Below are 288,358 nucleotides of genomic sequence, written 5' to 3'. Positions count from 1 at the left end.
TGGGCTGTCCCTGCAGCCCCAGGGCCCATCAACTCCCCCAGGCTGAATTGAAAGAAGTTAGGGGGTCCGTTGGCGAACCCCGGCCCAGGGGACCACCATCCCCCAGGGTCGGCTCCTGCTATTTCCCAGGGTCCCCACCCACGGGACATAGCTGTTTGCTCTCTGGTTCCAGCAAGAGAGAGCTGTCAAACAGCTCTTACTTGATGGAAACTGAGGTTTCCTCTAACTTGATGGGAGCTTTCAAAGCTCCAGCCAAGTCAGAGTATGCAGAGATGCAGGCAGGGAAACAGAGGAACTAATTGTTCTCTCGGAAAAAGAGCAGCATCCTTAGCAGCTCCCTCTTTGTGACAACAATGCCGGCTCCCAGAGGAGGCGGGGAGCTGGCTGGGACTGCAAAGCCTTCAGGCTCCCTTCACGGTCTCCAACCATTTTGACTGGGTGCACAAGGGGGCTCCCAGGTGACATGGCCGGGCCATGGGGGATGGGGTCCCATGAGCCGAGATAGGCCTGGGGAGGTAGGCTGCATGGTCCCCCTCCCTCCCCCACCAACAAAATCAAATGTTTAGGCTGGGCCCCGGGCGATGGAATGGGTTCCCCCTAACCGGCAAACTTTTTTTAGAAGGCAGGGTGATGGGGTCCCGGGGCCCAAGATCGGCCCGGGAAAAGGCCCAAACGTCCCCCCTACCAAAAATAAAATAATTATATTAATGCCGGATCCCGGGGACCCCATAATCAGCTGGGGGGGGGGGGTCGCTTGGCCCCTCTTCCCCAAAAAACTAAAAATTGTAAAGGCTGGTTCCTGGGGGATATGGGGTGCCCGGAGCTGAAATCAGCCCAGGAGGGGGACCACGCAGGCCTGCAGCCAACACCCGCTGCACATGGTCAAAGGCTGTGAGTAGCTTGGGGTTGGGTGGTTAGGTGGCTTCGCTGCAGGGATTGGTCGCAGGTCAGGCCCTGTGGCCAACCCCACCACGCTTGGCCAAAGGTCATGCGCCTCACAAGGTTGGGTGGGTATAGGCTGTGGGCGGCGGTGGTTGGATTAACATATAGTAATGAAAATTATTTTACGTTAAAAAAACCATAGAAATTCACTGAAAAAAACCAAAGGTTACAGGGACATTATAGTTAGGCTCACATTTTAAACGTACAAATCCATAGAAATTAAACCTGTTATACCTAGAGTTATCTCAAGTAACTATAACTCAACCCCTAAGGTAACTATAATTTGTGCCCCGCTATGCACTGCTAATTACCCCACAAATTACAGCACTTATGACATCTTTGATAACCTCATTGATAATATCAATGTAATATTTGCAGTAACATTTTGGACAAAAACACTTTGCATGGCAGGGGTGCGAGTTATAGTTACCTTAGGGCACAAGTTATTTGAGATAACTCTAACAGATTAATTTCTATAGCTGTGAATATTTAAAGTGTGAGCCTAACTATAACTTCCCTGTAACATTTGTTTTTTTACTGAATATATATATATATATGTATATATATATATATATATATATATATATATATATATATATATATACGTTATAGTTAGGCTCACATTTTAAATGTACAAAGCCTTAGAAATTCAGCTGTTATAGTTAGAGTTATTTTAAGTAACTATAACTCTTGCCCCAGCCATGCACAGTTTTCTCATCAATAATTGTACTGCAAATGTTGCAGTGATATTATCAAAGATGATATAAAACATGTCATGAGTGCTGTAATATCTGGAGTAATTAGCAGTTCATGGCGAGGGTGCCAGTTAGAGTTACCTTAAGGCATGAGTTATATTTACTTGAAATAACTCTAACTATGACAGGCAAATTTCTATGATTTTGCATGTTTAAAATGTGAACCTAACTATAATGACCGTGTAACCTTTGTTTTTTTAAATTAATTTCTATGTTTTTTTTTAATTTTAGTTCCTAACTATAGCGACCCTGTAACCTTTGCTTTATTCAGTACATTTCTATGTTTTTTTTACACCAATACCATGCCATGCCCGCCCGGAAAGGTGTTGGCTGCACAGCTTGCAGCCAACCCCCAATATTCACCCAACCCCATGCCATGCTTGACCTTTGGTCAAGCACGGCGGGGGTTGCCAGTAGGGCTTGACCTGCGGCCACAAACTGCTGCCAACCGCCTATAACCACCCAACCCCATGGCATGCACTGACTTTGGATGTGCCTTGGGGGTGGGGGGTTGACCGCAGTCCAGGCCCTGGGGCCAACCCTCTATAACCACCCAACCAAGCATGGCCTTTGGCCATACGCAGCAGGGGATTGGCCTAGTTATAGTTAGGGCCTAGTTCACATAGGAAAAGCTATTTTTGATTTGGCTATATCTTTGTGGTGCATGGAAAGTTTCGGGTTGATCCGTCAAGCAGGGGCCGAGAAAAAGGGCAGGGGGTAAAAGAAAAGTGCATATCCTATGTTAATCCTCATAAAGATTTTAGACATTACTACAGCTCGAACCGATAAACAGAATTACACCAAATTTGGCAGAAAGGTAGCTCTTAGTCCTGAAAGCATGTTTTTTGTTATTTGCTGTAAATCCATTCAACAGTTTTTGAGAGATTAAAGGAAATCCAAATTTGTATATGTGCGCAGAGATAGGTGCAGATCTCATGGTGAGATCGGTTTGGCTGTCAGCACATCAATCAGAAAGTGATGGCAGCCATCTTGAGACCAATATAAATGACAGCCTCCTATTGAAATGCATTGTAGTGAATGTCAGATTTTGAGGGTCACAAAAAGGAGAATGTATAAAGGGTGATAACAGATTTTTGGTACAATATAAATAATTTGCTGATAAGGTAATTTTACCCTGTGAAAAAGCCTTCTGCTGGGATCTGATGCATCATGTTTGAGAGAAAACAGTTTTCTCATGATTTTCCCATAAGCGTTATGGAAGGTGCTCCAGAAGCTAAAATGAGAACATATTTTCTGTAAATTCATTCTATCTTTCTCAGCCATATGAGCATCAAGTCTGACATTCTCAGTAAAACGTACTTCCAACAGGAGCTGCCTGTCAGTTGATTCCCTTGTGTTCTACTGTGGCATCCCAGAGTGTTCTAAAGAACAACTAGAGAACTAACAGCCCTACATATGACAAATGTGATGCACACGTGAAGCCATCTTTGATTGAATCAAACTGGTAAAACTCAAATCATTGAATTTAGAAAGAAACAAAATGAGTTTTTTTTTTTATTTTGTCATAGAAATGATGGTTAGTGCTGTAGAAAGAAAAATTTAAACATGTTTTAAGTGAGTTCTCAGATATCTTTGTGATATGTAGACTGAAACATGCACTTTCAATACAAGCAGAAGACTGCCAGTTAACTCCCTGGTGATCAGCAGTTTACTACAGTGTTCTAATGAGCAACTAGAATGCTAACATTCTGAATTTATGCCAAAAAGGTGGCAAATCTAACCGTCATCTTGATGGAATCAAAGTTGAAAACTCACAGCATTTTCTCCTGAGGATGCTGCAGTAAATGAGAAGATTAGGGACCGTAATAACATATAAGTCTCCCAAGATGGCCACCAAAGACAAAATAGCCCAAATGCATCCCAGGTATAGCCCAATGACAGAAGTGTGCAAAACACTTAGGAGGTCATTATGACATTGGCGTTGACCGTCAAAGTGGCAGTAAAACCGCCAACAGCTGGCGGTAATTACTGCCAAATTAGGACCATGGTGGTGATAACTCCCAAAGACAGCCAATGTACCACACCATCTGCCAGGGCGTTAACACCACTCACCACAGCGGAGGCCATCAACAGCCAGGCAGAGGACAAGGTACAGCACACCATATCATGACACAGCAAACTGCAACGATTTCCGGGGCAGTACCAATGCCATCAGAAATCTGGCAGAAACAACACAGAAGACCAAAGACTCATCAACAGAGACACAGAGAAGATCAACGCCGCCATGGAATGGAACTGCAAGTCTTCCTGATGCTTTTCTTCGCCATTCTCCACCTGGAACACCAACGCCAACGAAGACGACGACGGTGAGTACAGCCGCCTAGCACACAAGGGAGGGAGGGAGGAAAAGGAGAGTGACACACATGCACAACACACACCATTCACACACACATCATACACACAACCAGCTGCAGACGAAAAACAATGTCATAGGACACACCTCATAATAATGCAAGGACAGCAGTAAGGCAGAATTGAAAATGTATTTGCATGCCAACAACCACTATAAGTACCGAAGTGCCAAAAAATATACATGAACAATTGTCCAGAAAGGGCCAATGCCCAGTCCAAAGTATAAAAGGCCCACATGGCCACAGGGCACAGTCCAAGGCCCATCTTGATCCTGACATTCTCCACACCAGACTGTGCAGGGGTAACATGTTGGAAGTGGGCAGGCACCTCAGGGGGTAAGGGGGTGGGGAGCACCTCAGCTGAAGTGGGGAACTCGCCAACTGGTTTTGGAGAGGGCTTCATGCCCATTTCATGCTGGGGAGTTCAACGTCACAGTCTCTGAGGTGAGGAACTCGCCTACTGCTTCTGGAGGGGGCTCCATGCCCATTTCCCAATGCTGGGGAGTGCAAGGTCACAGTCTCTGAGGTGGGGAACTTGCCCACTGCTTCTGGAGGGGGCTCCCTGCCCATTTCCCAATGCTGGGGAGTGCAAGGTCACAGTCTCTGAGGTGGGGAACTCGCACACTGCCTCTGGAGGGGGCTCCTTGTACAAGTCCTTCCCTGGAGGGTGGCCTCCATGCCCTCTGCTGGAGGTGAGGGCTGCATTGTCTCTGCTGAGGAGGTGTCTCCAGGGCAGCCTCTGCTGGAGGTGAGGGCTCTATTGTCTCTGCTGGGGGAGATGTCCCCTGGGCAGCCTCTGCTGGAGGTGAGGGCTGCATTGTCTCTGCTGGGGAGGTGTCTCCTGGGCAGCCTCTGCTGGAGGTGAGGGCTGCTGTGTCTATGCTGTGGGGGGGGGGGGTGTCTCCTGAGCAGCCTCTGCTGGAGGTGAGGGCTGCTGTGACTCTGCTGGGGGAGGTGGCCCCTGGGCAACCCTGCTGAAGGCGAGGGCTGTATTGTCTCTGCTGGGGGAGTTGTCCCCTGGGCAGCCTCTGCTGGAGATGAGGGCTGCTGTGTCTCTGCTGGGAGAGGTGTCTCCTGGGCAGCCTCTGCTGGAGGTGAGGGCTGCTGTGTCACAGCTGAAGGTGAGGGCTTCTTGCCTTTCACTGGTGGTTGAGTGGAAACCACTCCTGTAATTGGTGGTGGAGTGGGAACTACTCCTGTCATTGGTGGTTGAGTGGGAACCTTTCCCTTCCTGGCTGGTGGAGTGAGATCCTTTCCTTTCCTGGCTGGTGGAATGGGATCCTTAACTTTTTTTCCTCCACAACTAGGAGGTTCCTCCACTGTCCCCATGGACTGTTTGGCTGAGGTGCTGGGCTGGGTCATTGGGACCCTGCTCTTACAGGCAAGACATGGGGGAAGAGGTCAAGTTGGGCAAGGAAAACCTTCTTAGGGATGGTGGTGCGGGATGAGGGAGGACGGATGGGAGTGGAGGTTGAGGGAGTGGTTGTTGGAGGTGTGTGTCTGATGGACTTGGGTGCAGGTGCATCAGTAGTGTGCTGATGTGAGGTGGATGGCTGTTGGGTGTCTGAGGGTGTGTGTTTGTGTCCCTTAGGAGGGGTGGGGACAGACAGGGAGAGGACACAGGGGATGCGTGGATGGATGTTGTGGAGGTGTCTGCTAGTGAGGTGTGTGTGCTGCTTGGTGTGGTGATGGTGGCTGTTAAAGCAGTGCATTCAGATGTGAGTGCGGATGTGACTGTGAGGGAGGAGGGGGAGACAGTGGGGGCAGTGGATGTTGTTGTGTGTGCAACTGTCTGTTGTTTGTGTGAGTGCTGGTGGCCTGAAGTGTGCTACCAGTGTTTAACTGTGCTACTATAGTGTGATGTTTTGTGTGCATGCTTGTCTGTATGTGTGCATGGGATGGGTCGGGGTTGAGGAGACTGGGACTGGAAAGTGGTAGTTGGAGGGGGGACGGTAGGAACAGGGATAATGGCTGCCATCAGAGAGGAGGCCAGAGCCTGAAACGATCTCTGTTGGGCTGCCAATCCACCGTGGATGCCCTCCAGGAATGCACTGCATTGCTGCATCGGGGATGCCAGCCCCTGGATGGCATTAACTATGGCTGACTGCCCTATAGAGATGGTTCTCAGGAGGTCAATAGCCTCCTCACTCAGGGCAGCAGGGCTCACTGGGGCAGGGCCTGAGGTGCCTGGGGTGAAGGAGATGTCCACCCTCCTGGGTGCGCAGGCAAGGGCAACTCGGTGAGAGTCAGTGTTGTCAGCTCTTGACTCCGCCATGGTGGTGGAGAACATTCAGATAATCCATAACTGCGCCATTGCTAAAGATTGCACGTACATTGTCATTCCCACAATCCCATCACATTAATGCTCTATGTACACTGAGGTGGTGGTTCCATTGTTCAAATTGTGACAACCTATTCACTCTTTTGTCCCTTAGATACCTACCACTGCAGAGGAATAGGAGGAGGAGACAAGCCCTCATGTACAGACCCCTTGTGGACTTGGCTACCCTGGAGGATAGGCACATAATACTCACCTATAGACTGGACAGGGCCACAATTACAGTGCTGTGGGCCCAATTGGAGCCTGATCTGATTTCTACTATCATCATCCCACTGGGATCCCCCCTCTTGTGCACGTTCTATCAGTGCTCTATTTCCTGGCAACTGGTTCTTACCAAGTGACAGTGGGCTTGGCAACAGGGATGTCACAGCCAATGTTCTCAATTGTGCTGGCAAGGGTTCTGTCTGCCTTGGTCAAACATGTGCAGCTACATTGCTTTCCCCCAAGTGGATGATTTGGCCATTGTGAAAGCAGGATTCTATGAAATGGGACATATACACAATATTATTGGAGTGATTGACGGAACACATATTGCGTTTGTCCTCCCCCCGCCAGAATGAACAGATCTTCAGGAATCATAAGATTTTTAATTCCATGAATGTGCAGATGGTGTGCTTGGCGGGCCAGTACATCTCCAACGTCAAATGCTAAGTATCCTGGGTCGGTGCATGATGCCTTCGTCCTGAGGAATAGCAGCATCCAAAATGTGATGCCCCAACTACAGAGACACAGGGTGTTTCTAATAGGTGAGCCAGAATCCCCACCCACTGTATGTCAGTGTATGCCTTCAGGTGTTATCCCCATAGCAATGTGTAAGGCTAAATGTTGCCCCTCAATACTTTCAGGTGACTCAGGCTACCCAAACCTACTGTGGCTCCTGACCCCTGTGAGGAATGCCAGGGGCTGAGAATCGTTACAATGATGCACATAGGCAAACCAGGAGAATTATCGAAAGGACCTTTGGCCTCCTGAAGGCCTGGTTCAGATGCATATGACAGGTGGATCCCTGTGCTACTCAACCAAGAAGGTTTGCCAGATAGTAGTGGCATGCTGCATGTTGCACAACCTGGCCCTCAGACGACATGTGCCTTATCTGCAGGAGGAGGAGACTGGAAATGTCCCTTTGGCAGCAGTGGGCCCTGAGGACAATGAGGATGAGGGGGCAGAGGATGAGGATGTGGACAACAGAACATCAGTTATACGTCAATACTTCTAATGACACACAGGTGAGACAGTGTAACTGACCATTCCTCTGACTATTGTTTTATATGTGTGGCTGTAGCAGGATGGCATTCACTTCCTTTGCATCTCAACTTACTGTCATCTGTGGCTTCTCATTTTGCAGATGTTGGTGATTTTACACGTACTGATGTGATGACTACAGACAGCTACTGGTCATTAATTGTATGCTATCACAGTTTTCAGATGATTTGCTCATGATGTGACTGTTTCCATAAATACACATTTTCATCACATAAAACACTATCAGTCAAGTTGCGTTCAAGGGTGTTTATTGTAATGCAAATAACTGATGGAAAAGTACAATGAAAATGGGATGATGGTGGAGGAAAGTCAAGGGTATTGTTCCATTCTGTTTGTGTCACAGGTCCAGTGTCCAAGGGCCCATAGGAAGGGGAGCAAAAGCAGTTCAGAATGGACAAGAAGACAGGGTGGGACATAAGGACATTCAGGAGGGTCTTATTTCCTGGTGGTGGTCTTGGACTTGGCAAGTGTCTCTGGCTTATAGCTGGATCGAAGAGAATGTTTGCGGGATGGTTCACCTTCTGCAGGGGGAGGGGTGCTTGTGGCATGTGGGTCCTGTGGCAGGGCCTCCTGCCCACTAGCTGCAGCGGATGTGGAGGGCTGGTCAGTAGGCTGGCTAGTGGTAGGGGCTCGCTGGTGTGCTGTCCATTTCCTCATGATGTTGGCCATGTCTGCCAGCACCTCTGCTATGGAGATCATGGTGGTGTTGAGGGCCTGCAAATCCTCCCAGACTTGATGCTGTTCCTCCTGCAGCTGCTTGTTCTCCTGGTAAGGATTTGGCCCATCGTGTCCTAGGATTGTTGGTAAGTCCCCAGGACATTGGTGAGTGCCTCCTGGAGAGTCGGATCCCTGGGCCTGTCCTCCCCCGGCGCACAGCATTCCTCCCAGTGTCCCTGTTCCCCTGTGCCTCTGTCCCCTGAACTGTATGCTCACTGACCCTGATTGTCTTGGGGGTGAAATGTGGACTGGGGTCCCTGTAGAGGTGGGCACACTGCTGATTGATGTGTCCTGGGGACAGAGGTGAGGGGATGTTGGGTGGGGGCTGTGGTGTTGGATACTGATGGGGGAGGCTCTGTGGTGGACTGTGAGTGGGCTGGGGTGGCCGACTGACCAGATGTCCCTGATGGGCCTGGTTATTCATCCAGATCCAGAAGTCCAGGTTTACTGTCAACACTGAGGGCATCTTCTGTCTGGGGGACTGGTTAGAGGTGGCACCTCCTCTCCGCTGAGATTGGCTATGGCACCTGAGGGGATGTAAGTGATGCATTATGCTACATGTCTGTGACAAATTGTACATCCCTAGCTTCCCCTCTATTGTTGCTGTTGGCCTGCCATCTTTGTTTGTGTATGGTGATGTATTGTGGGATTGTTAGCTCTCCATGCTGTGCATGCTTTTGTGATGGGTGTACATGCAGGGCTGGGAGGGCTGTCCTTGCATTGGTATAGCATGCAGGGCTAGGTATTGCGGTTAGCCATATGTGTAGGTGCAGGTTGTGGGATGGGGTGGAGTGATGGGGTGAGGGGTTGTGTTGGCATGCAGGTATGGGGGGGTAATAAGTAGTAAATATTGACTCACCAATGTCCAGTTCTCTGGCTACTCCACTGCTAGTCCTCTGGATGGCGAGCTGGTGCCTTGCTGCCACGGAATGTACCTTCCCCCGTAGGTCGTTCCACCTCTTCCTGATGTCGTCCCTTGTTCTTGGATGCTGCCCCATGGCGTTTACCCTGTCCACAGGGTGGGACACAAGGGGGACATTCAGGAGGGTCTAATTTCCTGGCAGTGATCAACTGGATAAAAAAAAAAACACAAACATCAAGCTAGCAAATAAATTTAAAAGTGTTTTAATGCTATTTGAGAACTCAGAAAACAAGTCCTCATTTTTGTTTTTTAGAGCACTAACCATAATTTCTATGGGAATAAGGCAGATGCCATGGGTCTCACTTCAGAGTGCTAATGATGTCACAATACTGGTAGTCTAACACCAGTCTGGTTTGCGTCATTCTGGTGGGCCAGTCCTTTCTCCTCATCTCTCTTCCTGGTGCTGAACAATGAACCGCTTCTTTAGAGTCATGCCAACAGGGCTTCTAGGGCGTTGTGATGAAGGAGGCACTGAGGGAGCAAAGGTCGATCCTTTTCACAATCAGCAGGCATTAAACAGGTGTGCCAGCCTTCCACGTGTTCTCCTTCTTGATAGCCCTTTGCGGGTCACAAGGCCCATTAGTAGAGTTTTAAGCAGTATGGTGGTTTAAAGTCTGGTTCTGCCATAGAAGACAAGCTACAGCAGCCTTTGGTCTGCTGTAGGTTTGTGTTTTCTTCAGAATCTTTGGAGGGCGCTAGTCCCTTTACCTCACTGTAAAGCAGGGTGTTTTGCTAAGACGTTTCTTGTGGATTGAGGGGCTGCTTCTGCACTTTTCTGCTTGTTGTACATAAGAAAAGAAGCCAACCAGACTGGTTTTTATCTTTTGCTCAATGTGCAGGGATTCTGATTATTGTTCCTGTTCCCAAGTGTCTTTAATGTTCACCTTTATTTTACACAGCATCTCAAGAGCAGGGTCCGGCAGTCCCTGGGGTTTTGTGTTGAACAGCCCATACTTTCAACTCTTTTCACTTTATCTTACCACAAGTTGAGGACTTGCGAAAGTGTGGTGCTCTGTCACAACCTTTCTCTGGAATGTGGAGCACATGAAGGAGGTAGTAGCTGGGGCAGGCTTCAACCATCAGGCATGATGAGAAACACAGTAATCAAAGGGCTAATAAATGCCAGTCTGAGCTAGAGATGGGTGGGCACTCCTGGTGCATGCAGTCAGCAGTAGATGACATCACTATGCACTGCCTCAGGTGGAAATCTGTACAGCAGATGTAGAAAGCTGACTTCAAGATAACCGCCTGAGCCACTTTTCCCCCAGGCCTGAAACGGCATCAGGCAGTCCTGGAGAAAAGTGCTGAGGGCAAGGTTACTGCATGCCTCAGATACTGGGGCCTCACAGCACACCTCCCGTGAAGTGAGACTTCTTTTTGCAGTGGCATGTCTCCCTTGCTGGGAAACTGGTGCAGAGGCGATGGGTCTTCAGACCCTAGGATTCGCTTCTGAGGTGAGCAGGGCTCCTCATCCAGTGTTGAGGCAGCAAGCAGGCAGAGTTTGAGATGTGGACGAAGCTGATGACCTTGGAACTGGGAAACCAGGTTCAAGCTCCAACGTCAGCTCAACATCCTGTGATTCTGGGAAAATCACGTAATATACTTGTGCCATAAATAAAGCAATTAAAAGTATGAATCTGATCTTGTGTAATGGAATCTGGTTCTCATACAAAGCCCTCCAATGCCTTTGAGTCAAGTTTGTACTAAGTTTGTACTATATCAAACTGCAAACAAAAGCACTGCAGAGTTAATGAAGGGGCCAGTGGTGGCAGATGAAGAATAGCGCTAACCACAGGAGGCAACTGTGGTGTCCCGGGCTTAGAAGTTAATGCAAGGCACTTCACCCTGCCTTTCCTTTCTTAGAGAGAGCAGGCCCGCTTCCATCTGCTTCTTCAGAAATAGGGTGATCCAGTTGATTGCTGCGCAGTAGCAAAGCAGGAGGTGGTAAGGGTGGATAGTAAACACATCAGCAGGTATCTGGAGATACAGAGCTCGGAGGAAGTGGAATGAACAATTTCCTAGCAATCGTAAAGGAAAGCTTCAATTCTATTAAGGATACGGAGGCAAGGATTATGCATAACTTTCTTTGTTTATTTCTCCAGCAGCTTCATATAGATAACCAAACCAACTACATTTTCCATCAAGCAGAGGGGAAAAATTACAAGAACAGAACAGCCAATCAGTATCCAGGTTTCCACTGAAGAGACAATGATCTGGCGTGCTACTCCACTTTCTTCGCATAACAGCTGCTGAGTATTGATTCTTATCATCCATATGGTTTTTAGTCATTGCCTGCAGAATAAAAAACATTTTTATATTAAAAAATGCTACATCTACCAAGTGTATCTTAATTATTATTATTACCATCATAACAATACAAAACATTATTGAAATTAGCCTCTAATGACTGTTACCTACTCTTTAAGCAGTCAGTGCTCCTCGTAATGTCACCCTCTAACCTACGGGAGGGAAATACAGAACCTGAGGTTTGTGGGTGGGATAATCTTTGTGTCAATGTCCTTAACAGAACGGAAACTTTCCTTTACAATTGCTAGGAATTTTTTATTTCTATGTCAGGACCAGAGGTGAGGATTGTGCAAGTTTAAATCTAACTTACCACCAGAGAGGTGATATCCACAATGGGTTTAATGTAAAACCTCTTAAATGAGGAATTGGAGAACCAATCTTCCACTTTCATGATGTCCTTAAGCCTCGGTCCTACCATAAAGGCTTTAAAAGCTGTGGTTCCTCCTGCAGAGTGGGCACTGAAATAGGATGTGTCAATCCCTGCCTCTTGCATGATCCAGTGGGTCCATCAGGCTATAGGTAGGGGCAAAAAACGCTTTGACAGGTTTTCTAAGAGCAATGAACAGTTGTCTCTCTCCCATAAGCCTGATCTAAGTGATATACTCTGAGGTTTTCAAGCAATCTACCACACATAACTTGGGAAAGTCATGAAAGGCTGGGTAGAAATCCCCATGGTGTAAGAGGACAGACCTGTAAACAGTAAAAGACCCCATCAGGGGTGTAAATCCTGCCTGACAAATCAAGAACTCCAACATCAGATACACCCCTGCAAGACACGAGACACAGCAACATTGCCAGCTTACCTGAAAGTTCCTTTCTAATCAGATACTTGTTCTGAGGCCAGGATAAAAATAAGTTAGGGATGACATTGAATCCTACAGGGCTGAGTACTGTGGTTCTGGTGTGAGAGACAAGGATATACCTCGTCACAGTTTGCACACTAGAGAGTGTTCGCCCCACCAGCTGACCATCCACTGGAAGGGGCCAGTCCTTAAAGCCAACCTAACAGTATTAACTGACCAATAGACTATTCCTTGGTGAGCCAGTTCAGACAGGAAATTCAGAATGTGAACGATGCCTGATTCCACAGGATCCATGTGTCACTCATGACACCAACCCAGCCATCATCACCTTGCTGATCTGTATCTATAAGAAGGACTTTTCGATCAGGCCTTAAAGATAAGCTTCTGAGCTTGGTCTGAAAGGCTTTGGATTTACTCTCCCAGTCTGTAATCTTTCAGGCCATTATTGTTTAGCCCTTGGTCCCGAAACATCTGGAGTGGAAAGTCCTCTGAATTCCTCAGAATGTGAAGACAGTGGGAGAGATGAATTGGAAAATCCCAGAAAAGTGCCAGAAGAACAGGAAACCATGCTTGCAATCTCCAGACCGGAGTGATCAGCATTAAGTCCACTTGCTGTCATCTGACCTGTACCAAAACTCTCATGATCATTTTAAGTGGGAGGAGGCGTAGCCCTGTTCCCTACTTCAATCCTGTAGAAACGTATCCGTAGCAGCTGCCTCCGGATCTGGTCCCTAACTGAAGTATCTGCGAAGTTGATGGTCTAATCTGGATGCAAACAGATCCACTGAATACAGGCCCCAAATCTGGTATAGAAAGTTGAATACAGGAGGGTCTAGCTGCCAATTACTAGAATCCCTGAGAAATCCGGAGTTCCAATCTGCTAATAACTTGTCAGAGCCTGGGAGTTAATTCACCACCACCAAGACTTGTTTGGGCAGGCAGTAATTCCATAAGTTCTTTTATTTGGTCCCTCCCAGGTGACTGATATACTATACTGCAGAAATATTGTCCCACCGGAGTGGCACACACCACTGGGCTCTGTCTTTGGTCCAACAACTGATCGCGAATGAGCCATCCAGGAGCTGCTTGCTACTGTTGTGCAAGCATTGTTTGTGTTCTGACCAGAGTCCTCCTATAGTAGATTGTCTACACCTGGCACCCCAGCAGAGTTTGCTAGCATCTGACTCAATGACATTGTCGGGTTTGGAACTGAAGATTGCTCTTCCATTCCTATGCTCCATGTGACCTAGAAACCTAATGGATCTCTTCCCTCGCCTCAGATGAAAGAGGTACTCTTTCCAAATAAGTGCGTCCTGTTTGAATGTGGGAGGTCTTTAGCCTATGAAGTTGTCTGTATGGAGCAGCCCAGGAAAGATCGCCTGGCTGGAGTACAAGAGAAGTCTTATTACGCTGGGAAGCCATCTGAAGTAGCATTTCGGTCTGGCAAGCATTCTTCGCACTTCCTGATGGATTGCCAGCAGTTTTTTGGTGGGAAGACTGAGCGAGGTCTACAGGGACTCTATTACAAATCCCAGGAACAGAATTCACTGACAGGGAGTTATCTCCGATTTTTTGTAATTGATCACAAACGCCAGATCTTCCAGGAGTGCAATGGCAGATGCCAGGTGTGACTCAACTGATCCAGTGACTGATCCATCAGCAATATGTTGCCTGTGTAGACAATAAGCAGACTGCCTTACATTTTCTTAATTCTTTTTTATTGTATTTCAAACCATAAACAGAGTTCACATTGTCGCATAAAGCAATGCATAGAAGGTTCGTACATGAGTTGCTTAGTATCATACCTCATTATTAAAGAACATATCGTCCAGTCTTTCGTGGCCCTTCACCAGACCTCTAGCTATCTAGATGAAGGAAGGATTCCCCACCTCATTGTCCACCCTCCCTAGTCTCCCAGATGCAGCGGTATCTGCCTGAGCCCCGAACAGTTGCCCAAGCCCCCCATACTTTTTCCCATTTCTTGGGGCAGCCTCTACCCTTATATATGACCTTCTCAATCCGTTGGTGCCAGTCCTGATCACGTTGCCAATCTGATATTTGTGGCGTAACTGCGCTCCCCCAGGCTCTTGCAATGTTACGTTTCGCCACTCTGGCTACCAGTCTCAGCCATATTTTTGTATATCTGGGCCAGGAGTATTCCCCTGATATTCCTAGGATTAACCATTTAGGATCTAACAGAATTTCAAGTGCAGTCATACGTGACATCATTCCGACCACTCCTGCCCAATATTCCTTTATGTGAGGACATTCCCCTAATATATGCCTGAATGTGCCATCTTCTCCACAGTGCCTCGGAGAGCGTGGATTCTCTGCCCTGCTAATCTTAAATAGCAGAGTATGCGAGTAGTATACTCTGTGTAGGACTTTTAATTTTACCAATCTGAATCTAGCCCTAAATGCTATGTCCTTGGAGCTGCCAATCGCCTCCCCCGACTCCTCTTCCTCTAATGGTCCCAAGTCAGTCTCCCATATCTCCTTAAGTTGCACAACGGGTTGGGGGAGTTGTTAATTCGTTTTTAATAGATTACAGAAGCACTCCGCCTATGAACTGGCTCCAGTAGGACTCGATCTGCCAGCGGGGAAGCGTCTGGCAGGCTATCCCCCTCCCTAATGCTTCTCAACGCGTGTCCAAGCTGCATGTACCAAAAGTGTTCACTGGGTGCTAGTGCGTACTCCTTTCTATGTGTCTCAAAACTAACGAATGCCTGTCCCCTGCAAATGTCACCCAGGCGCTCTATGACAATTGTCTCCCATTTCCAGAATTCCGATAAGCCTCGGACCTCTGATAGCTCAGCACTGTGCCACAGCGGGGTAAGGTCAGTGAGCTTGCCCCACCACCCCAGGTGTTTAGCTGACTCTTTCCAGTCCTGGGTCACTGCCCTCGTGTGGTGTGGCAGGGGGCCCACTCCCGTAGAGTGTCATGTAGCAGGGCCTCAGGACTCCCCCGCCCCATCAGATGTCTTTCTAACCTGTATGCTGTGTCCTGTTGGTCCCCAAACATCCAGTCATTGACTACCAAAAGGTGCAATGACCAGTAGTATTTCTGAATGTCTGGTATTGCCAATCCCCCCTCATATAGTCAATTATGTAGCTTGGTTAGAGCAATCCTCGGTGTCCCCTGCCCCCAGAGCAATCTCCGCAACTCTGATGCGATTGTGCCAAATACCTCAAGCAGAATGCTGTACGGGGTGTTTTGCAGAACATAGAGAAGGCGCTGCAGGCTCATCATCATCTTATAAAGAGCAGCTTTTCCCATCAAGGTCAGAGCGAGGTTGTGCCAGTGTATCACATCCCCCTTAAGTCTCTCCAGTTGGACAGTCAGGTTTTCCTCAGGAAGTCTCTGTGGTCTATGGTTACATATATTCCTAAGTAGCGAAAGCCCTCCGTCACCACCAGGGTGCACAATCTCCCGGGAGGCTGGGTTCCCCTCCTGCCAGGGGATATACCACCAACTTGGACCAATTTATCGTGTATCCAGAGCGGTCGCCAAAAATTCAAAATATTTGCATGAGCCTGCCTATCGTCAGCGAGGGCCGTGAGACATAAAGCAGGATATCATCTGTGTATACGTATATATACACCTCCCAGCCTCCCGAAGTTTGGATTCCCTTCACCAAGGGATCCTGACAGATCCATGCTGCAAGTGGCTCCAATGCTAGCGTAAACAGCAGTGGACAACCCTGCCTGGGACCCCCCCCCCCCCCACTTGAATTCTTGTAACACCACTCCATTGACCCTCACTCGTGGCATGGGGGCAGCATACAGCAGCCTGGTCCACCTACAGAACTGTGGCCCAAACCCCAGTCTCTCCAGGACCACAAACATATAGTTCCACTCCAGGGAGTCAAATGCCATTTTGGCATCCAGTGCCATCAGGGCCGCCTGATCTGTCTCTGCCTCCTCAGTCAGGTGCAGCACACCAAACAAGCGCCGAAGATTGAGTCTCATACTTCTGTCCGGCATGAAGCCCGATTGATCCGGATGCACTAAGGATCCTATTACTCCCCGCAATCTATTGGCTAACACTTTGGCTAGTGCCTTGGCTTCCATATTTAGGAGGGATATTGGTCTATGTGAGCTACACACCTCTAGAGGCCTCCCTTCCTTGTGAATCAGCACAATTGTCGCTGCCCTTTGCTCTGCTAGTAGGCAGCCCTTGTCCCTAGCATCCTTAAACATCTCCAGTAGTGGACTGGTTAGAAATGGGGTCTCTAGTTGGCAGAGGTATAGACCCTTGTCCAAGTAAGGACCACAATCCTAGTCAGGGCAAGTCCCACCCTCTGGTAGCTTGGCACTGAGCACTCAGGCTTAACTTAGAAGACAATGAGTAAAGTATTTGTGTAATAAATCAAGCAATAACACAGTGAAAACACCACAAAAATACACCACCCAGTTTTAGGAAAATATAAGATATTTATCTGAATGCATTAAGGTCAAAACGATCAAGATTTGATAAGTACAAGTTGAAATATCCTTTTGTAATGATAAGAAGAGTCTTTAGTCTATAAAAAGCAACAAGTGTCTATTGCAAGAACAAAGTACCTGGTATGTGTCAAAATTACACGCACGGAGACCGCAGAGGAGGGTATGCAAGGAAAATGAAGGGTGTGCATCAGATTTCCAGGCACACACAGACGATGCGTTGATTATTTTCCACGCTGCAAGGACTTTGCGTTAAATTCCGGCACGCAGGTTTGAATCATCTTTGCGATGTGGGGTCTTTTGACACCGAGGGACGATGCGTGGAAATCCTGGCCGTGCAGGATGAAGTCACAGGTGCTAGGTCGATCAGTGGGCGATGCGTCAGAGTGTCTGTTGCATGGCAGGAACTGCGTTGATTACTCCTGCAGGAAGTTGGGCTGCGTTGTTCTGGGTCGGCAATGCTACGATCCGGTGGGTTGTGCGCCGAAGTTCCGGGTGCAACCCTGGTGCTGCGTCGATCTCCACTCGGGAAGCCGGGCTACGTCGTTTCGGGTCGGCAATGCAGTGATTCTTTCACTGCTAAGCAGTTTGTGCATCAATTCCGGCAGGCTGTGCGTCGATTTTCGATGCACAAGGAGTTCCTTTGCAGAGGTGAAGTCTGTTTGGCCTTGAGACTTCAGCAAACAGGAGGCAAGCTCAATCCAAGCCCTTGGAGAGCACTTCTCAGCAGAGCCAGAGGCCAGCAAGGCAGCAGGGCAACAGCAAGGCAGCAGTCCTTCACAGCAAAGCAGTCCAGGTGAGTCCATTGGACAGCCGGGCAGCTCCTCCTGGCAGGTTGCAGGATCTGGTTCAGAGTGTCTGTCCCAGGAAGTGTCTGAGTTGGTAGGGTCAGGGACCCTGTTTATATACCCAAATGTGCCTCTGAAGTGGGGGGGACTTCAAAGAGTGGTTTGAAGTGCACAAGGTCCCCTTTCAGTAAAGGTCTGTCTGCTAGGGTCCCAGTAGCGGGTGTGGCAGTCCTTTGTGTGAGGGGAGGCCACTAGCCTTGAAATGTAAGTGTCAAGCCCCTCCACCCTTCCAGCCCAGGAAGACCCATTCAGTTTGCAGATGTGTGCAAGTGTGACTGAGCATCCTGTGTTTGTGGTTGTCTAGGTGAAATGCACAAGGGAGCTGTCAACCAGCCTAGCCCAGATGTGGACTGGAGACAGGCTGTAAGGCACAGATGGATTTTAAGAGCAGGGAAATGCTCACTTTCTAAAAGTGGCATTTCTAAATTAGTAATATAAAATCCAACGTCACCAGTCAGCAGGATTTTGTATTACCATTCTGGCTATACTAAATATGACCCTTTCTGATCAGAATCTACAACTCAAACAGTATATGAGGGCAGCACTAATGTTAGCCTATGAAAGCAGGCCTCACAGCAGTGGAAAACAAATGTAGGAGTTTTCCACTACAAGGACATATAAAACACACAGGTGCATGTCCTGCCTTTTACCTACACCGCACCCTGCCCTATGGGTTACCTAGGGCCTACCTTAGGGGTGACCTATATGTAGTAAAAGGGGAGGTTAAGGTTTGGAAAGGACTTTTAAATGCTAAGTGGAAGTGGCAGTGAAACTGCACACACAGGCCTTGCAATGGTAGGCCTGAGGCATGGTTAAGGGGCTACTTATGTGGGTGGAACAACCAGTGCTGCAGGCTCACTAATCGCATTCAATCTAAAGGCCCTGGGTACACGTAGCGCACTTTACTAGGGACCAACAAGAAGATCAAATATGCCAATTGGGTATGAACCAATGTTACCAAGTTTTAAGAGAGAGAGCATATACACTTTAGCACTGGTTAGCAGTGGTAAAGTGCGCAGAGTCCTAAAGCCAGCAAAAATGAGGTCAGAAAAAGAGGAGGAGGAAGGCAAAAAGTGGGGGGTGACCACCCTAAGGCTGTCAGGTCTAACATCTGGCAATTACTGTGGCCATTCCCTTGTACAGTTCGACTCGGATCCCATTTGGGCCCAGGGTCTTCCCCATTTGCAAGTTTTGCAGTGCCAGGGTCACTTCTTCCTCCGTCATCACGGCTTCCAGTTTGTCTCTGTCATCTTTCTTCAGTTCCGGTAGTTGGATATCCCTGAGGAAATCCTTACAATCTTCGGCAGACATTTCTGTCCTGGAGGTATACAAGTTTTCATAGTAATCTGCGAAGGTCTCTGCTATAGCTACCCCAGTCGTTTGTGTGGCCCGCTCTGAATTCTCCACACTCAATACCCATGTACGCTCTCTATCCCTCCGCTCGAGCCATGATAACAGCTTGCCCGCCTTATCACCCACATCGTACAACCTGCACTGAACAGCTATGGCATGTTGTCTGGCTTGAGTCCCTGCCAGAGCTCTCAGCTCCGATTGTCGCAGTCGCAATTGCTCATGATCTTCTGGATCGTTGGAAGCCAGGGCTGTCGCTTCCAAGCTGACTATGGCCCTCATTCTGACCTTGGCGGGCGGCGGAGGCCGCCCGCCAAAGTCCCGCCGTCAGATTACCGTTCCGCGGTCGAAAGACCGCGGCGGTAATTCTGACTTTCCCGCTGGGCTGGCGGGCGGTCGCCTTCAGACCGCCCGCCAGCCCAGCGGGAAAGAGGCTTCCACGATGAAGCCGGCTCGGAATCGAGCCGGCGGAGTGGAAGCTGTGCGACGGGTGCAGTTGCACCCGTCGCGTATTTCACTGTCTGCACAGCAGACAGTGAAATACATGTAGGGGCCCTCTTACGGGGGCCCCTGCAATGCCCATGCCAGTGGCATGGGCACTGCAGGGGCCCCCAGGGGCCCCGCGACCCCCCCTACCGCCATCCGGATCCCGGCGGTCCGACCGCCGGGATCTGGATGGCGGTAGGGGGGGTCGGAATCCCCGCGGCGGTGCAGCAAGCTGCGCCGCCGCGGAGGATTCAATGGGGCGGCGGTACACTGGCGGGACCCCGCCAGTGGTGCCGGTCCGACCGCGGCTTTACCGCCGCGGTCGGAATCCCCATTGGAGCACCGCCGGCCTGTCGGCGGTGCTCCCGCGGTCCTCCGCCCTGGCGGTCAAAGACCGCCAGGGTCAGAATGACCACCTATGTCTTTCTCTATGGTAGCGCATGCTAATCGCATCTCCTTCTTTTCCACCCCCAGGACCGCCTGAGCCTGTCCCCTCAGAACTGTCTTGAAGGCCTCCATAAATGTTCCCACAGACGTTACTGAACCCCGATTTTCTGAGAAGTAAAAGGTTGCCCCCTCCCGCAGGCTCTCTCTGACCCCCGGATCTCAGTCCCCGGACGTCCAGTCTGCCCGACAACGTGTAATCCTGTTGTGGGCCCAGCAGTTTAACCCCAACCGGGGAGTGATCAAAGACACCTCCTGCATGGTGAGCATGCACACACAAAGTGAAAATGTAGTCTAGTCTGGAGAAACTCCTGTGGGCTGCTGAAACGTATGTGTACTGTCTCGTGTGTGGGTTAACTTCCCTCAGACCCAGTGCCCCGACAAACTGGGAAAGTGTCCCGAGCCTCCCACCCCTCCTGAAGTCCCAGATCTATCTAACCCAGAGTTCATGGTCTGATTCAGGTCGCCACCCATATTAAGGATCCCTGAGGGTAGGTGTAGCAGCAGATCCCCCACCTCTGCAAGGGTCGCTGCCTGTAATCGAGGGGGGAGGTATATGGAGCACAGATTGAGCTTGATGCCCTCCCAGGTGCCCGAGAGAGCCACATAGTGGCCCATATGGTCATGCCACAACTGGTGGATGATAAGGGGAATCATTTTTTTCACCAGAATGCCCACTCCCCTAGCATGAGTACTGTACCCTGAGTTTGTTTGAGCATGTAGCCCAATGTGTCCAGTGCCTTATAGTGGTTGCCTCTTAGGTGTGTTTCCTGAAGCAGGACCATATCTGGGGGAGTGGTGTTTTATGTGCTACAATACTAAAGCACGCTTTATCCTGCTCCCCAGCCCATTTATGTTCCAGGACCATATGGTCAAGTCTTGTACCATACCACCCATCTGGCATCGTTGATTCTGTAGAGAGTCTGACCCTCCTGTCTCTTGATGCATCCTCCTATTCCCTCCCAGGGAGAGCCCTCCCTTTGAACTGTGTTGTGTGAACCCGAGATGCCTCCAACTTTTGCATTAAGAACATGAATATACCTAAATCCTTACTTGAAACAACTTGCATTCCTCAACTCCCCCCTCCCTGCTACTCTGCTCCGTGAGCTCTGAACTGCCCACTCCCCAACTTGTAGAGTGCCTGTTATAAACTATACACCTTCTGGAGCGCGACGTGGGGAAGGTGTTTGCGCCCGCCGCCAGGTCCTGCCAATGAGTTATGTGACCCTGGCCTACGGCCCGCGTGATCCCATGAAGCCCTGTCTCAATTTGGGAGGGGTGACGAATAGGAACAAAATACAGGGTCATAGTGGACTCGTGTAAGTGACTGACGATACTTTTTTGGACTGTCAGCTTTGATATGCAAGAGCTAATTTAGTTTGTAGTTGGAGAAGTTTTTTTACACTAGGTCCTGAAGAAGCGTCATTGGATCCCTGTGGACCGGAGAGACGCAAAACATGTCGACCCGATTCTGAGGTGGGTCTTGTAGTTTCCTGACCCCCCGTTGTTAGATATACAGTTAGAGAGTGGATGAGCATCATCTCTATCTCACTCTCCTGGTAAATGTTTTAACCTTGGCCTTCACCCCTCGCAGACATAATAAAGGTAGCACCCAGTGAGGGTCCTGAGCCAATTTTATTTTCTTTCTTTCTTTGAACTCTCCCCTTTCCCTCTCTCCCTACTCATTTGCGGGATAGTGTGGCATCATCGAGAAAAGATCTCTGGCAAAGAGCCCCCCGATGGGTGGTGCCCGTCAGACATTGCAGCGCCGGTCTGACGAGGAGCTTGTCCGATGATGAAGCATGACACCCAACTGGGTGTGTGAGGACTCTTGCTCCTACTAAATAGGACCCCCTAGTACTCACCCTGTCTCTCCTTGTCCTTTAGGAACAGTGTATTGCATTATTATAAACTATACTTCGCCGGGGGTGTGCTGCCGCCTATGAGGTGTTGCTCAACGGATCTTATTTGGGCACACGCCCAATGTCTCCCCCCTTTACGCTGACTGTTTACCATGCCCCTGATCGCTATATATCGAGACAAACTCCAACATTCCTTGTCAACTCCTTCTGCACAAAGGAATTCAGCCACATTAGTGTCTGCATGATCTGGTTGTTTTTAGTCCCCTTCTTGTGCTGCCCGCTTTCCATTTTTCCCTTTTGGTCTGGGTTTCCCCGTTCCCGTTACGCCATCGGAGAGAGCTCTCCTTCCACCCCACTGCCTGTTTCCTGGCCTCCAGCCCTCCAGCCAGTCCCATGCCTTCAGCGGTGCCAAAGTACCAAGTCTTTCCCTCAGCTTCCTTTTTCAGTTTAGCTGGGAATAGCATCATTTATCTCAGTTCCTTGGCCCTCAGCGCTCTTTTAACTTCTTCAAAGTTTTTCTGTTGGTTCTGTATTTGGAGGGTAAAATCTGGAAAGAAGCTTATGACAGCGTTATTTTCCACAGGTCCCCGAAGGTTCTAGCTGTCTGTAATATGGCATCTCTGTCTCTATAGTTAAGGATCCTGGCGACTATTGTCCATGGCGGCGCTCCCGATTTTGGCAGGGGACCAAGTACCCTGTGTGCCCTTTCAATACAAAAGAAGTTAGGCAGGCGTTTCGGTTTGAGCTTGTTTAGGACTAAGTCCTCCACAAATAAGTCCATACTCGGGCCTTCCATGCCCTCTGGAACTCCCACCACCCTCACATTGTTCCTTCGGGATCCTCCCTCCTCATCTTCTAGCCTGGCTTCAATTATTTCGCTCTTTTTGGTGAGTGACTGGACCTGCTCCTCTAGGCCATCTATGTGAGTTTCTGCAGCTGCTATGTTCGCAGAGATCTTGCCCATATCAGCCCAGAGGAGGTTAACATCAACCTGGATTGTGTCTAGTTTTGGTTCCAGGAGGGCAATGGAGCCCCAGAAGGTCCTGTATGGCTGCCATGATTGTTCTGCTGTCTCTCCTTAGGTGGAGCCCCCTGCCGCCTCCATTCGCACTGCATACCTATCAAGGCTGTTTGTTTGCAGCTGCTTAATAGTGCGGCCTTTGACCACAGCCTCTGTCTTCTGTATCTCACTTTTATGGGCAAACGTCAAGGCTGCGCGCCTTTGTTCTGTCCCCTGTGAAATGCCCCCCTGATTAGGCACTCACGGTTTCGCTTCCGCCAGCTTACGCTTTCCACTAGGTATTCACACACTCTTGGCTATGTGTGTGCCCTAGTCTATCTCAGGCTCACAGCATGTGCGTCTTCATTCGTGCCCCCAGGGCCTTCCCTGTTGTGCTTCATTTCTCAGTGGCTCCTGGTTGCCTGTTCCCCTGCGCTGTTTGACACAACTGCAGTCTGGTGGATCTTGTAAGGAAATGCCTCCTTGGCATGGTTGCCCCCTGACTTTTTGCCTTTGCTGATGCTATGTTTACAATTGAAAGTGTGCTGAGGCCTGCTAACCAGGCCCCAGCACCAGTGTTCTTTCCCTAACCTGTACTTTTGTATCCACAATTGGCAGACCCTGGCATCCAGATAAGTCCCTTGTAACTGGTACTTCTAGTACCAAGGGCCCTGATGCCAAGGAAGGTCTCTAAGGGCTGCAGCATGTCTTATGCCACCCTGGAGACCTCTCACTCAGCACAGACACACTGCTTGCCAGCTTGTGTGTGCTAGTGAGGACAAAACGAGTAAGTCGACATGGCACTCCCCTCAGGGTGCCATGCCAGCCTCTCACTGCCTATGCAGTATAGGTAAGACACCCCTCTAGCAGGCCTTACAGCCCTAAGGCAGGGTGCACTATACCATAGGTGAGGGTACCAGTGCATGAGCATGGTACCCCTACAGTGTCTAAACAAAACCTTAGACATTGTAAGTGCAGGGTAGCCATAAGAGTATATGGTCTGGGAGTCTGTCAAACACGAACTCCACAGCACCATAATGGCTACACTGAAAACTGGGAAGTTTGGTATCAAACTTCTCAGCACAATAAATGCACACTGATGCCAGTGTACATTTTATTGCAAAATACACCACAGAGGGCACCTTAGAGGTGCCCCCTGAAACTTAACCGACTGTCTGTGTAGGCTGACTAGTTCCAGCAGCCTGCCACACTAGAGACATGTTGCTGGCCCCATGGGGAGAGTGCCTTTGTCACTCTGAGGCCAGTAACAAAGCCTGCACTGGGTGGAGATGCTAACACCTCCCCCAGGCAGGAGCTGTGACACCTGGCGGTGAGCCTCAAAGGCTCACCCCTTTGTCACAGCCCAGCAGGGCACTCCAGCTTAGTGGAGTTGCCCGCCCCCTCCGGCCACGGCCCCCACTTTTGGCGGCAAGGCTGGAGGGAACGAAGAAAGCAACAAGGAGGAGTCACTGGCCAGTCAGGACAACCCCTAAGGTGTCCTGAGCTGAGGTGACTCTGACTTTTAGAAATCCTCCATCTTGCAGATGGAGGATTCCCCCAATAGGGTTAGGATTATGACCCCCTCCCCTTGGGAGGAGGCACAAAGAGGGTGTACCCACCCTCAGGGCTAGTAGCCATTGGCTACTAACCCCCCAGACCTAAACACGCCCTTAAATTTAGTATTTAAGGGCTACCCTGAACCCTAGAAAATTAGATTCCTGCAACTACAAGAAGAAGGACTGCCTAGCTGAAAACCCCTGCAGAGGAAGACCAGAAGACGACTACTGCCTTGGCTCCAGAAACTCACCGGCCTGTCTCCTGCCTTCCAAAGATCCTGCTCCAGCGACGCCTTCCAAAGGGACCAGCGACCTCGACATCCTCTGAGGACTGCCCCTGCTTCGAAAAGACAAGAAACTCCCGAGGACAGCGGACCTGCTCCAAGAAAGGCTGCAACTTTGTTTCCAGCAGCCTTGAAAGAACCCTGCAAGCTCCCCGCAAGAAGCGTGAGACTTGCAACACTGCACCCGGCGACCCCGACTCGGCTGGTGGAGATCCAACACCTCAGGAGGGACCCCAGGACTACTCTGATACTGTGAGTACCAAAACCTGTCCCCCCTGAGCCCCCACAGCGCCGCCTGCAGAGGGAATCCCGAGGCTTCCCCTGACCGCGACTCTTTGAATCCTAAGTCCCGACGCCTGGGAGAGACCCTGCACCCGCAGCCCCCAGGACCTGAAGGACCGGACTTTCCCTGGAGAAGTGACCCCCAGGAGTCCCTCTCCCTTGCCCAAGTGGAGGTTTCCCCGAGGAACCCCCCCCTTGCCTGCCTGCAGCGCTGAAGAGATCCCGAGATCTCTCATAGACTAACATTGCGAACCCGACGCTTGTTTCTACACTGCACCCGGCCGCCCCCGCGCTGCTGAGGGTGAAATTTCTGTGTGGGCTTGTGTCCCCCCCGGTGCCCTACAAAACCCCCCTGGTCTGCCCTCCGAAGACGCGGGTACTTACCTGCAAGCAGACCGGAACCGGGGCACCCCCTTCTCTCCATTCTAGCCTATGTGTGTTGGGCACCACTTTGAACTCTGCACCTGACCGGCCCTGAGCTGCTGGTGTGGTGACTTTGGGGTTGCTCTGAACCCCCAACGGTGGGCTACCTTGGACCAAGAACTGAACCCTGTAAGTGTCTTACTTACCTGGTAAAACTAACAAAAACTTACCTCCCCCAGGAACTGTGAAAATTGCACTAAGTGTCCACTTTTAAAACAGCTATTTGTCAATAACTTGAAAAGTATACATGCAATTTTTATGATTTAAAGTTCCTAAAGTACTTACCTGCAATACCTTTCGAATGAGATATTACATGTAGAATTTGAACCTGTGGTTCTTAAAATAAACTAAGAAAATATATTTTTCTATACAAAAACCTATTGGCTGGATTTGTCTCTGAGTGTGTGTACCTCATTTATTGTCTATGTGTATGTACAACAAATGCTTAACACTACTCCTTGGATAAGCCTACTGCTCGACCACACTACCACAAAATAGAGCATTAGTATTATCTCTTTTTACCACTATTTTACCTCTAAGGGGAACCCTTGGACTCTGTGCATGCTATTCCTTACTTTGAAATAGCACATACAGAGCCAACTTCCTACAGATCTTCCCTCTTCTAACTCTCTGGGGGTATCTGCAGGGTTCAGGCCGTGAGGAGTGTCTCCCACCACACAGCCGTCTGGCTTACATCAGGACTCACTTCTACTGTTTGATCCCCTCTCTTGGCTATGTTGACGTTCGGGTCCCCTGCAGCCTCAACACATGTGTGCTTTCATTTTTGTCCCCGGGGCCTTACTGTACAACTGCCTTTGTCTGGTGGCTCCCGGTATCCTGTCCCCCCTCTCTGGATATTCCAGCGGAAATCCGACCAGCACCTCCCCCTCTCGCTCTTTGGGGGTGTCCACAGGATTAAGGCCGTGAGGAGGGGGGGCACTCACTGCACCGCCACCCAACCTGCGCCAGCACGAGTTCCCCTTCATTTATGCCCTTCTCTCTGCTGCATGGGCACCTGGATCCCTTGCTGGCTCACCTCTTGTGCTTCTTAATGCGTGTCCCCGGGCCTTCTCTGTGTCGCTTCCCTTGTTTGAGGGCTCCCGATGTCCTGCCTTTCAATTCTGCTGGTCCCAGCTGCCTTCTGGCAAGTCCCCTCCCCACCTCTCACTCTCTGGGGCACCACAGGGCTCAGGTCACAGGGGTGTCACTCATCACGCATCCGCACAGCCCGCTCCGTCTTCCGCCGGGTCTCTACCCCCGGCCATTTTTTTATTGCCGGCAAGCTCTGGGACAATCCTACCACCCCCAAGGGTGGAAGGAGAGCCAGTCAGTGAGGGCCCTCTCGCTTACACCTCTCGGCAGTCAGGGCTGGTGTTCCTCTTTCATATCGGTGCAGGGCCGCCTCACTCCGTCCGCCATTTTCTATGAAGGCGGTTGGAGCGATTTTACCGTCTGCATCCTTCAGCCAGCTTCATCAATGGCTGGGCTGGTTTTTCCAGGGTCGCGGGGCCCAGGCTTGCCCTAGGCCCCGCAGTTAGCAGGATAAGGTCAGATTTTGGGGGCTATATGCCCCGGCAGTGCTGATGCTCGTTTAGAGCGCGGCCATCTTCGTTGGCCGCAGCTCACCTCCCCCGCCTTACATTCTGAGGAATTCCATTACTGGTCTATTCCCCTTTGTAAAGCACCAGGGTGCTGACGAGGGCTGAAGGGGAGGGTGGAGGACTCAAATACCTGGTGAGGCTACAGGAATTGAAGAAAATGGCAGTGAGGCAAAAAGATGGGGATTGTCAGATAGGCATCCTTCAGGTTGAGGTGAATAAGCCACCACCTGGTTGCAGTGTGTCTCTCAGCAGGTGAATGCCTTCCATCTTGAAGTGGTGGTATACTAGCCTCTCATTGAATACTCAGATGTGTTACCAGTCAGAATTCCTTGTTCTTTTTCTCTACCAGAAAGATGTTGCTGATGAACCCATTAGGGTGAAGAAAGGCCTTAACTATGGCTGTCTTGGATAGGAGATCAGCAACCTCTTGGCCTGTGATTTGAGTCTAGGTCTCTGAAAAAACTAGCTTGTGAGGGGGAGTAACCTGTACTGGAGAGCCGTAGAACTCTATGTGAAAAACCCTTACTGTCTGCAAAACCCACGCATCTGAGGTCAGGTAAACGCAGTTGTGAAAAAACTGTGCAAGCCTGCCCCCACTTCCACAGAATGCAGGGGTAGTGATCTTACCTGAGAAGGTACTGCGTGCAACTCCACCTCTGGGGGTGCCTCTGTACAAACAGCCTCTTCTGGAGTCTCTGGAACTTGGATGGGACCTGAAAGACACCTCTTCTGGGATACTGTCCTTTTTAGGAGGTGTATGTGAGGCCAGCTGAGCGCCCCTACCTCTGCTGACCCTAGGGAAAACCTTGGTGGAGAAGATTTTTGTAATTGATGCCTGCGCCTTATTTAGAGATGTGAAGGCCGATATAAACTTCTCTATCCCCTTAATTTAGGGGTTCTCAAACAGGCCTCCCAGGGCCACCACACCCGCCTCCGTGGTGGCGAGATTGCCAAGCTTAGGATCTATCTTGATTAGAAGGAAGCAGTGTCCCTCAGTAGAGTGCACAATTGGCATTCCCCAAGATGACTATGGCCCTCGGCGCCCACCCAGATTGCTTTACCCTCCTACACCATATCTAGGTTTTTGGTCACTGGGCCCGCCATTTCAAGACTTTTCTCCTGGCAAGACCTCCAGGATCGGTCAAATGCACTTCTTGGAGTCTTTGATATATTCAGACAGTAAAAATGTTTGCATCAATCTCGGGGTGAGGGTGACTCTGCCCTTCAAGGTGGGTCTGGGGCATTCAGCCCAAAGCCTATTGTCGAACTCCTTTCCAGGAGCCTGCGGAGCCAAGCCATCACAAAGGCTGCCACCTTGTCGGTCAGGACCCAGTCAGAGACCTAGGGTGGTATATATCATCAGGGTCCAACATGTCTGCCAGTAATTGATCTGCCTGAGTTGTGTGGTCAGAACATGATTATGACAGATCTAGCTTGGTGAGCCAAGGGCTCCCTGTGTCCTTGTCTCCATCCGAGGATGGAGAAGAAGTGGTGTTGTATTGCAGATATGGTGGATCCCCCAAAAATGGGTCATGGGTACCCAAAGATGGAACTGAGCTTCCTGTGGCCCTGTAATGCGGCTCACTAGCCAAAAACGCCTTCATGAGGCAATCAAAGGCATCCTCAAAGGGAGCGTCTCTTCAGAGAGGGAGGATCTCTTCATTTATTAAGTGGTTTGGCCTGCCCTGGAGGTTCTATGAACTTAGAAGGTCCTGCAGTGTCTTCCCTCAGGGTAAGGGGTTCAGGGCAGGCGTTGGCCAGCTCCATCAGTTTCTTCTCCAAAGGCATTAGTGCTGTACTAATAGCTCTCTGAACTGAGGCATCCACAGGTTCTGCCAGGTGGGATTCACAAGCGGTAGAGTCCTCTCCCTCCAGAGGCCAAAGGCCAAATATTAATAAACGCTTACAGCACATGATGAGTAGCCACTGAGCGGCAGAGTATGGTAGTCGGAGCTCTGGCAATACTGGTAGGCTGAGCCTAGTGGGGGAGCGGGCATTGTCCTGTACATGGTAGCAATATAGTAAGTGGAGCCTCAGCCAACCACAGACTAGAATACAGGCCCAGATGGGGGTAAAAACAGTACTGACCCCTACAAAGCCATCACACTCCAGGTGCTGGGCCTTCCGTGCTTGGTGACTGACAGAATTGCAATGCCTCACCTGTAATTGCAGCAAGACTGAAAAATACACACAAGTTCCCAGTGGCAGGAAGAGACTGGCATGATAAGGAAAGGGCCCTGTAGTGGTCGAAAGCCTGAAGCTAAATGCGACTCCTTGTGTGACCAAATCGAGCCGCAAAAATATTTGAAGCTGATCCCACAGCCACCTGCAGAGGAAGAAAACAGTTACACTAACCTAGGACAATCTGAAAACACCCACTAATCAAAATTGTACATTGACACCATTACGCTAAGACTCAACAAAGGGCAATTCTGAGGAGAGAAAACAGACAGCACTTATCTGCTGCTGGAGCAGCAAAGAAAGAGGAGTAACATTCCAAATCATTACCTCTCTGTAAGCGTGAGGGTGAGGATAAAGCACTCTAGAACGCGGTAGTCTGGAAAATGTCTTATTGAGGATAGAAGATGTAGTAGGAAACAGGTGAGTATCTTTCACTTTTTGGTTTTGGGACTTTAGGGTGGTGGGATGTTCTTGAGGTTTGGTCTTCACTCTTCTTTTCTGTCTCCCTGGTTCTCAAGTCGTCCCCCCGGGAAGTGCATGTGGAGAGAAGAGAACATAGTGGTAAGTGTACTTGCTACTGATATCTATTTAGTCTCCGTGTTCTCTCTTTATCTTCCCTGACTCACTGGTCTTCTTAAGGTTATCGTATTCAGATCGTTTTAGATTAGTATGTGTTTAACCCTTATGTCTCTCAGTGCTTCAACTCCTGTCCTTTCTGTCTTGTACATTCCTTTAGTGCTCAACCGGACCTGTGCATGACTTGGCTGATCTACTGTTGGTGACGGTGCTCTACGGTGACTGGTGGTGAGTATTTTAGTCCCCCCCCCTTTTGTATTCTCCTCTTGTACTTGTCCGCTTCTCTTTTCCAACCCCCTACCCTCCCCTCCCCAGTGCTCGTGTTTGTTATGTTTCCTTGTTTTGTCCTTCCCTCTCCCGCTTTTCCATGCTTTCCGACCCCCGCCCTCCTTCGCTCTCTGTCTCTCACTCTCACTCTTGGTCAGGGACGTAGTCCCACGCACCTGAATGGCCACGCTTCTCCTGAAGCGTGGCGGGATGCTGCCACTCGTCCTCCCGGTTGCTGGAACAGGGTCTCCTGACGCTCGTCTTCCGTCTTCGGCTCCGGCGCTCGGATGGGACCGTTGTCTTCGACTCTCTGGTGGGTTCCGCTCCTGTGCTTCCAAGTTCACCTCTCTGTTGCTGGGCTTCTCCTCCCTCACAAAAGGGTTCACAGCTATTCCCTTGGCTCCTGTGTGCTCCTCCACAGCTCTGATCGTCGTAGGGGTATGCAGCGGTGATTTTGAACATCCAGCACCCCGCCACTGCTGATCCTTCCACCAATCACGGGCAGGGAGCCTCAGAGCACCAGGGGCAGCGTCAGCACAAGCGGGAGCTGAGTGCGGGCGAGCAGGTTCCAGCCCGTCACATACACTCGCCCTAGAGAGCGGCTTGTCGAGACGCTCCAAGACCGGATAACGGGAAAGAAAATCCACGGTCACCATTTGTTTACCCGGAAGATGCTGTATCCGAAAGGAAAAAGGCTGTAAGGAAAGGAACCAGCGGAGAACACGGGAATTAGTGTCCTTATGATGGGTGAGCCAAGTAAGAGGAGCGTGATCAGTAATTAGGGTAAAGGTCCTGCCGGACAGATAATATCTGAGAGACTCAATTGCCCACTTAATCGCCAAACATTCCTTCTCCATAGCTGGATAATGCAACTCCTGTGGTGGAAGCTTCCTGCTGATGTACAATATAGGGTGGAGGGTATCATCATCCTGTGGTTGGGACAACACCGCTCCAAGACCCACGTCGGAGGCATCAGTTAGTAACACAAAGGTTTTACCAAAATCAGGACAGCAAAGCACAGGTTCCGACATGAGGGCGATTTTCAACTTGTCAAAGCTATGTAAGACAGTTGCCGAGGGAGGACCAAAGGTGTTGGGATAGGTGTTTTTTAGCATCTCAGTAAGGGGTTCTGCCACCGTAGAGAAATGGGGAATAAAACGTCTATAATATCCAATTAATCCTAAGAATGCTCTGATATCTTTTTTTCTTTTGGGGAATGACATTTTTGAGATGGCTTCTACTTTTTCTACTTGGGGTCTAATCTGACCGTTCCCCACAATATACCCCAGGTATTTGATACTAGTCTGTCCAAGTCGACATTTTTCAGGATTGGCGGTTAACTGGGCCTTTCGTAGAGCTTGTAATATGGTATCTAGGTGTGCCACGTGCTCCTCCCAGGTATTACTATAGATAACAATGTCATTGAGATAGGCAGCAGCATACTGCTTAAATGGACGTAGGATTTCGTCCATGAGTCTTTGGAATGTGGCGGGGGCCCCATGAAGCCCAAAAGGGAGGACAGTAAACTGATATAAGCCAGAAAGGGTGGCAAATGTTGTTTTTTCTTTGTCTTCCCTTCTTAGGGGAATTTGCCAATAACCCTTCGTGAGATCTAGGGTGGATAAGAATTTGGCTTGGCCTAGCCTCTCAATAAGCTCGTCTATTCTAGGCATGGGATATGCATCGAAATAGGTTACGTTGTTGACACCCCTGTAATCTACACAAAACCGGGTGATACCATCTGGCTTGGGTACCAATACGACTGGCGAGCACCATGGGCTGGCTGATGGTTCTATGATACCGGCTGCCAACATGGCTTGGACTTCCTCTTCAATAATGTTTTGTTTTGCTTCAGGAATGCGGTATGGTCGCTGTCGTGAGACAGTATTCATTTTCAGACGAATGGGATGTTGGACTAGTGTGGTTCTGCCTGGATATTTAGAGAAGACTTCTTGATTGTGAAGTACTAGGCAAGTTAGTTGGTTGTAATACCATCTCTTAAGACTGGGATTGATCCATGGTTGTACCTGGTTAGACAGGTCCTGGTGAGGTAACATGGGATACGGGATGTCTTCAGCAACATCCGAGTTGATGAAATGAATGGAAGAGACTCCTGTGGGTTCTAGCCATTTTTTAAGAAGATTGATGTGATATATCTGTTCCCTTCCACTTCCTTGGGGAATGGCCAATTTATAGGTGGTGGGATTGATCTGTGCTATCACTTCAAACGGCCCTTGCCATTTGGCCAATAATTTATTCTCAGTGCTAGGGAGTAAGACTAGAGCTTTATCCCCTACTGTTAGGGTGCGAACTGCACTTCAGGTATCATATATTTGCTTCTGCTTATTCTGAGCTTCCTGTAAGGCAGCATAGGCCTCCTCCCATACTGTATGAAGATTCTCTCTTAAATCCCGGGTATATGTCAAGAGGTCTTTTACCTCCTCCTCCGTGTCCTCCCACTGTTTGGCTAACATATCTAACAGTGTGCGTGGTTGTCGACCGAATAACATCTCAAAAGGGCTATGGCCTAAGGAGGCTTGTACATGGGTACGAATAGCATATAGGACCAATGGTAGTTTATTTTCCCAATCCTTACCGGCCTCGGATATACTCTTTCTTAGTAAGGATTTAATGGTTTTGTTGTATCGTTCCACCAGCCCATCTGTTTGTGGATGATATACTGAGGTACGAATTTGTTTCACCCCTAGTAATCGACATACTTCAGCCATTAATCTAGACATAAAAGGAGTCCCTTGGTCCGTCAATATTTCTTTTGGGAAACCCACCCGTGAAAAAAACTCTATCATTGCCTGGGAAATAGCTTTAGTGTGTATACTGGGAAGGGGAATGGCCTCGGGATAGCGTGTGGCATAGTCCACCAGGACTAAAACATATTGTCTACCCCGAGTGGAAGGGGTGAGGGGCCCGATAAGGTCCATTCCAACCCTGGTAAAGGGAATATCAATGATCGGAAGAGGCTGTAGGGGTACGGGTTTTTGTGGAGAGGGGTTATACAACTGGCATTTGGGACACTCTGAACAATGCTTCCTTATTTCACTATAAACCCCAGGCCAATAAAATCGTCTAAGAACTGCTTCCTCAGTTTTCTCCCTCCCCAAATGCCCTTCCCCGTTATCCCCATGTGCTAACTGTAACACTTGTTGGCGGTGGCTTTTGGGCACAACTAACTGCAGGTCGTTTCCTCTACTGGGTGTGGGGCTTCTGTATAACAGGTTATTATGAATCAGGAACCTGGGACCTACCCCTGGTGCTGCCCCAGACTCGGCCTGCTGCCATGCGTGTTTTAAAGTGGGGTCCTCATTCTGATTCCGTCGAAAATCCCCGGTGATGGTGCAAACCTTCCCACTAGTAATAGGACCGCCTTGGGATGGGCATTGCTGTAGATAAGAACCGTTGTTGCTCTCTTTTTTGTCTCCTGCTGAGGTTAATTCGTTCCCGTTTGGGTTCTTCTGTAATGGTTCCACTAGGGGCCTCCGTCCACCAACCCCTCAGAAGGTGCTCTTGCCTGGCTTTCTCCAATAAGGAGGGAAAGTCCTCGTAATCAGTCCCGAGGATTATGTCTTCATCCAGGGTGGAGAGTACCCCTACCCGGAGGTCCTCATTTTGTTCTCTCCATTTCAACCTTATAGTGGCAAGGGGATAATACCGTTGATCCCCATGTACACAGGTGATGGGAACCTGGGTCTCGGGTTCTTCCTGCCCTGGCAATACTAACTCTTCCCGGTTCATGCTCTGGCTACATCCAGAGTCGATTAGGGCCATTCTTTCTACTTCATTGACAAAGATAGGGAGGGTATATTTAGGCTTCTCCCCTCCAGTCCAGAATACTCTCCCCTTGGTTAGACCTATCTCCATGGGTTCCTCAGCATCTTTCTTATGTGGGCAATATCGGGCAATATGGCCCCACTCTGAACAGTTGTAGCATTGAGGACCAGGGCCTGGGTATCCAGAGGGTCCCGGGCCCACTGGTTGAGTTCGTTCTGGCCCGTGGGCTCCGACTGGCCGTAGTAGTTGTAGTCTAGGAATGGCTGGTCGGACCGTAGGAGGGGGAGCCCGACTAATGGTAGCCCGGAAGTCAGAGCCTCTATGATAGGCACAGGCAAGATCTACGGCTGTTTCATTTGTGAGTCCTGGATGCTGTAGAACCCAGTTCCGAGTGGTAGGTGGTAAAGCATCCAAGTACTGTTTTAAAACTATTATGTCAAACATCTCTTCTCTTGTCTTCTCTGTAGGATGTAACCACCTCCCGGCTGCATGTTGGACTCTATAATACAAGGTCCGGGGATTCTCCTGATGCTGCCATTTCATTTGCCTAAACTTAGTGCGATAACTCCCACAGTCCAAACCCACTCTTTCTAAAATAGTTTTCTTAATGTCCTTGTATGGTAGGTTCCCACTCGGATTGATAGCTTGGTATGTTGTTTGCAGGTGGCCAGTGAGTAGGGGGGCGATACACTGACCCCATTTATCCTCAGGCCAATTGGCAGTACTGGCCACTCTTTCAAAGTTTGTGAAGAAAGAGCCTGGGTCCTCCTGCTCCTGGTAGCGTTGCAACACACTACTTGGTACAGTGGGGTGTACTTTTTTATGGACGATGGTGTCGGTAAGCTTCCCCAATGCTGTTTTAATGTACCAGTTGGTTATTAGCCATAATCGTCGCCTGGCTGTTGAGCGCTGTTTGCAATGCATCCCGTTCCTCTTTGGCTTCTTTCATTTGTTGTTCCCATATCAACTGGAGATGCCGTTGCCCCACAGCCAACTGGGCTATGACATCTGCCATTGTTGCCTTCTCTTCCATGGTTGTGGATTCTTTTCTTTGTTTGTAAATCCCACTTCTGACACCACTTGTAAGCGTGAGGGCGTGGGTAAAGCACTCTAGACCGCGGTAGTCTGGAAAATGTATTTTATTGAGGATAGAAGATGTAGTAGGAAACAGGTGAGTATCTTTCACCTTTCGGTTTTGGGACTTTAGGGTGGTGGGATGTTCTTGAGGTTTGGTCTTCACTCTTCTTTTCTGTCTCCCTGGTTCACAGGTCGTCCCCCCGGGAAGTGCATGTGGAGAGAAGAGAATATAGTGGTAAGTGTACTTGCTACTGATATCTATTTAGTCTCCGTGTTCTCTCTTTATCTTCCCTGACTCACTGGTCTTCTTAAGGTTATCATATTCAGATCGTTTTAGATTAGTATGTGTTTAACCCTTCTGTCTCTCAGTGCTTCAACTCCTGTCCTTTCAGTCTTGTACATTCCTTTAGTGCTCAACCGGACCTGTGCGTGACTTGGCTGATCTACTGTTGGTGACGGTGCTCTACGGTGACTGGTGGTGAGTATTTTAGTCCCCCCCCCCTTTTGTATTCTCCTCTTGTACTTGTCCGTTTCTCTTTTCCAACCCCCTCCCCTCCCCAGTGCTCGTGTTTGTTATGTTCTCTTGTTTTGTCCTTCCCCCTCCCGCCTTTCCATGCTTTCCGACCCCCGCCCTCCTCCGCTCTCTGTCTCTCACTCTCACTCTTGGTCAGGGACGTAGTCCCACGCACCTGAATGGCCACGCTTCTCCTGAAGCGTGGCGGGATGCTGCCACTCGTCCTCCCGTTTGCCTGGAACAGGGTCTCCTGACGCTCGTCTTCCGTCTTCGGCTCCGGCGCTCGGATGGGACCGTTGTCTTTGACTCTCCGGCGGGTTCCGCTCCTGGGCTTCCGCGTTCACCTCTCTGTTGCTGGGCTTCTCCTCCTTCACAAAAGGGTTCACAACTATTCCCTTGGCTCCTGTATGCTCCTCCACAGCTCTGAACGCCGTAGGGGTATGCCACGGCAATTTTGAACATCCAGCACCCCGCCAATGCCGATCCTTCCACCAATCACGGGCAGGGAGCCTCAGAGCACCAGGGGCAGCGTCAGCACAAGCGGGAGCCGAGTGCGGGCGAGCAGGTTCCAGCCCGTCACACTCTCCTATTGGAACGTGGATGCCGATTGACTGTTCTGCCCTTTTTCTTTTTGCCCTCTGCTCGATGGGAAACATAGTTCTTTTAGTTATCTACATGAAGCCACTGGAGAAAATAAACAAAGTAAGTTATGCATATTCCTCACCTCTGGTCTTGACATAGAATCATGGGCTGCTTTCCCTGACTTTGGACGAGGCTTTATCTTCTCCGCTGACAAGGCAGAGTATCGGCCAGCATGAAGCTACGCTATTATGGACAGCTTCCTCCACAGCGATTTGGGGTGGGTGATGAGCTTGATCATTCAAAGGCCTCTATGGCATGAAGGGTTCCTTAAAGTGATAGTTCCTGGGACTTGCATGTCATCCTACAGAGGTGCAACACAATGGACGGAATTCTTAGCAGGCGGATAACAGAGCAGCATACCTGGTGCTGGTGAAAGAACTGTCCTTTTCTGGGGTTAACTTGCTACACTGGGTCCCCGCAAGAGGAGTGGGCTTGTTGCCTCATTTCCACATCAACATAGGTCAAAAGAGAGAAAATAAGATTACCATATATTGGTCAGTGAAATAACCTCTCAGGGAACATCAATGGGCTACAGCCTTACAACAACAGGACAATGTGGTATCCAGGTCATGGTAGCAAGCCAGGTCAGACTCATGTTCGGCCTCATTGACACAAAGAAGACAGAGTGCTAAGGGGTAAATTGGGGTGAGGTCCCATGCATACAACTCCCTTCAATTAGAAGGGATACCTGTCTGGTGATGTCTGTGTAGGGATGGATGTGAGGAGGTGTAAAGGGCAACCCTCTTTGGAAAGGGCTGAGTGAAGACATGTCTTTATGGACACCACAAATGCTCTCAGTACATCCTTAGCACCGAACTAGTCTCAGAACAGAAGCACCTGGCATCTTACTCTGTTGACGTGAAACCATTACCCCAAGCTACATAAATATTTATATGCACTTGCTCACCTGTTCATCTTCTGCACCCATATGTCTTGCAGTTACTCGCATTCTCATTTCTCATATTTTTGTGTTTCACCTATTCTTTAATAAATACTGAGCATCTGATGACTTGGAATGCCTCCTGTTTTTGCATTTTGGATATCTACCAGGAGAGGTTCCCCTTATTTTGTATATATATATATATATATATATATACATAGAAATTCACATAAAAAACAAAGGTTACAAGGACATCATAGTTAGGCTCATATTTTAAACGTACCAAACCATAGAAATTCACAAGTTATAGTTAGAGTTATCTCAAGTAACTATAACTTGTGCTCTAAGGTAACTATAGCTCGCGGCCCCGCCATGCACTGTTTTTTCATAAAAAATTACATTGATATTATCAATAATGTTATGAAAGATGTCATGAGTGTTGTAATTTGTGGGGTAATTAGCAGTGCATGGCATGCCGTGCACGGCCATCAGCCATGCAGAGCAGAGGTTGCCCGCAAGACCTAGCCTGCAGCCAAACCCTGCGATCAACCCCCCTAACTACCCAACCCTATGCTGTGCACAGCCCTTTGGCCGTGCATGGCAGGAATTGGCCACGGCCTCTTAGGGTGTGAAAATAGGTGTGAGAGGGTGTATCTGGGGCAAAAGTGGTTGTCAGAGTATCTGTCTGGGTGTGAGAGTGCGTACATCAGTGACGAGGTTCTGAGTGCATACATCAGAAACAAAGGTATGAGTGGGTCTGTGAGTGGTGCCCGAGTGTCTGAGTGGGTCTGTCAGTGTGTGCGTAGGTGTCTGAGGAAGAGAAAGAGATTGAAAGAAAGAGAGAGAGAGAAAGTGAGTAGGAGAGGGATAGAGAGTTTTTTAGGCTTTGATGTAGATATAGTTATAATGAGATATTTTTGCACCATTTAAAAAGAAAAACTTATTTGTCATTTTTGTAAAGTAAAATCCCCTTTCATGTGACCCTTAAACATTTTTAGTTTAACAAAAAGCAAAGAGGAAAATGAGTCCGGCTTGACTCGGACCCACAATGCTCAGTGTGGAGGTCTCCCCACACAGAAGATGACAAACACCCTGGGGAGGTGGTGATCCCCGGGGCTGCAGGGGGACGTTGCACTCTCCTCCCCGCACCAAATTTAGAAATTGCTCCGAGAAGGTGGTGGTCCCGGGGCTGTAGGGGAGGCTGACGGGCCTTCGCCACACACTTAAAACAATTTGCCCCAGGGAGGTGGTGGTCCCAGGGTCACAGTGGTCTGTTGGCCCCCTGACATATATCATGAACATTGCCCCAGGGAGGTGGTAGTCCCTTAAAAAACACAAAGCGCTAGAGTCCGTGCTTCATTTTTATTTTTCATTTTCCCCAAATCCGCTGCGAACTGCGGTGAAATGTTTTTAAAAAATGCTTTTTAGCCCTGAGGGGATCCCTCTGGGACCCCACCACTAGAGCTAAGGGGTCAGGGTGACTCTACCCTGGCCCCTTTTCTTTTTTTTCACATTTGTTTCTGGGACTCTGCTGCCAAGTCCCATGGTGGCTCCCAACACTTCCTGGTTGAAGTGCTGACAGCCAATCAGATCTCAGCATGAGATCGGGAGGGGTCACGAATCCTTCACATCCCCACGTATACAAATTTACATTTTCTTTAATTTCACTAAAACTACTAAACAGATTTACACCAAAAAAATATCTCTTTCTGGACCAGGAGCTACCTTTCTGCCAACTTGGTGGTGTAATTCCATCCAGTAGTTTCGGTGCTATTGCTGTTCAAAATCCCAATGAAAAAATTAATGGGGAAAACGTGTTTTGGGACCTCCCCTTTTTCTCCAGCTCCCCCGCCCCCACCCCTCCATAGATGGATCACCCAGAAACTTTTCAGATAGCAGCTGATGTGACTGGTACATTTTTGGGGAACGTTTTGTGAAGATTTGTCAAGTGGCACCAAAGATACAGGCAAGTAAAAAAAAGTGTGCAGCTGTTTCTAGTTATGCATGGAAAGTTTTGGGACAATCCGTCAAACAGGAGTCAAGTAAAACAGGGAGGTGGGGGGTCAAAAAAAGTGCATTTCCCATGTTGACTACAGCCTGAACCGCTAGACGGAATTACACTAAATTTGGCAGAATGATAGCTCATGGTCCAGAAAGAGCCCTTTCTGTTATTTGCTGTAGTTTTTGCGATATTCATGGGGAAACAAATTTGTATATCTAGGTGCATGAATTATTCGCAAATTCTCCTGATCTCGTGCAGAGACCTGATTGGCTGCCAATACTTAAACCAGTAAGTGTTAGCTGTCATTTTGTGACTTGGACTCAACTGAGTCCCAAAGAAAAAGATAAAAATGAAGAATGGGGGGCAGGGTGTAAGTACCCTGACTCCCTACCTAGCCTTGGGACCACCACCTCCCCGGGCCTAAGTAATTATGCAGGGGGGGGCGTGAAATCCCCAGGCCCCGTGGACCACCACCTCCCTGTGGCCAAATAACATTTTTATAATGGGAGCGGGCCCCCTTCCCGGGTCATATACAGTCCCAGGGACCACCACCTCCCAGGGCCGCCCCATATCAATTAAAGGAGGAGGGCCACGCGTCCACCCCTCCTGGAGCCATTCATGGCCCTGGGGACTACCACCCACAACGTGGATGCCTCCTCCTCTCTCCCAAGGTGCCCACCCTTGGGAGATATCTGTTTGCTTTCATTTGGCAGGAGCCAACTGCTCCAGCCAATTGAGAGTAAACACTAACTTTGCTTCCAGCAAGCGGTCAAAGTGCTCCCGCTTGATGAAAGAGGAGTCTTCATCTGAAACGATTGCTCCTGCATGCAAGGAGCTGCATTTCTAGCAGCTCCCTGCATTCAAGAGCAATGCTGGCTATTGCAGAAGGGGGGGAGCCAGTTGGGACCACAGGGGCTCCAACGATGCACACTGCCCACTTGGCACCATGAGTGGGGCCAGGGCACCCAGGAACTAGTACCCTTTGTTTTTTTTAAGTGAACACATACATATAAGTACACACACAAATATATATATATATATATATATATATATATATATATATATATATATATATATACCCACATATATTATTCATTAAAAAAATCATTCGTTAGGAAACAGATTTTTTTTTAAATCAATTAAAAAACTAAAGGTTACAGGCATGTTATAGTTAGATTCAGATTTTACACACATAAACTATAGAAATTCAGCAGTTATACTTATACTTATCTCAAGAAACTATAACTGCTACCCCAAGGTAACTATAACTCACACCCCTCCCATGCACAGTTTTCTCATCAATAGTTTTATTGCAAATGTTGCAGTTAGATTATCATATAAGATGTCATGACTGATGCAATATGTGGGGTAATTGGCAGTGCATGGCGAGAGTGCAAATTCTAGTTACTTTAGGGCGCAAGTTACAGATTTGAGGTCATGATCAGTTTGTCGAGTTCCCGATCCACAGCATGGGGAATTGAGGGGAGAGGAATATCCTTTGATAGTGGAGATGCAAGCTCTTGTGGGGGCACTGAGGTTGCCACATATAATTCTTGGTAGTAAGACACTAAGGGGGACCGCGGAAGCACCGCCAACAGGCTGGCGGTGCTTCTGGGGCCATTCTGACCGCGGCGGTACAGCCGCGGTCAGAACAGGGAAACCGGCGGTTTCCCGCCGCCCCAGGGAATCCTCCACGGCGGCGCTGCAAGCAGCGCCGCCATGGGGATTCGACCCCCTTCCCGCCATCCTGTTTCTGGCGGTTTTCACCGCCAGAAACAGGATGGCGGGAACGGGTGTCGTGGGGCCCCTGGGGGCCCCTGCAGTGCCCATGCCAGTGGCATGGGCACTGCAGGGGCCCCCTAACAGGGCCCCATTTAGATTTTCAGTGTCTGCTTGGCAGACACTGAAAATCGCGACGGGTGCAACTGCACCCATCGCACACCAGCAACTCCGCCGGCTCCATTCGGAGCCGGCTTCCTCGTTGCTGGTGCTTTCCCGCTGGGCGGGCGGGTGGCCTTTTGGCGGTCGCCTGCCAGCCCAGCGGGAAAGTCAGAATGACCGCTGCGGTCTTTTGACCGCGGTACGGTCTTCTGGCGGTTCCCGCCGCCCGCGGGTGTCAGAATGACCCCCTAAGACCTGGGCAACTTCGGTTGTGAGTTCATGGAGGTTTCCATGAGGCTCTTAAATGGCCAGCCAATATAAGAGCTTGCTAGATTTGTTCCTGTGTTTGTTAATTCACTGGGTCCATGCTCTGCAGCACTGGCTGGCTTCCTCTAAGGAGATTTGCTTCAGTGTGGACCTCGCCAGTGCCAGTTGGCGTTCAATGTCACTGGAGGGCCAGTCATGTGTCTGCCTCACCAGAGAAAGGATCTGGGCTTCTAGATTTGTCACCGGTGCCAGTTTGTGTGCCTCCTTTTACCTAATGTATCCCTTAATCAGCCCCCTCAGGGTGGGTTTACTGGATGCCCATAGGGTTCCAGCAGAAGGCACAGTGTTGCAAATAGGTTTTAAAAAGGTCTTCAGTTCCCTTTCTATGAAGTTGGTGCAGTCTTGGCTCACCAGGTGCCAATCATTTATGCCCCATACACTGCTCTGAAGGGGTCCCATTTCTAAGAGGAGGGGTGCGTGATCGGAGATGCCTCAGGGTAGGATCTGTATGCGTTTTAGTGAAAGGATGTCACTGGCTGGAAGCTAAATCTGGTGGATTCCAGACGCTGTTTTGTGCGCTGCTGACATGTGGGTCATTTTGAGGGGTTCAGCCTACAATGTAAACTGGGAGGAGGTCAAGCTTCAAGTGGGTTTAGAAATATCCAGTTTTGAGTTTGGGACTGCATTAAGTTCACCTCCAATCAGAGTGGTCTCTGGGGGGATGGCCACTATGAGGTTTTGAAGTGGTTGCAATGTCGATCACAACCTCTGTTGGGGGACAAATAGTGTCTAGCTTCCAGATGGCTCTCAATACTTACGTTTCTCCCCTATGGGTCAATGTGTGAGCAGGATACCACCATCAAGAAGGCCTTGTGTAGTTTGATCGCAACCCCTGGCAAGCCTCTGGAGAAGCCGGCGTGGAAAACTCAGTCACAAGCAAACCGACCAAGGAAAAGAGAATATGAGCCTAGAAGGTGGGTTTCTTGGAGCATGATCATTTCCGGGTGAAAATGTTTTTTATTGCATAGTACGCCTATCTCTTCATATTGTGAAGGAGACTGTTTACATTCCAGGAAAGGACCTTAAGCATTCAGGATGGGATTGAAAAGTGGCAGATCAATCCCTTTTCCCTGGTGATGCCTCACTGTCACCGGGGGGAGGCACGACAGAGCTGCAGTGTACATTGTGTTTAGGTGAATGCATGCAATTAATAAAGTTTGTGGTAGTTGCCGGGAAAAAGGGAATCAGAACAACAAAACAGAACATTAACCAATCCTCCCTACTGCCCTCCACGCCATACTTCAATCCCTGAATCATCTGTTTCCCTGTATTCAAACATAAATAAACCTTGTAGGGGGTCTCAGAATTTATCAGAGGCTTCCAGTTGCCCAATTCAATGATTGTGATGCCTGACAGCAATTTCCAACAAGTTCAACAGAACAACATAGGAACCTAAAAGTACTGCTCTCTTTGTCACCCTCAGCCTCCGAATAGGCTATAGGGTAGTACAGGGTGTCCGATTATGACCCTTTCGGTTCTGCACCTCACAGAGTTAGAGTTCAAGTGAGTGTTCCAAGGTTGTACTCTTGAGTCCAAAAGAGAGCAAGGGTGTCAGAGAGCAACGCCTCTAGGTCTAAAGTGTTCGCTTATGCCCCAGCACAGGATGGGAACAGAGACCTTTGTCTCTCGCAGTGGTTTGGTCTGCCCTTCCTTGAATGGGTTCTCTTCCTTTAGGGTAATTTAGACAGGGGGCCAGGTTGGGCCCATCTGTCTTCGATTCCACCGCCTCTCTAATTCCCGTGGGGCTCAGGTACCTGTTGTTCCTTCACCCATTCCCAAGCTTGTTCTGGAGTGTCAAAGACATAAGTGAACAATTAAAAATGACTTTCAGTCAAGCTGAGAAGAGGAGCATATATTGGATCTTGAGGACCCAAAGTTTCTGTTTAACAACCTCAAATGAGCGCTGCACTGTTGGACCACTCAGTTGTAGTTCAGGAAGCTCAGGATTTTGTCATCATGGAAGAGCAGGTCTTCGCGGTTTCTAGCCTCCAGGAGGATGACGTCTTCATCCCGATGATTGAGGATGTGAGCTATCATGGGGCAGGGAGAGCCTCGGGGGTGGTCGCTTGGCCAGAGATCGATGTGCCCTCTCCACCACAAAACCACGAGACAGCCTCTTCGATGAAACCCAAGACTGGAACCAGTCCTCAAAAAAGCAGTCCACACCGGAGGTCTCAACCCTCTCGGGTAACCAAATGAAGCGCAGATTTTCTTTTCTCAGGGACAGTTTTTTGGCGTCTTCCGCCCAGTCTTCCAAGGCAGCTGTTGTGGAGAGCAGTTTGGAGACTTGACGTTTAAGGGTCGCTACCACATCTTCGACCATGGAGACTCTGGTTTCAGCCTCCATCGCTTTATCTGGCACTTTGCGAAGATCATGGTGCAGGAGGGAGACATCTACCCACACCTTGTCCACTTTGATCTCCACTGCTTCTCTTGAGTCTTGAATTGCCTTGAGGATAAAGGCCAGGTCTGTGTGTTGTGGCTGGTTGACCGCGGGGCAGGTGCTTCTGCAGTCCCTCAGGAATCCACACTGGGTTTGGTGAATTGGTCCATTTTGGTTTGGGGCGGTTTCGGCTGTTGGGGCTTGTCTCGTGCCATCTCCAATTGCAGCTCTAAGGTCACTTTGGGAGGGTAAAGTCACACCCTCACTGGCCCGATTGTCCCAGAGCAGCCAGTAAAGATTTATGCGTGGTGGATTTTAAGGGACCTTTAAAGTGGTTCGACCTCCATCCAAGCTTTTCAAAGCAAGTTAGGGGGTGCACTGAGACCTCCCCTCACACAGAGTGCCTCCAGGAAGAGAAACAAACAGTCTGGGGACAAAAGGGCAGAATCCACCCCAGCCTCTGCGATTGTACAGTGGTAAAGTCTTGGGTCACATAGGGTTTCCCTGGGCCCGGGCAGATGTTGCTTGGTATGACCTCTGAGGGCTGGAGGTCAACGGCCACTATCCGTGCATCTGTGTCCAGCTGCATCCTGCAGTTGGGGCACGCAGATCACGGGGTTCCCACTGCAATTATTAGGTCTCCGTTGCAGTTTTAGAGACTCAACCCGCCCAGTTCAATCCAGGGTCTATGTCAATGCCGTTGAGGTTGATGACTGCCCACCATCTGGTGTTGCAGTGTGGTGTAAGTCTGGGTACAGGGGTCTCACCCAGGATCAAATCCTGGTGGCCATCCAGAAGGCTGTTTAGGCCTGGCCACGTTGCCCCAGGTCAGTGGCACTGTTCTTGTGTGTGTCTGAGATCAGGTACGAGACACTTCAGATGGTGTATATCTCCATGCGGCAGGCAACCATGCTTCGTCACTAGGGGGGCTAAGGGCCACCGCTACCACCCTGACTACTAACTCCACGTTGCACTTAGCCTAGCAGCACACCGTCATTATTTTAGCTTTAGCATTAGCTTAGCATTAGCATTAGCTACTGCCACATTAAACGTGCAGATGTTTGAAGTGCAGAAGCTGCAAGTATTTTTCTGTGCCCATGTTATGCAATGTGCTTTTTGTCCATGTTTTTACTCTGCATGTCTGTGTGTTCTTTCTCACCAAGGGCTTAGAGAGATAAGGATGTGCTAGGATGATGTTTATGGTATGGCAGGGAACGGTTTTGTTTTGAGAGAGTACCTTGGGATCTTGGCCTATTCCAACGTGTTCCTTAAAACTGACCTGAAGTAGCCAGACATCAAATTGCAGAGCGAGGAGTGGGGTTTCTAGAAATCTCCTCTCTGGCTTGTTTAAGGTATATAAGAGACCAGAGATTGACGGTGTCATCCCGTGAGGGTAGATCTCTCTTTCTCTTCACAATCGATCTGGGGTCTACTATTTGAAGTGCTAGGAGAAGGATGAAGGAGCAACTGTGCCCCATGGTGATGTATTTGTACGAATGATTTGCTTTGCATTGTGTATGAATATATATCTCTATCTATATAGGTGTCTGTATATTTGTATACATATTTGCAGTTTATAGATTGAAGATTCTTTGTACGTTTTCATTTCATTATTACGCACATTTTAAACGTGCACTTTCAGTTGTACTGATCTTCATTTACAAGCCTCGCAGAGTGATTTAATAAATGTATTTCCTAGACTAAGAGCTGCATTCCAGAGATTCTTTTCAGTGTGTGTGTAGTTCAGCTCAGTCAGCCGTGAAGCAAAACACCCCCCAGGAGAGATCAGCATCAAGGATGCCCAGGCGTAAAAGAGCTGCAGGGAGGCCCTAAGCACATGGGCCGTCTCTCTTCGGTGGCAGCCCTAAGCGGACTGATCGCCTCGAGAGGTCAGCGCTGCCACCCATCTCAGGAACAGGCCATCCAGGAGCCCACCAGTGCAGCGCTCTGCTTCACTGGTCCTCGGCAACTGCTTGGCAAAGCCCCAATGGTAGGTCCTGGCACCAATGAGGTCAGCCGATAGCGAAGGTGCTCAGCGCCACAGCTGTAACCTCACCCCCTCTAGGGCAGTACGTCCGTGAGCACTACTGTGCGAATCTCTGACCGCACGGTCAGGAGGCTGATAGGCCACAGCTCTCTTGGCCGCTATATCACATTTCAGAGTGCACATGCGATGGCAGCCATCATCATGTTGTATCCACCTCACTGCAGGCACTGTGTTGTAGGGGCTTCGCACCCTTGCTTGGCCACAGATAGGGCCCACAGAGTCCTGGGGTTGTCCTTGTGACGGAGAGAGTTCAGGGGAGTTGTTGAGTTTCGCTGTCAGGCAGGATGTTGTCAGATACTTATCGGGTTACGGGAGTTGGTCTGAAATTCGACTGCCTCCTGCCTACCCAGGCCACGCCCCCTCCATAACCAGTGAATTTCTGTGGGTTTTTCTTCGTTGAAAACTAACAGCAGTCAATAACTGAGGATGGACACTTGGTGAATGTAGTGTTGTTTTGTCCACTGAGGGCTTTATTCTGCTAACTGAATGCATCCCATTCTTTTTCTCATTTTGATTCATGAATTTCTTCTCCTGTGCCCACTGCATATGGCAAGTGGTGCGAATGAAAATTACTGTTTTACAGAATACTGTGCAGGCCCACTAAGGGGTGACCTTTTCACAGATTATATGTATATTTTAGTTACATTTGTATTTACTTTCGTGCAAGAGAAAGTTCAATCATAATTATGTCTGAGACTTTTATATACACAATACTTTAGACATTTAAAGATTGCACTGATGTATCTGTTATGCACAGTCTTTTCTGTATGTTTAATACACATTTTGAGCACTTTTATACACATAAGGGGTGGTATGCCGGTTATCGTGAGCAAGACCAAGGGGCAAAACGCAACAAATGGGGCAATAAATCTTCACAGCCTAACTACAGTTTAGTGCGCATTCTTTTCTTGTTTTGTGCAAGTATCTGTTCCAGTGTTACAGCAAATCCACCATATAAATCGCCACCCCGCTGGGCATTGGCAACAGAGTATTTGTGGTCTGGACTTCAAATGTACATATGTGTGTACAGATATGTGTATGTACATGATAAGTACTAGCGGTTTCCAGTACATAGTTATAGGTAGGACCTATTTTCCATAGCAAAAACGTTATTTGTTTTGATAGGAACTTCGGCGCTATTGGACAAATCTTCACAAATTTTTCAAAACTAGTTTACCACTCACTTCAACTACAGTCAGGAAAGTTTCAGGCTGATTCGTCAAGCGGGAGTCGAGAAAAAGTGGGGGGTCCCAAAACACATTTTTCCATGCAACTACCCCTAGTGATTTTAGAGACACAACTACAGCCAGAACCCCTAGATGGAATGACAGCAAATTTGGCAAAAAGCTAGATCTTGTTCCAGAAAGATCTCTTTTTGTAATTTGAAGTATATCTGTTCAGCAGGTTTGTAGTTATTAAAGAGAAAACGATGTATGTATATCTAGAGACACTGATCCACAGCAGATCCACGCACCAGCATCAATGTCATGATTGGCTGCCCGCAGCCTGAGAGAAAAGTTGTGGCTGCCATTTTGTGAATCAGGACACGGTTCCCGAGGGGGGAGGACCAAGTTTAAAAAGGATATAAGAGGTTAGGCTAGAAGTATCCTGACCCTATTAGACTGAAAAACAGACACTAAAAAAAATCAAAGGTTACAGGGACATTATAGTTAGGTTCAGATTTTACACACACAAAACCATAGAAATTCAGCAGTTATAGTTATGCTCAGCTCAACAAACTACGACTCATGCTCTAAGGTAACTATCACTTGCGCCCTTGCCATGCACTGCTAATTGCCCCACATATTATATCAGTCATGACATCTCCAATGGCAATATTGATAATATCACTGCAACTTTGCATTAAAGTAGTTGATGAGAAACCTGTGCATGGTGGGGGTGTAAATTATAGTTACCTTAGGGCATGAATTATAGTTTCTTGAGATAAGTATAACTACAACTGCTGAATTTCTATGGTTTTATGTGCATAAAATCTGAACCAGCTATAACATCCCTGTAACCTTTGCTTTTTTAGTGAATATATATATATGTATATATATATATATACACACACACACCTACGGGATGCCACTGGAATTATGCAATTTTGTGGCTGTGTTGTTTTTCACATAGTTATGGATTTGCTGTATTGCCACATATTCCATCATTTGCTACATAATCTGTTGAATTTAACACAAAAAAATAGCTTCTAGCCCTAACAGATAGAAAGTTACTAAAAACGTAGTGATGTTGCTGCTGCGCAGAAGGCCGTTCCCAAAGGTCAGGTTAACTGGTCACCTTCATGTTGCTTATAGTTGTATATGGGTGTCAAACTGGAAGTAATGAGGTGAAACCTTTACCCAGACAGCATTAACTTGAGTAAAAATGACAAATTAATGAGATATCAGAAAGTTTGCAGCATAATGTAGCATACTTTGTATTTTCTTGCAGCATATGTAAGTTAACCAGCTGCAAAATTTGATTTCCCCTGCTGCACAAGCCCAGTGGCTTTTCATATATACTATACACCTCAAACATGTGACCTTGTATGGTGTACCTAGGGTTGCCACCTATCCCAGAAAAAACATAACGCCCATCTGTTTACACTTTAGGGTTGTACAAAGATCCAGACATGACTCTTAAGTAGAACTTTATACCAAATTGTCTAGATTCTTGTTTAACATGCCCTTTCTGTCTTTGTTTACTTTAATTATCAGTTAGGGGGGGTCATTAGGTTGGCTGTGGAACACATTTTAAAGTGTTTTACTCTAATATTCACTGTTTAAAGCGTGTACTGATAGGGGGAAAATACTTGCTTTATTTTATTTTTGCTAATTTTTGTACCGCCAGCAGTGCTGGAAAGTAGGGGGATCATGCCTGATTCTGCTTCCGACTACCATTCCTGGCCCAGGGAAACAGCTATTTCTGATGCAGGAAAACATGCTGAATTTGTCCTGGTGTAGGATGAACAGATTTTTAGGAGATTAACACTCAACATTCAAACATGCATGCACTCACCAAACATTCATTTTAAAACATCACACACACACGCTTACCTTCAGCCTTGAGGACCCAGGAGGGTTGGGATTGCTGCCTTCCCTCTCAGCCAATTAGGGAAGGCAGCAGTCTCAGCCTCGTCACAGAGTAGGATGGGGTCAGTGAGACTGGTGACCCCACCCCACTCTGTGACGAAGTGTCGCTGATTGACACTCGCTCTGGGTGCTTCAGGGCTTAAACCTGAAGCGCCCAGGTCGAAGTCAATGGGTGACGCTTTCCTCGTCACCCAGGGGAGGGCCTCGAGGCACCTTTGCTGAGCCGAGGAGGTCACGCCCATAGGAGCTGTGACCTCCTCAGCCCTGCAAAGTTCAGCTCTGGCAGCCAGGAGTCTGTGCAAATCGCACATGTCTCACTACTGGCTGTCTGAGCTGAAAATGAAGTGTGTCTGTCAGGATGACCTTTGTTCAGCCTGACAGAAACTCTTCATGAGGGTCGAAAGGTGGGGGCGTGGCCCCTTCGCCCTAAAGGTCGGGCCGCGCCTGCTCTGCACTCATGCCTCTACCACATCATGACCCACAATTTCCAGGTTACCGGAGTCATTTCTTTCAAACTCCAACACTGACAGCCAGGGACTTTAAAATACTGGTCATGCCTGTATAAAAACGGTCAGCAGGCAACACTTGGTGTAACCAAACGCTACGTAATTGCCAAAGCAATACAAACACATGCAAACGTCTATTACTGGAGAAGCACTTTGATTTATGAAAAAGCCAGACTTATTAGCTTTGCCAGCGTTTGTGTTACATCTATCTGGCACTTCCGCCTTGTTGAAAGAAGAAAATAATACAAATAACGGGGCGTATTAAGTTATTACATTTAATTGCCAGATACAGGAAAATATGCGTACTCGGAGACAGACAATCGCACTGACGGAACTTGTTGAGATTGTACAAACCGACTTGACACTTCCTATGAGAACACTTTTTCCGCCTCGGATGGCAGATCTTAGGGCGATGAAAGAAATTGCGCATATGCCAGTAAGGAAGCTGGGAACATTGGGAGACTCCAACATATAGTCCAGAGGCGGGCATACTTCCGTATGACGCAAAGACGCAGGGTGAGCTTTACGTGATGTAAAGGCGCGTCGCTGCTAAGAATATTCCTTTAATGGAAACTAGTCTCTCCAACAGGCTGGTGCAAAGCGAAACGGTTTGTAAACATGTCTGACGACTCTGTTCTACAATTTTTAGCACGCGGTGCTCACGTGCTTCGCAAGAGCTGCCCAGGGGAGGCCCGCCACTTGCTGTAAGTACACCCTAACAGCAATGTATTCTATTCTTAGTCATATTTCACTTTTTGTTGTAACATAAGACCGAAATTACACGAATTTAACCTTTCCCGGGGTGTTGCCAGCATCTTGGTAATAGAAACAGAAAGAGGCAGCGTGATCGTTTTTTTTCTCTTTTGAGTCTGTCGCCATCTTTGTATGGGAAACTATCATATTCAGGTCTTCTTAAAGCATAGACAAGGAAATGGAAGAAAATACTCTTTGAATCCCGAGCCTCGTATTATGTAATTATTATTGTTTCCCTGGAATTTCCATTAGGATTTTCTAACGTTAAAGTTCTTTTGATGTGTTTACTAATAGATTTAAGAACTATAATATTTATTCAGTTTGTAGAATTACTTTGCTAATTGTGGATCAACCAAACCTAGTGAAAGGTCACCTCTGTGATACTTTCTCCTGATTTGCGTGTTGGGGTATATAAGGTTACTGGCTTTAGTGTTGAAGGTTATAAGAGACCATTACACCAGGTGCACCTGTGGAGGAGAGTTTGTTAGTCCCCCATGGGTGTCTAAACATTAGTTTTGCCTGACGTCCGTATACCAGTAAAGTCAATAAAGAGGCAGTCCTTCTGTAGTGTCTTGTGAGTTAGCGATGACTGGAACTTTTTTATTACTGATGGATGCCTTAGAAATGTGACATAAGTGGTTAGGTATGGTGAATAGATTTAATGTTTAGAATGTTGAGTTTGCGATTCACGCAGAGGAATAAAGACGTGTAAGACCAAGCTCCATGTGTGGCAGGTTCACTTACGAGTACCCAGGCTGGGGAGGACATTAGAACTAGTAGCGAGATAGGGGGTATGTAACACAAAGAACCAACAGTGCTCTTTTAGAGAGTTTGCTGTGGTCTAGCAAACTGTTCGTGCGTGCCACACGTGCCTCAGTCGAAGTGAAGATCGACATTTGGTGTCTGTGGAGTCAAAGTGCCGCTCCAGCCAGTGACAAACTTTCAAAACAGACGAAGACCCTACCAGGAAACTAGTGTATCACTGGACAGCAATCTGCTAGTGAGGCCGTGAAAGAGGTATCACATCACAATACAGAACTATAAGATACACAAAACAATAATGCTAAAGGCAGCAATCACCAGGAACAGAGAAGTGCTAGAGGCAGGGATAACTCAGTGCAAAGAAACGTTAAAGGCAGTGAAAACCAGGTACGATACATATAATGCAAAGAGGCCAGTGGATGAAGAACCCATGCAAGAAAAAAAAGGCGCTACTCACAGCTAAAGAAGAAGACAGCACTTCACAGCCAGATAGTGGGTGTGACAACACAGGTGGTGGCACGGGGTTAGTGCATAATGAAGGTGCCACTATAAGAAGACAGCGCACTGTGCTCAAGAGGACCCTGCCATTTAACATCCTTAAGTTCCACAAAGGGTTATAATGCTGCCTCCTTCTTTAAACTAGCACTTCCATGCAATACCAATAAAAAGCAAAATATTGGTGATAGATGGACTGCCTGGATAGAAACTTTTTTGATGATTTCAGTGCTGCACTGGAAGAAACAAACAACAGGAAGATTGTCAAATAAGAATCTTTCTGATATAGGAGTGAAAGAAGTAATAAAGAAAATAACTTATGCTGATGAAGTATCATACCATTATCAAAGACATGCTAAATCTGAAGTTCAATCCAAGGCCAAATTTTAATTACAAAAGCTATATTTTCAGTCAGGAAAGACAGAAAACTGATGTAACCATCAATGAATTTGTTGAGAGACTAGATACACTCATCAAACATTGTAAGTTCAATGTTGAAGAAGCCATACATCTCAGAGTTATAGATGGTTGTTGGTCAGATTAATTCAGAAGACGAATGCTGAGAGAAACACTTAGTCTGACGTGAGTACTTACGGCTGCTAAAGCTGAGACAGGGGCTGGAGGTGCCCTCAGTAAGTCAGTCATGAACATGAAAAGTAAGCAAAAACACAAGGCTGAAGGACACAAGGTGATGTATCCGAAGAAAAACAAACTGCTTCAGATGAAGATTTTCGGTTCCACATGAAGGTTAATGTCCCATCATTGAACAAATGTGCAAGGGCTGCAGGAAAGTGATTTGCAAGGCGGAGTAAAAACTAAGTGCGTCATGCCGAGAACACAAAATGGACACCAAAGTCTTCCAGAAACTACATTCTACAGGGAGTGCAGAATTATTAGGCAAGTTGTATTTTTGAGGATTAATTTTATTATTGAACAACAACCATGTTCTCAATGAACCCAAAAAACTCATTAATATCAAAACTGAATATTTTTGGAAGTAGTTTTTAGTTTGTTTTTAGTTTTAGCTATGTTAGGGGGATATCTGTGTGTGCAGGTGACTATCACTGTGCATAATTATTAGGCAACTTAACAAAAAAAAATATATACCCATTTCAATTATTTAACATTACCAGTGAAACCAATATAACATCTCAACATTCACAAATATACATTTCTGACATTCAAAAACAAAACAAAAACAAATCAGTGACCAATATAGCCACCTTTCTTTGCAAGGACACTCAAAAGCCTGCCATCCATGGATTCTGTCAGTGTTTTGATCTGTTCACCATCAACATTGCGTGCAGCAGCAACCACAGCCTCCCAGACACTGTTCAGAGAGGTGTACTGTTTTCCCTCCTTGTAAATCTCACATTTGATGATGGACCACAGGTTCTCAATGGGGTTCAGATCAGGTGAACAAGGAGGCCATGTCATTAGATTTCCTTCTTTTATACCCTTTCTTGCCAGCCACGCTGTGGAGTACTTGGACGCGTGTGATGGAGCATTGTCCTGCATGAAAATCATGTTTTTCTTGAAGGATGCAGACTTCTTCCTGTACCACTGCTTGAAGAAGGTGTCTTCCAGGAACTGGCAGTAGGACTGGGAGTTGAGCTTGACTCCATCCTCAACCCGAAAAGGCCCCACAAGCTCATCTTTGATGATACCAGCCCAAACCAGTACTCCACCTCCACCTTGCTGGCGTCTGAGTCGGACTGGAGCTCTCTGCCCTTTACCAATCCAGCCACGGGCCCATCCATCTGGCCCATCAAGACTCACTCTCATTTCATCAGTCCATAAAACCTTAGAAAAATCAGTCTTGAGATATTTCTTGGCCCAGTCTTGAAGTTTCAGCTTGTGTGTCTTGTTCAGTGGTGGTCGTCTTTCAGCCTTTCTTACCTTGGCCATGTCTCTGAGTATTGCACACCTTGTGCTTTTGGGCACTCCAGTGATGTTGCAGCTCTGAAATATGGCCAAACTGGTGGCAAGTGGCATTGTGGCAGCTGCACGCTTGACTTTTCTCAGTTCATGGGCAGTTATTTTGCGCCTTGGTTTTTCCACACGCTTCTTGCGACCCTGTTGACTATTTTGAATGAAACGCTTGATTGTTCGATGATCACGCTTCAGAAGCTTTGCAATTTTAAGAGTGCTGCATCCCTCTGCAAGATATCTCACTATTTTTGACTTTTCTGAGCCTGTCAAGTCCTTCTTTTGACCCATTTTGCCAAAGGAAAGGAAGTTGCCTAATAATTATGCACACCTGATATAGGGTGTTGATGTCATTAGACCACACCCCTTCTCATTACAGAGATGCACATCACCTAATATGCTTAATTGGTAGTAGGCTTTCGAGCCTATACAGCTTGGAGTAAGACAACATGCATAAAGAGGATGATGTGGTCAAAATACTCATTTGCCTAATCATTCTGCACTCCCTGTATATACGCCTGTAAGGCCAAGTAGCAATATCGGCTGGGGCAAATTGACACTAAACAAAGTCGATCGTCATCTAAATCTTCGTCCAAGAGTTCTTCAATTTCAGTGTGTCAAGTGACATTGAGGAAGATGGATATGTGGTGTCCATATTTATTTACTTCAGAGAAACATGCGCATATCACAAAAGTCATTCAAACATTGCCCAAAAAGTATACTAAAGATAAATGACTGCTCTATACCATTATATTATTGTCAGTGGTGTGTCAATAAACATGTCTGAGGAGAAATACAATGAGCTATCCATTGCCCCGTCTCATACAGTCCAAAACCAAAGTGTATGAATGGGCTGTATCCACACCATTGAAGAGTCAAGATTCATTTGTAGCCCATATGAAACAAAAAAAGACAAAGGTACAAGCACCCATTCGCATATTTCAAGGTACTGCGTCAAGTGCCTGCTTCTCAGTTTCAGTACTGCCGCTGAAATGGGACCGATATCTGTGAATTATAACATGGATGCTTATCTCCAAATAGTAAGTCAATTCCATTAATTGTTTCATGGATTGGGAAAGCTTAAGACCATGCAGGTGAAACTGTATATCAATCAGGATGTTCGTTCTGTTGCTCAAAAACATAGATGAACTGTATTTCATTTACAAGAAGCTTTTGAGAAAGAGCTTGAAACATTTATAAAGCATGATATCATTGAGTAATCTACTGGTCGAACTCCGTGGGTTTCGCTCATAGTGTTAGTCCAGAAGCAAGACAGTGAGGGAGCCGTACGCATCCGTGTTGATATACGTCAAGCTAACAAGGCAAATGAAAGAGAACGACATCCCGGTCGGCTCATAGCCGACATGATCACAGAGTTAAATGGTGCTAAAGTATTTTCTCACCTTAATGTGAACAAAGGGTATCCTCAATTGGAAGTTGAAGGAAATTGCAGTTTTATTCCTACCTTTTCTACTTACATTGATCTATTCAGATATAAAGGATTATGTTTGGTTTGTCATTATCTACAGAAGTTTTTCAAGATGTCATTCGACCTATAATACAGCCTGTCACAAATGCGTTCAACTACAGTGATGACACATTAGTCTTTGGGGCCACACGAAAAGAACATGATAAAGACCTTACACAAGTTTGTCGACTACTTGCTCATGCAGGTCTAACCAAACAAAACTCAAATTCTTTGGCCATATCTTTTCTGATGAGGGTATGACCCTGAATCCAGCTAAAGTGCAAGCCTTATCAGTCACCAATCCGACAAGATTTTACCATGTTACATTCATTCCTTGGTATGGCCAGTTACTGTTCTAGATATATATGTGACTGCCACAGTAAGTGCTATCTTAAGAGACTCAACAAAAAGAAATGTTCCATTTTACTAGTCACACAAAAGTGAACAAAGTTTTAAGAAAGTCAAACATGCAATTGAAAACGCCACTGAAATGGCTGACTTTGATCTGAAGCTATATATATATAGAGGTTGTTGTTGATGCAAACCCGGTCAGGTTGGGCGCAGTCCTTGCCCAACACAATGGACACCAAAATGCTTGAAGGCATATTGTGGCATATGCAAGCAGAAGTTGGTCACAAACTGAACATGCCTATTCATGACCTGAAAAAGAAAGTTTAGCAGTCTTATGGGCTTGTGAACAATACCACGTATTCTTATTTGAAACCCTTTCACTCTTGTAACTGATCATCAAGCATTGCTTACCATCTTTGGCAATCCAAAAGCCAAGGTGCCTTCCAAAAATTGAACATTTGGGTTTGGGACTAGAGAAATATGACTACACTATTGCACACCAAGGGAAAGATCAAAACCCTGCTGAACACTTTTACCAAGTGCTAGTACAGTGCCCTGATACCCCTTCAAAAGCAGCAGTATCCTACATTCATTTGATTGTAAAGTCAAATACCCCTGCTGCTATCTTTTTGGAACAAAATATTACTGCATCAAGCAAAAGCAGTGACATGTTGCTACTGAAGCATATTGTTGCACACCAGTCCTGTAAGGACACGCTCGACCTCTCACACTTGACCGTGAATATCAGATGTTTAAGAATATAAAAGGTGAACTCTCCGTTACTTGAGAAGGTATTGTGTTACGAGGTTCCAGAATTATCATACCATAGAGTCTGCGACAAAAAGTAATTAAAGTAGCCCATTAAGGACATCATGGAATTGTTTTCACCAAACAAGCACACAGAGTTTGGTTTCCTCATCTTGAAAGGCAACTGCACAACTGGCAAGATTAACTTATCTTCTAAAGTCACTCAGTATACCTTGAACATTTCAGATTTACCAAAACCTGTATGGGAAAGAATTGCTGCTGATTTATTTGGTCCTCTCGACAATGAACATTCCCTGATGGTAATTAAGGACGAATATTTCCGTTTTCCACTAGTAGAAGAGCTTTCATCTATTACTCAAGAAAAAGTAATTGAGAAATTAGATGGCATTTTGCAGTATGTAGTCTTCCTTCAATTCTAAAGTCTAACAATGGTCTGCCTTTAAACAGTTAAGAATTTCAAGACTTTCTTACTCATCTCAATGTGAAGCATCAGAAAACCACACCTCTTTGGCCACAAGCAAATGGTGTTGTCGAACACTTTTGAGCACACTTAAAAAGACTGTTCAACATGCTAAGTTAGAAAATCCTTAATCTGAGGTCAGCTGTCCATGCTACTCTTTGAGCTTATCGATCAACTCTCATTCAACGCCACGTGAAAACGATGTCACACTGCTGTTTGGGAGAGCCATGAAGATCAGGTTAACAAAGTGGACCAAAGGAGATCTACAACAGATGGTGAACTCCGCTGTTAGAACTGACATCCTTGGCATGGTTTCTCCTAACTGTTTGCCTCTATTTCCCAGGTTGTTGCTGTGTGCTAGACTCTGTTGCTCTTTTTGATACTCTGGGCACTTTACCACTGCTGACCAGTGCTAAAGTGCAAGTGCTCCCTATGAGAAATTGTATGTGTAATTGACTTTTCCTTAATTGGCATATTTGATTTACTAGAAAGTCCCCAGTAAAGTGCACTAGGGGTGCTGAGGGACTGTAAATCAAATGCTACTAGTTAGTGGGCCTGCAGCACTGAGTGTGCCACCCACATGGGTAGCCCTGTAAACATAGCTCAGACCTGACACAGCAGTGCAGTGTTTTAAAACTGCCAATTCGACTTGGCAAGTGTACCCACTTTCCAGGCCTAAACCTTCCCTTTTAAAACATGTAAGGCACCCCTAAGGTAGTCCTATGGGCAGGATGCAATGTATGTTAAAGATGGGACATGTACATGTCCTAACAGTGAAATACTGCCAAATTCATTTTTCACTGTTGCAGGTACTATCTCTCTCACAGGTTAAGATGGGGGCTGCCTTTAAATATCCTTAAAATGCAGTTTCCCTTTGGGAGCCAATAGAAATATGGAGTTTGGTGTCTCTGAACTCCCAATTTTAAAAATACATCTGTTGGTGAAGTTGGTTTTTAGATTGTTAGTTTGTGGCATTTTCTTGCTTTAACCATTCTGTGACTCTGCCTAATTGTGTATTCCCTGTCTGGGTCAGACTGACAGTTGGGCTGTTTGTGGATCTCCTCTAGACAGTTGCACAGAGGGAGCTGGGGTGTAGCCTGCATATCCTGATGAGCCATCGGGACTAGAGTGGAGGGAGGAGTGGTCCCTTACACTTGAGTGGGCTGTGCCTGCCCTCACACAATGCAGTTTCCAACCCCCTGGTGTGTGTCTGGGGCTGGCCCAGGCAAGGTAGGATCCTGTAAACAACAGAGACTTTTCTTTGAAGTTGGGAAACTTCAAAGGCAGAGAGGGGTACACATATTGGACCCAAAACACCAGACTTTAGATCACTTCTGGATTCAAGAGGAACCTCTGCCAAGGAGAAGAGCTGAGGAGAAGTGCTTCCCCCCTGCCTGTGACTGTACTTTGTAGGGCTATCCCGTAGTTAATGCTTTTGCCTGTGAAAGGGGACAAAGACTGGACTTTGTTGTGCATTCCTGCTTGAGAAGAATCTCAAAAGGCTTGGACTGAGCTTGCCTCCTGTTTTGAAGTCTCAGGGCCATCAAAGACTTCCTCTGCCACCATCTGGACTCTCTGCCGAGACTCCTACCCTGCCAAGTGGTGCCACATCCAGTCCCTGGGCCCTTGAAAGGTGAAGTTGGCAGAACAAGGACTGAAATCCACACACAGAACACCGTGCAGGGAAATTTTTGACACACTACCTGCAAAGCGGCTGAAAAAAGACGTGCAACCTGCTTTGCGGCTAGAATAGATGCTCCACCTGCATCGTGGGTGGGAGATCCAACATCGCATCGCTTATTCAACCGTAGAAGAAACTACACACGGCCTCACTTGCGAGTAAGGAATTGACGCATTGCTGACTTTTTCAACGCACACTCGTCCATGCAGCTTTATTTTTGATGCAAACCAGGTGCTTTGTGTAAAATCAACGTTTCCATTGTTTACTATAGAGTAATATTCTTATTCTTTTGAAATTTCACATCTTGACTTGTGTATGTTGGATGTTTGTTCTTTTCGTCTTGTTTGATTTAGATAAATATTATTTATATTTCTAAACTGGTGTGGTGTCCATTTTGTATTGTTTTCACTGTATTACTGTGTGTGTTGGTACAAATACTTTACACATTGCCTTTTGAGATAAGCCTGGCTGCTTGTGCCAAAACTAAGGGGATGAGCAGGGGTTATTTTAAGTGTGTATCTCCTTGGTCCTGACTAGAGTGAGGGTCCATGCTTGGACAGAGTGCAAATTGACTGTCAACCAGAGACCCCATTTCTAACATTCGCCCAAAAAACTTGGGTCATAAACAAAAGGTGAAAGTATATTCTGACAAACGCCAATGTGCCAAGTACATCTGATGCTCCTTTTGATGCTGAACCCTTTGAAGTTGTGACTAGCAAAGGACATATGGTGACTGCTCACTATCCTGGAAAGTCAATTATGCAAGATTCTTTGCACTTCAGACACTTGCCTCATCATTCGCCAATTCCTAATGTCAGAGATGAGACTGTTTAGTTTGTGTGTGAAGAGGGCCTTCTGACTGCACCTGTCCCATCATTACCAGCATAAGTCATGGATGCTTCTCCTTTCTTTTCCCAGTCTCAGAGGACACAATCTCTTTGTTTAGTCCGAGCTCAAGACTACTTATTGAGAAATTGTTATATATATGTTTGTAAAAAAAATCTTTTTTATTTAACGAGTGGGGAGATGTAATGTCTTGTGAGTTAGCAATGACGGGACTCTTTTGGTTCCTGATGTACTGCATAGAACTGTGACGTACATTGTAAGGTATGCTGAATAGATTACATGTTTAGAATGTTGAGTTTGCGCTTGCACGCAGAGTAATAAAGAATTGTAAGATCAAGCTCTGTATGTGGTGTGTTCACTTGCGTGTACCTAGGCTAGAAAGGGCGCTACACTTTCCCAGGCGGGGTGGCCAGTTAACCAGCACTCGTGTGTGTGTGTGTGTGTGTGTGTGTGTGTATGGTGATGTTGGAGGGGTCTGCCTCGCGGAACTGGCACACCCCGCATCAGGTGTCCTACTACTTGGATGGGTGATGGGCCCATGACCTCACACAACCACTATATGCTCTTGTCTTGGAGCCAGTCCTGTGTGACTCTACTCCCTTTTATTTAAACTCTCAATGCCCCCGTCTCAAGGGGTGTGTGATAATGTCACCCATGCTGGGGTAGAGGCCGGGTGACCCTCTACATCCTTCTCCACTTTAGTTAACAGATGTAGCTATTTGGGGCCTTGCATCTTGAAACTCAAACATCAGGGGTGACAGCAATATGGAGGAATGAGATAAAAGAAATCAAATCACCCCATGAAGTCACACAAGTTCAGATTTGCCAGGGGGTTGGGCGTCCAATTATACCACTGATTCCACAGCAGACTGTCAGTCTCTACTTGCCCATTCTCAGGGCCAGGAACCTTTCCCTGTGGAATGGTGCATCTGTGTCTTGCCTCCTCTTCCTCAGAGTCCTCAGCTCACTCGGTCTCTTGTTGGCTCTGCAGGGCCTTCTCGGTCCATCCCAGGCTATCCTCTGCACTCTCATCTTTCTCTTGGTGTTAACCTAAATGCCACTAGTCACTTGAACAATGAGATGTTGTGGACAAGTGTCTCTCCTTCACTTTTAGCTATTGTCATGGTGCCTTTTGCATCAGTAATCACCCAGGGGTCTTTCTCATATTTGGTTTGATTGTGGACAATTACACTGTCTCCCTCTTGTATTCGGGGCACTTCTGCTCAGTGAGCCATACTGGCATGATTGTTTGCTGCTCACTATCTTGACAATCCTACGGGATGCTGTCTCACACTGGCAGAGGAAACGTCAGCAACATAGGTGAGCACAATGTGGATGAATGCAAGGTATTGCAGTACACTTATAGGAATTGGTGCAAGCACCATTCTAGGTCTTCTTCTTGGCACACCCTAATGGTAAGCGCTTTATCTAGAATCATCACAAATATTTCAGTCTCACTATTGGCCTGGGGTCACTAGGGCGTGACTTTTACATTGCGTCACCCAGAGTTTTGCAAGGTATGCATCACATTCCTGGCCGATAAGTGGTGGATCGTTGCCTGTCTTTATGTCTAGGGGCAAACCAAATGCAGCCAGTACTTTCTCCAAAAGGAGTTTTACATTTGCGAATGCCTTTGAAGAGGTCAGTTCTACCAGAGGATATTTTGTGAAATTATCAGTGATAACCAGCATCTGGCGTCCACCCAGGAAACAGGCAAAATACATGCCTAGTTTCTCCTATTGTTCTATGCTGGGATGTTTGGTTGTGAAAGGCGCTGGTGAAGACGCTGCTATGCTGGTGATTTGACAGGGATGGCATGCATGCATCTTCCATTGACTCAGGCACCATACCAGGGAACCACACCTTTTCCCTGAGCCTCGCCTTTGTTTTGGTTGTCCCTTAATGGACTGAGTGGGCCAGGTCCACTACTCGCTAACACAGCGACTGTGGCACCACCAAATGCTGCTCTTGCAGTATCACCCCCCCATAGATGACGCTGAATTCTTCTTTCACCTTCCAGAACTACTTTGTCACGGTGCACTCATTGGGGTTCCATCTTTTCACACAATCACAGGAAGCGCTTCCACTGGTGCTTTCAGATAGCCTTGATGACCTTCTGCCTTTCAGTATCCTCTGCAGCTGCTATCTTGACATCACCCAGGAACATGGCTTTGGGGCAGTGCCACTCGTACCACCATTTTCACAATCACATCTGCAGCAACCAAGTCCTCTTTCTCAGCCTCGGTTGAGGGTTCAGGGATAGGTAGACTGCTGAATTTTCCAGTCCAGGTCGATAGATAACCGTGAATCTGTAGAGCTGTAGTTTCAATCATCCAGCGCTCTATCCTCAGGTCCTCCCTTTCAGTCTGCAAGTATCTTTTCTTCATTGCCAGCAGTGCTCTGCTCTGCTAGCATATGCAGTAGAGTACCCACAAGCCTAGGCTCCTTTCTTGGGAGAGGACAATGCCTAATCCTAACGTGCTGGGGTCTATGATGAGTTCAGACAGGCGCTGTGGATTGAAGTATGACATGGATACATCTTTAAGCAGTGCCTTCTTGACATTCTGAAACATTTTGCCTGCCTATTTGTCCTATTCCGGGGCTCATCGGCCCTCGTTGGTGCTCAGAGGGGCTCGGATTTGGTGGTTAGGTTTGATACAAACCACCCCTGGTAGGTGGACATTCCTAAGAAGCTCCTTTTCTCCTTTGGGATTTGAGGCTTTAGGGGCTTTCTGGATGGCATGCACTTTGTGCTGGTCGATTTGCTAACCGGCACCCGAGAAGACAAACCCAAATAATTTAATGAGGGATTACAAAAATGGATTTGTTCTTATTGAGTGTCAAGCCCTGTATGTCTTCTCATGTTTAGTGCTCCTTCAAATCCAAACAAAGCCTCAGGGATGGCATTTTGGAACACCTCAACTGCGGAGGAAATAACAAATCTCAGTCATTTGTATCACAGCATCCCAAAGTGGGTCGAAAAGTTATTAATGTAGCAGGTTTCTGGGCAAGTTTGAATTGGTAGCAACCTGAATTTAGGTTGAGGTTTGAAAACCACCATGCCCCATTAAAGTCAGCGACAACTTCGTCCACCCTCAGTGTTATGTGTCATTCGCAGAGGATGGCTTGGTTGGGGAGCCACAGGTCCATGCAGAACTGGAATTCCCTGGGTTGTTTAGGCTTTGGGGCAATGACAAGCAGGGACTCCCATAGGGTTTCCCCCAATACCTTATTGATTATTCTAAGCTGCTCCAGTTTGTGCCTCCTCCACTGCCGGCCAAAGGTGGAAAGGTACCCTGTGATGATGGAGTGTAGTGGGCAGCCTAAGAACAGGGTCTGTGTGCAGCTTAACTTTGGTCCCCTTTAGGTAGCCAGGTCCTTGAAATAGCTGTGGAAAGTCTTTTAGATTCTGGTCAACTTGGGCTTTGTGAATTCCTCGGGCAAATAACACCTGTCCCAAATCTTCAGTGTTTGACACTTGAGCAGTGTGCCCCTGCCTTCACATGTGTGACCTGGAAGCGTGCATGTTTTGTAACATTACCATTTGCAACTTCTACGCTGACCACCCCCACTATTGGCAAGGGCTGTTGTACGCCATAAGCGTAGATCTTTGTGGTGCTATCAGGGGCCTCAACGTCTGGTATTGTTGGATGTCCATCACATTTAGGGATGCACCGGTGTCAATGAGGACTTCATTCACTTCCTGCGATGATTACAGTGCATGCGGGTGGTGGTTACAGGCCTTTTAGTCCTACCCCACGTAAGAAATGAGAAACACTTCGAAACACTTCCTTGTTGTTGCTGTCATCATCTAGCCTTGCAGACTGTGGGGTAGGCTTGTCCCTTGACTAGGGCTCTCCTTCCAACATCAGTTGGAGTGCCTGGCCCACACATGGGGATTTATTGTTTCTGCACCCTTTGCCACTGCTCCTGAACACCCTCGCAAAATAGTTGTTCTTGCCGCACTTGGAGCGGGTGCAGTCTTGCATGGGGTAGCTGTCTCCTGCATGTTGTTCCATGCCACAGTTTCGACACTTCCTCTGCGGATTGGGTGGGGCCTTGACTGCAGGGTTGCGCAGTTGGTGCCAGAATGCTACGTCAACAATTTCCTTCTTGATCTTGGTAGGTTTCACTGAAGCCTGGGTACCCAAACTGTGTGTCAATGCTAACTCCATCTCTTTCACTTAACTGTTAATTTGTGCAACCTGACGTAGATTATGAAGTCTTCCGGCTTTGTTGTGTTAGTGTTGAATTAGTTCTCACAGCACACAAAAAACAAACATGCCCATTATAGGTTCTTATATGTGAGAGCCGTAATCTCGATTTGTGGGTAACTATCCAATCCAGAACGATTTTGAATTCCTCATTTCTGGGGCAGGACCTAGAGGGTATACTATAAAAAATATACGGATGGCCTCACACACCCCTTTTGTGTCATGCTTTATCCATGTAATGTAGACCCCAAATGTGTAGCCCCATAATTACTCTCTCCTTTCCCTAACCCTCTAGTGTAAAGGGCATTGTGTGTTGCTGTAGAATCAATCTCCTCAGGACTTCTGATCAACAGACCTGGAGAAGCTGCACCCTGACTTCCTGGCCTTCATCATCAGTGCAGGTGCTGGCGAGGGCCATGAGGCGGGTGTGAAATCCATCCATGGTTTTGTCTTCTCTTCTGCATGCCTGATGCAGCTTGAAGCATTCAGTCAGGATTGAGCTGTGGGTCAAAGTAGGCATTGAGGGTGGCAACTGCTGCCTCATAGTCTTGGTTGTCTCCTGTGTTGGTCAGATGTTGAAACAACTTGTATATTTCCTTTTCCCCAGAGTGTAGCAGCAGAGACCTCTTCACTGTGCCATCCGTCTCACAAGTGGCTCAGAAGTAATTGTTTAGTATGCCTACCCATGTCTTCCAGCGGGGGGCAGCTGAGACTGATTCTATGAGTTCGGTGAATGGAGGCTGTGCTGCGACTGATGCGTGTGGTCCTGCGGGCAGTGGCTCTTAGGCTGTGGAAGGTTGTCATTGAGGGTGGTCTGCCTTTCTGGACTACCCAGATAGGTCTCACGGCTGTTCAGAGGAGCAGGGGATGGCCCTCTGGAGATGTGGAAAACAGAGTGACCTGACGGTGTGCTGTGGCCTGGAATCTGAGTTTGCGTGCAGCCGGACCATGCATGCCCAGGAAAGTGTCTCTGACTAGTCCATGTGATGTACAGTATGGCACGCAGTCCCTCCCCGCTGTGCTGGCTGTGGCGGGTGGCCCTGTCTGTTACTGTGGGCACTTGGTTGGTAGAGGACAGAGATGACAATGGCTTCTCCTTTCCAGACAAGGCTGTTCTCTGTAGCAGTGACGTAGCTGTCTTCCTCCAGGGGCATATGGACGGCTTGGTTCAGGCGATGCAAACGCCTGTGAATTTCCAGACAAGGCTGTTCTCTGTAGCAGTGACGTAGCTGTCTTCCTCCAGGGGCATGTGGACAGCTTGGAACAGGCGATGCGAACGCCTGTGAAGAGGAACTACGGTGGCGACAGCTGACCAGTAAGAGGTACAGCGAGCATCTGCACGCAAATGTGGCCTGCAGCCTGTTGGGGAAATACTGAGGGAGGGTTCCAGGCAGGACTGCTGCTGACACATACTCCTGGTCACTTCACATGAAAGGCCAAATGCTCCCTCTGAGCTACCGGTGCAGCCTTGTTGCCCAAAAATATTGTGGTAATGCATGCAGGGTCCGCTTTGCAGATCTGGCACACCCGAATCAGGGGCTCTACAGCAGGGATAGGTGATAAGTCAATGGCAGGCCACGCACAGAACTCACATGACCAGTGTATGCTCTTATCTCAGAGTGAGTCTTGTGTGGGTCTAATCCCCTTGATTTAAACAGTCTGCCGCGCTTGGCTCGAGGGGTGCAATCAGTGTCAGTCATTACTTTTGAGGTGATTTCCACATCACACAGGAAAAAGAACAGCAAGTAAAACTAAAGCTTCAGTCACCCTGGGGATGCTTTAATAGAATAGTTCACGCACATGACTTCCCAATTATATCAAGCTTAGTGAAGGCTAGCACATATTTTATAATTACTGTGACAAGGATGAGTAGGACTAAAGATCATGAAGATTATCGATAAGTAAACATGCTGTTGTCCCTTGTCTCAGTCATTACTTTTTAGGTCTCCCCAGCAGACAGTGAACCAGACTGGCTGGCTAATTGCGAAAGACCTACAGCCTCTCACAACTATTCTCCCACCCAGAAAGGCTGCTACCAACTACCACCGCTCAGGGCTAAAGGGCTAGGCTTAGTCTGCCTGTTGCTCACTTTTGGCTGGCTATATTGTCAATCTCATTTGCTTGCTTCTTATTTGATGGATTGCATTCCTTTTTGTGTTTTTCTCTTCCCTATAGCAGAGCCTCCTTACGATCCTTTTGATGGGCTGATTTGTATCCTTCCACGGCTCATGTTTAGGGAACTACTTTTTCCTTTTTCACTCAGAATTCCAGTGCATATATTTTCTAGCTCTCTTCCTTGTGTGCTGCTTCGATCCCTTCCCTTCTGGAGTAGTTTTCCACCCCCCACCATGCATGAGGCTCCCCTCCTCTCAGCTTGTCTATATAAGCACCAAAACTGGGGGTGTTTTTGCTGTGGTGTGACTGAAGAGCAGAAAGCACATGACTTGACACATTTTGGGCCTGATTTGGAGTTTGGCGGATGGGTTTACTCCATCACAAACGTGACTGATATCCCCTCTGCTGAATTACAATGCCCATAGGATATAACAGGATCGTAATACGGCTGACGGGATATCCATCACGTTTGTGATGGAGTTACCCCATCTGCCAAACTCTAAATCAGGCCCCAGTCTCTTACGGCACTGGGATAAGAGCCATCTGCTGTACTCACTCAGCTGGTGTCTGAGGCAGAATAGCTACTTGGCTATTTCACTTTTCCCAGAGGCCCATAAATCTTCTCCCTAGACTCCTACAGAGAACCAAATTACTGAGACCTGTTGAAAGGAACATTCTGGCACTTTTCTTATTCTTTTCAAATTCTGTTTATTTTCCTGAGTGGAATGTATTGAAAAAAATAAAGGATTCCATTTATAAAGATTGAAAACATGGAATTCAGTGTACAGCTTCTAGATCTCTTAATATGTGTTTGTTTTTTGCCAGGCCTTTTTTGGCTATTTGGGGGCAGTTCGCACCTAGGCCCTCATAACGTTTTGTCCACTTAAGCTACCCACGCCAAATTAGTGTCCTTTTTTTCCCAACATCCTAGGGATTCTAGGGGTACCCAGAGTTTGTGGGGTCCCCTGAAGGAGGCCAAGAATTTAGCCAAAATACAGCTAATTTTTTTTTTTTTTTAAAGAAATGGTGGTGGGGGGGGGGGAGGGCTGCAGAAGAAAGCTTTTGTTTCTTTCCCCTGAAAATGGCATCAACAAAGGGTTTGCGCTGCTAATATCACCATCTTCCCAACTTTCAGGAAAAGGCAGACTTCAATCAGAAAAAACACAATTTTCAACACAATTTTGGCATTTTACTGGGACATACCCCCATTTTTACCATTCATTGTGCTTTTAACCTCCTTTCAGTTAGTGACAGAAATGGGTGTGAAACCAGTGCTGGATCCCGGACAGCTAAACATTTCTGAAAAGTAGACAAAATTCTAAATTCAGCAAGGGATCATTTGTGTTGATCCTCCATGGTTTTCCTACAGAAAATAACAGCTGAAATAAAAAAATATTGAAATGAAGGCAAAAAAACAGACATTTCTCTCCACGTTTTACATTTTCCTGCCATGTCGGGGATATATAGGGCTTGTAGGTTCATCAAGAACCGTAGGTACCCAGAGCCAATAAATGAGGTGCACCTTGCAAAGGGTTTTCATTGGATACAGCAATTCATTTGGTGAAATATAAAGAGTGAAAAATAGGTAACTAGGAAACCTTGATATTTCCAAAATGGGCACTAGATAAGGTGTTAAGAAGCAGTGGTTATTTGCACATCTCTGAATTACGGGTTCCCCATACTAGCATGTGAATTACAGGGCATTTCTCAAACAGGCATCTTTTTTATACACTGTCTTACATTTGGAAGGAAAAAAGTAGAGAAAGACAAGGGGCATTAACACTTGTTCTTCTAGTCCTCCCGATAAAAAAATAGTACCTCACTTATGTGGGTAGGTGTAGGAAAGTACCATCTTGCCTGGCATGTTACCCCCATTTTTCACTGTATGTATGTTGTTTTAGCCCTTGTGTCACTGGGATCCTGCTAGGCAGGACCCCAGTGCTCATAGTATGTGCCCTGTATGTGTTCCCTGTGTGATGCCTAACTGTATCACTGAGGCTCCGCTAACCAGAACCTCAGTGTTTATGCTCTCTCTGCTTTCTAAATTTGTCACTGCAGGCTAATGACTAGATTTACCAATTCTCATTGGCACACTGGTACACCCATATAATTTCCTTATGGTACTTAGGTACCCAGGGTATTGGGGTTCCAGGAGATCCCTATGGGCAGCAGCATTTCTTTTGCCACCCATAGGGAGCTCAGGCAATTCTTACACAGGCCCGCCACTGCAGCCTGAGTGAAATAATATCCACATTATTTCCCATCCATTTTTCACTGCTCATAAGTAACTTATAAGTCACCTATATGTCTAACCCTCACTTGGTGAAGGTTGGGTGCCTAAGTTACTTAGTGTGTGGGCACCCTGGCACTAGCCAAGGTGCCCCCACATTGTTCAGGGCAAATTCCCCGGACTTTGTGAGTGCGGGGACACCATTATACGCGTGCACTATACATAGGTCACTACCTATGTATAGCGTCACAATGGTAACTCCGAACATGGCCATGTAACATGTCTAAGATCATGGAATTGTCACCCCAATACCATCCTGGTATTGGGGTGACAATTCCATGATCCCATGGGTCTCTAGCGCAGAACCCGGGTACTGCCAAACTGCCTTTCCGGGGTTTCCACTGCAGCTGCTGCTGCCAACCCCTCAGACAGGATTCTGCCCTCCTGGGGTCTGGGCAGCCCCAGCGCAGGAAGGCAGAACAAAGGGTTTCCACTGAGAGAAGGTGTTACACCCTCTCCCTTTGGAAATAGGTGTGAAGGGCTGGGGAGGAGTATGCCGGGAGCACAGAAGGAACATAGGTGTGCCAACAGACGTGGGACTCCTATAGAACCTTAACGGACCACATAAGCCTGGTGTTCTCCCCAATGGGGCCCATCTTTTAGTATATGGAGGGTTCCCGCTATGGGTCTCAAATTATTCAAGGATTAGGTAGGTGTCATGGTCCTGATGAATCGCACTAGATCATTTTTGACTAACTAGCGAGAAACATGTTGATAATTTCTAGAAGTAGCACAGGGGATCTTGTGTCTACTCTCACTAGAACTCCATATTGAGTGTTTTAGTGATTTTTCCTTATTATTAAAAGAAAATTGGGGGGAGTTTAAACATTGTTTTATTTTCTCCCCCTCTTTTGTTTTTAATCATGGCAGAGGTTAGACATTCTAATAAATTAAGTTTTACCTCTAGTCATTTTTAACAGTTTTTTCATACCAATCCTAGATTAGTAATGTTTGCTGACCGGCTCTCTCTTACAAAAGATCTCCAGCAAAGAGCCCCTTTGTGGGGCCCGTCATGCATTGCAGTGCCGGCCTGATGAGGAGCATAGCCCTATCATGAAGCATGTCACCGCAAGGTGAGTGAGGGCTCTTGCTCCAAATATTTTGTATTTCTAGCTACCTGTTATTTTCAGAGACATTTTATATGGAACTGTGTATATCTTTTTTGATTAATAGGAGTAGCCTCCCCCAGCCTTCTGGAAATGCTTTGATGGGCACAGATGGTGCCCATCTCTGCATAAGCCAGTCTACACCAGTTCAGGGATCCCCCAGCCCTGCTCTGGCACGAAACTGGACAAACGAAAAGAGGAGTGACCACTCCCCTGACCAGTACCTCCCAGGGGAGGTGCCCAGAGCTCCTCCAGTGTGTCCCAGACCTCTGCCATCTTAGAAACAGAGGTGTTGGGGGCACACTGGACTGCTCTGAGTGGCCAGTGCCAGCAGGTGATGTCAGAGACCCCCTCTTACCTTTCTTGGTAGACAATCCTCCTTTCTTGGTAGCCAAACCTCCTTTTCTGGCTATTTAGGGTCTCTCCTCTGGGGTATTCTTGAGATAACGAATGCAAGAGCTCACCAGAGTTCCTCTGCACTTCCCTCTTCGACTTCTGCCAAGGATCGACCACTGACTGCTCCAGGACGCCTGCAAAACCGCAACAAAGTAGCAAGATGACTACCAGCAACATTGTAGCGCCTAATCCTGCCGGCTTTCTTAACTGTTTCCTGGTGGTGCATGCTCTGGGGGTCATCTGCCTTCACCCTGCACTGGAAGCCAAGACGAAATCTCCAGTGGGTCGACGGAATCTTCCCCCTGCTAACGCAGGCACCAAAAGACTGCATCACCGATCCTCTGGGTCCCCTCTCATCCTGACGAGCGTGGTCCCTGGAACACAGGAACTCAATCCAAGTGACTCCCACACTCCAGTGATCCTTCAGTCCAAGTTTGGTGGAGGTAAGTCCTTGCCTCCCCACACTAGGCTGCAAACCTGTGTACTGCGTGATTTGCAGCTGCTCCGGCTTCTGTGCACTCCTCCAAAGATTCCTTCGTGCACAGCCTAGCCTGGGTCCCCAGCACTCCATCCTGCAGTGCTCAACCCTCTGAGTTGGACTCCGACATCGTGGGACCCTCCTTTGTGACTGAGCCAGCTCCAGTTCACAAATCTTCTAAGTGCCTGCTCTGGTACTTCTGCGGGTACTGCCTGCTTCTGTGGGGGCTCTCTGAGTTGCTGAGCTCCCCCTCTGTCTCCTCCTCCAAGGGGCGACATCCTCGTCCTTCCTGGTCCCCAGCAGCACCCAAAAACCTCTAACGCGACCCTTGCAGCTAGCAAGGCTTGTTTGCGGTATTTCTGCGTGGGAACACTTATGCAACCTTCAGCACGCCATGGGACATTTTCCTTCCAAAGGAGAAGTTCCTAGCTCTCTTCGTTGTTGCAGAATCCTAAGCTTCTTCCATCCGGAGGCAGCTTCCTTGCACCTTCATCCGGGGTTTCCTGGGCTCCTGCTCCCCCTGGACACTATCGCGACTCTTGGACTTGGTCCCCTTGCCTTGCAGGTCCTCAGGTCCAGGAATCTGTCTTCAGTGCTGTGCTGGTGTTTGTGGTTCTTGCAGAATCTCCCTATCACGACTATCGTGTCCTTTTGGGGTAGTAGGTGTACTTTACTCCTACTTTTCAGGGCCTTGGGGTGGGGTATCTTGGGCACCCTGACTGTTTTCTTACAGTCCCAGCGACACTCTACAAGCTCCCATAGGTCTGGGGTCCATTTGTGATTCGCATTCCACTTTTGGAGTATATGGTTTGTGTTGCCCCTAGACCTATGTTCACCTATTGCATCCTATTGTAATTCTACACTGTTTGCATTACTTTTCTTACTGTTACCTACAAAATGGCCCTACAAAAAATAGGCCGATCTTCCCCCAACTCGGACAGAACTGTACATAAGTGCTTTGACCCCTTTTGGGGTTGGGGGGTGACCCTTGCCCTAGGGGCTGCCCCCCACACAAAAATACCCACACAAAAACAATCCCTGGCGGTGGTTCTGCCCCCGTGGGGCAGATGGTCCTAAAATAATTGGGCCGATCTGTTCCCAAGGGGTACAGAAATGGCATAAAATATATTGCCCTCTTTTGGGGATGACCCTTGCCCAAGGGGCCGCACCACCCCTACAAAACACACACACACACACAAGATCCCTGGTGCCAAGTGGATTCTGCCCCCTTTGGGGACAGATAGGCCTAAAAATAAAACAAATGGCCGATCTGCCCTTTCTGATCACGCCCCAGTCACATTGTACCTTTGCACACCTGCAGCCAAGTCGGGTCTGAGACTATGGCACCTTTTTTTTATTTTTTATAAAGAACTTTTATTGATTTTTGCAAAAGAAAGAAAACCATGATACAAACATCAAAACACGATGCCAACGGGCACCCAACATTGGTCGAACCTGTGATCCCAGACAGCACTAATATTAGAGATGACATATTGTTCAGGTGCCTATTGCGGTCTCCCATTTCCCCCATATCCTATTGTATTTATCCGGACATCCTCTAGCCTCATATACAAGTTTTTCACTCTGTGCGCACCAATCCACTCCCCGTCTCCATTTAGCCAGTGATGGGGCACTCTTGGCCTTCCAGTTTGCCACTATATCCCTCTTAGCCACTAAGCACGCCACCCCGAGGAAGATTCGATCCGGTCTCCTTAGTTCGGTGTCACCCATGCTCCCAAGAAGGAGGGGCAAAGGCTCTCTTTCTATATTCTCCTGCAACACCTCAGAAACCTCCCCCAAGACAGCTCCCCAATAGGCTACCATGGCCGGGCAGGTCCATACCATGTGAAAGAAGTCGGCTGTGGGATTTCTGCAGCGGGGGCACTCCGCAGTGGGGCGGAGGCCCGCTCTGTGTAGTTTGTCGGGTGTGAGGTATGCTGTGTGCAAAAAATACGTTTGTATCAGTCTAAGACGGGTAGCAATCGCCAGGGCACGCGGGGCCATTAGCGCCTCACTCCATTCCACCTCTTCCATGGGGCCAACCCACCCCTCCCATCTCTGGCGAAGCACCCCCAGGGAACCCGAGGCGCCGGAGACCAGGGTGCGATATATCTGGGAAACACCCCCCTTGCCCAAGCTCCCCATCAGTGCCTTGGCCTCCATGGGGCTGCACTCGGGTACGGTTTCTCCCACTCGGATATGTACTGATAAGGCATGTCGGAGCTGGAGGTATCTGTGGAACTGTGTCTTATTTAATGAAAAGTTTTTCTGGAGATCTTCGAAGGATTGTATGTGTGACCCATTCCAGACATCGCCTAGTGTGGAGATGCCAATGTTATCCCAATTCTGAAACCCCTCCAGGCCCGCCACCTCCACCAATTGCCTCCCCTGCCACAATGGGGTCTGTTGGGTAAGACGGCCCCACCACCCTGTCGATTTTTGAGCCGTCCGCCATCCCTGCAGAACCACCTTGGTCACGTCCGGGATGTCTCGAGAGATCGGACCTCCATAAAGGGTGTCCCAAATCCGTGGGTATCCCATCGTTTGGAGCTCCAGTCGGTATGCCGTATCTGTCCACCCACCCCCCATCCAGTCATTAATTACAAGTATTTGTGACGCGAGGTGGTAGAAATGGATATTAGACATGCCCAAACCTCCATCATACACATCTCTCTGGCAGGTTTTGAGTGCTAACCGTGAGCGGGCTCCGCTCCATATAAATTGGCGTGCCAATGAGTCCATTTCCCCAAACCATTTCCTAGGAATGGGATGGGGAAAATTTTGCAGGAGATAGAGGAGCCTAGGGAGGATCATCATCTTGTAGAGCGCTATTCTACCAAGCAGGTTAAGAGGGAGTGTCCTCCAGTGTAGGAGATCGCTTCTAATTTTCCTGGTTAACGGTGTAACATTAAGTTCCCATGTCAACTCAGGGAGAAGTGAAATAAATATTCCCAGGTATTTAAAGCTGTTTCTTCGCACTGGAATATTCCGCTGCCAGTCCACACAGTCTCCGGAGCGGTGTAGGGGGACCAACAGGGACTTGGCGGGATTCAGGATCAACCCCGAGGCTTCTGCGAAAAGGCTCAGGATCTCTAGCACGCGGGGGCCACTTTTAGCCGGGTTGGAGAGATATAGGAGGACATCATCTGCGTATAGCGCCACACGGTCCTCTGCGCAAGCGGGCCAGGACCAGCCTTCGATCAGGGGATCTCCTCGCAGCAGTATCGCAAGAGGCTCTATCATTAATGCGAAGAGCAATGGGGATATCGGGCAACCCTGCCGGGTTCCGCGGCCAATAGGGAACAGGTCAGAGACCACTCCATTCACCCGGACTCGAGCTGTCGGTTTGGAATACAGGAGTCTCACTAGGCCTCGGAATTTGGGGCCGAGTCCATTTTTCTGCAGGACCAATTCAAGGTAGGACCAATCCACTGTATCAAAGGCTTTTTCAAAGTCCAGTAAGAGTAATGCCAAGGGTGTGTGTGACAGAGTCCTGCGATGTGCCAGAGCCACATGCAGCCGCCTAATGCAGTGCCTGGTGCTACGAGTGGGCATAAAGCCACATTGATCAGGGTGCACTAGTGTGGGCATTATCTCTTTCAATCTAGAGGCCAGGGTCAAGGAAAGCACTTTGATCTCAATATTCAGAAGTGAGATGGGTCGGTATGCCGAACAATGCCGCGATGGGGGTTGGGTTTTTGGTATCACAACTATCGTAGCTTGGTCAATCTCGGTGGGGAATCGGCCTAGTTTCTCGGCTTCTCCATACATATTGAGTAAGTGGGGACCCAGTATATCACTGCATTTGTTATATAACTCTGCCGGGAGTCCGTCAGGGCCTGGAGTTTTGCCCAATGCCAATCCGGAAATTGCACTGGTTATCTCTGCGAGGCTAATAGTTTCGTCCAGTCTATCTCTTGCCTCCAGGGAGATCCTGGGGAGAGTGACGTCATTCAAAAGAGGGGTCTCTTTCTCAATGGCAGGGCGGGGGTGCATTGCATAGAGGCGGGCATAGTACGAGGCAAAGCTCTGTGCAATTTCAGCAGGTGTCCTGGAGAGGGAGCCCGAGGGTTCCAAAATCTCAGGTATAACCTTGCCGGCCAGAGGGCGAGTCGCCAGCCAGTGCAGGAGCTTCCCATTTTTATCCCCCCAGCCATATATACGGGCTACCGAAGCTCTCCACATGCACCTAGCCGAGTCTAGCATTATGTGTTTAATTTCTTCTCTGACCATAGTCAGCTGCCTCAGGGCAGTGGCAGACGAAGAGGTCGTTTGTTGGCGTTCCAGTCTCAGGGCCCTAGCCTCCAGGTCAGAGATCTGAGAGTTCCTGTCTCGCTCGCGGGAGCGGAGAAGGTGCTTGGCATGCCCTCTAAGGGTAGCCTTACAGGCGGCCCATAATGTTCCCGGGGACCGGACCGACCCCAGGTTCAGATCAAAATATTGGGTTAGTTGATTTCTGATCTCCTGGGTGTAGTCTTTGTCTTGAAGGTACCATGCGTTTAGGCGCCATACCGGGCGTCTGGAGGGATCTGCTCCACCTAGGCGGACCCGCACCGGTGCGTGGTTGAAACTCCCCGGGGAAGTATCTCTGTCCCTGTGAAGCTTGAGAGGTCCAGAGCGGACATGAATACCAGATCTATTCTGGATTGCGTCTGGTGGGCAGCCGACGTGTGGGTGTACCGACGATCCCTAGGGTGCCAGGTTCTCCATACCTCGCAAAGGCCAAGGCTCTCGGTCCAACCAGTCAGAGCCGAAGCCCTGGCTAATCTACTGGCCGTGATCTCGCCGGATACATCCAAATCGGGATCAAGAACCGCGTTGAAGTCCCCTTCCAACAGGGTGGTCCCCTGGGGCAGTCCCACAAGCACTCGGCGGAGCGAGTGCAAGAAGGCATCAAGTCTCGTCGGGGGGGCATATGCAGATATAAAGTTTATCGGTGTTCCATGAAGAGTTCCCATGGCCACAACAAATCTGCCCTGTGGGTCGACCTGCGTGGCTGTGATCACCACAGGCAGAGAGCGATGAAGTAAAATGGCTACCCCTCTAGAGCCCCTGGAGAATCCCGCGTGGTATACTCTGTCATATCCTCCCCGCATGAGCATGGGGCACCTAGTCCCAAGGAGGTGAGTTTCCTGCAAGAGGACCACTGAGGGGGAGTACCTGCGGAGAGTGTTAAATACTGCTGACCTCTTGATCTTTTCCAACAGGCCATTTACGTTCCAGGAAAGGACCTGGGTTAGTGAGTGCCAGGCATGAGTTGCGTAGGTGTTACATAGGGCTGAGTGTCAGGCTGTGGACCCAGGGGCGACCATTCCCAACATAACAAAGAAATAATAAGAGACCTAACCAACTTATTCCTATTCCTATCTAAACTAACTTCAAAAACCCCACCCCCCAACCACCCCCCTCCCCATACTCCCACCCCGGAAGCATCTGTCGCCCAAATACCCAACCAAAACCAGACAGCCAGCAGGACTGTCCTTGGGGTGGAGTGGTGGACCCCTCCATATAGTCGGATCAATTACAATTAGAGAAAGCCTGCCAAGTCTCGGGTGTCATATATTAGGGAGGCTTGGCGCCTTCTATAGTGACCCTTGTAAGGTCTGCATAGGTAAGTCTGACATCCCGAGTCTTTTGGACTCCCATCAGTGGGTGTCAAATGCGTCATATTAACCAAGGGCCGGGGACTGGCTCAAGTTGTTGTCATCTATTGATTGGTTTGGGGTCTGAGGCCCCGAGGGTTCCGCGGGTTCCCCCTCTGTTTGTGAGCCAAAGTCTCGGATTTCCTCATTATTTTCCAAGGTGTTTGTGTCTTTCGGTCTCCCTCTCCGGGATCTGGTGCGCCTCCGGCTCCTCCGGGGACCTCCCGGGGCGAGGGGACCAACCCGAGGGGCCCTCTCCGAGTGTCCCGAGGGCCCCCCTCGGGCTCCGACACCCTCCTCCGTCAGCCAGTCCCAAGCCTCTTCAGGTGTTTCAAAAAAGTGCGCTCGCCCGGCCAGGAGGACCTTGAGCCGCGCGGGGAAGAGGAGCATGTATGAAAGTTGCATCGCTCTAAGTTTCTGCTTAACGTGTTCGTACGACCGGCGGCGGGTCTGGACCTCACGGGTATAATCTGGAAAAATTAGGATTTTATGGTTCTCCCATTGAAGATCTTCCAACCTCCTAGCCTCTTTAAGGATATTGTCTCTATCTTTGAAGTTGAAGAAGCGCGCAATCATTGGACGTTTTGGGCCACCAGGAGGGGGGCGAGGAGCCAATGCCCTGTGTGCTCTTTCGATCGCGAACCAGGGCGAAAGGGACTGCTCTGGCATCCAGGTTTTAATCCACTTCTCTAGGAACTCAGATGCACCACCATCTTCTATGCCCTCTGGGAGTCCGATGAAACGCAGGTTATTGCGTCTTGACCGGTTTTCTGCATCTTCCGCACGGCGGTGAAGCTCGCCGGTTCGGGTCTGCAGCTGGGCCACTTTACTTCTGAGGTCGGCTAGGTCGTTTTCAGTCTGGGAGACTCTAGTTTCAACCTCAGTGATCCGGTTCACTGCGTTTCTGAGGTCCTGTCGGACAAGACCCACGTCTTCTCGCACTTCCCCGATCTTAGTCTCTACCGCAGACTGTGATGATTGAATGGCTTGAAGGATGGCACTCACTCCGTCTGGTGCGGGGCCTCCGCTGGCTGTGTCTCCCTCTCCTCGCTGGCCCGCCGGCGTCGTGAACTGGTCAATCTTTTGCTGGGAGGGTGGGGGTTGTTTGTTCGCCTTGTCTCTCCCCATCGCAATATCGGAAACAGGAGTCAGGTAGCTCACTTCTTGCGGTCTTTCAAGTCCAGCCTAGGTCCCCTGCGCGTTTGTAGTTACCACAGTTATAAAGAGGGCGTGGGGAGAGGTGTTCAGGCCCAAGTTGTGGTCTTCTCCACCTTTGGCATCCGGTGGCTCCACGATGGGTCCGGCTCCATCCCGGCCCAGCCGCTAACCGCCATTAGGTATTAAATGGTAAGGGGGGGTAGGGCATCCTCTTCCCTAACTCCTCTCCCCTCCCCCACCCTGTTGTCACTTCGTGCCGTTACCTTCAGTAGGGCCTCGACCGGCCCCAGGGCTGATCACGCTGCACCCGCGGTGCCATGAAGTCACTCAAGGCCTATGCCCTTCGTTGGGCCGGATCACGGTGTGTTTCTCGGCGCGGCAGCGGTCCGCGGTGGGCCCGTTCAGAACGGGAACCCGGAGAGGGTGGCCCCCAGTCTTTCCGTTCAATTTTGGTTATTCGGACGTGTCAGTATCCTCAGAGAGGCCTCGTCCCGTCCCGGTGTCTCCGCCACGTTCCGCGGACCCTCAGCACACCTCTGTCATCACTCACGACACCAGGAAGTCCCTCTCCGCAAACGCCCCTCCGCCGCTCCAGCCCCGGCCCGCAGGGTCTCCCCTGGGTGCAGCGCAGCCTCTCAGCTCTCCTCGGCCGATGTCCTCGAGCCGGCGCACGGCCGCAGCGCCACCCACACAGCGCTCTCTCCCCCTAGATGCAGCAGCACTGCTCCTGCATGCCGCGGGGACCACGTTTGGAGCGAAGCCTCAGCTCCCTCCAGGGTTCTTTCCTCGCCCCGCCACACCTCCGTTCCAGCTCGACCGCATCGGGAGGGATCGTCGGTTCGGCCCCGACTCAGCCGCGGAAATCAGCCCCGGCCGCCATTTTGTTTCCAGGGACGGATCGGGCGCGGCTAGGGAACGGGGCCGCTCTCATGAAGTTACTCGCCGCCGGAGATTCCCAGGGGTCCAGGGGTCGCCAGGATCGTCAAGACGACGTCCTCAACTCGGTCAGGCCACTCTAACTACGGGCGGATGACGGAGGAGTCCAGAGCACTCTCAGAGTGCGACCGCCATCTTGACGCCCGAAGCCACGCCCCGAGACTATGGCACCTTAATGTTAAGCTCCTCACGTATGAAGGTGTACGAGCAGAAATTAAGAACACATATCTTCCTGTAAACGACACACTGGAGACATTGGTTACCCTCTTAAGGGATACTTTAAATGGAGTGGTGAAGGGCCAGTTTATTGCCATTGCAGCGCACTTTAACACAATTATGCGCGACAAGTGCCAGCAACTGGAGGCCTGGGTGAGGAAGCTTGAGGGGTTCCATAGGAATACTGGCTCTATGGCAACGAGACAACTTACGGTGACCCGTAAACAAGTAAAGGCACTAGACATAGATAGTGCGGGAGTATGCCATGCTGCGCACAAAGCGCAAGTATTATATTTAGGCAACAAGTCAGATCGTCTTCTGGCACACCGCCTCTGTGCCCAAGCTGCTTAACGGCAGGTAAACGAGTGTCTAGTGAGGTGGATCAGATTCTCAGGGAATTTGAGTTGTTCTATACCACCCTCTACAAGGCAGAGGAGTTGGACATTGCTGGGATTGGAACATATTTGGAGTCGGTCTCTTTGAACTGTGTCCCCCAGACAGCAAGCTCCTCACTAGACAAAAACCTCACCCTCAATGAGGTGCTTATGACCATCCAACGCCCCGACTGGAGAAGGCCCCTGGACAAGATGGTCTCAGAGTGGAATTCTGCAAAACCTTCAGGGACCTTTTAGCTCCCATTTTGGCACAACTATATAATGCCTCTGCGGCTTCTGAGTGTCTCACATCTATAATGCAATTAGGCAATATTGCAGTTATCCCTAAATCCGGGAGATAGCCCCAATTATGTTGATCTTATCATCCTATCACATTGTTAAATGCCGAAGCAAGGCATTCTAACACATAGATTGGGCCCCTACATGCAAGGTCTGGTGGATCAAGATCAAACTGGTTTTATTCCAGCACAAACTTGCACAGACAACACCAAGAGGCTCTGCCATATCTTGGACAAAACCAAGCGTGCCAGGAGGCCTGCTCTGCTCCTGTCTATAGACGCAGAGAAGGCTTTTGATAGGGTGCGTTGGGGCCTGGCCTGGGCCAGCGTTTTTGTAAATGGATTCCCCAGGCAATGGCGAGCGTGAATGGATCCCTGTCTCAGCCATTTCCCATCTTTAGAGTCACAAGACAGGGTTCCCCCCAGTCGCAGCTGTTATTTGCTTTGTACATGGAGCCATTTGCTGAGCATGTTCGCCCGCACCCACATACATGGCATTCCCATGGGCAGTCAATCTCACAAAATAGCTTTATATGTGGACAACTTGGTACTTTATGTGTCCCAACCGCAACATTCGCTCCTGGCGATCATGGAGGAATTAAAAACATTTGGGGCAGTTGCCTGATTCAAAACAAATCTATATAAATCCTCGATTCTAAATCTTGCTGTGCCGGAGACGGATGAAGCGCAACTACAACAAACTCTGCCCTTTGCATGGGCCAAACAAGGGGTAAAATACTTAGGCCTACAAATCCAACCTTTACCAACATCCACAGATAAATGCAATTATGTGACACTCCTGAACAACAAGATGGAAGGGATATGGCCTCTCTTGGTTGGGCCGCTTGACGGCAGTCAAGATGACGCTTCTGCCCAAGGTTCTTTTTGTCATGTAAACCCTGCTGCTGCAGTCCCAACATGGGCTCTTAGATAAACTACAGAACCTTGTCTGGGAGTTCATATGGGCCAGGAAGAAGGCACAAGCATACCTTCCAATGTCCCAGGGTGGGTTGGGAGTACTTCACCTGCTGAGCTATTACCAGGCAGCCCAACTGCGCTAATTAGTGGATTAGTCCCTTGTGAGCACTACTGAGAAATACTGGTGCTTTATTGATCAGGCCGTGGCAGGGCAGCATATATGGAAAATCCAATGGCTTTCCTGGGCGCGCCGCCCTCTAGGAGCATACATATCCCCAATATTGTGTGCCACGATGAATGTGTGGGACAAGGTGTATACATGGCGGGGCATGTCCACTCCTAAATCTCTACAAACTTCAATCATTGGCAACACGGATTTTCCACCGGCACTCACCGGATCCTCGTTCCAGATGTGGCAGAAATCCAAATGTAAAAGAGATGAGCTCTTTCACACTGATGGGGTCATAGACTTCCCATAGCTCCAAGATGACTGTGGCATACGAGCATCGGAGTACTGGCTATACTTTGCCGTTTGTCACTGAGTGACTTCACCCACAGTCTGCCCGCATGGGACCTTTAAGAGATGGTTGCTCACTCGGACATTTGATAAGAGGCTTGTTTCTGATATATACGCCTTTTTGGTGACACCCCCACTCCTTCTAAAGACTTTGGCGAAATGTAGATTGGAAACATAATGCACCCGTTCTTCTGATAAGGAATGGCGAGATGTCCTGCATTGAGCATGGGTTACGGCCCGTAATATGAATACCAAAGAACTTTTTCTGAGAATAGCTCACTACTGTTACTACACACCTGAACGGATTGCAAAATGGAGGCCAGGTAGCATAGATAATTGCTGGCGCTAGTCTGGTCAGCTCGGCACATTAACCTATATCTTGTGGCAATGCCCTAAGATTGCCTCCTTCTGGGACTCCATTCTGCAAACTATAGATGGAATCTGACACCACGATTCCACAGTTTCCAAACTATGCCCTGCTGGGACTACCAAACCCACTGAAATATCCCCTCATATCCTTGAAGGGGCCGGCTATCACACTGGTGAATGGGTCCGCTGAACACCTATCATTGGTCCAATGGGGTTCTGATGCCATCCTCACATATACAGATTGGCTCCATAAACTATGGGATATACTGGGAATGAAAAAGATCACAATGGCAGCCACTTGCTCAATGCCATTGTTGGATAAGACCTGGGGCCCATTTAGAGAACTGACTTGCCCTCCCTACTTGCACATACTACACTTGATTTCTTCTGACACAACCTCGACAAAGATGACAGTTAACTCTACAGAGTCTTCTAGCTTGTCTGGGTTTGCCCTCTTGTTAATAGGACCTGCTGGACAGATCACCTGCTTAACTCCCCTTCTCCCCCCTCCCCCCCTGCACACACCCATCATACCCCTGGCACACACCCATCATACCCCTGGACCCACCATTCCCAGTGACCATGGCCAAGGAAATATGCAGCTATCTGATGTGGCAGAAGAGAGACTTTGTGATTGTCGGTGGAGAGGGTCAGGGTCTAAACATAGTTCCTGTGAACCTCTGTGCACATGCCCCCCGCCAAATCTCCTCTAAGGGCTGAGGCGCTTTGTCTGGGGCTAGCCTGTCCCACGCAGTGGCCGGTCTGAGCCACATCTCACATAGCTGCGACTCGCACACGGTCCTGTGTTGCACGTTGCATAGGGGGGCCCCCTTCCCCAAACGCTTCACATCAACCTGAACACTTGACAGCGGAACCCCAGAGTTTGGTTGCTGTCCGAGCGTTGACGACCCTGGTGGAGTTTCACCCCATGCACAGGGTCTTTGCTTTAGTCCTCAACAGTTATGCTCATAGGCCCACCCACTTCCAGGAGTAGCAGCAACTCCCCAAGTGGAGGGGTTTGCACCTGAGACTATAGCATGAGACTACAGAGCAATCAGGCTTCCAGTCCTGGTGCAGCACAAGTGAGACCCATTTTGTAAGGGAGATACTCACTCGCTCCACACCAACGTCAGCCAAGGAACCTGGTCCAGGCCCTCTCCCTCCTATGCAGAGCAAATACGTACAGTCGGCCGACCCGGAGCAGGCCCTGGTGACCGGGCCCTCCTGGCCTCTCTCTTTTACTCCCTGAAAACAGATCTCCAAGACCTTAAAATAAAGCTAGCCCGAGATATTTATGAACTACAGTAGTATCTGTCCTTCCGTTGGTGACCTAGTTTCCACTTTGGAAGACAAGAAAACCTCACGAGGTGTGGATGTAGAGATACTTCGCCAGGAGATCATCTGACTGCAGGAGCAACATAAGGTCTCAGGGCCCAGGCGGAGGACCTTGAAAACCGCTCCCACCACAACAACATTCACCTTTGGGGGGTCCCAGTGAATGTGGAAAGAACAGACATGCAAGAGTATACCCAAGCTCTATTCTGTTACATCTTGGGCTGGGAGGGAGAGGTTCCCCTCCAGCTGGACAGGGTTCACTGCGTTGACAGGCATGGGAGACCCAATGCCAGACCACCTGGCATCCTGGCCCGCATTCATGACTTTCAAACTTAAAAGGATATCTTGCTAAAAGCCAGAGCCAAACACCTATCCCATTCCAAGGTCACACCATTGGGCTCTTTCAAGATATCTCTCTCCTAACCTGTCATCACTGCAGAGACTTTAAGCCCATCACCAATTTCCTCTGCTCCAAAGAGGTATCATACAGATGGGGGCACCCCTTCCGATTGATCTTTAGGTGGGAAGGACAACTCCACCAGCTAAAGACACTTCAAGATACCAGCCACATCCTCACCTTACCAGATGGCTCGCCATCTTGCTCTACCACTGGCTTACCCCAGGGGTCATCACCCAAACCTTTGCAACGGCAGAAAAATGGCAAGCACAAGAAACATCCCTGACCCGGATCGCAGGAACGCGCCCAGGAGTAAATAACTGTGCTGGACAGTCAGGCCTCTGAGACTGGCAAGACCTCCTTGTGACCCACACAATGACACCCAATGCCACCCCTTGCTTTTATCATAAGTTGACTACCTTACAATACATGTGAACTGTGGCAGCAGGGTTCTGATTTTACCCACTACTCACCTGCCTTGCCTGCCCATAAGCCTATGCCCATTGCAGTTTCTGCCATCTCCAATGGATTCTATAAGTTTATTGTTTACATGTTTCTGTTTGTGGGGTTTGGTTCTTATTGTTAATATTCCTTCACACTCTCTAGCCTGTTGCAGGCGTCAATAGTATGCTTCATTATGGTGAGCTCCTACTGTTGCACTTGATTGCATTCTGTGCATTTACTACATTACTGAAGCCTTTCACCTTTATTCCCATCTCTAGAGATTAGGGTGACAAGCCTCAAGGTTCGAGGCCTCAGTAATCCTACCAAGAGAACGGATATCCTATTGCTCCTTGAAAGCTCAGGTAGGGACTTCTGCCTATTACAAAAGACCCACTTGCTTTCCAAAGATATCCCCAGAATGGAATCCGGATGGTTTCCCCACCAACTCTGGTCCTCCATTAACACAAAGCAAGGGGGGGCTGGCTCTTCTCCTATCCCGTAGCTTTAAGGGTGGAAACCTCATTAAGGTAACAGAACATAGATGTCACTTCTTGGCCTACAGATTCAGTTTGGGTACTTTTCACTCTACCCTGACCAAAATATATGCCTCGAGGGAGGGTCAGGAGGCTTTTATCATAGATGCCTTTACTTCTGTATTACACTCCCTGGACGCCGCCTAATTGATCAGAGGGGACTTGAACCTTGTAATGGATACAAACCTTGACTGCTCCACCCCATGATGTGACCAAACGTTGGCCTTCTTACACCATGGCTTCCCAGGCTACCTGGCTACGGGTTGTGGGATGCCTGGCGACTGTGCACCCCAAGACACAGGACTACACGTACTGTTTGGCAGCCCACAAAACCTATGTCCACATCAACTATTTCCTAGCAACCCCGCCGTTACAGACACTTGTCCAGTAGGTCTCTATTGCCCCCAGATCACTGTCTGACCACGACCCCCTGTCTCTCATGCTGAAACTCCGTTCCCCCCAGGTACGGCCTTCAAACTGGCGACTCAGAGATAACTTTCTCTGAACCACATCCTCTGTTACGGCATTGCGTTGAGTGCTCTCTGACTACTTAATCAATAATGATGCAGACGAGACCCTAATAGCTTTGAGGGGATCTCATAACTGTTTGGGCTGCTGAAAATCACAGCTGACAAGAGAAATGTCAGGACCCAGAACAGAAAGTTCTAGAACTTCAGGCAATACTTAAACATACAGGGGCTCTGCACCCCTGGAGGGAACTCGAAAAGACAGGATTGCTTGTTAAGCAGCTGGACTTAGACCAAGCAGAGTATGTCATGGCATGTCTCAAACACAAATTCTTCTTAAGAAGTAACTGCTGTGGCAAGGTACTTGAGAACCACCTCCGATCCAAAATTCATAGTGGCTCTGTTCATTCAATCCACACAGGCTCATCCACTGAGGTATTTCCAGATGCGCAAATAGCTGAGGCCTTCCAAAACTTTAATAGCTCCTTTTACGCGCTGGACAACTCTCTTAGTCCTGAAAGAGAGGAGTGCCTTAAGACGGTACCACTTACACCTCTTCCGCAAAACAACTCGGAGGGGTTGGACAAAACCATCTGGATTTAGGTCATTTCGGCCATCGTGCTCCTCAAGCTCAGCAAATTCCCAGGCCCAGATGGTTTTATGCCCCTCTTCTATAAGTGCTTCTGTCAAGAACCGGCCCATCTGCTAACACACCTCTTCAGTTCATTTGCTGATACTGAGACTATCACCACCTTAATGCTTAATGCTTCAATGTCCGTGCTCTCTGCAGGTCTTACCGACCCATTTCTTTCTTGAATATCGACGCAAGGCTCTTCACTAGTGTGCTGGCCCGCCACCTTGACCCTATTATGCTTGGCCTTATAGAACCAGATCAAGCAGGCTTCATTCCGTCCTGCCAAAGTGGTGATAGCACTAAACGCATTAGCCATCTCATAGACAAGATCCACAGATTCCAAGAAGAAGCCTTTCACCTCTCTATCAATGCTGAAAAAATGTTTGATAGAGTTCACTGGCCCTATCTGTTCGACACCCTTAAACGATTTGGCTTTGACAAGTTTTGCAGATGGGTCTACTGTATCTAGAAGGCTCCTAGAGCATTGGTGCAGGTTAAATGGGGTGACATTGCGACCCTTTCTGGTGCAGAGAGGAACACAGCAGGGGTGTCCTCTCTCTCTCTCTTCTCCTGTTCGCCCTGTAGATGGAACCTCTCGCTCAGCATCTGAGAGCTAACCTGGCAATTTCTGTGATACCGTTTGGCGGAGATTCCACCTTTATGCTGACAATGTGATCTTAGCTGTCACGAATTCAATGATCTCCTTTCCTGCCCTCATAGTAGAGCTACAATCCTTTGGTTCTGTGTCCGGTTTAAAGCTAGTATGCAAAAATCCCAAATTCTCTATCTCTAGCTAGCAGTACTGCAAGAAACCCACCTCTGCTCCCTGTTTCTCTTTGCCACGGACTCAATACATTACCTCAGCATTCATATTGCCTGATTGGCTTCCAAGTTGATAACCCTTAACTGCATGTCACTTACCTCTCAGATACTCAAAGATTCATCTGCCTGGCGGCGCTTACACCTGTCATGGGTAGAATATCATCCTTCAAAATGACAATCCTGCCACGCATTCTATATCATTTCCAGTCCCTCCCTCTAACCTCGCCTCCTCAGACACTACGTGTCCTCCAAACAAAACGTAATAAATTTATATGGGTCGGGAAGACACCTTGCCTAAACAAACACCTGCTTTACTGCGCTACACGAGACGGGGGTCTTGCAGCACCCATCCTGTCACCCTACTTCTAAGCCTTACAGCTTCGATTCCTAGTGGAGTGGAGCAGACCATACTCAGAGAGAACCTGGTGTTTTATTGATCAGGAGGTAGCGAGGTTCCATATTTGGAAAGAACTTTGGCTCCCATGTATTTACCGGGTGAGGGGACTGTACTCCTCACTGGTAACAAGCTCCTTCTTAGAAGATTGAGGTGCCATAGCGCTCAAAGCTGATTTAACCTCCTTCCTATCTCCCATGACCCGCCATCCTATCAAACCCGGACTTCGCCCCCGGGTGGCACCAGAATAGATTCCAACGATGGACAGAAGGAGGCTGCAAGCGCAAAGACTGCCTGTCCAATACTACAGGGATCATTCCATTCGAGCAGATGAAATCTGATTATGGTCTAGAGGAATCCAACTGCCTTCAATACCTGTCAAGGTAGACACTGGGTTATGCAACCTTCAATCCGACCAAATGCAGCGAGGCTCCTCACCCCTTTTGAGAAGTGGGTCATCCTCAAAAAGGACGACAAACACTTGATCTCAGAACTATACACCTTACTGAGCAAGGGAGCACCTCTAACTAAAACAGCAGGACAGAAGCAGTGGGAGGCTGAACAAGGCAGGCCCCTCTTCACCAAGAGTGGAAGGACATTTATCATAGAGCCCGACATTCAGCTCACAACGTGGCCAGCACTGAAACGACATACAAGATCATCGCCTACTGGTACCTGACCCCCACTCCGCTCCATACTTGGAATCTGGAACTTGCAAATGAATGCTTGAGTGGCTGAGGGGGGACGGGTACCCTGCTCCACCTCCTATGGCACTGCCTGAAGCTGGACCCATACTGGGGACATATCTTAGATCACACAGACAAGGCTTTTCAAACTACGATACCAACACCATCTTAGGGCCACCAAACCCTCTCACCTTCCCCCTTCACTCCATGAAGGGAAAACAAATGGCCCTGGCTTTAGGGGTGGCTCATCAGGTGATCCTTTCCTTATGGAGTACTAGTAGGATCCTGGACTACAGCGCATGGCTCCACAAACTATGGTTTATCCTCGGATGCAACAGCTCTCTCTGGTAGCTAACCAGCAAAGTGATGCATACATTGACATCTGGGCTCCATTCATCCACATTCTCTCGTCTGAATTCAACAAACCGGCCTGCTTGACCTACCTTACACTGCTCGGTTTAATCCTACACCCCGAACGAGCAGTCGATCTCGCTTAACCTGAATTCCGTATAGCCCTGTCCACCTGACTAACTGCCATGTCATCTAGCATTACACCATGACATCCAATTATGGCCACATCTAGTGAAGGATACAATGCGAGGGGGATGGTTTAATTTGATGTTGTTATGCTTTATTGTTTCAAGATTGCCTTATCAATTCTGATGGCCCCAGGGTTGTAGGTGGACAGCTCTGTTCATAGAAACCTATCTGTACTATTTGACATTGCCGGCCCGCTGGGTTGTAGGCGATCAGCTGTGTAAGTTTGAGATGTTCTAAGGCTATATATAAAAAGGAATTAATACATTAATATTGTGAAGATTTTTTTCTCCTGGAATGTTGGCATCCCTATACTCTTCGCAAAACTATGGGCCAAATGTACAGAGCATTTTTCTGCTGCCCTTTGCGACTAGGAAAATGCTTTTTCGGATGTACAAACCCCAGACTGTGATTCAGTAACAAGTTACCGAATTGCAATTTGGGTTTTGCGATTCGGTATTAGGAAAGGGCGTGTCAAGGGCTTCCCTTCCTAATATTGAATCTAAATGGTATGTATGATTGTTTTGTGACCGTGAATACGGTCGCAAAATACTCGTAGTTAGCACCAATTTCAAATTGATTCTAACCCATTCACAAAGGCAAAGGGACCCCTTCCCCTTTGTGAATGCATGCAAAAACGTTTACATTGCAATTCTAAATATTCTTACATGTGGCCCTATGTTCTATACTGACTAGAAAAATAGATTTTATAGGGACTTGCTAAGAAGACGTGTGAACGTCCTAATGCTAAAGGCTTTAGCAGAATACTCAGGATTGTGATTTCTCCACTGTAGTACATGGTGATTTGCATATACGTAGCCGTTGCTGCCACTAGTATGGCAAGTATTATTACTTCACCCTGAGTGATGCATCATGCTTAGTACGCTACAAGGCTATATAAATGGCAGACATGCTATACAAATACTGCTAACATAGGATTCGTATATGAGAACAAGTATGGACAAAGCAAGCAGTAGAATGACCAAACATAGTTCTACGGTGTGTCACACCTAATCACACTCTTCACACGGCCATCTGACGAAGTGAGCACTAAGGTGATCTTGAGACCCTTACACAGTTCTTGTGTGGAGTCTGCAATGTCATAATTCATTGAAACCATTATGTGTTTTGCATCCTTCCCAGCACATTGAATGTGCCCCAGATGCCTTTCTTTGTGTTTTTTGTGAAGGAACTAAACCAATGTTTCTGTCATACGTTTTTGACTGTAAGGCACACCGATTCTACTTTGACTGGTTTCCTGCCTAGCCTCAGTAGCTCTCATCAGATGAGATGATCTCATTGGCTGCATCACTGAACAAACCATTTGCTACTCAACCGACATTCATATGATAAATGTATTAATATGTTATCATACAAATATATCACTGTCACACCATAGAAGCCTTTCTCTGCCCCATAATATACAGAGTCCCCTAACACCAGTGCATTCAAAATGTAGCACCACATTTTTCCTGAACTCTAAAATTCACCACAACACAATTCTTATTTTTCCACATAAGGTGTGCATAGAAATAGCATGTCTGACTTTAATGTAGCAATGTTTTGTATTGTGGAAGGGCTCTATCTGATCCTACCTGATTCGCAATCTAGCTCAAGCTACTACAGACAACAATAACATGCCATTGGGCTGTTGCTCCCTAAGCATCCAGGACCGTGACAAGTTTGGGAAACAACATCTTTTAAAGTCTGACTGCATGACCATAAGTCTAAGCATTAGTGTTCAATAAGGGTATGCAATGTCTGCTTCATAGTAGACACAATTTTATGTTATTAAATGGAAAGAAGCATCACTTATTAACCGGAGGATTTTAATACCTGTAACTTTACAACAGAAACAACAGTGCTGTTCTTGTAAGTGGGAGCATAATTAAAAATACCCTCGGGAAAGGGTGTAGATGCACTAATTCAAGCTTGAGCAGAACATTTGCAACATTTGAGAACAGCATTTGCCTAGTTGTAGGAAAGACATTGATCATGGACACCTGTTAGCTAATATTGAAATCTGAGTGAACTCTTTAGCAATAATCATGTTGTCTACATGATTTGGGGAAAGTGTCTTCCAGTCAGCTACTGGTACTAAAAAAAATGATGAATGTAAGTGCATGTGCGTCCAGTGACCAAAGCGATGATACTGATGGCTACCTTCCTAAATGAGAAAATGTCTCCACAAAAGACACAGTGTGATACATTTTGGGGGCACAGGCAGTTAGTAGAATGTGATGCAAATGTACCCAGTTGGAACTTCCATTGATGCAAGGGATGGAGAATGATGATTTGGCCTGTGACTTGAGTGGGGTGAGTGCTGAGGTAGAGGTGCGCATGTACTTCTGTTCACCGTTAACTCGTTAAATTAGGGCCTGATTTAGATATTGGCAGATGGAAAGCTATCACAAACATGATGGATATCCCGTCTGCTGTATTACGATCCCCACAGGATATAATGGGATCGTATTATGGCAGGCAGGATATCGGATTATTCCATCCGCTTAGATTTAACTCAGGCTGTTATTCTTGTGTGAAGTATACTTTCTTACATTACATATCTCGCTGTTGGTTAAAGCATGCTTTAAGAAATCATGTTTGATCTGTTTGCTATGACACTGTGCAGTTTTTGTCAAGTATAGTGTATTTGTAGTTGGCTGGCAGGATTGATGGAATGTGGGCTCTGCTAGCCCTCTTTGTATATGCAGACTACTTTATGAACTATCTCAGCTGGCATCTGGATAGTGTTATTCTTTAACCTGTGACTATGTACTGTAATATGCATAGTGGTGTTTCAGCACTCTGAAACGACAGAACAGGAACATACATAAAATATCTGTTCTTAACTTGGGCATAATTAACAATGTCCTATGTTTTCATCATCCCTTAATAAGGAGCCTGTCAGACTCCTGAATACAGCTAAACATAGATGCACTGGGAATAGAGCAGTCTGTTGTTCATCTTCGTCTATTTCAAGGTGTTAGCCTCAGTATCCTTCTGTGGCAGATCCATGACTGCTCCCAACAATCCCTCTGGCACCAGAGGCCTCTTAGACTATCTGCATCCAAGGTCATATTGCCCATTTCCTTTAACAGATGACTGCCTGTGAGGCTGACTCATCAAGTTCTTCAAGGCTGATCTACTGATTTAGGGCTTCTCCAAAGCATGTGATAAACAGTCTCGCCTTCTGCCATTACCCACACTTGGTGGACTTCCAGCACGGAGAGTCAGTGTCCTCCACTACTCCCTTCTCTTTCACTTCCAGTGACCCAAATAAACAAACAGCTAGCAACCCTTTTTAGATCTCGGCTTGACAGTGCCTATGCTGTTTCAAAGAGTCATAGGCCCTCATTCTGACCTTGGCGGTCGGCGGAGAGGCGGCGGTCGGACCGCGAACAGACCGGCGGTATTAAAAATGGCATTCTGACCCTGGCGGGAACCGCCAACACAGCCCGCCAACTTAACACTCCGACCGCCACAGCGGTACAAACAAACAGCGCGGCGGTTCCCGCCAACAGCCCGGCGGCAGACAAAGTACCGCCCACCCTATTACGACCCACCAATCTGCCACCTTTTCCGGGGCGGGAGCACCGCCGATAAGAACACGGCGGAAACAGACTACGAACGGGAAAACGCTCACCTCTACGCACTCCACGCGAGATTCCGGCAGTATGGAGCCAGAGTTACAGGTCATCCCCGCACTCCTATTCCTCCTCATATACCAGGAGCACGCCCGGCGGCGCGGAAGACATCGGTGAGTACTGCACCTACGACACAGGGGAGGGAAAAGATTACCGGCACACACCCACCCACCCACACCCACTACAACACACACATCAATGCATTCCCACAGATCACTGTCACAACCCACAAACCACCCCCCTCCGAAATAATGCAAAGACCAAAAGAAGAGATCATAAACGGGCAGATATATTGAAATATGTACACCATTAATCCCAAAAAATAAATAAACTATGTACAAAATATATACAGCTACTAAATGTAGTCCAACCACTGTCCGTGGATCACAGGGGTCCTGTGCAAAGGGGCAAGGCCCAGTCCCACGACAAGAACTCCACGGAGAGAACACTGCAGGGGCATCAGAAAGAAAATAGGACAGGCACCTCAGGGGGAAGGGAAGGGGGGGCACCTCAGCCACTTGAGTACACGACGCCAGATCCACGAGGGGACTCCATGACCACTGGCCCATCCAGGGGAGAGCAAAGCCACAGTCCAAACAGTCCATACAGTGGGTGGCCTGCCCACTGGGCCATCCTGGGGAGAGCAAAGCCACAGTCCATACAGTCCATACAGTGGGTGGCCTGCCCACTGGGCCATCCTGGGGAGAGCAAAGCCACAGTCCATACAGTCCATACAGTGGGTGGCCTGCCCACTGGGCCATCCTGGGGAGAGCAAAGCCACAGTCCATACAGTCCATACAGTGGGTGGCCTGCCCACTGGGCCATCCTGGGGAGAGCAAAGCCACAGTCCATACAGTCCATACAGTGGGTGGCCTGCCCACTGGGCCATCCTGGGGAGAGCAAAGCCACAGTCCATACAGTCCATAACAGACCCCACTGGAGGAGGCAAGTTGGCCAGAGGACATCCTGCAGCCCTGCCCGAGATAGATCCTGCCCTGGCACGTCTGCCAAAGGGCCAGCGGTTCTTGCCCTGAAGGGCCCAGTTCAGCGGTTCTTGCCTTGAAGGGCCCAGTTCAGCGGTTCTTGCCTTGAAGGGCCCAGTTCAGCGGTTCTTGAGACGGCGGGGCCCAGTTCAGCGGTTCTTGCCCTGAAGGGCCCAGTTCTGCGGTTCTTGCCCTGAAGGGCCCAGTTCAGCGGTTCTTGAGACGGCGGGGCCCAGTTCAGCGGTTCTTGCCTTGAAGGGCCCAGTTCAGCGGTTCTTGCCTTGAAGGGCCCAGTTCAGCGGTTCTTGAGACGGCGGGGCCCAGTTCAGCGGTTCTTGCCTTGAAGGGCCCAGTTCAGCGGTTCTTGCCTTGAAGGGCCCAGTTCAGCGGTTCTTGCCTTGAAGGGCCCAGTTCAGCGGTTCTTGAGACGGCGGGGCCCAGTTCAGCGGTTCTTGCCCTGAAGGGCCCAGTTCTGCGGTTCTTGCCCTGAAGGGCCCAGTTCAGCGGTTCTTGAGACGGCGGGGCCCAGTTCAGCGGTTCTTGCCTTGAAGGGCCCAGTTCAGCGGTTCTTGCCTTGAAGGGCCCAGTTCAGCGGTTCTTGAGACGGCGGGGCCCAGTTCAGCGGTTCTTGCCTTGAAGGGCCCAGTTCAGCGGTTCTTGAGACGGCGGGGCCCAGTTCAGCGGTTCTTGCCTTGAAGGGCCCAGTTCAGCGGTTCTTGAGACGGCGGGGCCCAGTTCAGCGGTTCTTGCCTTGAAGGGCCCAGTTCAGCGGTTCTTGCCTTGAAGGGCCCAGTTCAGCGGTTCTTGAGACGGCGGACGGTCTATGGCCAACTGCTAAATGCCTGGTGGTGCCCTCCTGGGCAGCGGGGATGGTGCTCCTTCACTGCCCACCTGGGCTGTGGGTGGTGGGGCCCTCCTGGCCAGCTGGGCTGGGTCCTCCCTGGGCAGCGGCTATGGGGCTGGTGGGCTCTCCCGGGGCAGCTGTGCCGGTTCCTCCCGGGGCAGCGGCTATGGGGGTTGTGGGCTCCTCCTGGGCAGCAGGCCTGCTGCCTGACCTCTCCAACTTGCTGCCCTTGCCCTCCTTAGTCGTCGGCCTGTGGCCCTTTCCTCCCTTTGGAGCTGTGGCTGGTGACTGTCTCTGGGTGGTGTCCGGGGGGGATGTAGAAGGCGGGCTCCTGCGGCGCCCCTTCCGCCTTCTGCTCCTCTTCCCAGGGGGTGGGCTGGCTGTCCCCTTGCTGCTGGGCGAAGATCCAGACATGCGGGCTGGCGGGCTCCAATACCCCTGCACCCTTGTCAAGGGGGCTGCAGGGCTGGTGGTGGCTGAGGTGCTCTTCTTACCCCGACGAGAAGGAGGGGGGGGGCTCAGGGTCAGGAAAGAAGTTAGTAGTGGCGAGGAAGAGCTTCTTGGGACAATGGAGAGTGGTAGGTACAGTGGGAATGGGAGTGGAGGGAGAGGATGTGGTTGTAGGTGAGTCACGTTTGCTGTCTTTGGGTGCAGGTGCAGGAGGGATAGGCTGTCGTGAGGTGGATGGCTGTTGGGTGGGTGGGTGGCTGCGTTTGTGTGGTGTGGAAGAGGGGGTGACAGACACAGTGGGAGAGGACACAGGGGACGTGTAAATGGCAGTGGGGGTGGTGACTGCACGTGTGCGGACTGGAGTGGAGGGTGTGCTGGTGATGGAAACACTGGCTGATGGTGAGGTGAATGGAGGTGTGAGTGTAGACGTCACAGGGAGGGAGGAGGGAGACGAGGAGGTGGGGGTCACAGAGGTGGTAGTGACTGTTGGCATGTCTGCATCGGAATGTTGCGTGTGTGAATGTCTGCGTGATCTGTGGTGCTTATGTTTGGATGAGCTTCTCTTGGGTGTTGAGGTGTGTGCAGGCTGGTCTGATGGTGTGGGTGGGACAGGCAGAGGAACAGGAGACTGGGAGGAGGGAGTTAGTAGAGGCAGGCAGGAGACAGGGACAATGGCTGCCGTCAGTGCTGAGGCCAGAGCCTGGAACGATCGCTGATGGGCAGCCTGACCCAAATGAATGCCCTCCAGGTACGCATTGCTGCGATGAACCTCCCTCTCCACCCCCTGGATGGCATTCAAAAGGGTAGTCTGCCCAACAATGAGCGTTCGGAGGAGGTCAATGACCTCCTCACTGAGGGCAGCGGGGGTAACAGGGGCAGGGCCTGAGGTGCCTGGGGCGAAGGAGATGCCCGGCTTCCTGGCAGAGCGGGCACGGGGCGAACGCGGAGGGGCTGCTGGGAGGGCGGAGATGGTGCGCTGGGTGGCGGCTGTACCTGTAATGGCGGGGGGCACGGATGGTGCCACCCCCGCAAGGGAGCCCCCTTCCGAGGACGTGTCCGTGTCGCTGCAGGCTCCAGTCGTCCCCGTCGTGGAGCTCCCCTCGCCCTCCGTCTCACTGGTCCAGTCTGACTCTGTGGCATGGCCCTCCTGGGCCATGTGAGATGCAGCTCCCTCCTGCCCCGATGCCACTTCTCCTCCGCCTGATGATGCTGATGCACACAAGCACAGAAAGACAAACAAAAAGGGGGGGGGAGAGAGAAATAAAGGGATATTGATTACATGGATCTCCGGTACAGTTAGCGGACATGACAGACACAGATGCCCCCTGCACTAAGTTGCGCACTTGGGGTCCGCTACGCATTCCGTGGAACATGCCCTACACGCCTAGAGTTGTCAACTGCACCCATGGATGACACGGCCCAGGGATGGCTGTACTGACTCACTACCGAGGGTGGTGGCTGGGGACACAGGGGCTTACGGGGGTGCCCAGCCTACAGATATCGCCCTGGCCTAGGGGGACCCACAGCCCTCCTCCCCCACCCAGACACCTCCACTGCGCAACAACAGAGTAGATAATGCTTGGACTCAATCCCTTGTGTCTGCTGTGCTGCCCTCACGCGCCCATCCAAATCAGGGTAGGCCACCGCCAGGATCCGGAACATCAGGGGGCTCAGTTGACGGCAGGCACCCCGCCTACGTTGGGAGGCCATCCCCAGCAGAGACTCGGCGGTCTTCTTGGTCCCGCGGCGGATGTCCTCCCACCTCTTGCGGCAGTGGGTGCCCCGTCGATGGTGGACCCCCAGGGCCCGGACTTCCTTGGCGATGGCACGCCAAATCCCGATCTTCTCATGGGCGCGGACCTATGTGACACGTACAGGGAGGGAGAAATACCACGTTCAAGTTACTCAGCATTTTCCTTTCCAGTGGCCCAACGCCCCCCCATCCCCGCCAGGCCCCCCGCCAGGCCCAACATGCCCCCCATCCCCGCCAGGCCCCCCGCCAGGCCCCCCGCCATGCCCAACATGCCCCCCATCCCCGCCAGGCCCCCCGCCATGCCCAACATGCCCCCCATCCCCGCCAGGCCCCCCGCCAGGCCCCCCGCCAGCCCCAACATGCCCCCCATCCCCGCCAGGCCCCCCGCCAGGCCCCCCGCCATGCCCAACATGCCCCCCATCCCCGCCAGGCCCCCCGCCAGGCCCAACATGGCCCCCATCCCCGCCAGGCCCCCCGCCAGGCCCCCCGCCAGCCCCAACATGCCCCCCATCCCCGCCAGGCCCCCCGCCAGGCCCCCCGCCATGCCCAACATGCCCCCCATCCCCGCCAGGCCCCCCGCCATGCCCAACATGCCCCCCATCCCTGCCAGGCCCCCCGCCAGGCCCAACATGGCCCCCATCCCCGCCAGGCCCCCCGCCAGGCCCCCCGCCAGGCCCCCCGCCAGCCCCAACATGCCCCCCATCCCCGCCAGGCCCCCCGCCAGGCCCCCCGCCATGCCCAACATGCCCCCCATCCCCGCCAGGCCCCCTGCCAGGCCCAACATGGCCCCCATCCCCGCCAGGCCCCCCGCCAGGCCCCCCGCCAGCCCCAACATGCCCCCCATCCCCGCCAGGCCCCCCGCCAGGCCCCCCGCCATGCCCAACATGCCCCCCATCCCCGCCAGGCCCCCCGCCAGGCCCAACATGCCCCCCATCCCCGCCAGGCCCCCAAGCCAGCCAGTGGCCCCAAATCCAGATAGAATTAAACTCACTTGTTGGTCTGGAGGACCGTAGAGTAGCGCATACTGGGGGAGGACCCCATCCACAAGTTTCTCCAACTCCTCTCCAGTGAAGGCAGGGGCCCTTTCCCCAGTCGCAGCAGCCATTGTCCCTTCCAGACCGAGGTCACAGCAACACTTGCAGTATAGGTCCTCTCCTGTGAAAGTTCAAGTCGCAAGTGGATAAGTAGATAGAAAATGGCGGTCACGTCCGCGGCGGTGCGTACCGCGGCGGTGCGTCCCGCCACCGCCGGCGCCCTTCGCCATTGGCTCCTGAAACCCATAGGCTTCAATGTTAACCAATGCGGCTTCGCGCCGCGGTCTTCGGCCGCCGCCCGCCGCGGTGTGCCACGCCAGCGCATTGACCTCACATCCCATTGTCACACTTCACAGGTCAGGCAGCCGCCATTTCCAGGGCCCACATGGCTCAATTTCAACTGCGTCACACAGGCCTAGGCCTTGCATAGCCACTCAGACACGCCATTCACTGCATAGAGAATCGTATACTGTGCTAGCTGTGAGTACGTACCTGTGGGTTGCCTGACTGTGTGCTCCATGTTGTCCTTCCTAGGCACCGTCCGCTGGGTTGGGCGAGGAGACGGATGAATCCTCCCGTGTACCGACCGCTGGTGGACCTGGCGACAATGGAAGAACGCCACATTATCCTGACCTACCGTCTTAACCGTGCCACTATCCATGAACTGTGTGCCCGGCTGGAGCCCGACCTGATGTCCCCCATCCGCCAACCCACAGGGATTCCCCCTCTGGTGCAGGTCATGTCAGTACTCCATTTCTTGGCAAGTGGGTCATTTCAGACAACCGTGGGAATTGCTTCTGGGATGTCTCAGCCCATGTTTTCAAAGGTGTTATCCAGAGTGTTGTCTGCCCTGATTAAATCCGTGAGGAACTACATCATTTTCCCTGAGGTGGGCGAACTGGCTACAGTGAAGGGTGATTTCTACGCCCTTGGACATATTCCCAACGTAATTGGTGCCATTGATGGGACCCATGTGGCTTTGGTTCCCCCAAGAGACAGGGAGCAGGTGTACAGGAACAGAAAAAGTTACCATTCAATGAACATCCAGGTGGTGTGTTTGGCTGACCAGTACATCTCGCATGTAAATGCCAAATTCCCAGGGTCAGTGCATGACGCCTACATCCTGAGGAATAGCAGCATCCCTTACGTGATGGAACAGCTACAGAGACACCGTGTATGGCTAGTGGGGGACTCTGGGTACCCCAACCTGTCGTGGCTACTGACCCCAGTAAGGAATCCCCGGACCAGGGCAGAGGAACGGTACAATGAGGCCCATGGGCGTACTAGGAGGGTGATCGAACGCACCTTTGGCCTCCTAAAGGCCAGGTTTCGCTGCCTGCATATGACCGGTGGATCCCTAATGTACTCACCTAAGAAGGTGTGTCACATCATCGTGGCCTGCTGCATGCTTCACAACCTGGCTTTGCGCCGCCAGGTGCCTTTCCTGCAGGAGGATGGTCGAGACAGTGGTGTTGTGGCAGCGGTGGAACCTGAGGAGAGTGACGAGGAGGAAGACGACGGGGCTGAAACAGACAACAGGGACAGAATCATTGAACAGTACTTCCAATAGGACACAGGTAACATTTCAAAGATAATTTAGTAAATGTTAACTACTCTGCAGCATCTCTGCTGCCTGTCTATTTGCCCCAGTGTATGATGACTGAGTTTTGGCTTTTCCCTCCCTATTTCAGATCTGGGGTCCCCACTACGAGTCCTGTGCTTCGTTTCCCCATGGACTACAGCTTTGTGGCAGCTGTTTGTTGACTTCACCATGTACAAGGACATATTTGCACTGTCATGTCAATTACAATCTATTGAAATCACAGCCAGACTCCTGATATTTTGGTGCAAAATAGGTGTTTATTTAAGTGCTCAAAATGGGATGGGTGGTTTCAAGTGGGTGGGGGCTATGGTGAAGGAATGTCCATGGCAGAGTCCAGAGTAACAGTCACACAGGTGCATTGTCCAGAGGCCTGTGGAGAGATGGAGCATGGGCAGTTCGAGGATGGACAGGGTGACAATGTGGGACAGTGGGATGACATCAGGTGGTATCCATTGCTGGCGGGGGTCTTGACATCCTACTCTGTCTTGCGAGATCTCAGGGCCCTCTTGCGGGGTGGTTCTTCTCCTGCAGGAGGTGGGGGTCTGGTGGGCTGTTGCTGTGCGGGGGCCTCCTGTCCACTAGCGCCGGCGGAGGTGGATGGCTGTTCTTGGTCCCGGCTAGTGGCAGGGGCCCTTGGGTGTTGTTCAGTGTCCGCCCTGCTGTTTACGAGGTCCTGCAGCAGCCCTACCATGGTAACCAGGGTGGTGTTGATGGCTCGGATGTCCTCCCTGTACCCCCGATAGTGTTCCTCCTGCAGCACCTGGATCTCCTGGAACCGGGCCAGTACCGTCGCCATCGTCTCCTGGGAGCGGTTGTATGCTCCCATGATGGTGGTGAGGACCTCGTGGAGAGTGGGTTCCCTGGGCCTCTCCTCCCCCCCCTGTCGCACAGCTGCCCGCCGAGTTGCCCTGTTTCCCTGGGCCTCTGCCCCCTGGCCGGTGTGCCCACTACCACTGCCCCCAGGTCCCTGTTGTTGTTGGGGTGGTGGGTTATCCTGGGTGCCCTGTAGTGGTAGACACACCGCAGATTGACGCGCCCTGGAGACAGAGGCATGGGCCCGCTGGGTGGGAGCTGTGCTGGTGTTCCCAGAGGGGTTAGGGTCTATAGTGGCCTGTGCCTGTGTGAGGGGAACCGACTGTCCAGAGGTCCCCGATGGTCCGGGCTGGTCATCGGTGTCCAGATCGACAGAGCTGCTGTCATCGCTGACGGCCTCTTGGGTGGGGGGTGTGGATAATTCTGGCCCCTCCGCCGCGGTGTGTTGACGGTCGGGTCCTGCAGGGGTATAGAGGTATGGTTATAGTTTCAATGTGTCGCATATGGGTGTATCTGTGGGTTCTCGTGTCCCCAAGTGCTGGCATTCGTGTGTGGGGGCTTTGGTGAGGGTGGCTTGTGGGGGGGATGTGTATATGCATTGGGCATGCTTTGGTGATGGGTGTCCATGCTTAGTGGACGCATGCAGGCCTAGGTTTTGGGATGAGTGGGTTGTGATGGTGAGACATTGGCGGGGAATAGGTGTGGTGGGGGTGGGGGTGAGGATGGTGTTGGGGGTGAGGATGGTGGTGGGGGTGAGGATGGTGGTGGGGGTGAGGGTGGGGTTGAGGATGGGGTTCGAGGATGGGGGTGAGGGTTGGGGTCTGATTTGGCATGCAGGTGGGGGGGAAGCAGTATTGAAGCTTCAACTTACCAGTATCCATTCCTCCGCTGACTCCTGCGAGGCCGTCAGGATGCAGGATGTTCAAGACTTCCTCCTCCCATGATGTGAATTGTGGGGGTTGAGGTGGGGGTCCTCCGCCAGTCTTCTGCACGGCGATGTTGTGCCTGGATACCCTGGAACGCACCTTCCCCCGTAGGTCGTTCCATCGCTTCCTGATGTCTTCCCGATTTCTGGGGTGCTGTCCCACTGCGTTCACCCTGTCGACAATCCTCTGCCATAGCTCCGTCCTCCGGGCAATGCTGGTGTATTGTATCTGTGTGCCGAACAGCTGGGGCTCTACACGAACGATTTCCTCCACCATAACCCCGAGTTCTTCGTCTGTGAAGCGGGGTTGTCTTTGGGGTGCCATGGGGTGGTGTGTATGATGTGTGGGGTGGAGTATGTGTATTTAAGTGAGTTGAGTGTGGTGGTGTGTGTTGTTTTGTGTGTGGATAGTGTGTGGGTGATGGTGTTGAGTGGCTGTGGCTGTTATGTTTTGGATGCTGGTGTCTCGCTCTTGCCTTCTTTACGATTTTGTAAGCGTAGGGGTTTGTGGGTGATGTGGGTGGGTGTTTTATATTGTATTGTGTGTGTGGGAGTGGTGTGTGTATGTGTATCAGGTGTGTGGGATTCAAATCGTCCAATGTGGGTGAGTTTTGTTCGTTGGTGTGTATTCTGACCGCGCCGGTGTGTCCCGCCAATGGAATACCGCGTTTGAATGACCGCCGCGTGGATTCGTGGGTCGTAATGGGATGGGCGTATTTCTGTTGGCGTGGCGGTGGAGGTTTGGTCACCTCCACCTTTCCGCCGACCGCTGGTCTGGCGGTCTGTTGTGGCGGTCGGATTTTCGGAGGTTTGCCTTCTGCGGGTCAGAATGACCGTGGCGGGTTTCCGCGACCGCGGCGGGATTATGGAGGATTTCTGACCGGCGGTAGGCGCCTTTTACCGCCGAGGTCAGAATGACCACCATAGTGTGTTCAATCTGTGAGCTTCATTCCGCCCATAGGCTTACTATTTGCTTGCTCCGTCGTCGCTCATATATCCTGTGTCCCCATTGTTCATGGTATGCATGCACAATGCTTCTCTTAGCCATCCCATAGAGCATGGACCAACTGTCTGTGTCCATCCACTGCTACCGTTTTGGGACATATTTTTCTTTGTGTTTTTACAAGCACCTTATGCTCTTAGCTACAATGTACGCAGGTCCAATTATACTTTTGTTCTGCCACTGTAGTGTCTTGCAATTTCCATTAATACGGAGGTGGGCACTCTACAGTATATATGAAAAAGTATTTATTTTACTTTATAATAATAACCCATGTTTTTCCTGGTGCTTTAGACTTAATACTGTCAGACGAGCAGAGGCAGCTTGCCAAAAAAATACAATTGCCAGTCATCAAGGCTGTCTATCTAATGTTCAGAATGACTGTTGTCCCAGTGCACAACCACACAACATCTGGTACAAAAATCAAAGGGGTTTTGAAAGACTGTGCTATAATTGTATCCGCTGGGCTACCATAGCAGGGGCTGCTTCCTCAGCTTGTGCTACCTGCTCTAATAGAGAAGAGTTATGAGCACAGATGAGCCTCTGCATTGCTGCTGACATCCCCCTAAGCTGCCCCACTGTCTGAGCAGCCGCTGCACTAATAACCCAACCCTGAATTCCAGTGCTTTTTCGAATGCAGAATACAACCCGCACATTCCCAGTGGAGCAATATGAGACGTGCATCTGAAAACAGTCTTGGTGTGCCTCCCCTGGACTTCTGGTACATGTCAGAGCAGCTGGAGCCTACATGTTTCCATCTATGATGCTGCCTACTTCTGCAATGGATGTTTTTACACATCCATTTTTTCTTTAAATGCATTTTCAGTTTCCGTTGCAAGATGGATAGGCGTTGACACTGGTGTAGGAGGCTGGCTTGGTGTGTGGTGAATATCTATGGTATTACCACTTTATACCAGGTCCAGGTATCCTCTTATTAGTGAAGTGTAGGCAGTGTCTAGAAGCCAGGCTCTCTAGAGATAGCTGTGGATGAGCAGCCAAGGGTTATCTAGGAGACATGCAAAGCTCATGCAATACCACTTATAGTCACACAGCACTTACACCCATGAAAGAACCACACAGTTTTTAAAAAATAAAGGTACTTTATTTTAGTGACACACATACTAAATTACTAGATAGGTGGATCCAGGAAGAGGAAGACCTGGAAAAGAAGGGGACCAAGTCTAGTTTACGTTGGAGTGTCTGGTCATGGCAGGAGCCACTACCCACCTGTCTGTGGATGCAGGAGTTGGTCAATGATGAGACGACGACGGTCAGCAATGCAGCACCTGAGCAGATGAAGAGTTCCTGGGTGATGCTGTCGACGTCCCATGTCGGATGATGGACTGCAGTCAGTCTGTGGTGTGGAAAAACCACCAACAAGCCTTGGCCATGGCAAATGTTGAGGTTGGTGCAAAAGTGGAGTTGTGGGGGACCAGCAAGGTCCAAGGGGGGCTCAACCCACGGGAGGAGTCCCAGGCAACCCTCGGCAGTGCAGAGAGTCCAAAGAAGAGGCAATCCCCACAGAAGTCCCGCAGGCAAGGTGCCCAGGAGTTGCTGTGAGGCCCACACAGCACACCTGAGGAGAGGTCCCTCGTCGCAGGAGAAGCACGCAGAGGGCTGTGCATCACAGGGAAGAGTGCTGGGGGTTGGGGCTACACAGAAAAATACCTTGGGGGAGATGCCCACAAGCCATGGTATCTGCAAGAGATGCAGTGCACGGGAGTACTGTCCTTCGTGGGAAGGCAAGGGCTTAACTTCACCAGAGTTGGGCAGCTGGCAGAGAGGACCAAGCAGACCACTCCAGACCACCACCCATGATGCAAGAACCAGGAAGAGACGCGATCCACACAGCCGGTTGTCATTGCAGTTGATGCCTGCAGATGCAGGGGAGTGTCTCCTTCACTCCAAGGGAGATTCTTTCTTGCTTGCCGCCCTCAGAGGATGCCCAGCCGGGGAAATGTTGCAGTTGCTGGAAAGAGCCGGAGAAACAATGTTGCAGGGCGAAGACGTCGCTGTTGCTGCAGATTGTAGGTCCCTGTGGAGTCCAGGTGCAGTTCCAGTGGCTAGAAGTTGATGTAAACGTTGTAGAGGATTCCTGCTGGAGTCTTGCATGTCGAATCTGAGGACCCACCCATGAGGGAGATCCTAAATAGCCCTGGAAGGGGGATTGGTCACTTAGCCAGGTGACCACCCATCAGGAGGGGGCTCTGACGTCACCTACCTGACCTGGCCACTTAAGTGCACCCAGAGGCCTCTTCGCAACTTGGATTTAAGATGACAGAATCAAGGGGCCATCTGGAGGAGCTCTGGGCACCACCCCTGCGAGGTGATGGATAGGGGAGTGGTCACTCCCCTTTCCTTTGTCCAGTTTCATGACAGAGCAGGGTCTGGAGGTCCCTGAACTTGTTCAGACTGGTTTATACAATGGAGAGCACCACATGTGCCCTTCTAAGCATACCAGTGGTTTGGGGAAGCTACCCTTCCCAAGCCATGTAACACCTATTTCAAGAGGGAGAGGGTGTTGTCTCCCTCTCCTAAAGGAAATCCTTTGTTCTGCCTTCCTGGGCCTGAGCTGTTTAAGCAGCAGGAGGGCAGAAACCCATATGAGGGGTGGCAGCAGCTCGGGCTGCCCATAAAACACCAGAAATCTGGTAGGAGCAAGGCTGGAGTCCTCTAAGGAGCCCCCAGAGTGCATGGAATCATACAACCAATACTGGCAACAGTATTTGGGTATGATTCTGACATGTTTGATACCAAACATGCCCAGGTTCGGAGTTACCATTAAATAGCTGGATGTAGGTAGTGACCTATGTCCAGTACACGCATAAAATTGCGTCCCTGCACTCAAGAAGTCCAGGAAAATGGAGCTGGAGTTCATGTGGGCACCTCTACTCATGCAGGGGTGCCCTCACACACAGGTACCTGCACCCTTCCTTCTGGGCTAAGAGGGCCTACCATAGGAGAGACTTACAGTGACTTGGTGCAGTGACCTGCATGCACCTTTTCACGTAGGCTGAAATGGCAGGCCTGCAGACACATTTTACATGCACCCTATGGGTCCCATAATACATGCTGCAACCCATAGCGAACCCCTAGTAATCCAATGCCCCTGAGTACCTGGGTACCATATACTAGAGACTTAAAAGGGGGCACCAGTATGCCAAACATGAGGTGTTTGTGGTCCAAGCAACCAAGTTTAAAGGGAGAGAGCACATTCACTGGGGTCCTGGTTAGCAGGATCCCAGTGCACACAGTCAAAACACACTGACAACAGGCAAAAAGTGAGGGTAACCATGCCAAAAATAGGGTACTTTCCTACAACTGGTTTATGCTGCTGTGCGTACGTTTAAGTGGACAGGCAAGAGCTTTTGGTAAGTAAATACTCCTATATGATGGGTGTGCCTTGGTTTCCCAGACACTATTGTTTTGTGTATTTTCAGCATGACAAATAATTTGATGTTGGCAGCTGGAACAGCAAAACACCGAAAATAGAAGTAAAAAAATATGTTTAATCCATTAATAATATACATGTTCCGCAATACATTGAGTGTTTAGAAAATGTAAGAAAAATCCACTAAAAACACAGGTATAGGAGCGCTTTACATGAGCACCAGTTGCATTACCGATGGACATATTCATTTTTACCACTGAGAAATTAAGTGATTTGCCCAGAATCACAGGATTTTGAGACTCCTGTCGAGACTTGGAGCTGGTTCCCCTCTAGCCATTACACCACATCCTACAGAATATAAACGTGAAAACTGATCAGTTCCCTGTTTTGAAGGTATCGTGGATGGAGGCTGTTTTCATTTCTCTTTTTACGCCTCCCCATCTTTTACTGATCTTTCGTGCATGCTAAATATCGCGGAATGAGATTGTTTCCATATCTCTTTGTACACCTCCCTTCCCATCTTTTACTGCTATTTCATGCCTATTAAACAGAAGATAAATCCGACCTGAGCCAAGCTCCGCCTGCCCTACCTCTCCCACTTTCAGAGAGCAGCCCATGTGCTTTGGTGCGTGTACACGCTAGTGTGGTACTTCAGGGGAAAAAAACTGAAGTTGCTGCCACGTGATTAGGATTTTTACATGACTTTCAGCCATGCTGACCAGCAGCTGTGCTGCAATTCAGCATAGCTAAAAGATATTGACCACGTCAATAGCTCTCAGTGTCGAGACCTATTGGTTTTATAAATGCTTGTTACATTTGCTGTTTTTAAAGGTATACTCTTTAGAGTACAGTTTTGCCAGTTGTGCAGAATGTACTGAAGGTTTTCTATCTACAGGGATTTAGTAAGAGGACTTTGCAGAAGACCACCTACTTGCAAGGCTGCCTGTTAGCATGGCTATCTATGTGCAGAGCTCCCTGTATACAGGGCTTTCTGTGCGCTTTGCCTGCCCGTGTGCAGGCCTGACATTGCAGGACTGTTTGTGAGCAAGGTTGTCTGGATGAGTGGTCTTTCCATTGTCATGGTTGCCTGTGTGCATGTATGCCGATGCACAGGTCAGGGGGCACAACATTGTTTCTCTCTGTACGTTATCCGCCTTTCACCATGCTTTTAGCTTCCCATGGGCACTTCGTGCCTGAGGATATGAGTGCTGATACACCATGTATTCCTGAGTATCGCGCTAATGGTGCACAATGCCTGCCCATTGTCGGCACTGCCCTGGCATAATATCTGCTAAAAGGGTAGGTGTTCTGTCTGACCAAAACAAATCAAATCAAACTTGAATTTGGTGGAGCTTTAAGTCAAATTTGGATATGTGGCAATCCTGGTGTTTCCATGTGTGGTGTGTAGAGATGAACAACACTACGTCATGATAGCTATTTTTTTAATTTTGCTGGCAACACATTTTCTGTAAGGGATCATTTTTCTGTGGCCCACAGCATATCTGTTCTCATCTAGAATTTGTACTCTGTAAGCCAATCTCCACAAACCATAATGTTAACTCCCCTCACTCCCCCACCTCCAACGCATTTTCATCTTCAGAGTATTGTATTGCTTGAACTAGTTCTTCAAAGCAATAGCTTAGTAACATAAGAACAGCACTGCAGGCGTGCTTCTTGATAAATCAGATTGAACACAAGGTCCATTTACGCAGCTACATAAGGGAATTTCAGGTATTCCAGTTGTGGCACATAAATTAAGGCACAGGTAGGTAGTTATTTGCCTAGGTTCACACATTGTGGTCAAGTAGAGCTATTGTGGCTAGGTTTAGCATGGATGTATTATTATCAACTAGTACATACCTGATTCCTGGTTAATGGGTAATTAAGTGGAGAGATGGGTGAGTGCCTGCTTTTGTGTAGATCTCCTTCAATAGTATAGGAATAATCAATATTGAGGTAGAAGTTATCATGAGGAGGCGACAAGTGCACTCTCGTTTGAGTTTTATGTAAATTAGGACTGTGTACTTTTCCAAACCGTAAATTTATAATTTATTCTTTAATATATTGCACTGTAATGACGGGTTTTGGAGATGCACTGTGTAATAATGAATGTATCTTTTACTTAGTGCGATTTGAAATTATCAAAGTGCCAAAGCAGATCTCACTATTAAGCTACTAGCTGTAGAACATTCTGAAATCCAAGTCACCCATCTTTGCACTCTGCCCAAAACATTCCTGGGCAATCATGAACAGATCTATTTATTGGTAGCGTTACTTGTATGGTCAGGATCCAATAGTGTGGATGTGCAATGTTATTTGGCACAGTGATTATCATATTTGGTATTTTTGAGTGAGATGCGACTGAGATTGATGGGCCAAGTGAGTTGTCTGTGTGCTTACCCTTTTGGTTTAGACGGAGATGTTACACTGCCTGGATTTATACGTGCCCATTGGAGACCTGTCGCTGTATGTGCACTCCACAAAAATTAACCTATTGGCTTTGTCAGGGTTTTTTCTCTCTTTTTTGCAGTAATTTAGCTCACTACTGAGAAAGTGACTGGACAGGGCAGGAATGACATAAGCATAGGAGAGGAGCTCAAGGTGGGTAAAAAGAGTAACAAGGACTGGGTTGAAGTGGATTTTTTCAACTTTTTTAAAACTTTGGGCCACAGGCTGTGTGGGTAGGCCTAATGCTTAGTTTTAAAATAAATGGCACAAGCGCCTTACCTGCCTCATTCAACATGGAGGGAAGACATGGTTGTAAGATGTGGAGCACCCACCTTAGGTAAGACCATCCACAATCCCTACAGATGTGTCTGACTTAGAAATAATCTTCCCAGCTTTGCTCTCGTTTGACGTTTTCCTCTTTTTATATGTATTTTTGATATGTCCATTCGCTAATAGAGTAGGGTTAATTTGTACAGTTAACATTCCTTCCCAATTAAAATGTCGATCCTGCTATCTATATCATAACGTTTCATAATAAACAGACCAAGCCTATAATCGTGCTAATTAGCTTGTCAGAGTAACCAACTAGTCCTGCAGTATTTACCAAAAGCTTTCCACAAGACATAAATTGCATTAAACACATTCTTTTTTTGGTGGAAGCACCCAGCTTCTCTACAGTCAAGTGATGTTCTCCTGAGAATCAGCAAGTTTGGGGAGCCAAAGCCCTTCTCTCAGAAGTGCTCTTAAAATCTCTTTTTGTTTTGATCACATAAACTCTGGCACAGCTGCAATGTTAAACCACTCAAAAAGCAAGCGGAATGGGTGCATGGAAGCCAATTCTCCAGGCGGTATTATAGTCAATTAGTAAAGTATGTTTCTTAAGGAATTCAGCCAACCTGTCAGTATAGAAATAATCAGCATTTTCCAAAATTCACGTGTATTGCTTCATGATTATTCACCTTAGGGCTACAAATTTAGTAGTTCCTGTTTTTTGAAATATACAAAAACCCATTCCTGACTTACCCATGAAAATCTGTAAATTATAGATTTCTGTGCATAAAACAGGCACATTGTGATTAATAAAATCAGCATTTGCAGTTTATTTCCATGAACCTACCTTTTTGTGCATCTGTGGTCTTATAGTGCGATGTTTCTACTGTGGGTAGGGTTAGGAGCATTCATGGCCGATAGTAAAGTAGGCTTTGTTTAAGGAATAAGACAATTAAAATGTGGTACTTTGTACTGAGCAGCGCAACAGCATAAATAGAACGGGAAAGAATAGTGCAACAACAGATATATTAAGCAGTTTCGCCCTTGCCTGCATTATTAGCTGTTAGTTACCTGCCAGTGTAGTTATGAACTAGAACCTGCAGAGTAGGGCCCATAAAGAGGGTGCGGGTACGTAAGGGCCATTCTTGTACAATGGTAAGCTTAATAAAGCTCCATGCATCACATAGGAGAGAAAGAAGTGAAGTGTGGTTTCAGGATCTCCAGCTCAACTGGAGAGAAGGGAGGCAGAATCCACCAAACAGTGGTACACGGACTAATACTGTTTCGTTAATGCAGCTTTAAGTTCTGGGTGTACAGGTCACAGTTAATTTTCCTTCCCCTGATGATGTGCTGGCTCCAACCCTCACAGGACTGATGGTAAAAGAAAGCCCTAATGTCTCAGGATAGTGAAAAAAAACAAAAAAAACAAGTGATTTGTTTATTTTTTCGACTGCCTTTTGTTGTGTAACCCCATTGCTGCGAGGCCTTTTCCACCCCTCAGATGCCAGGCCTTTTTTGGCTATTTGGGGCAGTTTGCGCTTACGCCCTCATTACTTTCTGTCCACATAAGCTACCCACGCCAAATTTGCTTCCTTTTGTTCTAACATCCTAGAGTTTCTAAAGGTACCCACAGTTTGAGCCAAATGAGCCAAAATACAGCTAACATTTCGTTTTAAGAAGAAAATGAGAAACAACGGCTGCAGAATAAAGCTTATGGCATGTGAATTACAGGGCATTTCTCAAATAGATGACTTTTGTAGAGAAAGACAAGGGGCAATAACACTTGTTCTTCTATTCTGTGTTCCCCCAATACAAATGATACCTCACTTGCGTGGGTAGGCCTAATGCCTGCGACATGAAACGCAACATGGACACATCACATTTTTACTTTGAAATCTGACATGTTTTTTGGAAAGAACCCAGCTGTGGACTTTGGCCTCTAACTCAGCCGGCACCAAAGGAAACCTACCAAACAAACTAGTGCATTTTTCAAAACTAGACACCTAGGGGAATCCAGGATGGGGTGACTTGTGGGGCTCTCACCAGGTTTTGTTACCCAGAATCGTTTGCAAACCTCAAAATTTGGCAAAACAAAACACTTTTTCCTCACATTGTGGTGAAAGAAAGTTTTGGAATCTGAGAAGAGCCACAAATTCCCTTCCATCCAGCATTCCCCCAAGTCTCCCGATTAAAAAATGGTACCTCACTTGTGTGGGTAGGCCTAATGCCTGCAACACGAAATGCTCCAAAACACTATGTGGACACATCAAAATTATCAAATACAAAACTACCTGTTTTTGCGGGGTGCACCTGTGCTTTTGGTCCTGGGTTCTGCAGCCATCTAGGGAAACCTATCAAACCCAGACATTTCTGAAAACTAGACACCGAGGGAGTCAAGGGAGGTGTGACTTGCATGGATCCTGTTGGACTTTTGCTTATGCAGGGTCATCCCGAATTTTTTTGCCTCCTGCCTCCTATTTTTTCTGACCTGTCGCTGTTGGCTTTTGAACTCTGAGCATTTTACCACTGCTAACCAGTGCTAAAGTGCATATGCTCTCTGTGTAAATTGTATGTAATTGGTTTATCCATGATTGGCATATTTGATTTACTAGTATGTCCCTAGTAAGGTGCACTAGAGGTGCCAGGGCCTGTAAATCAAAGGCTACTAGTGGGCCTGCAGCACTGGTTGTGCCACCCACATAAGTAGCTCTGTAATCAGATCTCAGACCTGCCACTGCAGTGTCTGTGTGTGTATTTTTACACTGTAAATTCGACTTGGCAAGTGTACCCACTTGCCAGGCCTAAACCTTCCCTTTTCTTACATGTAAGGCACTCCTAAGGTAGGCCCTAGGTAGCCCCAAGGGCAGGGTGCAGTGTATGGATAAGGTAGGACATACAGTAATGTGGTTTATATGTCCTGACAGTGAAATACTTCCAATTTCGTTTTTCACTGTTGCAAGGCCTGTCTCTCTCATAGGATAATATGGGGGCTACCTTTAAATATGATTAAAGTGTAGATTCCCCTAGAGAGTAGATGGAAATGTGGAGTTTGGTGTCCCTGAACTCACAATTAAAAAATATATCTTTTAGTAAAGTTGATTTTGAGATTGTGTGTTTGAAAATGCCACTTTTAGAAAGTGAGCATTTTCTTGCTTAAACCATTCTGTGACTCTGCCTTGTTTGTGGATTCCCTGTCTGGGTCAGTTTGACAGTTGGGTTGTTTTTCACCTCGCACTAGAAAGTGACACAAAGGGGGCTGGGGTGTAACCTGCATTTCCTGATTAGCCATCTCTGCTAAAAGGGAGGGGTGGAGTGGTCACTCTCATCTGAAAGGACTGTGCCTGCCTCTGACAATGCCGGCTCCAACCCCCTGGTGTGTGTCTGAGGCCTTGCCTGGGCAAGGCAGGATTTCACAAGTAGGTGTGAGTCCCCTTTGAAGAAAGGTGACTTCAAAGACTAAAATGGGTATAAGAAGGGCACCCAAATCTACAGACTTTAGAAACACTTCTGGAACCAAGAGAAACCTCTGCCTGGAGAAGAGCTGATAGCTGAGGAAGAAGCGGTGCCCTGCCTGTGACTGTGCTTTGTGGAGCTTTCCTGCAGTGCTGCTTCTGCCAGAGTAAGAGGGCAAAGACTGGACTTTGTGTGCCTTCCATCTTGTGAAGAAATCTCCAAGGGCTTGATTTAGAGCTTGCCTCCTGTTGTTTGAAGTCTCAGGGACAGCAAAGACTTCTCTCTGCCAGCACCTGGAGTCTCTGGAGAGACTCCTGCTCTGACAAGTGGTGCCCTATCCAGTCCCTGGGCCCTTGAAAGGAAAGCTGGTGGAAATCCAAGGAAATCGACTTCGGACGACTCCGGACCGACGCTGCTGCTGAATCCGGTAACGCCACCTGCACCCCACGCCGTGACCTTCGCTGGAACGCGACGCTCTTCGCAGCCCCGACGCCGCAGCAGCCCCGCTGAAGTCCGCGACTCCGTGGAAGTCGCCGCACCACGTCGTGACCGACGCCACTCGAAGTGCACGGATTAAACGTTTCGCACAGACGCTGCGATCCCCGACTTCGCGCATCGGCTTGTTTTCTCTCTTCACCAAAGGTACTGTACTTGGGGGTCTACACGACTCCGTGTCCGGTGCCGCTGGTGTCGGCTTCTTGGGAACGACTCTGTCACGACGCCGTGTTAACATCTCATCGAAGCCTTTTTGTTTCTAAGCGCTATTTTTGAGTTTAATCTCTAAAAATTCATAACTTGACTTGTGTATGTCGGATTTTTGTCGTTTTGGTCTTGTTTTGTTTAGATAAATATTTCCTATTTTTCTAAACCGGTGTTGTGTCATTTTGTAGTGTTTTCATGAAGTTACTGTGTGTGTTGGTACAAATACTTTACACCTAGCGCTCTGAAGTTAAGCCTACTGTTCTGCCAAGCTACAAAGGGGGTAAGTAGGGGTTAGCTGAGGGTGATTCTCTTTTACCCTGACTAGAGTGAGGGTCCTTGCTTGAACAGGGGGTAACCTGACTGTCAACCAAAGACCCCATTTCTAACAGATCCCCTAGTGTTTTCTTAACCAGAATCCTCAGCAAACCTCAAATGTAGGCACAAATTTCCTACCACCCAACGTTCCCCTCAGTCTCCCGATAAAAATGATACCTCACTTGTGAAGGTGGGCCAAGTGTCTGTGACAGGGAAGAGCCAAAAACATGTCGAAATTGAGGGGGAACAAAAGCGGGTCCAAAAGGGCAGTTTGAAAAAAAAAAGTTTTTAGGCTGACAAGTGGGGCAGAATTTTTATCGGTATAGATGCGACAATGCTGGGCGGTAGGAATTTTATGGATTCCGGAAGGTTCCATCACGAAAATGTGTGATTTCAAGCAAAGTTGGAGGTTTACAGGGCATTGTGGGTAGAAAAATGGTGAGGTGTGCATGTGAAGCACACCACCCTGGACTCATCCAGATGTTTAGTTTTCAGATGTGTCTAGGTCTCGTAGATTTTTCTAGATGGCAGTGTCCAAGAGTCCAAAAAGTGCAGCCCTCACCATTCCAAGTGCAACAATTTTGAGAGTTAGACAAGCTCTAATGGCCCAAATGTATAACCCCCCATGGGGAGCGACCCTTGCGCAAGGGGCTACCCCCCAAACAAAACACACACACCAAACTGTGATGCCTAAGTGGTTTCCACCCCCCTGGAGACAGATTGGCCTAATAGAAATAGACTGAACTGCCCTGAAAAGGAGGCAGAAATGGCCTAAAATAAATTTGGCCCCCAGGGGAGCGACCCTTGCCTAAGGGGTTGCTCCCCATCTGTTAAAAATTAACAAAATCCCTGGTGCCTAGTGGTTTATCTGCCTAATTAAAATGGGCCGATCTGCCCCCCCCCCTGGGGGGTGAAATGGCCTAAAATAAATCTGCCCCTCCCCAAGGAAGAGATCCTTGCCTAAGGGGTCGCCCCCCCTTGCATGAAATTGGCGCAAAAAAAGTCCCTGGTGTCTAGTGGTTTCTGCTCCTCTTGGGGGCAGATTGGCCTAAGAAAAATTGACTGATCTACTCCCACAGTGGGCGGGAATGGCCTAAAATAAATATGCCCTCCAGGGGAGCGACCCTTGCCTAAGGTGTCTCTCCCCTTTAGTGAAATTGTTGAAAAAAAATTCCCTGGTGTCTAGTGGTTTCTGCCCCCCCCCCCCTCCATGGGGCAGATTGTCCTAATAAAAATAGGCAGAGCTGCCCCCAAGGGGGGCAGAAATAGCCTAAATACAATTTGCCCCCCCCACCCCCCCCCCCAAGGGAGCGACCCTTGCCTAAGGGGTCGCTCCCCTCGAGTAATTAAAAACAAAAAAATACCTTAGTGGCTTCTGCAAAGGTGGGGGGGGCAGATTGGCTTAATTAAAAATTACCCCCAGGGGAGCTACCCTTGCCAAAGGGGTTTGCCCCCCTTCATTGTTTACATACACCAAAACAAAATCCCTGGTGTCTAGAGGCCATTTATGCAGACCGACCGCTTCACAGTCGGGCTGCAGAAATGCTCAGACAGACATGAAAAGAAAGGCCTTTCCTTTAATTTTATGTCCTCTATCTACCATCACTCCCCCTCCCCCTGAACGGAAAGCATTTCTCTTACGATCTTCCAGTGCAATGGGGGCGGCCTCTGATAAGGTCACCCGGGGGGGTGGATTGGGGTGGAAAGGGAAGCGGTTATTCTTCCATCCCTCCCCATGGAAGGGGGTGAGAGGCCCACGGGGAGCTCTAGCGCCCTCTCCGTGGGCTTGGTGCAGGACGAGGTTGTTATGTCCGTGGCGCCTGAGCGCCATATCCGAGGATGTAACCACCTCGTCCCAGGCACTGGCAGGGTTAAGCTTACAACACTCTTCAGTGAAACAAAGGGTATAGCTGACACACCGACACAAGAGTGCTTCTGACATCTGCTCCACAGAGAGAGAGCCAGAGCTGAGCTGCAGTACTGGGAAGCCTTTTTCACATGCAGCCATGAATAGAAGCAAGCAGCACTGGCAAGCTGGGAATAGAGAAGAAATGGATGAGACTGAGACAAATCCATATGGTGCAGGGCTCAGGCTGCCTCCACAAAATGCTTTCCAAGCAGACAATTATTATACACAAAGGAGACATTCCCATTGACTGCCCAACAACTAGTTTTCTACTTCTAGCTTGTCTGATTCTGAAAAATGTATGATTTGAATTGCAGATATGCTTGTTTTAATACACTGTTTTAGGGTAAATGGTGCAGTAATTTCATGCATGCATGCACTTCCTGGGAGAAATAAAGTATTGCCCTGTTGTAGTTTGTTGTTAAAGATATGCCATGAACTGGGTGTATTCCAGGGCATACCTGTGAAAAATCTCTCTTGGTCTAAACTTTTTTAAAAAACTGAAAAATAATCAGTACATTAACTGTCTTTGGAAGATTCTCTGAGTTGAGGACTAATCTGCCCAAATCTGAGCTACTGATCTGGAACATGCCAGAAGATACTAGTTGTTCATTATCTCAAGCACTGAAGATTATTGAGCAATTGAGATATGTAGGAGTACAGATACTGACTACTATTGAGCATACTTTGCTGCTAATTATCTTAATAAATGAACTGGTGTCTAGATCAGCAACTGAACTTACCTGTCTCATTAATTAAGAGAGACATTTTTTTAAAATGGCAATTCTCTCAAACTTAATTTTCCATTTCCAACAGTTACTTACGTGTATCCCTGACTTTATTTTTCTGAACTGGAATGAAAATTTTCCTAGCTATTGTGATGGAAAGGTTCAATTCTAGTAAGGACACGGAGGCAAGGATTATGCTGTATCTTGTTCTGTTTCTAGAGTGAGTACGGTAGGGGGTTGGTGGCCTGCGGCCAATGGCGTAACCCCCAGTTTAAAAAACATAATTCCCCCACGGGAAAACCAAACCAATCACTCCACACATGCAAACAATGAATCTCTCTATTGATCAGTCTAAAAACAAAGGAATCAAAGGTATATATTTAATATAGTCCTGAATAAAAACCCCAAATCACACAAAACAAGACAAACTCATCAATCCAAAACCATTAATAAAACAAAATAAAACTCATTAAGACGGGAGACAATAGAAGACATATACAATAGTCTATTGAAGTAAAACTGTCCCAATTCTGGTAGATATAGGCCTATCGATAATTGGCATAAATCTTTGTTCGATAGGAGCCTCCTCCTGTGGGTCCAGTATGAATAAAGCGTCCACGCGTTTCGGTGGTCTTCAAAAACCTTTTTCACCACCTTCTTCAGGACTAAATACTATACTCCCCAAGGTTGTTCAATCAAACCTCCACAAATGCCAACTTAAAACATCCACACCGATCCAAATATGTAAACATAGATACTTTCCACGAAATCCGTAGTCTTTGGGAAATATATTTCATGGACTCCAAATATATTGCATTATATTTAACCAGCACCAAATACTGTTCGTCTGGTTCAACCCTTTCTCTCCATCGACGTTGTAGTGTTTAGTCATCTGCTTTTTATTATGTCGGCAAAACACCCCAGTTGAGCCACGTAAGCAGTTGATGTAGGGTCCTCCCCGTGATTAACACTGGGATGACCATGGGGCTTTCTCAAGGCTTTTCAGATATTCGTAAGAAAAATTCTTAGAGGACCTTATAGTCTTGTGTGTGTTTTTTTTTTTTTTTGGAAGAAAAGACCCACTTCTTCATCAAACATCCGACTACCCCAACACTGTACCTTTTGCCTAAAGTCCATAAGGGTGGCTTTCCTCCGAAAGGCAGACCTGTCATTGCTGGTATTAATTCAGTCTGTTCCAATCTAGGCAACTTTATTGATCTCGAATTACAACCTTTTGAATAAAGGATGGTAGATTTTTCATAAGACACAAAAGACATACTTCAAAAACTACAGAACATTGACTTGCAGCCAGATTACATATTAGCGACAATTGATGTGGTTAGCCTGGACACCACAATCAAACATCATGATGGCATAGAAGCAGTTCACAAATGCATATCAACTTGCTCAGTTCACTTTCTTGACCGAAATAATATGATTCTTGAGATGCTCACCTTTTGCCTCAAAAACTACTTTTTTCTGTTCTAGGGTGAATACTTTCTCCAATTACAAGGGACTGCGATGGGAGCTTGCTTTGCTCCTCCGTATGCCCGTATTCTAATGGGAGAGGTGGAAAGATACTGGTTGTGGAGAGATAAGACGGACAATCTGACTAATCATATCATCTTTTGGGGCCGCTATATAGATGATGTCCTACTCATTTGGCAAGGTCGGGAGGCACATCTTTGACATTTCTTGAAGACGCTAACACCTAATCAATGGAATATCGAAGTCACTTTTCAAATTTCACGCAAAACTCTTGAATTCCTTGATTTGACATTGTACACAGAAGAGAACAAATGATATACTCGCCTTCACAGAAAATCAACAGCTGCCAACTCTATTATTCATGCATCGAGCTGTCATCCCCATAATATGAAAATTAATATACCCTCTGGAGAATTTAGGCAGGCAAGACAAAATTGCAGTTAAAAGGAAGAATACGAAAAACAGGCATTGGTGTTTTCACAAAGATTAATCAAGAGGGGCTATCACCCAACACGGTTAAATCAAACACTAGTTCGCATTGGCAATATAGACCGTCAAAATATTCTTTATAATGTCAAATCTCTGGAAGCAAAACCGTCAATCTGCTTCATCATCAAATTCTGTAATGATCATCACCATGTTCGCAAACTGTTACAAAAACACTGGCACTTACTAATTGCTAATTCTTCTATCTTCTAAGGGATATATCACCATTTCCCCAAATATGCTGCAAAAGGGCACCAAATCTTAGGGACAGACTTTGCCCTTCTTTCCTCTACGACAAGAAAACATTGCAGCACTTTCTTCAACCAGTTACTGGCTTTTACACCTGTGCTAATTGTTCTATTTGTAAACTTGGTTTGTCGAAAACTAAATAAATTGCCATCAATGATCATGACTTTATAATTAGGGACTTTATTAATTGCGACAGTATTAATGTAGTATATATCATCATTTGCCCTTGCGATAAATACTACATTGGTAGTACAATCAGACCGCTTAAACAAAGGATACAGGAAAATTTCCGCAACATACAAAGAGATGATGTGCGTCTTCCGTTGGTTGAACACTTTACATCATGTTATCCATATACCAGGTCTTTTACTTTCTGTGGTCTTCTAAAAATAAAACATCCTCCTCGAAGGAGGAGATCAGGAACATAACTGCGACAACAGAAAAGTTCTCTTATCATTCGTTTTGATACTGTTAGAAATGGTTTAAATAAAGATGCAGAATGGCACTATTGGTTACTTTGATTATGAATTAATATGATAAACTTAAGTAACATAAAACAAAATTAAAAAAAACAAGACAATGAGGTCTTATATGAATTTTTCTTAATACTATATGAAAAGCCTTGAGAAAGCCCCAGGTATAAACACCACTAGGGGGGCAAAACACGTGTCTGCGTTTGCTCATCTCTTATGTACTTCGAATGAATCTTCATTCTCCTTGTACTCAAATTTACTGGATGTAACGACCTGACTGGATGTGTTACCCTAGATTTGATCTGTGAAAAGCAAGATATGAACTAACTAATTTACATATGCGTTTACCTATACTTTGTTGTTAAACTTCATATACTGAGGCCACTTTATAAGGGGTCCACACCTCCTTGGTAACCCATATCAATTATATCAGGGCATTAAGTAAGAGAGCGTTGGGCCCTCCCTGGATTATATATACTGGGATGACCATGACAAGCCCGAACAACCATAAAAGACACCTCCATCAGAGACCTACTCACCAAGCCCACAAGTAAAAAAGTAGATCACTATGGGGAGGCCACCTCCTCGCCACCTTTTGCAACTGTTGGCGACAACAAGGAGACAGCTGATGGTGCCAAGACGGTCACACGCTCGCCTTCCTGGAGACCCTTTTTGGAGCCTTGCGCACTGATATTGTGCCCCTTAAACAGGACATACCGGGCGAATATTAAGGAAGGTCAAAAAATACTGGAATTGCAAGACCAAAATGCAGCGCTGCATTACCAGGTGGAAGACCTTGATAACAGGTCCAGGAGGGCCAATATAAGACTTAAGGGAGTTCTGCTGAAGGCAGCTGGGGGGCATCTGGAGTACTACGTCCACAGGCTCTTCCACCATGTTGCCCCAGATCTTGCTCCTCAAGACATTGTGCTGGATCTAACACATAGGGCAGGGAGGCCCGCTATATCCTCTGATATATTTTAACCTGCTTACATTATTATTGGCAAAAAGAAACCATTATGGCAGCTGTACAAGACTGCAGTGCCATAGACTTCGGAGGCACCAGGGTGTGATTATACAAAGACCTTTCTCTTACCACTTTGCAACGTCGCCGCCTGCTACAGCCCACCACAGAGTTCTTGCAAAAGGAAGGTGTGCGCTACCGCTGGGGTCATCCTTTCCGCCTAACCTTCATCTGGGAGAATGAGACGTGCAGTGTGCGTACCTTTGAAGAAGCACTAGCAATACTACTCATTGGTGCTTGGCAGGATGAAGATGAGTCTCACTCACCGGCACGGAGTCCCTTGTGTTCATTGACAAACTCCAGGCACTCTGAAAAAGAAGGCCAAACAAACCATGCCTATCGAGGTAGAGAGCCAAAGTGAAAGAGCAGCTCTCCTCTGCAAACTTCAACGCCATGACCGTATCTCCAACCCCGAAAATGTTTGATTACTGTCCTCACTACTATGCTGGTACTGTAGGCCCTTCCTTGGATATGAGTTACTGTTCACTTTTCTGTAAGGAATGATAGCCCACTTGGGGCCCCCACCTCCACTATGCAGGGTTGATATATACCAACGCCGGAGTCTCCTGCCCCATGGCTTGAGGGGTGCTCCATCTAGGATGTCAGATCATGGACCCCAATCTAGTTGTTTTGATGCGGTTTTTGGAGAGATCGCTGTGGTTCTATTGTTTACTCTTGTTTATGGCATTCTGTGCTACTCTTTTCTTCCTTTCTCCATACCTACCACTCTGTGAGATATAGCTTGAGTACATCACTGGATTGTGGGACGTTGGTCAGCCGGTCCCAGATGGCACAGGGTTTGCTTCACACATACGCACTCTTACACTGTATTTCCAAAGGTTCACATTATTAGCTGTAATGTTCTGGGGCTTAATGCACCTGCAAAGCGCTTGGTGTTCCTGTCTGATACATGAGTCTAGATGTGATCCCTCAGGAAGATTGGAAGCGTTTGTGACCCAGATGTTTGATCAACAATATTTTTCCTCATGCACAGGGAAAAGAGCATTTGTGGCGATTCTTTTAGCCTTCCATTTTCCTGACAGGGTGACTCAGATACAGGCTGACATCACCATTAGACTTTTATCACTTCGAATTACATTATAACAATACACTTGCCCCCCTGTATGCGCCAAATGACCACCAGGAGACCTTTATTCTTGAGGCATTGGGTCGGTTGATGGCTACACCAGACAAGGATGTCCTAATTGGAGGAGGTTTCAACTTAGTCTCTGATACTGGACTGGTCTGTACAGCAGGTGGGACAAACGGGCACGTTCTCTACGCAAAGTCTGGAGCAACTGACAATGTATGGGCTTACCAATGTATGGCGTAATCGCCACTCCGCGGAGAGGGATTATACTTTTTTCTTGGCTGCTCACCAGACTTATGCATGAATAGACCTATATCTGGCTACCCCCGGCTTTTGGCATCCACCACTACCATAGACATAGGAACAGCAGTGCTTTCTGATCATGCTCCACTTCACATCATCATGCGTCTCTCAAGCCTGGTTTGCCAACAGCGCACCTGGCATCTTAACCATCGACTCTTAACTAATGAAACACAAGTCACAGAGTTAACAAGTGCGATTACTGATTTTCTGCAAAATAATGATCATCCAGACACGCCCATTGCTCTGTTTTGGAACACACTGAAAGATGTACGTCATGGCCAGCTGATTGCCCTGGTGGCGCTTAAGCAGAGAAAGACTAGATAAGAGGGCCACACTTGAGGGGCGAGTGAAGGAGCTAGGACTGGAACATAAACCAATGGGCTCTTACAAGATATGCCACCAACTGACTGCAGTGCATAAATAGCTTCAGAGCAGCATATGCCCTCTTACGCCCAAAGCAGAAGTATTATGCAGGGAGCACTGTTTCTCCTACCAGACAGTCTCTTTACTAAATGGATGCCAAGATTTTTACCATCATCCTGGCGAACTGGTTAGCTCCCTACATGCAAGGCCTAATTGGCCCACACCAAGCAGGGTTTATCACCGAGAAGAACTGCAGCGATAATACGAAGAGTATATGTCACTGTCTGGACAAGACCCATTGCTCCCAAATACTAGCCTTATTGTTATTCATAGACACTGAAAAGGCATTTGACCAGATAAACTGGCCTTACTTGTTTGCAGTGCTTCAGAAGGTCAGCTTGGGTGAGCAGTTCAGATGCTGGGTTACGTGCAGCTATAGCAAACCTAAGGCAATGGTTTGGGTGAATGGTCTGATGTCCTTCCCCTTTAATGTTGCCTAGGGTACTCAACAAGGCTGTCCCTTATTCCTGCTGCTCTTCGCTCTTTATATGGAGTCCCTTGCAGAGCGTATCTGTAGGAATCGCACAGTAACAGGCATCAGTATGGGGAGAAGAGACCATAAGTTAGCTCTCTATGCGGATGATGTCATGATAGCTCTGACACATCCACTCCAGTCCCTGCCTCTGCTCTTTGAGGAGCTGGTAGCTTTTGGAGGGGTGCATGGCCCCATTCTCCCCCCAAAAATTAAATACTTAGGCTGCACCCTGGGGAATGTTGTTCCCAGGCCCGATATCGGCGGTGGGGGGATGCACACATGGCCCCCCCCTCTCAAAAAAAAAAAAAACGAATGAATATTCAGGCCACGTCTGGGATCATCCTGGGGATGGGGTCCACATGGCCCCACTCACCCCACAAAAATAGACATTTTAGAAAGCTGGACCCCGGGGGATGTTGTCCCTGGGGCTGAAAATCGACGAGGGGAGGGGGACATGTGGACCTGCAGCCAACTACTGCTGTACATGGCCCAAGGCAGTGCATAGTGTGTGGTTGGGGGTCTAGAAGGGTTGGCCGCAGCCCCTACGGCCAGACCCTGCAGCTAACCCCTGCTCACACGGCGCACTTGAAATTTTATTTCAAGTAAATATTACTCGCACCCGAAAGTAACTATAATTCGCGCCCTTGCCATGCACTGCTAATTACTTCTCAAATTACAGCACTCATGATATCTTTGAAACATCATTGAGAATGTCAGTGTAACAGCTGCAGTAAAATTATTGATCAAATAATTGTGCATGGCGGGGGCGCGAGTTATAGCTACCTTATGGCGCGAGTTATAGTTACTTGAAATACCTTTAACTATAACAGGTGAATTTGTATGGTTTGGTACCTTTAAAATGTGAGCCTAGCTATAACATCCCTGTAAACTTTGTTTTTTTTTAATTGAATTTCTTTTTTAAATTTTTTTTATTCTATCTTCTAAAATATAACATCCCGCTAAACTTTTTTTTTCAGTGTGTGTGTGTGTGTATGTGTGTGTGTGTGTGTATATATATATATATATATATATACACCATTTTTTTATTTTTTCATGAAGGCTGCCTTGCAGTCAGTAATTAATGTTAAAGCTTAATCATTGCTGCTACTTCCAGAGTAGATTAGGAAATTTTCAGTCGCAAATCTAAGAATTTTTATAGTCTAAAGAAAAGTTTCATTTTAACATTTAAAATCTTGGTACTTTTTTCTGGACTCCTTTTTTATGGTATTATACATTGAGTCAACATTTTATCCCTTCATTAATGACCACCAAATGTAGGGTCCTAAGTTTTATCATTTCTGTCAGGGATCTGAAGGAACTGATTCTTAATGAATTAATGTTGTGTTTTTTTACATTGCAAAGGCTCAAGTAAATAATTCATCTCCTGATCCAACGCATGTATACAAAGTCTATAGTCACTGTATTTTTAACAGCACAACAAAGTTATCTTCCACAATCACTTTTAGCATGTCAGAACCCTCTTCAGCGTGTCATTATGGCTCTTACCATCACACTGTGTGCTGAATTCAAGTTGGTCTATAGCCATCTCCAGCTGGGTTGTCGAAAGCATAGTGTATGAGTTAACCGAGCAATTTTTCTTCTTCTATGTCAAATCTTTCATTGTCGTAGATTCTCGTGCATGCAGGTGATAACCGTACTTTAGGAATTTTACACTTGTGGCCAAGGACTGATGACAAACACAGAATTCCAGCCAAATCGGAATCTGAGCCGTAGCCTGGTGGAAAAGCAGAAAACAAATTCCACTGTTAATGTTCATCAACTAATGCCTCTGATCTATAATTTAGTGATGACAGAAATGTACTTTTACGGACCTGCATTATTGCTTGAGTGGTCGGACTGGGTAGCTTGAAATGTGTAGTTTTTAGAGCATTTGTCATTTTAGTAGCTTTAACCTTTATCATCGAAATATGTTGTCTAAGATCACTTTTTCCCTTCCCAATACTGACTAGAATTGGGCTCAGCTTTACCTTTATCAAACAAATTTGCCTTCTACACACCCTCCCAATGGTGAGCGTGTGTATTAACAGGTCTGTCTCAGAGCTTTTTCAAATCACCGGGGGACTCGACAGGGCTGCCCACTCTCGCCCCTGCTGTTTGCCATTGCCATGGAGCCTTTAGCTGCATGACTCCGCCAACACCAGCTAGACAGAAGTATTGGCCTTACTTCTAGGGCCCTGGTGGTCTCCATGTACACAGACGATATTGTCCTATATACCCATTACTCACGCACTAACCTGACCCCAATGATACAAGAGGTGATTCACTTTGGCAAACACTCGGGCGTGGAGGTAAACTGGGGGAAGTCAATATTGCTCCCCCTCACTCATCAAACTACACCCCCCTTGATTTCCCACTCCAATGGGCGGAGAAGCCTGTTCGATACCTGGGAGTCTGGTTAAGCCGAGACTTTGATGTTATATGCAGGCTAATTCTGGCAAGGCAATGGCCTGGCTGGAGGACAGAATACCACTGTGGACCCGTCTTCCGCTATCCTTCACTGGCCGCATCACTTTGGCCAAAATGGTAGTCCTTCCAAGTTTCTCTATTTGTTCATCAACATCCCCATCCCCCTGACCTCCTGCTTCCTTAAACAACTAAAATCCAATCTGTGTACATTGATATGGGCCGGGAAACAGACTAGGGCGTCCTGGGAGCTCTGTACTTAACTGACAGTGAGGGGCGGGTTGGGGGCACCTGACATGACACTCTATGCATACTGTGCACATATATCTCCACTATTTTGTCTATACTACCCCATTCCAACCACACACTTCTGTAGAGGCAGACAGAGCAGTACCGTTCCCCCTTAGGACGGCACTATTCAGCCTCTAAAGATTGACTAGGGCTGAGGTTGACAATATGGCCTACACACGCTGGGCATGGGAGGGGCTACACAAAAAAGCTGGACTACCCCTGTTATATGCTCCATCCATTTCGCTATTTTAAAATCCAATGCTCCCTTCCCTACAGGAAACTGGAGCCAGATCAAGTGCACTTAAACTTAACATTTCTAAATTTGCAGATATATATCCTGATAGGTAATTGATTAAGAAATTGTCTGAGTCAAAAGGCGTAGGCCATACTGCACTTGATGTATTGTCATACTATCAGATTTGAGCGTCTTAACGTAGTCTACATTCTTCCTTCCCCACAGCACCAACCACACTTCCACCACTAAAAAGTATCCTCATGTCTCCATCCCCTAGACGCCTAATTACTCGTCTCTATGCCTCCACTCAAGCCTTTGCACCACCATTTACTTTGAGTGCCTGAGTAAAGTGGGACACTGATCTCTCCCTGTCACTCTGATGAACAATGGGACTACTGTTGCAGTCAACTTAACCATCTCTCACCTAACCACAGGCTACGTCTCGTACATTTTAAATACCTGCACCGTCTTTATTGCTATCCCCTCCAGCTCTTTAAAATTGGTCTAATTCCTGAGGTGTCATGCGTAAGATGCGGCGAGGCCCAGGTCTCTATCCTACACCTAGTGTGGTCCTGCCCACCGATTTTAGCATTCTGGGAGATCTTCTATACTATACTGTCCATAACAGGCCATGCACCTGCGGGAATACCGTTGGTGGCTTTATTAGGGTATGTCTCTCAGATACCCATCGAGAGTCGCCGTTTCACTGCAATGCTTCTATTGTTGGCCAAGAGGAGAGTTGCCATGCACTGGCCCCAAAATAACCGCCTGGCTACAAGATGTTAGATATTGTCAAGAGCAATTGGAGGAATACAGTGAGCTGCTACCACTCAGTTCACGTACCAAGGACATCTGGGGCCCATTCCGCACCTGTCTCTCCACCCTGGACAACTCAAACCCAGTCCCTCATGATCAGCGCTGAGAGTGCATGATCCCTCACCGCATTAGCAACCACCACCGAACCATAACCATGCCCCCCACGGGAATATCTTCTCTCAGCGCGGTCTTCGGGTGGTACCCAACGGAACCATAATGCCATCTTCTACATTTCAGTTGTGTATAAAGTGTTGATGTACAATTTGTGATTATTATATGCACCTCAAACAGTATGTTGTATCTGTTACGATGTCTCAATAAAATACAAATAAAATTGAAAAACAAAACACTTTTTCCCCAAACCAGGCTCCAAAGTAGTAAAAGCCAGTGACAGCATTAACTCTCTGGTCATCTTAAAAGCGTTTTTCGTTTATCACTCGTCATAGTTTGCACAGTTATTCCTATATTTGTCTTAAATAAATCCACAGTGCGGTCATTATAGTTATTGTATCAACCTAGGGCATTTATAGGAACGCTGCAAATCAAGCATAGTTACGTCCAGTCGGACTGCTCCGACTACGATTAGGTAAATGTAGGGTTGAACTCATAAAATAAGCAATTGTGCCAGATATGCACAAAGGCTACTCTTGCTTCTGGAGCACAAACCATTGTCAGTATGAAACTTGGGGATTAAAGACTATTGAACTGGCCTTTGAACTGTCCTTTTGGGAAATCTGTGGTAATCTGCATGTGTGCCTAATCAGTGTCTATACCCATAACTTTGCCTGAGTTACCATAGACAGTGGGGATTTCCTGAGGGGTGTGGAGTTGGGGGTGTTCAGTGGAACTCGTAGGTGAGGTTGTAGCCCCCTATTTTAACCATCCTTGGATTGTGTTTTGATTCATTTTGATGTTATATTAAATAACTTTTCTAAGCTAAAGACAAGCACTGAAGTGGACAATATGTTATTGTGTCTGTTTAACTGATACTTTCTGAGCTCTTGCCCCACAACCTGCCTCCCTGAGAAACCTTTGTCTTCTGGTCCTGATACAGTGATAGTCCTGTGCCAAAGGGCTGTACCTGCACCAGTTTGCAGAGCCATAGTAGGACAGACCCCAGGACACCAGTGGAAACTGACTGCATCTACCTTGGTTATGGTCCGGTAGCCCTTGCCTGCCTTGTGGCCCCCTTGAATGGGATCTGACACATACTATGCCCTGATTTCATTCAAACTCATTTTAATTAGGTGTGAAAGAGTCATAATTTTCATCAAGGAATCTCTACCTTAGATAAAATAATCAGTTGCTTTTCCTCAGCCCAGTCCTCAAGTTAAGACAGCAGCTTACTAGCATATCTTTTAGCTTTGTGATCTGATAGAGAAATTAACCTGTAGTTCCCTCAATGTCTTTGGGAACCTTTCTTTTAGATTGGCTGTAATACTGCACTCCTTCAATTATCTGGCATTCTCTGGCTAAGCCTGCAGGAATCGATTGTTGTTGGCTGTTAGTTCTTAACCGAGCTTTCAGTGCTCAGATCTTCCTTCTTAGGCGGTTCCTTACTCTCATTCCTCCTATTTACTATAGATCGAGCTTTTGATACTTGGGCTTTTGCATCTCAGTGCCATTTCAACTTGTTGAACAAAACCTCAGGTAACCGCCTATTAGTTTGCCTTTCCATCCATGCCTTATTCTGCTTCACACCCACCCCTTCATCCGGAGCAGATCTCCTATCCCTGGTATATAATTTTAAATGAGTGATTGGAAGGGGTTGAACCTTATAATAGATCTCTGTTTTCAAAACCATCCATTGTCTTCACTGGTGGATTGTAGTTCTTTAGTTGAAAGGAGAAAATATAATAGCATTGTGGTCAAACTTGTGAAGCTTTTTTTTGAGTGATAATACAATTATGCTTATCATCTTTAGTTTGATGCTGGTGTTTGGAAAGGTGCTCCTGACTTTGTTTGAGAGGTAACTGGTGGTCTGCTCACAATCAAATAATTCTATGTCCCAGAGACATTTTAAGGTGTGAGAAATGTGAGAAATTTTCCAGGGCACCACTAACCAAGAGGCCCCTTGAAATAGATTCATTTTTTAATTTGCACACTTCACAGAAGCTCAATGTGCTTGTCTAGCCTTCTAAGACTTCACCTTTGAACTTTTAGGCAGATAGCGGTAGTTAAACAAAAAATAAACTTTCTGTCTCTTGTTTCTTTCTTTACTTCACCTCACCTCTTCTACCCCACTCCTCCTTTTGCATCTTTCTCTGTCTGTATCAGCATCTCTATGTACCTACCTTCTCTTGTTTTCCATCTCATCTCTCTACCTCACATATGTCTAGCTCTAGCCCACCTTTCCCTCTACGCCCTTTGTGCCTCACTCAGTTGTGTAATTCACACATTTCCCTGCACTTCCCTGCTGTTTTCATCTCACCTTCCTTTATCTACTTGACCTCTCTCTCGTCCTCTTCCCTCTCTTTACCTCACCTATATCACTCTCTATCTTACTTCTTCTTAGGTGTCCTTCATATCTCTAGCTACCTCACCACCGCCTCTCACCTCTCTATCGGTGCCTCATTTTCTATGCCTCACATTGGTCACAACATCACCCCTCTTTACCACCTTTCTCCCCTTCATTACCTAACCCAATTTGCATGCCATTTGTTTGCAGCCTCAACCTCTCAACCTCCTTTTTTCTACCTCTTTTCTTTTTACATCACCACTCTCACTACTTACCTGTTTTCTTGCCTGCCTCTATCTCTTTGTATCTTTCATTTCTTCCTCTGTTTCTTTCATCTGTCTCTGGACTTCCTTCAGTATTTTAACTCACCCTCTCTACCTGAGCTCTTTCTAGCCCTCTCTTCAAATATTTCCCTGCTCCACCGTTCTAGACTTAGCTCTCTCTGTGTACCTCATCTTCTCCCTCCCTCAACCTCAACCTTACCTATAGTTATCTTTCTATAACTCTTCTAATTTTATCCCCCTTTCCCTCAGTATTCTCTCTCTACCTTGTGCCTCCTTATGCTTCTTTCGCTTCAACAGCTGTCTTCCACTGCTTGTCCTTTCTTTAACTCACTTCTCGCCTAACTTATGTTCCTTTCCTCTGTTTTCTGTGACTATCCCAGCACTTCATTCTCCATATTTATCTCTGGCTCTTACTACCTCACTTTAAAGCTAACTTACCTTGCTACCTCTCTTTCTGTATGTACCCCTTCCTCTTTCTGTATCTGTGTGTCTTTCTGGATACCTTACCATTTCCTCTTTACCTTGCGTTTTTCTCTACCTTCCCTTTCCTTCTACCTCATCTCGATCTTTCATTTCCTTCTTTCTTTAGTTTACCTCTCTTGCTATACAGTTATCCTTAACTGTTCTCCATTCTTCTTGCAACTCTCATTTCTCTTACTCTGCAGAATCAGAAGTGACTCACTAACTAGAGATATGTACACACAGAAAGAAGAGAGGGGGGACAAACAGGAAGAGAAGTAAGGAGAAAATTACCAGATTTAACTCGATGGAATGGTGCAACTTCTTTTAGCCACACTTTGATTTTCACAATTGCAGAGAGAATGATAATGTGAAGGGGGATTTATTGGTGATTGGAAATATTTGACAATTCAAGCATTAGTCTACTAAATGTTCGCTACGTCATCCTTAGTGTATCTTTCCTACAGTGTATAGAAGAGGCTGGTTGATTGCTGAACTTCTATTAAAGTGTGCTGCAAGAATAAGAAAACTAAATCCAAGTGGGAAAAAAATAGATTGTTCAAGTTTCGATTTGGCACTATGGAGCTGTCAGACACCTGGCAGTTTAAGCTCTCTTGCCCCCATTTCTAAAAGTTAACATATTGCTCAATATTGTTTGGCATCACAAGGGCTTGAATTACCTGAAAATGTTAATAAATTTAGAGCTGTTCAGAACGAGGGATCCAAAACATGCCTAGCTAGGGTCCCAAATCGTATTCAAATGCCCCTTTTAGCAGCACCCTCTCAGGTAAAATTTCTACGAACCATGCTGTGTACCTCTGCTTCACCACAAATCTTTCTTGTTCCTGTCCATAGTTAAATCACTCTCAGTATCCATTCTCTTCAATACTTTTAGCTTGTTAACATAGTTTCTGGGATAGAGGTTATTTTTTCAAGGACTGGGGTGAATGAACAGCTTTTCCCCATGAAAACCCTCTGACTTCCAAAAACATCCATTTATCCCTTTTAACCCACTTAATGTGTTGTCTGTAGCCACAACAATATTTGCCAAAGTTGATAGCAATTCCACCAGCACACATATTTTTTCGGTATGCCAGCTCAAAGTATTTGTTGTGGATTTAAGGGCACCAAATAAATTCTGAACTACAGACCCTTTTGCCGTGGAACTCTCTTCTCTATGAGCAATCCTCATGAATGATAAACAATATAACTTTAACTTGGGGCGTAGTAGATGGTAAATTGACTTCTATAGGGGCGTGGCTTGGGGCATCAAGATGGCGGTCGCACTCTGAGAGTGCTCCGAACCCCTCTGTCATTCGCCACAGAATCACGCTGTATCACCCGCCTGCTGATCCCCACAAACAGTGACCTCTTGGTGCTGCCCCCACTTGCATCTCTGGGGGGGGGGGGGGTCAGAGGTTCCACAGAGCCAACAGAGAGGACGCGGCCGCGCTGCTCCAACCCACAGCTTGCCGGACGGCCTACCTTCTGTGCCGCCTCCTTACTGGCCCTTTGCCCTTTTGGCTGGCAGCTCCGGGGCTGGAACTTCCGAGGCCTATCCGGGCCTCTGAGATTATTGTGGACCCCCCCCTGGAGGTGAGGAGTAGTGGGGGTGGTCTCGGTGGAGCGCGCCGGTGCAAGTTAGCTCGCTCTGACCCGAGGCCTTGGAGTGAAGGCCCTGCCATCCAGAACGCACTGGTGCGGAGACGGGGGCCCGCCACTTCGTGGAAGCTGCACTGCCTCCTACTCTGCCCTGGTAGCAGCTCCACATAGAGTGAGAACGTGAGGCGTGAACGTGACTGGGACTCTGGGAAGCCAAAGCACGAATAGGGGGCAAATCGGTGGCTGAAGAAGATCAGCTTACCCCCCCCTTCATTTCCCCTCACCCCCCTTGTTTCTTCAACCCGAGGGGCTTTGGGTGCAAAGACACTCAGTGGGCCTACTTGGTGGCTCATTCGTCACTGGGGAGATAAGAATTGCGGACCCTCAGGGTGGTGGGGGGGCAGAACACTCAGAGCCTCTCTGCTTGCCTGCACAGAGACAGCGAGGAACACCATGGGCACCGCTGCTAGAGACCGGGGGTATCGCAGTGGTGCGCTGTGACAAATAAGGGCCGAGGGGGCCACGAGGAGGTGCCTGGGTGGCCCCGGCGGGCTCTGATCCTGCCTGCCTGGGACCTACAGAGAGGACAGTAGAACCAGTGAGAGGCCAGGGCAGCAGCTCCTCTGCCCCTGGTTCCCATTGAACCCACTGTTCAGTCAACTACTCCGAGGTGCCCACAACCATACTGCCATGGGAAAGGAGAAACGGGTGCCGCCTGCATCCATATAGATAAATACACTACCCAGACCGGGGCCCTGGGCAGGGAGAGCATGGCGGAGGGGCCCACTGCAGCAGGAGACACCACAAAAATCCTACAAGCCATCCAGTCCTCCCAAACGGCAAATGAACATAAAATTGGGGAAGTAAGAGTCAACATGGCTTTGTTGCGACAAGATCTTAAAAACCCCACGTTGCGTATTACTGAAACAGAAGAACACATATGATCTGCAGCTCCGGGCAGAAGACCCCAAAAATCGATACTCGTCCGGGGCATCTCTGACCATGCACCAATGCTCCTAACCACTGGCTCCCCAGATGCCACTTGGAGACCGATATGGTGCCTTAATGTCTGGGTTCTACAGGACGCGACCCCCTCGTGCTCTGTGTTGAAACTGAACATTACTTTCGAGAGAACGTGGGTAGCGTCCAATCCAATGTAACTTTATGGGCAGCAGGAAAGGCGGCTATCTGGGGCCACGCTAAGGCTCACCTGCGCCGGATAGAAAAGGAGAAACAAGTACGCATAACGGAGCATGAAACCTAGCCACTGCTGCTGGAATGAGAGCTGAACCAGGGTGGTGGGTTGGACCAGGGGCGGGCCCTAGAACTTGTGAGAGAGGAACTTAGGACCGGCTCCCTTGAGGAGGCAAAGATGCTTTGGCATGCTTCCCAAGTGCGCATATATCGATTGGGGGGGGATAAAAATAGCAAACTATTGTCTCAACTGACCATGGACCGTTCGGAGGATGAGTGGTCCCAGAAATAGGTGGTGCAGCTGGGACAATCCATAACAATCCCAAAGACATTGCCTCCACTTTTGCCTAATATTACACTGCACTATACAAACCTGTCCCCAGACCGACCATTGAAAGGGATGCCCCACTTCTACATGAGATATCTCTCCCCTGCCTCTCAACCGTGCTCAGTCACAGGATAGATGAGCCTATATCACAGGAGGAGACCGGTGAGGCTATCTCAACACTGAAACCGGGTAAGACCCCTGGTCCTGATGGCTACACTGCCGAATATTTTTCTAAATTTATAGACATATTACTAACCCACCTTCACGACCTCTACAGCAAAGCATTGCAGAGGGGCCACTTGCCAGAGGAACTAGACCAGGCCACTATTGTAGTCCTCCCAAAATCCAATCCCCCTTCCAGGTCATGCACCGCATACTGGCCCATCTCCCTAATAAATGGCGAAATAAAAATATTCGCAGCTATCTTAGCTAATCGCCTAAAGACAGTCACACGCCATTTGGTTCACCCAGAACAGTGTGGCTTGGGAGCTCGACACTGCCTAAGGACTGCATGTCACTTTGGCGCACTGACGGAGCATTGATTTCCCCACTGGCATTACTATTTATAGACTTTGAGAAGGCGTTTGATTCTGTATACTGGCGATACCTTGACTCCGTCCTCGAGAAAATGGGTCTAGGAGGCACCTTCCGTCATATGGTGCAACTTCTTTATCAGAGGTCAACTGCCAGGGTTCTTGTTAATGGAGTATTATCAGAGTCCTTCCCTGTGGAGAGGGGAACCCGGCAAGGCTGTCCGCTGTCTCCCCTCCTCTTTGCCCTTGCCATAGAACCCCTAGCGCATCTGATTCGTCAGGACGCCTTCCTCACGGGATAGAGGTGGACCGGGGTGAGGAGGACCTTTATGCCAACGATGTCCTTCTATACTTATCACATTCGGCGGTGAGCCCTTACCTGCTTAGGGTTTTTGAGGAAGCCTTGGGTTTCCGAGTGAACCACCAGAAATCCCTTTTGATCCTACCCAGCAACTCCCGAGACACCATAGACCGGGTAATCCCACATTCCGATATAACGCCTTAGCTTCACGTACCTGGGTATAAAAGTTGCTCTGGAGCAGCCCATGACATGGTCCCTGAACATCACCCCCATCGTCAAAAGAGTGAAAGCCGAACTCAGTCGATGGCAAGTGCAAGAAATATAGTAGGGCGTATAGACCTATATAAAATGCTAGTTTTACCACTTTTCTGTACATCCTCCAAAATCTCCCCATTCAACTCCCTCGCCAGTGGTTCCAGGAGATGGGCATAGCTGCCCGTGCTTTTTATTTTGCCACAATGGCAGGCTCCGTATTTCTTTGGATGTATGTCAGCAGGATCCATACGAAGGCGGTTTAGGCATGACAATTCTACACCTGTAGTACTTGGCCATGCAATCGCTGATCATTAATGAATGGCTTAACGGGGTGGTACGACCCGGCCTACTGCCTAGAACTTTCTATCATTGGGTTCTCTGGAATCATGGATAAGCTGTATGGGAAACCCATCCCAAGGACAATTCCTAAGATCACGGGCCAAGTCTTCAAGGGGTGGGGTTCTGCACAGAAACACACAGGATGGTGAAACCAAATCACCTAATGCACACCGTTATGGCAAGTGACACTGCTTCAGGGGGAGACGAGCCTGGAGGGATTCTCCAAAAGAGACAATATTGCCATTACAGTGGTTAGTGACATCTGGGGCCGCAATCACTTGAGGTCCTTTCAGAAACTTCAACAGAGCTATTCTCTGGCTAAGACACAATTTAATAATTTTTTGCAGTTGCCACATGCACTAATGGTCGACGTTCCCGGGGACACCTCCGTCCCGGAATTCAGCCCCATGGAGGCTAAAATAATGATGGGGGCCCTGGGTGCTGGGGAGATGTCCAGCATCTATCGATCCCTGGTGTTGAACACTTCAGTCTCTCCTCAATCCCTGCGCTCTTGCTGGGAGACATGGATTGGGCCGATGGACGTTGAGGATTGGAGGGACGTCTTAATGGCGCCATGTACCCTTACCATAACTGCCCGACTACGCTTAATCCAAACACATTACCTACACCATGCATACCTAACATATACCATGCACCACCGAGCAGGGCTACGAGCCAACTCTGAATGCAATAGGTGCACACATTCACCCGCTGACTTTTTTCACAGAGCCTGGTCTTGCCCTATCATTGCACGCTACTGGTCGCAAATCATGTAGGAGCTCTCAGGAGTGCTGGGGCTTGCCTCAAACCCTCCCCGTTGATGATTCTTCTGGGGTGATGGAGGGAGCCGAAGGCACAAGGGCACAGAAAACATTCCTGGTCACAGCACTGCTTATAGCCAAAAGAGACATTACTACACACTGGGCGCGGAACACTGCCCTCTTCCTGACACAATGAAGGAGGGGACTGGACTGGTGCCCCACTACGGAACGCTCAGTTTACCTGGCTAGGGGCTGACCGGAGAAATGTGACAAAATATGGTCTCAGTGGCTGGGAACTATACTGGTATAATATAATGTATAATGTACAAGGTATAAGGTATAAGCCATGCAAAGTAAATGATGTATTGTTTATATAATGTGCAACTATGACTAAATCAGACCATAAGGGGCTTTGGCCCCTCTTACAAACGTTTATATGCAGAACGTTTACATAATGCAAATTGCTTGACACGTTTAATGTGCTTGTAGCACTTCATGTTTTTTTCATGTAAAAGTAATAAGTTAGTTAAAAAAAGAAATGACCTCCTATAATTCTCAATTTCTGGCATTAGGCTTTCATTCATTGCCCCAGAGTTGCCACTTTGGGAACTTCCTTGAGTTAATTCAGTTCGACGTTTAGATGTGGCTGGGTTGCTACGTTGACATCTGCATAATGTCTAATCCATTCTCTTTAAATAAACTACTAATTGAATGAGAAATGGCAGTTATGCTCCTTATTTTGTCACTTTGAGCTTTTAAGTTGCTTGTTGAAACTGCTCTCATTTCTCTTCACTTTAGGGTCTTCTGAGAAGACTTTGAAACCTAGTGTGGCCCAATATGCATCTATGGAAGAAAAGGCACAAATAGCTTTACCTTTGAAACTGTTAGCATCACTCCCCGGCAGGGGTTCAGTCCCTTTCTCTCGCCGGCCAAAGAGCACGATGACGAGCATAGCTTATATAATCTATATTAACATGAGATGCTTATGAACTAGTGTGTGCTAATGGCGCCTAAGTAATTATATTGATGTATCTGTTTAAACATGCACCTGAAATGTGACCACAGGGAGTGGCCGCCAATGTATACGTGGACTAATAATGATGACTAAAATGTTTATAAATGTTATACTGAATGCGTTTTATACTAATTATTAATGATTATGCTATTGAATTTGTGCTGAAATCCTTGTAGGCCTTAAGTTAGCATGAGCTGAAGCTTAGCTGCTTGGATCTCATATTAAATGTATTTTTCCTATCTTGCAGTGTGCTGACTCGCAAAAGGACATGCTAGTTTCTTCAAACTAGAAGCTGAATGTAACCATGCTAGATCCGTTCTCACAAATTTCTTCATTGCTTGTAGGGTGATATTAGACAAAATGCAAAGTGTAGATTAATGTAATGTATAAGGTCATTCAAACCGGTAAAGACAATGGAGCTACTGACCAAAAGATGTGTAAAGAATTACAGAAAGATTAAATCATACCGGACATGCCACCTCTGAAGACATCGAACAGGAGAACCAATGAGAGACTTGTAAAATAATATGGGGTGAAAGATTAATGACCTAATGTATTTTCTAATAGGTTAAAGATAGGGGGGTGTAACCAACGACCAATAACATTTTAGGGGAATGTACAACGGAAAAGGAATCAAAACCCATGACACGGGGAGCCATTTAGGTGGGTTAGGGAATGCTATTGATTTTATCCAGAAACTCTGTCACTCTGTTTGGTGACTTATTGGTTTGCTTAAAACCATCCTCATCCTTAGATTTGCCCATTTTACACTTTACCTCCTTATGGGGGAAGTGCCCCCATTTAGCCCCGGAGCTGAGTTCTGACTGATGGCGATTTGACTGATGTCCTGAAGATGAAGACTGAGCCTGTGCGCTGACCTAAACCTTGGAGGGTAATTATGACAATACATTTGTGATTTGTCTGTTTGCTTTTCCTTTCTAGGTACCAACTGCTTACTTTTGACAGAGACCATAGTTAGATGTTTTCCAAATTGGTGTTCCAAATTGTTTTTGCATGAAGCCCAACATGCTAATGCTAATCAGTGGTTAGGACAGGTGTTCACTAAACTGACGCAAATAGACAAACAACCAAAACTATGCTTTGTTGAACTGACGCATTATCGACGTTCTGCTAAATTGATCTATGTTTACGCCATGTTATGTTTTGATGTTTGTGATTCTTGCCTTAATGAAATCTTATCAAAGTTGTCATATCGTGACTATGCTATCAAGTTTCTTGGTTTTGAGATTAACGCATCTGCTTTTACAATTGTAACCAATAGGGAATAAAACTCATGAAATTCTACTAAACTGGTGTGGTTATTCATGACTGCAAGGTCATGGTAGTAGCTGTGAATCGATCAATGACTTTGACTAAAGTGAAATTTATTGTTGTGATAAATATTGATAACATTATAGACGTATTGATTGGCATATTGATTAGTTATCTCGTCCTAAGGTGTCTCTCAACTGGGTCAAAAGATTCATTGGCCTCAAACGAGTCCGGATGTGTAATAAATTATCATAAAGGGACGCGTTATCACTTTCATCGTGCTGCTGTCATGGGTTCTCTGTAAGGCCGTTTTACCATTAACCAGTCAGCCTCTGCTGGACTCTGTCCTTTATTTCACTTGTCACTGCCCCTTTGGTGTATCAGACACTGGGCTTGCTGAAAGGGAGTAATTTTGAAAGTATTCAAGTGTTGGAGGTAGGACAGTAGCTGAGTAAAATCTGCAAAGTACACAGAGCAGTTGAATTAATGTGATGCTCCGACAAAGGCTTTCTTGTGAAGCTATTGTTTTAAAGTTTAAATTATGATCTTTTGGTGTTTTTTGTCTATTTGATTCCAACTTTTGACTAAATATGTGTCCTTCTAAAATTATATCATAATGCCATGCACTCCTTGAATTTGGCTGTCCTGTCGGACAGTTTTTTTTGCTCCTTATATTTTTTGTTTTATATTTCCCATACATTTTGAGTTTGAGGAACAATTAAAGATAACACTCAAAATACTATTGATTATGTAATCTAGTAATAGCATAATGATTTACACTAGGAGTCATACAAGTGCCCCATTGACAGGAGCTTTAGCCCTATTTGGATTACAAGTGCAGGAGCACTGTGGTTCAGCAGTTTGTCACCTGAAGAATTCAATTGCTTGAAGCAGACGAAGTGTTGAGGTAAAATCCTGGAATAAATTGGGGAAAACATGCAGGAAACATAGCGGAAATGCTGATTCATGCATGTTATCCCACATTATCCTTTAATCAGATGGAACCTACCCCTCGAGTCAATGTTACTGTTATCATTGGTAAATCATTGGGGACAGGTGCTTTTCAACCACTCATAATTGGCCCCTGAGTGTATTTTGTGTTTTATGCCCTGTGCAATGGGGTTATTTTTTCCTATTAAATCTTTTGTATTCATATCAACATTAACATTCTTACATGCAAATGCCACTAACTGTATTATTTGCAGTTAGATTGAACAAAGCTATTATAGGCCTGTGTTTTAAAAAGGCTAACATTTGGTTGCCATCTTGTTTCATACCACGTTTCTTTATTTCTGGGAGAAACTGACTCCACATTTACAAATGCGATGTGTCCTTGTTTTCGTTCTGATGTAAAATCTTTAGGTTTATGTGGGAACTGTTGAATGCTTCAGTTAAAGTTAACTTTAACAAGTGCACCTGTAGAGGACATGCTGTCCAGAGTATCTCGTTGTATAACTGTAAGTTTAAAGGATGTTTAAAGAAGCTTCATTGTGAAAAATCCTGAGAAAGTGAAGGGCTTACATTACCTCTGTGTGTCTTGAGGTATTTAAGCTAGTGCAGAGTAAACTATAGTTCAAACATATTGAAAATATATTTTTGTCCACTTTGCGACAACTTAAAATAGGTTGCTCTCTTTATTGAAGAACTGATATACTTAACTATTCCTTTGAGAGAATGTAATACTAATTGTGTCCTCTTGCATCTATGTCTTTGATTTGAACTTTATCTTTACCTAACACAATAATGTATTAATTACTAAATGATACTAATTTGATGATGTTTAATCGGTAAATCTTTTAACCTTTAAAAACCTTTATGGTTTGACAACTTAACCACTCGCTCTGTTTTGCTTGTGGAGCTAATGTGCTTCACGTTTTTTCAATAGTAAGTATTGAATTGATGACTAGCCTTAGCTGTGCCTCTCGATTCATCAAATTGCTTTTTATGAACCCTCCATTCGCACACAAAAAAGCTCCAAAACCTGAAAGTTTATTACACTCCACATTCTGATTTTACTGCTGACATAAACAGCACTTTCTGTTTGATGGGAAGCAGAGCACTATGACACTGTAGAAAATTTGTAACAGAATAATAATATTTCATATCTATTTGTATAATGAATCTTAAGCAACAGTAAAGAATATCCAGAGTTCTTAGTGAAATGTTATCATTTGCTTTAATATAGAAGCAAAATGCATGACACCCAATAGGTGCAGCTAGCACTGCCTTTGGTGCTCCTCAACTAAGACCAAACACATTTACACCAATTACAGCAAACTTTACTTAACATATGTATAACTTCAGCCTAAAGCTTCGGCGCTCAACTCTTTAGACCATCTTGTAAAATGATACACATACACACACACTTCGTAATGAACGATGATGGTAAATCCACGGCTTCAAATACTAAACCCTCGGAAACGTTTTTACACTTATTATTATTATTATTATATATATATATAAATATATATATATATATATATATATATATATGAGAACCCTACATCCGGAGTTATACCACTTGACTGCAGTACCGCTGTAACCAACGCCACCATCAAGTATTTGTATCCTACTGAATGAGATATTTACACAGTCTGCAACAAGGCTCTTATTTAGATCCTTCTGATCGTGCAGAGATTGATGCAAGTTATTTTCTGGATTTTTTATTTATTTAACTATTGCGAATGTGAGGATAAGCAGATTACACTCACTTAAATTGATGGTAACTACTATTGTAAAAAGTAGAAACATGCAAATTAGCATATGCAAATTTGGTGCAAGTACCATCTTCTCATGTCATTTCCTGTTTATGTGCATACAACTATATGTCTGATGCAAAAACGTATTTACGATATAGAGCAACTGATAGTGTGGGTCAGATAGGGTTTCCCCCACTTTTTCTTCAATACTTCAGACAACCATTGAAAATGCTTTTTTGACATTTTTACTGTGTAGCAACTTAGTCTATAAGTTGAATGTCTCGATTTTTTCTTTAAACAAAATCATGCTACACGTTGACTCCAAGCAGACAGAATATTGGATTTAATACTGTGTTTTGTAGATCCTTATATACACATCTAGCACAGCACAGATATATCTTATAGTTGTAAATTACTGTGATCTCATCAGCACTTTCCACCAGGGCACATTATGTACTGTCATACAGTAGAACACCTTTCTACACCACATACCTCCAACACAGCCTAAATATGCCATTCCCACTAAGGACAGCATATCTTCACAACAAAATTCACACTATGATCTGTAATCAGGGCCGGACTGGCCTTAGCCGGCATTGGGCATTTCCCCGGGAGGATGGAAGTGTGGTGGGGGCTGGTTTTGTTACTGGGTGCTGGTTTTGCAGCAGTGCTGCAATATTGGTCCCCAGTAACAAAAGCAGCAGTGCTTCGCACTTGCACCCCTGACTCCCACACCCCGGGCCGGAGGCTGGTCCAACAAAATTACCATGGCTGCTTTGGGTTCCTAGTTCATCCCTATCTGTAATGGGATCCTGGGAACGATCTAGAACGTCTGGTGCCATTCCTGTGGAAGATTGTGCACTATACTTTTGTGACAAACAGAGTGGAACTGAGTTCCACGGATTAGAGCTTTATCATGGCAACTTAAGTTTCCCTTTGGGTGGGGCGTGGCCAACATGGCGACCGGAGCGGCAGCATAAACTGCAGCTCCGATCCCCGGCCCGCGTAAACATCCTGCAGCTGCGCCTGCACCTCCTTTTTAAGGTGTCAGGTCGCCCATCCAGCTGCCCGGGACCCGTGCTGGCGGCCGTAGCTGCGCGTCGGGGTTCGCGGCCGCTTTGGAGGCAGCGGGCGGCCCGCTGGGTTGCTGTGCCCGCGGCCTACGCGCTCAACGTGCGAGGCCGCTGGCCGCCCCTTGGGCCAGGCCCCGGAGGAGGGATCTACGGCCGACCCGGGGGCCGTGGCGCGGTGGATCCGGCCCCTCGACCGGCACTGGAGAGGTGCGCTTGCTTCTGGCCGCATTTTGGTGCGGCGTCGCTGGGCGCGGCTGGCCCACCGCGGCGCTGCGCCTCATCTGCCGATGCCTGCCGGAGCGGGCTTGTGTGTTTATTGGCTCCCGTGCGGGGTCCTCGACGCTGGTGACCGCGCCCCGGCTCCCTCGCTCGCTGGGAGTGGGCGCGCCTGACGCCTTGCTGTGCCCCGAGGCTTGGGGCTGCTGTGGCCTGCCAGGAGGAGGCCCTTCAGCATAGTGGCCCAGCAACAGACGTGCGGCAAACACACAGATCAGCACCTGGGCCTCAGTTATCACCAAAGACCCCACAGACCTGTGACCTCGCCTAGCATTTGTTTAAGCTACACCACAGGAGTGGCGTAGCAGAAGAAATTAAGCTGAAAGTCAAGCACGCAGTGGGAAGGTGAAGCAAAGTGAAAAGTGAGGTGAGCCCTTCGGCGACAATTATCGAGTCGCAGTGCGCAAATGTGTTGATCACCTCCCCCTGGTCCAACCTACACTGAGCAGCTGCTGGCCCCAACAGGGCACATGAGGTACCGCCCCCACCCCTCCGGGCCCTATATATAACTCCATTAGCGCCACCACCCCCAAGCCGCGCAGGTGACTGCCAATACACTAAGCCATTGTCTATCATCCTGCATTGACCCTCCATTGCTTTGTTTGATCTCGGAGCCCACGCTGGGCTGTGCCGAAGTGCGCCTCCTGACCCGGCTGTGTATGACACTTCTCGCTCAGCTGCTGCTCCGCCACCCCTGTGTGGCTATTGGACTTCGACGTTTTATGCGATGGTAGCGGTGTAACACGCTTGCTTCCTTTGCTGTTTGGAGTCGAGCTGGGTGGCAGGCATACAACAAAGCGCTAAAGCATTCTGCTAAATTACCAGGATCCAAGCCGCTCACTTCTCTATCATGAACCTGTACATTTGACCCGGAGGCGGGGGAGCGGTCTCCCAAACCTTGCGCACCACTTTACTGACGCTAGTATATCACTCCTGGCCTTCAATAGTTACTTATAGCCCTGCGGAACTGAGACTTTACTACGCCGCATCTGGCTTCTTTGTTCGCTCTGCCCGCATTGCCTTCATCCGGTCCCACCTCATCAGTGACCACTGAGAACCGCACTGGTCAAATGGTCAAATCAAAAACCCCACATGCACCTTCGGGTAGAATGGACCCCGACACCCACCCCCTCTGAGGCCCACGCCACCATGTAATTGGCTTTGCAGAAGTTGGAACTTACCTTACAATCACACGCGTCACAGTTTGAAAAGATATTGCAGGCCATTCTAGACACCAAATCCACCCTAGAAGCCAAAATTGGCTCGGTGACAGAAGACCTCAACATACTCCATACTGATCAACACACATTGGCTGACAGGGTGGCCGAACTAGAAAAAGACACTGCAACCCTCCCCCGGACTGTGAAAGATCTCAAATCACAACTGCCTCATTTAACTACAGAGGTGGACTTCTTAAAACGCAGAGCTGAAGATGCAGAGGGCAGGGCCTGGTGCAACAACATTCGCTTGGTGGGGTTTCCTGAGCGTGTCGAAGGCCCCAGCACAGAATTATTCATAAAACAGTGGCTCACGAACACAATTCTTAAAGACAATATCCTGAAGTTCTTCCCGGTCGAACGTGCCCATAGGGTTCCCAGCAGACCCCCTCCACCTGGTGCACAGCCTCGCCTGTTGATAGCAAGACTCCTCAACTACTGTGATAGAGACCTCATCATGCAATTATTTCGCAAATCTGGACCGGTACGCTTCGAAAACGCTGTGATTACAGCTGACCCTGACTTCACGGCAGAGGTTCAGAGGAAGCCTAGCTCTTTCTATTGTGTTAAAGAATGCCTTCGCAAACATAACATCAAATACGCGCTGATGTTTCCAGCCAGACTCCGGGTACAAGATGACACTCGCGTACTTTTCTTTACTACACCGGAAGATGCCTGGACCTGGCTGCATGCCATTGGCCTCGCCGACCCGATTGATAAAAACACTCTGGGTGAAATTGGTCTTAAGACAAGGCGTAGGCAACGCAAAAAACAAGGCATTAAACCCTCACCTGAACAGTCACAAACTGAACGTTACCTTCTCCTGCAGGCCACATCCAGATTTGTTAACACGTCGCCGACAGTCCTGTCCACTCAAACTGACGGGGAACCAGATCAGGACGTAAACTCTGTCTCAGCAGAATCTAAAGGGGGTCCTACTCTCATGCCGTGCACGGCGGATGATATTTGCTAAGCCAATTAAGCACCACCTACTTCTGCTCCTTATATACAATAATATGGCCTCCCTCCTCTGGCTGTCCGGAAATCGCTTGGCGACTCCGCGGATCCTTCAATGCGGCACGCTGCCCGCCATTGGTCTTGGGCGGCGTTCTTTGCACCATTAGCAACCCGGGCAGGGTAACTCCATAACTTTGATTCAATGTCCCCCTGCTCCATATGGACTGTTCTTTCAATCCGGCAATCTCTGGAATCCTTCTCGATGTTTCATTATTTCAGTTGCTGTTATACATTGTTTTTGAGTGCTTTTTTTTTATTGTTGGTTTTGTCACACGCTAATTAATCGTAAACATAGCAATAGAGGCACATGTCACATTTACCATATTAATAGGTGTACATTTCACATCACCAAGGATATTAACTGGCTAGCCCTGGAGGGTAACCGTCACAATATTTCCACAATGGGGACGGAGGACACATACTTTTCCGGTTTTATCAAATCTAAAATTGCCATATGGCTTCCCAAACTCAGCAAGGTATCTTGAAATATAAGATACTCACATGGAATATAAAAGGTATGGCAACACAGAGGAAGCGGCAAAGGATTCACACATTTCTCAAAAGACATCAGGTACACATAGCCCTACTACAAGAGACACACCTCTCTAAATCCACGTTGGAAAGCACACGCTCAAAATGGAAAGGACAATTGCACAGCACCACTTTCTGTTCATTCGCTCGTGGGGTGACGATCTGGATTGCTCCTGTGGTCCCATTACTACATCTCGCACACAATGCGACCCCAACGGAAGACAAGTGATACTAGAAGGCGTCCTTGACGGGTCCCCCTTAGCGCTAGTAGCGTAGTACTCCCCAAATTCAAATCAACGTGATTTCCTGAGTACGCTCTCCACTGGCAATCTTAGTGACCCTCTCACTACAGTGTATATGGGGGGGCGACTTTAACAGCGTCCTGGATGCCCAAATAGACCGCTCATTTCCCCCACTCGCCTCGGCTCCATCCAATCGCAGGCTCTGGCAAGCTGGGCCTCCAGTAACGGTTTGAGTGACATCTGGAGGGTGGGCCAATACTCTTATTACTTCCCTGTACATAAGCTACACACCAGAATAGACATGATTTTTGTATCCGCAGCCGTAATTCAAAAAGTGTGTACGACCGAATACCTAGCACGCACCATATCAGACCATAACCCGCTCTGCGCAATAATGACCTGGGGCCACATGCACACTCGCATACCAACATGGCGACTGCAGATAGAAGCTCTCTCAGACCCCCCCTTCCACGCAGAAATGTCCAAGCGACTGGCTGATTACTTCTCACTGAATAAAAATACAACCTCATCTCGCGCTACAGAGTGGGATGCCCATAAGGCGGTAATACGCGGACACTGCCTCACGGCCACAGTGGGGGTAAGAAGGACACTCATCAAAGAACTACAAGGTCTGGAGGTTAAACTCCGCAAAGCGGAGGTTGAGGTCTCCAGTAACGAGTCTACACTAGCTGCTCTGAACTTGCTGAGAGCTGCCCATAGAGAAGTAGACACCAGACTATGTAAGCACGACTACAGACATTACATGACACAACAACACGCCGAGGGCGATAGGTCGGGCAGGCTGTTAGCGTGGCTGACCCGTCAACCCTCACAATCATCACCCATTGGTGCGATACGCCTGAACTCCGACGTCATTATTAACACCCAAGCAGGAATTAACGAAGCCTTCTCCACATACTACCACACCTTATATATGCCTCCTTCCCCCCATCAGAGCAGCAATTAGCTGACATACTATCACTTGTCTCCCAAAGCCAACATATCACTGATAATGCCGCCACTTTAGACCATCCCATTACTATAGAAGAACTGCGCTCAGCTCTGGCACAAATGGCACGTAGAAAAACGCCTGGCTCAGATGGCCTACCGGTAGAGTATTATAACTCCCATGCTACTCACCTCCTACAACCACTCATAGAGGTATTTAACGAAGCGCATAATGAATTACAACTGCCAGACTCCATGTGCGAAGCTCTAATAGTCGTCCTTCCGAAGGCAGGCCGGGATCCTCTCGACGTTAAATCATTCAGACCGCTCTCTCTCCTCAACAAAGACTGCAAACTATTGGGGAAAATATTGGTAAACAGACTACTCCCCTACCTATCAAGCTTAATACACTCTGATCAGTCCGGCTTTATTCCAGGGAGAAGCACCTTTTTTAATATTAGAAGACTACTTCACATAATGCACAGTAATACAGAATCAGAATCGGTGGCCCTCTCCCTAGATATCGAAAAAGCGTTTGATACGCTGAGCTGGGATTATCTTCTACGCACACTCAAAGCGTTTGGATTTGGTCCCGGTTTCATCAGTTGGATCAAAACACTCTACTCCAAACCCACAGCCTGAGTTAAAAATGGATGTGCTATTTCTGAAGCATTCCCCATAGGCAGAGGCACCAGACAAGGTTGGTCATTATCCCCTTTATTATTTGCCATAGCCATGGAACCATTAGCAATTAAGCTACGTAGATGCGCACACATATGGGGCATCACTGAATCTAATACACACCATATTATATCCTTATATGCAGATGATGCCCTGATATACCTACGTAATCACACCACCTCAATGGCAAAGGTGTTGCTAGTGCTCGACTCCTTCGCTCTCGCCTCTGGTCTACGTGTCAACTGGTCCAAGTCAAGTATTTTCCCCCTTACACCCATACCAATCGACCTTCACATGGTATTACTGCAATATCAACTGCCATGGTCACACACTACCTTTAAATATCTTGGGATACAAATTTATCACTCCATTGCCGATTTGAAAGAGGTCAATATTAATAGGGCACTCAGTTCTACCCGCAGCTCATTGTCGTTTTGGAGCTCACTTCCTCTATCCCCCATGGGCCGGGTAGCAATAGCCAAAATGCTCATCCTTCCCAGGTTCTTATATTATTTCACTGCCCTTCCATTATGTTTGCCACACTCGTTTTTTAGTAAACTGCATTCATTATTAACCGACCTGCTCTGGGGCACAGACAGGCGCAGAGTAGCGTTAGCTATAACACAATATCCGCAAGAAGCGGGCGGACTGGGCATGCCTAAGTTTGAAAGATATTATGCAGCTGCCCAGCTATTGTGGTTATCCACATGGCTCAGGGAAACTTCTCCTCCCGAATGCACAATGCTGCAAGCATACACAGCCCCGCAAACGATACTGTCTTCACTCTTATCCGGCCCTAACCACCTATCCTCAAAACCCATATTGTTGGAGGCAGCTCGTTTCTGCTGGCGCAGATACGTTCAAAGCAAGACCCCCATACCTCCTTATTACCCTCTGTTGCCGCTGTTTCAGTTTCCAGGCACCCAAATACTCTCAACACACCATGATACACGGGACATAAGTACACTGAACGTGGGGGATTACTACTCTAACTCCACAATGCGCACCTTCGCGGAACTAGTGGCCGCTGGGGTTATGCACACTGGTGCCTTCTTGACGTATAGCGCCATTAAAAGACTACTCAATAACCTCTGGGGTTCTGGTAATAACGAACCACCCGAATCCCAATTACTTACCCTAGCACAAAAGGCATCATAACTAAATTATATAAAGAACTGGTAGCTGAAGTCTGCTCTGCCCTGCCGCTTGCTAAAGCATGCTGGGATTCCGTCCTCCCTTCTCCTTTACCACCAAAAACTTGGGTCGCGGCTCTCACAACGATCAAGTCAATATCTCGCAATCCTCGATTGCGGTACACCCAATTCAATTATATTCACCACTCATACCTATCCCCGGCCCGTATCCAAAGAATATACCCGAACACAAACCCGTCATGCCCCAGATGCGCTACTCCGGCAGCAGACTTTTACCACATGGTCTGGAGCTGCCACTCAATAAACTCGGCTTGGCACCGCGTGACGGATGTCACAGCAGACATTTCATCCCACACTTTGGTGTCCACCCCAGACTCATGCTTACTTGGCATACGTCACCGTACCAAAAGCGATAAACATATACACAGATTTATTGATCTAGCATTTGTTGTCTTCAAGCGCCTAATAGCTACGCAATGGAAGGCCCCACACGTTCCATCCGAGTCCGCCTGGCTCCGCGACTTACATAGCCGGGCACAAACCGAAGCTCAGACACTGCGTTCATTACAACATAAAGACCTACTACAGCATGGCCCTGAAGTCTGGGACACTTTTGTGGTAGCAATAGAAGCTAGGGATGACACATACCCACCCTAAACTAGTCATTGTACATGTATTATTTTTCTTGCTCAATATGTATATCACATTACTCTCAGCTGCCCTACCATCACTCACCCTCTGTATTAATTTCCTCATTTCCCCCCCTTAATACAACAACGTAACACTTCAGTGTGTTTCCCCCATGACTATGCTCTTATGTAATCCACGCCTAGCCTGGCTTATTACCAGCCTGGTTCTGAGCCCCTTCCTGTCCTACAATTCATATCTCAACTATGTCTCCCCGTCCCCTACACACAATAGATGTATCCTTCTTCCACCCCCCCACACCCTCCAATTGATGTAGCCAACACCAGGTGTGATATTAGCGGTGTTTAGTTGTGACTTTAATAATTTTTGCATAGTTTCAAGTTGTATCTCTAGCACTTCATCGCGCAATTGCGCTGTACAAGTTCATAATTGTGTGTAAACAGATCGCAAAACAATTAATAGCAAAATGTACTGTTGTGTGTGCATAAAGTTTAATAAACAGATTTAAAAAAAAAAAGTTTCCCTTTGGGTAACAAACGTTGTCCTTGCACATCCTTATAACAAAAATATAGAAACTTCTGTAATTTTCAGGTAGTAATGAAAAAAAAAACAATGTCATTTATTGCTTTTTTTTTTTTTTTTGTAGGTGTACCCGCAGTTCCTTGCAAAGTAAGTAAAACAGAAGTCTATCTTTTCTATATTACATTTAGATCTCAATAATTTTTATTGATGTTTCATCCTGTAATCTATTTACAGTGATTATAAACAAATCTTTTTTTGTCACGCAAGATATAAATGTTCTCATGAAATGTTAACGCGGAATTTTAAAAGTGAAAATGGCACCTTGCTCAACTGTTTCACATCATCCTTTCTTTGCAAATTTTGAACAGATAATCAGCAGGAGTGGCCCCTCTGCTATGGCGGAGGAGTATCACCCCGCTGCTGAGAGGCAGCAGAAAAATAAAATGATAATACAACTATTATATTATCATTTTATTTTTCGTTTCCTCCTCTTAGGGCAAGGTGGGGCAATCCTTGTCAGCAGCAGGGGGAGGAGGAGGAGGAGGAGGAGTGTGCACTTAGCACTTTGAACTCTCCATCCAGGCTGTGTTGCACAGCCCCAGTGGAGAACCAGTGCAGGCTCCCAGTCCCCAGCTGAACTGCATTTCGGGATGCTCAGACTGTTCCAAGTGCTTCGCTCATCCTGGGTAGCAGCATGAGAGAAGTGTCCTGGTTGAGTGGGGTGAAGAGCAAACTGAGAAGCCCCGAACACCGAGTGCCATGAGGCAGGAAAGTGTTGTTGTGTTTTTTTTTTTTTTTTAATCCCCCATCCGCGCATCCCCCATGCCCGTTATTACACGCAGCTGCCGCAACTAGGCAGACTGAATCTTCACATTTGCTGTCCAAATGTTTCTGCTTGTAATTAAAATAAATGGAAACAGTGTGAAGAATTCCTTTAGCCAATAATAGCAATATTTGTGTCTTTAAGTGTTTGAAATTCCGTTTACTCAGTGTTGCTCTGATTATGGGGTTGGTTGCTCCAGACGCCTTAATGCAAGCAGCTAAATATTTCTGCGTAGGGTTCATAAATGGAAAATGTGGAATGCCTTCCACCGGGGTACTTTAAGGCTTTCTAATTTTACATTTATTTAGTTGTTTCTTTTAAATTTTACATGTATTGCCTTAAGTTATTATATTGTTTTGTTGATTGCATATGTGGAGCAAAACAAACAGGTGCCTCTAGGCAGAGAAATAAATCATCGTTTTGTCTAAGAAGGTAAACTAAAGGAAGGATCTTGTTTAAAATTACAGTTAGCGAAAGAAGATTGGCTAGGAAAGGCGATGAAAGGAAAAAATAATCCTTCTCCACGCCCTCCCAATATGTTTTTTAAAACAATGTTTTTTTTAAAAGAATTTTTGGATTACCCTCGGTAGGTCGCTTCCCCGCCGCTGCAGCTCCGCCTGCCCAGGCCCCTGCCACGCCTTGCTAGGGTGTTCAGGTATTTCAAGTTCTTCTCTTGACCTTCGACTGTTTCTTGCCATTTCTCTTTTGCTCTTTGCTTTCCACTGTTTCCTGCCATTTCTCTTTTGCTCTTTGCTTTCCACTGTTTCTTGCCATTTTCTTTTGCTCTTTGCTTTCCACTGTTTCTTTTTCTCTTGCTGTGCGCTTTCCTGCTTTTTCCCGCCACTGCCACCTGTGCGGGCCCGCCCCCGCTCCCATTCGCTGTCCTCCCAGCTGACCCCTCCTCCCCCCTTCCCTCTTATGGTGGCCGCTGCGCGGCAGAGGCAGCGACCCTTGACCCTCGGGTAGGTCGCTTCCCCGCCGCTGCAGCTCCGCCTGCCCAGGCCCCTGCCACGCCTTGCTAGGGTGTTCAGGTATTTCAGGTTCTTCTCTTGACCTTTGACTATTTCTTGCCATTTCTCTTTTGCTCTTTGCTTTCCACTGTTTCCTGCCATTTCTCTTTTGCTCTTTGCTATCCACTGTTTCTTTTTCTCTTGCTGTGCGCTTTCCTGCTTTTTCCCGCCGCTGCCACCCGTGCGACCCCGCCCCCGCTCCCATTCGCTGTCCTCCCTCCCGCCTCCCAGCTGACCCCTCCTCCCCCCTTCCCTCTTATGGTGGCCGCTGGCACGCCAAAGGCAAGCCCGCCTGGACCGCACCCAGCGCCAGAACCCCTGGCCCCCACCGCGCTCAAAACACCCGACTAAGATACGCCGCCGCCTCCCTCAACGCCCTCAACCCCGTACGAACAGCCACCTGCTACCAAGCCAGCCCTAAACGTACTCATGGACCCTTCACCTGTCAAGCCTGCAAGTACACATTCCACCGAGGCTGCAGACCTCCCACCGGCCCTCGCACCACCAACAACCACCTCAAGTGCATCCTCCTCAACACACGCTCCATCCACAAGCACGCCATCGAACTATGGGATCTCCTGGACACAACAGCACCAGACGTCGCCTTCATCACAGAAACCTGGATGAACGCCTCCTCGGCTCCTGACATCGCCGTAGCCATCCCCGACGGCTACAAGATCACCTGGAAGGACCGCATCATCCCAACCGGTGGAGGAATCACCATCATCTACAGGAACTCCATCAACATCACAACAACCACCGAAGACACCCCCCTTGCCGCCGAACACGTACACTTCCAGATCCACTCTGACCCCAGAACCACCCTCAGAGGAACTCTCGTCTACAGGCCCCAGGGCCCACGCGCCCAGTTCAGCAAAACCATCACAGATTTCATCAGCCCGCACGCCCTAGCCTCACCAGACTACATCCTCCTCGGGGACCTGAACTTCCACCTGGAGAAAACGACAACAACACCGCCACCCTGCTCGACAACCTCGCCAACCTCGGACTCAAACAACTGGTGAACACCCCCACCCACACCGCTGGCCACACGCTCGACCCCATCTTCTCCGCCAGCAACCACATATCCTTCAGCCACTCCTCTGAACTACACTGGACCGACCACAGATGCGTCCACTTCACCTTCAAACGGGAGACCCACCACCATCGCACGCAACAAATCCCCCGCAGACACTGGAGCTAAATCTCCACAGAGCAGCTCCTCTCAACACTGAACCAAAACCCACCAGTCATCACCACTGAAGCTAACAACGCAGCCCTCAGCCTCACAAAGTGGATCACCAACTGTGCCGAAAACCTCGCTCAACTTAAAAGCCACCCAAGCGGGACCAGCATCAGGAAACCCCCGTGGTTCACAGACGCCCTCAAAGAATCCAAGAAATCCTGCCGTACCCTCGAAAAAACCTGCGCAGAGAACGCACCACAGAAAACATGTCAGCCCTCAAGATCGCCAACCGTGAACACCACCAGCTGATCCGCTCCACCAAAAGGACATCATACAAAGAGCGACTAGACAACAACACCCACAACAGCAAAGAACTCTTCAACATCGTCAAAGAGCTCTCCAACCCCAGCACCAGCTCCAACGTCCTCACGCCCTCACAAGAACTCTGCAACTCCCTCGCTAATTTCTTCCACCGAAAGATCGCAGACCTACACAACAGCTTTGGACCCAAGACCCCGCCGCCCACCACTGAACCAACAGCCCCCACCACTACACTCAACGCCTGGACCCCCATCAGCTCTGAGGAGACCAGAATCACCATGAACACCATCCAGTCCGGCTCCCCCTCGGACCCATGCCCCCATCACATCTTCAACAAAGCCGACTCCATCATTGCCCCCTATCTCAGGAGCATCATCAACAGCTCGTTCTCATCTGCCACGTTCCCCGAGAGCTGGAAGCACGCGGAAGTCAACGCCCTCCTGAAAAAACCCACAGCTGACCCCAATGACCTGAAGAACTTCCGCCCCATCTCTCTTCTCCCCTTCCCGGCCAAGGTCATCGAGAAGACCATTAACAAGCAGCTGACCAATTTTCTTGAAGCTAACAACTCGCTCGACCCTTCCCAATCAGGATTTCGGGCCAACCACAGCACAGAAACCGCCCTCATCGCAGTCACCGACGCCATCAGAACTCTGATGGACACCGGAGAAACAACCGCCCTCATCCTCCTGGACCTCTCGGCTGCCTTCGACACCGTGTGCCTTCGCACCCTAATAACCCGCCTCCGCTCCACTGGAATCCTAGGACAGGCCCTTGACTGGATCATCTCGTTCCTCTCCGACAGAACCCAAAGAGTCTACCTCCCGCCCTTATGCTCAGAACCCACAAGATCATCTGCGGCGTACCCCAAGGTTCCTCGCTCAGCCCAACCCTCTTCAATATCTACATGAGCCCCCTCGCCGACATCACACGCAAACACAACATCAACATCATCTCCTACGCCGACAACACCCAGCTTATACTCTCCCTCACCAAAGACCAAACCACCGCCAAAATCAACCTACAGGAAGGAATGAAAGACGTCGCGGAATGGATGAAGCTCAGCCGCCTAAAGCTGAACTCAGACAAGACAGAGGTCCTCATCCTCGGACAATCCCCTTCCGCCTGGTACGACTCCTGGTGGCCCACAGATCTGGACACCGCACCAACCCCCTCAGACCACGCACGCAACCTCGGATTCATCCTGGACCCCCTCCTCACTATGACCAAGTAAGTCAACGCCGTCTCGTCATCATGCTTCAACACCCTACGCATGCTCCAAAAAATCTTCCGATGAATCCCCGCCGAAACCAGAAAGACAGTTACCCATGCCCTCGTCACAAGCCGTCTGGACTACGGAAACACCCTATACGCAGGGACCACAGCAAAGCTACAGAAACATCTTCAACGCATACAGAACGCCTCTGCACGCCTCATCCTCGACATCCCCCGCCACAGCCACAAATCCGCCCACCTGAAACACCTGCACTGGCTCCCCGTCAACCAGAGGATCACCTTCAGGCTCCTCACCCACGCACACAAAGCTCTCCACAACATGGGCCCCGAATACCTCAACAGCCACCTCTCGTTCTACACGCCCACCCGTCAGCTTCGCTCAGCCAGCCTCGCCCTCGCCACCGTCCCACGTATCTGCAGAACCACCGCAGGAGGAAAATCCTTCACCTACCTGGCAGCCAAAGCATGGAACTCCCTCCCCGCACACCTAAGAACTACCCAGGACCATCTCGCCTTGAGGAAGCGCCTCAAGACATGGCTTTTCGAGCAGCAGTAACCCCCCCGCGCCTTGAGACCCTCTCGGGTGAGTAACGCGCTCTATAAATGCATTGATTGATTGATTTGAGAACAAATATTCGATCCCTCTCAGCCTTGGCTGCTCCCTTCAATGATGATCTTTCTGTCTCCCACTTTTAGGATGTGCTTTTCTAGGTTTGCTTTGCTGTGTCTTCTGCATACTACCCTCCTTCAAGTAGTTTTGAAAACTGTTTTTGAGGTTCTTTCACTTTTACACTTGTACTAATGCATGGCAGAAGAATCTTCACTTCAGTTTGGAGAGAAGAGTGTGTAGAGCAATTAACCACTGAAAATGTTTATGCTCAGTCCCTATCAGGCATTGCCCTAATTATATTGAGAGTGAAACAGACCAGGGTAATAATTATGATCTTAAAATTCCATAATACCTTATTGTGTGTACCAGCCCTTTTGTGATTTTAAAATCCCCTAATGCTTTATTGTGAGTCAGTCCAAATTGTTTGCATATCCATGTCTTAAATGCACCCACCCCAGACAGTTGAGAAAAAGCATGAGAAACTGCTCAATTGAAAGCTTGTTTGAGTTTCCAGGCCAAACTTGCCCATATCTACTATTTTATGGATCAAATCTATTTATTGATATTTTGGGTTAAAGAAAAAAGGAAAAGGGTACACAGCTATATGCCTACAACCTTACAGGCCGGCAGCGTTAGTACCACTCCCTTCCCATACAATCTAATGAGGGTTTCTTCAGAGGGTAATGTTATAACCACTGTCCCGTATGCATTTAATACAAAACAGTCAAAAAGAACAACTGGTGAAAATGAAGCAACTCCTCCCTGCTGTTATGTCAAGAGTCCCCCTGAATCCCACTTCCACAAACACACAAACTAGTTGTCCAGTTCCCTCCACGACCCAGAAGATAGGCGGGCAGTTCTAGCTATAAACGGGGCATCACTTGTCCTTCCGCAGACGCAGGGTCTTTAAGTATGCAGGGCAAGTGAATTCATTAAATTTAGCAGACAAAATCTGTATGAAGGGTTCCCATATTCTGGAAACTTCTGCTGCTCGCTGCCAGAGGTAGTTTCTCCATCCCTAAAATGAACCATAATTGTGCAGCCACGATGTGTGACTCGGAATCGTGTCTATGCCCCACAGGGCTAATATTGTCTGGTGAGCAGCATTAGGGGCAAGGGTGATCCTCCGTCCTCGTAAGGATCGGAGAGGGAGGTGAGAGGATTGGGTAAGCCAAGGATGGTGTATGTTGGGAGTCTGGGAATTTCTGTGTGGAATACTCTATTGATTTCATCTAGGATACTACTCCAGTATCGTTTCAGCTTGGGACAATGCAATAGCAGGTGTAGGAGTGTGCCCGTGTTTCCGCACCCCCTCCAGCAAAGTTCCGTTTTAGTGGGCTCCCCCAAATGTATTCTTGCGGAGGTGTAGTACCAATATGTTGCTTTTTATAGGCTGTTTCAGCACCTGACATGTTGTGAGCTGTGTCATGTGCTCTGTAGTGAATTCCTTCCCATTCCTCTTCCGTTAGGTCCCTCCCCACCTCGGCTTCCCACCTTTTTAGTCCCTTAGTTTTAGGAAGTGATATGGTGGTTGTAAGGTGTTAATAAAGCTCGGAAATTAGCTGCTTGTCATCTTTTTTAAGCAATAGCCACTTCTCGAATGCTGTGGGTGACCTCGCCACTAGGGGCTTGACCATTGGTTGGAGTACCCTGTGTCTAACTTGGTAGTATGTCATCCTATCTGCCTCTGTGAGCCCACAAGCATCTTTTAGGCGATCAAATAGGCTCCCCGTCATGCCATCGTTAAAAGCCCTCTGCCTTCAGGCCGGGGGTGAAATCAGTGTTCGCTCAAATCGGAGTCATAGGGGAGGGAAAGGACATCATACTGTTCCTGGTTGCCACTAAGTCCCAGACCTGGAATGTTGTGCTAGTGATCGGGGAAGAGTATAGCTCTACAGCTCTGTGTCTACGCTGCAGCCGGGGCTCCTTCCATATATGTGACCCTGGAACAGCTTGGTCCATGAAACACCAGTGTTTCTCGGTGAGTGGCGACTCCACTCCAACAGGAACCGCAGCTGAGCTGTCTGATAGTATTTCAAGAGGCACAGGACCGCTAGCCCCCATTCTGTCTTAGGAAGGCAGAAGGTGCAACGCAAGATGCGTGCAGGTTTCCGGTCCCATATGAATATAAGTGTCGCTGACTTAAGTGCAACTATGGTTTTAGGTGGCGGGGCAAAAGGGATTGCTTGAAATAAGTAAGAGTATGCGCGGTAGGACTGTCATTTTTATTGCAGCTATTCTGCCTAACCGTGAAAGTTTGTGTTTACTCCATACCTCCAAGTCCTTCAATACGGCATTGGAGAGGGCAGCGTAGTTCCTGTGAGCTGTTTTTGTGGTCGTAGTTGCTAGATCAATGCCAAGGTATGGGACATGCGATGACGTCCAAACGTAGGGGAATTTTGAGCATAGTTCCGCTTCATGAGTGGAGAAGGACTGACAGATTTAGAATTAGTGATTTTTGTACATTCACTTTGAAGCCTGATGTGGAACCGAATTTGTGTAAAGCATCAGTTAGCGCCGGTAGTGAAACCAAGGGTTCTGACAGAGTAAGGATCACATCATCTGCATAGAGGCTAATGAGGTGGCAATCACCCCCAAATTGAATGCTTGTTACAAGGGGATTGGCCCGTTGTCTCTGTGCTAGGGGCTGCATATAAAGAGCAAATAGAAGCGGGGAGAGTGGGCAGCCCTGTCTCAGTCGCTTTGGGTTCTTTATATACGCATTTTATCCAGTTCAGGAGTGTTGGTCCAACACCACAGCGCTCCAACACCTTGAAGAGATAGGGCCAGTGCACCCTATTGAACGCCTTCTCCGCATCAGTAGTAAGGAGTAGTGCCTCTCTTTGTGATCTTTGTGTTTTGTCTATAAGGTGTAAAAGTCGCTTCGTGTTGTCTCCGCATTGTCGGTGAGGTATGAAACCCGCTTGGTCCTGGTCCAATAACCCAGGCATGTAGGGGTTGAGGCGTTGCACCAAGATGCCAGTGAACAGCTTTGCATCTATGTTTAAAAGGGATATGGGCCAGTATGAGCCACACTCCTCCGGATCCTTTTCTGGCTTGTGAATTACAATGATAGTCGCTTCCAGCATACTGGGGGTGAGGGCATTGGTCTCTGAGAAGGAATTAAAGAGTCTAGTGAGTGTTGGGGCTAATTCGGGGCAGAACATTTTGTAAAAAAGGGGGGTGTAGCCAACCGGGCCTGGCGACTTCCCTGTCTTAAGACGGGAAATGGCCGATATCACTTCCTCTATCTGGATTGGTTTGTCAAGAAGAGTTGCGTCTCTCTGTGAGAGTGGAGTGAATGTGCAAACATTGATGTATGTGGAGGGATGTAGGGTGATGGTGGTGTCTGCTGTGTATAGCGCTCTGTAAAATTTGGAGAACGCTTCTGCAATTTGCAAGTCTGTATGCACCTCTCCCAGAGAGGAGGAGCGTACCATCTTGATGGTGTTGGCATGGAGTTGGGCCCTTAGTTTGTGGGCAAGAAGCTTCCCACAGCGGTTGCCCCCAATATAATATTTATGTTTGAGCCGCACTGTAATATATTCGGCTTGATCCCAATCTAATTGTTTCAGTTGGAGGCGGGCTTTCTCCCATTCCCTCCAGACTCGTGGGGCTCCCGTGCGTTTGTGGGAGCGTTGCAGTGCAGCTACCTTCTGCTCTAACAACGCCCTCTGTTCTTTCTGGGCTTTGTTTTCCATTGCAGAGAGAGAAATTGCCTCTCCGCATACCACTGCTTTAAGAGCTTCCCAAAGTGCCATTAAAGAGGTGTACCCATCGTCGTTTCGGCCAAGGTGATCTGTGATCGTGTGTCTCAACGCATCTACCACACTCTGTGTCTGTAGGAGCTTGTCCCGGAATCTCCATCTGGGGCCCCGAATGCGATTGATATCAATTTGGGCCGTTAAAGTTATAGGGGCATGACCGGCCAAAGCACGGGGCTCTATTGTAGTCTCCTGAACACGGGCTCGGAACTCAGAAGAGGCCAGGAAGTAGTCTATGCGTGTATAGGTTTTTATTGCTGCTGAGTAAAACGTATAATCTCAGAGGTTCGGTTGTGCCTTCCTCCAGACATCCTCAAAGTCTGTGAGCCAATTAAGGCCTGCTGGGATAAGAGCACCTGTCTGCCCATGTCGGTGCCCTGACCGGTCTAGCTCGTTGTCCATAACAAGGTTGAAGTCACCTCCCACGAGTATTGCTGTGTCAGGGGTGGTTAACGTCAGAGAAAGAGCCAGTGTCATGAAAGCCTCTTGCTGTGCGTTAGGTGCATAAATATTAGCTATTGTGAAATGGAATTATTCTATCCACACCCTGCAGGCTAAATATCTACCCTTTATCTCATGAACCTTGGTGAGGAATTCCCCAGGGAATGTTTTAGAAACTAAGATCGCCACCCCTCTGTGTTTCATGGAAGCTGAAGACCAGTATTGTTTAGGGAACCATTTGGAGCGCATTCGGTAGGTCTTTGGATAGCAAATGTGTCTCTTGTAGTAAGCATATATGGCTCTCTGACCGCTCAAGGAAGGAAAGGATCGCTAGCCACTTTGAGGGATTAATAAGGCCTCGAACATTGAGGCTCAGGCACTTAAGTGTCAAGTGTGTGAGTGCGAGGTGGAAAGCTATGGCATCCGTGTGTTGTGAGTAGCCAGGACACTGGAGTAACCCTGTATTGTGTGCCTATGTAGTAGTCTGCAGGCATGTGTGCCTTATGGCATTTCATGCGGGAGGAGCATACTATTACTAACAAAGCGGCACAACAGGTGCACATCTAACAACAACCAAGTCCTCTATTTGAAGTCCAGTAGCAACGGGGCTTCGAACAAAGCTCAGGGTTGTCTCGTAAGGTCAGAGTACGTCGTCCAGCTGCTCCGCCGCCCAGGCCCCATGTCAGTGCCCGTCACATCAGGGCTCTCAGGGCGGCCCTTGGATCCTCCCACCGGCGGCTGGCAGCAGGCAATGACTATGAATTGGTGCCGGCAGCAATACTATTCAGAACAGATTGTCTCTCTCATGCTCTCTCCGCAGACGATGGTCATGGCAGTCTTCGTCTCTGTTCCTTTCACCTCCATCCGGTACAGCTCTCTGGGGGCTCCCCCCCCATCTCCCCAGACCCTCCACCCCGGCATCGACTTCCTCCATGTTTAGGATCCGTCGGGCCTCATGAGTTGATTTCACTTGTCATGTCTGGTCGCCCCAGCGGAATATGAGTCTGAAGGGGTGACCCCAGCTGTAGGGTGTGGAGTTAGACTGGAGGTAGTCCAGGATGGGCCTAAACGCCCTACGCCTCTGTATTGTAAGCAGAGAGAGGTCCTGATATAGCAGCAAGGTGTGACCCCTAAATTGGATCTGAGGTTGATTCTTCGCCTTTTGGAGAATGTCTTCTTTGGTCATGAAGTTGTGGATACAAGCTAGAATGTCTGGAGGACGCGATCCAGTCCCCCCGTTCGGCCTGGTCTGTGGACCAGGCCATGCAGTATCTCCTGTTTACTCTCTGGACCCAGAAGCAAGCGGAACAGTGCCGCAGCATACTCTCTGTCGTCCTCTTCAACCCCATTAGGGGCCCCTCTAATTCGTATGTTGTGGTGATGGAGCAATTTTCCAGGTCCTCAGTCGTGATCTGCAGTTGCTCCTGCCATTCTTGCAAGCGAAGGATCTCTTGTTGTAGCTGTTCGACTTCTTCTCCTCTGGATATCTCATTGTCTTCTATACCTGACAGTCTCTCCCCCAATGAGGTGAGAGAGCAACTCGCGCATATCCTGAGAGAGATCCTTCCACAGATCCTGAAGATCCGTCTTCGGGGAGTTCAATAGGGAGGTAAGAAATCCTCTCGTAACTGGTGCTGTTTCATCGTCCTCCGCATCTCCCTTGTCTGCGAACACCTGAGACTGAGTGGGAGCATCGGCGTGTTTGCTCTGTGCTGGAGTGGATCTGGTCAGCATCTCCCGGACTGACTGATCCTTCTTAGATTTGGAGGAGGCCATTCCCGCTTCTCCTTGCAGGGGATTATTGTGCAAACTCTTGGGGGGATGCAACCCCCCTCCGCCTCACCCTAAAAGCTGGACACCACTGTGGGCCGATCGCCACCGCCGCTTAACTGCCTCCTGTAACTCTGTGCTCCAGGTCGCCCCGCCCGCAGGCGACAAGTATGCTGAGAAGTGGGGGGATGCCCTAAGCCCTATCAGCACCACGCCTCTCTGATGATAACGCCTATCAGCAGCGGGGCCCCCAGTGACCCTCGGTCAGGGTCTCCTATGTTTTGGGGGCCAGGGGTCAGCATTGTGCGCCGCCGCCGTCAGACCCAGACCCAGCCCCCACGTCCCGCTACCTTTGCGGTGCGGTCCGTGCCGCTGCGCAAGTGCTCCAGTGCAGGCCCAGCTCACCTCGCTCTAGCGCCACAGGGCCTGTGTCCTCCCGCTTCTCTGTCTGGGCACCCTGTGCCACTTCCTCTTGTCAGGTCTCCTCCCGGCTGTGCGCAGGCCCAAGACCAGGCCCTCACTGACCAGCATGGCCCGCGCGTCACGGGCCTCCTCAGCGGCCCAGCCGGGATCAGCTCCTCCGCTGCAGTGCTGGGCCGCTCCCACCAGCGCTCCACTCTGAGATGGCTGGGGGCTGGCGGCAGAGACTGGGGGGTCCCCAGATCGCTATGCTGTGTTTTCAGGCCCAGGCCGCGGATCGCTCACAGACACGTCTGATCAGGGCGCCATCTTGGCCACGCCCCCATATCTACTATTTTAACCCATTTTGTGCCGCGGACATAATGGTTACGTCCTGCGGCACAGTGCTGCTGTGCCCAGAACGTAACCATTACGTCCTGGGCACTCAGCCCAGAGGGAGCGCTAGCTCTCCCTCTGTGGGGTTCTCCCCCAGCCCCCCAAGTCAGGGATGGAAGGGGAAATGTATTTCCTTCCCTTTAAATTCTCTCTCGGCGTTTTGGCAGCCGGATTGAAAGCAATCCGGCTGTGAAAACCCCCACTAGACACCATGGATGTGTTTGGTAAAAAGGAAATTGGCATAAGGGAGCGACCCCTTGGGCAAGGGTCGCTCCCAGGGGGGGCATTTTTTTTTAATGCCTTTTCTGCCCCCCTGGGGCCAGATCAGCCTATTATTAGGCCGATCTGCCCCCAAGGGGGGCAGACACCTCTAGTCACCAGGGATAAAAAAAAATTGTTTGTTTTGTATTTGTTTTTGTTTAGTATTTTGTTTTAGGTGTGGGGAGCGACCCCTTAGGCAAGGGTCGCTCCCATAGGGGGCAAATTATATTTAGGCCATTTCTGCCCCCCTTGGGGGCAGATTGGCCTATTTTTATGAGGCCAATCTGCCCCCAAGGGGGGGCAGAAACCACTAGACACCAGGGAGTTTTTTTTTTGGTCATGAATTTCACGTAAGGGGAGCGACCCCTTAGGCAAGGGTCGTTCCCCTGGGGGACAAATTTATTTTAGGCCATTTCTGCCCCCCTAGGGGGGCAGATCAGCCTATTTTAATTAGGCCGCCACTAGCCACCGGGTTTTTTGTTGTTGTTGTTGTTGTTTTACAGATGGCGAGCAACCCCTTAGGCAAGGGTCGCTCCCCTGGAGGGGCAAATTGTATTTAGGCCATTTCTACCCGCTTTGGGGGCAGATCGGCCGATTTTAGGTCAATCTGCACCCAAGGAGGGCAGAAACCACTAGTCACCAGGGATCTTTTTTTTTTTGCGCTCTCATGCAAGGGGTGCGACCTTGTAGGCAAGGGTTGTTCCCCCTGGGGGGCACATATATTCTGCCCCCCCAGCCTATTGTTACCTCTAGGTGCCAGGGCAATTTTTTTTTTTTTTTTTTGAGATGGGGAGCGACCCCTTAGGCAAGGGTCACTCCCCTGGAGGGGCAAATTGTATTTAGGCCATTTCTGCCCGCTTTGGGGGCAGATCGGCCGATTTTAGGTAAACCACTAGGCACAAGGGATCTTTTTTTTTGCACCGTCACGCAATGGGAGCAACCCCGTGGGCAAGGGTCGCTCCCCAGGGGGGGTGGGGGGAGCAAATTTATTTTAGGCCATTTCTGCCCCCCCTGGGGGCAGATCGGATTATTGTTATTAGGCGATCTGCAGAAACCTCTAGGCGCCAGGGCTAATATTTTTTTTGTGTTTTTTGTTGTTTGTTTTGTTTTTTTAGAGATGGGGAGCGACCCTTAGGTAGGCACTTTGCAAAAAACACCTCTGTTTTCTGTGAAAAAATTTGATTTCTGAGCTAGAGGCCAAAATCCACAGGTAGGCACTGTTTTCTGTGAAAAAATGTGATGTGTCCATGTTGTGTTTTGGGCCATTTCCTTTCGTGGGCGCTAGGCCTACCCACACAAGTGAGGTACCATTTTTATCGGGAGACTTGGGAGATCATAGAATAGCAAAACAAGTGTTATTGCCCCTTGTCTTTCTCTAAATTTTTTCCTTCCAAATATAAGAGAGTGTGTAAAAAAGACGTCTATTTGAAAAATGCCCTGTAATTCACATGCTAGTATGAGCACCCCGGAATTCAGAGATGTGCAAATAACCACTGTTCCTCAACCCCTTATCTTGTGCCCATTTTGGTAATACAAAGGTTTTCTTGATAGCTATTTTTTACTCTTTATATTTCAGCAAATTAATTGCTATATACCCGGTATAGAATGAAAACCCAACGCAGGGTGCAGGTCATTTATTGGCTCTGGGTACCTAGAGTTCTTGATGAACCTACAAGCCCTATACATCCCCGCAACCAGAAGAGTCCAGTAGACGTAACGGTATATTGCTTTAAAAAATCTGACATTGCAGGAAAAAGTTACAGAGTAAAACGTAGTGAAAAATTGCAGATTTTTTCACCTCAATTTCAATATTTTGTTTTTTCAGTTGTTATTTTCTGTAGGAAACCCTTGTAGGACCTACACAAATTACCCCTTGCTGAATTCAGAGTTTTGTCTACTTTTCAGAAATGTTTCGGTTTCTGGGATCCAGCATTGGATTCATGCCCATTTCTGTCACTGACTGGAAGGAGGCTGAAAGAACAAAAAATCGTAAAAATGGGGTATGTCCCAGTGAAATGGCAAAATTGTGTTGAAAAATTGGGTTTTCTGATTCAAGTCTGCCTGTTCCTGAAAGCTGGGAAGCTGGTGATTTTAGCACCGCAAACCCTTTGTTGATGCCATTTTCAGGGAAAAAAACCACAAGCCTTCTGCAGCCCGTTTTTCCCCTTTTTTTTAAAAAAAACCGAAATTTTCACTGTATTTTGGCAAATTTCTTGGCCTCCTTCTGGGGAATCCACAAAGTCTGGGTACCTCTAGAATACCTAGGATGTTGGAAAAAAAGGACGCAAATTTGGCGTGGGTAGCTTATGTGAACAAAAAGTTATGAGGGCCTAAGCGCAATCTGCCCCAAATAGCCAAAAAAAGGCTCGGCACAGGAGGGGGAAAAGGCCTGGCAGCGAAGGGGTTAATGAGGCAGAGTTGCTTGACCTTGTCCACCACTTTTGTCCAAAACCTTTGCCGAATATGGCAAGCCCACACTGTGTGATAGAAAGCTGCCTCCTCTGCTCTGCACCTAAGGCAGGACTGCAGTACCCCTGGATAAATGTAGTGCAGTTGTTTGGGAGTCATATATGTTCTGTGAATGTAGCTGAATTGGAGCAGTTTGAATCTTTCAATATTTTAATACATTTCCAGTAACTATCAGAGCTGTTGCCCATTTCTGGTCAGTAAATACTTGATCTAAACTGCCCCCCTTCATCTTTAGTTCTGTGAGCCTGCATTTAAATGAGCCTCTTATAGCGTAGCAGATGGATGCCACCTGGCTTCTGAAAGTACAGTGTCAATAATGCCTGTTGCACTGTATGACAACAGACCAGCTATGGTCCAGAGTTGCATAAAATCTGTTCTTTTCCCAGATTTCTACAAATCACCTACATTGGTCAGTTTAGCGTCTTCCCACAGCTTCAAATGTGTGTGCATAGCGGCCCATTTGAGCCAGGAGAAGCACCAAAGGGGGAGAGTAGGACTTTCTAAATATCAACTCCAGCAGCATCTATCTACGTTTAACAGGATAGGACAGAGAATGTCAAGTTTGCAACAATCAGAAAGGACCTTTTCTTTTGAGATTATTCCTGATATCCTCCTTTAGGAGCCTCCTTCAGCTGGGACCCCAGGCTGCAACCATTGTCTTGTCCACTTAAGCTTTGCCGGCAAGTAGTAAGCCTCAAAGTCGGATGTCTATGGAATGCCATCCTCAATGGGCAAGCATAATTTATGTGGGGATAACCATGCGTCTACCTGGCCCCTTGTCAATGTCAAACAGCATTGTGTTAAATTCACAAAACAATTAGTGCCTATGACCCATGGTGATAAAGACCAACTAATACAATAACTGAGGAAGACCTATCATTTTGGACAAGGTGTTCCTCCCTAGTGTGGATGAGGAGAGATTTTAGCCCTTTTAATGTTTGTGGCTATTGCTTCCTCTAATCCACTGTAAAGCTGTACATAAAGGTATTTAACATTATGTAGATTCCAGTTCATGTTAGCAAAGCCAACCCTAGCAGTGAAGACTCCAGACGACAACTGACCTGTCCCCAGCCCTCCCAGCCTGTCTGCAGCTTCAGAACTCTTGTTACAAAAAGGCAACGCATCCTGCCGGACCAGCAGGCTCTACAAACGCCCGGAGGAATACCTGCCCAGCAGAGGACCAAGAACTTCCAAGGACAGCTGCCCTGTCTAGAAGAAACCATCCAAAAGGACTCCTGAACCACCCCGATTCTGTGAGCCCTGCCTGCTCTGCACTGAACGCCGACGGCCCGAGTCTATGTGGCCCACTGGACCAGAGAAGGTCCCCAGGTAATTCCAACCTTGAGTCCATCCTGTGTTGACCCCTCCAGGGCAACACGACGCCTGCAGCCGGAATCCAGAGGACCCACCTGACTGCGACTGGATCTAATGAAGATTCTGGACTCTTGTGGTAATGTGGTCGAGCAGTTAGGCTTAGCAGAGGGTAGTGCAAAGCATTTGTTGTACACACACAGACAATAGAAGAAGCACACACTCAATGACTTAACTCCAGACCATTGGTTGTTGTGTAGCAAACATATATTTTGTTAATTTATTTCAAGCACCACAAGATTCAAGTTGCAGGTAAGTACATACATTAATAAGTATTTCACTTATGCATAAATACTACTTTGACTGGAATTAGTAAGTTGTACAGTTTTTGAACAAATGGCAATAATTTGTTTTAAAAGTTGACAGTGCAATTTCCAGAACAGTTCCTGGGGGGAAGAAAAGGTAGTGCGTTTTGCAGGTAAGTACAACACTTACAGTTCCAGTCTCTGGGGGTTAGGAAGTCCACAGGTTGGGGTTCAATTTAACCCCAAACACCCACCACCTGCAACTCGGGGCCTGCCGGGTGCAGAGGTCAAAGTTGAGGCAAATTTAACATGGGCCCCATACGGAGACTGGAGGCACTCAGTTTCAGATCTGCTGGCAGGTAAGTACCTGTGTCTTTGGAGGGCAGTCCTGCGGGGTTTAGAGGAGCATCAGGGGATCCACAAGTAGGCACCCTTGGCGGCTCAGGGGCGGCCGGGTGCAGGGTGCAAACAGAGCGTTCCTGCTCCTAATGCTTTCCTATAAGGGGACCCGGGGGGTCACTTAGATGCTGCAGGCTGGGTCCAGGGGGGTCGGTTCAGGAATACCACTGGCTGGATAAGCACAAGGGTTGTCTACTGAAGGTTGCTGCACCGGAGGTTGTGTTCTCCAAGTCCCTGGGGCTGTGGGTGCAATGTACCTCTAGGCGTTGCATATCTTTGTCAGCTTTTGCAGTCAGGAGGGTCCTCTGGATTCACACTGCAGGCAGCGTGGCGTCTTGGGGGGCAGAAGAGGGCAACCCAGGGTGATTACTTGCTCAGAATCGCCTGGGGATCCTCTCGAGCTGATTGGACTACCTGAGCACGGGCTGTGGGCATCAGGCCCTGAGTGGTCAGGACTCACGGATCCGGGGAGGCTCTGGAGTCCTAAGTTGTAGTTTCTTCTTGGACAGGGCTGCTGTCCACAGGAGTCCTCTGTGATGCTGAAGTCCTCTGGAGGCTTGGGAGAGGTCGCTTGTCACGCTGGATGTGTCACTTTCTTTTGCAATTTTTTTGAAACAGGAGACAGGCCAGTAGGGCTGGGGCAAAGTCCGTTTTCGTCTTCCTTCTTCTCTGCTGGTGCTTCAGCTTAGCCGTCCTTCTTTCTTGTCCGGTAGCCAGGAATCTGTCGACTTGGGTTCAGGGCAGCCCCTAAATCCTGGATTTAGGGTCGTTACAGGAGTCAGAGGGCAGTAGCCAATGGCTACTGACCCTGAGGGTGGCTACACCCTTCTTGTGTTCAATCCCTCTGGTGAGGGGGACACAAACCTAACCCTTTTGGTCCCTGTCTTCCAAATTAAGATGGAGGATTCTGCAGGGAAGGGGTCACCTCAGCTCTGGACACCTCAGGGGTGTTCCTAGCTGGGGTGGTCACTCCTTCCTACTTTCCCTAATTTTCCTGCCGGATTTGCTGCCAAAAGTGGGGCTTTGTCTGGGGGCGGGCAGCTCTACTAGCTGAGGTTCCCTGGGGCACTGTAACAAGAGGCCTAAGCCTTTGAGGCTTAATGCTAGGTGTTACAGTTCCTGCAGGGGGAGGTTTTAAGGTTTATTGTGCTGAGAAGTTTGAAACCAAACTTCCCAGTATTCAGTGAAGCCACTATGGAACAGTGGTGTTCATAATGACAAACTCCCAGACCATATACTCAATATGGCTACACTGCACTTACAATGTATAAGAATGGACTTAGACATTGTAGGGGCATATTGCTCATGCTACTATGCTCGCACCTGTGATATAGTGCACCCTGCCTTAGGGCTGTAATGCCTACTAGAGGGGTGACCTACCTATGCCACAGGCAGTGGTCTGTGGGCATGGCACCCTGAGAAGGGTGCCATGTCGGCTTTGCCTTTTTCTCCCCACCACCACACACAAGCTGCAAAGGCAGTGTGTATGTGCATGGTGAGGGGTCCCCCAGGGTGACATAATACATGCTGCAGCCCTTGGAGACCTTCCCTGGCCACCTTAAAATATTTCAAGGAAATTAAGCAAAAATATTAGATCCCTGCGATGGAACACTTCCACCCCTCGAAACTAGACACTGGGTAGCTTGAATTACAAAAGAAGCAACTAGGAAACGAACACGCTTTGAGAAATTCCTTCAACAGCTTTCCTCTTTTAAACACAGAGGCCCTCATGAGTTTGGCAGGCGACAGAGTCGGCCCGCAAATTCGTACTGCCACCTGAGTTCCAGTGTGGCCAGAACACAGTGTTTCTGGCCGCCGGGCCTTCGGTGAACAGGGCCTTAACATTGACGCCGGCTTGTACTCGAGCCGGCAGCGGGTGAAGCAGCACCCGTCGTGCTTTCCACTGCCCGTAATTCGGGCATTGGAAAGCGAGATGTGGCTGTACATGGGGCCCCCATTCTGCCTGCCTTTCCATGGTGGTCAAACCGCCATTAAAAGGCTGGTGGGTTGGGGAGTCTTAATCCCCTGGGCGGCACTGCACGAAGTGCCACCTTGGTGGATTACAACCGCCGAAACTGTCAGGCTGTCGACTGGCAGCAACCTGGCAGTGTTGGCGATCGGACTGTGGCGGCTCTGCCACAGTTGTAATGTGCCAGTCGGACCGCCACAACTGCGGCGTTCCGACGCCACCGCGAGTCTGGCAGTCTTAAGATCGCCAGACTCGTAATAAGGGCCAGAGTGTCTAAAATATATGTACTCCTAGAATTCCAGTAAATATACACAACTCCTCTTTCAGATACAATGAGAAATGTATCTCAGCATCTCCCTTGATGCAGAGCAATCGCATGAAACGTTTATTCGAGCCAATACCTTCACGCACTACACCTGGGGAACAGGGATTTTTCACAAAATCCGATTCTGCTGGCATCTGACACTTACACAGTTCCATACTATTAATAAGGCACTTCCGAAAACCTGTTGAAGAGGCTTGCTGCATATCCTGTGCTCCTCTCCACGTTTGGGAAACTTTATGAACAGGCCCCTTTTAGCCATCTCACAAATCCTTGGCCAGACTATAGACAAACTTCCCATGTTCGCCTTGCTGGGCAGATCAACGGAAGGAATATACCCTTTACGCACCTCAGCAGGCAAACTAAAGTCCCATCTCTTGTTGGCGACCACACACACTATCTTATCACTTTGGGGTCAGACCGCGACACCACTGTATGTATGAGCTTTGGCTACACAAGCTCTGAGTCCTCTTGGGGCAAGAGCAAATCTTACACGATCTTGCAGAGAAGTCCTGTCAATTTAACAGATTGTGGATCCAGTTTTGCTATATCAGAAAGAAGACGATGGGAACCTTAGCTGAGAGACTGTGGTCTTGTTGATTGTACGACGGTGTCCCGCTCTGGAGAACTGAAGTGCCTGGGTGATTGAGGCGTGACAGTACTTCTAGCTATGTACATGAGTGGTTAGGGGTGTGGGAAGGTAGAGGGGGCATTTCCTTTTTTGGCATTGGGGGGCAGGTTCAAGTGGACATGTCCACCTGATTGCTGTTCTTTATGTCTACCTAATCAACAAAAAAAACTACTGAAACTAAAGACAGGTTTAAGTCCTGTTCTCTCTGCAGAACTGATTTTGAGAGTATATTCTAAAGTAATGTCAAACTATAACTCACAGCATGCAAGTTATATCATCAACAGTGCTGCACCTGTGTAGGTAGAACACATAATCAGAGGATGAGATCCTACCTTATGATGTCTGTATATCATACATCTGAACAGAGTTGGATGCAATGTTCAGCCTGCGTTGATTTGTCACCTACACATCTAATGGAAACTCCCTGCTGTCATCTGTGTTGCTTATTTGTTATTGTGTCATCTAAGTCCAGGCCAAAAACATTAAGATTGTGTCATGAATGGATAATGAATGCTTTAATTTCTCATGTTAAAAGATAATAGAGGGGTAACTGTGTCTCTTCATTTTATGGTTAAAGTTGACATATTTCAGCGCTTGTATATACCCCTCAGTGCCCTGCGTATTCACCAGAACTGTACAGGGTAGAGTTGGTCCCAGAAAACTACTTAGTATATAAGCTTGTGGTATGAATAACCCTTTTTATTACGAGGTAAAAATTCAAAACTTTCCAAGTTTCGGTATACCTGCTTCTGCTTAAAGTGCTTTGCTTTAGAGCCTCCATAGTTGTATGGTCCTGCCTGCTTATGGATTCCACTGGGCCTGCTGCTGTCTTCTTCTTATGAGATGAACGTCTCTTGCGGTCTCTGTTTCCCCCTGATGAAACTGCACGATATTAGGGTTTCAATCAGGCAGGGGCAAACCAAATGATGAAGCGAGCCACACCCGTTTCGATGTCCTTTTTAGATCGTACTCTGGTTACCATTTTTAACACACCTTGTGGAGAACAAAGCCAAATTTAGTCTAAAGCGATCAATCTGGTGATATTAGTTCTGTCGATCACAATAGTGAGGATAATAATATGAATGTGTCTTTTGTCAGTCCCCCATTAGTTTTGTGTTCAAGATGTAATAAAGCCAGCTGCTACAGGGTGAGTGCGTTTTTCAGAGCCCACTATATTTCCAATTCACTAGCCAAAGCTTGATAAAATTAGTAGGACAAAGTTAACTCTAAATTCCTCAGCTAGTCCGCAGCCCATGAAGGAATAAAGTCTGTTGTCTTAGTCCAAGTTTAATGTCGCTGTACACCACCAGTCAGGTTATTCTCTTATGCCTCTGTTTCTCCTTGGGGATAATGCTAGCATTCAGGGGTGATAGGTGATATTGAACTTTGGGCCACCAGTCCCACTTTTATGCACTTCAGTTTTTGCACATTAGAAGGCACTGTCGACGTGCGCTGCCCCACCCTCAGTCCATCAGGACCTTCACAGCTTTGAATGATCCTCCGTCCAAGCTACCTCAGTTTATAATACAATCATGTCTCTTCCGACACTACCGCCACATCACCATCAAGAAGAGGTTCCATTCTGTAAGCGTGTCTCATCCTCCACCTTACCTTGGTGATCTCTCACTGTCTGGGGGCTCACATTCTGCTGTTGGGTAAAATGGCTGAGCCAACATTGTTCCAAATGGACTGGAGTGGGACCACCAGCATGGCCACTTCAGCACACTACAACAGGGTTGTCGTCTTTAGTGTCCATATGGCAGTAATTTCAAGAGAATGCAACTAAATGAAAGTGTCATTGTGAGTGGAATGGATGTGCCTCCCTGCACCAATCACATTTAATCTAGAGCTTTGTAAAAAGCTTTAGAAAGGAGGCCGTGAGTTGGAGCTCACCGAGCCCTGCTCCTTATCAGTCTGGTGCTTGCAACATCCCTAATCCAGTTACTTTTCAAAGAAACAAATTCTGGGACTACTTTTTGATTTTCTTTACTCTTTTATTCAACCTACTGACGCAATACTCTATGCATGCTCTACAAGTAGCCTATTCTTTAACATTCACTAACTTTCACTAGCAGAGTACTAGCACATTCTCTTTTGGAAAATGGTCTTGAATACAGTTGACCTACGATTAGCTCTGCGTGCCTTTTCCTTACCCCTTGCAACTTAGTGTGTTTTAGTCTTATTAGAGATACATTATACTAGTGGTAAGCTAAAAAACAGCTATGCAGCAACAGGCTTTAAATTGAAGGACTAGAGAGAGTTCAATGCACTGTCCATATCCGTGGATTGCAGGAGATCATTCTGACTGCACTAGTAATGTTCAAGGATCTTCTTAGGTCGTGGTTGATAGAGCAACTGTTTCCAGGTCTTATGTGATCAACAGGAAAAGAGCGTTCAGAGGCACTATTGAGATATGGGCTTTAGCTCTGCCCACATATTGATTCCCATGATTGAATAGATGATATGTGCTTCTACTGAAAGAGTGTTTGTATTTTACTTTTTTCTGTATTGTATGAGCAGTACAGCAGGATTGAGTTGCTAAGAGTGACAAGCCAATGAGGCAGGCTATAGGTCTGGTCTGTCTAGATAGGAAATGTTACCAGACACAGAAATTGTGTGATTCCGCAGCATTTTTCACATAAATATTGATGTTCGCATTTGCCTCATAAATCCGCATCTGCTGCATTCTTTGCAGATTTTATCAAAACATATTTCTAGCTCAAACTGGTTAAAAGTTACTAAAATTCTGTCACACACGTTGCCTTGCAGCTGCAGGCCCTTCGCAGTTGTTAACCGGTCAACTTTCCGATGCGTATTGCCGTATGTGTGTTAACTGATGTTGATAAGGTGAAACATTTACCCAGATAGTCTGAGCATGTGTAAAAATGACACAATAATGTAGTAATACTGCACCAAATGTACAACATTATGCCACATAGATTGCCTTTCCTTGCTGCATATTTAGTCAACTTGGCCACATAATTTGGTCCTCCCATGGCTCCTAATTGATGTGGCGTTGTTAACAGAAAAGACGTATATGCCCTGCCATATTTATCATGCATAACCTGACATATTTATCATGAAATTATCATGACATTATGTAAAAGTACAATGTTCCAAGGAGGAATCACTTAAGAATGTTTTTGTATCAGATTTCTGTGGTATACTGAACACACTGTATTAACAATAAATAAACAAAAAACAACAAATAGACGAAGATAGTAAGCCATGTAAACCAAGGTCTGTCCCTGAATTTCCATAATAAATGTGATTGTGTTTTTGAGGTGATTTTAGGGTGATCTTTCAGTTCAAATTCTACCTCGGAATGGTTTATGAGTTTAGGAATAACTATATGGCGTTTGGTGGCAAGAATTTTGGACAATATTTTATGTCAACATTCATGAGTAAAATGGGTCTGTAGTTATTGCCTCCTAACATATCTTTTCAGCTTCGGGCATGAGTGATAATCTTTGTTGGCTAGAGATCATAATACAGACAGGGGTCCTGCTTTCTATTGTCTTGATCCAGTCAGGAGCCTGCTAATTTTCACAAGGTGAGGATTTTCATTTGGTATAGTATCCTCAAGAAAGAGCAATACCGAAGGTAACTAACTTGTTCAATCTTGCGTTTGTCTGAAGTGTCTCTGCTCTGTTTGGTTGTTTATTTCCTGAGCGGCTGTACCCAGTCATGCTGGTAGAATGTTGTCATGGAAATTACAAATTTTTTCCAGATCATAGATTTATGAAATGTTGCTGTCTATTATAATTATCATTGGTGCAGAGTCTAGTAAGCCGTATCTTATGTTTTTTTAAATCTCTTTCCAGTTCAAAGTGCCAGGTATCTTTTTATTTTATTTAAGGTTTCAAATAAGTAGTCTGTGGTAATGCACATTTTATGTTTTCTGTAGTTGGAGGATCCTTTATTTTGTCTCTCTGTGTGGAGGATGATTTGTGTATGTTGATGCTGGAATGGGTATGCTCTCACCGACTTTGGTCTGGTCTTCATGGGTTCGGTGTGTGCAATGTATGCATTCTCTGAAAGTCTAAGGGTTCAGTGGACTGTTTCTTGATCATTTTTAGGATAAAGTCTATTACGAAATGTATCGTTTCGTCTTTGTATGAGGATTCAGGTTTCCACAGAGGCAGATATTGGCGCTCCAATTACTGTCTTCCACGTCTGTTGCTTTGCAGCTCAGATACCATAGTTACGCATCGAAGTGCTGTTCTAACTCTTCCAGTGGTATTCCGTTGAGTCTAGTTAGCGATGCATAGTACCAAAGTGTGAGTGTAGATTTTATTTCAGTTTCCATTCAGATATTGTGAATCCAAATCACCGATGTTCATGCCGGTAGTGGTAATCTGTCATTATTGCTTCCATTGTGACCTCTGTCATTTTGCTCTGTTGGGATTTGGGAGTTTGCTAACTTAGAGAGCTGCAGACAATAGCAATTGGCTAGTCGATTTTAAGGATGATATAGATAAGCAGGGGCCCATTCTAACAATAGATCACAGGAATAAGTGGCATGGACATTATTAGAACTGTAAATGTATAAGGTTTGCCTTGGTTCCAGTCACCAATATTATCTTTAATACTTTACGAATTCTTATTTTGGCACTGATTCACAGGTGATAAGCGTGCCTTACAAATTCTTGATAGATTGATTGAAAGTGTCCGAAGTTACTCTCAATGGTATGTTCCTTAATTAAATGTCTGAAATTATGTACGGCAATCATGTTGTATGGTTTATGCCACCTTGTTTAGTCTTTGACTCTTCATTCTTGAAAGAAAAGAGCAAGATAAATATTACTTTTAAGCTCTTAAGGAGTATATGATTCCCAGGGAATTGTACTAGTGTACAGGGAGCCTCAGGTTGTTTGTTTTTAGTTCAATGAAGTCTGTATTTATGACTCAGTTTATGGAATGCCTCTTTACTTACAGGTCTCAAGTGCGTTTTAGAAATTTAAGGATGATTTTACATTTCTGACATGCTGCTCTCGTTATGTTGGATGGCGCCCCTTGTGTCTGTTTAGTAAACTTAACTGGTAGAGAGATGCCCCCCTCACTGTCCGCTATCTACTGCCACCTACTGCTGAAGGTAAAGCAGGTTGCTGGCTTCTCCTATTCCGGTTGTGATAAAGCATCCTTCCCAGCAATCCTTCTTCTCCTCCGCTGCCTTGCAGCGCCAGTCTGCCTTGCCCTAGACCACTCCAGTGACACTCCAGCATGGCATGTGCTCTCCTGGCTCCACTGTTGCCTGTGCCGCAAGCCAAGCTGTCCTGCCAAGGACTGCAATCTAACCACACACAGGAACAGGACTCGGACCTTCTTGTTCATTGCTTTGTTTATTCCCCGGAGTTCTTGCGTGCAGCTGTGTTTCTGGGAAAGGAGTTTGGGCAGTGGTTTATGGTTTCAACCAAGTTGTTGACATCCCAAGTATTAGATATAAGTTATATGTTTAGCACTTCTCCTAGTGTGTTTTTGTCTCATTTATCACTCCATTATGCCCTGTGGGAGTGCTCCCTGCCATCAGAGGTGAAAATGGAGCAGTTGTCTTACTCCATAGATGGCTCTGCGCCCCCCTTACTGTAATTCTTTTGAATTTTGATGTATCCTTTGTATACTTGTTGAATTTTATGCGTATGTTGTTTTGAGACTGGATAATTGTGTGAATACTAGAATGAGTTATTGGATGGTTACGTGGATGCATACATGCAGCCAGGTGAATTTATGATGGCATATTGAGTGCTTGAACTCTCCATTGAATACAATAAGCATGTTAACCTATAAATCAGACCTATTGGCACTGTTTGCTTTTACATACTGTAAAGCCTTTGGTAAATCAGGGTATGGCCATCTTTCATGGCGTGTGGCTATTTGGACTGCAACACTGTTAGGGAACAGCTAGAAAAGCCTTTTATCCTGGAGTAAAATGGTTAATGATTCAAGTCAAATAGCCAGATCTCACATGTTTGTTATGGAAACCTTCACACTTTTTATGTATGTCTAATTGGCACATTTATTTTCAAAACCAACAAATGGAATCTTGTTGGGTTGATTTGGCCTGGACTGTCTTATCGTAAGAACCTTCTCCTGAGTGGTGTACAAGATTGTCATGCTGCTGATCTCTTTCTTAAAAAAGGATGAAAGAATACAAACACTTACTAAACCAATGGAAAGAGAGGCACAAGTAAAGTCCCAGGAACAACTATAACTGCAATGAATTGTTTATCAATGAATGGGGTTCAACACTTATAATTGAGAATTTAAGTTTTTGTCAACAGTCTCATGGTAGTATTCATACATCAAAGGCCTAGATTATGAGTGCCCTCGATTTTTACAATTTAAATTACTGGTTGTACGAAATTATAACGTCTGCACACCCTTGATACATTTAGTTGAGTTAAACCTACTAGGTTTTAGGTAAAACCCATTAAAACCCCAATGTTTTGGCAAAACTCTGAACAGGTGCTATTTATCAAGCCCAAAAAATGTCAAACCTTGCAGTGACCTATTTTATTGGGTGCAGTAGATTTGAATTGTGAGAGCTTGATTAAGATACTCTGTCTCAGACCAAGTACTCCTTAAGTTGGACAGGAGGTAAACCATGCAGTCTCACTTTTAACATTGTTGTACTTACAAAACTGTGCAAAGTAATGCAAACTAAAAGGCTAATATTAGTTGAAAGCACCACCCCTGACATGGGATCACTTAGTACATCAAAACTTTGTAATAATTATAAAATGTGATTGTAATGCAACTTTATAGCTTTTGAGATATCTACATTTCTTTTTTTAATAGTTTGTGATTTTTGAGTTTAGGTTATATTTTAATATCTAACTGAACTATTGTCATATCTTCATAAGTCATCTTTTATTCTTATATTTATCAAGACATTCAGTCGCTGTCCGTGGTCAGTGCTCTGTTTCTCACTATAATCTTTGATTCAAGGACACTCTTGTTGACGAAGCAGTGTAATGAACCTTTTTTAAACAAATTCTTGCTGTATTGAAATCCATAATGTATTTTCATTCTGGACCTTCCCTTGCAGAACTGAAAGGTAAACCCACAGACGAAAGGATATGCCCGTTTTGTTTTGAGAGCCTTGTTCCTGGTAATCATACCGTGCGCCTCAAACCCAAGATGAAAATCACCACACACATACTGAAGTTACTTAAACAGGAAGCAAAGAGCTGCAGACTCAATCTGAAGCAAGTAAAACTTTTGAGAAAATACAAACTCTCAAGAAGCATGCTGGTGAGACGTGATTTTATTGTTCAAATTAACAGTTACTAAGAGCTCAGCCAGGATCAATACCCTAACAAGTGGACATATCTAGCACCTTTTGCCAATTTTCATCAAGAAAAGCCAGATATCGATATCAAAATGTTCTCAAATTAACCTTACCACTGCCCTAATGTTTGTCTACTCCTGTGTCCAGTTTTCCAAAATGTTTTATTAGGTTGTGCAATTCCTTTGTACCACATTCAGGGAAAATTATTTAAAAAATGTTTAATGACTTTACATGACTGATATTTCTGAAGCAGACAAGCAACTTTTGGACCAATTAAAGGATTGTCCAGAGCATGGCAAAACTCAAATATTTTTAAATGTATTTCTTTAGGGGTGGTTGTTTATAAATGCACAATTTAGTATGTTTTGTAGCCACAAGACACGTGTCTAGTCATGACTGATTTTACTGGAGAGCTTGCTTAAGGTACATCTTTATATATTATCTTTTACCATTTCTGATTTGCCCTCAGAAGCAGATCAGCATTGAAGATTTGCACATACTTCCTTGATGCTCTTTATTGTTGGGGTACCAAACCATTTTAGGTTTTCAGTGGGTTTGGGGTGCATACAGATACAAAATCTTGTCTGCTGCAGGCAGCCCCTTGCAAAATCCTCCCTCATGCTTGAAATGCAAAAGCATTTCTCCTCCGATCACATGGAGGGTGCAGAGAGGCATGAATGTCTCTCTGAGCATTTCTGCTGCCCGATCGCGATGTGATAGGGCAGCAGAAATGCCACTAGACACCAGGGATTTTTTTTTTTCTTATTTCCAATAAGGGGAGCAGCCCCTTGGGCAAGGGCCGCTCACAGAAATCCACTAGACAGCAGGGAACATTTTATTTATTGTTTTTTTTTTATGTTTGGGGAGCGACCCCTTGGGCTGCCCCCAGGGGCGGCAGAAAACCCCTAGACACCAGGGATAATTATTTTTTTGTTTATTTTTATTTTTTTATGTTTGGGGAGCGACCCCTTGGGCAAGGGTTGCTCCGGGGGGGGGGGGGGGCAAATTATTATTAGGCCATTTCGGCCTATATTTGTTAGGCCAAACCGCTAGACACCATGGATTGGTGTGTGTTTTGTTTTGGGGTGGCAGCCCCTTGGGCAAGGGTCGCTCCCCATGGGGGCACATTACTGTGGCAATCTGCCCTTGGGGGCAGATTGGACTATTTTTTAAAGGCCCATCTGCCTCCAAGAGGGGCAGAAAGCCCACCAGAGACCAGGGAAGATTTTTTTTTTCCAAATAAGAGGTTGGGGGTATGGCCATACCCCCACCCCAAATAAATGGGGCCAAAGTTGTTCTGCCCACCAGTGGGCAGATTGGGCAATTACCCCCGATCCACACCCCGGGGGGACAGAAAGTCTACTAGATGGAATAAAAACAATAAAGGAAAATAGTGTGGTGGTGGCTACCAACCAGTATGGGCCTGGTTATGCCCCCACCCGAACTGAAGGGGCTAACAGTCATTCAGTGCCTCCCTCACGCACTAAAACATCTTATCCCATGGCAAGCAAGAGGATATTTGATTATTTTTGTTTTTTGTTTTACATTTGGGCCATGAGAGCTTGGTAACTCTCAAAATCGTCCCACTTGGAATGGTGAGGGCTGCACTTTTTTTTACTTTGGGAAGCTGTCATGTAGAAAAATCCACAAGACCTAGACACATCTGAAAACTAAACATCTAGTAGATTCCAGGGTGGTGTGCTTTACATGCACCCCACACCATTTCCTTACCCAAAATGCCCTGCAAACCTTCAACTTTGCTGGAAAGCACACATTTTTCTCACATTTTTGTAATGGAACCTTCCGGAATCTGCAGGAATCCACAAAATTCCTACCACCCAGCATTGTCTCATCTATACCAATAAAATTTCTGCTGCACTTGTCAGCCTAAACATTTTTTTTTTTTAAACTGCCCTTTTGGACCCACTTTGGTTCCCCCTCAATTTCGACGTGTTTTTGTCTCTTCCCTGTCACAAACACTTGGCCCACCCACACAAGTGAGGTACCATTTTTATCGGGAGACTCAGGGGAACGCTGGTTGGAAGGAAATTTGTGGCTCCTCTCAGATTCCAGAACTTTCTGTCACCAAAATGTGAGGAAAAAGTGTTTTTTAGCCACATTTTGAGGTTTGCAAAGGATTCTGGGTAACAGAACCCGGTGAGAGCCCGACAAGTCACCCCGTCTTGGATTCCCCTAGGTCTCTAGTTTTCAAAAATGCACAGGTTTAGTATGTTTTCCTAGGTGGCGGCTGAGCTAGAAGCCAAAATCCACAGGTAGGCACTTTGCAAAAAACACCTCTGTTTTCTTTGAGAAAATGTGATGTGTCCACGTTGTGTTTTGGGGCATTTCCTGTCGCGGGCACTAGGCCTACCCACACAAGTGAGGTACCATTTTTATCGGGAGACTTAGGGGAACGCTGGGTGGAAGGAAATTTGTGGCTCCTCTCAGATTCCAGAACTTTCTATCACCGAAATGTGAGGAAAAAGTGTTTTTTTAGCCAAATTTAGAGGTCTGCAAAGGATTCTGGGTAACAGAACCTGGTGAGAGCCCCACAAGTCACCCCGTGTTGGATTCCCCTAGGTCTCTAGTTTTCAAAAATGTCCATGTTTGGTAGGTTTCCCTAGGTGGCGGCTGAGCTAGAGGCCAAAATCCACAGGTAGACACTTTGCAAAAAAACACCTCTGTTTTCTTTGAGAAAATGTGATGTGTCCCCTACGTGTTTTGGGGCATTTCCGGTCGCCCCAAACAAGTGAGGTACCATTTTTATCGGGAACCTTGGGGGAACATAGAATACCAAAACAGGTGTTATTTCCCCTTGTCTTTCTCTACATTTTTTCCTTCCAAATATAAGACAGTGTGCTAAAAAAGACGTCTATTTGAGAAATGCCCTGTAATTCACATGCTAGTATGAGCACCCCAGAATTCAGAGATGTGCAAATAACTACTGCTCCTCAACACCTTATCTTGTTCCCATTTTGGAAATACAAAGGTTTTCTTGATACCTATTTTTGACTCTTTATATTTCAGCAAATGAATTGCTGTATACCCGGTATAGAATGCAAGGTGCAGCTCATTTATTGGCTTTGGGTACCTAGGGTTCTTGATGAACCTACAAGCCCTATATATCCCCGCAACCACCACTCCAGCAGATGTAACGGTATATTGCTTTAAAAAATCTGACATTGCAGGAAAAAGTTACAGAGTAAAACATAGAGAAAAATGGCTGGTTTTTTTCATCTCAATTTCAATATTTTTTTATTTCAGTTGTTATTTTCTGTAGGAAACCCTTGTAGGATCTACACAAATTACCCATTGCTGAATTCAGAATTTTGTCTACTTTTCAGAAATGTTTAGGTTTCTGGGATCCAGCATTGGTTTCACACCCATTTCTGTCACTGACTGGAAGGAGGCTGAAAGCACAAAACCTTTTAAAAATCGGGTATGTCCCAGTAAAATGCCAAAATCGTGTTGAAAAATAAGGTTTTCTTTTTCAAGTCTGCCTGTTCCTGAAAGCTGGGAAGCTGGTGATTTTAGCACTGCAAAACCCTTTGTTGATGTCAATTTCAGGAAAAAAAAACACAAGCCTTCTTCTGCAGCCCTTTTTTCCAATTTATTTTTAAAAAACGAAATTTTCACTGTATTTTGGCTAATTTCTTGGTCTCCCTCAGGGGAACCCACAAAGTCTGGGTACCTCTAGAATCCCTAGGATGTTGGAAAAAAAGGACGCAAATTTGGCGTTGGTAACTTATGTGGACAAAATGTTATGAGGGCCTACGCACGCCCTGCCCCAAATAGCCAAAAAAAGGCCTGGCACCTGAGGGGGAAAAGGCCTGGCAGCTAAGGGGTTAAGAGCTAGAGGTCTATATGAGGAGCTAACAGTAGAACTTTTCCAGGCTTCAATAACTACCTAATCACAAACTCCTTAAGGAATAGAGGGATCATTCCAGCCTCTAAAGATTTAGCAAATCTTTCTAGTGGTAAGTATTCTAGGGGTAAGAATATGCTTATATGTGGGTGGGGGTTTGGCCAGGAAGATAGCATGCTAGATGCAGCCTGTGGGTGCTCCGTCCTACCCCTAGCTCATGCAACAGTCCTGCTGCATATATGGCCCATCCAGCCTCAAAAAACACAGCAGCCTGCTCTGGAAGGAGCCTAGTACAGTTTGTGAGTGGAGCAGTGGTTTAACGCCAGTCCTGAGTGCTGCAAATTGAATCAGGTCTGCAATTAGAAGAAGCAACGAGTATTCAAGATACTGCCTGAGTAGAACAACTTCCGGAACTGAAGATTGAGGTACTCTGGCCGAGCTCCTCTTGCTATCTAGAGCCAAGGGGCAATGATGGTGGGCGTGCAAACAGCTAGGCAGAGAAGTGCAGCAAGACCAGTGAGTGAGGCAGGGGAGTTCAATAAATGAGCCACGCTGGTGTGGGGTTTAGATGTTGTGGGCGCTGGGCTTCCCAGTGCATCTTGCCTGCTCCAATTTGGCACCCCTGAACATCCTGCAGTGGACTGGGAGCATTGAGACTTTGAGTCACCCTCTTCACCCTTCCCCTCCTACATTGGGTGACTTTGACTCCAGAGTGAGACATGGCACGGGTGGCACACCGATCCTGAGGAGAGCCAATGAGGCCTGGGATGGTGACAACCCTGAGCGAAGGTGAGGCCCTAGGGTTGAGCATCTAGGGATGAGCCCCGAGCGAAGGTGAGGCCCTAGGGGTGAGTGCCCCTATGGCGTTTGACAAGGAACCAAGACATCCCCAGCAGGGCAGGATTGATCAGTACACAAAAATGGTGGGGCCCCACGTGAGGGCTGGAGTGAATCCTCCTCGATGCCTGGCGATTATTTGTCGATTCAGCCCCTTCCAATATCCTAATATTGTTTTGACAAGATTGCCCCTCCAAATCTTCATTCTGGGCATTGGTGGCAGCCAGCTAGCAGCTTTTCCATTTTGCTAAAATGGTTTGCGTTCGAGGTGACATTGTCTTCAATGTCCGATATTCATCTCTTGTCCCGTCTAGTCTTGCATTCTGTCTATCCAGGCATTCCGTCAGTTTGGCCATCCTAGAGGACATGGACACAATCTTAATATCAGTGGAGTTTAAGCTTCAGTGGTATGATGTCTGTTCCCCCTTCCGCACCCCGGTGGGGGTCTCTTGTGAATCCATTTTTGTATCTGTGGCAGAGGTTGTGCAGTGAGTCACCTTCCTCAGATCAAATCAGTTTGTTTTGCTTGGAGTCTCCTTTCACCTTGCTGAACTGCTGTGTGTAATCTTTGTGCTTATTGTACCGATGCACCCCTGTTACTCAAGGTTTATGTCGCATCAGGCCTACTTGGCTAGGCTCGTGAGATAAAGGTTGCTCCAATTTCCAACCAGGCACCTTTTAGTCTGTCTTTTGCCAGTTCAGATTTCCTATTGTATGCGGGCCTAACTCAAGCCACACCTTGGCAGCCCGCCGGTCCAAGCCGGGTGTAAACGCTACTTGTAGATTTACAAGTTGTGCATTCTCCACTGCTGGGTCTCTCCCTCACCACCTCATTTTACAGGTCTAATGCCGTTTCACTATTCTGGAGTTAATTGTCACATTTAGAAACCCATTATTACTTAGTTGGCCATTTTACTTGCACCACAGCAATGAACTTTTTTTTTTCACAACAGATTTTATTGAGTTTCAAATGAACAATAAGGACACAATGGTCAGCAATGTTACAAAGCAGGTAATCAAACACCGTTTTATAACAATGAACATAGAAACTGCACAGAAGGTCCACCTCACCACCCAATCACACCCGTGAACATTTAGGTTAGACGTCATAGTGTACATATATAGCTCAGTTTGTACCCTCATATCCATATTCTCTGATCTCAGCATTTAGCAATGCGTTTATCGATCGGTCACTACGTAGCGTGATTCCCCGATAATCCGCCCAGCACCGCCAGATCTTACTATATTTTTGGGGGCATCCTCTGGTCTGATAAACCGCCACTTCCATACCCATACAATGGTCAGATCTCTTCTTCCACACTGCCATCTAGGGGGGAGTCCCTGCCTTCCACTATTTAGCAGAGTCTCTCTCGGCCGACATCAACCCCAAGAATATGAGAGTCCATATGTATCTATTACCCCTGATATCATCTATAAGGTGTGGAAGGCCTACCCTAGGAGTCACAGGAATCGTCCAAAAGAGTACCCCACTCAGGCAGGAGATCACCGCTCCCAGAATCTCTGCAAAATGGTACACCCCTTTGCAGAATGTATAAAGGAACCCTCCTCGGTGTAGCATCGCAGGAATAGTTGAGAATCTGCTACCTCCATGCGCCACAGTCGTTTCCTGGTATAATAGACCCTATTGAGGTATTTTAGTTGAATGAGCTGCAGTCATGCCGATGTGGCCGCCTCCCGGGGAGGGGAGAACCCACAGTGTCGGTCCAGTCATCATCATCGAGGCTACTGCGTGCAGTCTCCCAGGCCAGAAAAAGGGCCAGCAGTGTGCGAGAGCTGTGAATAATGATGGTGCGGTATTGCTTTGCTAATTTATGGTATCATAGATTTTCCGCTAGCAATTTGCATTCCGAGGGATTAAATCCGGGATGGAATCAAGGCAGCCTATATATGGGGGAAGGTAGTGATGCAATTGTAAGTATCGATCAAATTGACTGACTATGATGAATGCTGAATCCTTGCTGAAGCTCCTGAAAGGATTTTAGGATTGTGTCAGACATCACATCTCCCTGTGTGGATATGCTGATCAAGTCCCACTTCTTAAAACCTTCCAGTTGTGCCACTTGTTTTGATAGGAATCCATGCCAGAGCGGTGTCTGAGCCAAGAGCCTCTCCTTCCACTCAATGCACCACAGAGTAGATTTCCATATAATCAGTACTCCTAGTATTGCTTGGAGGAGAAGCTCTGTCCAGCCTCCCCCATAGAGATACTGCAGCAAAGGAAGGCCATCCATTGCCCACTTCTCTGCTGCATCTATTGGGTCAGACCAGCAATTGACTTTTGAGGAGTATTTTGTCTGGGACACAGTCTATGGGAAATTATTTGCCATTAAATAAACAGGATTGTCAAGCCAATCAATTATCATTGAGCTAGAACTAAAAGAAAAAAAAATAGCCAGTGGCCAGTCTTGTGTAGCCATGTGCAGATCTGACAATTTGATGTAAGGTAGTGCCCTGAGGTAAGAGTTTTCCTCTAGGGCATAGCAGGGTTATTTTCTTAGTTTCCTGTTCCTCTGTTACTGCTGCAGTGTTAAGTTCTTATGAGTAGTGCAGTCTTTGTCTTGTGGTTGCAAATGGAGATTTTCTGAAAGAGCGTGCAAAGGAAAGTAAATTATAGGTAAAATAGGTTAATAATTTCATAATTGCAGTTAACAAGAAAATCAGACACAAAAGTCTCTCTAAGACAGTTTTGACAATGTTTCATAGGTGATTTATATATAATTATGAAAATGGTGAAATGTTAACTTCTCTGGGTTATCACACAGTCCCTGATAACTTATTTGTAAGCAGTAGCTGACAGATATATGTTAGCTGAAGTCCTGAGACAGTGCAGTGTATCCGTAAGGTTCATTACCTTTATAGTATTCCAGCCAGATGTTACACTGTTTCATTATTTTTCTATCAATGTTTGGAACCAATACATTGAAATACAACTTCAGAATGTGACTTGATTCCTGCCCCCCTTCCCTCCGCCCGACCTTCAATTTAGCCACGTTCTAGCAAGAATTAGCTTTGCCTGTGATCTGTTTGACCACTATATGTTTAGGTATAGTTCTAGAACCCTAGGTTAGTATGACAGGTCGGTTTGTATTTACATATGGCACTACACTAATAAGTATGCAGCAAATTATACCTTCACTGTTATTTTTCCTTAGAGATATATGTATAGTTCATCAGATCTTTAACTTACTTAATAATGTTTATTCTATCTGCTCCAGTCAATGACAGCATTGCCATATCATGCCCATTTGAGTGTCCTGCAAGTTCTGCAGAAGCTCTTATTTTGTCTCATCCTGGACCAGTAGAAGAGATGGGACAACTTTTCCTTAATTTTCTTAATGCCCACCTAGGCCTGTCGCCCGGACTAAGTGCATAAGGACATTTTTATGTAGCGGAGGTACACTTGCTGGTCCAAGGGCATAATTTGAGGGTTCACTATGAAGGATACCCTCTCCCCAGGCCACCTTCAACCGATATTTGTCTTTAGTCTGCTTCCCCAAACCTACATGAGCGGGGAACTCTGTCTGTACTTGAAAGTCGTCTTCCTCCAAAGGCCCTCCAGCAGCTAAGAACTCCTATAGCTCTGATTAGAACCCCAACTCCAAAACTTGGAGTCCTTCAAGATACGTTTGTGAGAACCATGATGCACATGAAGTGTATCCTCTGTATCCTTGGGGCCTACCTTTGTCTGGCATTTAGTTTGACCTTTTCGAGGTCTCTCTTACTCAAGAGCTACTTCTTCACTGGCTGGATGGAGGAGGACACTTCCATCCAACTACCAACCGGCTGCTACCACCAACCTTGGTGCTATTATGTAATTTCCCTGCAAATACCTTATTGAATGTCATCCCTAAAATGTACAACCTAGTGGCTGCTTATATCACCACCGCCACTGCCAAGGGGAAGGTAAAAACATAGCCACTGTATAATTTAGCTTCATCTCCCAGAGAGAAAACTTTCTTTGGATCTATAATCTTTTTTCTTCTTAGTCCTGTAAGCACTGGTGTCTTGGAGGTCAGTAACCTGGCCCCCACCCATGTAAGCAATAGGCATGAAAAACAGTGTGCAGGAGACAATGCAGTTTTGGATATGCGTTCACTGCTACATCAGAGACTCTTTCCTACACATCGAAGCTTACCATGGGCATCTCTGCTGGCCCACTGACATAGTCCTCAAGAGTTCTAAATCAAACTACCAGTCCGAGGGATGAAAATAGAGTCCATTTGCCAGGTAATACTTTTTAGGTTTAAATAAGATGAGCTAATATATTTCCCCATTACGTTATGTAAACACTGATGTGCAATATCAAATGTAGAATCAACACAAAAAGATACTCAGTTCTAGACCCAGTGACCCTTTATGGGCCTTAGGGGCAGCACAAAGCAGGGGTAACAAGACACAAAATGCTAGCATGAAATCCATCTAAACCTACTTCCCTCAACACTCCCAAAAGAGGACCCTGGCCCATCTTGTAAACAACTTCATCCCATCTATCCCAGAAGCCTCTCAGATAAACCAGCATTATCACCCTGAGCCACCCTCATCCTGTGTCAGAAGGTAATGACTCTGTAAAAACCTTAGCCCGGGTCCATCTTGGTAAACGCATATTTTTTCTGTCCTGGTCCATTTTTAAGTGTATAGGAAATTCCTACTGGTACAACAAGATCTTTTGTCATAATAGTTTTCTTCTTTAATAGTGGCCCAGAACTTGAACCCGGAAAGAGGATTCCTCTACACTGCAGCCACCAGTGTCTTTTCTCTCCATTTTGCGTTTGGCTGTTTCCTTTGACTCAAAGACCACAGACCGTCAGCTGTTGTTTCAACTCACTTTACATATCCACAACATTTTGTGATGACGACTCCTCCAGCTTAACTTCCACAGCTTTTGCCAAAGACTCAGTGGAAATAATTTTCACTGATAAGTCCTTGTTCAGTTCACTAATGAAATGTAGGAGGCCCCTCTATTGTTGTGTAATGTCCAGATCGGTGTTTGGAATAAGCCTCCCTTGCAACTCCTTCTGTCTATCATGGCACATTCATGCCCCTGCAGATGGTGCTATCTCTAGCGGTGTCAGTTTCTTGCACCCATCATTAGTGTGTCCAATACCACCCCTTGTATTTGTTTCATGCCCTTTGGGACTGTGTCAGGTAAAAGGTTTGGTACCAGTCTCCTACTCTCTACCACAGTGGAATCTGGTCACTGGGATCCAAATGTCTTGACTACTGATGAAGCCTCACACCCTCCATATTCCTCATCTGCAGATTTACTATGTCATCCATCATTCTTTGACATCCCATAATCAGCTCCACCCTCCTTCACTCCCACCCAGCAAACTGAATTTTACAATGCTCCCAATGCCGATCGAATTCAGTCCCTGGCAGCTGGCCCGGCACCACTGAAACTGTTGAATGATGCAGAGCTGGACCTGTGAATTGGAGGTCGCCAACAAGGAACAGTGTCATGCTCCACTAGCATATCGGAGACATTAGAGGACTATGTTGAAGAGGCAGGGGGGTGGAAACGTCGGAATAAACTCCAATTTGTTTGCTTTCCCAAAGGAGATGAGGGAGGCCTGCTGCAGTTTTTCTTGGAGGTATTGCTACCAATGTTGATTCCTGCAGAGAAACTCCCCTCTTCCTTTGTTGAAAGAGCATACAAGGCACCAGCACAGAGAGCTCTTCCAGGGGTGCCACATAACCTCACAATGCAAAACTACTTAACCACAGCGATCGCAACGAGATTCTAACAGCTGTTTGCGAAGCCTACACCAAGTCACAGTCGATTTTGCATGCTTCATGGTATTTCCTGAATATACTAGCTTAGTCTTTTATCAGGGAAACCATTTGAGTGGGTGAAGCAGAACCAGACTATAATGAATGTGAAATATATGCTCTTATAACCAGCAAAGATGACATTACCATTTAATTTGAAACTCTACATTTTCAACACGCATGAGGGACTGGGTTTCAGAGGGGAAGGATCTCATTAAGAAACCTGCACATTCATGAATGCTACGCATTTAGATGGCCACAGCGGGACCTGGGCCTATATTGAATGGCATACGCACATATATAACTATTGCAGTGAAGGGAGAATTTGAAATGTTAAGAGTGCCCACTCTGTTTTAGCCCCTACATTCTGGTTTTAGTTCTAGTGGGAAATGTGATGTTTTGGGAACTTTGGTGTGCTGTTATTGGTGCCTCCAAGGCCCGGGTGTAGAGGCACCATCAGAGGATTCACAGCATATGCTTTAGGTACAGAATTAATGGGAGGAATTGGGATGTCACTGCTTGAGTTGTTGCAATTTGTTTCAATTAGGTTTTCTGTTTTTGCTGTTCATCATGGGCAGGGCTTCATAAGTAAGGCACAGACATGTCATGGAATGATAATGGCCCTGTGATAGTTTCAAAAGGGGAGACGTTCCAGAATCGGTTTAACTTGGAAATCCAAATATATTGTTGCTACAAGAGATGCATGTGATGGACACTAATTATAAATTCCTGCTATATGTCAAGACAATTTCATATGTGGGACTGATCAGAGGTTAGCGATCCTATCCATTAGTCACTCCCCTTCAAAATTCCAAGGGTTTGGCATGACCATTTAGGTAGATATTGAATGTTCACGGAAATATGTACAATGCTAATGATTCTGAATGTTTACTCCTCCCCACTGTTAACAACTAACTTTCTGCAGTTCCTGGATTGTACCCTAGATCAGGTGCCACTGAATTTAACCAAAATGGATGCAGATTTAATGATCAGCTGGACCTTGATTGAACAAGCATTTGCAATGCAGTCAGTTTCACATTTGTGAAAGTTAGAGCTCTTGGAGTTGAAAAAGGCTTTTCTTTAAACTTTTGCTTTTTAGTATGCAGTGGAGTGAGAATATTTGCATAAGGCTAATGCCATGCGTATGAACTAGCGGCGCTGGAGAACCAGAAAATAGGAAATAGGTTATGAGGGAGGGGAGACCAGAGTAATATGCTCGCTGCGTGGTGCTGCCAGATTGTGCAGATTTGCTAAGATGTATTGGGTTTACATGTACCTCGTACTCCAAAGATGGCAAAGTTAAATATTTATATGACTTGGATTTTAATGGGTGCACAGGGTCTTGTTTAGTTTGGGTCTTGTACTCTGAAGGAGATGCTGAGCATGGTAGTTCCAAATTTGCACCAGCAATGAACAGAGGGAACTTCCACATAGACACATAAAAGATTCTGAAAGCCACTCTCCTTGAGGCCTACGAAAGCCCTCAGAACATTGGAAACGCCATAGGGCCATGGATGAATCACACGGAAGTAACCTCATTAATGTCACTGTATATTGCTGTGTCTACTATAGGACTACAGTGTCATTACCCCTGGACTACATTTTACTTCTCCATTCCAATGTGATGCCACAGTATTCATTAGCAATTTTATTGACTGTTGCAATATCTCAGATATAATTGCTTGCTGTATCTATCACAAATGGCAATAAATAGGATTGATAAAATATAGAAGTAACGCCTAAATTACGAGATGCTCTTAAGTTTGAATTCCTCTAATTCTATCATCAGTCTCTGTAAACTCCATCTCAACCCACTGTAATCTTTGGTCTGACAGTTTACATTTATAACATTGCTGTGGTACTTGCAGACACACCTTTAGAAGATGGTGTTTAAGTGGTATTTAAATTATGACAGAAGAGATTATTTAAATAAACATAAACTGCAAGTTAGTTTTTCTGATTTATTAGGCATCAGTTAACAATTAAGTAATGAAGGTTTTGCAGCTTGATCCTTTTGTGGATTCACATGCTTTGCATTATTTTGCAATATACTGGTTGAGTCCGGAATTGTCTTTTCTTTTTTCTTTTCATGTGGTCATTATCAGCCACCATTTGGTGGTAGGCCACATCCCATGTATGAAGTCAGATGGTGTCCTTGGATATTTCTGTGCGTAGTCCCCATCATCAGATTATTTTAAAAATCTACTGAATCGCTGAAGACTGCGACGAAAGGACAACGACGAGAGAGAAGGGGACTCTTCTCTTTTTTTCCGAGGGACCTAGTCAGAACAAACCACATGGTCGGAGAATGAGGGCAGGTAGGGGCCATGGAAAATGCCCCCTTTAAATTCCACCTCAACCGCCACCACAAGTTTGCTCAGAGAGACCCCCACAAGTTCTGTAACCTCTGTCTCCTGGAAGACCACAGAGAGGAGGACTGTGAGACCTGCACCACATTCATACAGAAGACCTTGAGGGTATGTTGAAAACAAAGGCTTCAACACTACACTATGACCATCCAGAAATCACAGGTATCACTGAAGAACCTCATGCTGTCCAGCCATGATGACGACAATGTTGAGGAAGCTGAAGAGGTCTTTATGTCCCTAGAAATCAGGGACACAAAAAGTATGTCAGATTTGTATAGACAGAGTACACTACCAGTTCACAGTACTACCATTTGGCATAAAGTCAGCACCACGTGTCTTCACAGAGTGCCTTATTGCAGTTGCAGCTTATTTTATAAGGAGGAGAATATACGTATACCCATACCTGGATGCCTGACTAGGAAAGGCGAAATCAAAACAAAAATGGCAAATAGATATTCAAACAGTAATCACAACTTTAGAATGCCTGGATTTCTCCTTAAACCACAAGAAGTCATCGCCACAACTGGAAGAGGAAAAGATTTTCCTTGGAGAGACTCCAAATTCAAAGACAGCGCGCGGATACTCTGCACAAAAGAGTATAAAGGCGACGGCAGAGCAAGATGACCTATACAAGAAGGGGCAGTCTCTGACACTGAAGGGCAGTCATAAAACTAATGGGCATAATTGTGTTATGCACACCACCTATAACATGCAAGACAGCACATGCAACCTTTCCAAGAATGGATCTCAACAAATGGTCACAAGCCACCAAAGGTCAGAAGGATCTAGTGGTTGTCACGGCAAAAGTACAAAGTGACATACAATGGTGGAAATCGAGACAAGTGACCTTAAGAAGACCATTCAAGACACCAACTCCAACAGTGACCATCACAACAGATGCATCTCACGAGGATTGGGGAGCACACACAGGGAAACTGAAAGTACGGGGACAGCAGAACAACACGGATGCGCTGAAGCACATCAATTTCCTGGAAATGAAGGCAGTGTTCTAGCCCTAAAAGCCTTCCAGGCTCACATCACAGGAAGAAATGTGACAACAGACAACACTACAACCATGTTCTACCTGAACAAACAGGGAGTCACAAAATCATACATCTTGAGCAAACTAGCTCAAGAAATATGACCGTGGGCAATTTCAAAGAAGATCACCCTGTACACTGCCACCTTCCAGGGAAGGAAAACATGGAGGTGGACAGACTACGTAGACTAGAAAGCAGCTCACACAAATGCAAGCTGAAATGAGAAACACTCTAGAAGATATTTGAGCCCTGGGAAAGGCCGACAATAGTTCGGTTAGTAACAGCAGAAAACACAATCTGCCAACACTTCACCTCCAGGTTTCAGCACCACCGGTCAGAATGGAATGAATGCCCTGTCACTAAACCATTTTGATTTTGACCCACCATTTTGTGTATTTTATTTATTTATCTTTTGATTATTTTTTTCTTTGATGTTACTTTATGGTATTGTATGTTTTACCAGTTTCAGAGCACAAATTAATTTTATTATTTGTGTGTCGATCTGACAAAATGGAAATGGAAAGTAATTGTACATTTGGTCTTTTTTAGACTCCGTTAATCCAAGACCATCATGGAACGTATGCAACCACCCTTTTTTCTCTTGCCACGTGATCATATTGAAAGACGCTCCTGTTCAGCATAGGAAAATCCCCTTGGTTGGGGTGAGGGCAAGCACTGCAAGTTTGTCAGTTCTATCAAATCAAAAGATTTTTATATCCCTTGTCGTCTTCTAGATATTAAATTATGACCATGTTTTATGGTCCTCCAGTATTAGAGGATTGTTTGTGATGTTTTGCCACACCTGAGTCGGCATTGTAAGACCATAATGTGCTCTACCTGTACTGTATTTTTATATTGCATGTCAATATAATGTATTATATTCTGTTCATAGTTTATGCAACCTTTGATTGTTTCTACGTAGTTGATACTATTTTTTTATAACCGGAAGATGGATGATGGTGTCTAGGGCATTTCCAGAAGTAAGTTAAAGTAATAAGCTAGTTTACAAGCAAAGTTGGGAAGTGCTGGAGGATGAAAGGAACAAATGATGTCTTTTAATCGTATAAGCATGGTATACGGATTTGTAAGTGACCTTCTCAGTTCATTATTTTTGGACTTAGTAAAAGGTGCTTTTAGAATTATTTTTGTTCTGTCAGTGACCATTGATCTCAGAGCCCGAACCACTGTCTCATAACATCTGTTTGCGTCAGCTTCAATGCCTTTGGTAGTTGACCCAGTGCAGTTGGATGCACTAAGTAGTTTCATTGACATGAGCTGAAATGTCAGTAAAATCTATATAGTTTTGTTCATCATGTTGATTGCCGTTTTAGCAGCTGCGAATGTGACGACAGCAAACTAGCATATAAATACTACACATTTTATTGAATGACTGACTTACTGGGTCAGAGGAATTTGGCAGTCGTACTGCATCAACGGCAAACAGCAAATCATCACCCCCATGGCTACTTTCACATCAGTAAGTTGAAATTTGCTTGCTTGTTTTATTTGGCCTGCACGTTCAATAATATTAAATAATAATGTGATGAGAATGAGAGAGGTAGGCTGCAATTAGGATGAGTGGTAGGAAGATATCTGGAGAATGTATATGCTTGAGAAAACATTAATGACCACAGACGAGGTCTTTATATTTGTTAAAACTTTAAAGGACAGTTGGGAGTCTTCAACTCCTTTCCTACGACTCATCGTTATTTTTGTTGAATTTATGTAAAATGAATACCTTGAAATGATCAGCCTCTGGGAATTACATCAGTTGACTTATTAGCATTAGGAAAGATGTGAGGATGGTTTGAGCACTTCATAGAATGCTATGAGATCAAAATGAATGGAATATTAAGTGGAAGTTCGGGGAGGGTTTCTATATGGAACATCTTTGGTATTGTTTGCCCACAAACGTTCAAGAGGGGAGACAGAGCAAGTGTATATCATAATAACACAGCTCTCCTGGATACCAACAGGGGCTCATTTTTAGGTCTCATATACAGACAGCTTTTAGCTTTTTGCAAAAGACCTCGAGGACCATACCAAAAACGTGCAGTGTGCTTAGTGTCCACCCATTGCTTGACATTTGTTGCCTTTATTGTCACTATTTTTTACTTACATTTTATTGGATGGCTTGCCTTCTTCTTGTGTTTGACCCTCCCCTGGGGCATCACTTCTTTAGCATCCTTTTGATTGGTTGACTTGTGACTTTTGCTTCCCCTTTACCCTACCCCACCTCCTGCGTTGCTTCTCTATGCGTTTGCGTTCCTTTAAATGTTTTAATTTAGCTTTTTTTTTTAAGGGGCTCGGCACCTGTCATTTGCTGCTGTGACAGTCCGAATTCCCAAAATAGTTTTGCGCGTCTCCGTTGCTTTTGTGGCCCCTGTCTGCTCCCCATTGCTTCTATTCACCATTGTGCGATTCTTAGCATGGTGAAGGAGTCTGTCACTATTTCTACTATTTTAAAAGACTTATCGAAATATCTACATTGCAAGAATTGCCTTTTGTATATGTAACATGTAAAACACACTTGGTACATGTGATTTTCTTTCACTTGAAGCAAAAAGAGTTTGGATTTTTCCTCAATAAGGCCACGACTAAACCGTGTTCCTGCGCCAATTAAAAAATCATCTAACAATAGTGAGAGGTGGTTTCTCACTGTACACTGATACAGCAACTATGTTAAGCAGACTCTGCTTAAGTGGATCATTACAGAACATCAAGCACAATGAAACAAGGACCATCAGAACCTTTTAGGGACAGGTCCCACAACTGTCCACATTACAAGTTAAATTCTTTACAACCGTTCACTTCATGTTAAAAAAAACTGTAACACCATGCTATAGTACAGTATTAAGTAAGACTTGTACATCCTAAAGTAGAACATGTAGATAAGGGATTAAGTTCATAACCCATGCGTCTGACTTGAACCTGCCCCCAACCGAAAAATAGCACTTTTGTTGTGTTTTTTTTGTTTGTTTTTAAATCCACCAATTGCTGTTTTTTATGAGCAAGTTCGGGTATTTGTGAGTGGCATGTGTTAGCTCAGTATGTGGTTGCTTATATAAACAAACGTCTTTATATAAGTTAGGAAGATTACATGGTGGAGCCTTAAGGTGATTTTCCTATTCAAAGGTATGGTAGCCATTGAAATGAACTTAATAAAAATATAAATGCTAAATATAATGATACTTTGGCACGTGTGTATTAAGCCTTCATATTTCAGTTGAATAATTATTTGGGTACTCATTTGTTAGTTTATTATATCATTTATTGCTTCTGAGTCATTGATATTTGAATAATAATGTTCTTTCAATGGTAAGCTTTTCAGGAAATCTAAGTTTTTTTGCCTTCTTTTTTCTAACCCTTTAAAGGTCATCACATGCAACATGTGCAAAAAAAGTAGGAAACACCCTGGTGAAACCAGACATTTTCTAGTATCAAACAGCCCCAGTACTCCCAAGGCCAAACATGGCATGAAGACGCCACCAGAACTAAAGAAGACTCCGGCTTCTGGGAGCAAGTCAAACCTTTCCAGTCCAGCTTTAACTCCCAGGTACCACATATTTGTTGAAGAGGCATTAGTTGGTGTTGAGGGATAGAGGTTCAACACCTGTTATAAGCCATCCAAATTCCTCCACTGTTAAACATATCTTTTGGGAGGGGTTGGCATAGTTACGTTTTGTAATGTAATTTACGTTAAAGAAACACTAGAAATTCACTGAAAAAACACAAACGTTAAAGTTATGTTATTGTGAGGTGAAACTATCAATTTAAATGTCACATTTCAAACAAAAAAACACTGAAATTCACCAGTTAGTTATTTCAAGTCACTATAATTTGTGCCCTTGCAGTGCAGTGTTTATTACCTCACATATTGCATCACTCATGATATGTTCTAGGACTTCATTTGTAACATCAATGATGACAACTGAAATTATATCATTGATGACAACATTGTGCATGGCGAGGGAGCGAATCATGTAGACGCTCAAATGGATAGCATTCTGTTATTTGCAGTTAAACCGTATTGAATTGTGTCATTTGTGTAGCCCTTACTGCTCTTATGTGGGGCGATGAAGCACTCATCCACTGAGTTAGCACATTATGCTGTGTGGGTGTGTGTTTGGCAGTGTGTTGTCTTGTCTTGGAACCTAGGTTGAAGTGTTTCCATGGCATGTGTGATGTCTGTCGAGGTGCGATTATCATATTATGGGATGCACTAGTTGGCGGTGAAATGAATTAGGAAGTGCGAGAGATGAACGTGCATTTTTAGGTCTAGCGTAAGCGTACAACCTCTTGTATACTTTTAAGTATAGTTCTTCTTCGGGCTTCCATCTATTTCATTCGTTAGCTTCAGTGTCATTTAAAATCCTTGCTTGCTAGTGGTCAGCCATGCCTCTTTGTCCATCCTTCTTCTGTGTGAAAGCAGGGACCAAATACTGTATAATTACACCTTGTCCTGTTTATGTGGTATGTAGGGGACATTTTTTTTTCCTTTGTTTCCTGCACCTGCCTAGGGAAGCTTCCCTTTTCATTTGCAGAGCATTCTTGCTCTGAGCGTAGCTGTAAAGAAGGCTATAAATTAGACTGTTATCTTGGTCATAGTGGTTTTTGTGGGCTCTCTGCACCCTCTCTCAGCTGCCTGGCCCCCGCCCTTCCTTGGCCCACTGCCAGGGGGTGGAAATTCTCTCTCGCTCTCTCTCTCGCTCTCTCTCTTTCTCTCTCTCCTCTCTCTTTCTCTCTCTCCTCTCTCTTTCTCTCTCTCCTCTCTCTCTCCCTTCTCTCTCTCCCTTCTCTCTCCCTTCTCTCTCTTCTCCTCTCTCTCTCTTCTCTCTCTCCCCTCTCTCCGTTAGGAACTTAGAGCAGCTCTCGGAATAGAATCCTCTGAAAGCCAAACTTTTACCTGGAGGTCTGGAAGACCACAAATTGAGACAGATGTATAGAAGTCTTGTTCACTGCACGCCTAATACATCTAGGAATCCCAACCACGAATGAAAGCAGGACCTTGGCACCCTGGAGATGAGGACAGAGCCGAAGCTCTGGCCTCCCTGCGCCATACGTTTGCAGCTTCATTCTGCTTAATTCAATTGCATTATCTGTATCTGACCTATCCTTTAAGGTGCAGACTCTGGAAGATTGGGACCACTGCTCCTCCCTCCCGTCTCTGATGCACTACCCAGAAGGGAGACGTCATGCACATGAAAAGTTTGTGCAAGTGTCTGGAACCATTCTGGAGGCAGGTGATTTCTTTAAGCATGGTCCTGGAAACATCAATCCCCTTCGACCCAAAACTAGCTCTCTTGCATATCACCGCTTCCTTGACCTGAATCAGCATGGCCAGATACTTCAGCGATTGGGCCTGACGGTGGCCAATAGAGACATTGCTCGCTAATGGAAAGATAGGGATCCACCCTCGGTGGAGTCTTGGCAGGAGGATTTTGATTGGTGCATTAGCAGAGAGATCCCCGTGTACATAGCCACAGGTTGTCCCCAAAACCACACTGAAGTCTGTAGGAATTGGGCTGATTACAAAGGCATCACTCTTGGCTCCGGCCCACAGCCAGCAGCCACCTTAGACATGGAAATTCGGCATACAAGGGCTGATACACAGTTGTTAATCATACAGGCTTGGGGACGTGCATGTGAGAGACGAGCTTGGTTGGGGGGTAGCACTGAGTAAGAGACATGGGTACCATACGCCATACTGCTCTTTCCCTGTTTTGCTTATTGTGATACCAAACACACCAAAATTAATAAACGTTTTTAAAAAAATACTAAGGGGTAGAGTGTAGCAGTCTTTGCAATGGTTCTGGTAGAGTGTGCCCTCACTCTACCCCGGAGTGGATGCTTTGCGGTGTCAAGGTGAATGAAAGTTTGATGCTGATATTACTAGGGTGGTCCAAGATGCAAATGACTGGTTTTTAACTCCATTTCCTGACACATGACATGTGCTTCCATCTGGAGTGGAGTCAAGGTTGGGGTCATTTTATTATGGATGTTTGTTGGTTCATCTGATCCTTTCTACTTGGATACTGAAAACATACATACCAACATTTTAGAACAGTAAACTGGGAGATTTTGAAAAGAAAAATATGGGGAATGTATTTTCACAATTTTCTTCTATTGAAGCAGAGGAAATTTCAGACAGGAGACAGCCAAAATAAATCAATTTTTGGCTTTGAATAGTGTGAGTCTCCCACCTGAATGAGGTCTACTAGCAAGTATACAAAAGGAAAAGTGGCAAATAACTTTGTACCTAGTAATTATGATACCATTCGAACAGCTGTAGATCACACATTTAGGGCCATATGTACGAACACATTTTCCCATAGACACAGAATGGGTAAAACCCTTTGATACATCCGGCCCTTAGTCTGGTACATGATCCTCTTGGGCTCCTGAAGTGAAGACATCTACAATTACACACAATAATCAGTAAATGAAAGACATGGCTAAAATCCACACAAATTTATAAAAATAGAAAATATCTTTATATATGTTTAGGCATAAGAGAAAAATCCTTCATGTTAGTGCGTTTTAAAGTAGAAGTTTTTTTACTTTAAAATGTGGATATAGTGCAATTTATGAGTTCTGTAATGTTACTCTATGTGAGGAAAAACAAGTTCTGCATTCAGGCACTGTTTGATGACTTACGGGACCAATCCCTGAGACTTAAGGTCAGTATTGGGCAAGGGTTAGGACCACACCAAAATTCACTCTGGGCGGCACTGGGGCAGCCGGGTGCAGAGGTGTAGTACGACGTCAGGCGCCCAATGTATTTCAATGGAGATTGATCCCTGTGGAAAAAGGCTGCAGGCTCTAGCCAGAAGGCCAGTCGAGGTCAACAAACAGGTCGGTTACAAACGTGGGGCGCTATTGGGACGTAGGCACACCTTTGCCACCCTTCTCCACAGGTCAGGGGTGACATATGTAGAGGTGTCACCTGGTGTTAGGTTTCTGTGTCCAGTGAGTGCTCACAGTTGAGGGGTCCTGTGGTCTGAAGCTGCAGGCGTCGTTGGGGAGTCCAGGAGGGATGAAACCACAGTGGACTCATGTCTTGCATCTTTATTGAAAACAGGTAGTCCTCCCAGGTTTCTAGAGTCACAGATGCAGAATGAGTCGACTCTTGGTGCAGATTTCATCGAGCGATGCAGACATGCTGGTGGGGTTGGTACCAGGTCAGCTGCTTCTTTTCTCCTCTTCTGCTGTTGCGGCTTTTCAGGGTACTTGGTCTTCTTAGGTTGTCAGGATCTGCTTCTCCGGTGCCGGGGGCTCCCCTAAATACTGAATTTATGGGGGTGTAGGGTTTTAGCCAATGGGCTACTGATTCACTATGCCCCCTATAGGACCACTTTCTGTGGGAAGTGGGCATAACCCTGTCCCAGAATTCCTAAGTATGTCATCACCAAGAGGGCTACTTCTGAAAAATCGTGTCCACGTAGCAGTAGCCCACCTTAGGGGTGATACTAGCCTGAGGGTGGCATGCCTACCTGGCTCGCTAATTTTCCCACCTGTCCAGATGCCAAATGGGCCCTGGACAGGGGTGGGGGGCTTCCTCTCCTGTGAACGGATCCAGATTTGCATTTCAAAGACTGCAGCCTTTTGAGGCTTGCTGCCTTAGGAAGGCTAATCAGCAGGTCATCCTGTGGGACGGGGTGTTACACCCTCTTCCTGGACAGGCCTTTTATTCTTGACCTCCTGAGAGCATAGGGCTCTCGCTCTAAGGGAGAGGTGTCCCGGGTGACAGGCTGGCAGAAACTGGTCAGCGAGCACATGAGAACCTGGTAGTGTTTTAGGGGGCACCTCCAAGGTGCCCTCTGGGTGTAGGTATTGGTAAATCCAACACTGGCATCAGTGTAGGTTCACCAATACAAGATGTTGGATACCAATCATCCCTATCTTCAGTGAAGCCATCAGGTACCTGGGGAACTTGTATTGCCCTGTGTCCAGCACATGCATTTAAAATGGCTTCCCTAGTCACTTACTACATCTGAGAATCAGCAAAGACATAGCAGGGGCATATCTGCTCATGCAGATATGCCCTCACATGTAATATAATGCACCCTGCCTAAGGGCTGTAAGGCCTGCTAGAGGGGTGACTTACATATTTTACATGCAGTGTTTTGGAACATGGTTCACAGGCTGTGTGCCAGGTCTTATTTTCACTTTTGTCTGCACCAAAACACACAGCCTGCAATGGCAGTCTGTTATGTGCTTGGTGAGGGGTCCCTTAGGGTGGCACAATTCTTGCTGCAGCCCTTAGGGACTCCAGGCCCTAGATACCGGGGTACCATTTATTAGGGACTTAGAGAGCGTGCTAAAGGGTTTGCCAATTGGGGAAATAACTGAGCAGTTTTGGGAAAGAGATCTGGCACTGTGGACCTGTTTATCAGGAACCCAGTACACTTTCAGTCGAAATCACATCACACGTACCGGGCAAAAAGTGGGGAGGGGGGGCAACTGCTTGAAATTGGGCCTCTAGTTGGCAGAGGTGTACACCCTGTCGAAGTAGGGACAACTACACTAGTCCGGTCAAGTCAATTACATGAGCTAAATTAACTGGTACTCATCCTCTGGTAGCTTGGCGCTGAGCAGGCAGGCTTAATTTAGAAGGAAACGTGTAAAGTATTTGTACAACACACACAAAATAACACCGTAAAAACACCACAAGAGTCTCCACACAGATTTAGAAAAATAGATGATATTTATCTGGTTTAAAGAAGACTAATACAACAAAAATTCAATTAATAGCAATACAATATGGAATTTAGAAAAAAGTACAATCACTGCAGTGTTGTCAAGATTAAGCGTAATTTGGATGGGGCTCAGAATACAGCCATTACTGTATTTTTTAAAGAGTATGTGTATCCTTTAATGAGAGTGCAGTGTGAGCTACCCAGGGCCATGCAAAGCCAGCCCAAGAATGGGATTCAAATCGCCAAAGGTGTTGTTTCTTTCATTGCAGAGAGCACAGTGGAAGCGCTGGACCACTCAGTCTGTCATGAAGTCGGTTGCGTTGCTGCCCCCATAATCAGTATGGTGCCCCTAGTACAAGCTGCATGGTTCCTGAACCTGGGTTGAAGTGTTGGAGCTCTAATGAGCTTTTATGCAAAGGTTTGCAGTGACGAGCTTCCCTCACTGGGTCCGCGACTCCAGATCTGAGCCTGCTGCTGTATGGCTGCCAGTGCTGTGGGTGGGACTGGCGGTTGGAGTCCGGGCCGCTGGTGCGTTTGTTCACAAAGCTCACAATGAGGGTCAGGTTAGCACTAGTGAACGGCTCGCTCAGGGGTAAGCGGGCCAGTGGCACACGCTTTAGCTGATCAATTTGGGCAGTGTATTGAACAGTGCAAACAGGTGAGAGCGCTCCTGGCCCCGGGGATCATCACTTGGTCCTAGGGGGAGCGCCACACTCACCTTTTCGGCGATGGGAAGTCCAGATGGTAGTTCTACTAGGTCGACTAGGTCTCTGATGTCAAGGAGACCCTCAGTTAAACCATAGGCAAGTCAGCAAGCACTTGAAGACACTCTGGAAGGGATGATTAGTCCTTGGGGTGCAGGGCAGAGATCAGCAGGCAGCAGGGCAGCACAACAGGGCAGAACAGCAGTTCCTGGGAACAGTTAGGTCTGGCAGAGTAATTATCCTGGCACACAGCAGTCTTTACTCTTGCAGAGTTTCCTTGAGTCCAGAAGTGTACTGTCTTAGTGGGTCAAGGGGCCCAGTACTTATATTAGAAAGTGCCTTTGATGTTGGGGAGGACTACAAAGGAGTCCTGTGAAGTGCACAGGTCTTCCTTTCAGCTCAGCCTTGGCTCCAGATTGTCAGTGAGGGGTAATCAGCCCCTTTGTTTGGGCTCTGGTCACTACCCTTTGAGATGTAAATGTGAGCCCTTCCCAACCTCTTCCCCAGGAAGACCCATCAGTATGCAGATGAATGCAGATGTAGCCGAGTATCCTATGTTGTGGGTGTGTGAAGGGTATGACTAGTGTAACTGTCCACTAACCCCGCAAGACGTGTATTGGAGATAGGCTGTAGGCACACATGGCACAGAGTGCAGAGGAATGTCCACTTTCTAAAAGTGACATTTCTGAAATAGTAATAATAAATCCGACTTTACCAGAAAAAATGATTTATTATTACCATTCCAATGGTGCTGAACATGATGCAGCTACTCCTCTCAGACCAGGAATTACAACATAAAGATATTATAAGGAATTCCCAATGCTGGCCTATGAGAGCGGCAGGCCTCATAGTAATGAAAAATGACTTTGAGTTTTTCATTACTAGAACATGAAAACTTAAAGGTACATGTCCTGTCTTTTGCTTAAATCCCACCCTTCCCTATCGGCTACCTAGGGCCTACCATATGGGTGACATATGTAAGAAAAAGGGAGCTCTGGGGTTAGCAAGAGGTTTTTAGATGCCAGGTCAGGGTGGCACTCAGACTGCACACATAGGCTGTGCAGTGGCAGGCATGTTTGCAGAGCTACTTAAGTGGATGGCACAATCAGTGCTGCAGGCCCACTTGTAGCATTTAATGTACAGACCCGTGGGTAAGTGGTATACCACTTTACAGGGGACTTATAGGTAAATTAAGTATGCCAATTGTGGATACATCAGTGTTTCTATGTTTAGTGGAGAAGCACATTCACTTTAGCACCGGTTAGCAGTGGTAAAGTGCTCAGAGTCCTAAGACAAACAAAAAGATATAGCAACAAAACAGGAGGTAAAAAAGCAAACAGTCTGGGATAAGACCACCCTAAAGATGCCAGGTCTAATAGTAACCATGTCAAAAAGAGTCACTTTCCTACAGTAAGGTTTTTTGGAATCGCCTGAATGCTGCTAGAAAAAATGATATATCCAGAGGTCTGCTATAGACGTCTGGCAGACGTCTGGCATAATGAGGGAGCTGATGTATTTAAAGACTAACATGATTAGAAAGGTGCTCTATACAAATCCCAGGTAGGAAGGTATGTTCTGAGTACAGCTTAATCAGGAAGATTGCAAAATCAAAGCCTTTCTCAAAACAAAGCTCTTGCGCATTCAGAGTAGCTATTTTCAGACCGCTGATAAAATATGAATGCTGCCATAATTTGGCACCTCACTGCATGGCGCAAAATGGGACAAATTGCTTATTTTTTACTGGACAGGTGGATATACGAAGCATCTTGTCATTTGGACAAGTAGATATTTTATAAAATTCAGTACTACTTCTGTTTATAAAAATACTTTAAGAGTACACATTTTTCATCCTTTTTGTACCCAAACTTTGTTTTTAAAGTTCTTTCCAACACAAACCAACTGTGACTAAAGGGCTAAATAATAGTTATTTTAAATTGCACTTTCTTTTCATTCTTCATCTCTTTTGAATCATTTATACTAATAAAACCAAATCTGTTCAAGCAGTAACAAGTGTTTGAAATACCTTCCATTATAATATTTTTTAATAACACCATAGTCCGGGGGCGCAGCTCAGCAGAGTAAAACGGAGGACGCTGTCTTCTGAGCTTCATGACCATCCTCAGATCAGCGAGCATAATCTGTGGCATGCTGGGTGGCCTACGTGAAGCCACAGTCTGGGAATATCCCAGTCACCCTCGCAACTCACTGGGGAGCCACACCAGAAGATGGCAGACTGGCGAACCAGAATAGGTGGCAGTGGACCGACGAAGATAAGGCAACCTGCCAGGGCATGGCAGCGGTGTAACAGAGCACAAGGCTGGCCAGATGGTGGGCGAGCAGTGGTCAGGATAGGGGGCAGACTGGGCTGCCCGTGGTGAGCGGGTGAGCCCAAGCGCCTGAGGCCTGCTGCAACATCTGGCCTGTGAGAAGGCAAATGACTCTCTACCCCGGGGAGCTCCTACCTCCTTGCCCGTCGCCGCAGGGGCCCCATATGATGTAGTTATTTTTGTAATCCTGCTTCCAAAACCACAAGTGAGACGTGGTGGCTTTGATTCTGGGGCTAGTGGAACTTACCGTGCACGCCTATCTCGCTTCTGCATGTAACTAAATCACTATAAAGACCAAAAGAGTCTCTTTTTTCTCCGAAAAAATTTCTTCCTCTGACTTTCTGGTAATGGGGCAGTATATCTGAGAATTATGAAACTAACTTGACCACTTCATCTCCATCATAGGAAGAAACAAGGTAAGTTGAAAGATGTACTTAAGGAAGGCATGATCATCTCAGATCAGACTGCTAAAGCAACCAGAGCTTTGCGGATCTGAAGGTTGGTGCTCTCCATCATGGTCTGTCAGTATGATCTTCCTGGCTCAGGCGTGCCTCTCTCGCACTCTCTCTTTCTCTCACTCTCTCTTTCTCTCTTTTTCTCGTTCTCTCTCTCCTCAGATCATGGATGTGCCTTTTTTCAGGATCTTCTTTACTTAGCACTCCCGTCGAATAAAAAATCCAGCATTTGAAGATGAAAAGAAAGACCATAAAGTCTGTTTGGCTGGAGAAAGGTAAACAGTTCCCCCAAAGTCAAGCTTAGGAGCATATAGCAGAGGTCAGCAGCAACAACCAAAGTTAAAACATTTTTTCAAAGGCAGAGTGTACCTAGGAGTAAGAGGGTTTCAACACCCTTCTGCGTTCATGGCTAGGGCCTTCTGTAAAACAATGACTTGACTAACCTACCACCACCACAAAGCAGGTCTGCAGTAGAGAACATTCACAACCACTTTATGTGGTGGCAGATAACAAAAAGTTAAGTGGGCGCTCAGTAAAAGAGGGAACAGATACATTCTATTACACTTCACCCAGCATTCACCAATGTTGTTGAGTCATATTCTCCTAGATGAGCTGGTGCTGGTTGTAACCCTCGTTTTCTTGGTAAAAAGGAAACTTCGAGGCGAGTGGGCGAGTGTACTGATCCTAGACATCAAGCACATAAACAGGTTGGTGAAGAGAGAAAGATTCAGGATGGTGGCCAATTCACAACTTTTTCTGCATCTCCATCAGGGAGACTGGGTGATGTCCATAGATGTCCAGCATGCACATTTTCACATCTCAACATGCAAGAATCACAGGACGTTCCTGAGGTTTCAGGTGGCAAGTCATGCTAACAAAATCAGCGCCTCAAGTGTACTTGAAGTGCATGACAGTGTCAAGAGCAGTTCTGGCATTTAAAAAAAGCATTGTCTCTTATCCAACCTGCACGACTGGCTGGTATAAGGCAGTTAATCAAAACTTAACATGACACTCATTTACCTCCAGATATACTGTCAGACCTGAGTCTGCAGATCAACTTGTCCAAGTCTGTCCAACAGCCTGTTTATTTTAGCCAGTATCTGGGAACTACATCGGACACACAATTTACAAAAGTATTTTCTTTTAGTGGACAGGGTAAATATTCAGCTCCTGAAATACAATCGAGATGTGAAGGTCAGGCAAGTCTAATTCCAACGTGTCAGAATGGCTTTGCACATTTTCATGGTTTAACACACTAAGTTTATTTCCGTTTCCATCTGCACAGGAAGTGCATCACTTGTTTCCACTTCAAAACTGTCTTTAAAATAAGAAGCCAAGCAAGAGGGCTTATTTCCATCTTCTATTTGCACAAGAAGTGACAGTGGATTTCGCATCATCCATCTGTACTCACCATCCATTTCACAGAAAGTGACATCACTGGTTTCAAAACAAAACTGTCTTTAAAAAGGAAATCAAGGAAGGGGGCTCATTTTGTTATCCATCTGCACAGCTGTGACATTGTTAAAATGTCCATTATTCATGTGCACAGTAAGTGATATCACTTCTCTCCCTCCCTGGACCTACTTTTTTTTTTTTACTTTAGTTTATTGGCATTTGGTTTAAAAAAAAAAAAAAAACACATCGGTTAACTTTTCCATCATACTTGTTATCATTTACCTCTAAAACACAGAGTATGCTACAGCGGCACAAGTGCTGCCTCAGTGATCATGTGGCTAATAGCATGGAGCATGGTCAGGTGGCTGAGGTCTGGTCCCTGTCCCCTTCCAGTGTCCCTCATGTGTGGGTGTGGTCTAAGGTATGTGAGGTCATGTACTGGTGTTTCCGTTTAGCCGTAGTCGTCAAAGTACTACAGTCGTGGTGCGACGTCTATCCTGCTCTCTTCTGATGTGCATTTGGAAATTCCCAATATCAGTGATTTGTAATGCCAGAGCAAATTCTAACTAACTGTGTTTCATGAGGGGAAGGGTGGTGAGGGTCGACACTAGCATCAGAACAGGCTTGCTTCATGATCATGTCGCCCATCTACAGAAGGAGCGGGGGCAGGCCATCCGGGGAGAGGAGAGAGGGCAGGGTCATAAATCCAACATCCAGTTGCTCAGGTTCTCACCTTTCTTCCTCCCCGCTTCTAAGTATTTAATCTCTGCTCTCATTCCCATTCCAGGCCGTTACTTCATTTCACGCCCAGCTCCTCTCCTGCTTAGACTCTGTCTCCGTTGGGTGCTCCCATTCGTTGACTACCTCTGTTCACCGGTCTGATATGGGACATCTACATACCCCCAAGGACTCCTCCCTTATAAGCACCCTCTCTTCGGCTCTAGCCCACACCATCACAGATGTGAACCTTGGGCCACATCATCACCTTCCATGCCCTGGCAATTCTCCTTTTGGCTAGTATCAGGGCAGGTCCAGGGAAGATAGTCAACAGGAATGTCTCAACAGTGTTCTTCAGCGAGTGGTCCAGGGGCACATTGAGTCTCGCCAGTACCTGCTCCCAGTATCTCCGTAGGTTTGCACACCCCAGATTATATGAAGGAAGTCTGAATCCAGTCCTGTGGGCACGACCTGGGCTCACCCCCGTAATTTTCTCTAAGCCTGTGCGGTGTCAAGTAAGTTCTGTAGGTGTAATTATACTGAATGTACTTCAGTCGGGTGCTACGCAACACCTTTTGCGATACGCCTGTAGCCTCACCCATTCTGCATCCGAGAAATCCTCACAGGCCCTACTTAATGGTGGACACAGAGTAGATGCATTAAAGGCAAACAAGTCATCTGTGCAAACCCTGTGTCCACGCACAGGTAGCCTGTCTCAGAAGGGACTCTGAAGGGATTATAAATTACTGTTGTGTTCGACTTATGCCTACAGGGTACAGTTAGGTACCAATTTAAAGATAAAGATGCAGCCTGAGCGTGAATTTACACTCCCCAACATCCCACTTACACTGTCGCTTTAAGATTTGTCGTGTTTGCCTGGCTCCAATCAGACTGAGATTCAAGGTATGTCAGGTTAATTACTCTTCTCCCCAGCAGAGTAATCAAAGGCCTCCCAATGCAAGAGAGCAACGAACAGTGTTTGGCCGAGTTTCTCAGAAAGGAAATGGTGGGAAAGAAATCTGCACTTGTTAATTAGCTTGTCACACTGCACAAGGTCTGGGACAGCCCAGGCCCACTGGAACAGAGGAGGAGGGACAACATAGGAGGGACTCACCTTTGAAGTTTTGATGGGAAGGGATCAGGTAGTTTTGTCATCTAGGGGTGGTACTGAGGCACTCAGGGTAGCTCTTTCCATAACAATTTGAAGTCGCCATATTGGATTGTCCCTGAATGCTGTGTAGTAGGGTTGCGATAGGCATGGAGTGATACGGCATCCTTGTATTGGCTAAGGGTGCCCTATTTGTAGAATCCAACTTAAAAACGTCTGCACAAGAGAGAGAGAGTTAAAAAAGACACTGGACCTGGGAGTGGTGATGGGGGAAAATGCCCAGCTGAAAGAAGCCTCCTAATGGCCTGCAAGGATGGACTTTAGGGCTTTTACTCTAGCTGACCCGCAGGACTAGGATGGGTCTGGTCTCTCCAGGGCCAGTGGCACTGGCCCCCTTATACCCACTGAGGGACAATTGGAGGAATGTACATGCTGGTAACCCTGGTTGGTTCCCTTGGAGAATTTTGTGGACTGGTCCTGAACTCTTCTGACCCAGCGGTGCCCTCCAAGAATCGAGGAGGTTCTGGGACCTGGGTGTCTAGCAGGGAGGTGTTTTTCTGGCTGGTTGTGGAAGGGCTGCGCAAGATGCCTCCACAAGAAGGAGAAGAACACCAGTAGCCAGGTCAGGCAGACAGGTGTGGCACAGGGGGGGGCCAGAAAATCCAGCTCCCCATTAACAGGGTCCTCTTTAGATGGCAAGAGGGTTGACGAGATCGCAGCGGTAAACAAACCAGAAAATTGTGAAAATCGGCCCTATAAGCCTGACAAACGGGTCTGCAGAGTTTGACCCTCATGGAAGGAGAAATGAAGATCCTGAGTGCATAGCACTCCATTGCATCTCCTAAAAATACCCTCAGGGTGGGCCAGGGCCTGGCACTTCGATTTTCCAATATTTCCCAGAGGAGGGGGTGTGCGTCGCCCCTGCTACCCCTGGATTGTCCGCCCCTGGGGGTCCTATCCTCCTGAGAGCTAACGGAAATCATAGCCTTTCTCTGGGACCCCATCTCCTGAGATAGGTGCCTGTGCGCTAGGTGTGTCGCCGCCCCCTTTGTGAGTGTCTGGGGCTGCAGGCCGTAGAGGGTGGGAGCAGAAGAGTCGAAGCAGATTATATGGTGGCTCCCAATCGTTGCTTGTGAGCAAGGAGCCATTGGGGCAGCGCTGGAGTGGGCTCCTTGCACTGCCCGGTGGGATTTAAGAAAATGTATATATTTTTTTAAAGGCATGTGGTGCGAGGCTGTTGAGGAAAAAACAAATTGTCAGAACCACTCATTACAAATTCACTGCTCCCCAAGGGAGCACCCACATTGATTTACAAAGGGGCTAACTTACATATTAGTTGGCTTTTGTGGTGCCACAAAATAGGCGGCGCACCACCATCATATTGTTAATGTATTGTGCGGGCTCCCAGAGGCACAGCAGCTCCCCAGGTATGTTGTTAGTGGCTCAAAATAATGTTCCCAGGGAATTGAATCCCTGACCCCAGGAGAGCTTTGCCTGCATTTTAAAGCACTCCCGGAATTGAACCTTTTGCTCTTATGCTCTGGAGTGCGCGGACCACTTATGGTTGGTCCTGTGACTGCAGTGGCAGTCTAATAGTAGTAAAAAGAACTCTTTGACACTCATGATGACACTCGTTTTTTAATGTAAAATGCTTTAGTAACAGCATTGGTACTGGCAATGCATTGCTTACCATTATAATGAATGTTATTAATCATTAACACTGTGCCTATTTATATAAGTGGGGAGGTACAGCGTTGAATCATTACGCCAGAGCTTTTGCTATATTGTTTATAATGACACCCGTTATATATTGTGATGTTTTATCAAGTGTAGTTGAAAGGGGCGCTTATTGTGGTTTTAGGGTTCAGGCCCACTAGGGGTGTAATGTGATATGAGGGTGTCACCAGAGGTATTTCCATCTGCCTGATATACATATTTGTAATTTAATGCATAGTATTTAGTGATTTGTAGCAGTAGTAGTAGTAGTAGTGTGTGTGTAATAAAATTACTTTTCCTTTTTTATAAAGAAAAATAACTGACTGGATAGTGATTTGAGTGTTGTTGTTGTGAACCAGTGAACTGAGCGTATGAGTCCACACCACCTCTTCTGAGTAGGGTGTGGACTGCTCTGCTTTGCTACCCTGAGAGAGAAGTGCCACAGTGGGGTATTTGGTCCCCAGTAAAAAGACAATAGCTGACTTATTTCTTGTGAAGGGATCACATCCTTCGCATCTATTAACCCAATTTCTTACCCACCCAAATTGAGTGGAAACACAATTGAACCTTCATTGGAAATGTAGGTGATGATTTTTCCTTACGTTAGGTGTTATTGCTACAAATATTATGCATTACACTATCAAATTTATCAGGATTATATTTTAAATACAACATACTGGTACATCTACACCACTCCGCCCTTCATCCAACCCCTTACATGTTCTGAGTTGCATGGCAAGGGATGTACCATGGCAGAGCTGGCACACCACGAGCTCCCCCCTCTAAAATCCAATCCAATTTTCGCACCTCAGTCTCCAGTCGTCTACTCGAGGAGATTGTGTGGCTTCACAGATTGCGGTTCTCAGTCTTTAAAACTTTTGGTGCTCTTTGTGAAAGCACCCGTCTTCTTATTTCTCCTCCCTATGTCAGATTTAAACAATGCCTCTTATGTCAGAAGTTTTTTCTCGGAAATTGACCCACACTTTTTTTTTTGCATTCTTTCTTTACTGCAAATCATTCAAAGTAAGTGCATAGTCGATGTTGGGGGTCAGCTTGTAAAATGGTGTAATAAAAACTGCTGTTCTGCTCATGATTCTTTTCTAACTTCTAATGTTGAAAATTTAATTTCAGATCAAGCTCATCCGGACATTCCTCGCCATCCGTTTTGGCAAAATCGTTGAAGAAAAGCAAATTTCACTTCTCACGGCTGAAGATGCTGCTTAACCAGGATGAGAAGGAGAAAATCAAAAAAGGGGATCTGCAGAATTTTCTCTCTGCTCTCTGAAATAAAAAAACGTTCTACGATTAAACATAAAACTGGCGTATTCTTAAATACCCAAGATCTTGAGTGCAAGCGGTGTCCAGTAACCAGCAATTCAAAATGTCATAGTGGTGTAGCTCAAGAAGGTGGCCCCCTGATATGTTCTTAGAGAGACAAACAAAAAATAACTTTAAGATTTTTACGAGATCATCAAAATACAGAAGTGCAATTATTTCTTCGTTCTCTGGTTGTTACTTTGCTTTTACGTCTTTAAGTATGAATTAATTATCCCTTTAACGTCCACTTTCAATGTATGACTCTTGTGGAACTGGCTCCCTCGGACTTTGTAAGAACCGTTGAAATGTAACTGTCACTTTAAATATTTTCCATTTTCTGAAATGTATATGGAATGAACGTTGGAAAAAAAGATGTCGAAATAGATCATCGGCCGTGCTATTTTTGACATTTGTAACCGGCAAAATATAAAAAAATATTTCAGACATAAGACTGGCAATACATTGTCCACCTTTAATTTCTCAATTATTGATTCATGCCTACATGCTGTTATTCTGTGAGTATGGTAATTGTAATGTTCCATACAGCTTTCTCGTGATTGTGTTTTTTTACTTTAGTTTATTAGGCTTTTCTCGTTTTTGCATAGCACATCTGTTTGCTGTTCTTCCAGATTTGGATTGTGGCCTATAAACAAATGCATAAATGAAAAGAATAATATGACTGTCAAGGAGCGTTTAAGTTCTGACAAATCCAGCAATCACTGCAATCCCTGAATCCACCTTGCATACACGAAAAAACAGTTAATGGATTCTAACCACTGAGTCAAAAGTTGTGTGATTAATGGTAATTATATATTGCTATATTAAGATTTAAAAAGCAGAACATGTTATTCAACATGTCAGTGTTAAAAGCCTATTGAATACTGTAAAGGCATTTTGTGTATTGAAGAAATACACTCCAAATGAAAGAGTAAATTTTGAAGTTCTTTGCTTGTACAAAACTAGTATGCAAACCACAATTCTGCAGTTGGTTTAAAAGATTTAAGGTTTAATCTAGGGGAGATGGTATTCAGGCTTAATTTTACTTTACGTATTGCAGATTTTGTTTGGCTACACATACGTCCATCTACATGCAGTGGCTGGTGGGGAGCGTCGGTTAGAACATGAGATGATTTGCAGGTCTGTAAATCAGAAACCTTAACAACCCCACCAACTCTGGTTCGCTATAAATCAAAGGACTTTTGTAGTCAGTATACAGTAGGGTGGATTGAAAGTTGACTGGGTGGTGACTCCAGGGCCAATGCCAAGTGTTCCCACCCTTCCCGAAGTCCGAGTATTTGGGGACTTATCAGTTCACTTGTAGAACTTGTTCTGTTAGGCAGAGTATCCTTGGTATTTCGGGCATGTGAGCTCTGGGAATTCATCTGAGATTAATTTTATTAAGGGAGCCCAGGTTTTTAGGTCGAACATAGCAGCACTCAAGCACTGCTTTTCTGACGTGTTGGTATGTATCTGGGCTTTTAACCACGCCCACCCGAAGCCCATCACTATCACTCGTTCATGGGCTTGCCTTTCAAACGTCCTTTGTATTCGTTGGTAAATGCTTCACGTTTGGCCCTCCTTGGGCGGTTTTGTTACCATGTTGGCCATTCAACCTGCTACATGGCTAATTGCACTTTTGCCGATAACTTTGACTGAGAGCTAACTTTCTTTCCTCTTGGGTGTCTCCTTCGCGCACATGCTCATGGCGACTGTGGGGCTTTGAATCGGCTCGCTTATGCCATCTCTTTTACTTCTATTTTCAGTTTGTGTGGTAAGAAAAGTCCAGTTAGGAATTTACAGCGCTAACAGCTCTAACTCGTGCAAACACGCGACCCATTGCGTTGCAAATGCTTGTTTTCAAAGATGGCCTTTTTCCAGATTTATCGAGATGATTTCCATCTCCAGATGCTCCTCCATGCACGTGAGCCAAGCCTGGTAAATGGGAACGTCCTCTTTCCCCCCACAGGGTTATAATGACCTGTTTAGCTGCAGATATAGCTAGTGTACTCTCTATACCTCGGGCTGAGCGTAGGTGGTATGTTATTAAGCCCAGTAGGTTCTATGCAGGAAACCGCATGATGTCTTTGGAGAACATTTTATCAGTGCTGGACATGACCTCATCCCAGTATTTGTGTAGTTTTGGGCATGACCGCAGCAGATGTAAAAGGGTCCCTCGTTGCCCACACCCTCTCCCAAAAGTTGGGCGATTTCATCAGGGACCAAGCCTTTTCACGTGCCGGGGTGTAATAAATGGAGAGTAATAATAGTTAACGTCTCCCTACCTGTGCGCATCCGATAATAAATATCTGTGTACTCCTTATCTGAGAGTGCTCGGTCCAGTTCCCCTCACACCGTCTCTCAGCCAGGGAGCACGAAAAGGATGCTGCCCTTTCCAGTAATTTGTACACATCAGGTAGGAGATGTTTATCATCAGCGTTGGTAATAACCCACTTCTTAAAAGGAGTTAACGCCCCACTAGGGTTAGCTTTGATTGAGGGATGTGTGACCCAGTGTCATATTTGTAAGTAGTGCCAATGTTCGGTCTCGGGAATTCCGTAACCCTCTTACAGTTATTCAAAGCACTGAAGCCCGTACCTGTCATAAAAAATCTCCCACCCGCTTGCAGAGGGCAAAATCTGAGCATCAATATTTAGAAGGAAGATTAGGCTGTGTGAGTTACAGTGGGTGGGATCTTTGCCCCCTTTATGAATGTTAGAGAATACTGCTTTTTACTTCATTGGTGTAAAGGTGCCAGTTTCAGCGAAGGAGTCCTACAGGCATGTGACAGTGGTGCTAGTATTGGGCAAAATAGTTTGTAGATGGTGGCCGTAAAGCTATCAGAGCCAGAGGCTCTTCCCAGGGGCAGTTTGTTGATACTCAAGATCACTTCCTCAACTGTTATCTCCTTCTCAAGAGCAGTTATTTGTTGGTCCATGAGGATATGCAAAGATATCTAAAGATGATACCGGGTCTGGAGTGTAAGAGGAGGTGTAGTAGTGCCTAAAGTTTTCAGGCTTAATTCTGATTTGTGCAGCTCTTCCCTATTTTCAGTCACAATTGTGTTAATGGCTTGCCTTTGTATTTTAGCCCTCAGTTTGCATGTTCAGAGTCCCCCAGTCTTAGTCCTCTCTTTATAGTAGCACTGGTGGAGGCACAGTATGGCATATTTTGCAGTGTCTGTCCATATCTAGTGCCTTAAGCTGTTGTCCACCATGAGTGAGTTGGTGCCAGGTCTTTTTTGAGTTTGTCTGTTTATGGTGGGCCTCTAAGCCTCGTACATACGTCTCCAGTTCTGTCTGCTTCCCCTATATGTCCGAATTATGTTTTGCTGCTAAGGAGACTTAGTTGCCCCTCATGACCGCTTTCAGTGTGTCCCAGAGTGTCCCCATGTCGGACACTGTGTCGTCATTGTCTTTGATAAATGCTAACATTTTTCCTTCCATTTCAGAAAGTTGTTATTATGTCTCCATAGACGGGGATAACTTAATGAAGGAGTAATCCTAGGGGGTCTTCACTCCAGTATTTACCCAGAGACTCTACTAATACCTGTTTGCTCCCTAGAAAAAGTCAAGCCTGGTATATGTTTTATGCGAGCGCGAGTGGTAGCTGTAGTCTTTAGAGGTGGGTGTCAGGCTCTACAAATATCTGAAAGCAGAGTTCCTCTATCCACTTTCGACCCGACTTATAAATGACCCCGTTTGACCCATGCATTGGGCAGACCTTTCCAATTCCGAGTCCAGAGCCACATTAAAATCTCTTACCACCAAAATGTTGGTGCCTTGGGTGACCATTACTACGGCTGGAGCATCTTTTTATGTTCCACTCCTGATTCACATTCAGGGTGTAAAGGGAATACAGCATGAATGTGCAGGATTCCATAGAGATTCTGATGGCCAATAAATGGACTGGGATTTCTGCATGTGTGGTCAGGACCTTCCCTTTAAAATTGTTGGCAAGTTGAATTGGGCCCAGAAGAGAAGAACTGTCTCATTAACCATCGAAATCTGTGGCATTCCCATTTCAGCTTTAGAAGCTGGGTCTCTTGAAGAAGACATATATCACACTCAGACTCCTTCAGCATGTGAAGTAGGGATACCCGTTTGGCATGGGCTTTGAGGCACCGATGTTGAGACTTAAAAGTATATGCATTTATCTAGTTTACCCATCCATCCCTGGATTGTAAGGGATCCCTTCCTCCACCCAGCAAGGTTGTTCAATTCAGACAGGGTGAACTACATTGCCTGACAGTGTTACACTGCCGTAGTCCCCATAACATATACACCCAACAGCATAAACTAATTTCAAGCCTCTTCCCCTAAGAGGTCAGTAAACAATGTAAGGATCATTTAGTCCCTCAGGTCAGTGAATATACTCAGGTTGGCACTTGGTAGAGTCAGTACTCTCCTCCGTCCTGGTTGCCCTCTATTCTGTGTATTTTCTTGCTTGAGCCCCATGCTGAGTCCAAGGCCGCCATCTTTGTTTTTGCCACAGGCGCCTGGTTGCAACCAATGGAAAGCACATTACGGTTCCCCAGGTTCAGCATGATGGTTCTCCGATACAAGCTTGTCCAGCACAAATGCTGTGTATGAATTGCATGGGTTTTGTCCTTCATTCTGAAGATTAGGTGGAAGGTGTGACCCCCAAAGTTACAGGATCCCCTTTTCCTGTAGCTGTGAGGTGACTGGGGCAGCTGCCATTGTCTTTGTAGAGTAAGTCTGTGCTGTGCCAGGTAGTCTGTGTATTTCCCAGGAGCCCACTGTGGTAGTCTATGCAAGCCTCTTTCCCTGGGCTCTTGGTACATCATTTTATTGTATTGTAGATGGGTGCCAGTAAATTGACTGCTAGTGGGCTCCCTGAGTGCAGTGTAGGTATGGCAACACGTCACCTATATCTCGATTGGTAATAGGGGTTGTGTCAGAGTAGACCATGCAATTGGGCCCTGTAGTGGGCCTCTCTTGTTCCATCATGACTGGTACCTCATCAGAACCTGTGCGCACGTCACACCAGGCCCACCCTGGGTGTTGCAGGACGGGGAAGCCCACTAAGTTCTTCAATGTCCTTGGTCACCACGGGACCCCTGGGAAGACTGGACAGTCAACTCGCCTCACAGAATGCGACCCCCTCCAGTGGGTTCCTGCATCACTACTAGAGCAAGGGCTGGCACTGAAGATCCATCTGCCGCATTGCAGGACATGGGCGTAGGTTGCTAACTTCTCTCCCCGCAGCCTGCTTTTGCCTGATGCTTGCGCTGGTTCTGCTTTGGCCCTCAGGGTTCTGCCAGTGCTCCTCGGACACTGCTGCCAATCTAGGTGGTTGGCCGACATGCTTGTCTGTTCCGGCCTGCGCTGCTCCATACCCCTTTAGGTCACACCACTAAGAACTCATAGCACCCCTAGCCTCAGCTACCCCGAGGATACAAAGCATCACCAGGGCCTCATAGCGCCATTGCTCCATTCAGTCAACAGAACTCTCTCCCTGGAGCGGCCAAGGACAAGCTTTTCCCGGGTTCAGGTGCGGAGCAAGCAAGAAACCCTTTTACTCCAGTGCATCTTGGACATGCCCCCCGAGATATTATTCAACAGACTTGAAAATGGTGTTTGAGCTTGAACATGCTTAGACCTATGGAGAAGGAGTTTGACAGTCAATCACTCCATCAAAAGACAACTAATTTGATTGGCTGTTCTGAACGGGTGTGCCCTAAACACAGAGACCAATACAGATGTGCTGAAAAATGGGAACTCAGAATGACTTAAATGCAAGCGTGTTTCAGCCAGAGTGACTAATGGCTTTCAAACAAAAATGGTGCCAGGGTTGAGTTCATTGTCATTGACGTCCGTGTCTGTGTGGCCATTCAAAATATTTAACTTTCCCTATAGCTCCATGAAGGACAAAGATGTCACATAATAGACAGATTTTCCTAGATGAACCAAGTTCTGGTCACTTATTTTAGGGTATAGTGAAGTCCTTTTTATTTAGTAGAAGGACAGATCAGTGGTGGTTTGGGAGATATCAGACACCGAATAGGGCCGTGGTAACAGGTTGGATTTCTATTTCGGTACTGAATTCAGATAGGAAAAGCACTTGAATTCCAAACCTCCAGTGACTGCAGCAAACAGTAGATTTTGCCTGTTTTATCGAACATTTTGCCTAGCTTAGCCTAGCCTACTAAAAGGGTATACTCTAAAAGAAGAAACATAGTCCAGTACCTAACCATCAAAGGACTTCCTATCACTACAGGGTACATTGTCAACCTAGGTAAATCATATCCTACTTCATTGAGAGAGGCAACAAAACCAACAGGAAAGAAACTTCCAATCAATATTTAGAGGCAATCATTGAAAGCCCAGAATGAAGTGACATGAGCACTGTGTCAGCAGCAACAAGCCATGTGTGTTCTTCACAAATCTGGGAGTCTTATAGGAACAATGGGTGGCCAAGAACACATATTTGTAGTTGGAGGAGTGTCCATATGTTGTGACCCACTGGAAAATTGATATCGTAAATACTATCTCATTTGAAACAACTCCAATTAAATCTTGACCCAGGAATTGGAGGTTTAGATTCTAGTAAAAACACAAAGGTGAAGATTATCCATCCCGACCTCTCCCTTTGTTTTGTGTTTTCACTCTATTTTATTTTTGACATTGGAGTTTCAGGATCAAGTATCGGTTTTCTAAGTGTGGTTCAAAATGTCTAGTTTCCATTCAAGAAGCTTGAGACGAGGTTCTGAGATCACTGCAAAAAAAGAAGAGTGACATAACTGGACTTATGTAGGATAGCCTGCAGTCGTATTGAAGGAGTGTGCAACGCATATCACTGGAATGCATATTAAGTGTTTAACTGCGGGACATTTCCCTTCCATTGTTCCTGCAAGAGATTTTTCTGTAAAGAAGGATAGTCTTAATCTTTGCCTTTATGTCTTTTATAGAATGTAAACCTCCTGTCACCCTAGTGAGGGGGGTTTTGCATTCTCCTCCTCACCAGTTTCTTGTAAAGATGGTTCGTGGACAGAAAGTTTCCTCCTTTCTGAAATCATATCCTGTTTCTTGTAAATAGGTTCTCTTGATCTACATCTATCAGTATACTTTATCACTCAATGTTTTTGCACACCTGGACCCGTGAGGTTTTCTTATTTAAATATCTGCATGCCCGGGTATATTTTTTCTGTCCAAAGCACTACATTATTTCCCCTCCGAAAGAGTTAGATTCCCCAGCCCCACCAAAGCGCTTCTCTTAAACACGAGGCTGCTGTAATTAAATCTGCAAGCACTGAATACTGAGACAGCGTAATCCTGAAGCCATCTCGGGCCTCTTCAGTCCATTTACGGCCACCCCCGCCCCTTCAGCTCATCCTGCAACTTTCTACTTTCTCCCTTTATGACGCTTTTTAGTTCTTCCGTCTTCCGTCGTACACATATGTGTCTTTTGCTCGCAGCAAATGCTTGAGGCATAATAATAAACCCCGGCCCTCACAAATAAGTGCCGGTGCTTAGCACCGGAAACAACAAGCACAAATGAAGCACTGCTTGATACACTGGAGTGCCTGTAAAGACAGGTGAACATGGAACAATTGGCCAGAGTACAGATAAAACCCAAATGTCTCTCCTAACATTGTGAATATGGCATACCCACTTTCTGGCATGAGGAGCACCAGATCATGACATCATTCCATGTAATATCACTGATTAGGTCACAAATTTCCCTCAACAGCATGTAAATACACTTGATGGTGTTTTTGAATAAGGATTCTGGGACACAATTATATATTAAACGTCTAATTTCTCTTTAGAACTTACGCTCTAGGGTTGCCACCTGGCATGTGTTTTACTGGCAAAAAAGCTATTTTGTATGATAACATCAGTAAGAACATTGTCAAATTTTGTATTTTTCCCTTAAAATGTGAACTTAAAACCGCAAATCCAGAGACCTGAAACCTTAATCATCATATGGGAAACTCGCGCAATTAGATGTCCTAGTTAGACTACGCCCTCATCTCAGGCTGAATCTCACACCTTGGATTGCCACCTGGCAACTGACTGGTTATTGACTGGTCTTGTTGGTATTTCCATGGCAATACAGAAAAAATGACATGATGCCCGAACATACGTACGGTAACACTGAAATTACTTCGAATTTCCACAAGTTTTACACTGCATATGTCATGGGCAGATAAAGGAGAAATGCATGGAATCTAGGGGACTAAAAACATGCGCTATCTAGGAGTATCTGATAGAGACTTCTAGCTACAACTTCCTTACCTTACAATTCCCTGGCATCAGCTTCGAATCCGGAATTTTTCTGCTGAGCAATACCGTGCGCGTACCGTCGGGCGGCGATGTTCGGATCGTTGGAGTCGTTTATGACGTCACGGTTGTCTACATAGATACCGTCTCGGCGCGCGTACCTCAGTTTTATTCCTTCCGCCCCGGTTAAACACAGTTCCGGAAAGAGCTACCCTTCTTCGACGGTTTGTCGAGGCTTTTTTGACTGTTTGAAGTCATGTCTTCGAGAAGGACAGGGTTCAAGCCGTGTGGTGTGTGTCGTCGCACCATGTCAGTGACGGACCCGCACCGTGTTTGTCTTTGGTGCCTGGAGAAGGACCACGACTCCACCTCGTTCTCCGACTGTCGGGCCATGGCTCCGAAGGCATTGAGGGAGAGATCCCTCAAGCTTCTCGCGGCCTGACATTCGTCCTCCGTCGGCGCGACTCCCAGGAGGTCACGGTCCCGCAGTAGGAGGAGGTCGCGGCACTGCTCCCCGAGCCCCAAGTCCTCTTCCTCGCATTCGAGGTCATCTGAAGGTAAGAGGCACAAGAAGAAGAAGAAGTCCAAGCGGACTTCGTCTTCGCCATGCCCGTTGGCCGACAAGGCATCTGTGGAACGTCGATGTTCCGAGCGCTGTTCCGCGGAGCTGTCACGAGGGCCGACTCTGCGTCTTCACCCTTTTCCAGGGACCGGATCAACCCCCGCTCAGATTAAAGAATTTTACAAGGCCATGCGTCTCGTTTTTGAGCGGGCTGCACACTCAGAGGGGTCTTTGGCCCCCGTGGGGTCAGCAGGGGCCCCTTCGGATTCAACGTCAGCGGCTTCGGCGCCGTTGGGGACTCCAGGATCCGATACCAGATCCGGACAGGTGCCGGTTCCTCACAGTTGACCTCCTCCGGCGCCTCGTCCGACGTCGACGATTCCGCCACCGGCGCACACTGGTGGTAGCCCCATCCTTATTCCAGATGAGCCGGAGCGATGACGTACGACGTCGACTCCAACTTCGACTGAGCCAATTCAGCCCAGATCATTGTCTGAGAATATTTTAGAGCAGTCAGACGCAGGAGAGGCATGGGAGGGGTCTGAGGACCCTTTAGAATGTGGCTTGCAGCAGGACTGGTATAAGGATCTTGAGGAGGCCAGTGGACTGGACACGTCTCCAGATGCTGGTATGGTCTCTCCTCCTAATGTGGCTAAGGAGGAGTGTGCTTCATTTGCTATGGTGGTGCATAGGGCAGCTGAGGTCTTGGACCTAGATTTGCCTACAGTGCCAGTCAGGACGAATATCCTGACAGAAGTGCTTCAACCGGGGGTGACAACATCAGAGCCGATGTTGCCCTTCAATGATGCTCTTACAGACGTTCTTCTGGGTACATGGTCCAAACCCAGTACAGGGGCTCTTGTGAATAGGACGGTTGGCCGCCACCATGGACCCGCTCCGAGCGACCCTAGTTTCCTAACTCAACACCCCACTCCTGAGAGCTTGGTTGTCCAAGCTTCTACTTCCCGTGGTGCCTTCCCTTCCACTCCACGGATAGGGAATCCTAGAGGCTGGACCAGCTTGGGAAGAAGATGTTTTCTTCCACCAGCCTGGCATTGAGGTCCGTAAACACCTCTTGCCTATTGGGATGTTATTCTCATACTTTATGGGATACGGTGGCACAGGTGCTGCCCCAGGACCCGAGGGCGTACGGGACACTCTCACCCAGGCTGTCAAGGATGGGAGAGATGCAGCCAAGTTTACGATCAGGTGTGGTTTGGACACGACCAACTTGCTGGGCAGAGTGATTTCATCGTCAGTGGCCCTACATCGCCACGCCTGGCTGCGTTCAACTGGTTTCTCAGGGGAAGTCCAGTCCAGCTTGATGGACATGCCCTTTGATGACTCTCGCCTTTTTGGCGAAAAGGCAGACTCCGCGCTTGAGAGGTTCAAGGATTCTCGAGCTACGGCCAGATCCTTGGGCCTTTCAGCGCCAGCACAACAGCAGTCTGTCTTTCGCCTCTTTCGAGGCTTCAGAAGGGGTGTGGTACCACGCCAGCCACAGTTTAGCCACCGTCCTCAGGCTTCACAACATCCCGGAAGAGGACATGGTCATGGTACCATCAGACCCAGAGGTCTGGACAGAGGTCGGCCACCACACAGCCCCCCTCCACTGTGCCCAAGCCCTCCTAGTATGGTTCTGCAGGATCACGTCCGTCCAGTTGGAGGGAGGATTCATTTTCATCTCCCTCACTAGCTTTCCATCACAACGGACAAGTGGGTCCTGCAGATCATACGGAAGGGCTACTCCCTTCCCTTCCAGTCTTTCCCTCCTTCTGTTCCTCCGACAAAGGAATGGCTGATGGAGGACCATCTGGTTTTGCTCCGCGAGGAAGTTACGGCTCTCTTGGCCAAGGGAGTCATAGAAAGAGTCCCGATATCAGAAGTAGGCAGTGGTTGTTATTCCCGCTACTTTCTGATTCCCAAAAAGAACAAAGGCCTTCGCCCTATCTTGGATTAAAGGGACGTCAATCTCTTCCTCAAGAAGGAGAAATTCAAGATGCTCACTGTTGCTCAGGTTTTGTCTGCCCTAGACCAAGGAGACTGGAAGGTAGCGTTGGATTTGCAGGATGCGTATTTCCACATTCCTATCCTGCCAGCCCACAGGCGTTGCCTGCGGTTCAAGGTGGGCCAAGAGCACTTTTAGTTTACCATGCTTCCTTTCAATCTCACCAGTGCCCCTCGGGTGTTCACCAAGGTGATGGCGGTGGTGGCAGCTCATCTGTGCAGGTCAGGGATTTCAGTCTTCCCCTACCTAGACGATTGGCTGCTGAAGGCTCCTACGCCCCAGGCTCTTGTCACCCACCTACAGACGACGGCGGACTTCCTGCATTCGCTGGGGTTCATTATGAATGTGCCGAAGTCACACCCGACTCCCTCTCAGAAGCTCACTTTCATCGGAGCTGTTCTGGACACAGTGCAGAATCGGGCCCATCCTCCCGAACAGCGGGTCCAGGATATTCAGGTTATGATACCAATGTTTTGGCCTCTATCCTGGATTTTGGTGAGACAGACTCTGAGGCTGTTGGGACTCATGGCTTCCTGCATCCTATTGGTCAAGCATCCCAGATGGCGCATGAGGGCTCTGCAGTGGGACCTAAAGTTCCAATGAGCACAGCATCAGGGAAATCTTACCGATGTGGTTCAGATTTCGGAGGGGACTGCAAAGGATCTGCAGTGGTGGTTAATGAACTGCGATTGGGTCAAAGGCAGACTCCGCTCCCTTCCCCAACCAGATCTAACAGTACTGACAGACGCGTCACTTCTGGGACGTGGCGGCAATCTGGGAGAGGTGGAGATCAGAGGTCACTGGTCTCTGGTGGAATCTGGACTCCACATCAACTTGATAGAACTTCGGGTGATCCGACTAGCATTAAAAGCATTTCTTCCTGTTGTGAAAGGGAAGGTGGTGCAGGTGTTCATGGACAACACAACTGCAATGTGGTACTGCAACAAGCAGGGTGGTGTGGGGTCATGGACCCTTTGTCAAGAGGCTTTACGTCTCTGAACATGGCTGTAACAGCAGGGCATGACCATGGTGGCTCAACACCTGGCTGGTTCTCTGAACACCAGGGCAGACAAGCTCAGCCGAAAATGTATAAAGGATCACAAATGGTGTCTCCATCCGGAGGTGGTGCAAGGACTCTTTCAGCAGTGGGGAGAGCCTTGGTTAGATCTGTTCGCCTCCGTAGAGCACACGCAATGTCAGCAGTTTTGCGCATTGGAGTTTCCAAGGGGGGCGATCGCTAGGCGACGCTTTTAGTCACGAGTGGAGTTCAGGCCTCCTGTACGCCTTTCTGCCTATACCACTTCTGCCCAGAGTTCTCAAGAAAATCAAGAACGACCGGGCCCAAGTAATCCTAGTGGCTCCGGATTTGGGCACGGAGAGTTTGGTATCCAGAGCTTCTCAAAATGAGCATCGGTCCTCCAATCAGGCTGCCTCTTCGGGAGAATCTTCTGTCGCAGCAGCAGGGGAAGGCTCTCCACCCGAACCTGTCAACTCTGCGCCTTCATGCGTGGAGATTGAGCGGTCTGTGATGTCATTCTGGCAGCCAGGCGTCCCTCTACTAAGTCGATCTACGTCTGCCGTTGGAAACGTTTTGTTTCATATTGTACAGAGAGGTCTATTGATCCTCTTTCTTCTTCTCTGTCTAATATCCTTTTGTTTATATTATCTCTCGCCCAACAGGGTTCGTCCTTGGGGACTCTCAAGGGCTATTTTGAGGCCTTATCAGCCTTTCTTCAGTTGCCCAATCAACCCTCTTTGTTTAAATCACCTATAGTACAGAGATTTTTGAAAGGGCTTGTGCATTTGTTCCTACCTGTGCCTTTTGTTATGCCCCAGTGGGACCTTAATCTGGTTCTTACCTTCCTTATGTATGCTCCCTTTGAGCCCTTACATAACTGTCCTCTTCGGCTGCTCACTATTCAGACAGCCTTTTTGGTGGCAATTACAGCTGCCAGAAGAGTGAGTGAGTTACAGGCTTTGTCATCAAAACCGCTGTATCTCACAATCTTTCCTGAAAAAGTGGTTCTCAGAACTCGTGCCTCTTTCCTCCCCAAGGTGGTGACCCCTTTCCATCTGGGTCAAAATATCAACCTGTACACCTTCTTTGTACCACTGCATCCCTCTAAGGAAGAGGAGCATCTCCATCGGCTGGACCCAAAAAGAGCATTATCGTTCTACCTTGATCGCACTAAAGAGTTCCGGGTGGACGACCAACTCTTTGTGGGGTACGTTGGTGCAAAGAAGGGTCGGGCAGTACAGAAACTATCCATTTTGCACTGGGTCGTTCTCTGTACAAAGATCTGCTACGCTTTGGCAAAGAAGAAGCCTCCTGAGGGCTTGAGAGCTCACTCTACTAGTGGGAAAGCTGCTACTACTGCATTAGCACGTGGTGTACCTGTGGTGGACATCTGTCAGGCGGCAACATGGGCTTCCTTGCACACGTTTGCAAAACACTACTGCCTGGATAGCCAGGTGAGAAGAGAGGGGCATTTTGCCCTTTCTGACTTGCAAGACTTCCTGGTATAAAAATCTCCTTCAGACCCACCGCCATGGGTTATAGCTTGGGTATTTATTCTAAGGTAAGGAAGCTGCAGCTCGAAATCTATATCAGAGGAACAAGTTACTTATCTGAGGTATCTGGTAGAGACTCTATCTGGCTGCAGATTCCTTACACCCACCCAAGCCTCCCCGCTCTGTGGATATTTTTATACAAATATATATATATTTATGTATATATATGAATTTGGCATTTTTGCCTTTCTTAAAGGCACGTAAGAATTTTTACTTCAAACAGTCAAATTAAGAGATAAAATCCATAACTGTTGGTTCTTCTATGACACTGCGCTTCTGGCGTGGAAAGTTGTGGGAAAAGAACTGACGTACCCGCACCGAGACAGCGTCTATATAGACAACCGTGACATCATAGACGGCTCCAACGAGGCTGATGATGCACGAGGAGCTGGTCGACGCACGCGGATCCGAACGACGACGCCAGACGGTGCGCACAGGGTGCTACTCAGCAGAAAAATTCCAGATTCTAAGCTGATGCCAGGTATTTCTAAGGTAAGGAATCTGCAACTAGATAGAGTCTGTACCAGATACCTCGTTACCGATGGTAAGTAACTTTTTCTTTAGTTCCACAAAGCCTGAATGAGCTCCCAGGAATTCACCTGAATAAGCTATGCAGGGGAATAGAGGTCCTTTTAAGAGGTGGGTAAAAATCTCCCTCTAAGTACTCATAGTAGAACAAATTTGAGCAAGGTGACAGCTCTCCTCAAGTTGACCTCCCTAACTCTTCCAAGTAGTCAAATTAAGATGATTCAAGGTATAGCGAGTAGTTTTGTATGGCCACCAAAAGCAATAAGGCTGTCCTAGAAGAAAATGAGGAGGAAACAGAAGCAGGGAGGGACTTCCTGATTTGAGGCATACCATCATGCCTTCCAATTTAAAAACAATAGAATGTTGGCAGTGAAGACTAATGAGTAGTATTCTGGACAATGTATGTAGCCGTGTTGGAGAATTTTGGACAAGAAAGTTTCTATTTAAATTTGGGGAACCAAAGTTTCTCAAAAAGGTGAGACGTAAGGTATTATTAGGAGCCCTAAAACTTTCGTGTTGAGGTTTTTGGCATCCATAATTAGCCATCATTAGTGGCAATATAAGATTCTTCGACATATTAACAGATAAGCTTAGTTATCCTCTTAGACAAGCAGATTATAACACCTTGGGTGGCCCTAGAAAGGGAATAGTTGGTCAAATGGGAGAACTTCCTAGCAGCAACAAAAGAAAAACTGTCAAGAAAAAAAAACACATCCAGCTGAACTCATGGTGATCATCTCAAAAGTGTACGGATGATGCCTGTTGGGAGCATGATGACATCTTATCAAATAAAATTAAACTGTAAAAAGATGTTAATTTTTGGTATAGGGAAATTATCAACACTGAGGATACGCATCTGTCCAAATCATATTGAGTGTGGAGAGAAAACTTACCACCACTGGCAAAGGACGACCTAAGGCAAGTATCTTTAAGCTCATTTTATTCCACAGTAAAGCACCCCCTCTTAAAGAGGAATCATTCCGTGGCCCTCCACAGGATATACTGGACGCCCTACAGACTAGCCAAGTTCACACAGGGGACACCTGGATGCTAGAGATCAGCCAGATGCCGACAATAGACATTTGTTCATTGATTGTCCAGGACTCTGTGTACTGGGAATATATAAGTAAGAGTCTAAGCAATATCACAAAAGAAAAGATCAAGGTAAGCCTTACTCCACTTTTAATCATGGCTGATCCATCCATGAATACGCTGTTGACAAAGCCTGAGCAAAAATTTGTGTTTATGTAATACTAGGAGAGAAATTGAAAAAACAAACTTCAGTAGATTCCCTGTCAGATCCAGAATGGTTTAAATCGGCTAATTGTGTACGCCTATTGGACAATGCTAGAGATCCTAAGAGTCTGGACGATATATGGAATGATTCCAGGATGTGGCAATTGGTCCTATGATTACACCTTATCGTTGCAGTGCCTGGAGTAGGCTCTCCTATTAACTGAATTTATGTGCACTGTTTGCAAACACTTTAGCAGTCTCCCTGAGCGTAGAAAGATATGGGGTATTGTGAGAAAGTAGCCTCTTTCTAGCCTTGTTACCCCCACTTTTGGCCTGTTTGTGAGTATATGTCAGGGTGTTTTCGCTGTCTCACTGGGATCCTGCTAGCCAGGGCCCAGTGCTCATTGTGAAAACCCTATGTTGTCAGTATGTTTGTTATGTGTCACTGGGACCCTGCTAGCCAGGACCCCAGTGCTCATAAGTTTGTGGTCTATATGTATGTGTTCCCTGTGCGATGCCTAACTGTCTCACTGAGGCTCTGCTAACCAGAACCTCAGTGGTTATGCTCTCTCTGCTTTACAAATTGTCACTAACAGGCTAGTTACCAATTTTACCAATTCAGTTGGCATACTGGAAGACCCATATAATTCCCTAGTATATGGTACTGAGGTACCCCGGGTATTGGGGTTCCAGGAGATCCCTATGGGCTGCACCATTTCTTTTGCCACCCATAGGGAGATCTGACAATTCTTACACAGGCCTGCCAGTGCAGCCTGAGTGAAATAACGTCCATGTTATTTCACAGCCATTTACCACTGCACTTAAGTAACTTATAAGTCACCTATATGTCTAACCTTCACCTTGTGAAGGTTGGGTGCAAAGTTACTTAGTGTCTGGGCATCCTGGCACTAGCCAAGGTGCCCCCACATTGTTCAGGGCAAATTCCCCGGACTTTGTGAGTGCGGGGACACCATTACACGCGTGCACTATACATAGGTCACTACCTATGTATAGCGTCACAATGGTAACTGGCATTGGGGAGACAATTCCATGATCCCCATGGTCTCTAGCACAGAACCTGGGGACTGCCAAGCTGCCTTTTCAGGGTTTGCACTGCAGCTGCTGCCAACCCCTCAGACAGGTTTTTGCCCCCCTGGGGTCCAGGCAGCCCTGGCCCAGGAAGGCAGAACAAACGATTTCCTCTGAGAGAGGGTGTAACACCCTCTCCCTTTGGAAATAGATGTGAAGGCTGGGGAGGAGTAGCCTCCCCCAGCCTCTGGAAATGCTTTGATGAGCACAGATGCTACCCATCTCTGCATAAGCCAGTCTACACCGGTTTAGGGAATCCCCAGCCCTGCTCTGGCACGAAACTGGACAAAGGAAAGGGGAGTGACCACTCCCCTGACCTGCACTTCCCAGGGGAGGTGCCCAGAGCTCCTCCAGTGTGCCCCAGACCTCTGCCATCTTGGAAACAGAGGTGTTGCTGGCACACTGGACTGCTCTGAGTGGCCAGTGCCATCAGGTGACGTCAGAGACTCCTTCTGATAGGCTCTTACCTTTCTTACTAGCCTATCCTCATTCCTAGGTAGCCAAACCTCCTTTTCTGGCTATTTAGGGTCTCTGCTTTGGGGAATTCTTCAGATACCGAATGCAAGAACTCACCAGAGTTCCTCTGCATTTCCCTCTTCACCTTCTGCCAAAGGATCGACCGCTGACTGCTCAGGACGCCTGCAAAACCGCAACAAAGTAGCCAAGACGACTACTGCAACCTTGTATTGCTTCATCCTGCCGGCTTTCTCGCCTGTTTCCTGGTGGTCCATGCTCTGGGGGTAGCCTGCCTCCTTCTTGCACTAGGAGCTCTGAAGAAATCTCCCGTGGGTCGACGGAATCTTCCCCCTGCAACCGCAGGCAACAAAAGACTGCATCACTGGTCCTCTGGGTCCCCTCTCAGCATGACGAGCGTGGTCCCTGGAACTCAGCAACTCTGTCCAAGTGACTCCCACAGTCTAGTGACTCTTCAGGCCAAGTTTGGTGGAGGTAAGTCCTTGCTTCCCCACGCTAGACTGCATTGCTGGGTACTGCGTGATTTGCAACTGCTCCGGCTCCTGTGCACTCTGCCAGGATTTCCTTCGTGCACAGCCAAGCCTGGGTCCCCGACACTCTAACCTGCAGTGCACAACCTTCTGAGTTGTCCTTCGGCGTCGTGGGACTCCCTTTTGTGACTTCGGGTGGACTCCGGTTCACTCCTCTTATAAGTGCCTGATCCGGTACTTCTGCAGGTGCTGCCTGCTTCTGTGAGGGCTCCCTGACTTGTTGGGCGCCCCCTCTGTCTCCTCATCCAAGTGGCGACATCCTGGTCCCTCCTGGGCCACAGCAGCATCCAAAAACCCAAACCGCGACCCTTGCAGCTAGCAAGGCTTGTTTGCGGTCTTTCTGAGTGGGAACACCTCTGCAAGCTTCTTCACGACGTGGGACATCCATCCTTCCGAAGGGGAAGTTCCTAGTCCTCTTCGTTCTTGCAAAACACTAAGCTTCTTCCATCCGGTGGCAGCTTCCTTGCACCCTCAGCTGGCATTTCCTGGGCTCCTGCCCACTCTCGACACTGTTGCAACTCTGGAAATCCACTGTTGTTGCATTGCTGGTGTTTGTTTTCCTTGCAGAATCCCCCTATCACAGCTTCTGTGCTCTCTGGGGGTTGTAGGTGCACTTTACACCTACCTTACAGGGTCTTGGGGTGGGCTATTTTCTAACCCTCACTGTTTTCTTACAGTCCCAGTGACCCTCTACAAGCTCACATAGGTTTGGGGTCCATTCGTGGTTCGCATTCCACTTTTGGAGTACATGGTTTGTGTTGCCCCTATACCTATGTGCTCCTATAGCAATCTACTGTAACTTTACACTGCTTGCACTACTTCCTTTTGCTATAACTGCATATTTTTGGTATTGTGTACATATATCTTATGTATATTTCTCATCCTCATACTGAGGGTACGCACTGAGATACTTTTGGCATATTGTCATAAAAATAAAGCACCTTTATTTTTAGTATATCTGTGTATTGTGTTTTCTTATGATATTGTGCATATGACACCAGTGGTATAGTAGGAGCTTTACATGTCTCCTAGTTCAGCCTAAGCTGCTCTGCTATTGCTACCTTCTATCAGCCTAAGCTGCTAGAAACACCTCTTCTACACTAATAAGGGATAACTGGACCTGGTACAGCGTGTAAGTACCCCTTGGTACCCACTACAAGCCAGGCCAGCCTCCTACATTGGAAGAAGCAGTGGGATAAGTACTTGTAACTACTTACCACTTTGTCATTGTGTACTTTTCATAAGAGAATAATACACAAAACAAGTTCAGTATATGTACACCTAACCAAAAAGTTTTGCTTTTCTCCTCTTACACTTTCTGCTAAGTGCTGAAAAGTACTCCTAAACTTTGTAAAAAGTTTCAAAAAGTTTCAAAAAGTTTTTTTTCCTGTTCTTTAAAAAGTCCTAAAACGTTTTCTCTCTTCTCACTGTCCCTAAACCTTCTTCTATCATGTCTGATGTAGGAACTTCTCTTAAAATGGTCAATACAACATATGACAATCTTAACTTTAAGAGCCTAAGGAGTCTCTGCATTGATAGAGGTTTGGTAGTAGGAAAGAATCTTTCTAGAGAATTTCTGTTTAACATGTTCATTGAGAATGATAAGGCCCAGGGTGGCCCTTCATCTGAGAAGTTAGTAGATAGCTCACACTCTGAATCAGGGGAGCCCCTTGAGGGAGGTGTACAAGGTTCTCTTCCTAATCTGCCCCTTAGCAGACCACATAGCAATGCTGGTAGTAATAGAAGCTCTCATCATAGTAGGGATGTTTTTGTTCCTGAAGGCCAGATTGTTAGAGTGCAAGCTGTTAGGGACAGGTCTCCCTCTGTTAATTCCAACATATCCTCAGTATCCAAGCATTCCCAACCCACCCACCCACCCACCCTGAAGACAACATGTTAGAAAGGGAACTCAACAAGTTGAGAGTGGAAGAGACCAGACTGAAGCTTAAACAGCAACAGCTGACTCTAGACAGGGAATCCCTAGATCTGGAGAAGGAGATACAGAGGTTGGGGTTAGGACCCCATGGTGGCAGCAGCAGTATTCCTGATAGTAATCCTGTGAGAGAGCATGATTCCAGGAATCTGCACAAGATAGTTCCCCCTTACAAGGAGGGGGATGACATTAACAAGTGGTTTGCTGCACTTGAGAGGGCCTGTTTGGTACAGGGGGTCCCTCAAAGGCAGTGGGCTGCTATTCTATGGCTATCTTTCAATGGAAAGGGTAGGGATAGGCTCCATACTGTGAAAGAAAGTGATGCCAATAATTTTGCAGTTTTGAAGGATTCACTCTTGGATGGATTTGGCTTAACCACTGAACAATACAGGATTAAGCTCAGAGACACCAGAAAAGAGTCCTCACAAGATTGGATAGACTTTGTTGACTGTTCAGTGAAGGCCTTGGAGGGGTGGTTACATGGCAGTAACATTTCTGACTATGAAAGCCTGTATAATCTTATTCTGAGAGAGCATATTCTGAATAACTGTGTGTCTGACTTGTTACACCAATATCTAGTGGACTCAGATCTGACCTCTCCCCAAGAATTGGGAAAGAAGGCAGACAAATGGGTCAGAACAAGAGTGAACAGAAAAGTTCATACAGGGGGTGACAAGGATGGCAAGAAGAAAGAAGGTGAGAAATCTCAGGTTAAGCATGGGGATAAGGGTAAAACCAAGGATCCTTCTTCACATCCTAAACACTCTTCAGGGGGTGGGGATAAATCAAATTCTTCCTCTTCTTCACAACATACACACAATAAAAAGTCTTGGTGCTATGTGTGTACAAATAAAGGCCATTGGCAAGGGGATAAGTCCTGTCCAGGTAAACCCCCTGAGCCAACCACCACTAATATATCAAACTCTAGTGCCCCTAGCAGTAGTGGTAATAGTGGTGGGACTGCTGGCAACAGTCAAACTAAGGGTGTAGTTGGGTTCACTTATGGGTCCATCATAGAAACTGGGGTAGTCAGTCCCAAGACAGTTTCTGTCACACCTGGTGGCATTGGCCTTGCCACACTGGCTGCTTGTCCCCTTACAATGGATAAGTACAGGCAGACAGTTTCAATAAATGGTGTTGAGGCCCAGGCCTACAGGGACACAGGTGCCAGTATCACTTTGGTGACTGAAAAGCTAGTGGCTCCTGAACAACACATCATTGGACAACAGTACAAGATTATTGATGTCCATAACTCCACTAAGTTTCTTCCCTTAGCTATAGTTCAGCTTAGTTAGGGTGGACTTACTGGCCCTAAGCAGGTGATAGTGTCACCTAGCTTACCTGTAGACTGTCTCTTAGGTAATGACCTAGAGACCTCAGGTTGGGCTGAGGTAGAGTTTTATACCCATGCAGCCATGCTGGGTATCCCTGAGGAATTGTTCCCTCTCATTTCTACTGAAATGAAAAAGCAAAGGAGGGAAAAAGGCCTGAAAACTCAGGATCCCTCTCCAACAACAGGTAAAAAGGGTATCACAGTATCCCCTACCCACCCTGCCATTCAGGATACCATTCCTGTGGTAGGAGAAACCTCTCCTGGGGTGGCACCTGAACCAAGGGAATCATCAGCTGGCAAAGCTGTACTCCCTGAGGTGGAAGTACCTCTCTGTGGGATAACTAATATTGGTGAGAAAAAGGGCACCATTTTAGTTAATATGGAGCATCCCTCCAACCCTCCCAGAGAAACTTTAGTGCAGAAACCCTGCACTGCCTCACAACACTTAGGACAGCAGCCCTGCCCTAGTGTGGAGCTCATAGGACAGCATCCCTGCCCTGCTCCAACTAAAGAGAAACAGCATCCCTGTTCTCTCTTCCAGCTATATGGACAAAGTTTTTGCCCAGCTATGGCTTTACTGAGACAGCATCCCTGTCTGGCATTCTCATCACTAGAAATAGGTCCAGTGGACAATTCCCACTGTTCTAAACTAAAACCTACTGATAGGAACTCTGAAAATATATCTTCACATTGTTGGTTAGCTAAAAAACTTCAAACAGGGTGGTTTACATCCCCACAGGGAAGTAACCATATAGTGGATGATAAAGGGAGTAACCAGTCTATTGCAGAGCTACTCTCCACTTATCACCACTTAGACAATAAAGTCTCAACTGGCCAAGGTTAGCCTTATTGTCCTTCGTTTGGGGGGGTGTTGAGTGAGAAAGTAGCCTCTTTCTAGCCTTGTTATCACCACTTTTGGCCTGTTTGTGAGTATATGTCAGGGTGTTTTCGCTGTCTCACTGGGATCCTGCTAGCCAGGGCCCAGTGCTCATAGTGAAAACCCTATGTTGTCAGTATGTTTGTTATGTGTCACTGGGACCCTGCTAGCCAGGACCCCAGTGCTCATAATTTTGTGGCCTATATGTATGTGTTCCCTGTGTGATGCCTAACTGTCTCACTGAGGCTCTGCTAACCAGAACCTCAGTGGTTATGCTCTCGCTGCTTTACAAATTGTCACTAACAGGCTAGTGACCAATTTTACCAATTCACATTGGCATACTGGAAGACCCTTATAATTCCCTAGTATATGGTACTGAGGTACCCAGGGTATTGGGGTTCCAGGAGATCCCTATGGGCTGCAGCATTTCTTTTGCCACCCATAGGGAGATCTGACAATTCTTACACAGGCCTGCCAGTGCAGCCAGAGTGAAATAACGTCCACGTTATTTCACAGCCATTTACCACTGCACTTAAGTAACTTCTAAGTCACCTATATGTCTAACCTTCACCTGGTGAAGGTTGGGTGCAAAGTTACTTAGTGTGTGGGCACCCTGGCACTAGCCAAGGTGCCCCCACATTTTTCAGGGCAAATTCCCCGGCCTTTGTAAGTGCGGGGACACCATTACACGCGTGCACTATACATAGGTCACTACCTATGTATAGCGTCACAATGGTAACTCCGAACATGGCCATGTAACATGTCTAACATCATGGAATTGTCACCCCAATGCCATTCTGGCATTGGGGAGACAATTCCATGATCCCCCGGGTCTCTAGCACAGAACCCAGGTACTGCCAAACTGCCTTTTCAGGGTTTGCACTGCAGCTGCTGCTGCTGCCAACCCCTCAGACAGGTTTCTGCCCCACTGGGGTCCAGGCAGCCCTGGCTCAGGAAGGCAGAACAAAAGATTTCCTCTGAGAGAGGGTGTAACACCCTCTCCCTTTGGAAATAGGTGTGAAGGCTGAGGAGGAGTAGCCTCCCCCAGCCTCTGGAAATGCTTTGATGGGCACAGATGCTGCCCATCTCTGCATAAGCCAGTCTACACGGTTTAGGGATCCCCCAGCCCTGCTCTGGTGAGAAACTGGACAAAGGAAAGGGGAGTGACCACTCCCCTGACCTGCACCTCCCAGGGGAGGTGCCCAGAGCTCCTCCAGTGTGCCGCAGACCTCTGCCATCTTGGAAACAGAAGTGTTGCTGGCACACTGGACTGCCCTGAGTGGCCAGTGCCATCAGGTGACGTCAGATACTCCTTCTGATAGGCTCTTACCTTTTTTACTAGCCTATCCTCCTTCCTAGGTAGCCAAACCTCCTTTTCTGGCTATTTAGGGTCTCTGCTTTGGGGAATTCTTCAGATACCGAATGCAAGAGCTCACCAGAGTTCCTCTGCATTTCCCTCTTCACCTTCTGCCAAAGGATCGACCGCTGACTGCTCAGGATGCCTGCAAAACCACAACAAAGTAGCCAAGACGACTACTGCAACCTTGTATTGCTTCATCCTGACGGCTTTCTCGCCTGTTTCCTGGTGGTGCATGCTCTGGGGGTAGCGTGTGAAGAAATCTCCAGTGGGTCGATGGAATCTTCCCGCTGCAACCGCAGGCAACAAAAGACTGCATCACCGGTCCTCTGGGTCCCCTCTCAGCACAACGAGCGTGGTCCCTGGAACTCAGCAACTCTGTCCAAGTGACTCCCACAGTCCAGTGACTCTTCAGTCCAAGTTTGGTGGAGGTAAGTCCTTGCCTCCCCACGCTAGACTACATTGCTGGGTACTGCGTGATTTGCAGCTGCTCCGGCTCCTGTGCACTCTTCCAGGATTTCCTTCGTGCACAGTCAAGCCTGGGTCCCCGACACTCTAACCTGCAGTGCACAACCTTCTGAGTTGTCCTCCGGCGTCGTGGGACTCCCTTTTGTGACTTCGGGTGGACTCCGGTTCACTCCTCTTCTAAGTGCCTGATCCGGTACTTCTGTGGGTGCTGCCTGCTTCTGTGAGGGCTCCCTGACTCCTCATCCAAGTGGCGACATCCTGGTCCCTCCTGGGCTGCAGCAGCATCCAAAAACCCTAACCGCGACCCTTGCAGCTAGCAAGGCTTGTTTGCGGTCTTTCTGCGTGGGAACACCTCTTCAAGCTTCTTCACGACGTGGGACATCCATCCTCCCAAAGGGGAAGTTCCTAGTCCTCTTCGTTCGTGCAAAACACTAAGCTTCTTCCATCCGGTGGCAGCTTCCTTGCACCCTCAGCTGGCATTTCCTGAGCTCCTGCCCACTCTCGACACTGTCGCGACTCTTGGACTTGGTCCCCTTGTCTTACAGGTACTCAGGTCTGGAAATCCACTGTTGTTGCATTGCTGGTGTTCGTTTTCCTTGCAGAATCCTGTGCTCTCTGGGGGTTGTAGGTGCACTTTACACCTACCTTACAGGGTCTTGGGATGGGCTATTTTTCTAACCCTCACTGTTTTCTTACAGTCCCAGCGATCCTCTACAAGCTCACATAGGTTTGGGGTCCATTCGTGGTTCGCATTCCACTTTTGGAGTATATGGTTTGTGTTGCCCCTATACCTATGTGCTCCTATTGCAATCTACTGTAACTTTACACTGCTTGCATTACTTCCTTTTGCTATAACTGCATATTTTTGGTATTGTGTACATATATTTTGTGTATATTTCTCATCCTCACTGAGATACTTTTGGCATATTGTCATAAAAATAAAGTACCTTTATTTTTAGTATATCTGTGTATTGTGTTTTCTTATGATATTGTGCATATGACACCAGTGGTATAGTAGGAGCTTTACATGTCTCCTAGTTCAGCCTAGCTGCTCTGCTATAGCTACCTTCTATCAGCCTAAGCTGCTAGAAACACCTCTTCTACACTAATGAAGGATAACTGGACCTGGTACAGAGTGTAAGTACCCCTTGGTACCCACTATAAGCCAGGCCAGCCTCTTACAGGTATATTCCTAATTAGTGCCAATGGTGAAATGAGGACATAAAACATACTGAAGTGCTTGATCTTCTCATCAGACCAGAACCGTTCTGGCAGTTGCATGCTCTCACTGGTTTTCACGCGACTGGGAAGAGCCAGCCTTTTTTAGTTACGCTAACATCACCGATAGCTGGGAACTATGCATTACAGACCCTCCAGAGAAAGCGTGCTTGCCTCTAGAGACAGTCAGACATACATTATTCTTTGCTATAAGAAAGAAGACTTAAAGGTAACCTTAATAAATTTGTTTTAATGTCAAATTGGTTAAAGCTGTACATTAAACAACAACCTACAGTCTCTGGTGAACTTTAGTATTGGCTAATGTTTCACTCCACAATTCACACTGTCTTTATGCAATATAGAAGAAAGGAAGGATACTTTCTATACACTCTGGATATATTTTTTCTGATACCTTTTGTTAGGATCATGGCCAGCCATTTATTATAGTAACTTGAATCCAACCAATGAGCTTCTTTCATTACTGAGCAATCTGCTCATGTCATAGCCCGAATAGAAAAAAAAAATTCACTGACTCCATTGAAGACGAAGAGGTGATATGATCTTCAGAAAGGAAAACAATGGTTATTAGTGCATACCTTGGGCCGAACTATTTAATAGCATGCAAGCTTATGCAGAAAAAAGTGCTTCTGGAAACATTGATGTGTTTGTGAAATCCAATAATGGCCTTGATGAACATTTTTCACATTCAATATATGTCACTTAACATGCTATATTTTTTCCAGTGAAAACAGTCTAAACATCAACTGATGGCAATGTTTCCGCTTTGGAAAACTTGGCGATTTACTGCAAGTTTGGCACATTACAGGACTAATTTATTCACAATTAAGTAAGGATGCACAAAAAAAAGGACTTCAGTAGAAGCGCTGGGTCAGTAAGGACTCTCGTTTGAAATATAATGTTGCCTTGATTAAAAAAGGTAGGATTGTCATAAAGGTGTGCTAAAGCTGCCTTACGTCCAGGTTACACACATTTTACCAAAATGGTGGGATAAAATAGATGATCTACAATATGATAAAGAAAAAGGAAAAAACAAAAGACCACAAACCCAAAAAAACACAATGGGCCTCATTAGGACCTTGGTGGATGAGATTACTCCTTCCCAAATGTGACAGATATCCCGCCCACAGTATTACAAGTCCCATTATATCCAATGGAACTTGTAATAAGGCGGACAGGATATCCGTCACATTTGGGACGGAGTAATCCGCTCCGCCAAGGTGGTAATCTGGCCCAAAATGTCCTGTTACTGGTGGAAGCATGCAGCACACACCTTATTTCAACAAGTGTCCTGCTTGGAACGCAAAGTGGATTGTGTGTTTGTGGGACTCTTTGCTAGGGTCTACAGTAACAAATCTAAGAAACAAACTATAAAATACATTCCGTGTGTGCTGATAGCTCAACTTCCAATGAAGATGACATCAAAAACAAGACTACATATTCCTAGAAAGAAGTTATTTGAAATGTCAAACAATTTGATCACCACAAACCGTTGTGCTAATTGACTTTTGGCATGGCCTGCTACAAGCTGCTGCAGATTCTAGGTCACACTATACTACTGTAGCTAGCAGTGTTTCGAAGATAGAATGTATTCACAAGATTAGTTGTCATTTAATCCCTCCTATCATAATCCCTGAAAGTTATACTGCGAACTCAATTGAACAGCTTGGGTATCATTCATTGATTTTCATGTTTATGGGTAGCAAAGTATGATGATGGTTATATAGTGCCATCAATGGACCATCTATACAATGGAGCAATCAAGGAGGTTTGCACATTATCCTAGATCCCCATAGCACTGATCAAGTGCTTATAACGTGTGAGAGTGAATAAAAAAAAACTGTTTCTGGAAAAACTTCTCAATGTATTTTAAGAATGTACTGGGCAATTAAAAGGCTTTACAAATAACATTGTGTTCAGGTCTGATGCCAAACCGAAGATCCACAAAGTACATAATGTGCTCATATATGTCCAAGATGAGTGTAGGAAAGTACCCTCTTTCTTGGCATGGTTACCCCCATTTTCTGCCTGTTGTCACTGTGTTCACTGGGATCCTACTAACCAGGACCCTAGTGATTATGCTCTCTCCTTTCTAACTTGGTAACTTGTTTACTTACTCCCCACATTTGACATACTGATGCCTCCATGTAAGTCCCTAGTATATGCTACCCAGGGCATTTGGATACCAGGGGATCCCCATTGGCAGCAGTATGTATTATGCCACCCATGGGGAGCCCATGCAAAGTGGATCCGCAGGCCTGCCATTGCAGTCTGCTTGAAAGAGTACATGCACCCTTTTCACTACACGTCACTGCACCAAGTCACCCCCATGGCAGGTTCTCCTAGGCTAGAGGGCAGTGTGCAAGTAACTGTGTGTGAGGGCACCCCTGCACTAGCAGAGGTGCCCCCATGAACTCCAGTTCCATTTTAATGGACTTCGTTAGTGCATGGATTCTGCTTTATGCGTGTACTGGACATAGGTCACTACCTATGTCCAGCTGCACAATGGTAACTCCGATCGTAGGCATGTTTGGTATCACACATGTCGGAATCATACCCCAATACTGATGCTAGCATTGGAAGTATGAATCCATGCACTCTGGGGGCACCTTAGAGGACCCCCAGCATTGCTCCTACCAGCCTTCTGGGGTTTTCCAGGCAGCCCAAGCTGCTGCCACCCCTCAGACTGGTTTCTGCCCTCCTGCTGCTTGAACAGCTCAAGCCCAGGAAGGCAGAAAAAGGGTTTTTTTTGGGAGAGGGGGTTAACACCCTCTCCCTTTGGACGTAGGTGTTACATGGCTTGGGAGGGGTAGCCTCCCCAAGCCACTGGTATGCTTTGAAGGGCACATTTGGTGGGACCTCTAGTCCCTGCTCTGCCATGAAACTCGACAATAGAAAGGAGAGTGACTCCCCTGACCATCACCACCCCAGGTGTGGTGCCCCAGAGGGACCCTAGGTCCTGCCATCTTGAATCCAAGGTTGGTAGGGACCTCTAGGAGAATCTGAGTGGCCAGGTCAGGCAGGTGATGTCAGAGCCCCCTCCTGGTAGGTGGTCACCAGGCTAGGTGACTGCAGGAAGCTGGCTCTGTTTATACTATCTCAAAGTGAGAGATAGTGTGCACAGAGTGCAGGGGTTCCCCAAGAGGCTTGACAGAGGCAATAATATATAATACTAATGCTCTATTTGTGGTAGTGTGGTCGAGCAGTTAGGCTTATCAGAGGGTAGTGTTAAGCATTTGTTGTACACACACACAGGCAATAAATGAAACCACACACTCAATGATAACTCCAGGCCAATAGGTTTTTATATAGAAAAATATTATTTTCTTCATTTATTTTTAGAACCTCAAGATTCAAATTGCAGGTAAATACAATAAATGTAAGGTACTTTGCATAGGTAAAGATAGGACTTAGAATTAAAACAGTAATGTTCACACTTTGGCATTAAATGGCAATAAGCTATTTTTAAAAGTGGACACTGTGCAAAATTCAACAGTTCCTGGGGGAGGTAGATACACCCAGCACCGGCAGCACAGGGCCGGTCAGGTGCAGAGATCAAAGAGGGGCCCAAATAACATAGGCACTTAAGGAGACTAGGGGTGCTCCGGTTCCAGTCTGCTAGCAAGTAAGTACCTGCATCCTCGTGGAGCAGGCAGGGGTTTTGTAGAGCACTAGTGGGGTCCCAAGCAGACAAACAAAATACACCCTCAGCGGCACAGGGGCGGCCGGGTTCAGTAGGCAAACAAGGCATTGGGTTTTGTATAGAAATCAATGGAGGGACCCGGGGGTCTCTCTGACGATGCAGGCAGGGCACAGGGGGCTTCTCGGGCCAGCCACCGACTGGGCAAGGGTGAGGGCAGCCTGCTGGTCACTGCTGCACTGTTGGTTGGTTCTTCACGCGGCTGGGGGCTACGGGTGCAGTGCTTCTTCCAGGCATCGGGTTTCTTTGTTACCGGGCAGTCGTGATCAGGGGGGTCCTCTGTATTCCCTCTGCAGGCGTCATCATGGGGGTGCCGAGAGGTAGGCACAGGGCGGACACATCGTCAGAGTCGCCTGGGGGCCCTCTCTGCGGCGTTGGTTTCTCTGGACACGGGCCAGGGGAGTCAGGTGCAGAGTGGTGGAGGCTCACGCTTCTGGAGTGAGGTGAGAGTCCCTTTTAAGATGGTTTCTTCTTGTTGCGTTAGACAGGGCCGCTGTCCACTGGAGTTTCTTGGTCCTTTAGAGTTGCAGAGCAGTCCTATGAGTCGGCAGAGGTCGCTGGGCCTGCAGGATGCGTAGCTGTTGCCGGTTCTTTGAATCAGGGGACAGGCCAGTAGGGCTGGGACCAAAGCAGTTGTCATCTCCTTCTTCGCTGCTGGGTTTTCAGGTCAGCAGTCCTTCTTCTTGTTAGGTCGTCAGGAATCTGATTTCCTGGGTTCAGGGTCGCCCCTAAATACTAGATTTAGGGGTGTGTTTAGGGCTGGAGGGCAGTAGCCAATGGCTACTGTCCCTGAGGGTGATTACACCCTCCTTGTGCCTCCTCCCTTTGGGGAGGGAGGCACATTCCTATTCCTATTAGGCTAAATCCTCCAAAGCAAGATGGAGGATTTTCTAAGGAGTGGGGTCATATCATCTCGGTTCACCTTAGGGGTGGATCTGGCTGAGGGGGTGACTCCTCCTTGTTTTATCTCCCCAGACTTGCTGCCAAAAGTGAGGGCTGTGTCCGGGGGAAGGGCATCTCCACTAGCTAGAGTGCCCTGGGGCGTTGTAACACCAGGCTTGAGCATTCGAGGCTCACCGCCAGGTGTTACAGTTCCTGCAGGGAGAGGTGTGAAGCACCTCCACCCAGACTTTGTTCCTGGTCACAGAGTGCACAAAGGCACTCACGCCATGTGGCCAGAAACTGGTCTGGAAGTGGGAGGCTGGCAGAGACCAGTCAGCCCTATTTAGCAGTTGGGCTAGCATGCAGGGCGGCATCTCTAAGATGCCCTCTGTGTGCATTTCTCAATAAATCCCATACTGGCATTGGTGTGGATTTATTGTGCTGAGAAGTTTGATACCAAAGTTCCCAGTATTCAGTGTAGCCATTATGGAACTGTGGAGTTTATGTGTGATAAACTCCCAGACCATTTACTCTTTATGGCTACCCTGCACTTACAATGTCTAAGAATTGGCTTAGCCACTGTAGGGGCATAGTGCTCATGCAGCTATGCCCTCACCTGTGGTACAGTGCACCCTGCTGTATGCCTGACTTACCTATGCCACAGGCAGTGGGTTGTGGGCAATGCACTCTGAGGGGAGTGACATGTCGACGTAGTCTTTTTCTCCCCACCAGCACACACAAGCTGTGAGGCAGTGTACATGTACTGAGTGAGGGGTCCCCAGGGTGGCATAACACATGCTGTAGCCCTTAGAGACCTTCCCTGGCTACAGAGCCCTTGGTACCAGGGGTATTTTACAAGGGACTTATCTGTATGCCAGGGCTGTGCCAATTGTGGAGACAAAGGTACAGTTTTAGGGAAAGAACACTGGTGCTGAGGCCTGGTTAGCAGGGTCCTACAACACTTTCAATCCAAGCTGGCATCAACAAAAGGCAAAAAGTTAGGGGGTAACCATGCCAACAGTGGCGTTCTCCTATAGTGACTAATCCCCCTTTCAGGGCTATTTAGGGTCTCTCTCTTGGGTGGGTCCTCAGATTCGGCTTGCTAGATTCCTGCAGGACTCCTTTCCAACCTCTACTTTGACTTCTAGCCACTGGAATCGCGACTGGACCCTCCAGGAACTGACAATCTGCATCCATGACAAATACTCTGCTTGCAACATTGACACCTTCCAGCTTCTGCAACATTTTTCCAGCTGTGCATCCTCTGAGGGTGGCAAGCCTTCAGTCTGCACGAGAAGGAAGTCACTCCCCTGCATCTGCAGGCACCAACTAGATTCCATAGTATAACCAATGTTAAAAAAAATGTTTAAAAAAATGCTGAATGGGTGTTTATCCCATCCAGATTACTTGATGTTAGCGTATCTGAAACCCAAAACTAGTAAGATATCTGTTATAGCTTAATGTTTTGCCAGCATTTGTTTAGCTTGCTTTAGAACACGGTGTGAGTAAGGTTCTTTGTAAGAATGCTATTATGCAGTGTTAAGAATGTTCTTATTGTACCTTTGGTAGTTGAACTGGCACTGGCAGCGGAGTAGCTCATGTGTGTTTGTTGCGCTACCATGCAGCTCATATTGTAATAAATAAACTCACCTGTGGATCCGTGCGTCTTGAGAGCCTTTACTACAAAATATTTGACGATGATTGAGGCTACAGAGTGGGACCCTTAAATGTGTGAATTTGCTGGTGCTGCCTAGGATTTATACATAAACTCGTCTTAGGGCTGCCATGTATTACGTCCAGCAGGCCAGCAGTCTTTCAGTTTCTCAGCTGCACAAAAAAGATATTCCGAACTGAGGGGTGAATCGTGCATTGTTGTATGCAATGGGTCTTTGGGCATAGACCACTTCTCTTGGAAGGATAGTGAGTGCATGTTCGTCTCTGCCATCTTAAGAGCACAGAGGAGTTCCATTCAGCTCGCTTTTGTTACTTTACCTCCTTGTACGTCTAACAAGAGTGACTCAGAGCACATTTCAGAGTGAATGCGTTTACTTTGACTTCATTTATGTCTAAGAGAAGTCACTCATTCTAGTTTTCCGAAGTGTGCAGTGTAGTCACCATCTTAGGGAGGAACATTTTCCTTTGTCATCACATGTATTTCCCATCAGTGGATTGCATTGTGTCTTCACTACACTGTCACAAATGGCCATATCAAGAAGTCAGAGGGCAGTGGTCCAGAGGAGACAAAGTGTGTCAGCGAGTCAGCACATCGATGCAGGTGGCCATCTTGGGAGTACTTGGTTATTCTGAGGTATCAAAATCAGCGCTTGTGCCGCGTAGTTAGAGAACTACATATCTATTTAGTCATCAGTAATATTTATTCTTAGTGTCAATTGATGTTCAGTGTTTATGTTCACAATTTTAAACTGCTTATATCTTCACTTTTATGTAGTTATTTCATCTGATTGTTAAAACATTATTTTTGTTAAGTTTGAGGAGGTGAATTTGGTGAGTGCAGAATCAGGTATTTGATTATTGTAGGATTCCTTATCATGCAGATGGTCACACCTCCTCCATCATTTTAGGAAACACTTGGTGAGACTCCTGTTAAATGGGGGGTAAGATTCAACACTTTGGAAACATATTTGAGAGCAATAGGAGCTTCCAGGTTCAGAGCAGAAAGAAAATTCTAGACATTTTGCAAATCTCTGTTAGGGAGTTGGCAGAAAAACAAGCTGAGTTGGTGAATGTCATAAGTTGTGGTAAATAACGACAAGCTGCTAATTACAGCAAAAGAACGGGAGGTTTTAAACCTTTTAAAGGAGATAATCTGCCCTATCCCAACAGAAATCCTAACAGAAATGTTCTTGTTTCCATTGTGGAAATGCTCCGCGTATCAAAGGCAGTAGATGTCCTGCAGCCTATGTAACATGCTACTAATGCAATAAAATTGGTCACTCTGCAAACATTTGCCAGAAAAAAAAGAACTCCAAAAAGTCATTTGTGTGTGTTGTTGAATAGATAAGGGATCTGAATCTGAAACAGAGGGACTAAATGATTTAGTACTGATAGTAGGTGATTAAAAATCTGAAAAACAAGAGTCAAATGATACATGTAATGGGAAAGATCCCAGAAAGGGAGATCCGTCTATGTGTATTGATCCTATTGCTGACAAGTCCCTGAAATTATTAGTAGATTCTGGTTCCAGAATTACTATGATTACCCGTCGTTTGTTAACTGAAATGTGGGGTGATAGACCATTGATGCCACCAGATACTCCCCTATGTCGTATGAAGGACGCAACATTGAACTTGCTGGATACATAGAGGATGTCTTAGAGTTCAAAGAGAGGAGAATTACAGGGAAAATATATGTAGCAGTAAAGGGCCTCAACATTTTGGGTTCGTTCCATTAGGGCTTGTTCAGGATGATCTTGGAGCCTGGTCCTAAAGAGCAAGAGCTTGTAGTTGAATTCTCTGTTATGGCTATGGAATGGAGCAAAACATTTCCTGAAGTTTTCAGTGACACTCTTAGTAACATTTGAGAGTTAAAGCATAAGGTCAGGATCAATGAGGATGATGTGCCTGTTAAATACAAGCTCAGAGGTGTGCCCTTCAGCATCAGAGATGATCTTGAGCTAGAGCTCAGGAGTTTGTGAGAGAGAACGTCAGGCCTGATGAATCTTCATTGTGGCCATCCCCTTCAGTGATTGTGTGCAAGAGATGTGGACTGTTGCCCAACTGTAAAGATCTTAGATCACTTAATGAAAAGATTTGGGTAAATTCACATTCTTTGCCCAAAATGAATGACCTGTTTGCACATACTGCGGGAGCCAATGTGTTCTCTATGCTTGATCTAGCTTCCACCTATCATCGGGTGGAATTCCATCCAGAGTCAAGACACCTGATAGTGTTTATATAACCCATTGGGACATTCCAGTATCACTGTATGCCTTTTGGACTTCCCTACCCAGAGTCTGTTTTTCAGAAAGTAATGGACAACTTACTAAAAGAAGTAGAGGGAGTCCTGTTGTTCTAGGAAGATGTTTCAGTATTCACTGAAGATGTGCTGGGCAATAAAGTTATTCTCCAAAGGGTACTTGAAATCTTTAAAAAACATGGAGTTGTTTTAAAAATCTAGAAGTGCAGATTTCTGTGATACGAAGTCGAATATCTTGGACATATTGTTTCATCTGCTACGAAGTTGAATATCTTGGACATATTGTTTCAAAGAGGGTATTAGACTCGGGCCTGAAATAATCGACTCCATCTTAAGGATGCCACATCCCTCTGTCAAATTAAGGGTTAAGGCTTTCCTTGGATTTTGTGAGTTCTAGTCTCACTTTATCCCTGATGTAATTTACTAAAAAAATGTTTCTGATTTGTGTTGTGTAAGGAGTGTGCAGCAGCTTTTGTGCAGATCAAAACTTTGTTGAGTGAAACTGAGGCTCTGAAACCATTCAATCCCACCTTACCTTGTTGCATTTCTATGGACGTCAGCCAGGAGGCTTAGGGGCCACTATTACAAAATTACAAGGATATTATGAACATACTGTAACGTTTACGTTGAGTGTTACGAGAAGCAGAATTTCAATATTCTGTCAATGAAAAGGAGCTGCTGGGTGACTGACAATGTCGTTAGTGTGGGGAGATGATTTTGTTAACAAACTGATTAACCCTTTGCAGCCAAGGACGTAACCATTAGGTCCTTGGCTGCGGCGCTGAGGCACCAAGGACGTAACCGTTACATCCTTGACTGGCTTATTGGGGAGCGCTTGGGCAAGGATGGAAGGAGAGTTGCTTCCCCTGCCCACCCTGACCCCCGTGGCATCTGATGAAGTCAGTGCATGATCGCGCACTGACTTCATCAGAGGCCTGCTCTTCCACGTTGGAAGCTCAGTTTACAGCACGGATCGGAGGAGAAATGCAAAAGCATTTCTCCTCCGATCACATGAAGGGGCCGAGAGAGGCATCAGAGGAAAGGAAGGGCCTTTTCTTTCCTTTGATGTCTCTCTATGCATTTCTGCTGCCTGATCGCGATAGGGCAGCAGAAATGCCCACTAGACACCAGGTAGTTTTTTGTGTGCAATTGAATAAGGGGAGCGGCCCCTTGGGCAAGGGCCGCTCCCAAGGGGGCAAAGTATTTTTAGGCGATTTCTGCCCCCACCCCCTATTATAATTAGGCCGATCTGCCCCCGCTAGACACCAGGGATAATTTTGTTTATTTTGTTTATGTGGGAGCGGCCCCTAAGGCAAGGTTCAGTCCCCGGGGGGGGGGGCAAAATTACCTTTAGGCCATTTCTAACCCCCTTTGGGGCAGATCGGCCTATTGTTATTAGGCCAATCTGCCCCAAGGGGGGCAGACACTGCTAGACACCAGGGAATTTTTTTTAATATATATTATTGAATGAATGAGGGGAGTGGCCCCTTGGGCAAGGGCCGCTCCCCAGGGGGACAAAATATTTTGGGCCTTTTACCAACGATATATTTTTTTTGTTTACTTTATTTTTTTATATATGGGCAGCGACCCCTTAAGCAAGGGTTGCTCTCCTGGGGGGCAAATTTTATTTAGCCCATTTCTGCCCCCATTGGGGGCAATCGGCCTCTTTTTATTAGGCCAATCTGCCCCCAAGGGCACCACTAGACACCAGGGATTTTTATTTTTTTGCGTCAAATTCATGCAAGGGGAGCGACCCCTTAGGTAAGGGTCTTTCCCCTGGGGAGGCAAATTTATTTTAGGCCATTTCTGCCCCCCTTGAGGGCAGATCAACCTATTTTTATTAGGCCGATCTGCCCCCAAGAGGGGCAGAAACCACTAGGCACTAGTATTTTTATTTATTTATTTTTTACACCACTTTCACGCAAGGGGAGCGTCCCCTTAGGCAAGAGTCACTCACCGTGGGGGAGGGGGCAAATTTATTTTAGGCCATTTCTGCTCCCCTTGGGGGCAGATTGGCCTATTTCTATTAGGCCGATCTGTCCCCGGGAGGGCAGGAACCACTGAGGCACCAGAGACTGGTGTGTGTGTATGTGTGTGTTTTGTTTGGGGGGAGGAAGCCCCTTGGGCAAGGGTTGCTGCCTATTTTTATAAGGTCCATCTGCCCCCAAAGGGAACAGAAAGCCCACCAGAGACCAGGGAGGATTTCTTTTCAAAATAAGAGGGTGGGGTATGGCCATACCCCACCCCAAATAAATGGTGCCAAAGTTGTTCTTCCCACCAGTGGGCAGATGGGGCAATGACCACCAATCCACACCCCGGGGGGGAGAGGCAGAATGCCTACTAGATGCCAGGGAATTAAAAAAAAATTGTGTGGTGGTGGCTACCACCTAGTATGGGCATGGTTATGCCCCCACCCCAACTGAAGGGGGTAACAGTCTTTCAGCTCTCCCCCTGCACACTAAAACATCTTATTCCATGGCAAGCAAGAGGACATTTGATTTTTTGGGGTTTTGGTTTTATATTTGGACCATGAGAGCTTGGCTAACTCTCAAAATCGTCCCACTTGGAATGGTGAGGGCTGCACTTTTTGTACTTTGGGACGCTGCCATGTAGAAAAATCCACAAGACCTACACACATCTGAAAACTAAACATCTGGGTGAGTCCAGGGTGGTGTGCTTCACATGTACCCCTGCTGCAGGGCCGAGAAATCCTAGCTATTACTTCAAACAAAATAGTGGATTTCACACATTAGGTTGATGGATCGACACAACATTGATTTGAGAGGACGTCAAGGATGCATGTAATAATGAACATCAATAAACAAGAAATCAATAATCTAATCACTATGCAATAACCACACCAGTTTATTAAGAAACATTATAAATTTATTTCCCTATATTAACAATGCTAAAGTCACTAAAATAATTCTCAAACATAAATGATAAGCATATAAAATCATTAACGGCTGATTAGAACGCCTTATGTTTCTGAGTTTAATCAAAGTAAGTAAATAAATTAACTCAAGTATTATAATACAACTTAATAACACTAATATTTGCATCAGAGAAATAAAATACATTTGAGCAAGAGAACAAAGAACGTCAATATGAATCATGAGCATGTAAAGACAAATTCCGTCACTAACCACTAATTAGCATTAACATGTCGGGCTTCATGTAAAATATTTAGAAACACAAATTTAGAAAAAATATACTAACTCGGGTTATAACAAAAATAATATCATTATGCAGCAATTAATTTATGAGTTGCAGCTCATACCTGTAAAACAAAAGACACATATAACAATACACAATTTATACATTTACCCATAGAACAACAACCAGAAGATCACTTCAGCAAGGGGACACCATCAGTGGGACGATCTCTAAATCCCTCAAGCCTACATGACTACAAACTCCCCATTAATCTAACTCTGAAAATATCACTGAAAAATATCATAAAATCTAGTCTGCCTCTCTCCTCTCTTCTCTCTCTCTCTCCAACCAACAGTAGAAAAGGCCCCCAAGAATAGGTGCCAGAACATTATATTAACTTTCACAAAACTCATGATTGGTTAAGACATGAGGTGTTATACAATTCAGCCAATAAAACTAAAAACTAAAGTTAGATAACTAAATGTTACACATTCATAATATACTGAATTCTCATTCGACGACATTTCATTTACCTAATCATTAGCTAGACTCAATTTATAACAATTTCTTCTTCTTTTCCGTCTTGTCTGTGGATCCATTGTTCCATCTTGTCTGAATCTTAGGTTCAGAAAGAAACATCTAATACAGTTGCCATCTACTTCCATCCTCGAGGAAGAAACCACACGTTAGTTACAATTATCTAAACAATAGGACAGTCAAACTTGAACAATGACCTAATAAATTAGACCTTGTAAGACATAACACAAAATCCCACTAGGGGTAGTTTTCTACACGTCTATAAGCTGTTAATCACACTTTTTTAAATAAACATTGAGCTATGAAAAACAACTACAAATTTAGCCAAAGTTAGCCTAAGCAGAAAACAAAATGAATTATCGTGGCCATTTACAAAAGTCACCCGTTTTTCACATATTAGTTCATCAATGATTAGTACATTATTAATTAATAAAATCATCAGTAAAATTTCCGCTCCTGCAATCCCTCCTCTGATTACTAATTATGTCATCACACAATCCCAAAATTAATTTATTTTATTTTCAAAAATTCTAAATCTTGTCTCTCTCATCTTTGTATTAATTTTCTTTTTCCCTTTCCCTCATTTCCCATAAAACTTATTCATTTGAACATCAAATCTCTTCTGATTCTTTTCAAACCTTTTCTTTTTCACCCATTTCATTAATCTATATGATTCCCAAGTTCCAATTAGACAAAACACAATTATTGAAACACATTTTACTATTTTTAATATAATTCCTTTCCACAGGTTGCCAAACCAATTTCCCACAGTTGCAATTCCCTTGCCAGCTTTCTCCCAGATAGTAGTTTCAGTTAGTTATTTTAAATCTTCTTAGTTATTTGTTACATTATTAATCAAACCTCTAATTCCTCTAGTGTTATGTGGTATATACGTACAACAATGACTCAATCCAAGTAATTTACAAACTCCGTCCTCTTTCGCCAAAAGAATGTCTAACGCAAGGCGGTTCTTAAGTGCCATAGCTCTTGTAGCAGCTAATTCAGTATCTAGAAGAATGATAGCTCCAGAATAACTTGCCAACATATTATACACTATTGTAGACAACTTCTGTATCTGAACTGAATTTCGAACTACTCCCACTGAAGGAATTTTAGTGCCGAAAATGTCTCCCACAATGCTAGAAATTGATTCTCGCTCGTGTCTTGTTTGAATTCACGCCATTTTAGGAAATTTACTCAAGTCCTCCAGCTGGTATATTTTCGGAAAGACTATTCCCAAATAACATGTGCCATCATCTAGGAAGACAATAATAAGCATTTCTTCCACAAATGTAGTAAACACCAGGCACTGGTGGGTCCTGTCCATTCATCATAAAAACCCATTTACTCCGGAACTTAAACACATACCTACATTCACTCGTACCCACAAACACTCTATCCCTACTACTCTGTGGCCTACATATACAAAGCTTTCCCACATGCTCAGCATCCAATGTTAATTTTCCTTGTTTAGTAATGTCAGTATAAGCATAAGCAATCCCAGATCTACGACTAATCATTCGCTTATTTATCTTAGCCTTTATTTCCCTTCTCCTATCTTCTGTATTATCTAAAAATGTCTTCTCTACAGGTGTTAGTAAACAGGTTAGGTTGTTTCTATGAGCAAAAGCAGTTCCAAAGGTTAAAGTAGGCTCAAAGAAATCTCTCATAATAACTATGTTATTATCCTTGGCTATTTTATTCAAATAACGAATGACACGTACGAACGAAAACACAACATCGAAATTGGAAAATAAATATTGGATATACTCTTGGTTATAGAAAAGTGTTAGTAAAAGACTACAACTTATAGCATAAGTCACAGGTAGACTATGATAAGTAGTTCCTTCTTCCACTGAAGTCGGAATCCGCGTACAAACATAACAATCTTTCGCGTCCATCACCTCAACATCCTCACGCAATAAGCAATAGAACACATTAGAAGAAAGCTCTTTCTCTTCATGTAAGTATTTGACATCTTTTCTAAACTTACCTTTTGTTAACGATGTAGTAGTAGTAGTAGTCGTCTCTAATGAATTATCAATCTCTACAGTATGGTTGGCTCCACTCATCTCATAAACAATCACACCTACAACTAACAATAAGCATATTAACACACTTGCTACCGCCAAACCAGTACTTACACATTTGCAGTAGCTAATTATACTGTTTTGGTTACTAAAGTTTCTCATGGTCTCTGAGGAATTAGGAAAAATAAAAAAAACAAAAAATGTTCCAAAACTTTTCAAAAACAAATAAATCCTTCCTAATTGTTTTTTTCTTTCAAATGTTCATTCACAAAGGACAGTCTTTTTGTCAAATCCGGTATAGCAGTTTGTCAAATGTAGTTTCTCAATTTGTCAAAAACAGTTATCAATGTCTCTTTTAAACACAACTTTCACATTTTTCTTTCTATTTCATCTATTTCCAAACATACCCTGTTGTTCTTCATGTGCCAAAATGTACATTTTCAATGTCTCTATCAAAACAATAACTCAAAAATTCTTCTTGCCATTCATTGGCAGTTGCATATGCCCATTCTGGACCAGAATATCTCCTGCTTGCAACTCACTTCCTTTTTGGTCTTTTACTACTTTCACCTTCTTCTCCACTACTATTTTCTCCTTCTTTCAGTTATTTTTCCTCCTGAATTGGTGGAACTACATTTAGCGTTTCTCTTTTCAAACTTTTCTCTGGCCAATTAACTCCTTTTAGTGTCTTCTTTGTCAGTAACTTTCACAACTTGAGCTTGAACCCTTTTTTTCTGACGTTCCCGCAACTGGTTCAGGAAGAGTCACGTCCACTTGGGCGGGATCTGTCTCGGTTCCTTTTCCAATGGGGTCAGTCACTTGTTCAGTTTGCTATGTCAAACACCTGCTGCAGAGGACACCCTCCTCTGAACAGATTTTCTCTCACTCGGTCGTCTCTGATCACTCTCATCTGAGGACATCCTCCTTTGATCAGAACTTCTCTCAACCGATATTTCTTTTTTTTCTTGTGCTGATTTTTCCACTACTCCACTCGTAGAGGATTCACTTTCATCCAAACTTTGCTCTTTTTTATCCGTCATAGGAGTAGGTACCTCTCGATCATTCTCATTCTCATGATTCTTCCCCAGCTCTTCTCTTTCTTGCTTTTGACCTGGAATGTTGTTAGCTGCTGGTAATCTCAACAGCTCCTCTTCTGTGGGATTATTCATCTTCCTCGTATGACTGGCATGCACCCAATTCGGCAAACCTGCACACTTTACAGCTGTTGTTGTTACAAGGAAGATTTGATAGGGCCCCTCCCACCGTGGCTCCAAACGCAACTTCCTCACATGCTTTTGTATGATGACCCAATCACCAGCTCTCAAGTTGTGACCTTGACCTTGAGATTGTTGAACTGTTACAGCTTCCACCTGATGAGAAAAAGATCGGACCACATCAGCCAAGCTTTTGCAATAATCTAGCACCATGTCATCTGTAATATTTACAAGTGCATTTACAGGAATTGCTGGCAATCTCATTGCTCTCCCCATCAGAATTTTGTGAGGTGACAAGCCAGTCTTCTTGTCAGAAGTACTTCTCATTGACATTAGAACTAAAGGTAGAGTATCTGGCCATTTCAAATTCATTAATGCACATACCTTTGCCAATCAGGACTTAAGAGTTCCATTCATCTGCTCTACAAGTCCTGAAGCTTTTGGGCGGTAACTACAATGTAGCTTCTGCTAAATATTTAAAGCTGAAAATAGTAGCTTTATCACCTCATTGTTGAAGTGACTTCCTCTATCTGATTCTAAAGAGACCGGGAAACCAAAACGTGGAATCAACTCTCTCAAAAATAACTTAGCTACTGTAAGGCTCTCATTTCTCCTTGTAGGATAAGCTTCAAACGATTGACTAAAAATGCACACAATCACCAACACATATTTCAGACCAGCACATGCAGGCATCTCAATAAAATCCATTTGCATTCTGCTGAATGGACCTCCTGCCATGCCTATGTGTCCTATGTTGACAACTGTTCCTTTAGCAACATTCATCTGCTGGCAGACAATGCATCTGTGGCATACTAATTCAGCAGCTTGTCTAAATTTTGGATTAAACCAAAACTGTTTGAAATTCCTAATCATTGAATCTCTCCCTATATGTGCTTGACCATGATAGTATCTGGCCATCTGTGTCAGTAAACTGTTTGGTAAGACTACCTTCCCTTCCATTGTCACCCAAATATCATCTTCTCTTTGTATACAATTTTGTTTCACCCAATCTCTATGCTCTTCTTCTGTAATATTATTTTGTATAGCCTTCAGCGCCTCCAAAGTCTCAACAATTTGTACTGTAAAATTCGTATAAACTTCATAATTTTCAGGTATCAGTTCCCATTTTCCTTTGAGATACTATTTAAGGCACATAATTATGCAACCTGATCTGCATAAGCATTTCCCAAAGTCACATAATCCTGTCCTATTTGATGTGCACTGCATTTAACCACAACACTTTTCTCAGGTTTCTGAACAGCATTTAACTATTCATGTATTCTTTTACCATATCTTACAGGTGAACCTGACGAAGTTAAGAAACCTCTCTGTGACCAAATTTGTCCAAAGTCATGCACAATGTCGAATCCATATTGGCTATCAGTATAGATCGTTACTTTCATCTGGTCCAAAATTTGGCATGCTTTAGTAAGAGCAACCAATTCTGCAATCTGAGCAGAAAACACTCCTTTAAGCCATGAAGCTTCTAATATGCCAGTAATTGTGCATACCTCATATCCTGCTCTCAGTGTACCCATGTTATCTCTCAAGCAGGAGCCATCAACAAAGATAATTTGATCATTGTCTTCTAAGCAAATGTCTTTAATACCTGCCCTTGGTTTTGTGCACAATTCTGTAACTTCCAAACAATCATGTTCAGTGTCATCAATTTTATCTGAGTCAATTATTTCAACTGGTAATAATGTTGCTGGGTTGAGCACTGTACATCTCTTGATTGTTACATTAGGTTCCCCAAGAATCACGGTTTCATAACATGTCAATCTTGCATTGGTCAAATATTGAGTCATTGATCATGTCAACAAAATCTCTGTTGAATGAGGTACCATTACTGTCAGAGGATACCCCATCACAATATTCTCCCTTTGGGTTATGCTCTGCTCGACTGCTGCAACTGCTTGCAAGCATCCAGGTAAGGCTGCTGCAACTGGATCTAAAGTAGCTGAAAAATATGCTACTGGTCGATTGACACCACCATGTGTCTTTTCAAGACTGACAAGGAACATCCATCTCGTTCTTGAAAAAAAAGCAGAAAAACGTTGGTATTATCAAGCATACCTAAAGCTGGAGCTTGACCCAAATTCTCTTTTAGCTCAGTGAATGCTCTCATACATCCCTCATCCATCATTATGGGATCGGAAACATCCTTATGTGTCAGCTTTTGCAAAGGTTTTGAAATAGCTGAATAATTTGGAATCCACTGATGACAATATCCTACCATTACCAGAAACATTCTCATTTCTTTCTGAGTACTTGGTATTTTCATTTTCACAATTGTCGCAACCGTTTCTCTCAAAATTCTTCTGGACCCTTTCTCAATCAAATGACCCAAATATTTCACCTCTCGCTGACAATATTGCAATTTCGTAGGAGACACCTTATGACCATTGTCCCCCAGAAAATGCAATAATGCAATTGTATCTTTATTGCATCCTTCCTTTGTCTTCAATGCAATCAATAGATCATCTATGTACTGCACCAATGTCGATTGGTAAGGCATTACCAATGACTCCGGATTCTTTTTCAAAATCTGATTGAAAATCAATGGTGACTGAAAACCCTTGAGGAATTCTACACCAACAATAGACTCTGGTCAGAAATTTAAAACAAAAGAGATATCTACTGTCCTCATGAAGAGGCACGAAGAAAAATGCTTGACATAAATCTATCACAGTAAACCACTCAGCATCACACGGAATTTGGAACATAATCCCAGCTGGGTATGGCACGACTGGACAACATTTGACTACAATATCATTTATTTTCCTCAAATCCTGGACAAGACGAATTTTCCCACCTGGATTTTTCAAACCCATTATTGGTGAATTACACGGGCTACTCATCACTTCTTTCAAAACTCCTTGTTCCAAGAAATGCTCTATCAAACGTCTTATTCCTTCAATTGGCTCATTTGTCATCATGTGCAGTTTGTGGAAATACCACATTCTCTTTCACTGCCACTCTGACTCCTTCAACTCCCTTGATTAAGCCAATGTCCTTCCTTAAACGATCCCAAACTTTTGACTTAACCCTTTCCTGCAAATCAATTGGAAGATCTTTTATTTCAAAAACTGGAAAGAAATTAATCAAATCAACTGAATTATTTTCTTTATTTTCTTGCTCATCAAAATTAATCAGAGGAAACTCTCAAGTAACTTGTTCATTTTCAGCAGGAATTGTTAAATCTTCCTCATCACTGTTTCTCTGAATCTCAATTCCTTTAGTTGAACATGAAATCAAACAATTTATTTTACACAACAGATCTCTTCCCAGTAGTGATACTGGACTGGAGTCGCAAATAACAAATCTGTGGAAATCCTTAAAATTACCAATTTTAACAAAAACAGGTTCGGTAAGGGTATTAGTCAAATGTTTGTTCGCAACCCCCACGATCTGATCTGTTCTCTCTGATATAGGTATATCTGGAACCTCTACAGTTCTTACTGTTGAGCGTGTAGCTCCTGTGTCAACCAGGAAATTAACTTCATGACCATGTACTTCAACGTTTACATAAGGACCCTTCTGATCCACCTCTAATGATGCTGCCATCACATACTCCTCCTCATCTGAACTATCCAACAGCCATTTGTCTTTTATTTCATCTTCACTGTGTAAAGGAAACTGATCAACTGTTTTTTCACTTTGATTTGATTTCCCATTTGTGACCACTTGCGTAGCATCACTTTTTGTTGATCCATAGGACCCTGTATCATTTGGACCTGCCTCAGTATGTGAATTTGTTGTGCAGGCACCATCTGCACCTGGGGCTGCAATTGTACCTCTGGCATTTGTACTTGTCGTACCTGTGGTTGTACATTTCGTATCTACTGCATCGGCTGCAAAGGTTGAAAACCCTGCATAGCATTTACACCATTCTGGAAATTCTGATTTTGACCTCCCATTCTAGGTCCTTTCATACTCTGATAAGAATTGACACCATTTGTCTGTTGCACAACACCACCTTGATTTAACAACGGACACTGTCTCTTTCAATGTCCAATTGCCCCGCAATTATGACAAGGTAACATTCTTCTTCTTTACTGCCCATCCTGCATCACCCCTGAATTCAAATCTACATTTCTATTGCCCACTGAAAGCATCATTCCACCTCGACCTCTGCCTTGACTCTGAAACATGCCATTCCCTTGCGACTGTGGCTGAACATTTCCCTGCACTCCCGCCTGTGCAGCCTTAATCTGCATCATCATTGCTTTCTCCTTCAACTTTTTCTGCTTCATTTCAGTCTCATCACTACAGTATTTCGCATACTGCAACACCTTTTCAATCGGTTTGACTTGCCAACAAATTAAATGATTCCTAATCATCTGACTAATTTCTGGTCTCAATCCTTCAACAAACCTAAACACGAAATGATGAATATTTTCTTTTTCGATTGTCTCTGTACCGCTGAAATGTTTAAACACCTTCAACAACCTTTCATAATATGCATGAATCAATTCTTTCACTTCCTGTGCTGTTCTATCTATGCATTGCAAATCAATATTTTTCAGCGTAACATTAGTTTTCAGGAAATCAACAACTTTATAGTAATATTCCATCACTTCTGGAGATGGGCACCTGTTTTCAAATGCCTTTGCAGCTCACTTGTCGGCCAATCCATACTCCTTTTGCATTCAATCCACAAATATGCTGGAACAACAATATCAAAGAGAGTATTCAGGTCTTCCCACAGACATTTTGCAAGCTTCACAAACCTATCTATCTGCTAATACTGTTCTACTGGATTCTTTCACAATCTTGGATAATCATTCGTAAAATTTAAGATATCACTCCTATTCAAAGGTACATGTACAAAATTCTCTCCTGGTGTTTCCCTCATCGGTAACATTTTCACCGAATCTCCTGTCTGTGCCATGTCTCCTTTCTTTGGTCTTTCTCTTTTCTTGACCCATCTTCCTTCTCATTTGGCTAATGCTCTCCAAACCTGCAACTTCTATAACTTCTCTTCAGGCTTTTCAATTTTGTGAGATCAATGTCATATTCAACCGCTATTTCTTGTTACTGCTGGTGTACCTTTCCTGCTCCCTTTGTAAATTATCTTACATAAGTATCTTAATTGAGCTTCGGTATATGATTCAAGTCTGTTCACACCCATTGTCCCTTCAAGAAGCTCATTTACTTCCATTGACAATCTCACTCTATCTATTGAGTCTTCCTCTCTATTCTGTTTCTCTAAAGTATTTGAATTACTTAAGTCTTCTAACCACTTGGTTATTTCTTGTTTGGATAAACCTTTTAAAGTGATCTCATTAAACTGTGTACCCGAACCTTGCTGTTGTACTATACTCGCACATTGCTATGGAGACAATAGTTTCGCCCCCTGATTACTGTAGGGGCTGGTCCCAGAATTCCCAACAGGAGGCAAATCTTTTAAAGAGTTAGTCTCGTTCAGGTTTTGTTCTTGCCTTGGAGTCAATTTTTCCAAACGCCATTCTGAAACTGGACTAAAGAACTCACTCCACTATTATTAGTCTGTGCATATAGTGGCACAAGAGGACCCATCGTAATAGGTACTGAAATTGCATCTGGACTAGCAAAAGATCCAGTCTTCTGTGTCTGCATTATTCTCATGCTCTGCATTTGAGGAATCTGTATTTAAACAGGCTCTTTCTGAATTACATTTAGCCCATATTGACCTGAAGACAATACTAAATTAGTAGTCGTCCTTACAATCTGAGTCTCTGGAGAAGTTTCAGGAATGTTTTTGATGTCCATTTTCAATGAATCATTAAAACTACTCTGCATCTGAACTCGTTCACTGCTCAGGATATTCTGCGGTACTCCCGATGTGGATAGTGTAGTCGGACTCATACTACCAGTTCCACTTCCACTCATTCCACTCTCGCTAGTTCTCTGACCTTCTTCAGCTGTATGTGGTGGTGGATAATTTCACAAAATCTCAGAAACTAATTCATCTTCATCCAATTCATTATAGTCATTAAACATAACTCTTTTCAAATCTTTTAATTTCTGTTCCTTATTCACTAAAGAGCTCTTTTTCTTTTTAGCTTTTGCCTCATCCTCATCATCTTTTGTTCTTGCAAGAAATAATCTAATTCCCTGTACAGTAGCTGATCTCCACTCTTTTTGCTCCTCGTCCCATCTAGCTTCCGCTAATGTATTTTCTACTCTCCTCATTCTTTTCTCGAATTTCAATGCTTGTTGCTGTTTAGCTACCAACTCCCAAATCTCTAAGGCTTCATACTGTGCTGGTCTCGGAGGAGGTTTTAAACTGTACATTTGTCTGCCTCAAAGTCTACAAAATTCTCAAATTATACATACCATTTTCTGGAAAAGCCAAACAACCTTCTTTCTTTGTGATCTTAACCCAGTGTTTCAACCAAAGGCACACTCCTGTACCCGTCTCCTCAATCACAATGTATGCCGGAGTATTTTCTGGCAGACAAATTTCTCCTTCTCGTGCTGGAATATACTCTTCACTTCTAAAGGCACTTCTTAAAGCTTTGAAAAACTTCATTTTCAACAAGATGTATTCAAAAACAATTTAATCAGGATAAAAATATTCACAAAATCTATCCCAAACAAAAAACAAAATAACGAAATCTGTTCAAAATAACCAATTATGAAAAACTGACCCCAATCCCACAATCCTTTTTGACACTCTCACCTTCCAATCACACTATACCAATGTCGGACTGATAGATGAATCTGTGTGCGACCCTTCTCACCAACCAACCTATCTCAGCGCTGCACAACTTACCTCACACTAATGCACACACCCCTTTTCAGCACGACCGCTGAGATGCTGACAAAGTCTATCGGCCCGACTTTTACACAACTAACACACTGAACCAATGCAATATGGTTTACAGAGCTGATGGAAATGGCACAAGGGAACATTCTAAAACTACCAATATAACAAGACCTGTTGTCAATGGAAGAAGGAAGTGTGCTACACCCTGAACCAGAGCCTTTAAGCCTGGCAGGCTGGCTCCTGAAGACTTAGAATTTGGTCATCTAAAAATACCAGAGAGCATATTCTTAGACGTGCATGAAAGCAAACAAGAAAGTGCCACATTGCTAAGTGGAATCAGTACTCCTTACAGGTTTATTTAAGAAAAAAACTAAGGACACAACAGTGTTAAAATATTTAACACACCTACAGAACCACCGATAACTATCTTGTCTTCAGAAAACTACTTAAGAGTTAGCTCTTTCCTTCATAACCACCATATTCAAACAGCTATGCTTATGTTGATAAATATTTTTTATCTGATTATGTGTATATTCTAGTTATATATAGTTCTTTAGAAAATATGTATCGCTACTTTGTCATAACAATAAACTACACACATACTCTTTAAACCTGTTTAACTAATGTATATTTACTCATGGTTTAAATATGTACATGCATGTACATGTGTGCATGTGTGTGTGTGTGTATATATATATATATATATATATGTTTGTTATTCTATACTTAACATGTGCATAGGTCATTGCATAGCTCCTAGATACGTTGTTATATTAGATACTTATGAATCCCTGCTCTCATTTTATATCATACTTTGTCTACCCATCACCATATGTCATGTCTCTATCAATCTCCATTCTCACTCTGACTCATCCCAAATCCATTCTACTACTTCCATCTCCTAAATAACCCTGCCTAAGCTCTTCCCTCCTCTTCCACATCTAACTCACCCAAAACTCACTTTACTACCATGATCTCCCCAGCAACCCTACTAAGTTCTCCCTCATTTATCTCAACTTGCTACTATGATCTCCCTAACCCTTTCCACAGACTCTTCCCTCCTCCATCCCCCCTTTACTCATCACAAGCCCAAATCCTATTACCATAAACTCCCAATTAACACTTCTGGATTCTTCCCTCCTCGACCCCTCCATTACTCCTGTCAGTCCAACTAACAAACTCACATATCCACGGCTTTCATTAACTCATAATAATCCTAAAACTGTACTCCTATTTCCCTATACTAATCCACCACTAATTCCTTTTGGGCTTCGGAGTAGCGTGCTACTCACCGAAAAGCGCTTCGACGCCTCGTCAGGGTAGTAAGCGCTATATAAATACTATTACAATACAATACAATACAATACAATATTAGTTCGCAAGCAAAACCTTAAACCGAAAATAAGAAAACAAATTTGTCCATTTACTACGGGTAGGTTAATACAATCGCTTCAGGAACCTTTCAAACTTCACCTTCAGCTTTCGCATCTACAGTTACTCTTTTTCACAGTTCCGCACATTTGTGAGTAAAATTCGACCTGCAAATTTCACTTCTCAGCTGATCACTGGATTATTGTCCTAGTGCACTTAGTACTCACCAAATCTCAGTAAAATTCAATCACACAAATTATCTCACAAACTCGACTTACCAACCACGCCGGATCGGTCTACTAAATGGAAAAATAACAACATATACCAAGTGTCTCACTACACTTGTTAATATACTCCTGACTCTTAGACCTCTCTCATTAGGTCCGTCATCAACAACCATGTGGACAATATTTCCTGCATTAAGCGGCACACTCAAAGGAAGAACGCCGCTTCCCTATGCTCATACCTATTGGAGTACGCCCACTCCTTCTAAACTCTATTGGAGTATGCCCACTCCTTCTAAGCTCCTATACACCTCAATTAGCTGCAAATTAGGTCAAGCTATGCAAGCGCAAAATATTCTCACCTCACTCAATTCAATCAAACACCGCTAGAAACATACCCTTCAACTAAGAGCATCTCCAAGGACTGGGGAAGTCACTTAAGGCAACTCATTTTCTCAGATCTGTGAAACATTTCAGAAAAAAATGTGTAAAATGATTTCAAAATAATTATTTTACAAAGTATGACATCATCATCATCATGACATCATTAAATAATGACATAACCGTAACTCTGCTACTGAAAACTGCTGCAGCGCAGAGAAATCCTCGCTATTACTTCAAACTAAATAGTGGATTTTGCGCCATAGGCCAATGGATCGACACAACATTGATTTGAGAGGACGTCAAGGACGCATGTCATAATGAATATCAATAAACAATAAATCAATAATCTAATCACTATGCAATAACCACACCAGTTTATTAAGAAAGAATATACATTTCTTTCCTTATATTAACAATGCTAAAGTCACTAAAATAATTCTCAAACATAAATGATAAGCATATAAAATAATTAACGGCTGATTAGAATGCCTTATTTATCTGAGTTTAATCAAAACAAGTAAGCAAATTAACTCAAGTATTATAACACAACTTAATAATACCAATATTTGCATCAGAGAAATAAAATACATTTGAGCAAGAAATCAAAGAACGTCAATATGAATCATGAGGATGCAAAAACGAATTCCCTCACTAACCACTAATTAACATTAACATGTTGGGCTTCATGTAAAAAATTTAGAAACACGAATTTAGAAAAAAATATACTAATTTGGGTTATAACAAAAATAATATCACTATGCAGCTAATAATTTATGAGTTGCAGCTGGTACCTCTAAAACAAAAGACACATATAACAATACACAATGTATACATTACACATAGAACAACAAACAGAAGATCACTTCAGCAAGGGGACACCATCAGTAGGACGATCTCTAAATCCCTCAAGCCTACTTGACTACAAACTCCCCATTAATGTAACTCTGAAAATATCACTGGAAAATCTCGTAAAATCTAGTCTGTCTGTCTCCTCTCTTCTCTCTCTCTCCAACCAACAGTAGAATAGGCTCCCAAGGATAGGTGACAGAACATTATATTAACTTTCACAAAACTCATGATTGGTTAAGGCATGGGGTGTTATTCAATTCAGCCAATAAAACAAAAGTTAGATAACTAAAAGTTACACGTTCATAATATACTGAATTCTCATTTGACAACATTTCATTTACATAATCATTAGCTAGACCTTATAACAATTAACAATTCTTCTTCTCTTCCGTCTCGTCTGTAGATCCATTGTTCCATCTCGTCCGAATCTTAGGTTCAGGAAGAAACATCTAATACAGTTGCCATCTACTTCCACCCTCAAGGAACAAACCACATGTTAGTGACAATTCTCTAGACAAGTCAGACTCGAACAATGACCTAATAAATCTGACCTTGTAAGACATAAAACAAAATCCCACTAGGGGTAGCTGTCTACACATCTATCAGCTATTAATCATTAAATAAGCATTGAGCAATGAAAAACAACAGCAAATTCAGCTAAAGTTAGCCTAAGCAGAAAACAAAATGAATTATGGTGGCCATGTACAAAAGTCACCAGTTTTTCACATATTAGTTTATCAATGATTAGTCCATTAATTAATAAAATCATCAGTAAAATTTCCGCTCCTGCACCATTTTCTTACCCACAGTGCCCTGCAAACCTCCAACTTTGCTGGAAATCACATATTTTTTCTACATTTTTGTGATGTAACCTTCCGGAATCTGCAGGAATCCACAAAATTCCTACCACCCAGCATTGTCTCATCTATTCGGATAAAAATTCTGCACCACTTGTCAGCCTAAAAATTTTCAAACTGCCCTTTTGGACCCGCTTTGGTTGCCCCTCAATATCAACATGTTTTTGGCTCTTCCCTATGACAACCACTTGGCCCACTTACACAAGTGAGGTATCACTTTTACTGGGAGACTCAGTCGAATGTTGGGAGGTAGGAAATATGTCCCGGTGAGGTGATCCCACACAGAAATGTGGGAAGAATGTGATTTTTCAGCTAAATTTGAGGTTTTCTGAGGATTCTGTGTAAGACAACACTGTGGGATGCATGCAAGTCACAACTCTCTTGACTCCCTCGGGTGTCTAGTTTTCAGAAATGTCTGGGTATGGTAGGTTTCCCTGTACGGCTGCTGAGCCCAGGACCAAAAACGCAGGTGCCCCCCTTCCCCCCTCAAAAACAGGTAGTTTTGTATTTGATCATTTTGATGTGTCCAGATAGTGTTTTGGGGCATTTCCTTTCACGGGCACTAGGCCTATCCACACAAGTGAGGTACCATTTTTATTACGAGACTTGGGGGAACGCTGGATGGAAGGAAATTTGTGGCTCCTCTCACATTGCAGAACTTTCTGTCACCGAAATGTGAGGAAAAAGTGTTTTTTGGGGCCAAGTTTTGAGGTTTGCAAAGGATTCTGGGTAATGGGACCTGGTGAGAGACCTACAATTCACACCATCCTGGATTCCTCTAGGTGTCTAGTTTTAAAAAAATGCACAGGTTTGGTAGGTTTCCTTAGGTTCCAGCTGAGCTAGAGGCTAAAATCCACAGCTAGGCACTGTCCAAAAAACAGCTCTGTTTTCTTTGGGAAAATGTGATGTGTCCACGTTGTGTTTTGGGGCATTTCTTGTCACGGGCGCCAGGCCTACCCACACAAGTGAGGTACCCTTTTTATCGGGAGACATAGGGGAACGCTGGGTGGAAGGAAATTTGTGGCTCCTCTCAGATAACAGAACCTGGTGAGAGCCCCAAAAGTCACTCCGTCCTGGATTTCCCTAGGTGTCTAGTTTTCAAAAAGGCACAGGTTTGGTATGTTTCCCTAGGTGCTGGCTGAGCTAGAGGACAAAATCTATAGCTAGGGGCTTTGCAAAAAAACACGTCAGATTTCAATGTGAAAATGTAATGTGTCCATGTTGCGTTTCCTGTTGTGATCATTAGGCCTTCTCACGCAACTGAGGTACCATTTTTATCGGGAGAGTGGGGGGAACACAGAATAGCAATACAACTGTTATTGCCCTTGTCTTTCTCTTCTTTTTTTCCTTCCAAATGTAAGGCAGTGTGTAAAAAAAGATGTCTATTTGAGAAATGATCTGTAATTTACATGCCAGTATGGCCACCCCTTAATTCAGAGATGTGCAAATAACCACTGCTTCTCAACACATTTATCTTGTGCCCTTTTTGGAAATACAAAGGTTTTCTTGATGCCTATTTTTCACTTTTTTTTATTTCAGCACATGAATTGCTGTATACCCGGTATATAATGAAAACCCATTGCAAGGTGCAGCTCATTTATTGGCTCTGGGTACCTAGGGTTCTTGATGAACCTACAAGCCCTATATATCCCCGCAACTAGAAGAGTCCAGCAGACGTAACGGTATATTGCTTTCAAACATATGACATCGCAGGAAAAAGTTACAGAGTAAAACGTGGAGAAAAATGGCTGTTTTTTTCACCTCAATTTCAATATTTTTTTATTTCAGCTGTTATTTTCTGTAGGAAAACCTTGTAGGATCTACATAAATTACCCCTTTCTGAATTCAAAATTCTGTCTAATTTTCAGAAATGTTTAGCCTTCAGGGATCCAGCATTGGTTTCCCACCAATTTCTGTCACTATCTGGAAGGAGGCTGAAAGCACAAAAAATAGTAAAAATGGGGTCTGTCCCAGTAAAATGCCAAAATTGTTTTGAAAAATTGGGTTTTCTGATTTAAGTCTGCCTCTTCCTGAAAGCTGGGAAGATGTTGATTTTAGCACCACAAACCCTTTGTTGATGCCATTTTCAGGGGAAAAAACCACAAGCCTTCTTCTGCAGCCCTTTTTCCCCATTTGTTTTTTTAAAAAAAGGAAATGTTCGCTGTATTTTGGCTAATTTCTTGGTCTCCTTCAGGGGGAAGCCACAGAGTCTGGATACCTCTAGAATCCCTTTGATGTTGGAAAAAAACGACTCAAATTTGTTGTGGGTAGCTTATGTGGACAAAAAGTTATGAGGGCCTAAGCCCAAACTGCACCAAATAGCCAAAAAAAGGCTTGGCACCTGAGGGGCAAAAGGCCTGGCAGCGAAGCGGTTAAACGATGTTAGATAATACTTTAGGTGATGGTTGAAGCAAATGCTGCACACCTAGGATTTTGAGACTCTACACTAAGTTGACGCAATACCAATTTTACGTGATCCACATTTCAGGAGGAAGAAACAAAAGGGCTAAGGGCCAGATGTATCAAGTGTTTTTGCATTCGCAAACGGTGCGAATGGCCTTTTGCGGATGACAAATATGCCTTTTCCGATGTATGAAAGCCATTCGCAGTCCGAAAATAAAGATTTGCAAAAATAGCGTTTTTTTGCGAATGAGACTTGAATTAGCATGTCGCAAATAGCGTATCACAAATAGCGATATGAATTACCGAATCGCTATTTGTGAAACGCAAATTGTGACATTGATTAGCAAATCGCAGATATCGATCCGCTAAATCGTGACGCTATTTGTGATAATGCAGATTGTGACACGCAAAAACGGATTCGCAATGCGATGCATCAAAAAATCGCAATTTGCGATTATTCTCAGAATGGCCGTTTGCACATGCAATTTACGACGAACTTAAACAAGGTGGTAACCAGGTGCAACCTTCATAAAGAGGCCCAGAATGCTTCAGCTCCTCTTCCACAATGGCTGCACTCTTCGTCATGGCGAGGAGAATGAGGATCTTGGCAGGTTTGAGGAGAGGGAGGAGGAGACAGGAGCGCATTTTTAGAGTCCGCATTACCCTTTTTGACCAGACTGAGGATGAAATTTATGAGAAGTACAGGTTAAGCTCAGCCATGATACTTGACCTGATAGCTGAGCTACAACCCATGCTGCAGCGCACAACACACAGGACCAATAGCATACACACCCATGTGCAGGTATTATGCTCCCTGCACCTACTAGCCTCAGGGATCTATCAAGGCGTCACATCAGCAGCTGGAGGAGTACAGAGTGCCGTCTATAGATTTTTCAACGCATTTCTCAATGACATGCTGAGCAGAATACAACTGTACATAACATTCCCCAACACCCCACAGGCATTACAACAAACTAAAATTAACTTTTTCTAGATAGCACAGTTCCCACATGTCCTAGGTGCCATCGATGGGACACGTAGCAATCTGTCCACCATCGGCCATCGAGTATGTGTATCGCAACCATAAAAACAATCATTCTATGAACATACAGGTGATATGCAATGCCTCCTACATCATTACCGATCTCGTGGCCAGATATCCAGGGAGCACACATGACTCCTACATCTTTCGCCACAGCGGGATACACACAAGACTGCTAGCTGGGGAGTTTGGTGAAGGATATCTACTAGGTAATTTGATAGTTTAGAATAATGCATTGATGTAAGCGTGACGTCAGACATCACATGTACTCATTTTACTCTTTGTGCAGTCGGGAGACAGTGCCTACGCTGTGCGCACCTACGTGCTTACGCCCTACCTGAGCCCTGCAACTCCAGCAGAGAGAAGGGTCAATGCTGCACATAGGGCAACCCACAATGTGGTGGAGCGCACTTTTGGGCTGCTGAAGAGCCGCTTCAGGTGCATCCAGAAGAGTGGAGGTGCACTACAGTACAGCCCAGAGACGACATGCAAAATTGTGGCCACATGTGCTATCTTGCACAACATAGCAACCACCAGGAGCATACCAGTGGAACTCACGGAGCCGGACTCAGGTGAGGATGATGATCCCTTACCACCCCTTCAACCAGCAGACGGGACCAGGGCAGCAGAGGGCAGGAAAAGACTTGCTGACACCATGTGCAACCATTTTTGATGTAAGTAATGACAACTCCACTTAAATGAAATGTATTTCTCTAGTTAGCATCTTTATTACCTTGACTTCAGGTAACCAATGTGTCAATAGGACACAGATATTCACAATAGGCAGACATGAACAATTAACAGTGTCACACAATTAGCAACAAAGCATAACTGTGTTGCTACATGTTTAGGTAGTCCCCTGTAGCCCTCAACAACACTTCTTACATCCACGCACTCTACTTGAGTGGCTAGTGCCCTCGCTGGCACCTCTTGTAGCAGGTTAAAGGGCAGTACTGTGTCTGACACTGTGACGCCTCGGATCAATCACAGAGACTGTCAGACTGCTGAGGCTAGAGGACTCCTCACTGTCCCCAACACCCAGTTCGTTGGTTGTGGCACTGCGTGCTGTTTGCATTGCATCCAGTATGTTGGTTATTTGCACCAATCCCTGTGCAATGTCCTGACTGCAATGTGCCATTTCTACCTGTGTGGCAACGGCACGCCGTGATATCAGGGCTGTTGAACTTGCGAGCCGATTGACAGATCTACAGAAGTTCAAACCTTCCCAAATATTGGTTATGGTGCCTGTGCTGGCTGATGCGCTCTTGCCGTATCTCAGTGCAGAGTTCCCAAATGGCCTGTGTCAACTCCTTGGTGTATTCAGCTGCTGTTTGCTGTCCCTCAATTAGAGTGTCCAACTTCTTGTGTAGTAACCCCATATTGCAATTGTGAGACACAAACTGTCTGTGCAGTGACTTCAATTGTTTGCAGTGCAGGCGCTATACCTTCAGCATGTAAGCTTCCAGGCTGCCAAAGATTGATGGGCCCACTCCTTCATCTGTGCACTGTCTGCCTGCATCGTGGCACCTCCTGAGGGGAGTTGACTGTCATTTGTGCTGGCGCTGGGACTACTGTCTTCCTGTGGGACTAGCCTCTGGTGGTGGTGTGGGTTCATGTTCTGGCATCTCACCTGAGTCCAGGTTATACTCTGGCAGGGATAACACTCTTGCCCTGTGTCTAGTCGGAACAATACTGTAGGACTCACTAGTATTTGAGTCAGACTATGGCTGTGTTTCTGCTTCCACCACTTTTTCAGATCCTGCAGCAGGGGGTCATCTGCAAGGACAATGTGCAGCATGTCAGTTCTAGCATTTTTGACAGATTTCCGCGGTGTTGCTTAAAATGTACAATTAAATTGTGTCACCATAAGTCGTTTGTGGTGTTTCTCTATGTGGCTGACCACTATCTTGCTATTTATGTTGTGTATTCACCTTAGGGTTGTGTACTACCACTCCCATAAGGCACAGTTGTGTTGTATGTAGGATGTGACATGGACTACTTTTCACTGTGCATCAAGCTATTATCTATTCCCTAAGGGGCATTTGTACCTGCACATGTGGGGATACACATAATTACTGGCCTTACCTTTGCTGGTGCTGGGTGTCCCTGGGGTGTCAATGTCAGTAACACCACTGACAGCTTCTGGAAGCAATGTGGACTTCAGCAGGTCTTCCATTGGGGTGGACGGTGTCTGGGTGGATGGTCCGCCTCCGGTGCTCCTTGCTTCGTTTAGCCTGCTGGCCATTCTCTCTTTGGCACGGGACCGCAAGTCGTACCATCGCTTGCGTATCTCCTCCACAGAGCACTACGCAACACCCACTACGCATATTTTTGTCTGGATGTCAGACCAGAGTTTCCGCTTCTCACTCTCAGGTACTTGGAGTGAGTTTTTGCCAAATGGTCTGTCATGGTTCCTAACAACCTCCTCAATGAGCACCTCCAATTCTGTCTCACTGAATTTGAGCTTCCTCTTCCTGTCTCCCTTCTCCTTCCCATTTCCAACATTGGCCATGTTGCTGTTTGGTCCTGGCCTGCTCACAATGCTGACTCCCTGCTCCTGTGGGTGTGGCCCCTGGAAACAGCATGGGCTGACTCACTTCCTGGTTGTTATGTCATCAGGCTGTTCCGGTTTGCAGTTTTCGCTATTTTCAATTCCCAAATCGTAATTTTTTTTGCGATTCAGTATTTGCATCTCGCAAATTGCGTTTGTGAATTTTAAGAAATCGCTATTAGCGATTTTCAGATTTGATACATCACTTTTTGTATTTCTTAAATTGTGATTTCTTAAAAATCGCAATTTCAGAATCGCTAACTGGAACCTTGATACATCTGGCCCTAATTTCTTTACCTGGTTCCCATGCAAAGGTGATGAAGACAGTGAGGTAACGTTGTCTGAACTCATAGATGAAGATTTTGAAGATTATTTAGCAGCTTTTTTAGAGGTACCTGAATTAAATGTTTGTTCAGAAGGAGACTGGATGGAAGCCATAAGGAGGGATCAAGTCTTGTAATAGGTCACATAGTTGGTTAAAAAAGAGAAAACTTTGTCTCCTTTATTACAGCCATGCTGGAAGGTAGGAGATGACATTTTGATAGAAGATAGGCTACTTTTAAGATTGAATAAATTGATTCTGCCACATACTGTGAGGAGTAATATAATTTGTATGCCCACGAGGGACATCAGGCTCATCTCTCACCAAACAACGCATATGTGAATCATTTTGGTGGCCTAGAATGGACATTGAAATAGACGAGGTGGTGGAAATGTTTGTGTGTGCAAATCAGCAGATAAAAGTTTGAAAGTGTCCTCTCCACCACTTATGCCTATTGAGTGTCCATCGGGTCCATGGGTCAAAGTAGGTATTGATATCATGGACCTGTATGACTCCATGCCGAATAGTGCAAAGTATGTCCTGGTGGATTATCGTTCACAATGGCCTGTACTCAAGATGGTTAAGGAACCTAATGCAGGTGCTGTTGTAGAATTTCTTAGAGAAATGATATGGAAGGAAGGGTTTACTCAATTTCTCCTATCTGACATGGTACTAATTTCTTTAGTAGAGACCTTAAAATTTTTCTTGAGCAGTGGTATTAAACACTTGAGAGGCTCCATGTATCACCCACAAACTAATGATCTTGTGGAGAGGATGATCATGTGGTTGATGAGTGTGTAAAAAATCAAAAGAGATGGGGGAGGGACCGGGAGGTTACAGGTCCAGTGTACGGTCTCCCAAGGTAATCATAAATACAAAAAGAGTACACTGTTCCTAAAAAAAAGCAAAAAGGCCTAGGGAACCTGGATGTTCAGGAGCAAAGGCACTCACGCATCACATTGGATGACAGGCATCATCATCACGTCAGACCAGCACTGCAATGCCTGATGTGCTCCCAGGAAGAGAGCTGTCAGCCGTAATTGTTAGTGTAGTGATAGGTGGAAAAGAACCACCAATCCAAAAACAGGAGAGCAAAAAAAGGTAATTTAAAATTGGTTATTCATTATTCATCATTTTGAAAGTTGTTGAGCATTGCACTCATTTCTTACTTTCCTTTTGTGTTTTTAATCTTGGTCTTCATTTCCCTTGCTGATTAAAATTATGATGTGATTTTGAAACGAATAACCAATTTTAAATTACCTTTTTTTGCTCTCCTGTTTGTTTAGCGAGAAGAGTTTCTGGAGGTCCTCAAAGGATCGAAGATGCGACCCGTCCCAAATGTCACCCAGTGGGGAAATACCTATGTTGTCCCATTTCTGGAATCCCTCAAGCTTCGCCACCTCCGCCAAGTGTCTCCCATGCCAAAGCGGGGTCTGCCGGGTGAGGCGTCCCCACCAGTCATTAATCACGAGCAGGTGCATGGCAAGGTAATAATAATGGATGTTGGACAAGCCCACCCCCCCCGTCATAGACATCTCTCTGGCAGGTTTTAAGTGCCAGCCGGGGGCGGGTGCCGTTCCATATGAATTGGCGCACTGACTAGTCTACCTCCCTGAACCACCTCATGGGGATAGGGTGTGGGAAGTTTTGTAGTAGATAAAGGAGTCTGGGAAGGATCATTATCTTGTAGAGTGCTATTCTTCCAAGTAAGTTGAGGGGGATGGTCTTCCACCGCTGGAGGTCGTTCTTGATTTTCCTAGTTAGTGGCGTGATGTTGAGTTCCCATGCTAAATCTGGAAGTAGTGAGACATGTATACCCAAGTATTTGAAACTATTCCTCCGCACCGGAATATTTTGTTGCCAGTCTACACAGTCTCTGGAGTGGTGGAGGGGGACCAATAAGGACTTGCTGGGGTTCAGGACCAGGCCCGAGGCCTCACTGAAGAGGCTCAGGATCTGTAGAGTGCGGGGGCCACTCTTGGCTGGATTAGAGATGTACAGGAGGACGTCGTCAGCGTATAATGCCACGCGATCCTCTGGGCAGGCAGGCCAGGGCCAACCCTCAATCAGGGGGTCTCCCCGCAGAAGTACCGCCAGGGGTTCTATTATGAGTGCGAAGAGCAGCGGGGATAGCGGGCATTCCTGCCGAGTGCCACGGCCAATGGAGAAGGGATCAGATACCACCCCATTCACTTGAACCCGAGCCGTCGGATTAGAGTAGAGCAGCCTCACCAGACCTCGGAATTTAGGTCCGAGCCCGTTTTTTTGTAGCACGAGTTCAAGGTAGGACCAATCTACCGTGTCAAAAGCTTTTTCAAAATCAAGAAGGAGCAGAGCCAGGGGGGTACGGGACAGGGTCTTGTGGTGTGCCAAAGCCAAATGTAGTTGCCTGATACAGTGCCTGGTGCTGCGGGTGGGCATGAAGCCACATTGGTCAGGGTGTACCAGTGTGGGCATTACTTCTCTCAGTCGGGTGGCAAGGATTGAGGACAGGATCTTGATCTTGGTGTTTAGAAGTGAAATGGGTCGATATGCCGAGCAATGTCGCAAAGGGGGTTGGGTCTTGGGGATTACTACAATTGTAGCCTAGTCAATCCCAGAGGGGAAGCGGCCTTGTCGCTCAGCTTCCTCATACATAGTGAGCAGGTGGGGACCCAGAATATCACCGCATTTATTGTAAAATTCTGCTGGGAATCCGTCAGGCCCTGGAGTCTTGCCCGAGGCCAGGCTGGTGATCGCGCTGGCGGTTTCGGCAAGGCTGATACGTTCGTCCAGCCTGTTTCTAGCCGCTTGGGATACTCTGGGAAAGGTTATTTCATTTAGAAGGGGGATTCCCTTTCAATGGTGGGTCGGGGGTGCTCCGCATATAAGCGTGCGTAGTAGGAAGCAAAGCTTTGTGCGATTTCGATGGGAGATTTGGACAGGGAACCTGAGTCTTCTATGATTTCTGGTATAATTCTATTAGCCAGAGGATGGGTAGCCAGCCAATGCAAAAGCTTCCCATTTTTATCCCCCCATCCATATATTCGGGCAGCTGAGGCCCTCCACATATGCTTCGCAGATTCCATCACTAGTTGCTTGATCTCTTCTCTAACAATGGCGAGTTTTCTCAAGCTAGAGGCCGATGATGAGGTCGATTGCTGTCGCTCCAGGTTAAGCGCCTTAGCCTCCAAATCAGATACCCGTGAATTTCGTGCACGTTCACAAGAGCGGAGGAGATATTTGCCGTGTCCCCTGAGAGTGGCCTTGCAGGCGGACCATATTGTACCTGGAGAGTGAACCGATCCCATATTTAATTCAAAGTACTGAATAAGGTGGTCCCTAACCTCGCGAGTGTATTAGTCGTCCTGCAGGCACCATGCGTTCAGTTGCCACACCGGGTGCCTGGTGGGATCTGCCCCGCCCAGACGGATTCTCACCGGTGCATGGTCTGAGACCCCCCGGGGTAGTATCTCCGCCCCGGTGACATTGATGATATCTAGACGAGGTCAATTCTGGAGTGTGACAGGTGGGCTGCGGATGTGTGTGTGTATTGGCGTATTGGCGTTTCCCCGGATGCCAGGCCCTCCACACCTCGCATAGGCCAAGACCCTGGGCCCAAATACTAAGACCCCAAACCCGTAGTAACATCGCCAGATACATCCAGACTGGGGTCAAGAACGGCGTTGAAGTCCCCTCCAACCAGGGTGGTTCCCTGGGGGAGTCCCGCAACTACCTGACGGAGCAAGTGTAAAAAGATATCAAGCCCCGCAGGAGAGGCATAAGTGCATATAAGATTTAGGGGTGATCCATGGAGTAGCCCTGTGACCACCACACATCTGCCCTGTGCGTCTGACTGTGTGGCTGTGATCACCATGGGTAGGGAGTGGTGAAGTAGAATGGCCACCCCTCTGGAGCTTCTGGAGAAGCCCGCGTGGTAAACCCTGTTGTATCCCCCCTCGCGCGAGCATGGGGCATCTAGACCCAAGGAGGTGGGTTTCTTGAAGCAGGACCACTGTCGGGGAATATCTACGGAGAGTACTGAAAACTGCGGATCTTTTAATCTTATCCAACAGGCCATTTACATTCCATGAGATGATCTGTGTCAATGAGGGCCTGGCGTGGGTAGTGTGAGTGTTACAGGTTGCCAGGTGTTTGCCAGTGGAAATAGGGACGACCGTTTCGAACATAACCATGTAGTGTAAAAATAACACAAACAAATTGTCAACACATTACCATCTAACTCGGTATCAAACCTCTTTCCCCCCCAACCACCCCCCTCCCCATACTCCCACCCAGGAAGCATCTGTCACCCAAATACCCAACCAGAACAAGACAGCCAGAAGGACTGTCATTGGAGCGGAGTGGTGGACCCTTCCTTTGAGTTGGATCGTCTGCAATCAACTGTCAAAAGTCACGCCATAAGTGGCAAGCACTAAGGAGGCGCCGAGACACCAGCGGGGCACCCACAAGGAACCGCAGGTGGAAGTCAGGCGGTCGCAGACGCCTCTAAAACACCCCCCCAACAGGGGCCATGTGTCTTATCTCAGCCGAGCCCCGGGGATTGACTCAGGCGGTTGTCGTCAACGGGCCGGGTCCCGCTCCTCTGGGGATCCGCCGGGGGGCCCCTCCATCCGGGAGCCAGTGTCCCCAGCCCCCCCTCCGTCCATAAATGTGTCTGGGTCTTTCCTTTTCCCTTTCCGAGATCTAGTGCGCCTCCGGCTCCTACGGGGGGTCCCCAAGGGGGGGGGACCGTTGTGGGGGGCCCCACCTGTGGGCCTCTGGGGGCCCCTCCACGCTCCAATGCCCTCCTCAGTCACCCAGTCCCACGCTTCCTCCGGGGAATCAAAGAAAAACGCCTTTCCGGCCATAAGGACTTTGAGCCGTGCAGGAAAGAGGAGCATATATGAGAGTTGCATTGCTCTAAGCTTTTGTTTAACATGTTCATATGACCGGCGCCGGATTTGGACTTTGCGGGTGTAGTCCGAGAATATTAGGATCTTATGATTCTCCCATTGAAGGCCTTCAGAGCGCCTGGCTTCCTTAAGGATGTTGTCACGGTCTTTGAAGTTGAAGAAGCGTGCAATCATTGGGCGATTTGGACCACCCGATGGGGGGCGCGGCGAACCAAGGTGAAAAAATATGATCTGGCATCCAGGATTTGACCCAGTCCTCCAGGTATTCAGAGGGCCTGTTGTCTTCTGCGCCCTCCGGGAATCCAATAAAGCGCAGGTTATTACGTCTTGATCTGTTTTCTGCATTCTCCGTGCGGCGATGCAGCTCACCAGTTCGAGTCTGCAACTGGGCCACCTTGGTTCTGAGGTCTGCTAATTCGTCTTCAGTTTGGAAGTCCCGGTTCTCCACCTCGGTGATTCGCTTAACAGCATTTCTGAGATCCTGCCTAATAAGGCCCATGTCCTCTCGGACCTCCCCAATCTTGGTCTCCACGACGGATTGTGAAGACTGGATTGCCTGGAGGATGGTGTTCACACCGTCCAGCGCTGGACCTCCGCTAGCTGTGTCCCCCTCTCCCCTGGGGCCTGCCGGTGTCGTGAACTGGTCAATTTTTTGCTGGGAGGCCGGGGTTTGTTTGTGTGCTTTGTCCCTCCCCCATCTCGTCCCACGGAGTGGGGGTAGACTTGTGCTGTCTTCAGCGGTGATCCCGCTCAAGTTTTCGCGAGTTAAGTACCCAAGTGCCACCGGGCCCCCGAGGGGGGTGTCCCAGCGGAAGGTAGTTGAAGGTCCCAAGTCCCCCGCTCGGAACCGGATCGTCACGCGGGGAGGGGAGGCCCCGAGGGACCACCCAGGCCACTCATCCAGGCTCACCAGGGGTCCCCGGATGTCAGGGGGGGAAGGATAGGGGACAGGGCACCCCTCTCGTCAGCACCCCACCGGCCTGGTCCGGCGCGGAGGAATTCAGTTCTCTACCTCTTTGGGATCAAACCAGCCTCTCCTAGGCCCGCATCCATCTCCATCGGTGCACGGATCACTGCGGTTAGAGTTGGTGCTTAGTCAACCCTCTTTCTAATGGGCCAGGTCAGGGGTGGCACTGTGTCCAGAGCCCAGTCGCGGCAATATTCAGGAGCAAGTCTTGTCGGTAGGGGAGTCAGGGCCACAAGACCCACTTACCCCCTTCTCCTTCCGATGTCCGGGGGTACCAGATTTCCTCTGGTTGCTTCTCTCTTCCTCTTCACCTTCCTTGTCACTCAAGGGGGGGGGGGAACACCTCGCGCCCGCCTGCTCCGCTCGACGCGGTGTGGTTCGAGGAACCGGTTCACTCCCTGCGCCGGGAGCGCCCCCAATGTGTTGTCCGCGCCGCCCGAACATAGTGGGCCGGCGGCGTAGGCGCGCGCTCTCCCCGCGCGGCCGCCTCGCCGCCCGGTCGAAGCCGGGGTGTCTTCTTTCTTCGGCGGCCTGTGGACCGCTCCTCTCCCTTGGCCAGCGGAGCCCCCGCACCCGGCCGCCGGAGGTCCTGCCCCGCGGGTCCAGGCCGCGCCGCCCCCTAGACCGCGGGGGCTCGCGCCTCAAAGCGCGATGTCGGCTCCCTCTGCGCCGTCTTCGGCACCTCGGATCTCGGGTGGCCGCCTCAGAGGGCCGGGGGCGTCGCCTCAGCCCTGATGGGTCGCTCCGGCCGCGGCCGCCATGTTGACTCCCGGGCAGGCAGTGTCCGCGGGGGGCCGGGAGTCCACGGGGACAAAGGGTGCCGCACCACCAGGATGATGGACCGCGATTTCTTCAGGCGGATGACGGAGGGGTCCAGAGCACTCTCAGAGTGCGACCGCCATCTTGACACCCGAAGCCACGCCCCTCCCGACGCCACGCCCCTCATATAAGATATATTATTCATAAACCATGGACCAAAACCACATAAAACAATAATTACTTTGCTAAATAGGCACTTGTCAAACATCACGATGAGTGCAAATAAGAGAAACATTTCCACATTGCACATGTCATGAAAACACACCCTCCCCAATGCATACAAGGCAGATCCTGAAATGTACACATTATCCTCACAGGGCAAAAATGACAAATACCATAATATGAGGTCATGAAATGCAGTATAAATACTGAGGGCACAAAAATATACATCAAGCAATCCCCCCAAAACACCTTCTGAATGAAGGCCACCATGCACCTGTGCGTCTCTTATGGGTCATACTGTAGTTGGAGAGCTACCATGTCAAGTACAGGAGCTCCTGCACTCCTACTACCAGAATTACGGTACAAGGAGGCTCAGCAGGAACTGGACCTCTGTCAAGGATTCCCTCCCATCCTGCCAGCCATGTTGTGAATGCCCCACTAAAAGGTATGCCCTGTTGGTGGGGGGAAGGCACACACACCTCCTATGTCGGTGGGGAGAACTCTCACGATCTTCCCGCGTTCAGCATTGACAATGTGGCTGCCTGTGAGCAGGTGGAGCAGCATGACCCGCCTCCTCTCAGGACTCAGGTGGCAGCCTCCAGGGACCCGCTGCAGGGCCGCAACGCACCCATGCCGTTTGTTGGCAACAAGGGCCTCAAGGGGCCCTGGAGGGGCTACTTGAGCCTCTTGGTGAAAACACGACAGCAGGAGTGGGTGCCTGCTTGTGCCTAGGAGCACCAGGAGAGTGCATGCTTCATCCACAATCCACAGAACGCTAGTGCCAGTCCCCGCCATCCTCTTCCTTCTCCCCGGCCCTCGTGGGCAGGGGAACAGCACAGCACTTGGCAGTACAACGCCACAGAGTGGCACACAGATATGGGGACAGGAAGAGTGCTCACTGCGCGCTCCCTGCAAGCTGATAGTAGTGCTCCAGTAAAAGAAGATTATAGCGCTACCAGGTGCTATGACTGCAGGGTTAAGGGCAGCAGTTGCATCAGGGAAATCCTATGCTGGCCCCTGGGAGATCACTGGGGGCACACAGAAACAAGGTACCAGCAGCAGGCCAACACATTAAGGTCCTTGGGGTGAACTGGTAGTCCCTCTTGTGACCCTGCAGGCCACAGGTCAGCACAACTAGCAGGTCAGTCCTAGTGGCAGTTCCTGGCAGCACAGCAATCCTCTGGTGCAGTATGCAAAACCAGCAGCATTTGGGTACAAGCCTATGCAGTGTCTCAAAACATTGGGCTACAGCCCCTTTAATTATACTTAAAATGTATTTGATCTAGGGGGTACTTCAAAGGAACTTTGGACATGCACAACACCTCCTTTTAACCGCAGCCCTGGCTCCAGTCATCAGTAGAGGGTAAACAAGCCCTTTGTGTGAGGGCAGGACACAGCACACAAATGTAAGTGTGCCCCACTTCCCACTCTCCCAGCCCAGGAGGACATTTCAGTATGCAGATGTAACGCTGTTACACCTCCACCCTCCCTGTCTGATGGCTGTCTGGAAAGTATTCACAAAGCTTAGCATTTCCACAATAGTAATAAAAAGTCCACCTACACTAGTAAGCAGGATTTCTCACTACCATTCCAAACATACCAAATATGCTCACGCCACTCCTCATAGATCAGAAATTACCACTTAGACATATATAAGGGAATTCCTAATGCAAACTTATGAGCGGAGCAGCACTCACAACATTTAGAAACCAAATAGTCTGTTTGATACTACCAGGACATGCCACACAATGAAGGCACATGTCCTAACCTTTACCTCCACAGCACCTTGCCGAAAGGGCTACCTAGGGCCTACCTTAGGGGTGATCTATATGTAGTAAAATGGGAGTTCCAGGCTTGGCAAGTAATTTTAGATGCCAAGTCAATGTGGCAGCAGACTGCACATGCAGGCCTTGCAGTGGCAGGCCTGAGACAGGTTTGGAAGGCTACTTCTGTAGGGGGTGCAAGCTGGGCTGCAGGCACACTAGTAGCATTTAATTTACAGGCCCTGGGTATATGGGATCCCACTGTACAAACCTCTTATAGGTAAATTAAATATGCAAAAACGGTGTAATCCAATCATACCAAGTTTAAAAGAGAGAGCACATGCACTTTAGCACTGCTCTGCAGTGCTAAAGTGCCCAGAGTCCTAAAACCAACAAAAGATGGTCAGAAAAACAGGAGGAGGAAGGCAAAACGTTTGGGGACGATTGTGCAAAAAGGGCCAGGTCCTACAGTGAGGCTGATGTGGAGCACTTAATGGAGTTGGTAAACAGAAATGTCAGTCATGCACGGGAGAAACAGAAATGTTGGTATGGCAAAAAGAAAGGTGCTAAACTTGTCAAGTTAAGAGTTGGTGACATGGTCCGTATCAAATCTACAGTCCATGTGCAAAAAGGGAGAAGTTCAGTGAGAGTGGTGAAAATTTGTGGGAATGCATTTAAAGTGCATGGTGGAAACTGGTGGAATCTTGCAAAAGTGGATAAGGTGGCTGATGGATGTGTGAGTGAGAATGATTTAGAAAAAGATTGTCACAATGAAGTTGAACCCTCTGGAACTCATGATCGTTTTCAGGGTGGTCTACACCTGAGTTGTGATCAAGAGATTTCTAGGAAGTCCAGGAGTTCTGTGATGCATAGAAGTTCGAGAAACATTGTAAGGTCTAGCAGGTTTTTAACTTGACTGTATATGATTTTCTTTATTGTATAATTTTGTGATCTACGTTTTCTCTTATTCTGTGGTATCTGTTTGTCGTACTGTGTTTGTGCACGTTACGTGGTCACTTTCCTTCTCCTTATGTGGAGGCTCTGTGTACTTGTTTTAGGTATTGTTAGGAGAAGGGAAGATGTGTTATATATATATGTTTTGTGAGCAATTATTTAGCTGGCTTTAGAACCCAGTGCAAGTAAGGTTCTTTGTAAGAATCCTTTGATGCGGTGTCACGAATGTTATTATTCTACCTTTGGCAGTTGAACTGGCACTGACAGCCGAGTAGCCCTTGTGTGTGCGCACCGCTACCATGCAGCTCATATTGTAGTAAATAAACTTACTTGTGGATCCCTGCGTCCTGAGAGCCTTTACCACAATATAAAACTCTATTCACCTTCAAACAAAAACAAACTCAACTGTGGCACTTCCTGAATATCCCCTTAACTCCTAAGCCTCCAGACCTTCAACCGGAAGGCAGAAGATGAGAAAATGGTGACTTAGGGAAGTTAGTGGACTTGATATGCAATAAGGAACTAATTGCCTGGGATTCTGTTTCAACTAAACTACCTTCACCGTGAGTAGAAAATACATTCCCATATTTACAAATTCACAATATGCTAAACAAATATCACCATTTCACGTAGAAGCTTCAAGGGATATATTTAAGGAGTTGTTTAATCACAATCATGTCAAAAGTAAAATTTGCCACTGGACTACGGCACTGTCAATGTGCCACTGAAAAATCAGTCTGGAAAACCCAAACTAGTAGCAAAGGAAGTAGGTATAAATGGTCAAAAATATTCTCTTTTAAATGCAAAAGGCTAACTTCAGGTGGATGCAAATCTATGCTCAGTGGCTTGTGGATTATACTCCAGCAGAACTGCTCAGCTAACATTTCTGATAGTTGCCACAAATACCACAAATCTGGAGTATGGGAGTGTATGATCTGAGGCTCCAAGGAATTTTGGGGGGAAAAAGTTATCTTATTCATTCAGAGTTTACTGGGAGTTCCGATATTACCAGATACAAAATCTAATCTGCTTGGCAGTTCCAGGCATCTGGGGCTAAGAGCCATGAGTGCACAAATGTAGTGATTTATACTTATGCTAATAGTTCATTTACTGATCACAAATTACTGGAAAGCAAGTAAACTCCCAGATTTCCAAATGTGGTTTAGCAAGGTTCACTCAGTATATAGAATGGAAAATCTGTACGTAACAATGGTGGGAGAGGGTAAAATGTTATAAAATATGGAAATATTTTATGCATTTTACCACTGTGGTCAACTGATATTTCACATTGATTATACAAAGTTAATTGAATTATGTTGCGGCTGGGTCTGCCCATACCCCCTTCTATTACTTTTAGTATTATATTTAATTCTAACTGTAGCCAAAAATGTATTTGACTAGCAAACCTTAAATAGAATAAAAATGTTTTTTGTTTAAAAAATGCTGTGTGACCACAATGCATGCCCGCAAGAGAGCCATTATGGAAGTTGGTTTTATTAAGTTTTTCAAGTAGGACACATCACACATCATGTCACATTATGATGATATTTGTCATAGCAGAACTTGGTATAATCACTATGCATCATGCAAGTTGTCAAACGTGTAAAATAACATACACTGGTAGTTAAACATGTAATAACAAGCCTAATAACATGAAGAAGAACACCCAACCAACAAACCCTTTGATGAGAGAGTGATATAAGCTTTAGTCTAAGTGAAGCTTTACTCATTTATGTCCTCAGAATAATACTGTAGCCACAAGTGTACAAATCACTTGGGATGGTGATATGAGTTATGGGAGTGGCAATAGTGTATGCCTCCGAAATGTGTCTTCCTGTCTGCTCACACTGTAGGGGCTGAGTAAAGAAGGTGTATCTAGCCTATTAGATTAGGTCCCAAGCCACACAGGGTAAACACAGAATAAATATGGTCCCAATGTATCATATCAAAGGCTTGTTCTGTCTATAGCAATACAGGCCACATAGGGCTAGATCGTGGGTGATTGTTCTATAATTTGGTATAGCTGCCTCAAATTCAATGACTTATTGTGAGATGGAATGAACCCATTCTCGTATGAATGGACCTGCTCTGGAATAATTGGTAGTAGCCTGTCTGCCAATAACTTACTCTGGATCTTGTAGTATGCATTCAAAATAGATAGTGGTCTGTAAGAATTCAATGATGCGGGGTCTCTATCGGGCTTCAATATAGAGGTGACCCATGCATCCTTGGTGGTAGCAGGGAGAGAGCCTGCAGTCTTGACCAAGTTGAATAGTGTGCAGTGGCGGCTGGTCACATTTGAAAGTGGTGAGGTGTAAATGTTTGGGATGGGAGTTCTGTGGCGAGCGTGCAAGCCCGACCATCGTGAGCCAGGGTTTGGGTGGGGGTTCTCTCCACAGAATTTTTTTGAAAAGTGTGGGCCAATGGTGCATTTTAAAGTACATTTGAGAAAGCAGGAAGGATTATAAAGCCATCATGAAAGTGTAGACTTGAAATATTGAAACACATGAAAAAATGTTCCATATCTTACTGAATTAAAATTATTCAAGAGTTACTGTAATGTGAAAATTGTAAGGTTAGTTATCTTACATGCACACAGGGTTGGTTTTCTTTGCACTGCATGTGGTTAATGAGGCAACAGGCAAGTGAGTCCATTGTAAATCGTATATCCTGTATCTATTCATATTTGCAAGCAGCAGACCACACAAATCAAACCAACTGCAGTGTATAAATAATGCAATGAATCTACATGCATGAAAAACTTAACAGGTGTTTGAAAAAGTTAAATCTTTAAAATGGGTATATTTGTGAAAAGGACACAGATGTTTGTGGTCGTTTTTTTTACTTTGGCAGCTATTCATTTATCGCTCATATTACTAAAGATTATTATTGAAGGTGGGGTAGCGGTTATTTTTGTTCCCCGTATCTCCCCATGCCAGCCGACTGCCCAATGAGTCACATTAGGACTCAAACTCAAAGTAAGGCAAACAGGGACGGTCATGCCAGGGTTCAGGCCAGACCAGCTATTTTCAATCAGAGCAGCGCAGGGCACAATATTCCCTTATAAGCGGAAGCAACTGCTCCATTTTTACTTTTACTTTTCAAAATCAAATGGTGTGAAAATTGCTTTTTTTAACTTGGTCTCCATTCACCAGACGCAATTGGAGCACTTGCACCAGGCAAGTTGGATCTTCACTATCAATAGCACACTTCACTGTAATTTAGTAAAAACAAAAACATAAAAAGCAAAAGCTCACAAGTTGCATGTTCCACCTTTCTCGTCTGTTGTCGCTATTTGGTCACTACTGTAATCTCTAATTACAAATGTATATTTAAAAACTACACCAAATACACAAGGAGTATGGGGTGTCACGTGGGTACAAAGTAGAGTTAAATCGCCCTGGACCGTCTAAATATCCCAGACTTCGGGACTTATTCATGTGCTAAATGTGGTGTGTCAGGAGGGGAATTTCTCCTTAAGTAATATCAATCAATTAATCAATCAGGGATTTGTAAAGCACACTACTCACCCGGGTCTCAAGGTGCTGAGGAGGGATGGGGGGAGAAGGTGGAGGGGGGTGCTGCTACTGCCCAAACAGCCAGGTCTTGAGAAGTTTCCTGAAGGTAAGGAGGCCTTTGGTCTGGCGCAGGTGGGTGGGAAGAGTGTTCCACATTTTGACGGCGAGGTGCAAGAATGATCTACCGCCGGTTGTAGTTCTGCGGACGCATAGGACAGTTTCGAGGGCGAGGTAGGCGGAGCAGAGATGCCGGGCTGGAGTGTAGAAGGAGAGTCGTATGTTGAGGTATTCTGGTCCGGTGTTGTGCAGTGCTTTGTGAGCGTGGGTGAGGAGTTTGAAGGTGATTCTCTTGTTGACTGGGAGCCAGTGCAGGTTTTTTATGTGGTCTGTGATGTGGCAGTTGTCCAGGATGAGGCATAAGGAGGTGTTCTGGATGCGATGCAGGCACTTTCTGGAGTTTGGCGGTGGTTCTTGCGTAGAGGGCATTGCCGTAGTCCAGTTTGCTGCTTACGAGGGCTTGGGTGACTGTTCTTCTGGTTTCGGTGAGTATCCATTTGTAGACCTTTTGGAGCATGCAGAGGGTGTTGAAGAAGGAGGAGGAGATGGCGTTGACTTGCTGGGTCACGGATAGTGAGGGGTCCAGGATGAATCCTAGGTTGCATGCGTGGTTGGTGGGAGTCAGAGCAGTTCCGAAAGTGGCAGGCCACCAGGAGTCATCCAATGCGGAGGGGGTGGAGCCGAAGAAGAGGACTTCTGTCTTGTCGGAATTGAGTTTGAGGCAGCTGCTCTTCATCCATTCCTTCGTGGAGGTAGGTCTTGGTGGAGTCCTTGGTGAGGGAGGGAAACAGCTGGGTGTCATTGGCATATGAGATGATGTTGAGGTTGTGGGATCGGGCGTTGTTAGTGAGCGGGGCCATGTAGACGTTTAACAGGGTCGGGCTGAGGGACGAACTCTGGGGTACGCCGCAGAGGATTTCAGTGGCCTCCGAGCGGAATGGGGGGAGGCGGACTCTCTGGGTTCTGCCGGTGAGAAATGAGGTGACCCAGTCCAGGGCTATGTCGCGGAAACCAGCATTGTTGAGGTGTGAGCGTAGGGTGTGGTGGCAGACAGTGTTGAACGCAGCCAAGAGGTCCAGGAGGATGAGAGCCACGTTTCACCGATGTCCTGTATGGTTCTGATGTCGTTGGTGGCGGCGATGAGGGCGGTTTCGGTGCTGTGGTTGCTGCAGAATCCGGATTGGAAAAGGTCTAGGGTGCGGTTCTCCTCTGGGAAGCGGGTTATTTGTCTGTCGACGGCCTTCTTGATTACTTTTACCAGGAAGGGGAGCAGGGAGATAGACCTGAAGTTCTTGAGGTCCTTAGGGTCCGCCTTGGGTTTTTTGAGGAGGGCGTTGATCTCTGCATGTTTCTAGCTCTTGGGGAAGGTGGCGGACTCGAAGGAGTTGTTGATGATCGTAGGTGGGGTGCGATGACAGAGCTTGCTTTGTTGAGGGTGTGGTGAGGGCAGGGGTCATATGGAGAGCCGGAGTGGATGGTGTTCATGATTTCGATGGTGTTGTAGTCATTGAAGGGGATCCAGAAAAGCAGGAGGTTGGTCGGAGGTGAATCTGTGGTGGCGGTGGTTGCCGGGGGGGTCTGGGTGCTGAAGCTGTCGTGGATGTCTGCAATCTTGCGGTGGAAGTAGGAGGCTAGGGGGTCACAGAGGTCTTGGGATGGCGGGTGGTCGTTGCCGTTGGAGCTGGGGTTGGAGAGTTCCTTCAAGACATTGAAGAGCTCCTTGTGGCTGTGTGTGTTGTTGATTCGGTCTTGAAGGCGGTTCTTTCGGCAGCTCAGATGAGTTGGTGGTGTCTGCGGATGGAGTTTTTGAAGGCTATGTGGTTGTCCAGAGCCTGACCTTGGAGCCACTTTCATTCGAGTCTTCGGCAGCTTTGCTTAGATTTGTGGAGGTCGGCAGTAAACCAGAAGGCCTTTCTATTGGTGCGTCTATTGGAGGGATTCTTGATTGGGGCGAGGGTATTGGCAAAGGTGCTGACCCGTTGCCTGAAGTTGTGGGCAGCTGCATCAGTGTTGGTGATGTCGATGGGTGGGTTCTGTGAGAGGGTCGAGATAAGTTTGCCTTCGGTGACCTTGTTCCAACTGCGGTGGGGGATCCGTTGTGGGTGGTGGTGTGTTGTGGGTTTTTTTAAGGAAAAGTGGATGCAGCAGTGGTCTGTCCAGTGGAGTTCGTGGTGTGGCTGAAAGAGACGTGATTGCTGGCGGAGAAAATAGGGTCGAGTGTGTGTCCTGTGGAGTGGGTTGGTGTCGTTTGAGGCCGAGGTTGGAGAGGTTGTCGAGTAGGGTGGCGGTGTTGTTGTCGTTGGTGTTCTTGAGGTGGAAGTTTAAGTCTCTGAGGAGTATGTAGTCGGTGGATGCGAGAGCGTGTGTGCTGATGATGTCAGTAATGGAGTTGCTGAACTGCTGTTGTGGGCCGGGGGGCCTGTAGACGAGGGTCCCTCGTAGGGTGGTGTTTGGGTCAGTGTGGATTTGGAAGTGCATGAGTTTGGGGTGCTGAGGGTGTCTTCAGTGTTGGTCGTGATCCTGAGGCTGTTCTTGTGGATGATGGCGATGCCTCCTCCTGTTTTGTTGGAGCGGTCCCTGCGGGTGATCTTGTAGCCGTCCGGGATGACTATGGCAATGTCAGGCGCTGAGGAGGGGTTCATCCAGGTCTCAGTCAGGAAGGCGACGTCTGGGGAGGCTGAGTCGAGTAAATTCCATAGCTCTACTGTGTGCTTGTGGACGGAGCGGGTGTTGAGGAGGATACATCTGAGATGGTTGCGTCCTGCCTTGGTGGGTGGGTCGTTGGCGTGGAGGGTAGTGAAGGTGCAGTTCCGGCAGGAGAAGGGTCCACGGACGGGTGGTCTGCAGGGAGGCTTGAAGGCAGGCGGGAGAGCGGCCGGTGTTGAGGGTGCGGAGGCTGGTGTCGTCGTAGTGAAGACGTGCATGGCGGAGGTGGGGGGAATGGGAGCCAAGGATTCTGGCGCCGGGCGCGGACAGGTGCAGACAGGTTTGCCTTTGGTGCACCTGCTGTGCGCAGCCGCTGCGTGGCCACACAGCGGCTGCCATTAAGTAGGAAGGTGGGGGGAGGAGAGGGTAGCTTGGAGGTGGGAAGGGGATGAAAAATGGCGCAAAAAAGGGGGCAGGGCCTAAAAAGGTGGTGGGGCCACAGTGGCAGCAGGAGAGAGAGAAAGGGGGAGAGCGAGAGAAAGAGAGAGAGGGAGAGCAGAGTGAGAGAGAAACTAGGAAAAGGAGCACTAAGGGGCAGTAGTGAGGCAGAGAGCAAGGCAGAGCAGAGAAAAGGAGGAGAGAGGCAGAAGGTAGCCTAGTAGGAGAGCAGAGCTCTCCCACTAGACACCAGGGATGAGTCGCAGGCAGAAGTCTGCGGGTGGAGGAGGGCCTCGAACTCCTGACAGGGGTCAGGAGTTCAGAGGAGCCAGGGAAAGGGCTCTACTTAGATGGTGGAGCCACAGGAGGCAGAGCAATGCACTGACCAGTCTCACACACTATATAGTGTCATGCTTCATCATATGACCACCTACCCCCATACAGGTAGGATAGTACCACCTAGATGGTCTCAACCTTGTTGTTAAAAGAACTTGGAGGGAGTGCGGAAATAAAGATTATCTGGATAATAACGGGATCCAGTTGTTCAGAAAATCTAAAGTCAATCACCTGTGTAATATTACACCTTTATTTGTGGTGATTGTTGGTGAGATTAAAAACACAATGGGACACTTCTAGAGGATAATGACTCAAAGAGTAATAACTATTCACCGGTCAACTAACTCAAGCCAAAGGAGGTCTAGGGGCATTTCGTCAGGACCTGGGATTCCTAGGTTCATGCGCTAAAGGGTCATGTTCTGACGAAAAGGGGGGAGGGCTACTTCAGTAGGAGGTGGCTGAAATAGTGTAATAAGAAGGGCCTACCTGTGGATTGCTTAACCTGGTAGGCCCTGTCATTGTAGGGCAATTAGCCCCTGGTCTAGGGGAGGGGAAGTGTCCCTTTGTAGTCACACATGCATCAAAGGGTGACGCTCACTGGCACGCCTAATCCGACTCCCTCCCCGCCGTCATTGCCATGGGCAGGCTAGGTTAGTGCTCAATAGGAGACTGAGGGACTGCAGCTGTGATTCCCCCCGGCTCACTACCTGAACTGGTTGTGAGAGGCCTCAAGTGCGCATGTGGGGTTGGCATCTGAAAGGCGGTTGTGCTACCCGACATGCGCACTTTCACAAGAAAGTGAATACTGTGGCCTCAGGTGAACCGAAGCATGTTTAATGTGCGTCTATTCTGTCAGTTATTTTTACGCCCCACCCACCCTCCTCAGGAACCTAAAGAAACTGGCCCACGGCTGAAAGAAGCTCGGCCAGTAGTCAGGAACTAAAATCTATTAAATATTTATATTTCTTAGAGGGGCTGGGGGCACAAATAGGGTGCTGTGGATGGGGGCACAAATGTGGGGGGGTTAACGCCCTCAAAGAGTAACCGCCCCTGACAGTGTGAGCAATTTAGGGCCCAGTAATGCTTTATAAGTCCCATTAAAGTTTGTAGGCAGCCCACCTGACCCCAATGATTATATGACGGAACACCGAATTAAAAACAACTACTAACCTTAACAACGAGGTCGGAACACCGACCTCGTCCTTACTACTAATGATTTTACCACGAATGCCTTAACAATGATATTTAGTTGTAAAGGCATTCCTGATAAAATCATTAGCAATAGGCACCATTCACCCTACATCCCTCACCCCACCCCCCCCAACCCCACCCCAAAACCTAAAACCCCCTGACCCCCCACCCACTCCCCAAAACCAAAAACGCCCCACCCCCCCAACCCCACCCCAAAACCTAAAACCCCCTGACCCCCCACCCACTCCCCAAAACCAAAAACGCCCCACCCCCCAACCCCACCCTAAAACCTAAAACCCCCTGACCCCCACCCACTCCCCAAAAACGCCCCACCCCCCCAACCCCACCCCAAAACCTAAAACCCCCTGACCCCCCACCCACTCCCCAAAACCAAAAACGCCCCACCCCCCAACCCCACCCTAAAACCCCCTGACCCCCCGCCCCCTCCCCAAAACCAAAAACGCCCCACCCCCCCAACCCCACCCCAAAACCTAAAACCCCCTAACCCCCCACCCCCTCCCCAAAACCAAAAACGCCCCACCCCCCCAACCCCACCCCAAAACCTAAACCCACCACTTACCTTCGCCAACTCCCTTCTTTGTACCTTAACCACGCATGTTCGTTGTTCAGAACATACGTAGTTAAGGCACAAAAATACGAAGTCGTGGTTAAAAAAAGCGTTATTACGCTTTCGTTAACCACGACTTTCGTAATAAAAAAGTCGTAAAAAAGGATGTTTACCGACCCCAATGTCTTACCCTTAGTCAAATGCCATATGGTTTATTTTATTTATTGTTCTGTGAGTGGCTCTGATAGGAGATATGTGAGGGCGGGGAGGGTCCGCTAAGAATTTGTCCAGTTTCAGCTGGTCAACAGGGAGGGTAGGGGCGTATAATCTCTTGTAATGTTCTCTAAAGGCTAAGGAGATGTAATTTTGCATTTGAATCCATTGCTCTCTGTGGTTAATTATGTTCGTAATTGGAGGATCTGAAGGTGATCGCCTTTTGTATGTTGTCATTCAGTGAACTTCATGTAGTCTAGACACCAAATACGCTCTAGTAGGTCTGCATGATTGTTGCGTATTCCAGTCAGTTTGCCCTCCTTCGCAGGGGTTAGTATTCTACTTCTTTTTCAGCGTGTGTAACTGCCGCTCCACTATTTGGAGTTCTGAGTCATGCGTCTTCCGCACCCCTATAGTGGAACCACTATCCATCAATCAAGGAATTTGTATAGTGCACTACTCACCCGTGAGGGTCTCAAGGCGCTGAGGGTGGGGGTGTAGCTACTGCTCGAACAGCCAGGTCTTGAGAAGTCTCCTGAAGGTAAGGAGGTCCTTGGTCTGACGCAGGTGGGTGGGAAGAGTGTTCCATGCCTTGGCGGCAAGGTGTGAGAATGATCTGCCGCCAGTTGTAGTTCTGCGGATGAGTGGGACAGTTACGAGGGTCGAGGTCGGCAGAGTGGAGCTGTCAGGTCGGGGTGTAGAAGGAGAGCCATCTGTTAAGGTATTCTGGTCCGGTGTTGTGCAGTGCTTAGTGAGCGTGAGTGAGGAGTTTGAAGGTGATTCTCTTGTTGACGGGGAGCCAGTGCAGGTCTCTCAGGTGGCCTGTGATGTGGCAGTGGTGGGGGATGTCCAGGATGAGGCGTGCGGAGGCGTTCTGGATGCGCGGCAGCCTTTTCTGGAGTTTGGCAGTGGTTCCTGCGTAGAGGGCATCGCCGTAGTCTAGTTTGCTGCTTACGAGAACATGGGTGACTGTTCTTCTGGTTTCCGTGGGAATCCATTTGTAGATTTTTCAGAGCATGCAGAGGGTGTTGAAGCAGGAGGAGGAGATGGTGCTGACTTGCTGTGTCATGGATAGCGAGGAGTCCAGGATGGATCCTAGGTTGCGTGCGTGGTCGGTGGGAGTCGGAGCGGATCTGAGAGTGACAGGCCACCAGGAGACATCCCATGTGGAGGGGGTGGAGCCAAAGATGAGGACCTCAGTCTTGTCGGAATTGAGTTTGAGGCAGCTGTTCTTCATCCATTCGGCGATGGCCTTCGTTCCTCCTATTCCTTGAGGTCTGAATTGGTGGAGGCTTCATTGTTTGAAAAACAATCTACGATTTCCCGTTACGGGTTATCCTGAAATACTGGATCCTCTAGCCATAATGGCTGGAGTCTCCAGGTAGGAACTGGTGTAGGTAGAGTGCCCCAGTGAAGTCCCATCTCCAACGGGCAATGGTCCAAGATGGTCTTTCCAGTATATTCAGCCATGTAAACATCCCTCAGTAGGTATGAGAAACAAAGAATGCGATCTAGACAAACACGTAGGTTGTCCTGGGAGGATAGTTCGAGTACTCAAGAGCTTCAGGGTTCTGAGTGCACCAGGCATTCATCAAGAATATGTGTTCCGGGCAAAACGAAGAGTCAACGGGCAATTGTGCTGAGGTTATCATAACAGTCATGCCTTATAGGCATTGTAGCCAATGATAACCAAGTCCAAGCTTTTATGTTATGGAGCAACTTGACCAACAGGCAAACCCCAGTGGGAGAGTGGGTGTGATGGCAGTGACAGCAGACTCTCACTCCCTTATGTTGTAAATCTTCCAGCCAAGAGGTAGTGGGCTCAGGCTCAGGCCAGTTGCAGGAGCGAAACCTCATAGAAAATTGGAGGGAAGGGGTTCAAGTACAGTCCTTTGCTGTGGGATCCTCCACCTCTCCACAGGGCAGCCGTTGTCTGGAGTACTGATCTTCTGCACTCTCTGGCCTGGTCTCTGGATGGTCCTGCAGAAAAATGCTTGCCACGTTCAAGACTTACTCTGTGTCCAGTCATCTGTGGGCATGCTTGGGTGGGCACTTGGGTCTCGCTGATAATGGGCCAGTATACAGTGTTCCCAGGGTCAGTAAAGAATGTTATGTGTTGTGATGTCTTAATTATTAGTTTGGCTGGGAAAATCTATTCATATTTAATTCCCAGGTTACACAGCCATTGCTCGAACATGGTAAAGGTGGCTCTGCTTTTCTGCACAGCTAGGGTGAAATCAGAAAATATCATCACCTTAGAGTTAATACTTGTGACAGGGCCTTTGGAGCAGGAAGCTTGCAACAAGAGGTTGTTTAGGATCTTACAGCGGAGCACCCAGAGGAAGTTGCCATGTGGGTACTTCATGGGCCCGCTCCACTACAAAGCATGTAGATAGGCTCACTGGTGAAAGAGTTGCCTGAAACCAATGTTCAATCAATGCGGTGGGGTCTGATTTCTCGATGCTCTCAGGAAGGCCAGCTACATAGAGGTTGGTGAGTCTAGAATGACCCTCTGTGTTTTTGGCCTGGTTTTCCAGAATGAGAATCCATTTAGTCAGCCGTCACACTTGCTCAACCATGTCTTTCACTTTGCAGAGTCAGCACAGTTATAGCTGTGAAATTGGTGAGGACATTGTCTCTAAGTTTGTGCTGGTTGTCGCGAAGCAAGGTGAGGTCTGCAGCCACTGTGCCATACTTTACTTCTAAGATTGCTCAGGAGTCCTCTATAGCTGGGGAGCTTGGATACGGGGTAGGTCACACTGACTACGGCGCTTCTGAGGCAAATCACCTTGATAGAGGATCAGCCAGCATCCTTGCGATTCCCAAGGGGCCGGTATGCCTGACATAGAATAGTCCCCGCATTGAGAAGATTACATCTCCAGTGTACGATTTTAAAGACTTCTTACACAATAAATACTTATAGAGTATTTTTACTCTCTTGTTGAGGGTTAGGCACAACAATAGGTCCTGATGAATCGCCACTAGATGTGTGAGACTTCTTTAGCTGAGAAACATGTTTCCTGTGTCCATTAGTTCTGTAGTTTAGGAAATGCCCACACACAGCTCCCTAATACCTACACCTCTAATTTAAAGAATTGACACACACTCGCCTTTTTTGTTTTGGGAGGGAGCCAGATCATTATACTCTGTGCTTTCCCGCTGTCTGTTTTTAATCTTGGCATGGGTGTCAGGTTACATTAAAGTTAGTTAACTTGGGCACCTGTAGCCAATTTTAACGGTTTCTGTTCCAGCTCATCTCACATCCATTCACTATCGGCATTTTTCTTAAAAAGATCTCAGGTAAAGAGGAGCATGGCCTGATGATGAAGCGTGTCACCTAATGGCGAGTGAGGGCTATTGTTCCTGCAAGGTTAATGTGTGTGGGGACTAAGAAGACTCCTGCCCCGATTGACAGGACAGAGTCTATTCTGCTGGAACAGTGCATCCCAATTTAGTTATAGGTCCTCTATAGCCTCCAGAATATGGTCTAATTTGCCTGTATCAGGGTCCGGAGTTGCTTGGGGTCCTGTGGGTGGGATTACTGATAGAACCAGAGGGATATCCATCAGTCCAGCGCCCTGGGTAGGTTTCTTAGTAGATCTATATTTCCCCAATGAGGGAAAGTTTTAGCACTGGCACTCTGGTCTGAAGAGCGTCGCTCTAAGCAAGGCAGTTCACTAAACACCTGGGTCAGGCTAGTACAGTAATTTGCACTATGCATAGGCCAACACAAGCAACTGATAGATGGTGAGGATAACCAGTGCCACACCCTTCAATTTGATGGCCATGTCTTCACCAGTCAAGCAGGGTCACCTACGAGGCAATGAAGGCGAGACTCAGAGATCCATGACACTAGGGCCCGCTGTTGGCATTGGTGGGGGTGGCCCCTCTTCAATTCTCGGGCCCACCACTTTCAGTTTGGCCTTCCAAGGAGTCCATGTAAGGGAGGTGTAAAGTCCCCTGTAAGAACTGAGAAACACCCTTGGATGTACTTGGTTGTTTTGCCTCATCGTTGGGCTGCCTATGAGAAAAAAGGGAGGCAAAGGGTTAAATTAGGTGGCACCTGTAAAGGAATACAAACAGTAATGAAGGGCCATTCTATCTTGGGACAGGTGGGCGGGACCCCAATAGAGTAGGACTAATCAGGACGACAGGAACGTGTGGTCAAAAACGCTGAGGTCAACTGAAATGAGAAGGCAGGAAATGGCACGAAGAGAAGATGGTAAAGGTATCCTGCCCAGAGACTTCAGAGGAAAAAGAAAGAGGAAGCGGCCTGAAGAGGATGCCACCACCCATTTCAATGAGTCCGATGAGACTTGGACTGAAAAGTGGTCAACGCTGCCGGAGGAGGCTGGATGGCCAGCCGTAACTCATGAAAGTTGCAGCATTACATGTACGTTAGTCAGGGCAGACACCAGATTTTACGGGCAGGTGTAGGAAGTTGGCTCTGTATGTGCTATTTCAAAGTAAGGAATAGCATGCACAGAGTCCAAGGGTTCCCCTTAGAGGTAAAATAGTGGTAAAAATAGATAATACTAATGCTCTATTTTGTGGTAGTGTGGTCGAGCAGTAGGCTTATCCAAGGAGTAGTGTTAAGCATTTGTTGTACATACACATAGACAATAAATGAGGTACACACACTCAGAGACAAATCCAGCCAATAGGTTTTTATATAGAAAAATATCTTTTCTTAGTTTATTTTAAGAACCACAGGTTCAAATTCTACATGTAATATCTCATTCGAAAGGTATTGCAGGTAAGTACTTTAGGAACTTCAAATCATCAAAATTGCATGTATACTTTTCAAGTTATTCACAAATAGCTGTTTTAAAAGTGGACACTTAGTGCAATTTTCACAGTTCCTAGGGGAGGTAAGTATTTGTTAGATTAACCAGGTAAGTAAGACACTTACAGGGCTTAGTTCTTGGTCCAAGGTAGCCCACCGTTGGGGGTTCAGAGCAACCCCAAAGTCACCACACCAGCAGCTCAGGGCCGGTCAGGTGCAGAGTTCAAAGTGGTGCCCAAAACACATAGGCTAGAATGGAGAGAAGGGGGTGCCCCGGTTCCGGTCTGCTTGCAGGTAAGTACCCGCGTCTTCGGAGGGCAGACCAGGGGGGTTTTGTAGGGCACCGGGGGGGACACAAGTCCACACAGAAATTTCACCCTCAGCGGCGCGGGGGCGGCCGGGTGCAGTGTAGAAACAAGCGTCGGGTTTGCAATGTTAGTCTATGAGAGATCTCGGGATCTCTTCAGCGCTGCAGGCAGGCAAGGGGGGGATTCCTCGGGGAAACCTCCACTTGGGCAAGGGAGAGGGACTCCTGGGGGTCACTTCTCCAGTGAAAGTCCGGTCCTTCAGGTCCTGGGGGCTGCGGGTGCAGGGTCTCTCCCAGGTGTCGGGACTTTAGGTTCAAAAGAGTCGCGGTCAGGGGAAGCCTCGGGATTCCCTCTGCAGGCGGCGCTGTGGGGGCTCAGGGGGGACAGGCTTTGGTACTCACAGTATCAGAGTAGTCCTGGGGTCCCTCCTGAGGTGTTGGATCGCCACCAGTCGAGTCGGGGTCGCCGGGTGCAGTGTTGCAAGTCTCACGCTTCTTGCGGGGAGCTTGCAGGGTTCTTTAAAGCTGCTGGAAACAAAGTTGCAGCTTTTCTTGGAGCAGGTCCGCTGTCCTCGGGAGTTTCTTGTCTTTTCGAAGCAGGGGCAGTCCTCAGAGGATGTCGAGGTCGCTGGTCCCTTTGGAAGGCGTCGCTGGAGCAGGATCTTTGGAAGGCAGGAGACAGGCCGGTGAGTTTCTGGAGCCAAGGCAGTTGTCGTCTTCTGGTCTTCCTCTGCAGGGGTTTTTCAGCTAGGCAGTCCTTCTTCTTGTAGTTGCAGGAATCTAATTTTCTAGGGTTCAGGGTAGCCCTTAAATACTAAATTTAAGGGCGTGTTTAGGTCTGGGGGGTTAGTAGCCAATGGCTACTAGCCCTGAGGGTGGGTACACCCTCTTTGTGCCCCCTCCCAAGGGGAGGGGGTCACAATCCTAACCCTATTGGGGGAATCCTCCATCTGCAAGATGGAGGATTTCTAAAAGTCAGAGTCACCTCAGCTCAGGACACCTTAGGGGCTGTCCTGACTGGCCAGTGACTCCTCCTTGTTGCTTTCTTTGTTCCCTCCAGCCTTGCCGCCAAAAGTGGGGGCCGTGGCCGGAGGGGGCGGGCAACTCCACTAAGCTGGAGTGCCCTGCTGGGCTGTGACAAAGGGGTGAGCCTTTGAGGCTCACCGCCAGGTGTTACAGCTCCTGCCTGGGGGAGGTGTTAGCATCTCCACCCAGTGCAGGCTTTGTTACTGGCCTCAGAGTGACAAAGGCACTCTCCCCATGGGGCCAGCAACATGTCTCTAGTGTGGCAGGCTGCTGGAACCAGTCAGCCTACACAGATAGTCGGATAGGTTTCAGGGGGCACCTCTAAGGTGCCCTCTGGGGTGTATTTTACAATAAAATGTACACTGGCATCAGTGTGCATTTATTGTGCTGAGAAGTTTGATACCAAACTTCCCAGTTTTCAGTGTAGCCATTATGGTGCTGTGGAGTTCGTGTTTGACAGACTCCCAGACCATATACTCTTATGGCTACCCTGCACTTACAATGTCTAAGGTTTTGTTTAGACACTGTAGGGGTACCATGCTCATGCACTGGTACCCTCACCTATGGTATAGTGCACCCTGCCTTAGGGCTGTAAGGCCTGCTAGAGGGGTGTCTTACCTATACTGCATAGGCAGTGAGAGGCTGGCATGGCACCCTGAGGGGAGTGCCATGTCGACTTACTCGTTTTGTCCTCACTAGCACACACAAGCTGGTAAGCAGTGTGTCTGTGCTGAGTGAGAGGTCTCCAGGGTGGCATAAGACATGCTGCAGCCCTTAGAGACCTTCCTTGGCATCAGGGCCCTTGGTACTAGAGGTACCAGTTACAAGGGACTTATCTGGATGCCAGGGTCTGCCAATTGTGGATACAAAAGTACAGGTTAGGGAAAGAACACTGGTGCTGGGGCCTGGTTAGCAGGCCTCAGCACACTTTCAATTGTAAACATAGCATCAGCAAAGGCAAAAAGTCAGGGGGCAACCATGCCAAGGAGGCATTTCCTTACACAACCCCCCCCCAAACGAAAGAGGATGAGACTAACCTTTCCCAAGAGAGTCTTCATTTTCTAAGTGGAAGAACCTGGAAAGGCCATCTGCATTGGCATGGGCAGTCCCAGGTCTGTGTTCCACTATAAAGTCCATTCCCTGTAGGGAGATGGACCACCTCAACAGTTTAGGATTTTCACCTTTCATTTGCATCAGCCATTTGAGAGGTCTGTGGTCGGTTTGAACTAGGAAGTGAGTCCCAAAGAGGTATGGTCTCAGCTTCTTCAGGGACCAAACCACAGCAAAGGCCTCCCTCTCAATGGCACTCCAACGCTGCTCCCTGGGGAGTAACCTCCTGCTAATGAAAGCAACAGGCTGGTCAAGGCCATCATCATTTGTTTGGGACAAAACTGCCCCTATCCCATGTTCAGAGGCATCAGTCTGCACAATGAAATGCTTAGAATAATCTGGAGCTTTGAGAACTGGTGCTGAGCACATTGCTTGTTTCAGGGTGTCAAAGGCCTGTTGGCAGTCCACAGTCCAGTTCACTTTCTTGGGCATTTTCTTGGAGGTGAGCTCAGTGAGGGCTGTCACAATGGATCCATATCCCTTCACAAACCTCCTGTAGTACCCAGTCAAGCCAAGGAATGCCCTGACTTGAGTCTGGGTTTTTGGAGCTACCCAGTCCAGAATAGTCTGGATCTTGGGTTGGAGTGGCTGAACTTGGCCTCCACCTACAAGGTGTCCCAAGTAAACCACAGTTCCCTGCCCTATCTGGCATTTGGATGCCTTGATAGAGAGGCCTGCAGATTGCAGAGCCTTCAAAACCTTCCTCAGGTGGACCAGCTGATCCTGCCAGGTGGAGCTAAAGACAGCAATATCATCAAGATAAGCTGTGCTAAAGGACTCCAAGCCAGCAAGGACTTGATTCACCAACCTTTGGAAGGTGGCAGGGGCATTCTTTAAACCAAAGGGCATAACAGTAAACTGATAATGCCCATCAGGTGTGGAGAATGCTGTCTTTTCTTTTGCTCCAGGTGCCATTTTTATTTGCCAGTACCCTGCTGTCAAGTCAAAGGTACTTAGAAATTTGGCAGCACCTAATTTATCAATGAGCTCATCAGCTCTTGGAATTGGATGGGCATCTGTCTTGGTGACAGAATTGAGCCCTCTGTAGTCCACACAAAACCTCATCTCTTTCTTTCCATCTGTGGTGTGAGGTTTGGGGACTAAGACCACTGGGCTAGCCCAGGGGCTGTCAGAGCGCTCAATTACTCCCAATTCCAGCATCTTGTGGACTTCCACCTTGATGCTTTCCTTAACATGGTCAGACTGTCTGAAGATTTTGTTCTTGACAGGCATGCTGTCTCCTGTGTCCACATCATGGGTACACAGGTGTGTCTGACCAGGGGTTAGGGAGAAAAGCTCAGGAAACTGTTGTAGGACTCTCCTACAATCAGCCTGCTGTTGGCCAGAGAGGGTGTCTGAGTAGATCACTCCATCTACTGTGCCATCTTTTGGGTCTGATGACAGAAGATCAGGGAGAGGTTCACTCTCTGCCTCCTGATCCTCATCTGTTACCATTAACAGATTCACATCAGCCCTGTCATGGAAGAGCTTAAGGCGGTTCACATGGATCACCCTCTTGGGGCTCCTGCTTGTGCCCAGGTCCACCAGGTAGGTGACCTGACTCTTCCTCTCTAGCACTGGGTAAGGGCCACTCCATTTGTCCTGGAGTGCCCTGGGAGCCACAGGCTCCAGAACCCAGACTTTCTGCCCTGGTTGGAACTCAACCAGTGCAGCCTTTTGGTCATACCAAAACTTCTGGAGTTGTTGGCTGGCCTCAAGGTTCTTGGTTGCCTTTTCCATGTACTCTGCCATTCTAGAGCGAAGGCCAAGTACATAGTCCACTATGTCCTGTTTAGGCTCATGGAGAGGTCTCTCCCAGCCTTCTTTAACAAGGGCAAGTGGTCCCCTTACAGGATGACCAAACAGAAGTTCAAAGGGTGAGAACCCTACTCCCTTCTGTGGTACCTCCCTGTAAGCGAAAAGCAGACATGGCAGGAGGACATCCCATCTCCTTTTGAGTTTTTCTGGGAGCCCCATGATCATGCCCTTTAATGTCTTGTTGAATCTCTCAACTAAGCCATTAGTTTGTGGATGGTAAGGTGTAGTGAATTTATAAGTCACTCCACACTCATTCCACATGTGCTTTAGGTATGCTGACATGAAGTTGGTACCTCTGTCAGACACCACCTCCTTAGGGAAACCCACTCTGGTAAAGATACCAATGAGGGCCTTGGCTACTGCAGGGGCAGTAGTCGACCTAAGGGGAATAGCTTCAGGATACCTGGTAGCATGATCCACTACTACCAGGATATACATATTTCCTGAGGCTGTGGGAGGTTCTAGTGGACCAACTATGTCCACACCCACTCTTTCAAAGGGCACCCCCACCACTGGAAGTGGAATGAGGGGGGCCTTTGGATGCCCACCTGTCTTACCACTGGCTTGACAGGTGGGGCAGGAGAGGCAAAACTCCTTAACCATGTTGGACATGTTGGGCCAGTAGAAGTGGTTGACTAACCTCTCCCACGTCTTGGTTTGTCCCAAATGTCCAGCAAGGGGAATGTCATGGGCCAATGTTAGGATGAACTCTCTGAACAGCTGAGGCACTACCACTCTCCTAGTGGCACCAGGTTTGGGGTCTCTGGCCTCAGTGTACAGGAGCCCATCTTCCCAATAGACCCTATGTGTTCCATTTTTCTTGCCTTTGGACTCTTCAGCAGCTTGCTGCCTAAGGCCTTCAAGAGAGGGACAGGTTTCTTGTCCCTTACACAGCTCTTCCCTTGAGGGTCCCCCTGGGCCCAAGAGCTCAACCTGATAAGGCTCAAGCTCCAAAGGCTCAGTTCCCTCAGAGGGCAGAACTTCTTCCTGAGAAGAGAGGTTCCCTTTCTTTTGCTGTGTTGCAGTTGGTTTCCCAACTGACTTTCCTTTTCTCTTGGTAGGCTGGGCCATTCT

At 46.8% G+C, this 288,358-nt stretch overlaps 1 protein-coding gene across 1 annotated transcript; it reads left to right on the top strand.

Moving 5' to 3' along the window:
• Nucleotides 1-49,612: 49,612 nt before the first annotated feature.
• On the top strand, nucleotides 49,613-203,511 carry C2_2H18orf21 (chromosome 2_2 C18orf21 homolog). The gene is made up of 5 exons (XM_069219775.1): nucleotides 49,613-49,866; nucleotides 143,925-143,947; nucleotides 170,472-170,677; nucleotides 187,990-188,171; nucleotides 202,868-203,511. Exons 1-5 carry the CDS (start codon nucleotides 49,781-49,783, stop codon nucleotides 203,019-203,021), a joined length of 651 nt encoding a protein of 216 aa, XP_069075876.1. The 5' UTR covers nucleotides 49,613-49,780; the 3' UTR covers nucleotides 203,022-203,511.
• The last annotated feature ends 84,847 nt before the right edge of the window (nucleotides 203,512-288,358 follow it).

This window comes from Pleurodeles waltl, chromosome 2_2 (genome assembly GCF_031143425.1).
Source record: "Pleurodeles waltl isolate 20211129_DDA chromosome 2_2, aPleWal1.hap1.20221129, whole genome shotgun sequence".
Lineage (NCBI taxonomy): Eukaryota > Metazoa > Chordata > Amphibia > Caudata > Salamandridae > Pleurodeles > Pleurodeles waltl.
The sequence above is the reverse complement of the archived record's forward strand: the minus strand, read 5'-3'. Positions and strand labels throughout refer to the sequence as shown.

Coding starts and splice junctions, on each gene's coding strand:
- C2_2H18orf21 (XM_069219775.1), top strand. CDS start 49,781: ATGTCTGACGACTCTGTTCTACAATTTTTAGCACGCGGTGCTCACGTG. Junction 170,678..187,989: donor AACTCTCAAGAAGCATGCTG/GTGAGACGTGAT, acceptor AACCCTTTAAAG/GTCATCACATGCAACATGTG. Junction 188,172..202,867: donor AGTCCAGCTTTAACTCCCAG/GTACCACATATT, acceptor ATTTAATTTCAG/ATCAAGCTCATCCGGACATT.